Raw genomic sequence first — 286,301 nt, 5'->3', positions numbered from 1 at the left:
TACTTTGTTGGTCAAACTCCTGATATGTCTCCTCACTTAGCAGGGACACCTCAATCGGCACCCAAGGAGATGGCATACTGAGTCTCCACAGGCCTGTTTTCCCCAGTTCCTGGCATCAGCCCCCATACCTGAGGCAGTCTACCCACGGCAGGCAGAATATTGCAACCTCTGACTGGCCAGAGTTGCGTCTGCAATGAAGAGTGCTGCCCTGCATCTGCCATAGAGGAGCCCGGCCTTGACCTGATCTCACCGTGTTCGCCCCATTCGTGTCCATGTGGCACAGCCTCTGTCTGCCTTCCTGGTTTTCAGTTCGAGTTTTCTCACCTCTCTGAATTCAGAGCACTGAGTGCCTAGTGCCTTGGGCCTCGATGACTCACCACCTTGAGGTTCTGGCAAAGGTGCCCCTTCCGGTGACATGGACGTCATGCCCGGAGAACCATGGCAACATGCCCCACTCCTCAGATCTGTCTCCCATGGACACTGACTCCATCCAGTCTGCATTTACTGTGTAGTTTGGGTAATATAAAACCGGACGATGGGTCACCCTCCTGAAAGGTAGTCAGCAACCTTCCAGCCAGGTCGGTAATCAGGAGGCCGCCCAACTGGATTGCCAAAGACCCTGAATACCTCACGTAAAGCCCCCTCCCCCAAGATAGAACCACAGACTTTCATTTCCGTGGAGAATGGGGCGTGCTTGTCACTTCTGATCCTCAAATGCATATGGAGGGCTAAATGCCTCGTTTTGAAGGTGTCTGGGGACCTGTAGATAAATGATGGCACTCAGAAACCAGGGCCTCGTGTTACCGTTGAGCTGCCCACAACTGGCTTTCCTCACTCTAAGTACCTTGGCAACAGTGTCTTTTCCAGCTGTACGTCTCCGACTTAATGGGGAGCCCGTCCAGAGCTCTGGAGCAAAGGCCATGAGATTCAAATCCCATTCCAAGCAAGTGAGTGACAAGCAACTAATTTCCAAAGCTGTGCAGCGGATATTTTTTCTTCCTTCAACCCTCTGGGAGAGAGAATGATGCAAATGAAATACCCCAAGGGGGAGTAGCTTGTTGTAACTTATGATTAATCTTGAAAAACCACATGAGTTAAGCATTCCAGTCCTGGAGCTAACCCGAAAACCAGGAACATGATACCACTCCCTCCTCGCACGCCGGCTCGTTCCCTCACTCCCCCGGTCCCAGAAATCTTAGGTGCATTCCTACAATGCAGCCTTTTTGCCACTCAAGCCAGCGGAGGGGTCCTTTGTCGCGACCAGCTCGGAGAAAGCAACTGTGGGTCTGTCCTGGGGACAGCTCCTTTAATCAGAATAACAGCCCGGTGCATTTTTAAAGCATTTTTCTCTTTCAAATACGATTTTGTTGTTCTTCATGAAAGCCCAATGTTAGGAGGCATTTCCTCCTCTCCTCAGTCCAATAAAGATGCTTCTGGAAGCATGCTGGGCCATGTCTGACCATAGAAAAAAATGGTGATGGTAAATAGAGTCTGGGACAAAACTTGGGCATCCCACCTCCTCAAATTCGGGCATCCAGGCGCCCCCAAAGGGCTCCCTGCGAGAAGCCCACCTCTGACTGTGAGCAAATCATTTTACCCCTCAGGCTTCATGTCAAAAATCAGACTAACATGCCCTACCTCTGAGATTGCTTGGGGAAACAAAGTCACTATGTTATCCGTTTGTGCCTTGGCTTCTTCTCTTGGGCTTTTTAAGAAAACTAAATGAGCTCATGCATGTAACATGCTTAAGATCATGCCTGGCACAGAGTATGGAGTAAATGTTGGCCATCGTTTTCACTGGCTTTGAATAAAGTCACACTAAAGATGGCGGAAAGGAGAAAGTGTGTCACCAGCAAAAGCATGAATTACTTCTCTATGAGCACAGCTGTCACGCTATTTCCCTGAGCGATCCATCGGGCAAGAGGTTCTCTATCCCAGCTTCAACTGGCTGCTGCCCCGACTCTTCTCATTTGCCCCAACAGCAAAGCAGGACCTTTGGACAAGGCCGTTGTGAGTCAAGGGACATTTCAATATGGCCCTTTTGATGCTGAGCCATCATAATGCAAAGAAGACTCAGAAAAATTAAGAAGTAGTGAGGACAAGTGGCCTTGAGTCTTGAACCTCCTTCCTTCCCTGCGTCCAATTTTGTCCTTGAAACGAACCCTACTGGAATCGAAGAGGAAGTGTTGCTATTTCCACAATTCTTGTTAATGTGTTTTGGTTTTTTTCTTTCTGTTTCTTTAATGGAAAGATGAAGCATTTGTTTTCCACGCCGCATCCCAATTATCCTGGGTCCAAGTGCTGATGTCAGATGTCTGTCTTCTCCCACAGACCACCCAGTGTTCTCAGACAGTGCTCCTTTCCTGGCGCTTGCTGTGGGTCGCTGGCTTAGGAGGCTCTGTGGTCGGGAAGTAACTCATAGGCAGAGTTGGGCCAGTTTTATCCTAGGGAGGAAGAGGCAGCGTCATTGGCCACCAGCTTGGGAAAGCCTGGCTTGGGGGTACTGGGGTGTCCAGGCTGGCAAGGCATTTCATTAACTGGCCACCATTTATGCCTTCGTTCCCAGCTTATTTTAATGAGCTGCTTCCGGATTTAATCTCCCCAATGTTCTGCCTCCGTCCTTGTTTAATCCTGCGGTCTGATGGGCCCTTATTTATGCACATCAATACTGTTTACAAACATGAAAGCCGCCCAGCGGTGTTTGAACTTTAGGCTCTGCCATTGGTTATCGATAAGGAAAGGCAGGCCCGTAGGTGGTGCGTCAATACCGCCAGGTCAATATTGCATGCACAGGCAAGATCCGGGCCTTTCTGCATGGTCTGGGGGAGGCAGAAACCCATCCCACTGGTCTTTGTCCTCGAGTATCACCATCTTCTTTCCCATTCCGAGTCACCGATCGCCTCTGGGGCTGGTTGGGTTGTTGAAGAAGCTCGCTGTTGCAGCAAGAGAAGAAACCCACCATTTGGGGAGAATATCTTTTTTTTTTCCCCAATGGACCCAGAGGGTCATGGTTCTCCTGGGGGTGCCGGAATCGGAGTCAGTTTTCCGCCAGGCTCCCACGCTTTGGGACAAGTCAGAAGCTCTCTTGGCTTCCCTTTTTAAGCCTAGAAAATATGTCTCAATGGTTGAATGTGGTAACACGCACAAAAGTGTTTTTGTAACACGATGCCGGATCACGTGGGTTGTGCAATGGTTTAAGGAGCCAGGGAGACATGGGTTCAAACTTCCGTTCTGCAACTCACTGTCTGGGTGTCCTCCAGTGCTTTCCACAATGTCTCTAATTCTCAATTTACCCATATGTTAAATGGGCTTAAGAGTGGTACCATTCTGAAAGACTGTTTCAGGACAAGATGAGGTTAAATATAAAGAGTGTATGTAGCCTAGTACCTAAGACCTAAGAAATGCTGTTGCTCTATTATGATGGCTATTTGATTAAATTATTATCATTATTATCATCATTGCTATTATTATTATTTCAATTCCCAGGTCAGCCGCTCCTTAGCTGAGTGAACTCAGAAAACTTACTTTTTGCCCGAGCCTTGGTTTCTTCAGTTATCGAATAGGAATCATGACGCCAACCTCTCAAGATTCTCTGCGACTTAAGTGAGAATATTGTGTAACCCACGGTGTATTTGACTGGTGTATTTGAGTTCTCTCAATGCGTCATCCCCTAATTATCTTCCCTCTTTCCTTCTGTGAGGAGATGTCAACCTCCTTTCTCTTTGCAGCAATCTTTGCAAATCTGAGGGAAGCGTGCTTAGCCATTTTGTTTCGAGCCAGGGTGAGGAAGGGCAAGGTTTCCAGGTGCTGGCATCGGGACATGACAACAATGTTGGCTTCCCTCAGGTGGTGACTCGGGTATGGAATGCCCACACGGCCTCTGGATTTTATGGTTTTTGTCTTTTGTCACTTAACCACTTCCTCCTCCCCTCTGCATAATGCAGTCTGTGGGTGGTTAATTCAGGACTTCGTTTTGACACGTTCCTACATGGGACTCCAACTTCCAAGGGGATGAGTCCCCACGGCCCATGTGCTGTGTGACTGAGAAATCACGTGTTTCTATGACTTTTGTCATCAGAGCTGCCCAAGCCACATATACATATTTAGCATCGGATGATGCTCTGAGAGGCTCCGATTTTTACTGACTTTATTAACTGACTGGGGTCTTTGGGATTGGCACCTCCCCCAACTGCAATGACTCTCCAAACAAACTATTTAAATCGTGGCCTTCCAGGAGGATGGCCAACTCATCCTAATTTGCCTGGGTTTCCCTCCCCTGAGTGCTGAAAGATCCATGTCCCAAGAAGCCACTCCACCCTGGGCACCCTACCACATTTGTCACCCTACCTCTCCAGGTGGTCAAGTTATCTGCCCTCTAAGCTAACGATGAAACCAAAGATCTTGGGACCAATTGTGGGGTATCTCCAGCAGAGAGGAATGGGGACACCCAAAGAAACCTGGGCTCCGAGGACTGAGACTTCAGTGTCTCCTCTTCCCACAGAAAGCATACGAGGCAGGTCTTTCCTAGAAGAGGTTCTGTGGAAAGGACTAGATGGTATGGATGATGGGACACACCATTTACTTCCTATGAAACATGACCATCCGTTTTCTCCACTCTCTACCTCTCCTCTGAGCCTTATGTAAGTAAGACCCCTGGGGGTAAAGCAATGCCCAAACTAAATCTGAAGAAAATATTGGTATTTCTCCGGGTTGAAAGGTCATAAAAACTCTATTCTCTTCAAGAAAGAGCAGCAGAAGCCACACCACCAGACAGGTCAAAGAAACTTGAGAATTCATTTAAGCATAAGCAAAACAAACCAGGCTAACGATACTGTTACATTCCTGGTATAGCCGATGTTCCTGCAGACTTCCGATTTTAAAGAAAGGAAGTTAAGAGAGGAAAGCAAATATAGGAACGAATGTTTCCTGGGAATGTGCTACATGCCAAGCACTGTGCTGTTTACATGCCTTGTCTCATCTATTTCCAGAAGCCAGCCTAGAAGACAGATGCTATTATTATTTGCATTTTGGAGTTGAAAGCATGAGTTTCAAAGATGTTGAAGTAACTGGTCTAAGTTTGCACAGCTAGGAAGGGTCAAGGCCAGGATTTGGACTTTGGTCTTCAGGGCACAGAGTGATGATCTTGACTAGTGAGCTCCACTGGCTACCACTGTTTTGTCTTCCCCATATATTCAACCTCGCCATTGTCCCCGTAGATTTTTAACGTTTCCTGACAACTCTTCAGAGATGCTCTGCTCAAGATGAACCCAAGTAGTCCATGCTATTTTAATGCTGGTGGGCTCATGCAGGCACTCACACACACATGCACACCTGCCGGTAAAAATACAGAGACGCAAATGGAATCGTTGAAAAACACGCAGCTTTTCTTTTAACGTTGAGCTTTCCATGCGTGTGTCTCAGGGACTGTCAGCCAGGCATCAGGTGTAACAATCTAAATTCTCAGGGATACGAAGGGGGTGGGGGCGGGAGAGGAAAATGCCGGAGCAGCGGAGGGGGAGCTACTGGAACGTAGAAGGCTCTTTGTAGCCCATGACCCTGCCCTCTCAAGTCTTCAAAAGTGTTAAAACTTTTATGATTGGGAGCCTTGGAAACAGCAAGGGACCAAAATCTAGCTTGTGGCCAACCTGAGGCATCACCCCCAGGAACACGTGCACAGGAATTCATGGAGGGCGAGGGAGGCTGGGACCTGGAAGAAACTGGGAGGAGGCCTTAGTGGCTGAGCTGGGAGGCAGACTGGAATCCGGAATGTGAGTCAAGTTCACCTGATCTGCCCGGGCAAGATGGCTCCAAGCGGTATCTGGGCCACACACGTTCTTCAAGTCCCCAAACTTCTGGCCACATGTTTTCAAAATCCCAGACTCTTGCTAGCCCAAGACTCTGCGAGTAAGGAAGTGCTGTCCTGGGCAGCTTACCCCTTTCCAATTATGTCTGCCAGAACTTTAGGGGCTGGAAAAATCTGATTCTGCCACAAAGTTCCTTTGAGTGCCTCTTCTTTCTCTCCTCTCTACCTCGGGTTCCTTCCCCACCAACCAAAGAATGTCACCCGTGTTATCAGATACTTCGGGTCTGCCAGCTCCCGGAAGCAGGGTGAACGGGAGGTATGAATCTGGAGTGCCCGGCTGCCTTCGTTGTTGTCCCTTACTTGGAAGCAAAAACCAAAGACAACACTGGGAACACGCGGTTGACAGTTGGGAGATACTTCCCCGGAGACACCTTTAGCGCTAAATTCCTAGAGTCCTCCGTGCCCTGGAAGTTATTTAACTTACCTTTGAGAAAGGTTATTCCTCAACGGACACTGTCGATGGTCCTGTGCCTGGGACCTGTCCTAGGAAACTCTGGAAAAGTTTTGTTTAACATCAACAAGTCACTACTGGGTCTCCTAGACTGTTAATGCGTCTTTACCCAAACGAGAGGCAATGTGTAGCTTTTGAAAACACCATCTTCACAAGGTAAGGCATTAAGCAGTAAATCTGGACTTTTTTCTCCCCCTTCCCGGTCTACCTTTTTTTCTTGCTAATTGGCAGAAAATTAATGAACGAGGCACTGATTGAACAGATGCTCCTCATGGAAAAAGGCAGAATTGGAGTTTTTCTTGCCCTCTTTTTTTGAACACATCAAGGAGGTAGTAACATGTGGCAGGTCAAAAATTAAGAGAAGGTAACAGTACAGATTGTAAAGAACACAAAGGGGTTGGAGTATGTGTGTGTGTGTGTGTGTGCGCGCGCGCGTGTGTATTTTCTCTTTTGTTTTAACTTCCTTGCATCTTTTTTTTCTTTTCTTTTCTTTCTTTCTTTTTTTTTTTTTTTTTTTAATCTCCTATTCGGCTGTAGCTCGTAATTAGCAGCTAGGCCTCTGGGACCCAATTAACCAATTCAATTAACAAAAAAAGCACACAAGTCACCCTGACATTTGTCAGCCATTAGGAAGGATGTCAGACTGGCAGTTTCAGCCGAAACATTAATGGTGATTAGCTCATTTGCGACTCACTTTACTCCACTATCCTGGAGAGGCAGCCTCTAAGCCACACTGTCCAGAGCTATGGGCCAGTAGCTTGACTTTCAAAGGTCAAGGGAAGACTCCCTCCTAGCTCTTTCACTGGGTCAAGGGGCCCCATCCCAACCTCGGCTAAGGCATGCCTACACTTTTCCCAAGTTCCCACTAAGTCCTTTTGGATAAACCTAAATACCCTTGGCTATTTCTCCAGGGCATGAGAATTCAGCAAAGGTTTCTTTATTAGGGATGAAGTTTAAAAAATCTCACTGCCGTTATTATTTTTGGCCTCTTGGTTCCCATATTTACTTCCTGCACTCAGCAGGCTTGCCGTGGCCAGCTCCAGGAGGCGGTTTGTTCATTTGGGCACTGCCTCTGTTCTTGGAGTTGATTAACTCCAGCATCTTATATGATGCAGACAGGTGTTTATGTAGTAGCCATGGCTATCTTTGCCTCTGATCTCCCTTGATTTCACACTACTTCCCTGGAAGCCTCGATTTAATAACAAGCAAGGAAGCCTCTGTAAATAAAAAGCTCAGGTGCATGGGTTGACAGACAAAGGGGAGGTCCTGAAATATCAGAGCCTAGGTGGTTTTCTCCCAGTGTATTCCTCTTCCTTACTTTAGCCAGTCTTGGGGGAAGTTCCCAAGGCTCTTTGCAGCAGCCTGAAGAAATAACACTCAGAAGGTATCAGAGATCGCGCTTGGACACATATAAGAGAAAGCTCAAGCAACCATGACTTAAATGCATGGGGATTTATAGTTCTTACCTGTCAAGAGGCCTGAGGGAGGCACTCAGGGACTGGTACAGCCACTCCACAGCTCCATGAACCTTCCCCCATCCTCTACCCTTTTGTCCCACTCTCTCAGCTTATGTCCTCATGGTTGCAAGATGGCGGCTCCCATGCTTCCGGGCATTGGAACTGCGTTCCAGGAAGGAAGAGAGGAGGGCAGGGAAAAAGGCTAAAGCCTTGCAAAGTCTGTTGTTACTGTTATTGTTTTTTAAATCAAGAAAACCATCGTTTTCCAGGCAGCTCTATCCAGCAGACGTTCCCTTTTGATTGACCAGAACTATGTCATAGGGACACCTCAACTATAAGGGACCCTGAGATATCAGGATTTTCTTGGCTGGATACATTGCTGCCCTGAACAAAATTGAGATTCTGTTGGTAAGGAAGGAAGGAAGGATAGATATTGGTAAACTCGCAGCATTTGCTACAACCATGTATCGGATCCCTATTAGAGGGGGCATGTTTTCTGTGCAAGATCCCCGTTTGTTGGTAATGCTCTCCCTGTTTGACGGATCAAAGGACGCTCAGAGAGGTTAGGTAGTTTGCCTCAGATCACACCGCTGGTAAATGACAGTGCAGCAACTGAGATTTAGATGTGTTGGATCCAAAGCCCGCCATTAACCGCCAGGCACCAGCCACGGGTTCTCAGAGACTCAATCGCAGCCACACGGCAAAAACCCCTGCTGATGGAGATTTTGCCCAGTTGGAAAACTGGGACTGGAAAACTCAGAAGGTGCTCTCGGCCTTGCAGCTTGCCTCTGTTGTTTGCCTGGTTCCGAGCCACATGCTAATAACCGCACATATGGGTTTCATTTCCCCCAGAGCTGGCCCAAGTAAGCCCCCAAAGCCACCTTGCTTGTCACCCTCTGCCCCTTCCCGCCAGCCCTCAACCCCGGCTCACACACAAAGTTGACCCATTCAAACTGGAGACACCCCAGGCTGTGCAATTAGGCCGGAGAAGAAAACAGACCCTATTTCAAAAGGTGACTCCCTACCATTTTGAAATAAGGCTTCATTAATTGCAGGCCCCTATTGATTCATTACCATGAAACAGCCTGGACTGCTTGCCTGTAGCATAACCTTTCTCAACAGAGGGAGCTGGACATTCTTTGCAGGTAATCTACAGGGCCCAACAGCAAATATCTAGAATCAGAACTATTCATGCATGAACAATATAGCGGCTCCTTATTGTTACGCCCATTGTTCCCGCACAAAGAGCAGCGGGCAGGTTAAATCTATTTTAGCTGGGAAGGCTCTACAGAAATCCTTGCTGCCAAGCATTTGATACTGATCACAGAGTCACATCAGGGAACAGCGGCTGAAAGGAGGAAGTCATTTTTATTGCTGAACGTGAGAGGTGACAACCTCTCCTCTGCTCTGGCTCCCCAGGACTTAGGCCTCTAAGTGGGAGCGAAGGTTTTGTTTTGTTTTGTTTTTAATGCCACTCAATGAGAGGGGGTTTTGAAAGGGGGAGACGGTACGGATAGTCAGGGGGAAAAAAGGTATTACACAATGTCGCATTCAGGCAACATATGTGAACTCTGGATTCATTCAATTTTAAAAACACGTTCCCAGGGGAATCAAGTGTACGCGTGTGAATTAGAACAAAGGGTGTGGCAGCTCAAGAGTTGGCGTTGCCTAAATGGCACCATTTGGAACCACGAGTCCGGTGTAGGAAAAGAGGGACTTGATTCCACCCTGGATTTGCCTCTCTTTGGCCAGGCAGGGCAAATGCCCCTGGTTCAATGAACCCTCCTTCTGTAAAGGTTGAGCCCATCGGGGGTGGTCCTTTGGAGATTTTTATAATGACCAGCACATGTGAGGGCCGGAAGCCAATGGGGAGAAGATTCAGCTGGGTAAGATACAGAAGGGACTTAAAATACTATTGAGCCCTGTCCTCGTATTACAGCAGCAGAGATAGGACCATGAAGGGAATGTGGCTTTCTCTGCTTGCTAGTTCTGGGATTAGAAGCCAACTTACAACTTTTTATCCTCCGTGGTAGTTTCGAGGAAGGAAGACGGTGCCGAATTGGGGCAAGAGCATAGAGCCAACAGAATGGACACCAGCCATAAACAACCACTCATGCCTTCCCAGTGCGTCTTAGAGCTGACCGTCAGGCCTGCTCTAGACCCCAGGAAACTGTCATGGTGCACACCAGGGGTGGAGTCAGTGGAGGAACCTCCGGCTGCACGGCAACGAGGAGAGAGCAGCGGACAGCCATCTCTTGGCCAGCTGGGGCTGCAGGAGACAGAATTAGGGAAGAGGGTGATGCCGTTGGTTGCTTGGAATCACCTATCCCACAAATATCTAGAAAGGCGTGTGGAAGTAAAATGAAAAAGGCAAAGGCTACGTAATCAGAGCTTTTGCCATAGCAAGGAAGTCAGCCCCCATCACTTGTGTTTTGAGAGAGACTCAAAGGCAGGCAGGAGAGGGGAAGCTTTAGAGTGAAAAAGGGAAGCTTCAGGTGTGGCCTGACTGGAGGCTGTTGGCCCAGGGAAGCTACGTAGAAGTGGAGTGGCCTGAGTGGTTGGTTAGGGGTCCAGGGGACATACGTGGCTCTCTCTGGTTGGTCCTAAGTGAGAAGTAGGGACGACAACCAGGGAGCCCGTCAGTTATTAATCGAGTCCTGGCTGTTTGGGGCTGACTCTCACAGACGTGACGGTTCAGCCTCCTGGATTGTCACTAGAGACAGCGGCCTGGCCTCCTGGGCTGGGCATTGCAGATGAGGCGCTCTGGCCTGTGGGTCCAAGTCCTGGTTTTACAAGTGGCCAGGCCACAGTGCCTCTGCATTTTCAGTCCCTCAAGCGGATGAGGCCCAAAGTTGAGGCTAGACTTCGTAGGCCCTCAGGTTGCTTCCAGCTTGGTTCAGTCGTTTCTTTCCCACCACGCTTCTCCTTGGGAAAAATAAAAGGAATTGCACCGATGTGCTTAGAGGTGCCTCCCTTACAACCACAACCCGCTCCTCACAGATTGCGGGTGGAGTGCTCCCCCACCAGAAACGCTGCTACAACCGAAAGGTGAAACTGGCTGCTTCATGGGGGAAACACCATGCTGCTTTGTGAGCTCCGTCCCTAAGTAAGAGCCACCTCTGGGAGTCTCACGCCCACCTTCTTCCGCCCCAGCTCCCACACAATCAAGCAGATTCACAGTCAAGTCCAGGGAAGACGCCATTCTGTTTTTGGATGTGTGTTGTGCTTCTCACGGTCTTGGGTCTAATGCCGCGTGCTAATATCGCTCGCCATGGGGCACCATGCGTGTGCACACATACATACGCACATGTGTATATTTCATCATCATGATTTATAGAACTTATATTGACATATGAGACGTCCTGTGAACCCTAAGCGTAAGAACAAAGTGCGTGTGATGAAAAAGTGCCCAGGGGTGCCTGGGCGGCTTAACTGGCTAAGCATCCCACTCTTGGTCTCGGGTCGGGTCACGATCTCGCGGTTCGAGGGTTGGAGCCCAGCGCCTGGCTCCATGCTGGCAGTGCAGAGCCTGCTCGGGATTCTCTCTCTCCTTTTCGCTCTGCCCCTCTCTCTCTCTCTCTCTCCCTCAAAATAAATAAATAAACTCAAAAAAAAAAAAAGTGCCCCAGAGACTTTCACAAGAGCAAACATAGCAGTGTCTTTAGAAGATGACATAAAAGGTAGCAGAAGTTGTTTGGTTTGTGACAGTAAATGTTTAAATTAAACAGCTAATACAGAGACATTTCCTGTATCCTTTACCCCTGCCCAGCTTTATGGAGGAATAACTGACAAATAGAACTGTATCCATTTGAAGTGTACAACATGAGGATTTGATATGCATATACGTTGTGGAATGATTACGGAGATCAAGATAATTAACACATTTATCACCTCACAGAGTTTAACTCTTTTTTCTTTTTGGCGGTGAGAACACTTGAGATCTACTCAGCAAATTTCAGGTATTCAATATCATATTATTAACTATATCGTTACTGTGCTGCACATCAGATCCTCGGAACTTCCTCATCTTATAACTGAAAGTTGGTCCACTTTGACCTACATCTCCCCATTTCCCCCTCTGCCCGGCCCCTGGCAATCACCGTTCTAGTCTCTGTGTCTATGAAATTGATCTCCGCCCCCCCACCCCCCCCAGGTTCCACATGTGAGTGATAAATACAGTCTTCTTCTCTGTCTGGCTTATTTCACGTAGCATAATGCCCTCCAGGTTCATTCATGTTGTTGTAAATGTCAGAATTTCCTCCTTCTACATTCCGTTGCATAGGTACATATAGATATATGTAGAGGGATGTGTAGATATACATTATCTCACGTTGTCTTTATCCACTCATCTGTCAAAGAATATTTAGGTTCTTTCTAGATCCTGGCTATTGTGAATAATGCTACAATGAACACGGGGGTGCAGATATCTCCTTGTGATACTGCTTTTGTTTCCTTTGGATACGTGCCCAGGAGTGGGGTTGCTGAATCACCTGGCGGTTCTATTTTTAACTTTTTGAGGAACAACAACTTACGTTCTCGCCGACAGTGTATAAGTGTCCCCTTTTCTCCATGTCCTTGCCAACTTTTGTCATCTCTTGCCTTTTTGATGATAGGGATGAGGTGACAGCTCATTGTGATTTTGATTTGCATTTGGTCACACCTGGTTAGTGACGTTAAGCATCTTTTCATGTACCCATGGGTCACTTGTCTTCTTTAGCAAAATGTCTGTTCGAGTTCTTTGTTCAGTTCTAACAGTTTTGGGTCTTTTTGTCTTTTAGTTTTTGGGTTTTTTTTTTGTTTTGTTTTGTTTTGTTTTACTATTTGAGTTTTTACTATTGAGGTGTGTAGGCTCCTTATATATTTTGGAAATTATGCATTTTGGATATATTATTAGATAAGTGGTTTGCAAATATTTTGTTTCCCATTCTGTAGCTTGCTTTTTCAATTCGCTGATTGTTTCCTTTGCTGTGTAGTTTTTTTTGTTTTTTGTTTTTTGTGGGTTTTTTTGGTTTGAAATAGTTCCACTTGCTTCTTTTAACTTTTGTTGCCTATCCTTTTAATGTCTTATCTAAAAAGTCATTGCCAAGACCAACATCAAGGAGATTTTTCCCACTGTTTTCTTCCAGGAGTTTTTTTTTTTTTTTTTTTTTTATGTTAATTTTAATTTGTCTTCTAGGAGTTGTATAATTTCATGTCTTACATTTGAGTCTTTGGTCATTTTGAATTAACGTTTTTAATGTTTATTTATTTTTGAGAGAGAGAGACAGAGAGAGGGAGACAGAGCACAAGCAGGAGAGGGACAGAGAGAGACAGAGACACAGAATCTGAAGCAGGCTCCAGGCTCTGAGCTGTTAGCACAGAGCCTGATGTGGGGCTTGAACTCACAGACCACGAGAGCATGACCTGAGCCGAAGTTGAACACTTAACCGACTGAACCACGCAGGCACCCCTGAATTAACTTTTGTGAGTAGTATATGATAGAGGTCCAGTTCAATTTTTTGCAAGTGGATATCTGATTTTCCAGCACCATTTACTGAGGAGACAATTCTTTCCCTGCTGTGTGTTCCTGACTCCCTTATCAAAGATTACTGGATTATGCAGGCCTGGGTTTATTTCTGGGCTTTCTGTGTTCTGTTCCATTGGTCTTCATGCGTGTTTTTGTGCCCAGTACCATGCTGTTTTGATGACTACAGCTTAGTAATATAGTTTGAAATCGGGAAGTGTAATGCCTCCAGCTTTGTTCTTCCTCAAGATCTGACTATTTCAGGTGCTTTTTGATTCCATGTGAATTTTAGGATAGTTTTTCTATTTCTGTAAAAAATGCCACTGGAATTTTGATGTGGATTGCACTGAATCTGTAGATCACTTGGGATCGTGTGGACACTTTAATCACATTAATTCTCCCGGACCAAGAATATAAGATATGTCTTTCCAAAGAGACTTGAGAGTCAAGTAAGGGCCAAGTCCTGTAGCAGGCCTTGTCTACCATGCTTGGAGATCGCCCTTAACTGAGTAGACACTTGGGAGTTCTGACTCTCAAGAGTCAAATGATGTGGTCCGATTTGAGGTCGAGGCAGATTGTTCTGGTAGTTGGGTGGAGGATGGATTCGTAGGGGACAGACATGCTGCCAATTAGGAGTCTGCTTTGGTGTTCTGGGAGGAGACGATGAGGTCTGATGAATAAGCAGTACACGAGTGGGGGTAAGAGCAGAGAAACTGCCACTCAGTACGTTCCAAACTCAACCAAAATCTTGAGAAAATACTCCCAAACTGGCTTGAAAGCCCGTCAACAGAGAGCTTCATGTCACTGAAAGCAACAAAGACCCACGAGAAGTAGCAGCAGGGCAATGACGTCATGACAGAAGGGGAAGGGACAGAGAAGCCGGGACCTCATGTCATTCTTCTTTGCTTCTCATTATATTGCAGGTTTTTGACACAAATCAGGTACTCAATGAGCGTTCTTTGAATAAATGAACAGTTTCGCTTTTCAAGGTTATCACCTTGAACGAGTTTATCACTAACCAAGATGCCCTTGGTTAGTTGAACTTTTACCCCAAGGTCTTATTAAGTCCCAAGCGAAGATTATCTGTTCATTTGTTAAAGACAGCGCGAGTTAGGGGGTCTGAGCCTTTGGGGTTGTGCACACTGTGGAGCAAATGGCCTCGGTGTTAAGGAGCAGAGGGGAAGTTTCAAGTCAGATCCCAGACTCTCCAGCCCTCTCTCCCGCAGCCCATATTGTCCCAAAGCATTTGTCCTTAATGGTCAATCTTGAGTGTATTTCAGGGGAAATTTAATCCATGTGGTTTTGATTCATTTACACTTAACTCATCAAAACACTTACTTTTTCCTGGGAGAGTTTGTTGCCATTCGGGAAGCATTTTCAGATGTGATAAAAGCCTTTAAAATGATCAGGGAAGAGGCTGGAAGTCGGCCATTGATTTAATGTGAGAAGGCTGAGGTCCAGTCTTGGGCTTTCTTTGCTGTGGGTCAGAGACGGCCAATTTCGGCCACATTTTTCTTCCTTGATCTTAGAAACAGACGAGGGTAGAGAAATATGGAAAACTGGAGAGAAGCCCCAAACTGCAAGCTGTGTAGAGCATGGGGGATGCAGCCCTGGACCCACGGCTTCAGACTGACTGGCAGGGAGATGGGGTCTCTAATCCAGCCACCTTGCCCCAAACTCCTTGCCAAGTCCAGTTCATGTGGCCTCAGTCTCCTTGGTTGTTGAATGGCTCCAAACCCCGGACCAGTAGATGGTTACAATGGGTGCAGAACAATCTCGATCCTCTTGATGTACAGACGAGAAACCAAAGATCAGAGAAGCAAGTGACTTGCCTAAGGTCACACGTCACGTTAGTGACAGAGGAAAGTCAAAACCAGGCCTCCTAAATCCCACTCCCGCATCCCCCTATTATCGCATACATGGCCCTGCCCTGAAATGTAACGAGCTGGTTAACACACCCCTTGCTCTGTGTTCTCCTTAACGTCTGTTGGTATCAGACCCCACGGTAAGCACTTTGTGTACAATATTATGAGATGTAAACTTGGGCAAGTTATTCAACCTCTTTCGGGTTCAAGAGATGGTAAACATGGTGCTCAGGAGTGGAAGCCCTGAGCCACGTTACCCAGGTTCAAATCCCAGCTCTGCCAGCGACGAGTTAGCTGACCTTGAACAAGTTACTTAGTCTTTCTTTCCTTAAGTTCCTATCTCATAGTACTATTCCGTTATAAGGCTGGATATTCTTATTATTTCAGACAATCCTTTCTAAATTTTTTTTTCAACGTTTATTTATTTTTGGGACAGAGAGAGACAGAGCATGAACGGGGGAGGGGCAGAGAGAGAGGGAGACACAGAATCAGAAACAGGCTCCAGGCTCTGAGCCATCAGCCCAGAGCCTGACGCGGGGCTCGAACTCCCGGACCGAGAGATCGTGACCTGGCTGAAGTTGGACGCTTAACCAACTGCACCACCCAGGCGCCCCTCAGACAATCCTTTCTAATGTCCCAGTGATGTAGCTACTCTAGTTACACCGAACTGCAGGTGAGTAAACTGAGGCCCATTACAGTTGTGACAGTTGTCCAAGGTAACTGGGAGGGCTAGAATTCAAACTCAGATCTTTCTGACTCCCGAGAAGTAGGTCTCTGGGATTTACTGGATAATAGGATGAAGTATATTTGTTTATTTTTGTTTATGTTTTCCATGATACGGGCATCGCACAATTTCTCTTACAACTTTAATATCTACAACGCAAAAACAATTAGGATTGATGTTGAGTACCAAATAACATTTCAAAGGAAATTTCCGTTGTATTTTCAGCACCCAGTTTACTGATGTATTTTGAGAACGTTTCTATATTAGACAGGATGCTCTCAGGACTAAGAGTAACTGTACTCAAATTTGCAAACACATCGAACGAAATATATTAACTCGCGTGACTAGGAAAATTCACAGTTGAACCCAGCCACTCAAAAGATGCCACCAGAAATCTCAGCATCTCCTTTCTCCTCTTTTCTGTGGTCTGTCCTCAGTCTCACGTAGGGGCAAACACAGCCACTGGCAACTCCAGGCCAATGGGCTTCCAGCTTAGCGACCCCTTCAGAAAGAGGGTGGTGGTGTCCCCAGATCCCAGCAACACCTCAGGACTGACTCTCTTTCGGTTTGGCTGAGGATTCATACCCACCTCTGAAATAATCCTGGCTCCAGAGCGCGAAGATTGGCCAGAGCTGGTCAGGTGCCCATCCCCAGAGCAAGTAAAGAAGGTCAGCCCCATTCAAACCAGAAGACCAGGAGTGGGGAAGGGGAGCCCTCGCACAGGAACCCCCAGGATGCTGGTATGAGAAGAAAGGGAATTGATCCCAGCCAGTGGAAACCTCCTCAGAGGTCCACTCCCACTTGCCAAACACGCATTGAGAAAAAAAAACCCAAAACGCTAATCCTCCAACTTTCTGGTAACAACATTTTTTTCTTTATCTGAGAAACGCTTTAATCTACCCAGATTAAAGACACGTTTGTCCACACGTGGAGCCAATAGATAGCCTGGTTAGGACAGAATTGGTTTCCATATCTCACTTTATGCTCACAACAGTCCCATGATATCACTATTATTACTCTGTTTACAGATAAGGAAACTGAGTCTCGGAACAGTGCAAAGCTGCCACGATCAGTTGCACGTGTGGTCTGTGTGCATATCGCCCCTCCCGGGGTTGTGAGGTTCGTAACAGTATTAGAGGTTGCAGGCAGCATTTGTTTGCATTTACCATATGTCAGACACGGTTACACCTGTTTAATTCGTTAGTCCTCACGGCCGTCCCGTGCAAAATCCAAGAAACCATACGCAGTGCCCCTAGCTAAGTAACTTGCCCAAGATATCAGCTAATAAATGGCAGAGGCTTCCAGAATCCCTGTCACAACATCCTGCACTTTTCCTGCGTAGTAGGAATATAATTTTATAATTACAAATAAACAAAAATTTTTATGTTTATTTATTTTTGAGAGAGAGAGAGAGAGCATGAGCAGAGGAGGGGCAGAAAGAGTGGGGGAGACACAGAATCCGAAGCAGGCTCCAGGCTCTGAACTGTCAGCACAGAACTCGATGCAGGGCTCGAACCCAAGAACCTTGAGATCATGACCTGAGCTGAAGTCGGATGCTTAATTGACTGAGCCACCCAGGCGCCCCTTATGCTTATAAATAATTCAGTCTCCCCTCCATCCCCCAACTAGATGCAACTTCCAGGATGGCAGAAACGGTCATTCTTGTATCCCCGGGACACCACGGGACTCCCGGCTCAGAGTAGGTGTATCGAAGAACGAATCAATGAGTGAACAGAGCATATAAAACGGCAGGAAGAGTTTTAATAGCAACAACTGACCACTATTTCACACCGGATAACCAGTGTGGGCATCCAGGGTGGTGGTAGGGGGGGCTGGGAACCTGAATGCAGGTGCTGGTGCCAGGCTCTACCAGGGGTGCAAAGTCCCCCAGCGCATCCAAACCGAGGTTAGCTGGCGGGGACGTACTCTCTAAAGCACCACAAAGTTCCTTGGCCCCCACACAACATCTGGCCAAACAAGCTTTCTGTTTCTCAGACAAACTAAGACAACCCAGCCCAACGTCCAAAGTGGCCACTGGCCAACAGGCACTTGGGTTCAAGGCTGATTTTGTTTAAACAGCTGAACGTGCACCGGAGAGATCCAGCCTTTCTGCCCTGGCCCTCTTCTCTCTGGCTGAGGACAAGAGCATCTCAGGTCAGGACTCTTAATCCTTCTAAACATGAAGGAGGATGTGCTCCTGACTGGACGCCAAGGCGCCCCAGCGCCCAGAGAGGCAGCCTTTTGGGGCCGGGGAGGGGGGGGGGGGGGGGGGGGGCCTAGATCTTTCAGAAATGCTGCCATCTTGTGGTGCCTTCAGGCCAGAGCAAGGTACTCGAGCCAACGTCTCCAACAAACCAGCGCCTGGAGGGCTCCTCCCCAATTCACATTTCCCTTTTCCTCATCTTTTTCCACCTTGCCAATACCCTCCCCCCTCCCCCCCCCACCCCGCCCTGCTCCAGAGTGGCAACAAATTCCTGTTTGAATATCGTTGGGGAATTTGGAATTTTTCTTTCTGAAAAGAGCACAACTTTCGAATGCACTTTTAAATTCTTAGGAGCTTTTTGGAATTCTGTCTTCGGAGAGAGAACTTCTTCGGGAGTCCATGAGGAGAGCCCCCAGTGTGTGCGGCATCCTCCCTGCTTAGCGCGCAGGCCATGAAGGCTAGACATGTTGGCTCCACCCGCGTGGACCAGAGCATCTCCTGCTGGCCGCAGAAACCCTGTGGTCGACGTGAGTTTTACCCTCAGCTTCCGAAAGCTCCTTTGCAAACTCTATGGTGTTCCACTGAAAGATTCGGCCTGAGTTAAAGAATCTGTTGATCAGGGACACCAGCAAAAGACCCCCCTCACACACACACACACACAAGGGCTCCTGGGAGAAAAGCCATTTGCCGATTGCAAGGCGAGGGCACCAGCAAAAGACCACCCCCACCCCCCCAACACACACACACAAGGGCGCCTGGGAGAAAAGCCACTTGCCGATTCCAGGGTGAGGGCACCGAGTCAGCAGAATGTTCGCAGTCTCTCGTCCCTCCCAGAATCCTGCCGCGTCCTGGGCTCCTCATCTGAGGATCTCCTCTGAAATGAAGAAGCAGTTGCTAGAAGACAGCGCTCCAAGTAGGCCACGCAGACGGTGCACGTTTGCATCACAAAGCCCCAAACCGCCAGCACCAGCAACCTGCTTCTGCCCAGGGTGGATTATCTGCCCCGGGGCCAGCCTTCGGCAAAACTGTCAAGGGGAAAATAATGATCTTTTGCACCTCCCAGCTCTCCTGGAACTTATCAGATCCACAGAGGGCAAGCCCCTGAGGGAAGGGGATAGGACGCAGGACCAGCACGTTTTGATAGAAAAGGGAGCTGGATCTAGGAGGCTCCCCAGAAGGAGAGGGGGGCCCTAACGGAGCCTGCTGAGCCCTGGGCTGAGTGGTTAATGGGGGAAATAATAGTTATGGCCACAAAGCGTTTTTGACGGATTAAATAATTTTAAGTCACTCCAATAGTGCTGCTGATTTATAACTGGTAAACAAAAATGAAATAAACCGTCACGGGTCTTTGGAAGCAGCATCAATTGTTCCCACGCTGAGGCCCTGCGCTGGGTGACAGAGGTGCAGGGACGAAGCACCCGTCCTGGCATGTACGAAACGCTGAAGGACCAGAGTTGAAGGCACCCCGAAGTTTTGGTCACATAGAACTTTCGGGAATACGGTTTATGGGACGAGGAAAGGTTTGGTAGAGGAGGCAGCATGGAGGGGACCGGGGTGGAAACATGGGCGTGATGGGCAAGTAGTGCTGTTGGCCAAGCATTTCCAGCTCCTGCCCCGCGGGGAAACCTGATGGGTTTGCGTTTCCTTTCACTCGTGGCCCCATGTAGTGGGTTGGAGCCACGTGACTAGTTCCTACCAATGAGTGTGAACAGAAGCGCCGCGGGTCACTTCAGGCCAGAGTGCTAGACCTTCCAGAGCTCTCTCTCGTTCCTTCTGGCACAGTGACACATGGGATTTGAAACAACGGGGGCTCCTGGGTGGCGCAGTCAGTTAAGCGTCCGACTTCAGCCAGGTCACGATCTCGCGGTCCGTGAGTTCGAGCCCCGCGTCGGGCTCTGTGCTGACGGCTCAGAGCCTGGAGCCTGTTTCCGATTCTGTGTCTCCCTCTCTCTCTGCCCCTCCCCCGTTCATGCTCTGTCTCTCTCTGTCCCAAAAATAAATAAACGTTGAAAAAAAAATTTTTTTTTAAAGAAACGACGGCCGCTCCATCAGCCTAGGTCCCTCCACGATTCCAACAGTCAGAACCCCTGCCGCCCCATGATGGACTTGTAGAATGAAGGGCAGATAAAGCTTGTTATTTGCGGGGTTGTTTGCCACGGTAGCACACCCAGCCTCTCCTCACTGGTAGAGTGGGCTTGACTTAGATGGATGATTCGTTATCAGGGAAGAGGGTGTGACTTTGAACCAGTCACTTGCCTTTTCTGAGCTTCATTTTCCCCTTTTACATTTTTGCTCCTTCAGGCAGAAGGGGAGGGAGAGAGAAATCCCAAGCAGGCTCCACAGTGTCCGTATGGAGCCCCACGTGGGGCTCGATCTCACAAACCCTGAGATCATGACCTGAGCTGCAATCAGGAGTCAGACGCTTAACCGACTGAGCCACGCAGGCGCCCCAGAGGCTTCATGTTTCTCCCAACGTGACGACATCGTCTCAGAAGTCTGGCTGCTAAGGTCCATGCTCCAGAAGGAGAACCTTTCAGTCGCGAGTAGCACTAAGCCGTTTAGAGAATGGTCCAAATAGACCATCCTGTCGCTTCTCCCACTAACCTAAGGAGGTAGGCAGAGCAGGTACTTTGTGTACGTGTTGAAGATGGAGGAGGTTGGGTTTTCTGCCTTTCTGGTTTCCCCCACACCTCCGCTCCCCCTCCCCCTCCCCCCCTCCCATGCTTGCACAGTGACCTCCATGTATTCAGGCGCTGGTTTCTGTCTCTGGGTGTTCATCAGAATGTCTGGCGGAGCTGCTTTTATTTTACTTCTCTAAGAATTACAACACTTTATTTGTATGTTTTGAAACAAGTTCTGGACTATGCCATGGCCTGGGTTTCGATCCACCCCAGGGGCTCAAATCTACAATGACGCTCCTGTGAAGAGAAAATGGATGCTTGTCACAACGGCCCCGAGATGGGATACGATCCTAAGGTGTCTTCAGGAAATGAAAGGAAGATACCGTTGTGAGTGAGAGATCCTCAGTTGTGGAAGGAGGCTTAGGGATCGCGAGTCCAGCATTGTCAGGTGATACAATGAGAAAAATGAGACCCAGGAAGATTAAATGACTGGCCCCGGATGATAGAGGAACGATAGAATTATTGGAAGAAGACAGACCAAATCCTCAGTCTCCCAAATTTCCTCGTGTTCTTTTGCAAAGTGACAATTTGCACGGCCTCACGGGGATTCTGGGCAGTCCGTCGGGGGTGGGGCCTGGGATCCAGTGGTTTTAAAGGGCCCTGGGGCGGGGGTTGGGGGGGTGGTCCAAGAGGCAGCCGGGGTTGGGCCCCATGGAAGCAGGCCTGCGGTAGGGACTGTGAAATTGACAGCGGGATCCTTTCGGTGGGGCCACAGCGGGGCCTGGCAAGGAAGCTCCAGGAAGCTTGCTGGAGCTCAGAGAGGCTTGTCCTCTAGGGGGCTGCCTGGAGGAGGCTCTCCAGGTGCCCACAGACTCAGCACGTATGGGGCCGAGCCTCACAGTTTTATGTTATTGTCGAACTGACTTCAGACTGGGACTTCAGACTGGGACTTGCCAGGCCTGGAGTGTTTGGGATTCTAAGAAGTGACTATGGCTCTGCCTTACTGATCAAGACACAGAGGCTCGCAGAGAGCTCTTGCCATGGCTGAAACGTGAGGAAAAGGAGGAGCTGGGGCCAGGCTGCATTCGTTTGCTGTAAGAAATGACACTAATGTAGTGGCTTAAAACAACACACCCTTGGGGCGCCTGGGTGGCTCAGTCAGTTAAGCATCCGACTTCGGCTCAGGTCCTGATCTCGAGGTTCACGAGTTCCAGCTCTGTGCTGACAGCTCGGAGCCTGGGGCCTGCTTCCTAGTCTGTCTCCCTCTCTCTCTGCCCCTCCCCCGCTCACACTCTGTCTCTCTCTCTTTCTCAAAAATAATCAACATAAAAAAAAATTAAAAGACAAAAAAACACACCCTTAGTATCTTAAGGAGTCAGACACAGGTCTCACTGGCTAAAAATCCTTCTGGAGGCTCCAGGGGAGAATTCATTTCCTTGCCCTTTCCAGCTTCCAGAAGCCCTGGCATTCCTTGGCTCGTGGCTCCTTCCTCCATCCTCAAAGTCCCTAGCAGGGCATCTCCCCGCCCCTTCGGCCAACACCCCTCCCCCTATATATGGTTAGGGAAGTTTCTCTGCTTTTGAGGACTCACGGGATTACTTTGTACCCACATGGATCATGTCCCCGTGTCCACTGAGCTTTAATCACATCTGCAAAAGTCCCTTCTGACATCGTCGGGTAACGTATTCACAGGTTCCAGGAGATTAGAGTGTGGGCATCTTTGGGGACCATTACTCTGCCCACCACGCGCCCTCCACTCTTTTGCCTCCTCATGCCGAGCGCCAGGCCTACACCCGAAGGTGCGTCCGCCCTTTTCCCTCCCACCCCTTCCGGCCTCCCCTCCACACCGGGAGTGACAACACCTCGGGCTACATCTGCTTGCAAACCGCTTGCGTGGTTCTTACCCAAAGCCACCATTTGGTTCAGAAATTACATGCAGGACTAATTGTTGCTTGAGGCTACTTGTGAAGTGGGGATAGTTTGCAACAAAAAAATCCCAGCACAAGGATTCAAGGTAGGAAATGAATTGCTCTGGGAGTGGGGACAGGAAGTGCACACACACACACACACACACACACACACCATTTGAGCCCAATGCTGCACCTCCTTCTCAGAACCCACAGAGGCTTCTACAGGTCAGGGGATGGTGACGACACATTTTTCAAAAAGTTTTGTTCCACCCACACTGCAATGGACGCAGAAAGGCACAGCGAAGCTAGCTGTGGACTCCGTCTGAAACGGTACTGGTTCTGTGTTCATTAGAGAGACCTCGAGGGGCGCCTGGCGGGCTCGGTCCGTTAAGCCTCTGACTTCAGCTCAGGTCATGATCCCGTGGTTTGGGGGTTTGAGCCCCGGGTTGGGCTCTGTGCTGACTGCTCAGAGCCTGGAGCCTGCTTCGGATTCTGTGTCTCCCTCGCTCTCTGCCCCTCCCCCACTTGCACTCTGTCTCTGTCTCAAAAATAGACATACATTTTTAAAAATTAACAACAACAAAAAAAAAACAAAACAAGAAAGACCTTGAGCAAGTTATCCCCTCCCTCTGGTCATCAGCTTCCAGGTTGGCAGACGAGAAGGGGAGGAGCTTACCCGTTGGCTCCTCCCACCCCTACTCCCAGGGCTCCCGGAGAGCTCAGAGCATGAGTGAGTGAAAAGTCCTAGGCACCTGGTCTGGCACTAGGACGCATGCGTCAGCCAATACGGCTCCCGTCGTGATGTGATGTTGTAACTCACCTTATCCTCCTTTATCCCTGGCGGTGTGATGTGCAGTCATCTGATTTCGCTCTCACAACAAACCCAGGAGGGGGGAGCGCTAGGCTTATTCGGATTTTCCAAATGAGGAAGTTGACGCCTAGAGGTTGGACAACAGGTGTAGTAGGGTCAGACGGCGTTAAATATCTTTGGTAGGGTCACCTAGCTTTGCCGAGGCCTAACGGGGACAGGAAGCTGGGGACACAGGGCCCAGAGTCTCCACGTGTACCCGCAACATGCTCCCCCGGGGCGCTTACCTCCTTGTCTTGTGGCTCTTGGTCCCCTTCCAGCATCACAGACCCTCAAGGTTCCCTCAAGGAGCAGTCATTGTCAGCCGAAAGCAGATGCAAAGAGAACATCACGGAATATTCTTTTACTTGTCAAGTGGGTTTGAAGGAAAAATTGTCGAGCTAAAAGAAAAGAGGAGGAGTTGAACCAAACTGTTTAGAGATGGCCTTTGACAAAGAGGAATTTAAAAATTAGAAATGTTTGAGCGAAATTCGTCATATGTGGACTTTAAGATACAAAACAGATGAACATAAGGGAAGGGAAGCAAAAATAATATAAAAACAGGGAGGGGGACAAAACAGAAGAGACTCTTAAATATGGAGAACAAACAGAGGGTCGCTGGAGGGCTTGTGGGAGGGGGGATGGGCTAAATGGGTCAGGAGCATTAAGGAATCCACTCCTGAAATCATTGTGGCACTATATGCTAATTTGGATGTAAATTAAAAAAACAAAATTAATAATAATAATAATAATAATAAAAGAAATGCTTGAGGTGCCTGGGTGGATCAACGAGGTGAACTTCGGACTTCAGCTCACGTCATGATCTCGTGGTTCATAGGTTCGAGCCCCACGTCAGGCTCACTGCTGTCAGCACAGAGCCTGCTTCAGATGCTCTGTCCCCCTCCGTCTCTGCCCTTTCCCGCTTGCACTCTCTCCCTTCCCACCCCTCTCTCTCTCTTTCCCAAAAATAAATCTTTAAAATGAGAAATGTTTGATGTTGATTTTCCAAGTAAACACATTCAGTGATAATCCCCAATTGAAGGGGGCCTGGTGCCTCTCAGTTTACCTTAGCTGCCGGGAAAAGTTGGGACTGAAATCCAACAGTGTTTTCCTGAAAGAATTCTCCTACCTCCCCATGCATGTGCATGTGACTTAGAGTCTCTCAAACTTTATTTGTATGTGTTTTTGTTTCTAACTTTACATGTTCCTTCTTTATTATGAGCCACCTCGAAGAGTTTCGGTCAGCTTAGGATACATATAGCACAGTGGAGGTAGGGGCAGGATCGTAGCTCAAGTCTGAACCACCATCCGCCAAAGAGGCAGGCACGTGGGGTCCGGTCTGAAGGACCAGGGGCCCACCCGGCAAGAGTCGACCTACCCGAGAGATGGGGGAGCCTCCTGGGATAGGACTCATCCTAGGGGAAGGGAGAATGGATAGTGCTGGAAAAGATGGGGGGGGGGGGTTGGTCCTCCAGGTGTAGGCAGTCAGTCAGGTTAACCTCCCATCCACCCACCAGAGCTGGGCCCGAGTCCTCGGAGAAGGGTCCACAACATTAGATGGTGAGTAGAAATTGAAAGGGTAGGATGAGGGGTACCTGGGTGGCTCAGTCGGTTGAGCTCCCAACTCTTTTTTCCAGCTTATTTATTTTTATTTTTATTTTTTTTAATTTTTTTTTTCAACGTTTATTTATTTTTGGGACAGAGAGAGACAGAGCATGAACGGGGGAGGAGCAGAGAGAGAGGGAGACACAGAATCGGAAACAGGCTCCAGGCTCTGAGCCATCAGCCCAGAGCCTGACGCGGGGCTCGAACTCATGGACCGCGAGATCATGACCTGGCTGAAGTCGGACGCTTAACCGACTGCGCCACCCAGGCGCCCCCAGCTTATTTATTTTAAGAGAGAGAGTGGGGGAAGGGCAGAGAGAGAGAGAGAGAGAGAGAGAATCCCAAGCAGGCTCCCTATTGTCAGCACAGAGCCCCACCTGGGGCTCGATCTCATGAACCATGAAATCATGACCTCAGCAGAAATCAAGAGTTGGATGCTTAACTGATTGAGCCACCCTGGGCATCCCTGAACTTCCAAGCCAGTTTCTGCTCAGGTCATGATCCCAGGATCGCAGGATCGAGCCCTGGGTCGGGCTCTGCGCTCAGTGCAGTGCCTGCTTAAGATTCTCTCTGTCTGTCTGTCTCTCTCTCCTTCTGCCCCTTCCCCAACTCGTTCTCTCTAAAAACTAATAAACAAACAAATAAGAAAGGGTAGGATGAGATGGCAAGCTGGCAGAGGTCGCTGCTCCCTTCCCTGACCCCAGCCCTGCAGATGCCCTAGAGGCCAGAGCAAGGTGGATGGAACACACAAAGTGAGGGTGCACGTGGTGTGGAACTCCGAAGGAGGCGGAAGATGACGGGGTCTTCCGGTTGGGGAGTGGGAGCACCCCCGGTGCAAGAGGGTCGGTTCCCAGGGCATGGGAGCGTTTTTAACGTTTGCTCTTTTCTCTTTCTCACGTTGCCAGGGCAGATGGCTGATCACTTTATCTCCCGTGGGACGCACAGCAGTGCCTGGCCAGTGGCTCCTGGGGGCGGCAGAGAAGCATCAGGGCGAGCCCCAGCCTCCGGGTGGAAGCATCATGTAACTCAGTTTTCCCCTGCCCTGTTCTGCGTCCCGGATCCTCCCTCTCCTGAGGCCCCTCCTCTAATACATCACTTGGACAAGACTTCTTGTCTTAGGCTCTACTTCTAGAGAACTTGACCTAGGCCAGTAAGGTAAATGGAAATACATGAATAAGGTGACAGAAATGAGTCCGAATATATTAGTAATTGTAAATAGGAAAAATTCAGGATTCAAAAATAAACAGATTTCAGATTGGATCAAAAGTAAAAACCAAACACATGAATAAAAACCAAGCTATCGAAATATACATAGTAAACTCAAATTCTGTGTTTACAGAACAATGCGTTTAACACAGACAATACATCATGTTTTGAGCACACACAGAACCTAAACAAAAACTGGTCTAGACTTAGCCACAAAAGAAGCCCCAATAAATTCAAAAGAAAGAAGCCAGACAATGTTTTCTCATTGTGTTTGGAAAATAGGAAAGCAATATCTAATTATTAGTTAAAAAAAAAAAAAAAACTACATCTGTTAGGTAACTAAAAAGTGGGCTGTTTAATTACTCTTGAGTCAGAGAGAAAATCATAAAGGAAGTTCTAAAATACTTAAAGCTGAAAGCAAATGAAAACACTATATGTAAAATTTGTGCAACAGATAAAAGAGGGGACATATGGCATTAAATCCATTTGTCAAAAAAGAAAAAAATACCCTGAAAATAAATCTAAGCTTTGATATTTAAGCTTTTACACTTTTTAAGTAGAAAAAGGAAATCTCAGAAAGGCATGATGGGAAGAAAAAATAAATACAAGAGCGAAATTAATGAAACAGAGGACAGAAAAAAAAAACCAGATAAGACTAACAAGACTGAAAGGTAGCATTAAAAAAATTTTTTTTTAAATGTTTATTTATGTTTGAGAGACAGAGAGATAGAGCACAAGCAGGGGAGGGTCCGAGAGAAGGAGACACAGACTCTGAAGCAGGCTCCAGGTTCTGAGCTGTCAGCACAGAGCCCGACCCGGGGCTCGAACTCACGAACCGGTGAGATCATGACCTGAGCTGAAGTGGGACGCTTAACCAACTGAGCCACCCAGGCGCCCCCCAAAGCTAGCATTTTGAAAAGGTTAACAAGGAGAGACAAACATCTGGCAAAATTGATTTTTTTTCACTGAAATTTTGGTTGAGAGAATTGTGGATTTACACGCAATCAGAAGAAATGATGTAGAAAGAGTCTCACGTCTGCTTTCCTCAGTTTCTCCCAAAGGTAACATTTTGCAAAACCATAGCACAAAGCACAACCAGGATCTTGACATGAATACAGTATACTGATTTTATTTAGAATTTCTCAGTTTTACATCTACACATTTCTGTGTGTGCATGTGTGTGTACTTAGTTCTGTGTAATTTTGTCACACTTAGATTCATGTGTCCACTACCCTGGTCAAGACACTGACCAGTTCCTTCACCATAAAGACCTCTCATGAAAAATCTAGTTTTAAAAAAGGGAGTGAAGATATAAATATCTGATACATGAGGAAAGCAGATAAATACTTATAGATGCAGGAGAGAGTCATAAAAGAGTATTATGAACAACTATGTACCAAAAACTCAGAAAACTTAAGCAAAATGGAAAAATTACCAGAAAAATATGAAAGCCAAAACATTGGGGTAAGAAAAAATAGAAGTAATGAATAGAAATAACTAATAAAGTAATGTTAAACCCCCGTATCAAAAAATTTTGGAAGTTCTATTAAATTGTCAAATTAAGAGATAATCCCTACTTTATACAAATTGTTTCAGAAATCAGAAGGAGAGAAAGTTGTCACACATTATTTTGTGGAGGGCTGAGGCCTCTTCTGAACACTTAGATAAGACAGTAAAAAGATAATAGCTCGGGAAAGATTAGCCAACCAAATTCAACACTGTAGCTAAAATAAATAGGAAAGTAAGCTGTATTTCAGCGTGGAAAGATAGTTTCACTTCAGAGAATCTAGTAATGTTGTTCACCGTATTAATGTACTAAAAAGAAAAATTACATGGTTATCTCACTATATCCAGGAGATGATTTCAAGGACGTCCAACATCTAATTGTGATTTTTTAACTCAGAAAAAAAGGTAAGGTTACTTTTTAAAAACATATAATATACATAATAAATTTATGTACTATATATACATATACGCTAAAGTTAGAAGATATTCCATTCAATGCAACAACAGAAGGAAAAGAAACGAAACATGGAAATTGTAACAATTAAAGAAAAACTGTCTTTCTTTACAAATGGCAATCATCGGGGGCACCTGGGTAGCTCAGACGGTTAAGCATCCGACTTCGGCTCAGGTCACGATCTCATGGTTCGTGGGTTTGAGCCCCGCGTCGGGCTCTGTGCTGACAGCTCGGAGCCTGGAGCCTGCTTCGGATTCTGTGTCTCCCTCTCTCCCTGCCTCTCCCCTGCTCACGCTCGGTGTCTCTCTCTCAAAACTAAATAAACGTTAAAAAGAATTTTTTTTTAAATGTTAATGATCAATGGAAAAACTTAATGCTCAGAAGTGTTCACAAGATGGCCAGATGCAGGAGTAATTTATGTCAATGAAAAAGTCATCTCTGACTTCTACCTAATGGTCCTGTTGAAGTTACTGGACTAGGACTTACCATCCTACCATAAACAACTAGAAAACAGAATAAAATACAGGAAGCAGCTGTTTTTAGGCATCGAACAACTGGCAGCAGGCAGCACAGGACTGTGGTCTCTGAGAAAAGGCAAACGAATGAGGTAAACCCTACGATCCCTGCCCTTCTTCCTGGAGGAACATTCTAGAATACAATCCACAAGCAGGAGAGTCTCAAGCAGTTCATAGCTGCCCCACTGAATTGAGGAGAAAGAGAACAGAGGCTTTGGAGAGGCTGAGGAGACTGGACCCTTTGGGCAGAGAACCAGAGGGGAAGAAGGTCATTTGAGCACATGTCAAGTGAAAAATCCATGAGACCAGGAAAAGAATTTTCCTGTAAGTTTCTACTGTGAGGCAAACAATTTTCAGAGTTCACCCAAGGCTGGGAGACACTTGAACTGACCAACTAAAGGATAGTCCTTGAACATTTGGGATTTTCAGCAGAGTCACTGAAAAAGTCACACCATAGTGGGGCACCTGGCTGGCTCAGTCGGTTGAGCGGCCGACACGGCTCAGGTCACGATCTCGAGGTCCATGGGTACGAGCCCTGCGTCTGTGCAGGCAGCTCAGAGCCCAGAGCCTGCTTCGGATTCTGTGTCTCCCTCTCTCTCTGCCCCTCCCCTGCTCACAGTATGTCTCTCTCTCTGTCTCTCAAAAAGTGAATGAAAACATTAAAAAAAAAAAAAAAAAGTCACACCATAGTAGTAAGACTAAAGCAACCCAGAGTAAAACCTTAACACTTTAAAAAAAGCATAAAAACAAGACATTCTACTATGGCATGTTAATAAAAATAGTGGGGTACTAATGCAGAAATAGACAAGTAGACAAATGGAATGAAGAAAAAAAACTTAGAAAGAGACCCATGATACATGATTTTTAACAGGGGGCCCTGGGATTCAGTGGAGGGGGAAAAAGTGAATTATTTAGTATATTTTGTTGGGGTAACTGGCTCACTGGATGAATAAAATCGTGGCTCTAATTCAAACCACATCCAAAAATGAACTCAAAAAGGCCAAAATTTGAAGCAAAAATGCTACGTCTTCAATAGAAGACTATGTAAAAGAATGTCTTTTTGACATTAGAGTGGTAAGGATTTCTTCAATTAGACACCAAGACATAAACCACCTGGCAAAGATTGGTGACCTCGACTGTATCGAAATTAAAAAGAGCTGTTCAAACATGGCCACTGGAACCACGGCTAACTGATAGGAGGCCGACGGGGAGGAGATAAGGAACATTGTGGAAACGAAAAGAGGAATCTGGGCGCCTGGGTGGCTCAGTCGGTTAAGCATCCGACTTCAGCTCAGGTCACGATCTCACGGTCCATGAGTTCAAGCCTCGCGTCAGGCTCGGTGCCGACAGCTCAGAGCCTGGAACGGCTTTGGATGCTGTGTCTCCCTCTGTCTCTGCCCCTCGCCTGCTCATGCTCCGTCTCTCTCTATCTCAAAAATAAAAATTTAAAAAAAAAAAAAAAAAAACATTAAAAATAAATAAATAAAACCAAAAGGGAATAGACCCTAGAATGCAAGGTACTGCAAGTGAACGAGGGGAAACCAGGAAATCCGATGGAAAGACGAGCACCATTCCTAGAAGAGGAAGCTAACTGGCCAGTACATTTATGGAGAACTGTTTAACCTCATCGGTAATGAGAAATATGTAATTTAAGATAGCAGTGAGAGACCCCTGAGTGGCTCTGTAGGTTGAGTGTCCAACTCTGGCACAGGTCATGATCTTACGGCTCTTGGGTGCGAGCCCTGCACTGGGCTCTGTGTGGACAGCTCAGAGCCTGGAGCCTGCTTCAGATGCTGTGTCTCCCTCTCTCTCTCTGTCCCTCCTCTGCTCGCCATCTGTCTCTCTGAAAAATAAATAAACATTAAAAAATCAAAAATAAAACAATAAAATCGCAACGAGATACTCACTGGCAAGAATTTGAAAAGTCAGAAAGAAAAGACAAAATGTTAGTGAGGAAATGACCATCCAGTCAGCTTTGGTGCCGGCAGTCGGCACAGAGCATCGTTCTCCAGAAATACAGGCACCCAGTGTCCACAGTGAGCTCTGGGCTGCTAGCTGGGTGCCTGGGCAGGAATGGCCTAGAGCCGTTTCAGGTGTCGCAAGGTGGGGCTCTTAATGAGCTCCCAGGGCTGCCCGAATGCGGGCCAACGGGAGAGAACATGTCCAGACACTTGTCCAGATCGGATCGGAAAATTCAGGAAGCGGGGTGGGAGGGCTACAGAATGCAATTTCTTTCCACTCAGGAAAGCCCAAAGACAAGGTGGGAGAAATGGAGGCCCGTCACGGGGCGTTGGAACACTAACACCGGCCCCTCGTCTCTCATTCTTCCCAGGAGGGAAAGAAGGTGGTGGACGTGGGTGAGGTCCTCAGGCTTGGCTCCCCTGGTCCTTCTGGCATGCTCTGAGACCCTGCGCAGGGGCCCTCTGTGCCTCATAACCCTCATCCACGCTGAGGGAAGGGGTCCTGGCCCCAGCCTACCTCTCGGGCCAAGTTACGTAAATATGAAGGCCTATAATTCCAAAAACGCAAGCGGTGGGCTGGACCATTAAGGAGCGTTTGCTTGGCCGCTTTGAGGTCTGACCTATTTATTTTTCTCCAGGAGTTTTTTTGGAAATTCTCTTTATTAAGGTTTCTCCTTCCTTCCTCCTTTCTTCCCTCTGACTTTGACGTCAGCACAAAAGCCGGCGTGGGCAGAATTTGGGTGTTTAAGGACACTGCAGAACAGTCCATTCCTGGCCCTTCCTCCCTCCCAGGCCCTGGGCTCTGCAAGAGTTCCACTGAACCCCAAGGACAAGGCTTCTCATCCCCTGTCCCCCAGAGGTCCACCTGCTGGTCCCTCTGTTGAGCAGCCCAGGAGGGGTCCCAAGCAGAAGCCTCCGGACCCAAGGTTAATCCGGGGCCTCCTAGGCCCAAGGCTTTGTCACACGTCCCACATCTATCACTCCAAAAAGGAACTTTGGGTCTGCAAACTGTATCCCTCAGGGAACAGTCAGGAAGCAGGACAGACTTGATTATGGGATGAGACTCTGGCCACCAGCTTCACATCCCCTAAAAATTTCCCTACCTGGCTGACAAACGTCTCAGAATTTGCCATTGGAACTAAAACTGAACAAGGAGAACTTGAGCCCAGCCAGAAGTATCCCACTGAGGCTTATTAGTCATTTCTGCCTCGGTGTGAATGAGATACTCCGAGCCTTTCCTGAGGGTGGAGTGTGAGAAAATTCTAGAAGCTTCCAGAAGACTGCCTGTCATAGGAGAACTTCTAAGAGGGGAGGGGGCACAGGCAAGATAGGCGAGGGTGCCAAAGACAAACCCCACCCACTCCTGACTGACCCTGGTTGGGACTGGCCTGCCCAAAGACTTCCCCACCCCCATCCCCTGGGGCCTGTCACCCAGGCTGGACCCCCTGCTCCTGCCTCCCACGCCCTCCCTGACTTACTGTCTCTCTCTAAGGCTCTCCTCCCATCCCTTTTCCTCTTCTCTTTTCACTTGCCATGTTACTATCATTTTTTTCTTTTCCTTTCTTATATGATTCGGCTTTCACTTTCTCTCACATCTTACCTCACTTGATTCCTTTTACCTTCTCTTTCAGGGTCTCTTTCGCTTTTTCTCCTTCTCTTGCACTTCACTTGTACTTTCTCCCCTTGACCTTCCTCTGCAGCGCTCAGCCTCCCTTCCCCTCAGCCTGCCCTCCCTCCCCGAGTCCTTCTGGACACCCTTTAGTCGAGGTATCTGTTACTGTAAATGCTACGCGTCCAGGAGTATATACTCTTTTTTTTTTTTTTTCCTCTTTTCCCATTTCCTTTTTTTCCCCCCTCTCCGGTCTATGCCTCCTCTCCCCTTTTCTGCTCCTTCTCTCCCCCATCCCCTTCCCTCCAGCTGCGTGAACATCTCAATTGTACCCTGTCGGCAGATCCTTGCTGGCCTGACATTTGCTCCTAGGTGCGTCTGCTTTAACTATCCCCACTGAAAAATTAAACCCATCTGCCCCAAACTGAAAACAGCCTCTCCCCCGCCGGGGAGAATAAATATTGATCACTTGAGGCATGATTGGCTTTATGATGTTTGATGACAACCGGTATCAGTTACAGAACTTACATCATTTAATAAAAAAAAAATAAAAAATAAAACTAAATGAAAAGCCCTAGCAGGGATGTTACATGTCAACAGACATTATTAAATGTCAAAAGAAATACGTTTTCTTCAAGAGCCTGAAATCCAAACCACGTGACGGTGCTGGGGAGGGGTTGGGCGGGGGGGGGGGCGGTGGGGGGGGGGGGAGTTTGGACAGCTCTTACTTGAAGTTAGGAATATTGTTTCTTTTTGCGATCGCCCTGATTTGCTCTGGTTGTGTTTTCCTAGAGCCCTACTGTAGCCACCAGCACAGAGCCTCTCTCCCCAAATCCTCTTCCCTTTCATTATCTGAAAAGCTGAGCCCATTTGACATCTCCCTCCTTTCCCCACGGGAGACCTCTCAGATGCTCCGGTGGGAGAAAACTGGATATACCGAAGGGCTCCCTAGCTGAAAGCCGCAGAGGAGGCGAGAACGCTTACTTGTGTCTCTCTTTTCACTGTCACCAGGAACTCAGGACTGTCTGGCTCTGAAGTTGAAAGCAAATAACCCAAGACCTGCTCTGTGAACCTACCCGTGCTTCCATTTATATGCTGATAAGTTCAATATAAATAGTGGTACGAAAGGGGTGACCGCCAACATTTCTATTTGGAGCGCATTCACTCATTTAAAAAAAAAAAAAAATAGAAGGGTGGAAACAGTTACTGCTATTTAAAATGTATTTATGTGTTTTACAGAGCTGGGTTCTGACTACCTGAGATACTTCCGGAGGCTCATTGGGTATATTTAGAAGGATCATAAATGCTTGTGGTCTTCAGCCTGGTTTCGTGAATCAAGTCCCTGCAGGCATTTTGTAATTGAAAAGGTTAACATGGCTTCTTCAAATTCCTCACTTGACCTTCCTCCCCCTCCCGGGAGCTTACGCTCTGGGAGAATCAGGCTCCTTTTTAATCACTGCAGTTGTTGTGGTCTTTCAAAGAAGGTTCTGGAAAAAAAAAAAAAAAAAAAGGAGAGAGCAGACCTACAGTAGGAATACAGGGATTTATGCTACTCAGTCGTGCGTTTGTAAAACAGGGTCATTATTAATTGCCGCCCGACGGGGGTCCCTGCGGAGGTCCCAGAAATGTTATCTGAGGGAGTGGTTTGAAAATGGAGAAGGACTAAAAGGTGTCTCTTCTGGAGGAAGGGGGTGCCACTGGGAGGTCTCCGAACTTTGGACACTTGGCAGCTGGGGGCTTTGGGCAAGTCACGTACCCTCTCTGGGCCTCGGATTTATCGCCTGTGAAGTGAAAATGCTAATACCTACCTCTTAGGCCTGTAGTGGAAATTCGATGCCAAGTGTCTGAAGCTATTTGGTAAACAAGGGAGGGCGGTCTTCTTTCACTCAGAAATACTTTGGACCACTGACCGGGAGCCAGGGCAGCTGCTGGGAGCTGAGGAGGGAGACAGAAGGTACCAGAGGAGCAGTTCTGGGCCTGATGGTGCCACCCTGAAACTCTGGCCTGGGAACCTAGAGGCACTTGGAGCCTGGGGCGGGGGGAATTTCAGGGAAGGTAAGGGATGTGGGAGGACGTTAAAAAGGCCCGGTGAAAGGGCAGCTGGGTCTCACCCGTCCAGGAGATGGAGGGTGGGCAGTGGGGGCACTGGGGGTGGGGGGAGTTGTCCAAGGCCGACAGAACCACAGCGTGGGGCTCAAAGAAAAGAATGATGCTGAATTTGGACAAAGGAGGCACATGGAGGCTGGAGCATTGCGTTGCATGTCCCTGGATGAACAGGACGGCAAGCAGAATGCAAGGTTCGTTAGGAATTTGGGGGCTATTGCCGTCGTGTTCACGCTCCCAGGATATGCCCCGTTTTCTGTTCGTGTGGTTAAGGCTGGAACGAAACTGGAATGCTTGGAAGGTCCCACGTCCAGGTTCAGACAGGTCCTGTCAGACTCAGCCCGTTACCTGACAATCTTAGTCACCTGAGTGCGGGGGGGGGGGGGGGGGGGCGTGGCGGGGAATCGGCAGGATTCTCTCAGAAATGACTTTCTTGTGATTTGTCCGGCAATTTCTTCCTTCAGCCAAACCAGAAAAACCACTGAATCTGAGGTATTTGGCGTGGGTGGATGGCGTTCTGGATCCTTTAAGGGCAAATGGCTGTAAAATGAAAATGGTTCCCTTAAAAGCACACGCTTGAAGTGTGCGTCTGTGTGTGTATGTAGGGGAGGAGGTCCCTCATTTTTTTCCAAATGATCTTTTTCCAAATGAACTTCCCCGACTTAATTAAGAGCAAGTGCTAACAGATGGGGAGGGTGTATTTCATAATAGAAATGGCTTCTACACCACTGACCACCATGAAAAAAAAAAAACACAACACTGCCCCCCCCCCCCCCACTTTTGGAAGTTGCCCCTTTAAGTGAGGTAGGAAAGTTGGAGCTGTTTTCCTCCAAGGAATTTAAGGGAATCAACATGTTTTCCTTTCCTGGTTGCATCTGTGGTTGGATTGCTTAAAATATTTCACTTCTTAAAGTAACCTCAGTTTGTTACGCCAGATTTTTTTGTGTCTTGTTTTGTTTCTTCCCCCCCCCCCCTTGTTTTTGTTTTGTTTTGTTTTGAGGTAGCGAAGACCAGCTCCAGGGGAAAAAAAAAAAAAAAAAAAAAAACCAAAAAAGAAAAAAACCAACAACCCAGAAACTTCTAGTTGTCAGAATCGGAATGCATATCAGTTATGCTGGAGACAATGAAAACATCAAAAAGCACATACAAGCCATAAAAAATTCAGGTCCTCTGAAGCAATGTGGGACATGCTTGGTTGCGCTCCTCATTTGCATGTCAGTACCCACAATGCTCTGCAAGTTCCCAGATCTTTCCACGCAGCCCCAGTGTCTGAGCTCTAGGGAACAAAGTGAAAGGTTCGCATGTGTGCTTGTGGGTGAGAGAGGTACTTTGGTATCCGCAGGAGAAGAAAGGCGGGTGTGGGGCGACAACTGCTCCCACCAGGGTGATTATCAGCCAGCCCCTTAGGGCTTAATCTCAGGCTTGGGAGCTCTACCTTGCCTTTTGTCTTTTGTTTTTTTGGATTTTTTGTTTGTTTGTTTGTTTTTGCCTTCCTCTTCTTCCCTTTGCCCAGATCTGCCGAGATGGTGAAGCCACGCTGTGCTGTGCGAGGGAGACGAGAGCGCCAACCTTTAGAAGCCCTGACGGAGGGGGGGTGGCTACAGCACTTGCCTGGAATTTGAGATTTTTGTGCCGCGTGTGTTTTTCGATGCCGGACCTCACTCCGAGGCATGCTGTCCTCTGGTGCACTGGGGCTCCCACTCACAGCCCTTGCTTGGTCAGTGTGAAAACTCAGAGGTGCCACCGTGATCTGTTGCTGGGGACCAACAAGGTGTCCTCTGACTTCACGCTTCCCTCCCACGCATGCACGCACGCACGCACGCACGAAGGGTGCTTTTCTTTGCAAACCTTGCTGCCCGGGGAGCCCCACGGAGCCATTGTCTCGATGCTCCAAATTCCAGGGGCAGATTGGGATTACAGGCCCCAGACTAAAAGCTGGTGGTGGGGGGAGGGTGGACCTAAATTTGACCTCGGACTGGGCATCCTCAGCCTCCTGGGTGGTCTTGGGTGTGTCACTGGTCCCCCCTCCGTTTCTCCTTTCCTGCCCAAGCCTGTGCTGTCCTGGGAGCATCTACTGAGCATCAGGGACTATTATTACACCTGTGAGTTTAACATGACCAACCATTCTGGGACATGACACGATACCCAAAAAAATAAAAGTAAAGCTCAATCTTTGAGGCTTCTACCTGGAAGGTTTTTGTCTGGGTTTGCACTTTGATTTTTGAGCTCCCCTTTTCTCAAAGCTGCAAAGGAGTTCTTAGGCTAGATTAATTTAGCGTCAGGAAGATTCGGGCAGAGGCGTGAACGTGGATGCACGCAGGCTCTGAACCCACCCCTGACACCCCCGAGCGTCCGAGGTAAGATCGAAGTCAGCCCCCACCTGGAATTTCAGAAGCTGCCCGGGAACGCTGGAGCCAGCAGAATGGTTAGTTTGCCTCAGCCTCTACACAGTGATGTACACTCTGCTCCAGCAGTTGCCAACATTTGAAAATCAGGAGCTTTTACAGCAATTTTTAAAACCTCTGAAGATGGGGCCACAGGCCTCCGTTGCTGACTAGGAGCCGGGAGACCGCGCCCCCTAGGGGTGGCGGAGGCTCTCGGGTCCTGCCGCAGACCGCCCTCTCTGGCCCACCCAGGTCCCCCAAACCCACCCACTGCACGTATGGATGCTCTTGTCTGGCTTTTGCAGCCTCAGCCTCGGCCAGTCTCCTGCTCTGAAACCCTGAGTTTTCCTACTTTGTTGCCAGTCACATCAGCGTGAGGATAACCCCACCCCCGCTGAGCTCTGACAGCTTTTCCTGGTGACCGTCCAGGAGAAGCAGGACCGAGGGCCTTGACTTACAAACACCCCCACCTTTTCATCCCCATCCCCAAACATGCTCTGCTTTGGCAAATGTGTTTGTCACCTGCTACAGCCCCAAGGAGTCTGCTCTTGGCTTGCACGTTTCCCTTCGCTGCCGAGGCCGAAAGGAGTCTGGGGTGAGGGGTGGGTTGCAAGGTTTGGATTCTTAAAAATTCTCTCCCAGATTTGTTGTGTCTAATTTGGGCTGCAAATGGTTTTTGTTGTCAATGGCTAACCACTGTTTGGTCTGCACAGTCATCTCTGTTGAATTTAGATGGTGGTGAAAGCCCAGTTTGCCCAAATACAGCCTAAATACATTTACACATTTATTCCCACATGTGTCTTTATGTTTCTGACTGTCTCACCACACCTCAGACGTGGCCGTGGGTGGGAGTGTCCTGGGAAGAGTCCTGGGAAGAACACGGGCAGGTAACTTGACCCTCTGCTGTAAACTTCACCAAAAAAAAAAAAAAAAAAAACAACAAACAAAACCCTGCAAGTTGACCCAATCAGATGGTGAGCGATAAAGATGCTTCAGTGCAAAGGTGTTAGAAGGAGGGCTTTGAGTAGAATTTGGTGGTTTCCTTACAACTGAAAAGACAAGTAATATCACCAGAAAGAAGGAGGGGAGGGGCGCCTGGGTGGCGCAGTCGGTTAAGCGTCCGACTTCAGCCAGGTCACGATCTCGCGGTCCGTGGGTTCGAGCCCCGCGTCGGGCTCTGGGCTGATGGCTCAGAGCCTGGAGCCTGTTTCTGATTTCTGTGTCTCCCTCTCTCTCTGCCCCTCCCCCATTCATGCTCTGTCTCTCTCTGTCCCAAAAATAAATAAACGTTGAAAAAAAAATAAAAAAAATAAAAAAAAAAAGGAGGGGAAATAAAGTAGAGAGATGAGAAAAATAAGTAAAGTCACTTTTCATCCGTAAATAAATAAGCATTTTTAAAAAGGTGGAACACCTTTTAAACACCTTTAAAAAAGGTGGCTCAGGGGGTTAAGCGTCCGACGATTGATTTTGGCTCAGGTCATGATCTCACGGTCGGTGAGAGGGAGCCCTGGGTTGGGCTCTATGCTGATAGCTCTATGGGCTCTATGCTGATAGAGGCTGCTTGGGGTTCTCTCTCTCTCTCCCTCTCTCTCTCTCTCTCTGCCCCTCCTCCACTTGTGCACGCTCTCTCTCTCTCTTGCAAAATAAATCAATAAAAATGTGTTTAAAAAGAAAAAAGAAAGACTACCTCCCACCCCACATTTAACTGGGATTCTTTATCAACATCAGAGCCTTAAACGTGCTTAATTGTCCACCAAGTGACAAAAGAGTTAAAACAACAGGTGAGGCCAGGTGTTAATAATACTGACAGTGACAGTTAACATTCACTGAGGGCTCACGATGGTCTAAAAACAGGGCTGAGGGTTAGTACACGCTTATTCCTTTAATCCTTATAATAACTCAGTAAGGTCCATATGTTATCCCCATTTTGCAGGCAAGAAAACCGTGGTTAAGTAATGTGCCCAGAGGCCCAGAGATGCAGAGGGACAGAGCTGGTGCTCAAACCGTGCTGCTCTCCAGCATAACGTGGGCCTGGACAGCAAGACTGATGCCCCCCTCACCAGCTGGCCAGAGTAAAGGATCTGCCAGGTGGCCGGCCTCAGTCATGAGTGGCTTGGGAGCTGACACTTGGGTGAGGCCAAGAAGGCTGGAGAGAGACGAATGGTGTATTTGGCCCACAATTCCTTTGCTAAAAATGACCCCCAGGGATGTACCGCGGGAGGCCCCTCTCTGGTGAAAACCTTAATCTTCAGAGATTATCCCACTCTGGAAAAATTGACAGAATGGGCCACTTCCTGGCAGATTCCATGGTTTCCTCACCCGGCATATGTTCTGGAGGATGCAAAGTGTGCTCGTTGTCTAGGGGTGCCCAGTTGTCCCGATGAGGCGATGCCTGAAGCAAGGACAGAAGGGAGAGACAGAGTCGAAACTGGGAGAAAGTTCCATCTTCCTCTGTGTCGTATCTGAAGACAGTGTTGAGGATGGGATGGGAGCCTGAGCTTCGAAGCACGTGGCTAGAAAAGAGACCAAGGATCATCAGTGAACCTAGAGTCCAAAGTGGGTAACTCTTCATGTGATGATTTTCAGATATGGGCAGATGCTTCAACAGGCTGGTCTGGGCTGAAAACTCAGCTTTCACGTGCCCCTGCCCAGAGACCTTGAGCACCTGAGGCAGAGGCATTGGGACTGTGGGTGATATTAAGAAGAACAAGGGAGATTCTCTGCCTTCTAGCAGCTTAAATAATTCCTCTGTTGCAAGGCAGCTCTAGCAGAGATTCAAAGCTCAGTGGAACAGAGCAACTCATTCCAACGGGGAAATGGGAAAGTGTGTGACGGGGCAGAGAGCCTGCCTACTCACCCTTCCATTGCCCAGTGTGGACCCAAAAGTTGGGCATTAAGCAAATGTCTGTTGATGAGTGACTGCTTCAATCAACGATTGAATTTTTCTAGGGCTCTTGGAAATATTTGTGGAAAAGGTAGAAAGTGACTGTAAGGTGTATCTGTCAAAATTAGACTTGCTGACACTTGAATTAACAGTTGTGATGAAAATTCGAGGTTTATTTTTCTTTCATGTGACGTGACGTGTAGAGGTTGATAGTCCCATGGCAGTATGGCAGCTTTACAGCCACCAGGGACTCAGCATCCTTCAATCTTTCTGTTCTTCCATCTTAAGTTCATGAATTCCACTCGTAAGATGGCCTCATGGTACCAACATGGCTGCCGGAACTCCATTTATCCCGTCCATGTTTCAGGCTGAAGAAGGAGGAAGGAGAGAAAAGCAGCCTTCTCAGAAGCCTCAGTTGACACTGACATTTCGTTGGCCGCTTACAATGGCAAAGGAGACCAGGAAATATGTTCTTTTTTTTTATCTGGGCACGTTGTCAATCTGAGTAAAATATTGCTTCTGTTAGTAAAGAAGAAGGGAAGAGCGGATAGCGGGTAGATGATGACTGCGGACTCGGCCTTGAGAGAGTCAGCCTTCTTTATGGAGAGCAAGCAAGAAAGGAATTCACCAAGGTAACTCCGGTCTCCCTCCTGTCCTGTGAGATGCACAGCTTCGAGACATTCTTTACGGCTGCCTGATGATGTGGCAAATACAATATGTGGGTGCCTGGGGCACATAATTAGTTCCTTCACGATTCAAATCCTACTGTTAAGGGCTTAGTTAATTGCATTGACTTCTCCTTCATTATTTTCAGCTGTGTAAAGTGCCTCTAAGACTGCTCAGGCTCTATTTCCTAACGAAGGTTCTGGTGAAAAATGGAATCTGACAGGTATGTGGACAGAAATGCCCTGCAGTGGCTGACAGAGCTGGGCATGTTAGCCAGGGAGGTAGATGGACAGATAGGCAGATAAAGTCTTTAGTAAATACCAACTATCACTTAATAGCAAGCTTACTGCCTCTCACTGACTTGTACAGGCTCTTACAGGATATTTAATGACTTCTGCTAAACAGAATACTAGAGTTTCTCACTTTTTTTAAGGCTACAAAAATTAAAGCTACTGTATAAGACGAGTGCCAACTTTCCACTCGTGTGTTTGTTCAGCTTTCTTAGCTTTCCCCCCAGATGAAAGCCAAATAGAAGCTCTTGGTTTTCCCAAGATGGCAACCCAACGGCCAACCATGTGTTCTCAGGTAAGGGCTCCCTTGATACAGAGAGCATAATGGGACTGGATGTTTTCCAGTTTTTTTTAGCCCGGGGCTTGGGAAACCAGATTAAGGTTTTTGAGGAGGGAGGCAAGAATGTGGAATGGAAGCTTTTGGAGTTCTGCCCATTGTTAGCCTTGGAGGATCGCTGAAGGGATGGACCACCTCGTAGTGAAACCGTCCGCGTCTTGGAGGCATGGTAGAAATTGCCAGTCCTTGAAGGAGCTTGAGATTATCCAAAATCCCACATCTCACCCATATGCCAATATTTGAAAAAGGGCTCATCGAAAAGAGGAAATAAATTCTTCATATCGTTCATACTGGTAATTACTTACAAACATCTTCCTTTCTAGTTTCACTGCCAACTCCATAAAACAGGGAATAAGTCTTTCTTGCTCTCTATTCGCTTTTTTCCCCAGGACATAAATAGTGCTCAATAAATTGAGACTTGGCTTCTCCAATCCCCTTTGTTGCCAGGCTTTTGACACGTTTTCTCCTGGACGTTTTCTTTGTATGTTTTAAGTTGTTTTTTTTTTTTTTTTTTAATTCTTTAAAAAATGTTTGTTTATGTTTGAGAGAGAGAGAAAGGGAGAGACAGAGTGTGAGCAGGGGAGGTGCAGAGAGAGAGAGGGAGACACAGAATCAGAAGCAGCCTCTGGGTTCTGAGCTGTCAGCACAGAGCGCAATGCAGGGCTCGAACCCACAAACTGTGAGATCATGACCTGAGCCAAAGTCAGACACTTAACCGACTGAGCCACCCAGGCGTCCCTGTATGTTTTTAGTGATTGAGATTAGGTTGCACATATGCATAACTGTGCATAATGTAATATACGATGTCATGCAATTGAATGGGACATGTAATTGTGTACAATGCTTTCTCAAGTAACATGAGAGCATAAACATGTTCCTACATGTGTTCATATAGGTTGAGCTGCTGTAATAAAGAGACCCCAAAATACAGAGGCTAAAATAAAATAGAATTTATTTATCTCTCATGTAATGGTCTAAAGATAAGCTAGGGCAGGTGGACAGCTCTGATCCACCAGGCAATCCAGGGAACAGGCTGGGGGAACACTCTCTCTAATACGTGTTCTCCTTATCTTGACCCCAAGTGGCTCTTCTGGTTTTCATCACTTCTAAGCCAGAGAGCAGAGGGAAAGGGAGAGGGAAGGACAGACAGCTTCCTCATAGAAACCTAATCCAGAAGGTTCAGGCTTCATGTGAGCTTACATCTTATTGGCCAAAACCTAGAACATGGCTGTAGCTAGCTGCAAGGGAGGCTGGAAATTGTAGTCTCCAGCTGGACAATCATGGCACGTTAGTGCTTCCCAATGGATATTAATCTTCGGTGTTTATAAATGAGAAGTCGGAATTCCTGGGAATTCTTGGAACTTCCTAAATTAGTCTTAAAAGAATTCCCACACTTTTCATACTCTTTTCTCATTCTATGGATATCTAACAATATTGGTTCAATAAATAAGATGTACTAAGTTTAGTGAATTTACAACAATGACAGCTTGTAGTAAATAATCAAATATTAGAAAATACCAGTGAACAGTATCAGGTAATATTCAGATAATGTAACATTTAGATCTAGCAAAGTTAAAGCGCTATACAGAATTACATGTCAAAATCGCCAATTTAAGGACTTACTTTGCTCCCCAAACTTGTTATTTCTGAGACGATCATTTACAGGGTATATACAAAGTACACACACATATAAATGTAATGATATTTGTTTTATTTGCAAGAATGACTTTCCATTCAAAGCAGTCAGGGTCATGAACACATAGTTGGTTTTTGTTTGTCTAATTTTTTTAAATGTTTATTTATTTTCGAAAGAGAGAGAGAGCAAGTGCAGGAGGGGAAGAAAGAGAGGGAGACACAGAAACTGAAGCAAGCTCCAGGCTCTGAGCTGTCGGCACAGAACCTGATGCGGGGCTTGAACTCATAGACTGTGAGATCATGACCTGAGCTGAAGTCGGACGCTCAACCAACTGAGCCACCCAGGCACCCCTACGAACACATACTTGCAACAAGCTAAGAGCTACAAACAAGACCGACTGAGTAGGGGTACCTGGGTAGTTCAGTCAGTTAAGTGTCTGACTTTAGCTCAGGTCATGATCTCACAGTTTGTGGGTTCAAGCCCCACGTCGGGCTCTGTGCTGACAGTTCAGTGCCTGGAGCCTGCTTTGGATTCTGTGTCTCTATCTCTCTTCCCTTCCCCTGCTCATACTCTCTCTCTCTCTCTCAAAAATAAATAAACATTAAAAAAAGAGGTTAGAGTGGGAGAGAGCCAAAGCATAAGAGACTGTTAAAAACTGAGAACAAACTGAGGGTTGATGGGGGGTGGGAGGGAGGGGAGGGTGGGTGATGGGTATTGAGGAGGGCACCTTTTGGGATGAGCACTGGGTGTTGTATGGAAACCAATTTGTCAATAAATTTCATATAAAAAAAAATAAATAAATAAACATTAAAAAAAAAAAAAAAGACTGGCTGAGTAGATCATGACCACTCCACTTCCCATGTGCTCCCATCCTGGTTCCTGAAAATGTCAATCTTAACCTGCCCATGTTTCCCGCTCTTGCTTTTCAGTTGACATTGATGGATTCAAACCAGTAATGTCTCTGTATTAATTATTAAGCTTTGATTCTTTAAAAAAAATTTTTTTTTACATTTATTCATTTTTTGAGAGAAAGAGACAGAGCACAAGCGGGGGAGGGGCAGAGAGAGAGGGAGACACAGAATCCGAAGCAGGCTCCAGGCTCTGAGCTGTCAGCACAGAGCCCAACGTGGGGCTCGAACTCACAAACCGCGAGATCATGACCTGAGCCCAAGTCGGACGCTTAACCGACTGAGCCAGCCGGGTGCCCCTATTAAGCTTTGATTCTTGCAGGAAAATTACATTACTCTTTTTCACGGTCCCAGTTTCTTCACTAGTTTTTCTTTCAGGATTTGGAAAAACATAAAAACTTCCCAAGAAATACTAGAAAGGAATCCTCACATGGAAACCTTAGTCAGGGTGAGAGTATGGGAGATTTGGGGGTAGGGGGTAATTCTATTACTAAAAGACAGGAGAGAATGAATTCTGGAAGGTATCTTTGCTCAGGACCAGCTACATAATTTCTGGGCTCAGTGCAAAATGAAGGTGTTGAGTCCCCTTGTTCAAAAATTATTAAGAATTTCTGGATAGTAGCTATAGAGATTAAACCCAGTGTGGGCACCAAAGACAGGACCGTGTTTAATTGTGCAGGAACCACACCCATGAAGCTGGCCCTGCTTCTGCTCTATCACATTATTTACATTTTTTAAAACATTTATTCATTTTTGAAAGGCAGAGAGAGAGACAGAGCGTGAATGGGGGAGGGGCAGAGAGAGAGGGAGACGCAGAAACAGAAGCAGGCTCTCGGCTCCGAGCTGTCAGCACGGAGCCCGACGCGGGGCTCGAACCCACGGACCTCGAGATCATGACCTGAGCCGAAGTCGGCCGGCCACTTAACCGACTGAGCCACCCAGGCGCCCCTCTATCACATTACTTAAAAATCTTTGTTAATCTCATTTTAAGTGGCTGTGTAGTGCTCCACTGCGTGGACTCATCATAATTTATATAATTATTCCTGTATTCTTGGAAATTTTGGTGGTTTTTACTCAGCAGTCCCTTCCATCAGTTTTACTGATCTTGGGGTTGGTTTGGTCTCAGGATATGCATGGAAACTTAGGATGTACTGCCCAAGATGTGGAGCCTGAGTTTAGACACTCCTCAGGGCTGCCGACCCCAGTTGTGGCCCGTCACCCACAGGGTTTAAGTCTGAGCCAAAGCCAACCAGACAGAAGTAAGTGGTAAGCAGTATCGACAGGCAGATCAAGCTAAGGCTGGATGGAAAGCCATCGGTAAGGGCAAAGGGGCCTGTCCTCAGAGATAGGACTAGAGATAAGCCCCATGGGGGGTGTCGTTCAGCCAAGAGCAGCTGCCCTTGTGCTTGGAGCTATCTGGCCCTTCTCTGGCTCTTTCCTAGTCTGTGTATCCCTACAGTAAAGGGTAGGAGAAACGCAGGACTAGTTATCTCTGGGAGCCAAAGGCATCTCTGACCCTGTCGTTCAAAACCGAAATGATCTCAAGTCACACACAGCCATTCTGTGCCTCTGTTTCCCCATCTGTAAAGTGGGACCCATGGGGGTCCTACAGTTCTAGGGATCAACACACTCTTTCTGTCAAGGGTCACATAGTTTAGACTTGGCAGAGCAGAGGGTTTTGTTTGGTTTTGTTATTATGAGTTTTTGGTTTTAATAACATTTCCAACCTCCTCTCGTTGAAACTTTAAAGTATTTAACACAGTGTCGTTAACTATAGTCACCGCGCTTTCCCTAATAGTCACAGAATATATTCATCTTATAACTGGAAGCTTGTACCCTTAACTAGCAGTTCCCCACTTGCCCTAATCCTTGGCCCCTGGCAAATACCATTCTACCCTCTGCTTCTGAGTTCAGCCTCTTCAGAGTCCACACCTTGGTGAAATCATACAGTCTTCGTCTTTCTCGGTGAGCTTGCTTCGTTTAGCCTAATGCCCTCAAGGTCTATCCATGTTGTCACAACTGGTAGGATTTCCTTCTTATTTATGGCCTAATTTCTTTTCTTTTTTGAATTGCGTTACGTTTGTCAGATAACATTGTGTGAGCTTCAAGTGTAGAGTATGTTGATCGTGCGGAGGTGATGTGTTTATATATTATAATAGGCTTTCATCACAGTCTATCACTTCACATAATTATCCTTTCATGTTTGTGGCAGGAATAATTAAGATCTGGTCTCTCAGCAAACCTGGTTATTACAATAGGACATTGTTGTCTATATTCCCTATGCTGTGCGTCAGATCTCCAGGGTTATTTGTCCACCGGCTGCAAGTTCGTACCCTTAAGCGTTTCCCCTAGTCTCCCCCCACCAAGCCTCTGGGAATCACCACTTCACTGTTCATTTTCATGGCTTTGGCTCTCGTAGATTTCACACAAAAGTAATATCATACAGTATTTGTCTTTTTTTTTTTTTTTTTTTTTTTGTCTGATTTGTCTCACTGCGCATAATGTCCTCAAGGTCCATACGTGCTGCTCTGAACGTCAAGTTTTCCTTCTCTATCTCATGCCTAAATAATAATCCATTGTGTGTGTATATCTACCCCATTTTCTTTATCCATGTATCTGATGACGGGCACTTGGGTTGTTTCCGTATCTTGGCTATTGTGACTAACGCTGCAGGGAACGTGGGTGTGCAGATCTCTGTGATACAGCGCGTAGGGTTTTCGTCACAACCGCCCCACTCTGCTGTTGTGGAGTAAAAGCAGTCACAGATGATACGGATGTGGATGGCAGTGGCTCTGTTCTAATAATACCGTCTTTGCAAAAATACAAATACAGTCCCATTTCATAGGACCGTTACGAGAATGAAGTGAGCCTAGTGCGTGCAAAGGACTTGTCACAGGCCCCTCCGTAATGACGGCCACTCCCCTGTGCAGCAGGGAGGGCCGGCGAGAGCAGCTGGGAGACGGCTTCACAGCTTCTCAGCTTGGAGATCTGGCCCCTCATTTCTTAGCAAGATACTGAAAGGATTGTCTTCATCAACTTTTTCTTCCTGAGAGCCGAAGTGCTGAAAGGAGGCATCTTGACATTCTTCTAAACAGACATCATGGCATACTTCTCCCCTGCATTAGTCACTCTTTGTGATCATTTTTGAAGATGAATGCTCTCTAAGATGTCCTTAGAGACACGCAGCTGTCGCCGTGAGAAGAGTCTTTGAGACCTTTCCAGCTCTTCCTTTCCATATTGCACGTTCTTAAAAGCACATCCCTCCTCGTCAGTGTCGTCAGCTTGGTCCTCCAAGGAGAGCACTTGGAGAGGAGTTCTCTTGAGCCTGAGACCCCTGGGTGGGCTGCAAAAGGTTGGACGTAGCTCGGAAAGATGGCATCTCCGGGACCGAAACAGAACCGATTCCTGCACTTTCTTCCATCACGGAAATCTCCAAAAGAGGATGATGCGAGGGAGGTTCCGAGTCTCCTCTAGGGTGGGACCTAGGAATCTGTCATTAAAGAATCCTGTTAATGAGGATCATGATAATACTTTCAATAAAAGGTCCCCCGGTGAGTCTGCTGCTCAGCGGAGTATCTTCTTAGCTCTTGGCCATTCTCCCGGCTGTGGTTAATCCCCCCCTCGATGTTCCAAAACCCCACTCTCCCAAACCCCGAGCCCTACAGCTGCCTGATTTCCTCTTTTCTCTGTGCCCTCGCTAAGTTAGCCAAAAGGCAGAGGGCTCCGCGGGCACGTTAATACCTGCAGCCCTGGTTCCGCGCTCCAGGAAGGAAACGATTTCACACTGGACTGGCCGGCAGGGAGGGCTGGAGCCTGTGTGCTCGGCCTGTGGACTCAGGGGAGCTGGGGGCCGGGCGGACTTGAGCGTTTCCAAGTCAACGCCGAAGGCTCATACGCTGGTGGGTGGCAACGTCATTGATTTTTCTTGAGATAATAGCTCAAGTGTATTTGCTCAGTGTCTTTCAGAACCAAAGGCTTGTCTGATTTTATTTTTTGTTTTGTTTTGTTTTTTTGTGTTGGCTTGTTCTGAGAAGAGAAAGCTTGAGCACCTGAAGCGAACTCTTGGTGCGTTGTTCACTGGTTCCTGGGGCCGAGTGGGTCGCATTCCTCTATCAAATGCATTGACGCATCAACAGATATGTAATGAGCATCCGCTGCGGGTCGCGGTGGGCACTGAGAGGCTTTGGGAGCAGCCTGAGGCCCAGAGGTTTCTGAGATGGTTATCCCGCTCCTGGTGTCCACAGTTCTCACCCTGAGGGGCTTCTCGGTCCCAATCCCAGCTCTGCCAAGAAACTGATCCCAGACGAAAGTATTTTAAGGGAACGTGGACCCGCGGCTCAGGAAATCAGACTTATTGTGTGGTCTTGATGGCCCGCCTCCCGATTCCGATCCTCATCTTATTCCCAGTTAGCAGGTTCTCTTCCTATGTTTTTACTGCCTGCCGTGTAGTGGTGCAAAGTGTTTTACACCTGCTGTCTGGTTTGCGCTTCCCAAAACTCCGGCAGGCAAGGACCACGATGCTCATCTGACAGATGAGGAAGCTGAGGCTCAGAAGAGATTATTTTGCCCGGGCTTTGACGCCAGCTTGTCTGACACCAAAGCCACCGCTCCTCAGCCCTGTCCCCGATGAGCTCCTACCTCGCACGGCAGCTTCTGTGACTGCATTCAGGTGCGTTTCCAGAGAGATCTCATCTGCACCTTTAGACATCCAACCCTGGTCTTTCAAACCAAGTATCTCTTCACTATCATGCGTTTCGTGGGGGAAGTGGGACCTTCATATCTCAAAGGACTAGCTATACTAGAAAACCCCTCCTGTTCCTCCAGGTTGTGGTGGATTCCCGGGGAATCGCTCAATCAATATCTCTAAACCAGTAGCTCGCAAAATACGGTCCCTGCACGAGCAGCCACGGCATCACCTAGGAACCCAGAAATGCATGGTCTCGGGCCCCACCTTGGCCTACCGAGTCAGAACCTCTCAGGACAGGCTCAGGAATCACGTTTTAACAGGTTCTCCGGGCAACTCTGACGCCGTTTTCTTAAACGGCCATTCCTGAATTAATTTTTTTTAACATATTTTAATTTTTTTATTTTGTATTTATTTATTTTTTTAACGTTTATTTATTTTTGAGACAGCGAGAGACAGAGCATGAACAGGGGAGGGGCAGAGAGAGAGGGAGACACAGAATCGGAAACAGGCTCCAGGCTCTGAACGATCAGCACGGAGCCCGACGCGGGGCTCGAACTCACAGACCGTGAGAGCATGACCTGAGCCGAAGTCGGACGCCCAACCGACCGAGCCACCCAGGCGCCCCAACATATTTTTATTTTTAAGTAATCTCTACACCCAGCGGGGGCTTGAACTCACAACCCTGAGATCACGAATCACACGCTCCACCGACCGAGCCAGCCAGGTGCCCCTTTTCTTAAATTCATTTTAATTTAAAGCATGGAGCTTGTCTTTTGCAAAATACCTGTTGATATCCTGAGGAACTAGTCATGAATAATACACTTTGGGAAGAGTTGATTCTCATGATCCCAAACTGTATATAGGACGCCCACTTTGAGCATGTTTATCAGAATGAAGCATCCCAAAGCCCTATCAGAAATTCAGGAACATCATGAAGAATTGTTTTGAAAACCAACTTTGGGTCCACATACAGACACTATGTTGCAAAACTCCAGGGGACAGCTAGGCGAGCGAGGGGGGTGGGTTCCCTGGCCTTGTGCAACGGCGCAGCCTGGACCCTAGCCAAATAGTGAATTAACAAAAGTCTTAGAGGACTCAAATGTTTCCATCTACCAGAAATCACTTAGAATTGAGGTGTTTGGAGGAATCTAGGAAAAGGATTTTAAAGATATTTAACTCTCAAACTGCATGAAAACATTTCAGGATGAACTTTGCCAAGTATAAGTCTCCTGGCAGATGAAATGGCATTGAATACGGTCATATTTCTGCTCCTTTAAGCCTAGGTTGTGTACATTTTCAAAGCATTTGACAAGAATACTTTGTATTTAGGTAACGTCTTTCATCCCCAAGCTTCAAGAATCTACTAGAGACAGAACTGGCAAGAAAATTCCCAACGTGGAGGTCCCCGCCCCCTGGTGGGCTGGTAACTTGCCAACAGAAGTAGGAAATTTGCAGACAGGAGGTCCCTGGCTAACTACCAGTGTGCTGTCTGATATCAAGACAGTATCAGAGCTTATCAGCCCACAGAGAAACCAGGCTGGGCAACATGACCGTGGGCTTCATATTTCTGTGAATTAACGTAAGAAAAATAAACAGCATAGAAATTTCTTGTCCTCTCTGCGGTGCCCTAAGAACTTCACATTTAATCAGGACATGCTTGCCCCCTCCAAGCCCCAGCAATGCCTGAGAAGTGCCCCAAATTAGTTCGCATTAGATGCTGGCTGCAGATTCAGCAGGGAACCAGAAATGTGAGACGCAGAAAAAAGTTCAGCACGGGGAGATGGTGAGAAGGGCCAGTTTTGAGTGCCCCTCTGCTTGGCAGGTGACGCCGTTGTCTCTTATTTTCAAGTAAAGCTTATCATTTTCTCCCTTATACATTCTTATCATAGACAATTTGGTGAAAATAGAAACGTAAGAAGCAAAGAAACTCCCGTTTTCCCAAGAGAATCACTATTAGCAATTTGGCATACTTCCCTCCCGTCCTTTTTCTATGCATTTTTGAAAATGGAATTAAGATGATGAAATATACACAGTCCTGATTCTGGGGTATTATAGTACAATCTAGGCATATGCCTATGTGTTGTGTGTGTGTGTGTGTGTGTGTGTGTGTGTTTAATCCTGCAAAAGCAAATGAGACCATACACTCTTGGAGGGCAAGGACTGGGTCTGTCTTTTCTATCGTAGTCATTCTGGGAGCTAGCACAGAGCCCGGCAACAGTAATGGTATTGAAAAAAATTACAACGGGCAATATTTCATTGAGTAGCTATACCAGAACACGTGTAAGCCTCCCTCTAATGTGGACATTAAAATTGCTTCCAATTTTTCACTGTTACAGGTAGTGCTGACATTCTGTTAGGCTCTTTTTTTTTTTTTTGGATTATTATCTATAGCAGATACTGTCAACATCCATCCACCCCTAGGCCTTTCCCAGGGGTGCCTGAAGACTGTCTCTGGATGGTCTCTTGGTTCCCTATGCCACCTGCCTGGACTTGTTCCCTGGCCATGGAAACGGCCTCAGACTACAGGCATGGGCCGGCACTACTGTCTCTGAGCAAACCTCAACCAATTGAGGATGGGAATTCCAGCTTCCCTGCTCTGCAGGATGAAAAATGACACAACTGACAGGGTGCGTTCTCCACACTGTCAGACGTCAGACGGTCCTCACCAGATTGAGCTCCAGCTACCTACCTTGTCTGACTCATGGGTGTTATCTATCGTATCGGCTCTTCTCTCATTCCTGTTTCCCACATTCACCCGCTCCCTCATCACGCTTCCTGGAGTCACCTCCCAAAGAAACTGCTCACCTGCACCAAATCCTTGTCTCAGGCTCTGCTTCTGGGAGACTCCAAACTAAGTCATTAACTTCGGGTGGAGTTTTAGAAGCAAAACTATTGAGCCGAATCAAAGGACTTCTTTAAAGATTCAGGATAGTATAGGTGCTGCCGAATTGAGCCCTAAAGATTCGGGATATATACTGATAGGCAAGTCATTTCCATAGAGGGGTTTTAGGGCTCTTCTGTCAACTCTTCATTTCATTCTAAGAATTTGGACCAAGAGCTGGACGTTTAAGGAGAAGAGGAAAAGAAGTCAACACACTCACCTGCTGGGGCTGTAGCATAAGACTGTTAAGCCATTTAATGCATCTGAGTCCACTCTTTTGCTGTTCACGTTTCTCTGTTGTTTGTCTTGCTTCATTTTCTTCGAGGTTCCTGGGCGGAGGCCAATGGTTATAGAGTTTTCTCTTTTGTCTCTACAAATGGAAAGAGAGGGAGAATAGAAGGAAGGCAGCAGAGAAAAGAACCTGGGAGAAAGGACAAGTGAGGCACTGCTTTGCAGTATTTCAGCCTTGGTCCTCTGTTACAACCAGGGTTTGGTATTTTCAGGGGAAATGAAAAGAAACAGACGTTGCTAGAAGCAGGTCCATGAGGAGCGTGTTCTGTTGTGTTCCAAAATAAAGCTACATATTTGGGGATTGTCATAGTGAGCCGGAAAACATGGTTTCCCCAGGGAAACAGGAGTGGGGTTTCCCACCAGCGTTACTGCTGAGGCCATGAGTGCAGAGGAAGAGAAAACCGGGGCCGTTAATCCTGAAAATGACGGACAAATCACTCTCAAGACTGACTGGATATTCCAAGAAGGCAAAGTCAGCCTTGGCTGGATGGACATTGGGGATAGAAATGCGAGGAGATGTAACGTTCATCTTGTTGTGTGTTGGTGAGGAATCCCTTTCCGTCTAGGGTTCGCACATCGCCTGTGCCGTTTTGCGTTTTACGGAATAAAGAGACAGGTGCTTTGGTCAATGTCAGTTCAAGGGCAGTCATTAAACTGGATGTGTCCTCCCTCCAGCCAGAAAATGTCAGATGCCTCCCAATTGTCTAGGTCCATACAGCCTTTTCAAAAGCACCCCAAAGAGCTCTGTTCCCCTCTGGAGGATTCTAGGTTGCTCCTAAATCCGTTGTGTGTGTGTGTGGGGGGGGGATAGGGAGTCACAAGGCACCTGCAGACTTGATGTCCGGTCGCCTGTAGGGGCAACACTAGCAAAGTCCCACGTTTGGCTGACACGGGAGGACCAGTGGTTGTTGTGGACGGCCCCGCATGGGAGACACTGCTTTATGCTACTGAACCACACTTCCTGTTCCTTTGGGACACACAGCTAGACAAGGCATCCCAGCCTCCCCGGTGGTCAGGTGGCAGGGTGATATTTACACACGTCCTTGCCTGGCTCCTGGCTTTCGTGCCCTTCTCCACACCCCATCATTCTGCCATTCTCTCAACTGAATGTGCAGGCCTCCCAGGCCCCAGAGGCTGGTGGGGAATGACAGGCCTGTGGAAGCCAGGTCCCCGAAATTCCTGGCTTGGAGGGGTGACCTGCCCAGGAGAAATGCTGAGCGGGGGCAACACGACGGGACATCCCGCGAGTGAGAAATCCTCTTTCGCTACGTTAAGGCACCGACGTGTGGTAGCTGCGTGTTAAGGCCTTGGCACGACCTGTGAGTACCTGCTGTTTCCTGGCACGTGGGTGCCCGAATGGCAGGGCCACCCGCGCTGCTCGTCCTGCCAAACGCCACCAAGGTTCGTCACGGAGAGGAACGCTCAGTCACAAAGCAGTTGCAGGTGAACGACGCCCTTTCCGCACGCCCGGGACCACCGAAGCGGGACGCGTCCAGGTCGGCCGAGGGGGGCGTGTGGCGTGAAAAGAGTAGAGACTTGCCGTCCTCGGGACACCAAGCAGCCCCGGCCCGGCTCTGCCGGGCAGTGCACGGAGGCGGGCGTCAGTCCGCCTCCGAAGGCAACTCAGGAGCTGTTCAAACCCACACGGCCTCCCCTTAAGAAACCGCCTCGGGGCGCCTGGGTGGCTCAGTCGGTTAAGCGTCCGACTTCAGCTCAGGTCACGATCTCGCAGTCCGTGAGTTCGAGCCCCGCGTCTGGGCTCTGGCCTGCTTGGGATTCTGTGTCTCCCTCTCTCTCTGCCCCTCCCCCGTTCATGCTCTGTCTCTCTCTGTCTCAAAAATAAATAAAACGTTAAAAAAAATTAAAAAAAAAAAAAAGAAACCGCCTCGTAATCCAAAGCCACACTTGCTGACATTCTTCTTTCCCCCGTGTCTCTGTGATATGGCCCGCGCGTGCACAGTCGCTGCTCCCCCGTCTCTCTCCACCCCAAACTCATCCCCCAAGCCCTCCTTCTAACCCATCCCGCCTCACCCTCCCTTTCCAGAGCGACTCTCTTCTCTGGCTCTGTGAACCGAGCCAGAATTTCTGCTGTCCCTGCCTCCATGTTTCCTGTTACGGCTCATCAGCCCAAGAGATGCCTTGGTCATCAACCCAGAAAGTCCTCGTGAACGAAAACAGGGTTCTCAGGGGTGGCCTTGGGGCAGTGCCTGGGAATATACATGAATTATTATTATTATTACAAATTGATTTTCAGCTCCACTCCTTAAGAGTCAAGTGACCTTGAGTAAATTCTTTTTTTTTTTTTTTTAAGTTTATTTATTTTTGAGAGAGAGAGAGAGAAAGCATTGAGTCGGGGAGGGCCGAGAGAGAGGGAGAGAGAGAGATTCCCAGGCAGGCTCCACACGGTCAGCGCGGAGCCCGAGGCGGGACTCAAACCCACGAACCGTGAGCTCATGACTCGAGCGGAAGTCGCACACTTAACCGATTGAGCTGCGCAGGAGCCCCCTTGAGCAAATTCTTTACAGCCTTTAGCCTCAATTTCCTCCCCTGTAAGATGGGGTCGATGGAACCTCACTGGCTTCCCATCGGAAGGGGATGAGGTGGAGTGTGTGTGAGAGCAGTTAGCGCACAGCGGGCAGAGAGCAAGGTTGTTCTTGCCCTTTCTGAACTTGACTCTTTTGCTCTACGGGAGGAGACTCAGGGTGGGGATCCAGCCGCAACAGCACAAAGGAGGGTAAACTGAGGCCCCAGCAATCAGCAGCACCCCGCCTTGCTGCCAGCTGCTCCAGAGCTCACTCCTGAGTTTCCTGGTCAACTTTCAAGTGACCTTGAAGGAAGAACCGCTTTTCCGCATGCCTCCAGCTGCGCGTTTCCACCACAGGGGAAACATGCCCACCCTTTGTCCCCCAGGGTGGGTTGTGAAGGTTAATGAATTGCTATTTGTGAAGTGCTTTGAGATCCGTGGATGAAAGGCCCTATGAAGTCAAAAGCATTCGGATGATGATTAAATTGCCTTGCCTGAGGTCAGACAGCGCAGGACTAGGGGAGCCGGAAAGGGAAGACACATTCCCTTTCTTCCGTTCCCTTGCTAGAACAACTAAGACCGTCACCTGTTCTTGTGACGATGGGCCTGTCCCTCTGCGGGTGGATGTCCTCGGGCCTTCTCATCCTGGCTCCTTTATTCCCAGCACCCTGGTTAGGGCCAGATTCAGACTCCTCACCCACCACGCTCATCGGAATGCTGAACAGCTCCCAGCTCTTGGGGAGAGCTGGCTTGCAGGGTTTTTAAAAGCCTGGGGAAGCTGTTGTGTGAGGGAAGAAGATTCACACTTGACCCCGAGACCCTTCTCGAGAAAGCAAGGACGGTCTTGCCTCTGCCGACTGGGCACCCAAACTAAGGAAGTCCGATGCCCTGGCTGAATTTGGGGGTGGGGGGCAGGTGTTGGACACCACCAGAATCTCCTGCGCCCCGCTTTCTTGTCTCTTTCTTTTCCTTTTCCATTCAACCAACCTCGCCGTGGCAGAATTTGTTTTACAAACATGCCTCCACACCTTTGTCTTTTCCTGCCCCCACGTAGGCGGTTGTAGAGACACCTCATTGCAATTCAGACACCTGTCACTTTCGGATGTCAACGTGTCTGTTGCCACACTGATTAGTTAAGATGAAGAAAAAAAAAATACGGTGCCGTATAAATAAAAAATTAGAGACTGTCACGTTGTGTAAAAAGGGCCCACCTTCCAAGCCCAGATCTTGGCCAGGCAACATTCCTTCCGATTCCCGGGTATCCCAGCGAAGGGGAATGCTTATAATGTCTTGTTTTTAGTGATTAAGTGGTTAATGATTTAATGAACTAAAAAAAAAATCTCATTTGTTGCTTCCCTTGGACTTGGAAAAAACCTCAAAGAGCTGATTTTCTGTGTACCTCAGTCCAATATTGCTACCTGCTGGGATACGAACACAGTCTCTAAATAAATTGCTAGTGGCCTTAGGCGGGTGGAAGGGTTTCCCTTTGATCCTGCTAGAGCAGATGAAGTCAAATGTTCAATCAATCAATCACATTCATAACTTGCAGCTACAATCGGGCTGACAAGAGCCTATTATTTATTTTTAAAATCATATATTTCATTATTGCAAAACACACAGGCTCTCACGAGGGGGAAGAGACTAAATTATTGATAAGCCATATAGATGACGGAGTTTGTTGTTTCTGACATGCTTGTCGCTAACTATTGTCAGGAAGAATTTACTAAGATGCAGAGCCAGGAAAGTTGGCCAGAAATGTATGTCGTGCCAAAGCGGAGATGGGAAGAGGAAACTCTAATGGCCTCTCTCTCTTATTGAATTCTTGTAGGTAAAAGGCAGCTGAAGGCAGAACAGGTTTCTATTGTAAAGCAAGACTTGAAAAGCCCCCAGTTTGATTGCTACAGAGCAGGAGATTTGGTTCTCAAAATAGCCATGCGTCTGGGAAATGAATTTTTGCTGGTGTCTGTGCATTCCTGGAAATAACAATCGTAACTCTCCAGAATTCCCACATGGACCAGGGCCAGGCATATTTATTCAGTATTGTGTGTCAGGGGCTGGGGGGTGGGAGGCGATGCGTGAACGCAGCCTGAAGTGGAAGGCAGTGAGGAGGCTCGCTCTGGACCCTAACAGTGGGAGAAAAGGGGGCGCTCTCCCTGTACCTCCCCCCTCCTACCCCCTGAGCTGCCAGGGTGCCCTCACTGGAGGCGGCCTCCTTACGGATGTGCAAGTGAAATTCTCCAATGGACTTAGGAGGCAGAAGACCAGTCAGGAAAATGCTGACCTCTCATTTCTGCGTGTGCCTTTCTTTTCTGTTTCCTGGGGCACTAGCCGAGAAGGCCACGGCTAACCGTGAGCCCTGATGATGCTTACAGTCACCATTGACCGCCTGTCTGAACGCTGAGGGGTCGGACAGGAAGATCGCTCAGCATCGTCACCTGGCTGTCACCTCCACATTAAAGAGGACGCTCCTGGGTTTGCTGGGAAAAAGAGCACCCTGGACTGAGGGAAGGGAAGATGTTTTATTAAGGGAACGTAAATGTTCACTCATACGGATCAAATTCTATTAGAACAAATACTATTATATTTGAACAAAAACAGCTGTGGAACTAAAGACCTTCTCATACCCACTTCCCACCCCCGCCCCCTTTTGATTCTCCCTGGATCCCAAGTACAATGTAAGTAAAATGCAAACTCCTTTGGAGGTCCAGTTGAGATTTGACTCGTACTCCTGAATTATTTGCTAATTCCAAGATGATCCCCCAGGGGTTGGGATGGGGGAGAGAGTGCTATGGGTGTGCCCTAGAATCAAAGTTTTCTCAAGGCAGAAGGACCCTTCCAGATCAATCTGCCCACTGCCTCCCTACCTCCTCTCTTTATTTCACAGACAAGAAAACAGGGTCAGAAGCTGGAATCAGACAGCCGGTTGGTGGCAGATGGGGAACCAGATCCTGGCCTCCAACCCCTCTTCCCTAAGGTAACCCAAGGAACTATTAACAGAACTGAAGTCAGAAAAGAGGTGTCTCAGCTGCCGGTCGAGTGTTTGACCTACTTATTACATGATGCTGCTTTCTGGTGTAACATTCCAATCTGTGTTTGCTTGGTTTTCAGACCGGAAATTCCATTTAGAACCCAAACAACCAGAAAGCTCACCTAATCGCACATGGTTTCACAATGCTGACCCTAGACAATAAACAGACGAGGTTATATAGGAATAGGATTTGGAAGTAACTTTTGGACCCATTGGAAGATGCTGCATCAACCTTCCAGGAGCCAGGAGCCCTTCCTGCTTGGATGGCCACTTCCTTCGTGTGTCACTCTTGGCTGACATGTCCCCTCTCTGGGGCACAGGTTTTTGTCCATGATGTAAGGAGTGGTCTATGTGTGCTGCAAGTCAATGTCTGGCTCCAAAATTCCACATAAAATCCTCTCCAGTGACATTTTCCTTTTATTGTTTGAACATTTTGTAGGCTAAGTTAGCACACGTGGAAACTGAGCCAACCAAGGAAATTAACGCACCAGAAGGAGCCATACCTTCTCATCTTCGTGGCACAGGGAAAACAACCCTTCACTGGGAAAATGAGGAAACGTGCTGGTGAGTCCTGGCTTTGTTGCACTTAGGTGAGTCGTGGAACCCAGTGCATCCCAGTCTTCTCATCTGTAAAACGGGAATCTTTTATTCCTTTCCTGTCCACTCGGCTGGGACAGATTGCTGTGCAGATCTGAATCCATCACATAAGTGAGAAGAGGGAAAAAAGAAGCTTCCAGTGTACCAGAGCAGTAAAGCAGTAGCATCTCTTGGTGGTGGGAATTGACTACAGACGAGAGAGCTGGCTGCAACTATGAGATTACATTTTTAATTACCTTCAGATGCTGACCTATATAAATAAGCATGTTTCACTTCTTTGGGAGGGAACAGGAGAAAGGGATAGGGCGGGACTCATTAACTTCCTGGCCATGCTTTTTTGCCGCAGTTTTCAAGGAAAATCTTCCGGAGGAGGAGAGCCAGCTGCCTTTCTACAGTGGGAAAGAGATGGCCAAAGAGACTGTCCCTTCTCTCGTTGCCATTCTTTTCTCTTTTCTGGGCTGCGAGGTGCATTTGTGCGCTAACGGCACACTGGCAGCTCCCCTCTGACAACGTTCTTGAACATTCCAGTCATTTCCTCTGTGTGGCTTTTTTCCCTTTTAAAATCCGTGTGCCGCACTCTTTGGTGAGAGTTGCTACCTCAAGAAGGCCAGGAGTACCCAAATGGGGTTGGGTTGCAGGATGCCAGACAGATGGCTTTTTTCCCTGGCAAGATAAGACTATATTAAGTATGGTTTTGTGACTAGTCTGTCTCCCAGCGCTGGTCCCCTTGGGAGCCTCCCGCCCGATTGGTCAGTTGTATGATTACAATGGGCACTAATTATACCCAGAAGCGAAGGAATAGTAGGCGTAACTTACAAAGCCCTTGGTGATAAGGGTCTGGATAAACACAATGAGATTAAAAACGACTTCATCCTTCCAAAAGGACAAAGGAATTACCTCTTGAAAAAAATGGGCGAGGTAGGAAAACATTTAAACAGAGAATACAAAACAGAAATGCATCCAGCTTTTTATTTTCGTTTATTTAGGGGAGCACAGGCAAATTGGGGTTAACCCTGTGTGGACCACAGGAGAGTCAGCAAAGCACAGCCATCGACTCATCCCGCCTGGATCCTGGGAACGCTGGCATTTCACCGTGAGTCCTCCGTGAAGGGGATCCTCAAGGGTGAAAGCCAAATGTGTACATTTAAGACCCCAAAGATGTGCACGTAAGCCAAGGAACAGCCCCAAACCACACCCCGATACAAACGCCCTTTAGTCTACCTCTTTTTCTTCCAAATGACTCAGCAGCAGCCGTGCCCCAGACTATGACCTCGATTTCTGCCTGTGACTCTTCCTCTAAGATTGGTCATCCCAGAGGGTTCAACGGAGTCAGGATGGTTGTATAATCACATGCACGAGAAGCAGCTTGTGCACACAGCGGCCACGAAGGCCACACAAACCCTGGAAGGAACTTCCTGGAAAGAGGCTGGTGGAGGACTGGAGGAAGGCACACAGATAGAGAAGAATCACTTATTTCCTCAGGCTGGCTGGCCCTGGTAGCTGGTGCATACGACTAGACTTTTCACTTATTTCCTCCCTAAGGACTGGCTTGCTTCCCCATGATTTCAGAGTGACTGGGGAACCAGGTGGAGCTGTGATAGCCAAGCTGCTGCACTGTTCTTTCCCTTTAGAGCCTCTAGCCACACGGGTCAGGACACATCCAGCCCTAGTCTAGAATAATAGACCCTTATCACACCCAGATCCTGGGTGGATTTCATGCCCTGGGGGCAGATGGTTTTGTGGCAGACAAACTTATTTGGTTTGATCGAGCCAGGGAGTCTGGAGCCCACGTTCCATGTTTTTATTTTTTTATTTTTTTTAAATTTTTTTTTCAACGTTTATTTATTTTTGGGACAGAGAGAGACAGAGCATGAACGGGCGAGGGGCAGAGAGAGAGGGAGACACAGAATCGGAAACAGGCTCCAGGCTCTGAGCCATCAGTCCAGAGCCCGACGCGGGGCTCGAACTCACGGACCGCGAGATCGTGACCTGGCTGAAGTCGGACGCTTAACCGACTGCGCCACCCAGGCGCCCCACGTTCCATGTTTTTAGACTTGTCCACAAGGCCCCGTGTGGTCTGACCCCTGCTGCTTCCGCTGGCCTCATCTCCTACCATTCTCCCGCTTGTTCACTCTGATCCAACCACGTGGCCTTCTTGCTGTTCTTGAAACAGGCCTCACCCTTGCCCTAAGACCTTCCCACTTGGCCTTGCCTCTGCTGCCTCCGGGAGTCTCCCCCTAGATATCTTCATGGCTCCCGCTCACTTCCGTCAGGTCGGTGCTCAAAGACACCTTCCTGGTCAGGCCATTCCCGAACCGTCTGCATAAAATAACAACAACCTCCCCGCCCCGGGCCTCACTCCATTCCCCTGGGAGAGTTTTCTATGAAGTATTTACCACCGCGTGACGCCCGTTGTATTCACCTATTTGTTTATTGCCTCTCTTCCTCACTAAATGAAGCTTCTTGAGCAACGGGACTTGGCTTCATTCATGCTGCAATCCCAGAACTTAGCACAGCTCGATAGGGCTATGGAATAGCTGGTAGAACATTATTTCTGTGTGTGTCTGTGAGGGTGTTTCTGGAAGAGATTGGCATTTGGATCAGTAGACTAAGAAGATGGCCCTCCCCAGTGTGGACACCACCCAGTGCAGCCAAAAAGGCAAAGGAAGCATGAATTTGCTGTCTCTGCTTGAGCTGCGGCATCCGTCCTCTCCTGCCCTCTGACATTGGCATTCCTGGTTCTCCAGCTCTGGGACTCAGACAGTACCCACGCCATCAGCCCCCGATTCTCAGGCCCTCAGACTTGCACTGAATTATACCGCTAGCTGTTTGTTTTTCAAGCCTGCATACGGCAGACCGTGGGACTTCGTGGTCTCCATGATCACATGAGTCAGTCCCCGTCATAAAGCTCCCCGTATACACCATATATATCTTATTGGCTCTGTTGTCCCACAGAGCCCTGACTGATACAATAAGTGTGTCACGTGTGGAACCTCACTCAAGCCTTGTATTGCTCATGAGAGAACAGATGCGGTGATATTAAACTACCCAAGACCACACAGATGGTGAGTGGGGAGCTAGACTCAGACCCAGGCGGTTTGCCTCTGAGTTGGCACTCTGAACCACTGGGCTCCAGAAGCTGCCCTCTGAGTTCTTGATCAAAAGCATAATTTCCAGCTTCCAGCTCCTCACCAGCTACCAAAGCCCAGCCGAGCACGTGAAGGATGCATGGTCCCTTTATTCTTCCACATCCCCCATGCTCTGGGTCTGGATAAAGGACACATCTCGATCATTAGAGAAACATGGGTCTTGACCCTTCGTGATTAGTTTACTGAACTGCACACGGAGGGCGTTACACGATATGGCTGTACAACGGCCCTCCTTATCCACAGTTTTCACTCTCCGTAGTTTCAGTTACCCACAGTCAACCGAGGTCTGGAAGCGGGTGATTGCCTTGTGACGAATGGTCAGAAGGTCAGTAGTAGCTTAACACTATGTCACATGCCTACGTCATTCGCCCCACTTTATCTCATCACGTAGGCCTTTTACCGTCTCACGTCATGGTAAGAGGAAAGGTGACTCCCGTCCCATAAGGCATTTTGAGAAAGAGAGAAATCATATTCCCATGACTTTGACTAGAGTTTATTGTAACTGTCCTATTTTGTTCTTGGTTATGTGGTTAATCACTCACTGTAACTAATTTATAAATTGAACTTTGTTTCAGGTATGCACCTATAGGAAAAAACACAGTATGTATAGGGTCACTATCACATGCAGTTTCAGGCGCTCACTGAGGGTCTTGGGAGGCATCTCCCGCAGATAAGGGAGGATTACTGTGTTGCTTTGTCATTTGTTACAGTAAAAATGTCATGAGGGGCATTGATCTTGATAGAAGTGACCTGTGAGCGCTCCATGGGGATTCACGGGGGAAGGTTCTCAGGTCTAGTATCTAAGCAACAAATAGGCATGTGTCGAGTAACCAGTGGTCTTTCCCACTCCACATCGCCTCCTAGGAACTTAGAGACAAATATCTGGTCCCACCTCTAGCAAATGGAGAGATTTTCCCGGCCCCAAACTTGTGAGTTAGCCTCCCTCGCTGGGCACAAGATGACTCTTCTAGTCTTGGTTTCCTTTCCCTTTTCTTCAGCTGTTTTTAACTGGTCTTGCCCTATTCTATGTCAGCGAGGGGGGGGGGGGTTGTGTACACATTTGTGTAGTTTGTGTGTTTCTTCAGCTTAGGAAACAAATACGGTCACAGTGCCTGCAATTTTCCAGCTCTTTGCATAAGCACCATCTGCCCTCTGTTAGCAGAATGTCTGTCGTGAAGGCTCCCCCAGCCTCCCACCCATGTTGGTCTTTAACTGAAGTCTTTAAATGAAGAAGTGAAAGTTTCAGTCCTGCCTCCAATTTCCGGATTCACAGAGAGAAATAACTGAGCCGTGTGCTGGGTTGTTGATATAGCCACGTGGTGTCTTGGTCCTTTGCAATCCACTCCTGTGTTCGAGATCCTTGCTGTGGTCCTGGGCACTCCACCATGGACCTCTCGTTTGCCCTTTCAATTCACCGTCGTGGAAGCCATTTATTCTTGAAACACATCAGCCACGGTGCCAGGCGTACCTCCCAAGCTGGGCCACCTGCCGACCCCCCAACAAAACTCCTGGGCTCTTGGGATGTACTTTTTGCCATTAGTCCAGGCAAAACCTCCCTTTCATGCTCTCCATGGTTCTTCTAGGGAATCCTAGAAGATTCTTACTAGAGGGCTTCAGCCAGAGTCATCCTGTCAGATTTCTCTAACTTTTAATCCAAGAAGCAGTGTTTAGGGTCCTAATCCCAGTAGGTCCTGAGCTTTCATTTTTTTATTATTTAAAAAAAAAATTTAATGTTTATTTATTTTTGAGAGAGAGAGACAGACAGAATGTGAGCAGGGGAGGGGCAGAGAGAGAGGGAGACACAGAATCCAAAGCAGGTTCCGGGCTCTGAGCTGTCAGCATAGAGCCCGACGTGGGGCTCGAACTCACAAACGGTGAGATCGTGACCTGAGCCGAAGTCAGACGCCCAACCGACTGAGCCACCCAGGCGCCCTGGGTCCTGAGCTTTTAATGCAAATGAGTCCACACCCTCCCCAGGGCTGGGCATCCCCCAGGGCCCTTGCTGCCCTCCCAGGTCAGTGTCCAGCTTACCTACTCTCTATTTTGTTTATCTCTGCTCTGCTCTAAGCTTTAGTATTTCCTCTCTTCTGCTTGCTCTGGGTTTAGTTTTCCCTTTTTCTGGTTTCTTAAGGTGAAAGGTTATATCATTGATTTGAAATCTTTCTTCTTTTTATACCCACGTATTTACAACTGTAAATTTCTCTCTGAGTACTGTTCTCGCTGCCTTTCATGAATTTCGGTATGTCATACGTTTATTTTCATTCATCTCCAAGTATTTTCCAATTCCCAAATCCTACCAGTTGTTATTTCTTCTTTGACCCATTGGTTATTTAAACGTGTATTGTTTAATTTCCACATATTCGTGGATTTTTCAGATTTCCCTCTGGTATCAGTTTCTAATTTTATTCATTGTGGCCAAGGAACGCATGATTTCAAACTTTTTAAACTTAAGGACATTTGTTCTGTGGTTTAACATAGAGCCTACCTTGGAGAATATTCCGTGTGCGCTTGAGAAGCATGAGTATTTCCGGTTGCAGGGGGAATGTTCTACTGATGCCTGTTTAGTCTAGTTGGTTCACAAAGTTCTATTTCCTTGCCGTTCTTCTGTGTCGTTTCTCTATTATTCAATTCAAGTTATTAAAGTGTCCAACTATTATCGTTCAACTATTTTCACCTTCCATTGTGCCAGTTTTGGCTTCATACATCTCGGGGGATTGGCCGTTGTGTGTATATATGTTTCTAATTGTCATATACATGATTTTCATGGTTTCCTTTGGTTTTTTGTACACGGTTCCTTTGATCTCTTTGAGCATATTTAAAATCGTGGACAGGAAGTCTTGGTCTAGTATGTCTAACATCTCGGAATTCTCAGGAATAGTTTCTACGAATCACTTCTTTTCCTGTGCGTGGACCACACTCTTTTGTCTCTGCGCATTCTCCACAGTTTTGTTGTTGTTGTTGTTGAAAACCGGACATTTTGAATATTATAACGTACCAATTCTAGAAATTAGGTTTTATCCTTCCTGGGGTGTATCGATGCAAAATGTTATAGTTGTGGTTTCTTTAATGATTTTTCTGAGCTAACTTTGTAAAGCCTGTATTCTTTGTCATTTGTGATCACTTAAGACTCTCTTCCATTTGTCTGGGGATCAGGTAGAGATTGGATTCAGGCTTCTTTAGATGTCTGCAACAATGACAATAACAAAGAACCCCATGCCAGCAGGTGGGTTTTCTGTGTACATGGGGGGCACATCCTCCAGGCTCAGCCAAGCAGCTGATGGGTCCGCTTGAGCCTTTACTTCTCTCTTGGGCAGCACCTGAATGTCAGCCAGCAGTGGGAGCGTAGGGCCTCCTCAGCTCTCCCCTGAGCGTGCAGACAGCCCTGGGCGTGCATTGCCCTTCAAGATCCCCAAAAACATGTCAGAGCATTTCAGAGCCCTTATTTTCCAAAGCATCTCATTCCCCAGCCTTTCCTCCCCAAGTTTTTGGCTGGTCTACTGTTGTTTGTGCCGACTGTTATCCACTGCCCAGGCCGCAGGGACTGATACATTGGTCTTTAAATGTTCTTGACAAACGCCCGGTGGACAGCCGTGTCTGCACTGGGAGAGTTCTCAGTTAAGCAAGGTGAAGGCGGGCCCTTTAAAAGGCTCCAGGGGCCACCGGACGGGTCAAAACAACCAACCACAATTCTTTGAGAAAAAGATCTATTTTTCTCCCTCAAGGTGCTGGTGCCTATACTGGTGATAGGGACCATTGCCTTCAAGGACACTGCTGAGTTGGGGAGTAGGGGCTGGGGCCAGGGTCAGTTAGACACGCCACACAGCTCTCTTACTGAGGTTTCGTTGTTTTTGTTGGTATATTTGTTTGCTTTTGGTTTTTTTTTTTTTTGAGAGGGGGGTTCCAAATTTTTTTTAAGTGTCCCCCCTGTTGCTATATGCTTTGGGTTAGTTTCCAGAATTCCAAAAGAGTTGATTCTGAGTTTTTTGCCAGGTACTTATTGCTTTTGTGGAGGGATAAGCTTTTGGAGTTCTCTGCTCTGCTGTTTTCACCGATGTCCGTCTTGAACTTTGTAAGCGCCGACACTGGGCTAGGCAGTGGGGATGCCGAAATGCTTAAAACTGGCTTCGGACCTCTGGGAGTTCACAGTGCAGCAGGGGAGCAAGATTCTAGTACATGAAGTAATGAAGGTTGGTCCAAAATAACAGCTGCTCAAGGACAATATTCCTACTCCCAGGGAAGGTCATGGAGGACAGAATTCTCTAGGGAGACAATGGTGTTCGTCCCAAGTTGTTGTTACTAGTAGTTTCCCAGGCATCTCCTTGCCACCGCCCTTAGGCTTCTAAAAGCTACGCTCAGAAGTGGAAGCTGCCGCTCTATCCCTTTTGGTCCTTGTTTAGAACAAGGGCAGTCCTCTCCCACCCAACTCAGAACTGACCTTTTCGAGGCTTCTCTCTTTACATTAGCTATTAATGGCAACCTGAGAACCTGGGACTTGGAGAGCATTGATTAGGCCTAGGCTGACTTGACCTCCTTTGGAAATAGATGGCCATCAGATGCATAAACACGCTGTTAGAGGCTCTGGTTAACTTGGAATGGCGATAGGCCACGACAGCATCCAAAGAACTGTCTCTCAGTGGCCAGTTGAGCTGTGCTGTCTTCCAGGCAATACTTTGTCAGCCCCAAATGCATCTATTTCATCAAAAATATTTTGTGTTATATACTAGAGAGTTTGGTAGAGACAAAATGCAGAATAAGTCAAGGTCCTTGGTCCTAAGGAAATTACAATCCTTAGAATGAACAGAAACTCTCTTTTCTGGGACTACACAATACCAAAATGCACCATGGAGAGCATTAGTCAACTATTTGGACACATCCTTCCCTCCCTTGGCTTCTTCCTTTTCACTTTTTTTTCTCCTGCTTTTCCCTCCCTTCTTCCCTTCCTCTCTCCCACCCTTCCTTCCTTCCTTCCTCCCTTCCTTCCTTCCTCCTTCTTCCTTCCTTCCTTCCTTCCTTCCTTCCTTCCTTCCTTCCTTCTTCCCTCCCTCCCACAGATATAAGGTGTGCTCACCACTGCCTACCAGTTAAGAATAAACCACTAATAAAAATAGACTTGGTTTCTGCCTTCATGGAATTCACAGTCTGGTAATTGAGTCAGAGTAAAAAGTCAACCACAAACAACTAATTACCACTGATTCCAGGAACGATAGAGGCTTGTGACCTAATCTCAGGGGTCATGAATTGTATCCCCAAAGAAAGGATATCTAATGGGAGATAAAGAGGAGAAAATAGGAATGATCCAGGAGACGTAAGAGAATTATTCAGGAGGAATGACTAGGAGATGTGCAAAGACCCTGAGACAGGAGGAAATCTGAGAATGGGGAATGGAAAACAGGCCAGTGTGCTGGGCATGAAAGGGGAGAAGAGGCAATGGTACCAGATGCCAAAGGAGTAGAGCAGAAGCCAGGTCATCCGGGGTCTTGAGAGACTGAATTGGACCTTATCCTAAAAGCAAAGGAAGTTGTCATCATTATAAAACCACTGTGTGTTGGGGGTGGGGGGGTGGGGGCGTGTCTACACTTGTACTCTAAGACTCTAAGACTCAGGTGTCTCCTCAGCCAGGATAATTTAAGTGTATACGTTTCCCTTGTATATGTCAGTCTGATCCTGCACCCTCACCACAGAGAAATAAAAACCTCAAACTTGACATGGCTAATATCTCAGTTGCTTGCCGTTTAAAATAATCTAAGATGAACTCTTTGGAATAAATATTTGGTCTTGTCTTTTCAGAATGTGATCTCGATTCGTTCTGGAGTTTCCTCTTCTTCAGCCCTCCTCCCTGGGACTAAGTGTTCACTGTTGTAATTGTGTGTGGTGGGGGGCTTCTGCCCCATCCTGGCATTGTGGGAGATGCAGACCTATGGGCATCTCCCCCTCTGCCACCCCTGGGTCCTCACCAAGCTCTCCAGAGATGTGTCCCATCCCATGGTCCCTGGTGGCTGGTACCTGTAAGTGAGGCTGGGCTTCCCATTCCTATACAGCCCACAAAGGCCCCCCACCAAAGTGGGGAGTACTCAGTAGCTAGTACTCAGTCGCCTCCTTCTCCTCCCTTTCCTTTGTTGTGTGACCATGTGGTAAGTGAACCTCTTCAGAATTCATGGCAACTGTCAGACAATTGTCCGTGCATTCTAATCCAGTAGCTGGAACACGTTATTCTGAGACACCCCATTCTCTCACCCGTGCTGGGGTCCCCATTTGGTCCCAGTTTGCCAAGGACTTTCCCAGTTTCCAAACTGAAAGTGCTATGCCTGGGAAACCCTTTAGTCTCAGGCAGGTGGAGTCGACTGGTCATCCTACACCTGGTCCTCCTCATGGCCGGTGGCCGGAGGTCAGGCAATCAAGGTCAAGAGCACAGAGATGAACCCACCTCGACTAGATGATAAGGAAGCACAGTTGCCCAACCCCAAGAGAGCCACGGGCTTTAATGTGGGGGTTCGTTCCACCTCGTGGAAATACAAAACAACCTCCTTGCTTGTATGTTTGCCAAGGAAGAAGTTATTCACTGCAGAAATGGATTTGATAAAAATAAATAAATAGAACACACGCTTTAAAGTGTAAGGATTAAGTAGCTAAGTCTTATGCTGAAGTCAGAAGGGAAACAAGAATCTTAGGTCATGTATCTAAGTTTACACAAACACCATCTAACTCTTATTTATTTGGTTAACACTTTGGAGCAGGGGAAAAAAAGTCAAATGTTATAGTTTCAGCATCAAAAACATATGTAAAGCAGCTCTTACTCTCCTGCGCAGTTGATGGAAACCGCCCCTTTGGAAGGGGCACGGAAGAATGCCTTTGTGTTGCTGAGTTTTTATGTTCTTGACTTACCAGATCAAGGACAGATGTGAATGTATTTTTCGACTTCATAACCAACAGGGAGTATTGCAACTTAAAGCAGCTGGGGGAGAAAGCTGTGTATAATACAACGGTTCTTTCTGGAAACGGACTTATCTCAATGGAAAAACTGGGAGGCATCGGGGTGGACACTTTGACTCACTGGGAGAAATATGGGGGTGCATGGGGAGATCCTGGCGCTTCTCTGGTGTTACGGGAAGTCCCTTTTGTTACCTCAGGGGAAAGAGCCCTCTTCCAAAGAATGCCCAGCTGTCTTTTCTGTCTGAGGCCCCAACCTGGCCACAGTGCCACTTGGGGGCGGGGCCTGGGTGGGGGTTTACTTACCAGGTGCCGAATCGTGTGCTAAGTGCTTTCCATGTGTTATCTCATTGGATTTTCAGAATCATCTTTTGTATGGTGGGTCCTCAGGCTCTTATCCCAAAATGCATGGGGCCTGATGTGTTTAACAATTAAGACTTTCTCCCCAGATTTTAGTAAAGAAAAAAATACGGGCATAGACCGTGTAATACATAACACCCCTCTGTAGGTCTGCGTGGGCACCCCTTGATAAAACACATTTGTGTTTTCACATTTGGTGGGATAAACCAAAGTTTTAAATTGCTTCACACGAATTCTGGTCAGACGTCGCCACTAAATGAGTTTTAGTGCTAAACATTTGAGGAAAAGGGAAAAGCTTTGTGTTTTCGGAGCTTTTTGGATTTCAGAAGGACAGAGAGGAGATTTGGACCTGTCCTACAATGCCCACGTAACAGATAAGGAAGCTGAGGTCAAACATGTTCGTTGTCTGTACCTCATTCTCTTCTAATTTTATTTTCTTTTTATTTTTTTAAAGTTTATTTATTTATTCTGAGAGAGACAGAGAGAGTGCAAGTGGGGAAGGGGAAGCGAGTGAGGGGGACAGAGGATCCAAAGCAGGCTCTGTGCTGACGGCAGAGAGCCTCATGTGGCACTTGAACCCATGAACCATGGGATCATGACCCAAGCCGAAGTCAGACGCTTCACCGACCCAGCCACCGAGACGCCCCATTGTCTTCTAATTTTTTTTTTTAATTTTTTTTTCAACGTTTATTTATTTTTGGGACAGAGAGAGACAGAGCATGAACAGGGGAGGGGCAGAGAGAGAGGGAGACACAGAATCGGAAACAGGCTCCAGGCTCCGAGCCATCAGCCCAGAGCCTGACGCGGGGCTCGAACTCACGGACCGCGAGATCGTGACCTGGCTGAAGTCGGACGCTTAACCGACTGCACCACCCAGGCGCCCCTGTCTTCTAATTTTAAACATTTGTCAATTAACTCCATGTCTTTTGGGTCAGTGCTCAGTCTTTTTAGCATTTGAGTTCAGCTGGTTCTGGCTGGGCCTCCTTCCTGAGCTCAAGGCTGACTGAGGGGACTGAGTTTCTAGTGCCCCATTGGGTTCCTCAACCGCAGGGTGACTTGGCACCCACACCCCCTTTATTTAAATGATTTTTACAAAAATAAGATATCCAAGGACTCCCCTACCATGGCTTGGGAGTTCTAGAACATTCCATGTGGCTCTAGAACATTCCATGTCTCTTGAGCAGGCGATGTTTCCAGGACCGCAGGGAAAGGTCCATCCACACACAAGGACGTTGGCTCAATATGTAATAACCATGAGCCAGAGTTGGTTCTGGGGAGAAAGAAATCAAAGGTGCTGGCAGAGCGGGCAGGCATTTTCCTGAGGGTGAGGTGCACACAGATACACACAACAATGAAGTGTTTGTGGGCGAGGCCCAGGCCAACTCTACCAGCAAAGAGCCGATGGCCAGACTATGAGCCGGGTCCTCTCAACTGTGTGAGTGAGTGAGGGTGGGTGTCTCTCTGAGCAGGGTCCAAGCCAGTCCCCTTCTCAAAGGCAGAAGCATCCTTGATGATTTCTGCCCTCTTCCCCCTCCATACTTCTGGCCAAGGGAAAGCAAGGGGTCCAAGCTGGAGAGGCCAAAGCCGTGACGAAGTATGTGATGGGCTGGGGGAGTGGCCGCCCCCGTCCCTGCCGGTGACACTGTTCCACCGGCTGATGGACAACTAACGAGTTCTGCATAAATCACAATTAGGAGGGTTTGGAGACAGCAAACTGACTTCTGCCTCTCCAGGCAGATTGTGAATGTCTTTCAAGAGGGTGAAAGGGCCTGGCTCTTTATTCAGAGAGCCAGCCATCAAGAGTTGGGGATGGAACAGAACAGTGGGTCCCACTGTGGCAGATAGAAAAGTTCTGGCTGAGTGTAGAATTCTGCTGTGTGCTTGGCTCCCCTGCTGACCCAGCTAATGTTCTTACTTTCAAAGAACAGGTGGGAGTCTGACACGCTCTCTGAAAAGAGAGAGAGAGAGAAAGAAAGAAATCTTCCCTGGGGACTTTAAGAGTGACTTTTCTTCTTCTCTATTTCCGAAGGGACTTGGCCCATGTTCTTGCCCTGGGAGAAATTGCTCCCAAGAGCTGAGGGAGTGGAAAGAGAAGGACTCCTTAGACCCGCGGCCTCAGTTATCTTCATCTGTGAAATGTGAATAATGGCGACACCTACTGGAAATACTGCTGTGAGGAGTTCTCGTAAGGGCAAATGCCTGGAGTGTGGCAGGCACTCGGTAAATTAGTTACTATTTTATTAGTAATAGTATTGCTATGGTGATGCCGGTGATGGTGATGATGGTGGTGATGGTGATGTTGATGATGGGGATTTGGGTCAGAGTCCCCTCTTCTGGCCTTGGGTGCAGCCCCGACACTGCAGGTGATGCGACCCTTTGTCCCACCTAGTCCTGCCTACTCTGGGGCTCCCCTTGAAAATGAGCAGCTCTGGGATGAACTGGGCTTACACAGGCAATGACCTCCCCTCCCCAGCATCCCCTGGGGTCAGCTCCTCCTTCATCCACTTCAGGCCCGCTTGGCTCCCGGCTTCCTTGGTTAAGGGACAGTGCCAGAGGAGACAACAGTGGCAGTCTCCCCCAACAGTTCCTGGGTGCTTTTTTCTCACTGAGGTTTCTCATGCTAGGGAAAGGAGGACACCCAACTACTCAAGTGGGCTCCCTGGGCAGGTTTGGCTGTGGCCCTTGCCCAGGTGCTCCTGACATCCAGACATGCCCAGTCACTACTCCCCAATACCCAGTCATGCTGGACCCGGTCATGCTTGCCTCTGATACCTCTCCCCATAAGCCTGGGAGGAAGGGCCTCCGATGCCCATTCCACAGATGAAGAAATAGAAGCCCAGAGAGGTTGAGTATCAAGCCCGAGCTCACATATCCAAGACGTGGACATGGCCTGGATTCAAGCTCAGGGCTGCCCTCCACGACCTGGTGTTCTCCTGGCCCTGCCTTATGCCCAGAGGCTCAGATCAACTGCCAGGGAAGCCGTGGTTTGCCACAGAATCCAGACAAGGCCTAAAACAGGAGCAAAGGGATACGGGCCATTTTGAAAAAAGAGCCCAAGGGAAAGAGACTGGAAATCCAGCTGCTAGGGGACTGACTGCAGCCTGTTTTCCAGAGATGAGATCTGAGCCCTCAGCCCACCTCCGGCCTGATGCAGGAGGGTGGGGTAGAAGCACCATCCAAGTTCCCATCCAGCCTTGCGTGGCCCTTTGGGCTGGCTCCAGGGGAAGATCTTGCTGGGAACTTTGCTGGGAGACTCCCACGAATATGCTCAGGAAGGATATAATCACAGGAACTTTCCAGAAAACACGGGTTCCCACCATTACCCTCCAACCACAGCCTGTAGCTCCACTCTTGTGGGGGGCTATAAACCTGACCAAAAAGACAGGAGAATTTCGGGAATCTTTACCTGCAGGTAGTCATCAAATCCAGCCCCTGGCAACAGTAGAAAACTGTGCTCCCACTCCAATGACTTCTGCAGCTGCCATTCTCCTGTTTCCTTTGCCTGGGATGTCCTCTAGCCAGCCTCCTCTATCTGGTGAACTCCCAGACCTTCTCCAAGACCCAGCTCCAATGGCACCCCCTCTGAGAGGCCAGCCTGGACCCTTCCAGGAACACGGTGAGTGCTTCCTCTGAGAACACAGACTGGAGTTGTCAGTTTCCTCATCCATCATCCTCAGTAGCAGCACAGTGCTTGGGTTACAGTAGGTGCTCAATAAATGCAGGCGGAGCCAATACATTCATGAATAACAGCCCATTTAACATAGAACTTACGGAGAAAGGCCAGCCTGTTGTGGCACATCTCATCTGCAGGTTGATGGTAATGGCCTTAAAAAAAGAAACAACCACAGCCAAGGCCTCCGCTTGCTTCTGAGACCTGGGTGGAGGCTGGGAGATTCGGCCCTGGTAGCCTTGTCTTTACTTCCCTCTTGTGGCCAAAAGTTACTGCTGCATCTGGAAAAGCCAGGGTTTTTTTTTTTTTTTGAGGCTGGGGAGAGGGAGGTATTTTTGCCTCCTGGAGTTTTTTTAGGGTCCCCGAGTCACTCTGATCCAGTCCCAAATTTCCTGGATGTACCTGTGACCCTCCCTCCAGCGCCTTGAAAATGTGTTACAGTCATGACAGAGAGATAACCAGCAGAGTCTGACCGGCCTCCATATGAGCATCTAAGAGACTCCAAGGGTCCATCAGCTCTGGCTTAAGACTGTTGGGTACGTGGGTGTGGAAGGGAGGGATATGACAAAGTATGTGGTAGATACCTGCCCTCAGACACCTAACAGTCTATTTGCGACACCTTTGCAGGAAGTGCAGGATGACACCATGTGACGCTGTATACTAATAGAGAATCGTAAAATTGTCTGCCAGCCTAAGAGCCAAGCTGTGGAATCGGGCAGCCTCGCATGTACATCCCGGTCCCGCCACTTACTGCCTAGGTGACCTTGAACACGTTACTTCATCACTCTGAATGTTTCCTCGTCTGCAAAACGGACCCACTAAGAGCTCCTCCTTCGCAGAGTCACGGTCACTAAGCGAGATGACGTGTGTCAAGACCTCCGCATGGGGCCAGGCGCGGAGTGATTCCCCTAAGTGTTAGCCGTTTTGGTTATAAGTAAGGTTTTTAATTGTCCAGTGCGGATAGAGAACAGGGTGGGGCGTAATAAAGAAGGGGATAAACGCGTTCCTAATCATGACCTTCCTAAAGGCGGATCCCAGTTTTCTTCTTCTTAGAGCTCACTGCAATATGATATTTATTAACATGATAGTGCATCGTGGGCAAGATGACCCACAGGGCTACCTCGTTTTCAGGTTACTTGCAAGGGGTAGGCTATCAGTTGGCTCTAGCCAGAGTCAACTTGTTTCAATTTCTCCCTCCTCCACCCGCGGCAGACATCACTAATCAATCACGTCTCCCTCCCACGGGCAACATCACTAATCAATGACTTCTCCCTCATAAACCCACGGAAGACATCCCTCCTATGACACGGCAGACATGACTAATCCATCATAGCCCTCTGTCACACAGAGCAAGTCTATAATCTCAGATTTCTCAGTATAGAGCTCCGGGCAGTTACAACAATTAAGCAGAGTGGGAAAACGGCATACAATCTAGTTAACCTTTTCGGGTCTTGACACATGGATAGTTAAAGATGTAGAGAGGAAGGGGGCGGACACCTTAGCCAGAGGGAGTGAGGTAAGCTGAAATGTGAGTGAGAAGGCGGCTCTTCCAGGAAAAGGAAGTAAGTTAGAGAGAGGCTGCTTTATGGGGCCCCTTGGCTCTGGGCTGACTTGTAGCAGCGGGCAAAGGGAATCACTGAAGGTCGTTGGGCAGGTGTTATTTGGGGGGCAAGATCTGTCTGGCTGCTAGTGCCAGATGGTCCGTAAAGGGGCCTGGACGGGTGGGAGGGCTGGAACTCAGAACAAGGTGCGGAGGGAGATAAAGGCCAGGCATGCTGGACGGGAAGCTGTGGTGAGCTTGGTGACTCCGGGCACATTAGGAATAGAAGGAAGTTGTGCCATCAAAGCTGCTTTCCTGGCCCTGAGCTCTACAGGCTGGGAGAATAATGGCACCTCCAGCAGGAAGGGGGGCTGGGGCCCAGAGAAGAGGATGTGCTTTGTTTCAGGCATTGGAGGTGCCTTTGGGACATCCAGCGGCGATTTCCTGTGGGCAGCTGGAAAGGGGAGGTTGGAACCAGGGCTGGAGCTGCAGATATTAGAGAGGAAGAGAGGAAAAGGTTAATGCTTTACAGGACCAGCCTCTCTTTTACTCAAAGCAGTTTGGGTAGGAAAAGAGAGTGTGCATTCAGGAAAAAGATGAACTGGGTGAAGGTCATGGCTTAATTAAGAGGCATTCGCTGCAATCCGGTTTTCCAAAAGATACTGCATATCTGGGTCAAGTGTCCTTTTCACAATATCACCTAAATTAGTAGGGAAAAAATGTTTTTTGGTAATAGGGAACAGTAAGTCTCATGCTCAGGACCCCTAATGTCCCTACTGCTAAGAAAGAAAGTGTATATTTAACTGAAATACCCAAGCAATCAGAAGAGAGGTCAGAGAGACAATTCCTTTATTAGGAAACTCCATTTCCTAATGCGTGATAAAGTCACTTGATCTCAAAGGTCAAACAGACCTGGATTTGGACCTCAGCTCCACACTTCCTAGCTGTGTGACCTTGGACAAGATACTTAACCTCTCTGAACCTTGGTTCCCTCCTTCATAAAATGGAGCTAATAGAGTACCTAGTTCACAAAGCTGTGGTAGTAATCAAATGAAATGATGTATATAAAGGTTTAGTCCAGGACTCGACAAGTAATAAGCATTGAATGTTTGAGAGCTGTCCTTTTATCTTACCGTCTTTTTTTTAGGAACAGATTTTAAACAACCAGTGCATCTTTTCATGCCTGATAGGAATCCTGGGAAGTCCTCTGAGGGAGACAGAGAAACCCTACACTGATAATGCACCAGCCAAGCACATTTCTTTTGTGTAGGTCCGTCACATCACCCAGTAAGAGACAAAGTGGAAGAGGCTTCCGGAATTCTCCAGGAGATAAACAGCCTACTGGCCACCTTTCGTGGGCTTGTGGGCTTGTGGCCCAGGTTGGGGCTAGAGGCCTCCGCTGTCTGCAATCCTGTGTCCTTCCCCCTTTCCACCAGTGTTTCCATGACACAGGAGTTCCAAAGGTAATCACATGGACGTGTATTAAAGCCCCCTTGACTCATCAGTGAGGATGCCCTACCAACCCAAAGGAGATGACCTTGAGCCAAGGCCAGTGAGCAGAAACGGGGCCCCTACCTGACCCCTGGCCTGTCCTTGAGGGAGACTTTGGAGAGTTCCTACCACCGATGGCCAGCAACGAATTAACAATCTAGAAGGTTCTGGAAGGTTCTGGTTCATAGGTGGAAGTTTGGGCCAGAAAGACAATTTGTTGAGGATTAAACTCGGACCATAATAGCAGTACCTAACATTTGCTGAGTAATTACTGAGGGCCAGGAACTGTTTTAAGTGTGCACCAACTCATTCCCTCTTCACCATGACCCGTGAGGGAATTTTACACATAGATCACTGAGGCCCGGGTATGTTAGCAAACGAACATCCACACTAAGTGGCAGACGAAAGGTTTGGACCCGGGAAGTCTGACTTACAGAGCCCGTACTGTGACCACTGTGCTACCGCTGTGTCCCAGGGCTGGGGTCCACACCTGAGGGACGGGAAGGGCCACAGCATGAAGCCTGGCCTGAGGAAAGACTTTGTGGCAAAGGCTGTTTACCCAGGCCCGAGCCCACCTCGGTGGAATGTTCTGCCTGGTGCCAGGCGCCCAGATAAAGAGCCTTTTTGTCAGATGTTCCCGGGGATGAGTCACCCTCAGGAAGCTGCTGGATTCTTCTAAGGGCCCCTGTTCTTTTATCTCCTTGTTCCTTTCCTGGGGATAAATAGGACACTGTGAGAATTTCTTTAATTCCTATATTTACTCATAGGTTCTTCTCATCCCCAAACAGTGTTTAATAGGAGAGGTAAAAAGTTCCCTGCTGCGCCATCCTCCCCCTCCGGGCACCGGAGGTGCTGGAGACACGGCCCCGGGACCTAACTGAGCGGCTGTCCCGGTCGGAAGCGTCACCCAGGGGCCCGACCGCTGTCCCCGCCTCTGCGTCCGCTCTAACGACGCTGCTGAAAAGGGCGAGGGCGGGAGCGGAGCAACAGAAAGCAGGAGATGCTCCCATGATCCCAGCTTCAGGGGAAGGAGCTGAGGGGTTCATTCCCGGCTGGGGGACGCCCGGCGAAACGTACTCTTAGGACATCCTCCCGCGGCCACGGACACGAAGGCGTGGTGGGGGATGCTAGGGCCTTAGGGCAAACCTCGGGCGGAAATGGTAGAGGACAGACGTGTGCAAATGTACCTCCGATCACAGGGCCCTCGGAGAGTAAGGCCACAGCGACTTCATGCCGTCCTATCCCTGGGTCCACACAGAGTCCAACTCAGACACAGGAAGGCCGTGGCACGGACGACTGCAGCCCGCTCAGTTCACGATCCACTCATTCGTTCGACACGGGTTCACCTCACGGAGCACTTCCTCCGTCCAGGAGTCTCGCTGCAAGGTAGGGACGCAGAGCCAAACCGACAGAGTCGCCCAGAAGCCTGCTGTCTGGGGAGGGGGAGCAGACCTCAGGGTGCAGCCCCGAATATCCAGAAGTCCAGACATCCGAGAGGTCCTTCCCTGTTGGCACGACGGGGAAGACAGAGAGTGGTGAGGGGACCCCCACGTGGGCCTTGGGGGGAGGGAAGCGACAGCGGAGGTCCCTCGGCCTCCCCACGAACCAAGCTGCCCGCCGGTTCTGAGCTCCAAGCCCCTCCAGGCACCCCCCCCCCGCCCCCGCCCCTCCGCTCATCCTCAGGAGGTTCTGTTGCAGATGCGCCTGGTGGGACGGGACTGGCCCAGGTCGAAGGTGCAAAGCCATCCCTTCCCCCCTCCCCCGTTCCCATCCCCCCCCCAACCCAACCGAACAGCCCTGGCCACAGGACGAGAGCGGACAGGGGGCACCTGGGCGCCTCCGCCTGGAGGGACAGCAGAACGTCGCATGTGACAAAGCCGGCAGGGCCCTCCGCGTAGCACCTGGCGCACCGCAGCCCACAACGAATGGTAGCTATTTGTGTAATAGCGTTAGGTGCGTTTTTTACCACCCTCCGATTCTCAGACATTTGGAGTGACGTTAGCGTCCGAAGATCTGGATTAGAGTCACGGCTGTCACCTCCTCACCATTCCTCATGTCCATCAGCATCTTGCGCCTCTCTCTCCTCGTGGCGCGGGAAGGAATATCTGCTCTCCTGTGTTGTGGGGATGAAATGAGACAACAGTGGGAAAGAGTTTTGTGAGTCAAGTCCAGTGTGGGTTGAGACGACCATGAACCGAGGGCACTCCGGGCTTCTGTCCCGTGTCTGCGGTGAACCCTCCGTGCCACCCAGAACCTCCTCCCCTCCTCTGAGGCCTTCCAGCCCCTCTTGGGAATGAAGGGTTTCCACCTGATTCCCCCATCTCCAGTGAGACTGTAAGTCTCTTGAGGACCAGACCCGTGTTCATATACAACTAAGCAGCCATTCACCACATTTAGGACATGCCAAGCATTTTGCAGACCTCATATCATGTTCTTCTCTCCAGATCCCTTCAAGGAAGGGACTGCTGTTATCCCCATTGTCTAGATGAGGAAACTGGGGCTTGAAGAATTAAACACTTTGCCCAGGATCCAACAGCCAATGTCTGACTTTTTTTTTTTTTTTATCAGAACCCACGGCACAGGTCCGAACCTAGATTGGTCTGACCCCAAGCCAAGCGCTGAGCGCCATACAATGTCAGGCCCAGATGGGCACCCGGCACACTTATTTTGCTTGGTTACATTTGATTTCTATTTTATCCCCACCCCACACCTATAAGAAAAGACACCAGGCGAGAATTCACTAATCGTCACTCACAGCCCTCTTTAACCTTATGTGGGCCCTGAGTAATTCACACCGATAACCAGTACGGGCACCGCCTCTGTCCCAATGTAAGCAGCAGGTTTCTGAGCACCTGTGATGGCCAGGTCCTTCTGGAGAAGCTGGGACTACGGTAAGTGACCTAGAAGCCAACGTTCCTGTCCTCAAGGGGCGTGTGTTCTGGCGAGGACGATGGGCAACAGATACAGAATGGCCAACAGTGAATAGAGCCATGGGGAGAATAAGTCCCCATAGGATAAGAAGAAGGATAAGTATAAATAAGGACTAAGAGAGCATGATGGAAGTTGGGTACTCTTCAAGCTGAATAGTTGGGGGGAAGATGTCTCCACGTGACATTTGAGCGGAGACCTGAAAAAATGAGGAAAGGAGCCACGCGGAGACCCGGGCGGGAGTGGTTCGAAGGGCACCCCAGGCAGAGTGACCAGCAGGCATCCCGACCCCAACAAGGGGCATGCTGGTGGCACTTAGAGAAGAGCAAGCTGCTCGAGAGGCTGGCGTGGGGCCGGCAAGGGGAAGCAAGGTCAGGTGAGGCCGAACCAGTGGACCGTGAAGGAGCCTGGGGTGCTTGGTAGACTGCGGATGAGACCAGAAGCCACCGGGGCCCGTGGTAGGCTAACAGAGAAACGAAATCATTCTTGGTCTTCCCTGGTAGAGACCAGTGGTTCTCAACCGAGGACGATTTTGCCCCACCCTGGGGACATCTGGCAAAGTCCAGGGACATGTGCGGTCATCACCAATGGTGCGTGTGCTGCTGGCATCTAGTGGGTAGAGACCGGTGATAACGTTAACCATCCCCAGGTGCACAGGACAGCCTCCCTCCCCACCGGCAAAGAAGTCTCTGACCTAAAATGTCAACGGTGCCAAGGCTGAGGAAGGTAGGTACAGACCCCAGCGCGGGCAGTGTGCTCTTAGGAGGATGACAGGGGCTCACAGACGCCATATCCAAGTCCCTGGAGCCCCGGACGCCCCCATAGCAAACATCTCAGCACTGCTGTTGGTATTTCCTTCTCCGCTCCAAGAACCACCTAATTGGGACACATTCCAGGACACTTCCTGCTCCTTGGCGCCTGCTGTGTGTCTAACCTCGGGATGATGAATCTTCTGTGCTCGGGGCCATCCGTATGTGTACGCAGCCCTGACGTTTTGTGTGCATCCTACATCCTGAAGTGTAATTTATTAGGCCTAATCCCTGTCTGGGGTAATGGTAAGTCCTCCCTGTAGAAATGCCGGGGAAGAGGATATTCCCCATTATTATTTCATTAGGACACCACTGGGTATTCCAGGAGTCCCCGAGTAGATATCGTGTGCTCCTCGGATGATTTAGACAAGACAGCCGGGGGCCTCGCTCCTCCCAGAACTCAGCACAAATATGCACAGATTTCCATTCGTGCCTCTTAGGCTCCCTTCTTAGTACTACGTTCCTTCTTTTCGCGTCATGCCTGTTTTGTTCTTCTGCACCGGGAGGAAACACAAACATTTTAAAGAAAGCGTCGGGCGTTTACTGCTTTCTCCACAATGTGAGTAGTAGATCCGAAAGTTGAATGTCAGCAGCCAAGATTTCTAACCTCAATACTTGGGCCTCTAGTTTCCCTCTGCAATCAGCACTGATGGGGGCTGCTAAGGCAAGTTAGCGTTTCATAAGTTGTCTTTCCTCCTTTGGCCCAGCCTGTCTAAAGATACAGAGTGAGGGGAGAGACTCCTAGCCTCTACTTCCCTCAAGGATACTCAGCATTCTCTCAGTCATCTGGCTTTGCCCTTAACTCCCACCCTGCTTCTCATGTTCAGGGTCAGCTCTAACATACCCTGGGTGGTAGGTTTTAAGGTCGCTGGATTCTCATGCCCTAAGTCACGAAGGTAAATTGTTCTTTGCGGGTTCATTTCCACTCAGAGATACCTTCTTCGGCGTCCTTCTCTTTCCTGTCCTCTTGCGTGGAGTCTCCAATCGATTTGAGTTGGGATGGAGTCATGGGGCTCCCTTTTCCTAACACTGCAAAAGGGCTCCTGCCTTCCACAGGGTCACTCAGCTTGTGGCTTCGCTGATCACTTCAGGCAGCAGCTGGACCGGGAGTGGGCCAAGGGAGGGCTGCGACTCAAAACCTTGGGCTCCACCCTAACTGCACACCTCAGGAACTGAGATCTTCGGGTAAGTCGTTTCCCGGCTCTGAGCCTCGGTCTCTTCATCCGGCAAGGGGGGATCACGGCACTTATTTCTTTGTGTTGTGGTCAGCAGAAAGTGAAACAATGCATATCAAAGCAGTTTGCAAACAGCAAGGGGGCAACTTGAATGTTATGATTCTATTCTAATACAGCAGCCCCCTTGTTCACAGGGGATAGGGTCCAAGGCCCCCAGTGGATGCCTGAGCCACAGATAATACATACATACATACATACATACATACATACCTATGATGAAATTTATCATAAACTAGGCACCGTAAGTGATGAACGCCATTGGTAATAAAATAGAATTATAACAGTATGCTGTAATAGACGTTATGTGAGCGTGGTCTCCTCTCCTTCTCTCTCGAAATACCGTGTCGCCTGCACTCACCCTTCTTCTCACGATGATGTGAGATGATAAAGTGCCTACAGGATGAGACGCCGCGAAGTGAATGGCCCAGGCACCGCGACGTAGCGGGAGGCTACTCTCGACCTTCTAATGATCCGTCAGGAGGAGGATCCTTCCCTGCTGGACCGGCGTTGACCACAGGTGACAAACCGCAGAAAAGTGAACCGCCAGACAAGGGGAGACTATTCATGCCATTTTGCTGTAACTGATGGAATGAGAAGCGTTGGGTGATGTGAAAGGAACAGCTTCTCCTCTCGGGGTATGGTCAGAGTACCCAGGGTTTGGTCTGTGCCAGGGTGAGTCTGTCATGCCAGTCGTTACCATTGTAGCTGAGTGGGTAAAGGGAGAAAGAAGGGGGCTGCATCGGGCAGGTTCAAGTTCCCACATTTGAACATCCTGATGGCCAGCCTTCCTGCGGGAGGAAAACAGCTGATAATATAGGACAACAAGAGGACCCTCTTCTTCCCCCTTTCACTTGACGTCCAGCAATGCGGTCACGGAGGAAAGTTCACACAGTAAGTTTTGAAGTCATTTCTGTCTGGCTCATCAATAGTTGCCTTATAAGAACTATTCCGTGCCTAAGAAGCATTGTAAGCCTTTTTAAGCTCCAAAGATTAGGGCAAAGCAGGGAGGGTGTTGGGAGGAAGACAGATAAACAACAGACTGGAGAGCATTCTCCATGCAGAGAAGTGGATTCTGTACTTTGGTTGGTTTAATCCCCAAATTGAAAGCAGCCCTGAGCATCGTTCTGAGAGAGGAGAGCCCAGATAAGAGAAAGCCCCTCCGCAAAGCCCCCGCATTGAGCTGTTTGTGGAAACGAGGATTGTGTCCTTCCCTGCAGCCAAAGGACAGAAAGACAAGCCCACGGAGGACAAATAGAGGGTGAGAGTTTCCTTGGGTCAGCCCAGGGAAGCAGGAGACGGAAGGGCACAGGAGCAGTGGCCGCATGGATGATCTTTCCTTCTCAGCCTGGGGATCACCAACTGCCTGTTTTCACACCACTGACAGCACGAGTGTTGGGCTCTTCAAAGACTGCGCGGCAGGACAGGCCAGCTTTGCTCCCAGTCCACTTGCAAAGGACCTTAGTACGCACACGAGAAAGCCAACCCCTTTCTGGTGACAAACCTGGTTTCCAAGTCTAAGACCTCAGCCTTGTTCGGCAGAGGTAGGCGTTGGTTCCAAAGGAGACCAAGTCTAGGCTTGAAGGCTGAAGATTGCCATCAGAGAGGCTAATGGGACATGGGATCTGAAGGTGCGTCCCAACACAATCAGTATGGCCTACCTGGAGTTGGTGGGTCATCCAAGAGAGCTGAGAGCCTCCAAGAGGACTGGGCTCCTTTGGAGGTGTTGGGGACTTAAAATAAGTCACATGAGCTTGTAGTCATACCTATGAAGACTGAACTACAGCATCTACAGGTAGGACCCCACAAGCCCCAGCTGTCAGGGGCGGGGATGTGACAAACCCAGCACAAAGCAAGACCCTGCAGAGTGGAGCTGGCAGGGAGAGGGCCTTCAAGGGCCATGGGAGTGGCTGGCCCAGTTGTGTTAAAAATCAAGAAAGAAGAGGAAGAGAGTAATAGAAGGGCGTGAGATGGCTCCTGGCTGAAAGAAAAATGGCAGTTTTCCTGTGTGCTTCTGTCAAAGGCTGTGAAGAATGCCAGGAGATTTCAGACCAACCCAGGAGCCCAGCAGGGACACCAGGAAAGGGGGGTGAGGTCTGCAGGTCTTGGTGGGTCCGCAGGAAAGTGACAACTGGGTGCACCACTTCAAATGCCCCAAGGGAAACTGACCCCCAAGAAGCTGCCAGCTCCCTGTCCTCATTCCTCCAGGCTCTGTGAACACAAGGAGGAACCCCCCCCCCCCCGGAAAAGGACGTGGGAACCTCAGGGGGGCATGTCAGTTTTCAAGTGCTTACTGACTCAGTTCAGGGTCACTTGGGCTTCTAACTATCTTTCTCCACCCACAGTCCCATGGTGAGGAAGGGTGTTGGGTCTGCACGCCTTTCCAGGACCTGAGATGTTCCCGGGAGCACAGCATATGGGCAGGATGGGGAGAACCTGCTAGAAGATGCATCGGTCCATGCAGCTTGCCTGGGGAATCTGGAGAGAGGTGCAATGATGGAGAGTTACACAGTCTTACCTTGTTTCCCAGGTCCTCTGTGGCACCCCTCACATTCCTTTTCCCTGTTGCAATTTTAACTGTCTTCACCTTTGGGGGGGGGGGGAAATAAAAGGAAGGAATATTTTAGGAAATATAAAATATTTTATTTTTAAAATTATTTTAAATGGTTTATTTATTTTTGAGACAGGGAGAGACAGAGCATGAGCAGGGGAGGGGCAGAGAGAGAGCGAGACACAGAATCCGAAGCAGGCTCCAGGCTCTGAGCTGTCAGCACAGAGCCTGACGTGGGGCTTGAACTCACAAACCGCGAGATCATGACCTGAGCTGAAGTCAGACGCTCAACCGACTGAGCCACCCAGGCGCCCCGGAAATATAAAATATTTTAAAGCATTTATCAACACCGCTGAAATGCACACTAAAATTTTTTAAAATTATATCAAAGTCATATGCACTCATGATTTTTGAAAATAATAGCATTCAGTGGTGTTTAACGAAAAACAACCCTCCTCTGTCAAGCCCAGAGGCACCTTCTTAATTTTTAAACTGCCTCTATTTTTATTTCTTCTGGTGATTTCCTCCATGTCTCCAAATATTCTGCTTCTACTACACTTCTTGCTTTGTCGGTGGCGCCCTTTGTCTCTCAACCATCTACTTGGGTAGATGAGGATTTAGGTCTCTCGAGCTTACCCACCTCTCATTCTCCCTTCTTCCTAATAGAACTAAAGCACGGACTGACTTCCTCTGTTGGTCACCTCTGTCTACATAATGTGACTTTAAGATATATGCTATTTACATACACACACGTTTACGGATGTGTGGACTGTCGTGTCTTTCTTTCCTGCATTACGTCATTTCTGTTACCGTGGAGTCATCTACACAATCTCAAAATAGTTGAAAAACCTTGGATGGGTAAAATTAAGCACACACAGTTTCATTGCTGTCCCATAGATAAGCAAAAAGGAGAGAATGAAATAGATGAAGAGCTGGCGTCCCCAGCCCTGGCCCAGACAAAGTGAAGGGATCAAGGTTCACCGTGATTTTGCCCACGTGCACATCTGCCAGGGGGCAGTCAAAGCCCAAGAGAAAGACTGGAAGCAGAAAACCCTAGAAGCAAATCAGCACAGGCTGTTGCTTCTTGCCTGCAGAGCCCCTTACCCCCCACAATCTTCCCTCTCCACCGGTCAGCTCCTGGTTTTTTCTTACCCACTCCAGGAGCAGTCACCCCCAGGAATAGTCACACTCGGAAAGATTTACCCCCAGGAACAGTAACTCCCAGGAACAGTCACCCCCAGGAACAGTCACCCCCAGGAATAGTCACCCTCAGAAACATTTACCTCCAGGAACAGTTACCCCAAGGAACAGCCACTCCCAGGAACAGTCACCCCCAGGAACAGTCACTCCCAGGAACAGTCACTCCCAGGAACAGTCACCCCCAGGAATAGTCACCCTCAGAAACATTTACCTCCAGGAACAGTTACCCCAAGGAACAGCCACTCCCAGGAACAGTCACTCCCAGGAACAGTCACTCTCAGGAACAGTCACTCCCAGGAACAGTCACCCCCAGGAACAGTCACTCCCAGGAACAGTCACCCCCAGGAACAGTCACCCCCAGGAATAGTCACCTTCAGAAACATTTACCTCCAGGAACAGTTACCCCAAGGAACAGTCACTCCCAGGAACAGTCACCCCCAGGAACAGTCACCCCCAGGAACAGTCACCCCCAGGAATAGTCACCCCCAGGAACAGTCACCCCCAGGAACAGTCACCCCCAGGAATAGTCACCCTCAGAAACATTTACCTCCAGGAACAGTTACCCCAAGGAACAGCCACTCCCAGGAACAGTCACTCCCAGGAACAGTCACTCTCAGGAACAGTCACTCCCAGGAACAGTCACCCCCAGGAACAGTCACTCCCAGGAACAGTCACCCCCAGGAACAGTCACCCCCAGGAATAGTCACCTTCAGAAACATTTACCTCCAGGAACAGTTACCCCAAGGAACAGTCACTCCCAGGAACAGTCACCCCCAGGAACAGTCACCCCCAGGAACAGTCACCCCCAGGAACAGTCACCCCCAGGAATAGTCACCCCCAGGAACAGTCACCCCCAGGAACAGTCACCCCCAGGAATAGTCACCCTCAGAAACATTTACCTCCAGGAACAGTTACCCCAAGGAACAGCCACTCCCAGGAACAGTCACCCCCAGGAACAGTCACCCCCAGGAATAGTCACCTTCAGAAACATTTACCTCCAGGAACAGTTACCCCAAGGAACAGTCACTCCCAGGAACAGTCACCCCCAGGAACAGTCACCCCCAGGAATAGTCACCTTCAGAAACATTTACCTCCAGGAACAGTTACCCCAAGGAACAGTCACTCCCAGGAACAGTCACCCCCAGGAACAGTCACCCCCAGGAATAGTCACCCCCAGGAACAGTCACCCCCAGGAACAGTCACCCCCAGGAATAGTCACCCCCAGGAACAGTCACCCCCAGGAACAGTCACCCCCAGGAATAGTCACCCTCAGAAACATTTACCCCCAGGAACAATGACCACTCCTCTTGCAGCGGTTCCCACCTCTGTTCCTGCTTCCTGTCCTTCTTCAGCCGCTCATGGATTCATCAGATATTCACTGAACAACAAGCCTGTGCTTACACGCTGAGAACACAGGCATGTACAGGACAGAAAAGGTCCCTGAACTCTGAGAAAGGGCTTGAGTGGCCTTTGAAAGGGACAGCCAACAAATAAATGAACTACATATTGTGGAAATTCCCTAAAGGATATCAAGATAGAAAATAATAGACCTTCCCTTCTCGGAAAAGAAATGCCACTAGGCATTTAAACTGAGACCACAGAAGACAAAGGAGCCAGGCATGCAAAGAGAGGCCTGAAGGAAGGCTCAAAAAAAGGAAAGTGAATGTGCAAAGGCCCTGTGGCAATGATGGGGAACAGGGTGTCTTTAAGGCACTGAGAGGAGGCTCTTCAGCTGCAGCTTGGCGGGCAAGGAGGAGAATGGTCCAAAGTGAGGTTGCCAGAAGGCAAGGGCCAGACTTCTCAGGCCTGGTTGACCAAGTAAGGAATTTGGATATTAGTCTAAGTACAGTAGAAAGGCATTCAAAGATTTTAGCAGGAAAGAGACATGATTCCATTTTTGTGCTTTAACATGTCCTTTCTGGAGAATGGGCTGAAAACATGGGGGTTCCTCTGTCCTAGGTAGAGTCATGGACACCCCATCTTTCTTGGGGAAAGGGGTCCATCTTCTTTCCGGATGGTATCATTTGTGGCCACCAAGTGGTTCAGGGATCTGGGAGAAAGGGACGTGTTTAACAGAAAAGCCGTTGAAACCAAAGTGCCTGCTTGGCCACGCTTAACATCACAAACGACAAAAGGTGCAGAGGCCGAGAGTGTCGTCACCCTGGGGAGTGGAGTCCGGCTGGGGACAGAAACAGCAGAGTGATGGCATTCTTCTCGGGATTTCAGACCGGGAACCTGAAGACTGGAATTACAGCCACATGCATTTCAGTTCTCTATTAACATTTTTTTTTTTTTTTTTTTTTTATCACCTGAACTCTTTCCCGGTCTCCCTGGCTCCACAGCAGGGGTCCCCATGTGATTTCTGCAGAGATCCACCCCCACTTTCAGGGACTGGGTTTGAGGCCCAGCCCTTCCACTTTCAAAGCCTTTCCCCTGGTCATCAGAGAGTGTCTGGTTGGGGCTGGGCTCTGTGAAATCCTGACTCTCTCTTCTCACCCCGCCCCCTCTCTCTTCCTCTCCCTTCCCTCCACCCCTCTACTTTTTCCTGTCCTTTATACTGAGTTATCTGTTCAGAGCAAAGCCATCTCCCGGAACTGCGTGGATGGGATCTTGCCTCCCATCAAAGCCAAAGAACCTTTCTCCGGCTAGTGGTGTCCATGAAACCTTGAACTGCTACAGCATTTTGAGGCCACGCTTCCCTCCTTGGAGCTTGTAGGGGGAAGAGTCCCTTGCGAGGGCCCAGCGTGGGCTGGGTCAGCCCGAGGGGCCTGGTGGGTCACGGGCAGCTGATTACAGCGAGGCTGGAAGGCACTTGTCTTGCTGAGCAAGGGCTTTAGGGCCTGACCGCCTTGGTCCACATTCTGGTTACATTTCTGATTAGTAGTTGGATGGATGGCAGGCTGATTAACCTCTCCCAGTCATTTCTCAGCTGCTAAAGGCCACCCACATTCTTGGCACATGGCCCTCTTCCCTCATGCTCAAAGTCTGGTCTCTCTCACACTTGGAATCTCTCCTTCTTTTTCTTCTGTCTCCTCCTTTGACCCAGCCAGAGGAAGTTCTCTGCTTTTAAGGACTCATTTCTTTAAGAAATGGGGCCCACCCAGATAACCCGAGATGATCTTTCAATTTCAAGGTCCATGCCCTTACTCACATCTGCAAAGTCCCTTTTGCCATATTAATGGGTTCCAGGTTCCAGGGAATTTGGGCTTGGGTATCTTTGGGGGCCGTTATTCTATTCTATTCTATTCTATTCTATTCTATTCTATTCTATTCTATTCACATTCCCTTAGAAACCCAGTTCAAGTTTTACATCTTCTAAAAAGTCCTGTTTGAGGGGCGCCTGGGTGGCTCAGTCGGTTAGACTTCTGACTTTGGCTCAGGTCATGATCTCGCAATCCGTGGGTTCAAGCCCTGCATCAGTCTTTCTGCTGTCAAGCGCAAAGCCCGCTCGGGATCCTCTCTCTCTCTGCCCCTCCCCCATCGCGTGCCCTCACTCTCTTTCTCTCCCTCAAAAATAAATAACCATGGAGAAATAAATAAATTAGTTAAAAGTCCTGTTCAATCACTTCTAAGCTACCAAGCTGTGCAACATTGAGAAAGTCACCTGATCTCTCTGTCTCTCTTCTCCATCGGGTACAGTTGTGTGTAGGTGAGCACTTAACAGCTGGATCTCTGGGGTGGGGAGCCCCACGCCGCAGCATTTGCCAATTTCTGTAATATAAATATTGCCACGTGGTGGATTTCAAGCTACCAATGTGATGCTAGCAAAAGTAGACTAGGAGAAGAGATATTGCCATCACGAAGAGTACGGGCCAGCTCCAGCACTGTGAGAGCGAAAGCAAGGAATTGTACCTCCATGTAAACCAAGGAATTGACTAGTCGCTCCAAATACCACTGGTGAATCCATGATTCTTTAAAATCTTGGAAACTTCTGACGGCTCTGTGTGTGTGTCCCTCTGGGGTGGGTGCCATCTCCGGTGTAGATGTTGGAAAGATACCTCTGGGAAGAACATCTCAAAGAACCAATTTCATGAGAAAGGCTGGAAGAAAGTCCATCTAGAAAGGGATCTGAAGACCTCTGCGGTCTGCTGGCCTCAATGTGATCACAAAGTCCCAAATCCAATCACAAAATGTGCTTGGCTTTAAGAAAATACAGATTTTTTTTTTCTAGAAATGCATTCAGATGTATAACGGTTTTATTGTGATTTCCTTGGGTACACATACGCAAGGGGAGGAGTCAAATGAAGAGTGCCAGCCTCATAAAAGAACCATTAAGATGTTATAGGGGTACCTGGATGGCTCAGTCGGTTGGGCATCTGACTTCAGCTCAGGTCATGATCTCGCGGTTCGTGAGTTCGAGCCCCGCATCAGGCTCTGTGCCGACAGCTCGCAGCCTGGAGCCTGCTTTGGATTCTGTATCTCCCTCTCTCTCTGCCCCTCCCTCCACTCATGCTCTGTCTCTCTCTCTCTCAAAAATAAATAAACATTAAAAAAAATTTTTTTGGAAGACTGTTCTCATATCTCTCACTAGAGTTCTTTTTTTTTAATATGAAATTTATTGTCAGACTGGTTTCCATACAGCACCCAGTGCTCATCCCAACAGGTGCCCTCCTCAATACCCATCACCCACCCTCCCCTCCCTCCCACCCCCCCATCAACCCTCAGTTTGTTCTCAGTTTTTAAGAGTCTCTTATGTTTTGGCTCCCCCCTCTCTAACCTCTTTTTTTTTTTTTTTTTAACCACCTCATGCCAGTCAGAGTGGCTAAAATGAACAAATCAGGCGACTATAGATGCTGGCGAGGATGTGGAGAAACAGGAACCCTCTTGCACTGTTGGTGGGAATGCAAACTGGTGCAGCCGCTCTGGAAAACAGTGTGGAGGTTCCTCAAAAAATTAAAAATAGATCTACCCTATGACCCAGAAGTAGCACTGCTAGGAATTTACCCAAGGGATACAGGAGTGCTGATGTATAGGGGTACATGTACCCCAATGTTTATAGCAGCACTCTCAACAATAGCCAAATGATGGAAAGAGCCCAAATGTCCATCAACTGATGAATGGATAAAGAAGCTGTGGTTTATATACACAATGGAGTACTACGTGGCAATGAGAAAGAATGAAATACGGCCTTCTGTAGCAACGTGGATGGAACTGGAGAATGTCATGCTAAGTGAAATAAGCCATACACAGAAAGACAGATACCATATGTTTTCACTCTCATGTGGATCCTGAGAAACTTAACAGAAGACCATGGGGGAGGGGAAGGAAAAAATTTTTTTAATAAAAAAAAATGTAAAAAGAACCATTAGAATGTTCTATAAAGTACATTAATAATCTTGCCTTGCAATATGTGCATTTCTCTGATCCAAACCCTGAACGCCCTAACTCCACCATTCCTACGTGTGGACACCAATGCACAAGATAGGCTCGCAGCAAAGGTCTTCATGGGAGCCCGTGGGAGGGGTCAGCTGAAGACAGAAGCGGCAGGAACACGAGTCTTGACAGGGAAGGGCGCCTGTTTCTGAAAGAAGCAATTCCCGTGAGCCCCCTGACAAACGCTCCCTTATGTATTTGCGGCTAGGGCCGCTTCTATCTCCTTGGCTGCAAGGATAGAGGTCAAGGATAACATCTGAGTAGGCTCAGACTAGATTTGGGGGCCTATCGTCTCCAGAGGGCGCCACTGCTTGTGTCTAAGCCTGCCCTCATCCCTCTTCTCCTTCCTTCCCCCCTTCTGCGATGCCTGCGATCTCCCACACTCCCGAGGTGACACATAGACATCCATTTCATTCGGCAATTAGTGAGCACGTATTGTGCGCCACGTGCTGAACGCCCAGAGATAAGAGAATCACAGTCTCAGCCCCAAAGTGTCCCCACCAGGTGTGACACAGCAAGGTATTAAGGTCGTGAATGCACACAATGCCACCGGAGTCTTCAGGGTAGAGAGAAGACTCCAACTTCTAGAGGGAGAAAAATGTCACCAAGAATTCGAGCTGAGTCTTGAAAGAGAAAAGGATGCAGTTCTCCAAAAGCCAGAGGTGGGAGAAGATGTTTCTGGCCCGGGGAACCAGGAGTGGAGGTAAATGAAGGCATCAGGCAGGCACGTGACTGGAGCTTTGGGTGAGGGTTGAGGATGGAGGTCAGGAGAGGTGGGAACCAAGCCGGGGAGGGGAACGTAAAGGGTCCAGGGGCCAGAGCTTCTATGTCAAGCTAATCAATCTGGACTTTGTCCTGTAGGCAACGAGGCACCTCTGATGAGTTTTAAGCAGATCAGTGACACAACCAGATTGACATTTTAGGAGACGGCTTGTCTGGCACGGGCGAGGTGGGGTTTCAGGGCAGGGCTTAGAAGCCGGAGGTTGCCGCGAAGGTCCAGGTGGCGATGCTGGGGACACGGGCCACACTGTGGCGGCGCTGCTGCCACAGCGGCTGAGAGGGCAGACAAGAAAGACATCTGGAAGGCAAACACTCAGACGGACACCTCACCTGCCTCCTTTGCACCTCCCCCCTGCCTGGGGCTGGGGGAGGGGCTGCGGGGAGCTTGGACGCGGGAGAAGCACACGCCCCAGACCCCGGCAGGTCAGAGGAGAGAAAGTGGACTCTGGCGAAAGGAGGTTCTTCGGGACAAAAATCACCTGTCTCCAGGCCAACTGATAAGCTCGGACGGTACAGTTGCAGAAGTGGCTGTGGGGTGCAAGGCACAGTGACAGCACCCAGATCAATGCTCTACAGTTCCGGGAAGAGGGGAGATGAGCGGGGGCGAGGGAAGAACCGGGTCTCATATCTGGGAGGTCGTTGTGATTATGAAGCATTCCAGCCCTCCGTCACCACGTTGGCAAAATTGGCAGAATGGACTACATTCTACGGTGGAAAAAAACTGAAGCTCCGGAAAAGTTGCTGATTTGCCCGGAGGGACCACGTTGACGCCAGAGGGCGCTCGAGCTGGACCCCATTTAGCTTCTGGCCACAGGGTCCAGGCTTCCTCTTCTCAAATTCTACCGCTCCTCTCTTCTCAAATTCTACCGCTCCTGTCGTCTGTTCCACGCGATCTAACACTTGGCCAGTTTCTGTGTCACAGGGCAGTAGTGATGGCTTAACATCTGAGGTCTGTGCTACGCGGCAGGAGCCGTTCTAAACACTTTCTGTGCTGTGAACTGATCTAAGCCAAGCTGTCCATCCCACAGCTGTCAGGCTTTGGGGGAAACAAAAGGAATTTCTGCTAATTAGAGGGGGATGGGAGCTACATGGCTTCCCCTCCCAACCGGCTACCTGGTGGCATTATCATGAAAGCGGTTCTGCCACATGTAACAAAGAGGCATAAAATCACCCACGTGTGGGTCCTTATGAGTCGCAACTTCGATTTTGCAGGCACTCTGACACCACTTTGCAGGGAAGAGTCACTTTGCAAATGTGGGCCAGCAGGCCTTTGGGTCGGACCAGGAATCAGAGGCAAGACCAAAAGGATATCTAGACCTGGAAGTTTTCTCTGTAGGGTTGGGCAGCCGGCTTCACCAGATTCTTTTATTTTGTGTATGCCAGGTCACGAAGCCTGCTCGGTCATTCTGTCTACCTGCTATCTTAAATGTCGCTCATTTCACCCACAAAATTTATTTTTTTTTAACCTCCGTTATACTAATTAATAGGGCCCTTGGTGCAGCTTTGGATAGTAATATTTGAAGCCCCTACCGTAGACAGTCCCGGAGGGCGGGTCATTTAACAAATGCTTGTAGAGCATTCACTACATCCTGAAACGATATCAAGCATTTTGAACTTTACCCAGCACAACCCCCTTAATGGTAATAGCAACCCCATGAGGTACCTGTTACTACTGCCCTCATGTCCCAAATGAGGAAACTGAGTCATAGAGAAATTAAGGGATGCTTCCCCCGGTGGGGAGCGAGGGCCTTGAAAGTAGAGACTGTGGGTGTGATCCGTCCTCCAATCTCTACCCTCGGAAAGACACAAGAAATTCGTGTTGGTGGCAGATAATAATTACCAATGTGGCAACTGGTTTTTCTGAATGGTGTGAGGTTGGAGTGTGTGGGTAGGTGGAGCGGTAGCTGAGTTATCCTGCAATGACCAATGGGACCCACGTGGCACCTGTCATTCTTCTAATATGCCTTCCTCCGATGTCTATGCATCCGGTACGGCTCAGAGTTGGCCTCAGCAAGCACCTGGTTTTATAGCTACCGATTTGCCTAGTTGGCTTTCCTTTGGCAGAGATAGACGTCCCTGGGCATGTACGAATGCCATAGTACCGGCACTTAATGGGTTCTTCCAAAAAGAATGAAAGAATACACGATCAGGGGAGATAAATCACACGCTTCTGTGTGTGTATGCACGTGTGTTGTTTCCACGTCTAACGCCTTCCCATATATCATCACAGTTAATTTACCCCCAAATTATTTAAGATAGGCTCGGGGAGATGAAGAAATTTGCTTCATTGGGGCATCTGGGTGGCTCAGTCAGTTAATCATTTGACTTCAGCTCAGGTCATGATCTCGTGGTCCGTGAGTTCGAGCCCCGCATCGGGCTCTGTGCTGACAGCTCGGAGCCTGGAACCTGCTTTGGATTCTGCGTCTCCCTCTCTCTCTGTCCCTCCCCTGCTCTCTCTCTCTCTCAAAAAAAAAAAAAAAACAACAACAAATAAACATTAAATTTTTTTTTTTTTAATTTGCTCAAGATCACACGGCAAGCAAATAGCTTGGCCACTAGCTCTGATGCCAACCCAGGCTCTTGCCAGCACAACACAGGGCTAGCAAGCAAATGCGCTTAGGAAAGATGTCAATGTCAGGCCCTGTCTAGAAGAAGTACGTTTCAGAGGGGTGGGCGCTCAGAGGTCTGCCTCCCACAAGAGGGAAAAGGCTTTTGGAAATAGCACGCTGTACTCGGAAAGGCGACGAGTCTAGACAGAAAGGGACACCCAAATCTCCAGACCCCACCTCTCTTTCAGGTTTTCTATACGCTGGAGTGGGGGTGGAGGGCTTCCCAACATGCAAAACGTATGCAAGAATTTCATTCAAAAATGTTTAATAAATCAAAGCCGCACTTAGAACAAGAAGCATCACATCGCCCAGGTGATAGCTCTTTGTGAGGCTGAAGATCCAAGGGACAGACTTGTGTTTCTGCAGAACTGATTGATGGGATGGGAGAGATCGGGGAGGAAAAAAAACAAAAAAACAAAAAAACCACCCCACTCTCTGCCATAGACAACCACCGAACAGAGGAAATTTAAAATATGAGAGGGAAGATTGAAGCCCCACGGAAAGATTAAAGAAAGGAAAGAACTACAAATGGGCAGATCAATTATTGTGTGAAGATCCGGAGGTGTTTAATTCATATCGGGCTGCACGTCGCACTTGGAAGTCACACAGCTGTGCGGCACGGATGATTCTTGTCTCTTTACAAACTTCGCGGATCACAGGAGCCACAGCCACCAACGGCCAAAGAGCAGGGCTCATTTTGGCAAGAGACGGCCAGCGAGCGTGTCAGTGGAATTCTCCATCCTGTTTACCCAGTGCAGCCTGTGCTCATCAGATCGCAAGGTTTTTTGGGTTTTGTTTTTCAAATCGAAATTGACCGGAATTGACCTCCCGGAGGGTGGGGGAAACCCTTTATTTTTCCTATAAAACTGACTTAAGTGTCATGAAAATCATGCCAAGTGATCAGGGTTTTCCTTTATCTTTGGCCAGCAGGGAACTCAGCTATAAATAAGCTCGGTTTATTAACAGTGCAGAATTTATGATTTCCATAATAGGAGTCTGGTTTGCTGCTTGATATTGATTGCTCCAATTAAACATCCGTAATTGCCCCCACGGACCTGATTCAGCCTGGCCACGAATGTGACTCCGGCCATCTTGAATTAGACCAAGGATGGACTGGGGATGCTTATCCAAAACTTGACTGAACCATTCAGGTTTCCTGAGTCGGATTTTCCAGCTAAGCAAATTCCAGCTAATAGTCGGGGTGGGTGCTGTGGTGCGCCACCAGATCCCTCTCCACAGATGGGGCCCTCTTTCCCTCAGCTGCCTGGTACTGGCTGCTGAAGGCTCTCCGCTGAGTTCCTCTCAGAGAATTTCCCTTCACCAGAGTTGCCTTGACCACACTCACACTCCTTCCATGGGGATAGCCCACATCCAGTGACGGGATGATCCCAGTACAAAGGCATACCCCATGGCTCATGGCAGGACAACACTGAGGGCCAGCCCAGCTCTAGAACTTTCCGTGAGATGGGCCTCTGTTGTGACTGCGTTGCAACCCAGCTTCTTCCTCTACCTGTCCCGCTCCCCTCACTCCCCTAGGAGTAGTGATCCTAAAAGCACTCCCCAATAAACTTCCTGCCCACAGATCCCAACATCTCCGTATGGGTTTCCCAGGAAACCCAGCCTCAAACAATAGTGGCTGATGCTGGAGGACAGGGTTTCCTTACTACCCACTGGGCACATTGCTACCCCCAATAATATATAATAGTCAGTATGAAGACAACGTGGAAATTACCCTGGCAAAACTACATCCCAAGACCCGGGCGTCCACGCAGTAGAGTGGGAGGGGCTTCAAACCTGGCTCTGTCTCAAGCTGGGTGACCTTGGGCGAGGTATTGAACCTCTCTGAGCGTGGTTTTCTTTGACGATAAAATGGGTCAAATCAACTCATGGGGCAGTAATAAAGACTATATGAGCTTAGGAATGTAAAAGCACCCGGAACACAGAAGCTGCCCCGTAAATGTAGGTTTGCTTTCATAAACACAGCGGGGTGGTGGACACCCTAGTATCTCCTAGGTAGGAAAAAGGGGGTGGGCAGTACCCACGAGTTTACGGTGGACGTGAACATACCGGGGAGACTTGGGGCAGCACGGGGAAAGGTATCCCGGCCCCCTGCCAAGTTAACAAGGCAGCTCCCCAGCTCCCTTTCCCCCAGAGGAGGGTCCCCCCCCCGGAAGTTAATGGATTAGGCAAGGGCCTCGGGGAATGACAGGAAGGAACAGGAGCACTTCCCTGCAAGATGTCTTCTCTTCTCTGGTTAGGGAAGGGTTTACGAATTAAAAAAAAAAATTTTTTTTTAAGTTTAGTGATTTATTTTTAAGTTTATTGAGAGAGACAGAGACAACGCAAGCGGGGGAAGGGCAGAGAGAGAGAGAGGGAGAGAGAGAGAGAATCCCAAGCAGGCTCCACACGGCCAGCACAGAGCCAGACGTGGGGCTCGAACTCACTAAACCGGGAGATCGTGACCTGAGCCAAAACCAAGTCATACGCTCAACTGACTGAGCCACCCAGGCGCCCTGGGAAGCCTTTCTGAATTTAATGGAAGCCCAGTCACGTGAATCTGAGTGAAGCTCATCATGAGAATGTAACTTCATGAGGCTGGCACCTGACCCATCTTCTTTGTCCCATACAGCACAGGCATGCTGTAGGCGCCCAATAAATACCTGCAGAATGAATAAATGAGCAAACGTCCTTAGTCCCCATGCCCCACAGAGTTCTGATGATTCTGGAGCAGGGGGCACACTTTCTGAGGGCAGTGGTGTCACATCAGCCCAGGCCCCTCCACTGGCTTCCGACGTGTCTCCATAGGGGCCCCTTCAAGTTGTGCAATGCTCTGGCTGTGTCCCGTCACTTTCTCCGGGATCGGTGTTGTAAATACTGTTTTATTGGAACACAGCCCCGCTCACTGGCATAAACATTCTCTGCGGCTGCTTCGGTGACGCGGCGGCAGGACCCAGCAGTCACGACAGAAATGCACGGCCAGAAAAAAACTAACATATCCGTTATCTGGTCCTTTCGGGAAAGGTTGCTGACCCCTGTCCGAGAAGGAACACGTGAGACAAAGGTCCCCTCCGTGAAGGGGTTCATTCCTTCCCTGGGCTGGGGACTAGACTCACTGAACACGGGGCCCTTTCATCTCAGAGGGTCTGGGGGGCTCAGCAAGTTTCATCCCACAAAAAGACGTTAGTGATATCAAAGCCAGCGTGCTCTGCAAATCTACTCTATGGGGGCCACTGAGTTAAGTAAGCATCTTCCCTCTGTGCTCTCATGTGCACCTCTCAGTAATGCCATGAAGGGGCAACTATATTTTCCCCTCTTTACAGATGAGGAAACTGAGGCCCGGAGAGCGTAAATGACTGGCTCAAAGCCCCACAGCGGGGATATGTGGGCAGAGTGGGGGCTCTCCCAGGTCTGTTTTGAGTCCCAGCTGCTGTTCACAGGTACTCCTCTAGGCTGCCCCCCGCCCCCCCATTCTACACCCCCCCACCCCATGCTGAAGGCCCAGTGGGAAGAAGAAGACTGTTGTTACGTAAATACAAATAAACACAGAACAGGTTGGTTCAGACCCGCTGGTTGCTGTATAAAAACAATCCCTAACCAGTACGTCAGAGAGTGGGTCTCTGGCAAGGTCACCGTGAGGAAGTCTTTTCTTAGGGTGGCAGAATCAGCCCACAGAGAACCAGAGTCCCAAGGCACCCCCCCTCAAGGCAGGATAGGGGCTCTCTCCAGTGGGATGGAACCCAACTCTTGAGAAAATGTCACCCAGAACTTGGACAGAATAGATTGACCCGATAGCATCAGACACCCACATGGGAATGAGGACTAAAGGCTCTGTGTTTGAATTTAAAAACAAAAAAAACCCAAAAAAACCAGAGATCCCAGGAAGGTCCGTTCCAACTCCCCAGATAAAGACATATTACACGATAAGCTAACCCTTTTGTCTTCCTCAATTCAAAGGACTACACATTTTTTTAGAGAATTCTCTCCTTTAGGGCCATGTGCCGAAATTTATTCAATTCCACACTGTTGTGATAACAGAGCCTTGGGGAAATAGACAATATGTGGGAGGCCTGCAGTGATTACACGGAGAGCAAAATTGCTCAATTTTTGCTTGAGATAAAGGGGAAACTACACGTCAGGGAAATTAATCCGTATTAAAAAGATGAACTACAAGCGTGCTGAGGTCACTTCCTGTTGACCCAGGAAAAGAAGCTTCTGGTTTTCTGAGACTCCACAAGATCAGAAGGTCACGAGTTCACACAAGGCTGTGGAGGGGAAAAGAGACGCCTGCATCACTTCAGTGATTCGGTGATTTGACTTGCCTAAAAATGTCTATTTCTACTTACAACCAACTGTGCAGGTGCCGTGAGGTCTGCAGTTTAAACGTGGAAAACAGCAGACCCCCCCGTGCTCTGCCTCTTTGGCCCTTGCTCTGTGGTCAGAGAACCATCAGCAGTGGCCTCAGTGCCACACGGGTGACCCACCCAGCAAACATCCCCCACCCACAAGGATTTCTGGTCCATCACCTGTTTCATTCTTTTTCACACTTATCACTAACCAAAAATTAACTTACGCAACGTGTGCCCCTTGAGAGCGAAGTTCTCTCTGCCTGCCCCGTCCCTGCTTTGCCAATGCCTGGCTCACGGCAGATCACTGGTGCACATTCGATGGATATTAACTTCGTGAACAAGTTGAAGCGTGTTTGAAATTTCACAAATACTTTAGTTTCTCACATCGAGCTGGTTATGCTATTGGAGGTGTCCTGATTATAAAGTATCCAACTGTCACTTTAGGGGGCCCTGGGTGGCTCAGTCGGACAAGCGACTGACTTCAGCTCGGGTCATGATCTCGCGGTTCGTGGGTTCGTGGGTTCGTGCCCCGTGTCGGGATCCAGCTGTGCTGACAGCTCGGAGACTGGAGCCTACTTCGGGTTCTCTCTCTCTCTCTCTCTCTCTGCCCCTCCCCTGCTCATGCTCTGTCTGTTTCTCTGTCTTTCAAAAATAAATAAACATTAAAAAAATATAAATAAATGAGTAAATAAATAAATAAATAAATAAGGATCCAACTGTCACTTTAATAAAGCGGTTATTCATCTAAGATATACGAACACCTACCATGGGTCAGGCAAGTGCCAGGTATCCATCTATGCCAGGAATCCAATGGCCAGCAAAACAGAACGCCTGCCTTAGGAGCTTTCGGTCTGGTGGGAACAGTGGGCAACGAAGATTCGTGAAATAGTAATACAGGCCCGCAGTCATGACCTTGGTTAGCGCTATGAAGGAAAAACACACGAGGCCTTCTGAAGAAGTCATGTCTGTGCTGAGACCAGAAAGATGCATTGACTGGGTGAGTTAACCAAGTAAACTTGCTCAAGAGCGATGAGGGTTGGAGTTAAGAACTGAGTTAGGGTGGGAGTGAAGATTAGGGGAACACCGGGATGGGTTCAGAGAACTTTCCAGAAAAAGGGACTGGTGTGTACCTGTGTCATAGAGGTCAGGTGGATATTGACCAGGAGCGAGTTGATGGCTGCCTGAAATGGAGAGAAAATAAGTGGAGAAAAGAAGACAAATTTGGAGTTATTTAGGAGGTAAAAACGATAGGACTCGGTTTGTCCTTCAAGGACATCTGGTGGCTGAGGCATTGACTTTGGCCTTTTCCGGGGCTGGTACCCATGGGGCCCTTCGCGGCTGGCAACCTGTCTCCCAAAGGTGGAAGCAGCCACTGAGCGGTCCTGCGTGTGCCAAATAGGTTACGGCACATGGGTGAGCAGGAGCCCCGGGCGAGCGCCCGCCTCAGCTGGCGGCAAGGTTTCAGAACCCGGATGCCGGCCCCGGGCCGGAGGATTCCCGGAGCCCTCACACAGATTACTGTGGGCAGTCAGGTGATTACAAGAGCTCAAGATGATGCTTATTAAAGAAATCAATAAGCGTGTTCCTGAGAACCCACGCTTGAGAGGTAACGTTGCTTTATGGAACCTTACCTGGAACCAGGGTAGCTAAATACAGAACACAGGGAGGACCGGCCCCGGATATGAGCATCACGGTTTCTTCACCCTCTTGATCAAAGAAAGACTCCAAGGAAAGGAGAAAAAAAAAATAATTAAAAAGCAGAAAACCTGATGTAATGAGATTTAAAAGAAAACTTTTGAAGCCAACAAGCAACCATGGGCAATGCTTCAAAGGGCCCAGGATCAATGTTTGTCAATAGCAGTTTTGCGTCCTTTATCTTTCATGAATAGAGAGTGTGATGTTGTTAGGAGCCCGTCCATGCCTTAATTCTGTTTAGAGATTTGATGAATCAGAACTCCGTTAACATTCTGTCTGAATCAGCGACGGCAAAGGCCTGTAGCGGAAGCCTTACCCGACCGGGGCTTTCATCCCGTGCGTGAGACGGTAGTTAACTATCGGCCCTTCCGCATCGAACACTCGGCAGCCCCCGGGGTGCACCCAGGGGCTGGGGCTCTTTAACCCTGCCACTTCCTTTGGATACTTTCTCCCCAGAAAAGAAACCACCCCGTGACTCAGCCCAGCTCCAAAGTGGCCATTTGTTTAATCAAGATAGTTGGTTTGCAAAACATTAAACAGTATTCGATGCCTAGTTAATAATTGGCATCCTTTGTTCTTGAGTCCCTGGGGACATGTTCCCCCCCCCCCCCCCCGTAAAGGCATAGACAGCAAAAGAAATTGTGTGTCGAGCAAAACAAGAGGCCTTCAACTGCACATACGCTCGCCAGAATGTGTCATCTCCATATCGTGCTGGTAACGGCTCTGGTGGGAAAGGCAGCCATCGGGGTAAGTGTCCTTTTCAAATGTCCATAGTTGAGAGGCTGAGGTTATGAGGCGGACCCGGGTTCGACCCAGGTTCAAGCACCCGGGCCGGGAGTGACTAGAAACTTGGGTTGTAAAAGGCACGTGTTGTCAATCTGAATACATCCTGATTGTAAGAGTCAGTGCAGGCCTGTAATGTTAGTTGCTGTCGAGAAGCCAAGTCCATGAACCCACGCAACTGACTCGAGCCCTCGGCGCAGAGTCTCCGTGAGCACCTTGCCACTAAGGGGACCGGGGCGAGCAAATCTGCCAAGACGAGGGGCTTGGAGAACCCTTTGGCATGGATCTCCGAGAACCCTTCGAGAAGCCATTGAAAGCTACAGACTCTCTTTGCACGTGTTGACAGAGGTACAGTTTTCTGGCCATCTGAGGCAACAGTAGGGGAGGAACCCCTGTGATTCGGCTCGAGGGGAGAATCCTGTTCGTTGCGTATGAGTCTGGTTTTACTTAGGTGGATGAGTTTTGGAGAGAAGCTTCGTGGGTAGCATTTCTCTCCCTTGTCCCTAGCAGACGGGACAAGGAGGGTCAGCAGGGGCCCAAGGGAGGCGGTGGCGAGCAGGGAGAGGAAATGCCATCCGCGGGTCTTACGTGGGGACTGTAGGCATTTGGAAGCAGATGGGCGGTGGAGATGTCGGCCCCTGCTGTGTGCCTTTGTGGTTCCAGAGTGTCAGCTGGATCTCTGTGGGCACAGGAGAGGGGCCATCAACAGAAACAGAGCCTCCTGGGGTTCCCTACCAGATGTGGTTTGAGGCATGAGCATGGGTTTTGGAGCCAGCGCTTTGAATCACAGCTTTGCCACATTCTAGCTGTGGAATATTGGGCAAAACGTAATCACGCTGAGCCTCAGTTTCCCCTACTGCAAACCAAGTGACAGATAATCTGTCACAGATTTGGGGAGGGCCATGGCTGATTGGATGAAGCAATGCATTGGCTTTCAATAAATATTAGCGCTTTCCCCTTTAAATTTCCAGAATAAATACGACATCTCTATAAGGGGAGGCTGGGTGGCTCAGTCGGTTAAGTGTCTGACTTCAGCTCAGGTCGTGATCTCACAGCCTGTGAGTTTGAGCCCCGCATTGGGCCCTGTGCTGACAACTCAGAGCCTGGAGCCTGCTTCAGATTCTGTGTCTCTCTCTTTCTGCCCCACCCCCATTTGCTTGTGTTCTCTCTCTCTCTCTCTCTCTCTCTCTCTCTCTCCAAAATAAATAAACATTAAAAAAAATTAAATCAGAGAATGTACCCCTTTGGGGGGGCAGGTAGAGAAGAATCAAGGGATGACAACAGAAAGAGCAGTCATAACCCCTTTATCTTATTAAATACCTTTGCATTTTATTTCCCATTCTATTCCATAGAGCTTTCCCTGTAGGCAGCAGATTAAATTTCAGATTTTCTCATTAGATGCTTCAAAACCAAGGGCTTCTCCTCCCCTTTCGGTAAACTTTCCTCAGACACCTTCCTTTGGCCCATATTAAGCTGTCAAGTGACTCACCTCTGAGAGAATTTTCTTTCACCCGTGATGACTGGTATATGTGTGCTGTGGCTACAGTTACAAATTTTCAAGCCCCTACATCATTTGATTGCTTGGTGGATGTCTGGGGACAAGACCCAGCAGAAATACCATAGGTCTAGAGGAAGAGGTGGAAATTATCAGAGGCCCACAAGGGGCCCAGAGAAAGTACCAGTCGGAAAGAATTAGATCCTAAAGTTTGCAGGCAAGGAGAGAGTTGATGCAGTCTGTTTGAAGTTCACACAACGGTAATGGTCCCAAAAACTCCCTTTGGTGCAAGCCCCAGTGAATTTTTAGGGTTAGCAATGAAATTATAAGTCAATAATGGATAAAAGAGAAAATATGAGAGATAGCCTTCGGGCAATGAGCTTAGTCAGTTCCAAAGAGAGGATTCAGGGCTTTGGAATGTTTTCTTACCCCAGATGTGTGCCAGACAGGTGGTCGGGAAGGCGGCTTGCGTTCCACGGGCCAGTCCACAGACATCCAGGGGAAAGTGGCCAACTCGCTCAGATGCTTTGGAGAGTGCAGGGGCATCATCGAGGGGAGGGAGCCACACAGCCAGATGGGCTGGGCAGTCTCTTCCACCCCACGTAGCTAAAAATAATCACCAACTGTTATCATTTAATGAGAAATCCTGTGGGCCAGGTTCTTTCTTTACAGTGGATCGGTTCATCTCTGGGAGGACCCTAAGAAGTAGGTAGTGTTATTGTTCCCATTTTACAGGTGGGAAGATGGACAGCTTGGCCTCTAGTCAAGCTGAGCTCTACCCTACAGGCTGCTGTCCACTGTCTGGATGAGGTCTTTCGCCTGGACTCTGGCTGAAGATGAGATTTCTTCCATCCACAGAGCTTCAGGGACATGGTCCTCTGTGTAGGGGCAGGAAGCTCTTAGTCCAGGGGTTTGTTTGCTGGTCGGGGTGCAGCGATCTCCACGTGCCCCTGGAACTTTATAGAAAAGTGGTCACAAGATCTACAATCACTATCCATTGGAAGGATGTGTGGACACTCTCTCACGAATTTAGGTCGTGCAGCAAACCCTATAATGAGTTCTCTATGGGCTCATCTCTAACTTAGATTTTTATTCAGATATCCGTGATCCAAAGAGGTATTGGTCAAATGTTATTGTCATGGACACCAGAAATTCATTCGAAGTGCCTTCCTGGCCTGAGCTAGAGTTGGTTTTCCTGAATGAACACCTGTCCGCAGCACAGCCTTGTACTGTTGCCCCTATGCTACGGATGAGAAACGCACCCAGAGATGTTCAACTAACTTCCCAGCCAGGACCGAGGCTCAGATCTGTCCCACTCCTTGCCCGTTACAGGAGACCCACTCAACTGTATCGAGGATGTGCACCGTGCCCAGGGCTCAAAAATCTGTTCTTGCTGTGGTTCTTGGCCACTGGGCTCAGCCATAATGGAATTTGACCTTCTCCAGGGTCAGAAGCCAGAGGGCGAGGCTTGGCAGGCCATCCCTAGAGAGGACAGAAGACAATGGCTTTTCTCTCTCCAGCAATGCACCTTATAATTAAAACACATGTTTGCTCCCATGTCTAGACTCCTTAAACCCTCGAGTTTAAACTCAACAACTCTAGAACTCTAGTATCCTCCCAGGTAGAGCACCACAGAAAGTTTTGAAGGGACCCGAATCTGCAAACTGGCAACTTGGGGATCCATTCTGCTCACAGACTGAGTTTTCTTTAGGGGGTAGAAGGTCAGCCGAAGAGTATTTTAATTTTCTTTCAATTGTTTGGCAACATTTGCAAATCAGAACACTTCACATAGAAGCACAAATCCCCAGCTTTTCTTGAAAACCAGACATTTCATTTTTTTTTATTTATTATTATTATTTTTTACGTTTTTATTAATTTTTTTGAGACAGAGAGAGAGACAGAGTGTGAGCCGGAGGGGCAGAGAGAGAGGGAGACACAGAATCAGAAGCAGGCTTCAGGCTCCGAGCTGTCAGCACAGAGCCCGACGTGGGCCTCGGACCCACAAACTGTGAGATCATGACCTGAGCCGAAGTCAGATGCTCAACCAACTGAGCCACCCAGGCACTCCCAAACCAGACATCTTAGTAACATGGGGCTCACGTACCTGCTTGGCACCAAGCAGATGAGGGGCTACCATTCCCAGTTTCAGAAGAAACTTGAGCGCCCCCCCCCCGCCCCCCACCGAGTCCATAGGCCCTACCACTCTCTACCATTGATACTCTTTTGCTGGATGGATTTACATTATCAGCCAGGTTCTAAGTTGGAGAGAGAGACAGAGACAGCCCAGCTTGTCTGTTATTATGCAGAAACACTATGGATGTTGAAGGATTGGAGCCTGTTTTGGATGGTCAAGTAACTGGGTTCAGCATCTGATTAATTTCAGCGTTCACATCTGCACAGCCCCCAGGACCGAACTAGGCCTTTGATGGGAAAGTAAGAGCCACCCCTTTCTAAGCCTCAAGGTTCCAGAATATCCAAGTCTCCTTCAGGCCCAGGAAGGACGTCACTCCCTCTTGCTGGCACCACAGAGTCTTAAGGAAAAGAGAGGGACTGAAGTTCACTGTGACTTCTTACAGATTTTTTTTATACAAAACTGATCCAAAGCACAATTCCAACTCATTAGCTTTGGCGGTATATGCTGGTATTTAGGGAAATCAGGCCGCGGGAAATCGTATGTGTACATAGGCACAGATATATTTATATTTTAAATTCATTAAGGTTCCCTAAATGCAAAAGGAATTCTGCTGTCACAGAGAAACAGCATGACAGAATATTCGGCAGCCGGGATTTTAAATAAAACATGCTTTTTCTTCATAATTAATATAACAAGGTTTTCTGGCTTAGGACTTGGCAAAGATCCCAGGAAAAATAAGGGGGTGGACTGGTGTGACGTGCCTGTGACCCGACAAACAAGTTCCATGAAGAGTTTATGCTTAGCGAGCTCTCCTTACTCGTGCCCATGATTTGCAAGGGGGAAAAAAAAAGAAAAGAAAAGAAAAGGAAAGAAAAGAAAAGAAAAGAAAAGAAAAGAAAAACTCAAACTCTCTGACAAAGTAGCTAATAATCATAATCATAGCACAACCATTTATTAAGTCTCTATCATATATCAGATACTGTGTGCCTAATGTTTATTACTTCATTCCCAAGTGCCCAATGGCTTGGGCACCCATGTCATTCTTATTTGACAGATAAGAAACTAAGCTACAGAAAAGCTAAGGAATCTGTCCAAGATGGCCACCCCCGGAGGCTACAGAATGGGGATTCAAACCCAGGTCTGCCCTAAAGCCCAAACCGGTTTCTTAATGTGTTTGTTAAACAGAGTTACCTTTTCTCTAGCTCAACAGATTTGTTTTTAAAGGAAATTGTCACTACTATAATGGAAAAAAAAAAAACAAAGAAAATGACGTCACTGAATTCTAACTGGCTACACTTGCCACCCAAATGCTCAGAGCCTGAAGCCTGCTTTCTCCTTGTTGGAAGGGAAGGCTAGCAAGAGGTAGAGAGGATACAGACTTACCAGCAGCACCCAGTTCTCCTTTGTGATGGGTTTGGAAGGGTTTATGGTGAAATTGGGAAAGGAGTGACCGTCTTACGCTGTGCCTGATGTCAGGTCATGCCCTGGGGAGCACCAGCTGAATCAGCTTGGGGACCACCAGTTCCGCACCAAAGGAAGCACGGAAGTGAAGGCAGCTTCGGGATCATGCCCACGTGGCAGAGGCCTCAGACCCATCTCGCTCTTTCGTCTTGTTTGTTCATTTGCCTTTCCAAAGGCCTTCCACCTGCACTATCACACCCAGAAAGACGTGTGTTTATCCCTCGTCCTCAGTCCTCCCCAATTCTTTGTAAAAGCTGCACTCCCCACGAGCAGCCATATGCCCTGGAATAAAACATGAGGGTAAGGACATTTTTACTTTTACAATCGGGGAAGCTGAGGCACAGAGCGACTCAACAACTTGTGCAAAGAGGAGAGATCAGCCCACAGTCTCCCTTGGCCAGGAGCTTCATGCCTAAGGCAGGTATAATCAAAGCGAGCCTGAGGGCAAAGTCACCTGGGTACTGGTTCAAAATTCATGTTCTGGGCCCACTCCAGGCCCATGGACGCACGATATCTGTGTATAGGGCCCAGGAACCTGAATTTTTTAATTTATTATTTATTTATTTATTTATTTATTTATTTATTTATTATTAGAGAGAGAGCGTTCCAGGGAGGGTCGGAGAGAGAGGGAGACAGCAATTCCAAGCAGGTTCCGCACTGCCAGCATAGAGCCCTACGTGGGGCTCAATCCATGAACCATGAGATTGTGACCTGAGCAAGTGACCAAGACTCGGACACTTAACTGAGCCACCCAGGCGCCTCAGGAAACTGAATTTGTACCACGTTCTCCAGAAATGAATGGCAAATGCCATGGAAGCCTCCTACTCTGCCCCATCCCATCTCTGCTTGTCACGTGAAGCTACATTCCAGCCCTCAGTCACCCGGGCAGAGGCCTGAATGGGCTCTAAAGCTCTGAGCGTTCAAGTAGAAAGGCTACGCAGGTGATTGACAGAGCAAGGAGATCTGGCCTCGAGTCCCTCCCCTGCCCCAGTCAGTTCATGTCCTTACAGGAACACTCCATCCCCCTGGGCCTCACCCCTCTGTACATGAAGAGTCCGGACCCACTCCTCTCCACAATGCACGCTTGCTCGTCACCATGGTCCTGCTTCACCCACGCTCCCGAGAAGGAAGCCACCCACACAGACCGCGGGCCAATGCTTTCTTCTTTGGCTGCCATATTTCCCCCGCTAAAGCCTTCCCTCCTTGCCCTGAGGTTCAGATTAAAGCAAAGCCACAGTGAACCCTGCCCATCCTGAGACAGCCCTGTGTGGTGTATGTGCAAAAGCAAGAAAGGCAAGATTCCTTGCGACTAGAAAAGGACTGGATGGCACCACTCTATACCTATCAGGATGGCCAGAATTTTCTTAAATGGAAAGTAACCAGTGTTGGTGAGGACGTGAAGGAATTGGAACGCTCATGCACTGTCGGTGGGAATATAAAATGGTGCGGCCACTACGGAGCACAGGATGGTGCTTCCTCAGAAAGTTAAACATAGAACTACCCTAAGACCCAGAAAATTCCACTCCTAGGTATAACCCAGAAAAATGGAAAGCAGGGACTGGAACAGATATTTATACATGTTGCCATGTGCGTGGCAACTTATTCGCGATAGCCAAAAGATGTAAACAACCCAAGCGTCCCTCAACAGATGAATGGATAAACAAAATGGATAGACGATGCAAATCTACTCAGACTGAAAAGGAATGAAAGTTTGGTATATGCTACAACATGGATGAACCTTGAGAACGTTATGCCTAGTGAAATAAATCCAGTCACAGAAGGATAAATATTGTGATTCCACACATATGAAGTACCTAGAATAGGCAAATTCAGAGCCAGAAAATAGAATACAGGTTACTCGGGTACTGATCAGGGGAGGGCGGGGAGTGAGGAGAAAGTTATTATCTAATGGCTACACACTTTCTGTTGGGGATGATGAAAACGTTTCGGGTAAAGATAGTGTGGGATGGTTACACAACAATGTTAGTGTAACTAATGCCAGTGAATGGTACACTTGCAAATGGTTAAAATTAAAAATATTGTGTTGCGTGGATTTTATCACAGTTTTGGGGGGGAAAGGACTACGTGGCTTTGCACAACTGTGAATTTCATCATAGTTTGCAGCCAGAGCCGCAGTGGGGGGATGGTATGGGGCAATACTTGGGTTGGTGACGGGAACACGGACAACCTCTGTCCTCTGTCGCCACCACATCTCACCCTGACCTTGAGCTCTTTGTCCAACAGTGAGGACTGGCCTGCTGAACGCTGCAGTCTTGTCTTTGGTCCACCCTTTTAGGCCGGTGACTTCAGCTTCACTTGGTCACGGGGCAGAGTTATCTCCCACCCAACTGCCCTTGGGAATAACGCGGCTTCTCCGTGTTGATCCACAACCAGCTCATGGTAGAACATCCAAGGAGGAAGGGATGGAGGGATTAGAGTCCCATTCTTTCTTTAAGCTTATTTATTTTGAGAGAGACGGAGTGCACATGTGAGTGGGGGGGGGCAGAGAAAGAGGGAGAGAGAGAGAGAAAATCTGCAGCAGCCTCTACATTATCAGCGCAGAGCTCAACACAGGGTGGGGCTCCATCCCACAAATCTTGAGATCATGACCTGAGCCGACATCAAGAGTTGGACACTTCACCGGCTGAGCCACCCAGGTGGCCCTAGAGTCCCAATTTTCTATTGTTGGTTGGTTCATGCTAAGCCAAGCTTCTGGCCCCAGAGGACAGGTCTTGCACCACATCTCCCCTCTTCTGCGTCCCAATCCTCTGAGAACATTTTCCACCAGCTAATTCCTGGGATTCGCCAACTCAGACTGTTAGCCTCTGCCTTCTTGTTTTCCAGAAGATTTAGAATTCTGAAAGGCAGAGGAAGAACCTGAGCTGCAATAATCTAGATTAAAGATGAAATCTCGAAAAAGCTTAAACTCGATTAAAGAGAGGACAAAATGGATTAGACTCCCATGCTCTTCACCCCCGGGGAGATTACGCTGTAAATCAGTAAGACTCAGAGACAATATCCTTCTCTCTGCCCTCCCTGTCTTTCCCCCTAACAAACCTTAGCCTAGAAGACACTAGAAGATACTAGAAGCTGCTATTTTATCCCTGTTGAGACAAGGAACAGAAGCGGTAAAAGAAGCAGGCAGCGGCTTGCACACCCCCCTGATCTGAGTGGAGATGTTTGTTGAGATGCGTTGGCCACCGTGGCCTGGCCGAGGCTCGAGCTGACTTTTGTACCTTCCACAGCTGTCGCTGGTGCCCAGCAGTCCTCCCTCTGTCCTACCAGGCCTGGGCCAGCCCGGACAGGCCTTCCATAAAGCTTTCCAAGGACAGAGGTCTGATTTCACAACCTACCTCTTGTAGAATTCGGTAGCGCTGTTTCTTTCTCCTCCATTCTTCCGTTAAAGCGTATGATTGCCACGCTCTCCTCAGCCCTCATAGCGACGGAGGTTAAGGGCAAGGGCTCTGGTGGAAGACTGGCTCCATTCTATCCTGGCTCCAGCAATTTACTAGCTGAGTTACTGTGGGCAACTTCACCTCTGGGAACCGGTTTGCTCACCTCTGAAATAGACACAGTTACAGTACCTCCATGATCAAGCATCGTGCGCCGCAAACGAGACGGAATGCATGTAAAATATCGAGCACAGTCCTTGGCACACTGTCAGCTCTTGATGTATGCCAACTGAGATCACGGTTGTCTCCTCCTCCCCCGCCCCCTTCTTATTCTTTTGCTTTCGTGGTCTTCCTCCTTGCGTTTGCAAGTCCCAGGAGTAGGAGTTGTATCGTTTTAAGTGTCACGGTGGAAAGACTGAACGCCAGAATGGGATGAAACATTGTGCCTCCCCATTCCCCCACCCCCATCACCCAGGTTAGTTTCAGGATCCAGGCCTATGGCATAAATAACTGGCTACTGGCCTGGCCTCTCCCATATGGTCCCCCAGCTACCCAGCCTGTGTTTGAGCTGTGGGTCTCCACATGTCGCTGCAGCCTATCTCTGCAGGCGGACCCAGTGGCTCACAAAACGAGCCCAGGCTGCATCGCTGGGCGGCAGCTGCTTCAGATTCGCCGAGAGCCAGCGGGATCTGCAGGGCCCCCAGGCCCCAGAAAGGTCCAGCGTTGTTTTTGTTTGGTTTCTCCCGAGAGCGAGGGCTCAGCTCCTGGGAAGGGCACGTCTGCCACCTGCTGGCTGTGGGCAGCGCAGCACTTGGCTGGCCCTCCCGCTCCGGCTCAGAGCTCAGATTTGGGGTTCTGGCCCAGGTCCGGGCGTCAGAGGGCCTTGCCCACGCTGGGCCCTGAGGAACCATGTTCCTTGAAGTCCTCTCTCCTGTCCTGCCCACTTCTCGAAGGCTGAGCGTGGCCAGGCACGGTCCACACTGTTCAGTGCAAATGGGAGAATTCGGGGGGCTATCTCCTCTGGGCTGGGGAGCATGGGGAGAGGGGCAGGCCCTGCCCTCCGGACAAGCTCCGTGGAGGGAAGGTGATGCAGGGCGAAGGACCGGATCGACGCAGAGTTGGCAGGAGGGGTCACATTTGCACTCGGGCCGTCTCACGGCCCTCCCTTGGTTACTGCCCTGGTGCTCAAGCCTGGAGGAGTCACCTTCGGATTCTACCCCGTTCAAGTCCCGAGGCCCAGGAACACCCTTAAGACCTGAACCCGCCCTTTCTCCGTCAGGCTCCCCACTATCAACCCCCTTCCCAAACAAGATACCCCGCCCCCCCCCCCCATGTCATTCTTTGCAGAAACCAGGCCGGATGACCCTGAGGCAATTAAGCAGGCGTGGGCCCCGTCCAGACAGCAAATGGCCACTCTTCCTCTCTGCATGCCTTCCCCTCCCCAGCGGTGTATGTCACAATTTGCCAAACCTACAGAAGAGTGGGAAGAATAAGGCGCACAATAAGATTCTCTAACATCAGTCTACACTCCAGTTTCCCGATTGCCCCAACAATGTCCTTTACGGCTTCTTTTTTCTTTTTTTAAATCCAGGACCTCTCATGGCCTTGGGTTGTCACGTCTCTTTACTCTCGCTTAGTAAAGAACAGCCTTCCCACCTTCTTTGTCTTTCACGGCACTGCCATTTTTGCAGGGCCTCGGCTAGTTGTTTCGTTGAACGGCCACAACCTGCGTCTGTCGTGCTTCTCGTGAGTAGACTCGGGAGAAGCATTTTTGTCAAGAATTCCACTGTGGATACTGCGGCCTCGGTACCTCAAGTCAGGATGCATTCTTTTTTTTAACCTGCCTCTTCTTTTTTTTTTTTAAAGTTTCTTTATTTATTTTGAGAGAGAGCGCACGCGCACACGTGCGTGAGTGGGGAGGGGCAGAGAGAGAGAGAGAGAGAGAGAGAGAGAGAGAGAATCTTCATCAGGCTCCACGCTCAGCGCAAGGCCCGATGTGGGGCTCTATCTCACAAACCGTGAGACCGTGATCTCAGCCAAAATCAAGAGTCGGACGCTTCACCGGCTGAGCCACCCAGGTGTGCCTTACCTGTCCTTTCCAATGTATCATCTGCCTAGTTCCCAAAACGGTTAAGGAGGCCTACAGTCAAACAGAAAATTAAAACCTCTGCTGAGGGGAGAGGAGGAAAATATACCACACTCCCCAGGTTGATGCGAGTGCCGGGAAAATGATCGCATTGACCAGTGCCTTCTGGTGGCCAAGACCCAAAAGGGAGAACTGTGCGGGTGACAGAGCCCTCCTTTTCTAAATCAGAGGTCGGCAAGCTTCGCCTGGAAAGGGCCAGATAGGAAATATCTGGAGCTGTATGGTCTCTATCATGACGACTTTGCCGTTGTGGCACAAAAGCAGTAGAAGACAACACTTAAAAACAGGCATGGCCGTGTTCCAACGAGACTCTATTTGCCTTTGAGAGTCCCACTCTTGGTTTCGGCTCAGGTCATTATCTCTCGGTTTCATGAGACCGAGCCCGGTGCCCGGAGCCTGCTTGGGATGCTCTCTCTCTCCCTTTCTCTCTGCCCCTCCCCCACTCACACTGTCTCCATTTCTCTCAAACAAACAAACTTAAAAAAAAATTGTATTTATAAAAAGACACCTCTGGGTTTGGCCCCAAGGGCCTTAGTTTGCTTACCCTCGACTTAAGTAAAAGAATATATTTCCAGCTCTTAAATGAATAAAACTTTCTTCTTCCGACAAGTACTGTGCTCTAAAAGGAATTGTTCATAAGACTGTTTATTTATTCAACAAAAACTTTTTCGGGGCTGTCATGTACCTACTCTCAGTATGGGGTAATACATCAGTGATGAAACAGACGAGATCTTTGCCTTTCTGGAGGGCAGAGTCAATGTAAGAAATAGATAACATGCAAATAGACAAGAGCGGCATGGCACAAGAACTATGGAGGAAATGAATGGGTGTAATGACAAAACAGTGTGTTGGGACGTGTCACACCCACGGCGAGCTGGGGAAGGCCTCCTGGAGAAAATGACATTTAAGCTAAGACCTGGCAATGGTCACGGGAGAGAGCCTTCCACATAGAAGTAAGAGCAGGTGCAAAGGCCCTGAGGTGGGAGGACCTTGGCCAGCGCCAGTTTGAACCCGGGTGTGGCTGGGGATTAGTACTGGGCGGTGGACGGGAAGGGTATGGCCGGAGGATTATAGGTTGTGGCAGGTGCTTGTGTTTTCTTCCAAGAACTATGAGAAGGCACTGAAGAGTTTTAGGCATCTGTCCATTCCCCCGCCCAAGGAGCTGTCACCCAAGGCTCCCCCAGACTGGAGTGCGAATCCGAATCTGATCACAGCTGTGTGACCTGTAAGCCTCAATATTCTCGTCTGTACATGGGCTAATAGAGGCCTCCTCATAGGGCCGTTCTAGGAACGAAATGCAGCAACGCACGATCAGGCGGAGAGGAGAGGCTCCGTACGTGTTCATCACGGTCAGGGACATGGTTGTCCATACCTGGGCAGCCATGCCACAGCCTGAGCCCGGGTAGGCACAAGCACCGAGTCCCTACCAAGGAGAATCCTCAACGGGCTCGGGAAGAAGGGGAGGAGGGGGCGTCTTCAAAGAGGCCCCGCCCCCTCCCTCTAACCTGTCCCAGCTACAGCCATCCGAAAGCACCCAGTGCTCCTGATCCTGATATGTGACCCTGGGAGAAGCTCCTCTCAGCTGGCGGGAGCTCGGGGAGGCACCCAGCCAGCCAGCAGACTCAACCTTGCTCAGCCCTGTGTTGGTTTTCTGTTTTCGTTTTTGCTTTTTTGCAGTTCTCCTTGATGTCTTTACTCGCAGACCCGGACCCAGGTGAGTGTGTGGATCGTCCAGGGGCTCCCCACAAGCTACAGGCTGCTCTGGGATGGAGGAGAGGGGACCCACGCGTGCAAGTGTTGGCACAACCTCGGCGTTCAAAGGGTTCCGAAGTGCCACGGACCCCTTCAAGAATCTTCCCGGAAAGATGCTCTCTTGGGTGTTTGTCCCTCCACGTACACGCACAACGCTTTGCTAAATTTCGAGCTGCCCGCGGATGCCCCCGATGCCCTGTCTCAGGACCCCAAGGGAAAAACTGATACAGTTAAGTCCCTTCATTTTACAGAAGAGGAAACTGAGGCGCAGGGAGGGACGCCAGAGGTTACACAGCCCATTAGTGGCTGAGATGAGATGAAAAGGCCAACGCAAAGTGAGGGTGGCATGGGGCAATTACTGGCTCCAGGCAGGCCAACCTGGACCCTCACTCACTTCACCCCGTGGGTGGGGAGCCAGGCCCCCTGTACTGGGCCATGCAGTCACCCCTCAGGCTGAGCCGCCCCTGTGGCAGCCTCCCACGAGCACCCCCCCCCCCACTGCCCCTCTGCCTGGTTTGTTTCCCCAGACCCTTTCACGACGGCCCTGTCTCTCACAGACTCTCTCTGTCACCTTGTCTCTGTCCTGTCCCCTCTGCCTGGTACCCTCAGCTGTGCCCCAGCTGAGCAGAGCTGTTCTTTCCTGCCATCATCCAACCTCGGTCTCTTGACTCTGGGCCCAAGTCTCCCTTCCAAGAACCAAGGCACAACTCCATCAGGGCAGAGGCCGGCACTGGCAGTGGCTTGTGTTGGTCACCCACAGGGGAACGAGAGCCAGGCAGACAGCACGTGGAGATGGCAAAGTTCAGTCACATCTAAACTTTGGGTCAGGGCCGTATTTGGAGGCAAGATGGAGACAACTGGGGCAAATTCCGCATGATGGTCAATACTCTCCAGCGGCAAAGCACTGGGTGGGCAGACAGACTTGTGCTGGCTCAGGGCAAGGGATGTCTGACCTTTGTCTACCCCACATGCTCAGGGAGGTTTGCGAAATTGAGCACGGTGTGTGGGTTTTGAGAGGGTCCGTGTCTTTCCTCAAAGCAAAGGAGAGTGTTCTATTCAACAGTGTAGAATTCCGTTCCTTGGAGGAATCATGCTTCAGAGGGCTCCCCCAGCTGGCCACACCAGTATCTGCATGTGGAGTCCAAGGGGGGGCGGTCCAAAGCTAAGAGGTGGGAAGAGCTGTTCCCTCCCCCGGCCTTCAGCACACAACTCTCAGGCCCCATTGGAGGGCTCCTTTGGTCTAGATGTTGGAGCTCCAGAACGGTGGGGTCACGCAGTGGACGAAGAGCTTGGAAAACGCAAGAGACCTCGCTCTCTTCAAGTAAATGAAAAGCAGACCCCCCGCTAGTCCGTGAGGTCAACTTTCTGAGAATTGAGACGTGTTTACCTCAAGACGCTGGGCTGCCATCTTCCAGAAAACTGCAAAACGACACCTACAATCACCATGAGTTTGTGGCGCCATGAACAACCTGAACAGCTGTAGCCAGTGGCCGCGCTAAACACAGATGACCGAAAAGGGAAGAGGTCCGTGCTCTGTGTTCTTAAGGCTTCTAGCTTTCAGGAGATAGATCAGAAGCTGGAGGATCAGATTTGGTCTGCAAACAGGAAGAACTTCCTGTCCATCCGAGTTGCCCAAAAACCTGCATGTGCTGTTGGGCTCTTGGGAGGTGGCCAGTTCTCCATCACTGGTGGCATTTCAACACGAGCTGAAAAGCCACTTTAGTAGCGAGTGGAGAGTGTTGGATTTAACCTTCTGAAATTCCTGGCCCTATAAGAACTGTGCCAGTAGCTTCTGCCAGTCTGGTGAGCCGATGACAGGACCCCGGAGCCTGCCATCCCTGGGCTCCTAAGTCCGTCTCGAGGTGTCGGGTCAACCTCTGGCCGTGCAGCTGGGTGAGACGCAGTAGCTGGGCCTTTCTGCAAAGAGCAGGTTAGGTTTTAAGCAAGCCCCTGTTAGCATCTGATTTAATTTCACATGGGGGTTGTGCTTTGATGGAACTTGTCAGCTCCCAGCTGGCTTTGGAAAGCAGCGTGGCCAAGGAAACACCACGCGCACGTCCACAGGGCAAGCCGCTTCTGTAGTTGGTTTTGCTGGAGACGGTGCGCGGTGAGGGTTTTGCTGGAGCAGAAGGTGCCCAGGCCACAGTCCCCAATGGGTGGCCGAGGAGGTGGTCATCAAACAGCACAGACTCCGCTCATCTCCCCAAAGCAGGTGCCGTGACAGCCAGCGGGCCTGCGGAAATGCCTCTTCAAAGCTGGCTTGTTTCTGCCCAGCAACACGAGCTGAGCCCATCCATCAGCTGTCCCGCCGCCTGCCAGGGAGGGTCTCTGCTGGGCTTGCCCTGTCAGCTGGATTGGAAGCGCCGAATGCAGGCCAACAGGGCTGGGGTTTGGGGGGAGGCCCTCGGAGGAGCTGTCTGTGCCACAGTGATGGATGACGCCAACAGGGACGGCATTCCAGAGATTTTTATTCCGTTCCGCACATCTGGCAAGCTCCTTAACTAGAGCAGCTGCAGAGCCCATCTCACAAACTCGGAGCTCTTTCCGAGAGACCCCGGCTACAGACCACAGTAATCCCGGACCGGGGACTTGGAGCATGGGCTAAAAGAGATTTCTCAATGTGTGTTACTTCCTGGAAGCGAAAACCCGTGGAGTTTCACGAAACGCAAACCCACAAGGGGCCCCTGGGCAGGTGGAAAAGCAAACCAGACTTGGAGTTGGGTTGACCTGGGCCCTGATAATACCACTTCCTTTCTTTTTTTCCTCTTCTGTGTCATAGGAATAGTAATAAGTATGCCATGGGGTTTCTCTCGGTTTAAATAAGATTATGTGCAACCACACTTATTTAGTAGAGTGTCCAGAACATAGAAAATAGGCAGTAACCAATCACTGGGATGATTTGAGTCAGCTCAGGATACTTTCATCATCCTTCCTGATAAATTCTAGAAGCAGACTCTGATAAATAGAGAAATGCACGAGGATTTCTTTTTACACCTAATACAAAATGCTTCTCACAGCTGCTCCCACCTTCGTCCAAAGCCTTCTCCTTTTCTACAGCCTAGAGAAAGCCTCCAATAATCTGTATCTGAACCTGGAGTGTTTTCCAATAATCCAGCAATGGAACCCAATTTCATGTCAGGCTGTAATCCCTCTGTATGCAGGAAAGCACTTGGACAAGTTTCTAGACTCCTACAGAGCTCATCAGGCATTTTCTTCACCAAATACGTCGGACCCAAATCTCACGTAGTTTCTCTCCCACGCTTCCCGTTTACTCGGTTCCACACAGATACCAACTCTGCTAGCCGAGCTGTGTGCCTGCCGTGTGCAGGCCAGTCAGAATGAAGGGAGGCCCAAACACAGAGGGAAGAACTCACTTGTCAAATACATACATTAACTGCATAGAGGGCTCTGTGCTGGGCACTGAGGGGTAGAAAGAGGAACAGACACGGTCCTTGCTTTTAAGACACCTACACTCTAGTTAGGAGACACAATCAGATAGACAAATAAGGACCATAAGAGAGACGTGCCATCTGAGATACAGCCAGGAAACCTAAGACCCTACAGCCTTCTAGGCCACTGGGGAATGCTAAAGTAGTACCTAAATTTCTTATCCCACTAGCAACCCAGTTTATCAATCAAGGCCCATGTATTTATTTGTTATTACTGCATACTATGCTATCCTAAACTGAGTGGCTTCAACCATTAATCACGTATTAATTCTTATTCTTAATAGAATAATGTCTTAATTCTTTGGGTTGGCAATTTAGACTGGGTTCAGCTGGACTGTTCTTCCGGTCTGGACCAGGCTCAGCTGATGTTGGCTGGGCCTCCTTACCTGTCTGCAGTCGGCTGGTAGATTGGCTGGGCTCTCATATGTCTGAGGCCTTTGAGGCCTTGACCGGAACTGCTGGGCCTCCTGTTGCCCCACAGGTTCTCTTATCCTCCATAGAATAGGCCCTACCCGTTCACATGGCAGTCACAAGGGTGTGAGAGACAGAGAGAGAGAGAGAGAGAGGGAGAGGAAGTGCAAAAGACTTCTTGAGACCCAGCTTGGAGCTAGCACGCTGTCCTTCTACCACATGCTATTGGTCAAAGCAAGTCCCAAGGCCAGTCCAGACCCAAGGGGCAGGGAAATCAGTCCATCTTTTGGTAGGAGGAGCTGCAAAGTCACACTGCAAAAGATGTGGCTACCGGGAAGGGTGGAGACTTGGGGCCATTTTTCCCCATCCAATTGGCTCATACAATGCTGAAAGGCCAATGTGGACCTTGAAGACTTGACCTAGGCCTGGCCACATCCAGCTCCCCTGACTTTCCACTACCCTTTCATTTCCTTTCTTGGCTGGATTTCTTCCCCCACCCACCCTATTCTGGAAGTTCCTGTGAGTGGAGGCCACTCTTCATTATTCCCAAAGCCTCCTCGAACCCGGCATAATAGTAGGCCCATCGTAGGGGCACAACACACTTTTCTTTAACGTTTTTTTGGTTTTGTTTTGTTTTTTTCTGAGAGACAGAGACAGAGCGCTAGTTGGGGAGGGGCAGAGAGAGAGGGATACACAGAATCGGAAGCAGGCTCCAGACTCTGAGCTGTCAGCACAGAGCTCGACGCGGGGCTCGAACCCAAGAACTGTGAGATCGTGACCTGAGCCGAAGTCAGACGCCCAACTGACTGAGCCACCCAGGCGCCCCAACACACTTTTCTTATGTAGACAGTGGGATTAAGTGCCAACAGAATAGAAAAGACAATGTCAACTTTAAGTTTGGAGGTGGAGAAACCCTGCCGGGTGATGCTTCTATAACGCATTCTTGAAAGCGTGTTGCAGCCGCCCCAAATGTAAAGGATCTCGGTGCCTTTCCTTGCACAGTACTTCTATTGGATGGCTTCTGGTGACCTGGAACCACTGGACCTCTACTGCTTCTATCCACCTCAACCAAGGGCCCCAGGCCCTGGGGAGTAGCAGGGACTTTTTGCCTCATTTAGCAGAAGTATGACTCCAAGCCTACGTGTTTTATCCCCTCTTTAACTTCACCGAGGGATGAGCACAGCTTGATAACAAAGCCAGATTCCAGTAGAAATTCTCGAGCAGACATTACAGCCATCCCCCACCACCTAGAAGAGTCACACGGTTCCATTTACGTAAAAAGCTTCCCCCTTTCCAAATATCTGCAAAGGGAATGACTCTTAATGGCGTAGCTGAGATTAGCCCGTCCGACCTTCAACCTGTCGGAGGGCTGGGAGAAATCACAGAAGCGCTCCGAAGGTGCTTATCTATAAACGCCTGTTTGGAAAAACAAAAACAAATTCTCTAAGGAAAAAAGAAATAAATAAATGATGTAATCATCTCATTACCCACCCATTGTCTCTCCCAAATGTCAGTTTGAAATCTTTCATGTCAAACCCAGAAAAACGGTTTTCTCCCCCTCACTTTCTCACTCTCTTTCTCTGCTTTATCATGCTAGATGGAAAGAAACTTTATTTGCTCTGGGAAGACAATGGCCTTATCTTCAACCTAGATCCTCATCCCTGGAAAGGTGGCCTCCTCTGGGAGCATTTTCAGAGCGGGGAAAAGCAGCTCGGGAGAAATAATGAGCAAGCAAGGGGAGGCTTGACTTGACACTGTGATAAATGAGGTGAAACTTTGGCAAGGAACCAGAGTTGGCGTATTCAAAAAGGAAATAAAAAGATAGTTCCATTTTAATGGGAAATATAAAACAGCCATTGTGCGAAAGTCGATTTTTCAAAAGCCAAAGAGATAAAGACTATAAGGGAACGACGGAGAGAGACTGAGATAATGTGGTTGATAATCAGCCTTAGGTAAAGTGCCATGCTCCAGCCATCAGCTGGCTCTGCGGGAGTGCCTTTTCAAGTCGCCCATCTGCATTTGCTCCCGCCTCATTATCATACGCATCTCTGGACAGCTTCCTTAGAGCTTCAACCTGCCGCCTTGCCATATTCCTGCCAGCTGGAGAGAGCAGAGTCAACCCAACTTTCTTCAAATCCCAAGCTTCTCTCCACGAGCCACAGGAGCTACCAGTATCTTCCAAGGCCCCAGACAGCAAGGAGCCTGAGTCCAGCCTTATACACACTTGCTCTTCCCGACGGACTGGCCCGGTGTGAGGTTTACACCCATGGACAATGTCATATACAACCCTGTCTTTCACTGGGCAAAATCCATGAATCTTCTCAAGGTTGTCCTTGGGCGAATCCTAATTAGCAGGCTGGGTATGCGATGGGGATGGTTGGATCCCTTTCCCAAGGGGAAAGGGGGATTAGCTGAGGCCGTGTAAGAGGTCAATTGAAGCAGCTAAGCCAGTGCAGTTTAGAGGTTCTATGGGGATAAACCGCCTTGTTTCACATCCTGCCATTTATCTAACTATGTGACTCGGGGCCAGTAACCACCTCTTCCAGCCTCAGGTTTCTCAACTGAAAGTAGAGGGATAGTAATATGCCTCCCAGGTTATTATGAGGATGAAGTGAAATGGTTCACATAAAATGCTTATTACAGGGCCTAATCCTAGTAGAGGCTCAACAAATACTAGCTGTTAGGATGATTCTATAGGTACAAGTTGGGAGTAGTTTGATGCCGTGACCGAGAGCAAAGTGACGAGTTTCTTTGACTTCATAGGCGAAGGTGACCGAGTAATAAAGGCCCAAGAAGAAAGCTTATTCACAGAAGTGCACAGCAAGGCACTCAGGGGCCACTGGCTCTGACCCTGGGCATGTCCTTTACAGGACCTTGGAGACCTTCAGGATCCTAACCATCTTCCTGCTGTTTACAGATAAGCAAACGGAGGCACCAAGAATATAAGTAGCTTGTCCCAGGTCACAGTGGAAAGCAAGAACTTGACTTCTCCCCATTTCCAATCAGGGCCTCTGGACCCTGCCAGATGCCAACACTGCCTTGCGGGGTCCTAACACACCCCAGATGAAAACTCACAATGTCTAATCCCTCTGTCCACCCCATCAGTAGAGGAGCTGGAAAGGCCCATGAATCCTCCTTCAGGACTCAGAAATCTGTAGGTCTAATGATTAGGGTTTTTGGTTTTTTCTTCTGTCCTCTTCCCACTTCTGTAGACTGGACCCCTGACTACTATGAGAGTAGCTACGAGTATTACAACCATGAAGAGAACAGCAGCGATACTCTTGCCTACCAGGAGAATCCCGACTGGTACTACACGGAGGAAGGTAGGTGCCAAAGCTGTTCGGGGGACCCTCCTGGGAGAAGGGCAGCGCACTTAAAAGAGGGTCTGTGTGTGACTGTATATGCAAGCATCTCTCTCCTCCTCTCCGACCGGCATCATAAAATGGGTACCAGATAAATGACTCAGGCTGGCGTTTTTTTCCAGCTAGAGTCATGCACTAGGAGGACTGGGGAGGTTCCTAGAGACTATCTGTCCCACTCTCAAATGACAGATGAAGCAAGCGAGGCCAGGAGTGGAGTTACCTTAGCCAAGGTCATACAGCGAGTTAGCTCACCTTCACCAGGTCTCCCAAGACTGTGAGTCAAAGTCATGCTCAAAATCGCTTCCCGGCTTTGATTACAGGTAGGTCCTAATTATGCCGTAGAGGCCGGCATCAGCATTAGGCACCAGATTGCAGCATTCACAGATTTAACGTTGAGATTTCTGTTCCACTTGTGCCGTGTTTTTCTCTCTCTTTATACCCTTCAGAAGCTTTGTATGGTTGTTGGTGTGTGCGTGCCTGTGTGTGTGTGGACTCACACACGTGCCTCTACGTTTGTTTTTGTGTTTATGGCTTCTTAACCCAAGCAATGGGACAGAAGGGAAAACGAGAAGCGGGGCCCAAGAAAAAACCATGTGACTAAGCCAGGAGAAGAAATGGAAAGCACTCAGCCGCTGGAATAAAAACTGTGTAACTGTGCGAAGTGGCCTGGAAGGCAGGGCCAAGATACAGGGCATCAGGGGAACATCAGAAGGGACCATCAAAACAAGAGCTGGGCCCAGGGATCCTAGTTCCTGAACCAAAGAACAATGTGTGTGAACAGAAGGATAAAGAATTCCCCAAGGGAAGATCCATTCAGACAACCATGAAAAGCCAAAGGCACAGATGAAATATGACAAAATCTAACTGAACAAGTAGTTGAAGAAAGATGAAGGCCACTGGGTCATTTCCTCCTCGCCGCCAATTCTTCTGTCACCCTCTTGCCTTTGGTCTTCTTTCCTGATGTTCAGAAAGCTTGTGTTTCATTAGGGGTGGGTTTTCTTTCCCCACTCCTGACCTCCACCCCTGGGCACTGGGAGTAGGGGAGGTCTTCAGGCTTGTGAAATGCCTTCAGCATCAGAGGCAGACCCCGTGGCACTCCCAGCGAGACTGGGAGGAGAAAAACACTGATGGTGGAAAAGGGGAGTTTCTCAATGAGAAACTCAATGAGATTCCTTCTCGCCGGTCCTCTTACTAACCCGAATCCCTCTCTCTGGTCGTGTGACTGCAGTCTTCCTTGCTCTTTAAGGGCAGCCCATGTTTCCCCCTGTCCCCGGTCCCTGGCTGTGAATGTGCTCTCTCAGGCGGGGCAGGAGGCTGCAATCTGATGAGAAAGTCGGGGGCTTCTCACCTGCCGTTCGCTGCACGTTGACTTCTGCTCACGTATCCTAGATCCGTGCCTGGACAACCCCTGCAAACGCAATGGGGACTGCCTTGTCAGTGGGGACACCTTCACGTGCAGCTGTCCAGCCCCTTTCTCTGGACACAGGTGTCAGAATGGTAAGTGCAGGTTTACTGGATTCACTCTTCCTTCTGAGTTGAACAAGAGGCTGCTCCTCCTCCACGTCTAGGGGGTAGAGAAGGGCTGAATGATTTCATGGAAAGGATCATAGCTGTACATATCGGATCATCCATAGTGGACTCCTCAGCATGGTAATAAGCAGCATCGCACTGAATCCTCACCCGTGCATATTGGCTAGGACTAGGGTAACCACCGTACAGATGGGAACACTGAGGCTAAGAGGAGATAAGAGCTGGACCCTGACTGAGATGTATTCTAAACTCAGGACTCGTTGTTGCTTAGACTGTTTGTATTAACTACAACAGAGCAATTCTGCTCTCAAATGAGACAGCAGGAAGAATCTGAAGGCATGGAAGGCTCAACCCATCTAGAGGAAGGGAGCCCAGAGATACAAGGGATTTGCTCATGGTCACACAGCTAGTTAGGAGAAAAGAAGAAATCGGAGCCCTGGTGCCTGGCTCCCATCCCCATGTTCTTTCTTCCTACCATCCTCACTTACGGAGACTCTGGTGAAAACTCTTTCTGCCTTTAGTGACCTCTTATGGGCGTAGCCTGAAGCTATGTGGTAAGATATTGAGAATAGAACTCTTAAGGGCTAACTGCACCCCTAGAGAGAACCTGAATTCTGTTCCATCTGGCAACCATCTAACCATAACCCTGAGGGGGGCCGTGAGGATCTTTATCTAGAGACATGGTTGTCCTCTTTCCTCTGTGCCCTCTTCATTCCTTCCTTCCGTTTTCAATACTACAGGTTTTTTGATAAATGTTTCAGGATGGTTGGGGTATCAGGCATAAACATAGTACCTGGCTTCGTCCCTCAACTGCCCAAAAGAATGACAAAATTGTAAATGGAACACAAAATCAACTCGAGAGTGGAGACATTAAAATTGCAGCTCTATTTGTTTGTTGAAGGTGTAAAAATTATCAAGGTGTTTTTTTTTAAATAAAGATAGAATAATAAAGAACATGAGCCTTGGAAGGAACTGGGGTGCAATCATCCATGATCTAAGGATTTATTTATAAACAAACAAACGTTTTGTCCAGGATGTTTCAGGACCACAGACAAGGGCATGCTATCAGTCACCCCTCACCAGCACCCCCAAATGTTGTACTGTACAGGTACCTCAGTAAGTAAGATGTGCCCCCAAATCATGTCCCCTGCTTCTCTATGGATCTCCTACAGTGCAAAACACGTGCAAAAACAAACCGTGTGGCCGGGGCGAATGTCTCATTACCCAGAGTCCTCCCTACTACCGCTGCGCCTGCAAACACCCTTACAGTGGCTCAGACTGCTCTACAGGTAAGTGCTGGAGGCCCCCTTCTAGGCGAGGTTTTCTCTATCTGGCTTGTGCCTGCGATGTCTGCAACCCATTGCATGGAAGTCCCAATACCTCGGATGTTTCAGTAGCATCCAAGATGATGCTTTTAACTAGGACATTTTTTAAAATGCACCACCCCGGACACCTGGGTGGCTCAGTCAGTTAAGCACCCGACTCTGGATTTTGGCTCAGGTCATGATCTCACGGTTCGGTTCATGAGATCAAGCCCAGCATCGGGCTCCTGTGCTGACAGTGCAGAGCCTGCTTGGGATTCTCTCTCTCCCTCTCCCTCTGCCCCTCCCCTGCGCTGCCCTTCTAAACAAACAAACAAACAAACTTTAAAATGCACCATCCCTGGACCACTTGCATGGCTCAGTGGGTTAAGCATCCAACTTTGGCTCAGGTCATGATCTCATGGGCTGTGAGTTTGAGCCCTGAGTTGGGCTCCGTGCTGACAGCTCAGAGCCTGGAATGGAGCCTGCCTGGGATTCTCTCTCTTCCTCTCTCTCGGCCCCTGCCCTGCTCGTGCTCTGTCTCTCTCTCTCTCTCTTAAAATAAATAAGCATTGAAAAATGACATTTAAAATGCACCCTCCCTAAAGAGTCTGGTGGGAATTAACTAACCCATCCAAAAAGAATCATCTTGAAACTCACTTCCTCCAGGAAGGTGGTCTATTCCTGGAATGGGCCACATAGGGATTAAATCTGTATTTAGTCACTGCTATGAGTCAGGCATTGTCCCAAGAGATTTACATTTTTTCTTAGATTCTTCCCAAAATACCACAAGTCAGAGCTTTATAGATGAAGGGGCTGAAGTCCAGAGAAGTTAACTAACTCTCTCATAGTCACACAGCTATTAAGGGCAGAGCCAAGTTTCAACCTAGCTCAGACGGGGCCCAGATTCCTGCTCAGTCCATGCCTCCTGTTCCTAACTGAGTGACCCGTCTACTTACATACTCTTTTTGGCATGGCCTCCATCGTATTGCCTCATCCATGTTTGTTTTGTGTCCTTAAGGTTCGTGTCTGCCTTTACTAGAGTGTCAGTGGGTCTGTCTTTCTCCTCTGGTAACCCATATTTTGTGAAAGGATGGGCACCAGAAGAGTGCCACCCGTATCTCCTCGTCATCTCAGATGTAGCTGCAACTCCTTCTGAAGAGCCTTCCTGGCCCCACTTCCTGTCTTCACAGCGGTTCCTGCGTGCCGGCCGAATCCCTGCCAAAATGGTGGCATCTGCTCCCGGCATAAGCGGAGAACCAAGTTCGTCTGTACCTGCCCCGAACAGTTCAAGGGGAAATTCTGTGAAATAGGTATGGGTCTCTACCACCACTTCGTCAGAAACTCAGAGCCACAGTGAGGGCCCTGGAATTCTCTTCCATTTGGGTTTTGTTCCAGAATGGGAGTCATGTCAAGATGTCCAAACTCTACTACTGCCCCAGCCTTCCAACCTCGGGGCATAGAGTGTGCCTGGCTTTTAAAGTCATAAACGGGGATAGAGTGCAGGTGAATTAAGCGTACGTGGGCATCCTTGAGCCTCAACCTACAGGTTGCCACCAGTACTTGTGTGAGAACTACGTTCCAACTCCCCACAACCACTATATTTCATGTTTTAAGCTGGGCTGAATGTGGAATATGCAAGCCACTTTCTTTCTGGAATTCATGGTGGACTCTCAAGGTGATCAGTATTCGGGCCCAATCTTTTCCCCACTTGATACACCTGCCAAGTCCTGGAGCACCATGTCTTTTGCTGTCCGTTCTCATACCCCTGCCTGCTCTCTCCAAGGTCCTGACGACTGCTATGTTGGTGACGGCTACTCTTACCGAGGGAAAGTGAGTAAGACAGTCAACCAGCACTCCTGCCTTTACTGGAACTCCCACCTCCTCTTGCACGAGAATTACAACATGTTTATGGAAGATGCTGATACCCATGGGATCGGGGAGCACAACTTCTGCCGGTAAAATTCACCTTCTTCCCCATGATCAGTCAGTCTTGGGCGCTCGTCAGGATAATGGTTTGTTTGTCCCTTTCCCCTTAGAAATTTGGGGATGGGACACTGAAACTCATCAGGTTTCCTTCTAGGAAGATTTCCAACTCAGGATAGGCTAGGTTGTGCTGTCGTAACAAACACCTCCCAAATCCCAGTGGCTTGAATACCTCAGAGTTTATTCTTCACTGCTGCTGCCTTTGTCATGTGGGCTGGGGAATAAGGGTGAGATTATTAGCTCCACAAAGTTACTCAGATGTCTAGGAAAGGCAAGCAGAGGCTCAAAAATGGAGCATGAGGTTTTTACTACTTCAACCTAGAAGTGACACATCATGTCCGCAACACTCAATTCATTGGCCAGAAATAGTCACGTAATCCTACATAACTTCATGGGGGAAATGTAGAGAATAAAAGGGAATGTCCGATGGGGATTACAGTCTCTGCCACAAGGATATTCAGGTTTTTCCAAGTAAGGATAATGCCATTTCTATCCCTGGTGATGATTGGTTACCTTCTTCCCCTTCTGCTGCCTCCAGACTGCCCTGTTGGCTTCCTCCACTGCTCTAACCAAGGCCAAGGACACATATAATCTGCCTATAAGGAGCAGGAATTTTTTTTTTGTATGGCTTTAAATTGGTTCCATTAAGCCAGAGGATTTCCCTTGAACAAAACACAAGTTACCTCCCGCCACCACTCACTTTGAGCTGTTCCCCTCGTGGAGGCATCTTCAGACAGATGTCCATGGCAGCCTTCAGACAATTCCCACATATGCAATTTGGAGGTTTGGGCAGTGGAGCCCTACACTCACCATGTTTCTGTGGCTCTCTCACTTTCCTGACAAAGGAAAATCTTCAACAGGGATCTCATTTCTTTTCGTACAAACAATTTGATATGTCCCATGGATCTGGCACAGGGCTTGTTAACGACTTCTTGGTCATTGGGATTCTCCTCTGGAAGTTAAGGTTTTGCCCCAAAGCACTTATATACCAGCATCTGTTAACCTGTTGGATGAATGGAATGAAATGTGGTCCCAGAGGGAGCAAGGAACCTGGTACTGGCTTACCCAAAGGACTTTTAATGAGGGTCAGTGGGTTTGCCAAGCCTTGACGGTGGGCTATTTTCTGTTCTCATTTTAGAAACCCAGATGGAGATGAAAAGCCCTGGTGTTTCATTAAAATAAACAATGCAAAGGTGAAATGGGAGTACTGTGACATCCCAGCTTGCTCAGCCCTAGGTAAGACCGTGGCTGTCCAGAAGCCCCAGTCATGGTGAGATTGCCGATCCCTAGACGGATTTTCCTGGCACCCCATCTCTTCCATCCCCATCCTTCCACCACACCTGCTTTTCCCATTGCCATCCCAGTGGAAACCCGGATGCCCAATCCTTTGCTCCCCTTCCAGGATGCCTAGCAAGCCCAGATACCTCTGTAAACTGAGACCAGTGATCCAACCATAAACTCCTGTCCTAACTCCCAGTCAGTGCACTCAGCAAATTTGTGGATCGCTTGCTATGTGTCAGGCACTATGTCAGGCCTTCAGTTTACAGTGGTGAGCAAACATTGGCTGAGACTCCATAAATAACCGTTCAGGACGCAACATGGACAGACTTCCAGCCTCACAATCCTCCTGCCAGGCTTCTCTGGACTACCGCTCTACACACATCTGGAATGTTTCACTCTCCCACCCTGATCAATGGGATTACCTCTCTGGATAGTTTCAATTCTGTGCCTTTTCTTTCATGGTCAGCTCTGTCTAGAATACCCCATCCTCCCTCTGATCTTGTCCATATCCAACATTCTTTAGAAATCAACTCAACTAACCCTGCCTCTGGGAAATCCTCCATGACCCTACCAAGTGAAGTGTTATCTCTGCCTCCTCTCAAACCCCATGGAATGGAAAGGGCACCACCCATACAACACTTACTGCACTCTCCTTTGTATGACAGTTATTTGTGCAATTGTCTTATGTCCCTCACTCTATTTCATCTGGATATCTCCCCTTACACATCAAGAAAGCCTCCAAAATACATGCGTACATTATGAATAGCTAAGTACATACCCAGTGATGGATTTATATATTTACACACACGTTTTTGTCTCCATATCAAAATAAGAAGCAACATCTTCGTTGTTAATTCTATCGACTTGCTTTATATCCATCAATGTATTCAACACATATTAATTGCGCGCCTACTGTGTGCCCACTTTGTATGCGTCAGAATGGTCTTTTAGCTCTGGAACTTGCTAAGCTGCTGGACTTGGAGTCATACCTCTGACAAGTTCCTTCTGAGGCCTTGGAGAGAAAGGGAGTAGCGTGATTTGTATTTCTTGCATTGCATTGTCTTTCAGACATTGCTGACCCAGAGGGAAGCCCCACAGAGCCTCTGACCAAGCTCCCAGGGTTTGACTCATGCGGGAAGACTGAGATGGGGAAGGTCAAGAGGATCTACGGAGGCTTCAAGAGCACAGCGGGCAAGCACCCATGGCAGGCATCCCTGCAGACCTCATTGCCATTGACTGCCTCCATGCCCCAGGGCCACTTCTGTGGGGGCTCACTGATCCACCCCTGCTGGGTGCTTACTGCTGCCCACTGCACTGAGTAGGTGCCTGCCGAAAGCAGAGGCCAGGGTGACTCGAATCTCTGGGGGTGTTCTCTTCTTCCCACCTGAGCAGCATCTTGGTGACTCTGGCAGGATCAGAGAGTCTAATCTAGCTCTAAGGGCAAAAGAGTGGCTCCATAAAACCGGATGGAAAAGAACTACCACAGGCATTGCACGTGTTATGACAGTTAATCCTCAAAACTATCTACTGAGGGAAGATAGGCGTTTTTACTCTGATTAATTGTGGTATACCCAATGCCGAGTACAGGTCTTCATACAGAGCAAGTGCTTAGTAAATATCTGTGCAGTGAAAAAGTTGATTATTATTCCATTTCATAAACAAAACCCTGGGTCTTGGGAAAGTTTGGCACCTTGCCTGAAGTCATGTGGGAAGTGAATAGGTAAGTGGGATATGAACCCGGATTTACCCGTTTCCTTAACCTTTCCAGCCTGGCCTTGAATAGAAAAATATAGCATGCTCCCATCTGATGCCATTCCCATGAACCTCCTGGTGTCTTCAGCCACGACTCCTGGGTGGCTTAGAGAAACCAGTACCTACTGAGGAGCCTGAATTATCACCGCTTCCCCTGAGTTCCCCAAGTTCATGGTCAGGCCTGGTCCCACATAGCCCAGGTTTTGGTGGTGACCTTGAAGGTCTTCCAATCCACCCTGGCATTAAACAGTTTCTTCTGGGATTCCAGGAGATGTTCCTCAAACATGCAAACATTAGCCTGTACAAGGGATAGTTGTTCAAGAAGTCAATTGGCTGCTCTTTAGCAAATCCTAGGGGCAATGGAAGGTCTCCCAGGAAATATGAGATATATGTTTCCGCTTACATTTGTAGACCGGTCCATTAATAAAGCAGCTTCCTCACATTTTCTTATTTGGGCCCACAGCAGAATTCCGTGAGCAAGATGACAGTCACAGATGATGCCAAGGCTGCAGAAGTTCAGGCCATCCGTCCAGGGTCACACAGCTCACTAGGAGCAGAGTCTTGGCTTCAGTCTCTTACCATCTCACCTTCCTTTGCAGCATAAAAACCAAACATCTGAAAGTGGTGTTAGGGGACCAGGACCTGAAGAAGACAGAATTCCATGAGCAGAGATTCGGGGTGGAGAAGATTTTCAAGTACAGCCACTATAATGAAAGAGACGAGATTCCCCATAATGATATTGGCAAGTGTCTTCTGTGGTGGATCTCCCATGGGTCTTGTCCTGGGCGGATTTCACTACTGATGGAAAGCTGAAGTTTGGTTCTAGAAGATGTTCTTATCTTTTTGGTCCCTCACAGACTCCATAAGGAATTTATTCCAGAGCCTTTTAGTCCCAAAGGTCTGTGTTAGTGTTATGATAAATGAGGGGAAGAGAAACTAGCAACACTGTGTTGTGGAAAGAGCTCAGCCTTGAATCCCAACTCTCTCATTTACTAGCTGACTTCACCTCCCCAAGCCTCAGCTCCCCTTCTGTAAAATGGGTACACTTGTGTACAACGCTCAGCTTCCTATGTGTTAAATGACATGACGTGTATGTGTCCCCGTGTACATCAGGCACCTGGGAGGTACTCAGGTGTGGAGGCGATAATGTTAAGCTACTGGCTGTTCAGTGGGTACGTTCTCCATTCCTGGGACCTGACACTCTCTCTCCTTCCTCACTATCTTTTTCTTTCCCCCTCTTGAAGCCTATTCTTTTAAAACATGGATTAGAAATGATTTCAAACTCAACTGTTATTTTTTGATATTACTCTCATCCTGAAGTCCTACTCCTCCCCTGGTGGAAGTTAAAAGAACTCAATGACTGAGGAGGAAGTCATTAGTTTCTCGGGCATTGGGAGTGGGGCTTTGCCACGTCTCCCTTCCGATCGAGTTGAAGCTAGTGCTCCTTTGGCAGAGAGGACCCCATCGCTCATTTCCTCTTTTTCTCCTTACCTAGCTTTGCTCAAGCTAAAGCCGGTGGATGGTCACTGTGCTCTGGAATCCAAATATGTGAAGACTGTATGTTTGCCCGATGGTGCCTTCCCCTCTGGGACTGAGTGCCACATCTCTGGCTGGGGTGTGACAGAAACAGGTGAGTCTGGCCACGCATTCTCCTGAGACTCAGGTAAGTTGCATCAACCAGAGAAGCAAGGGTCAAACTCAACTGCCCTTCTGAACTTGACATCATGTTCCATTGAAAATGTATTACCAAAAAAAAAAAAAGTATTACCAAAAATAAGAGATTGCCTCATCACTAAAGCTCTAGTTAAATCTCATCAGTCTTTTTATCAATGCTAGCTTCTGATGGGATCCTTGACGTCCATCAAGCATTGATACTGTATCCATGGAGATCTTTCTCCTTCCTTCCCTAGGCAGATTGGAAAGAGGATAGATCGTAAAGAAGATGGGTTTGGCATCAGACAGACTTGTGTTAGGTTCTTGGCTTTGTCACTTGGACAGCTGGGTTTTAGTTTCTCCATAACCACGCTTACCTCCTAGGTTTGGAATCATGATAATAGGAGCTGACAGAATTCTATGGAGATATTCACTAAGTCAGGCCCTGGAGGGCAGGGTCCACTCTTGTTCATTGGTCTCTCCCATAGTGCCTTGCTCAGGGCTTATCACATCGTAGGCATTCTATAAATTTTTTTAACTCAAGCTATTGATTGGCCTCTAGGATGTGGTCTTTTTTATTTTTTATTTATTTATTTATTTATTTATTTATTTATTTTTTTTAACTTTTATTTATTTTTGAGACAGAGAGAGACAGAGCATGAACTGGGGAGGAGCAGAGAGAGAGGGAGACACAGAATCTGAAACAGGCTCCAGGCTCTGAGCTGTCAGCACAGAGCCTGATGCGGGGCTCGAACTCACGGACCGCGAGATCATGACCTGAGCCGAAGTCGGACGCCCAATCGACCAAGCCACCCAGCCGCCCCAATGTGGTCTTTTTAAAAAAAGTAACCACAGGATTAATTTCCTCATGTACCGACAAGATTATATTCCCTAACATATGAAATTCTGAAGTGTATTTCAAGTCTTTCTCAAATACTCAAAATAGATTTCTCTTCCCTCCAAATCTTGTCCTTAATGACGGAAAGCAAGAAACACTTTAAAAAGACCTGTATTCGTGAAGAAAAGGTAGTGTAATACACAAATTTGTCAGAAGGCTTTTGGGAACGAAGGCTTCTGGTTAACCAGATCTGGGGGTAGCCAGAGACTGATCTTTGTAGGGATCTTCATTGTCCTGCACCTAAACCTTTCGATATCACTGTGCTGACCAGAGCAGACCGAGCAGAACAGAGGATCCTCGGGAAAAGAAATGTCTACTCTGGGAAGTGGGTCATCTAGAGGAGCAACCGGGCACTTGGTCCATCATTACGAATCTACTGTGTACCAGCCCTCTGCTAGGAAGTTTTAAAAAATGGCTTAAGCCACTATCCCTGCCCTTCTGATCCGATGGTCTAGCCGGGCAGACAGAAGAGGGAATAAATGATTCTGCTGCATTGTGATAAGCAAAGCAATGAGGGTCTATAAAACCACAGTGAAGGCCGGGGGCAAAGGTCCCCATCCTTAAAACATGAAGCTCTTCTGCCCATCTCCCGGAAAAACCTTCCTTTCTGAGTTCAGAGCTGCGGCCCTCTTTTTATCAGTGCTAGCTTCTGGTGAGGCAGGTGTCACCCGGGTCCCCACAGTGGCAATCTCTTTTCTCTGTCCCACAGGGGAAGGGTCCCGCCAGCTCCTGGATGCCAAGGTCAAGCTGATTGCCAGCACTTTGTGCAACTCCCACCGACTCTATGACCACATGATCGACAACAGCATGATTTGTGCAGGAAACCTTCAGAAGCCTGGAAAAGACTCCTGCCAGGTCAGAGACTCCAAATGGCACTTGGGGAGGGAGACGTGGGCCGGGAACATACACCGGGCACAGAGGCCAGACCAAGAGCCCAGGGCTGGGAGGCAGTTTCAGAGGTCCACCTGCCATAAAGCTAAGGCACAGGCAGGCTTACCTGTCCTCTGGCAAGTCGGAATCCACATCCATCCAGGATGATTGAGCACAGTAACCGGCAGGCGTGACACTGGTGAAGGAGCTGTCATCGTCTTCATTTTACAGATGCGCAGAGAAACGATCTGGGTGGTGAGCGGGCAGAGCAGGAATTTGCTTCGCTGTGTTTCAATGTGAAAATGGTGCTTCTGGCCTCAGAACGGGGCAGCATGTCTGAAAATCCCAGTACAGAACTATCCAAAAGACCAGTGGCTAGAAGGAGAAAGATGACAGGCCCAGAGAACTCATGATAATATTAACTAATTATTAGGCTTTGTGTGTGTGTGTGAGAGAGAAAAGAGAGAGAGAGAGAGAGAGAGAGAGAGAGAGAGAGAGAGACATAGAGAAGGGGAGGGGGATTTAGGCCTAGCAAACTAAGTGGCTGAGTGGCTCCTCTGTAGCAACAGCCAACCTAGGGCCTGCCTGACACTCCCCAGGGGTCACATCTCACAGGAGACGTCCTTCCTAGACTCCGAGGCACAACCAAATTTAGAATCTTCTGCCTATCTCCTCCCAAAGGCCCCGCCCCCTAAGACCATCACATTGGGGAATTAGGCTTCAACATATGAATTTGGGCGGGGGCGGGGGGGGGGGGACACAAACATTCAGTTCATTACACCGAAATAATTCCCCGGTCTCGGGTGCCTCGTCTATAATATGGAAATCACGTCTACGTCAAATCCGAAGATGTGGCTAAGATCCGAAGAGCTTTAGCCACTGAAGATCCTATCGGTTGCCGTGTGTTAAGTGGAGATACGCGTTGAGAGCTATGTTTTCTCTCCATGCTCCTCCTGCTAATTTAACTGGGGGCTCAGTATGAGCCAGGCACCGTTCCAGGTGCTTTACAAACATTAACCCGTGCAAGAGCCAGGGCGGGTGGGGGATGGTCGGTTGCTCTCCCCAAGTTTGCAATGTGAGAAACTGAGGCCCAGTTGGCTGTCCAAAGCCTGGTCTGGAACCCGGAAGATCTAACCCCACAGACCGTGTCGAACATGTGGGCCATGCTATTTCTAAGCCCTGTCCTCCCCACCCTGTGCGTGGCCCCTTCGGGTCCCTTCAAGAGCTCTGGCCAAACAGGGCACTGCTCCCTACCGAGGCCCCTGCAGGAATGAGAAGTTGAGGGCCCCTGAGAATTCACTGTGTGACTATGGGTCATGAGTAAGAGCATGGACGTGGGGGTGTGACCAAGGCATGTGGCCCAGCCCCGTGGCTCATCTGCCAACCCCTCATGAACTCAGGGACATGTGTTGGCGTTCACATCTCTCCCTTCAGAACTCTGGGTCATATAAGGCATAGGAGGGTCCCTGCCAGCACTCTCCAGGGAAACCCACCGGGGTGACCGCACCCCCTGGCATCTCCTCATGGAAGGTGGGGGTGTCTCTGAAAGTGCTCTGATTCACAAAGCTGAACTCGCGTGTCTCTTCCCTTAGGGTGACTCCGGAGGCCCTCTGACCTGTGAGAAGAATGGCACCTACTATGTCTATGGGATAGTGAGCTGGGGCCTGGAATGTGGGAAGAAGCCAGGAGTCTACACCCTAGTGACCAAATTCCTAAATTGGATCAAAGCCACCATCCAAAGGGAGACTAGCTTCTAAGGTGTCTTCTTAACCTGAGAGCCCATTCTCCTTAGCACCCAGACAAGGCACACCCTCATGGGCAGCACGGACACCCTGGGCGTCCCTGGGAGGCCATACAGCCAAGAGTCTGCGCCCTACACAGAGACAACGGCCGCCCAGCCTGGCGCATCCTGGGCCAAGATATGCCAGAAGCAACGCAACCTGTATTTTGTTTGCTTCCCTTCAAACGATGGTACCTTCTAGAAAACCACAGACTGCCTTTACCTCGGACATTTGCAAATGTGGGATTAAAGAATGACCAGAGCCACTGGAAGTCACCTTTACGTCTTTATTCCTCATGTCAGACACCCAAAGTACACAGCAGAACGGGTCACCCCCTTCCAGGATGACCCGGAGGACCGAGAATACGACATTCTCCGTAGCTTTCTAAGAGTCGTTAAGTAAAGCGGCTCAGGGAATGGGCTGGTGTGTCATGTTTTTTTGTTTTTTGTTTTTTTTTTTTTGGCTTGCTGGAACAGAAGCATGTCTCTGGTGGGCACAATTCCTCCCCAGCCGCTCTCCCAAGAATCCTGGGTGGATGCCGCGTGCTCACAAGGGCAGACCCCTCCTCCTTTTGACGTGCAGAATCTCCATGGCGTCTGGGTTCACGTCCCCCCTCTGATTATCCGCGGGCTCCACAGCCTCTGGTTCCTCCTGCAGGAATCAAACATACCTCCCTGAGTCCGAACGAAGCTTCCGCCCCGCTCCCACACGCGAGCTGCCTAAGATGCCCCCGGAGCATTTAAAACGTTCTCCCTCCCCTGCCCTTCCCCTCCTCCACCCTCCCCAAGAAAAATGATCCTTGAGGCAAGAAGGAGAGCGAAGCAAAGCCAATCTCTCATTTAGACGTGGTGTCTTTCTTCTGAACAAAGCAGGGTTCAAAACCCGGACTGTTGCAGCCAGCGAGTCCCTGACCCTTTCTGCAAATGTAACGAGCAAGCAGTCAGCACAGCCTGGGCTTCCGTGGCCCGGGATTGATGTAGCCCCGGTAGGTTTGTCTCCGCAGAACTAATGGCTGTGACTTCAGAGAAAACCCTGCAGGAAGTTTAACCCGGGTGTCATCCGCCTGGTCATCTCAGACCCATGAAATTAGGCGCCTTGCTCGAGCTGCATTTCACACTTCTTTAGAGCCGGCTGACCTTTGGCCAAAAATAAAGTTTGAAAAGAAACAACGAGTTTGCCTTTCCCCACGGCCGTGCCAGCCGGGGTGGGTCTGGAGCTTGCTACTCACGTCAGCCCCCCGGAGACCCAGGCCCCTCGCCTTGGCCAGTTCTGCCGCGCGCCGGGCCATCTCCACTTTGTAGGAGCCGGGAGGGGTCCAGCCGATACCTCTGGTCAGGTTCAAGTCTGATTTGTACTTGACCTTTCGGGGGAAGGAGGGAAGCAAGAGGAATAGGTCAGCAGGGTTTGGGGGTGATCTGGCCACAGAGTGGAGAATTCCACATGTGGAATGAGAGGCCAAGGCACAGGAGGAAGGGTCTCGGCCGGGCGGGGGGGGGGGGGGGGTGGCGGGGTGCAGCTCACATCGCTTTGCAGCTGGTGGGCCTTCTGCGCGTGCTTCAGGCCCAGCTGCTCGGGGTCGCAGGTGGGCTGGGGCAGGGGCTGCCTGTAGCACACGTCGCTGGCCAGCTGCTGGCTCCTCCTGGCCTGGAGGAGGCCGGGCTGGTCTGGGCGGCTGTGGAACTGAGATCGACTCTTGGCGAAGTCCTTCTTGTACTCGTTGTCACTCTGGAGTTTGCCGACGTTGAGGAAATGCCTCATCCTTGGGTCGTCCTGGACGCTGCGGTACCCAATCTGCTGGCCCCGGTCTCTCAGGAAGGCCTCTTTATACCGGAACTGCAGGTCAGAGGAGCAGAGGGGGGTCGTGGGTGCCTGCCTCCCCTCCCCCGCCAGCCCACCGGGGTCTCAGCAGGAAGTTCAAGGATGGGGGAAGGGCGCAGCTTCGGATTCAGGTACACCTGGGATCTCTCTCCCCCGCTGCTACCTTCTAGCTCTGTGGCCTCGGGCCAGTGACTGAGTCCCTCTGAGCCTCAGTTTCCCCACCTGATAAAATGGGAGACTGAACCTCCGCCCCACGGGACACTGACGGGATTCAACGAGCTGGGGGCTAAGCTTCGCGTCTGGCACAGGTTCACGCCCACCGAGTGGCGGCTCTGGGTGTTACTGCCGCCGTAATGAACCCAACAGGAAGAGAAACGCGCCCACTCTGTCAGCAGCCACTCTTCCCTTGATTCTTTCCAGTTTGCAGGGACCCGGGCCCCTCAAACCATCTATAGTGAAGGGCCAGATTCATTTCGTCTTGCTTTTTATTTATTTTTAAAAAATTTTTTTTTTAACGTTTATTCATTTTTGAGATAGAGAGAGACAGAGCATGAACAGGGGAGGGTCAGAGAGAGAGGGAGACACAGAATCCGAAACAGGCTCCAGGCTCTGAGCCGTCAGCACAGAGCCCGACGCGGGGCTCGAACTCACAGACCGTGAGATCATGACCTGAGCCGAAGTCGGCCGCTTAACTGACTGAGCCACCCAGGCGCCCCTCGTCTTGCTTTTTAAATTGCCAATCTGTCAAGGTCCCAGATGTGGTTCTACCGCACCTGCAGTGGGGTGCCTTGTGCGTGTGACGACACCCAATGCGGCCCCTGCCCTGCTCAAGATAAGTCCACCGGGCACATGCTTGGCTGTCACCATAGCTAGTTGCTGCAAATGTTTCTAAATGCTTGCCCTTGGTTTCTGTACTTATTGTGGGCAGAGACAAGCTGTTCGTGATCAATGATCCAGTCAATGATGACTTCCTCTTCCATAACAATGGCTGCCATGTTTTGAACACCTGTTATTTGCATGACACTCTGAACTATTTTGTTTTCACTCCTACAACAGTCCTAGGAGATAAAAATTATACCCCTTGCTCATAGATGTAGAAATCTGCCTCCACAGAATGTGAGCAACTTGCCCAACACCACACAGCTGAGTCCTAAATGACTGAGCCCGGACTTTAACTCAGATGAGTTGAGGTGGAAAGCTCAATCTCTTTCTACCCTGTCACACTGCACTTCAGCTAAAAGTGCTTTTATGTGGATCAACACATCAATCACATGTTGATTGACCTCTCGGTACATACACAAGTTTTAAGAGTGTCTCTCCTGAGAGTGTCTGGGTGGCTCAGTCTGCTAAGCGTCTGACTTTAGCTCAGGTCATGATCTCGTGGTTTGTGGGTTCGAGCCCTGCGTCGGGCTCTGTGCTGACAGCTGGAGCCTGCTTCAGATTCTATGTCTCCCCCTCTCTCTGCGCCTCCCTCTTTTGCACGCTGTCTCTCTCTCTCTCTCTCTCAAAAATAAACATTAAAAAAATAGTGTCTCTCTTGGGGCGCCTGGGTGCTCAGTCAGTTAAGCGACTGACTCTTGACATCCGCACTGTGACAGTGCACAGCCTGCCTGGGATTCTCTCTCTCCCTTTCTCTCTGCCCCTCCCATGTGCCTCTCTCTCTCTCAAAATAAATAAATAAACTTAAAAAGTTAAAAAATAATAAGAGTGTCACTCTTAAGAGAGAGAAAGTGGGAAAACGACCCTCCCCAACTTAAAACTTCTAGCTAAGATTCTGGGAGATAAGACCTATTTTTAATTTCATTGGAAATATTTGTTCAGTTTTGGTTCCTGGTGGTTTTCGTTTTAACAGAACTGGGAAAACCAGTCAAAACTCTCAGTGACAGAGGGAGACAGAGCCTGAGGTCTTACGTCACTGGCGATCTCTCTGGACGCCCGGGCAGTCTGGAATGGAATGGCTTCCAGCCTGAAGTCATAGCCGACAGCCCGCGTCTGTTCCCAAGAGTTTCTGTAGGCTTTCTAGATGGCGAAAACAAAGAAGTGAACGAGCAGGGAGTGAGAACTCCGTATCTGGCATGTTGTCAGTTCCTAAACACACACCCTCGCCCTTGCAGGGGCCCAAGGACAGAGCCACAGCCCCGCATCCACCCCAAGGACCTCCCCAGCTCTGAGCCTGGTGGGACTGGCCACGAAGGGCCGCAGCTCTAAGCCCCTGGCTTGCTCATCAGGCCCTGCCCTGGCGGGTCTGGGCTCAGCGAGTCCGGCTCATTTGCTACATCCTGTTGGTACGAGGGGCCCCTGCCCCACTCCTTCCTGTGTTTGCATTCGCTTTCAGTGCCTCAGGTTTGCAGCTTCCAAACAACAGAACTCAAAGTTCGAGAACTCTGTTTCTTCAGATACGCGGAAAGTACTATTCCTTAGGTCCCGGCACCCATGGGTTTGTTAGCTCCAAAGACTTCCCGGGGGCCCCTCGGCAGCTCCCAAAGCCACGTCACCCCATCGCGATGAAGCGGGCTGTGTCCCATATGCACCCCATGAGGATGCACCGAGGGAAGAGCCTTCACCTGCATTAAATTGATTGCCAAGAACCTGACCGAGTTCCTGACCCATGTTATTTCACATCTTCCTCTTTCATTTTTCCCCTTTTGAAGCTGTTCTCACACACCCTCCAGGAGTCTGTAATCACACCCTCTTAGTCCTCAGGTAGACCCACATAACCGATAGAGCATCAAAATCTCCCATGCCTTCATGTAGCTAATAATTTTTTTTTTCAAGATAAGGGAATGGCTCAATGAAAGGAACCATCTGGAGATCCCAGTGGAGGGCTGTCCTTTATTCAGCCACAGAGAAGGGAGACAGCAGGCGAGGCACATCAGCAGCAGACGACAAAGTGACGGCCCCAGACCGTGTCTGTGGCTCACTCTTTCCAAGAGCCCCAGCGGGTCAGAAGGCCCTTTAAGAACCTTACTTTTGTCACTTGGAAATAGAGGTCAAGCCTGAGGCTCTGTTCTACAGGGGATTGAGGAGATTAAGCAAAGCGGGGATGGCAGATAAAAAGCAAAGTGCCTCACACAGCTGCACACCTGGGCCCGGAACCAGAGGGGCCCATGGAGGCTGAGCCAGGCACGGCCGAGCTCCGCGCTTTTAGGAACCACCATCCATCACCTTCACCTTCATCACGGCCTCCACCTCCAACACCCAACGCTGCCAACCACGAGCCAAATACCTACTGCGTTCAAGGGCCTAGAAATACAGAGCCCATAACCATTGGGGCAATCACCTAATCGATGGGTCACAGACAGGACCCAAAGGATTCCATTTCCTGGGTCGCCACTGAGTTTAGGAGGCGTGACCGAGGGATACATACAAGGGGAGGAGCGTTCAGATAACGACAGACCCACCGTCGCCTTTAGCATTATGCTCCCTAATATGGCGGCCCAGCACACAGAGTCCCAACTCTTAGCGTCCCCTGGGAAGGTGACGGTTGGCGCCTTCCTAAAAGAGGGCCTCCGCACCAGATCTGGGCTGGGTAGGGACATCAAGCTTCACTCCGCCTCAAACTCCCACGTCACCCCACGGTGGTGTCGGATGCGCCCCCGCTTCCGGGTCTCTGCAGCCGAGGGCCAACGAGCCAGTGTGGCCCAAATTGGGGTTCTCCCCAAGACGCCTGCTCCCTTTCTCCTGCCCCCCTTCTCCCTGTATACTATTTGCTTGATTGTCATCACTTCCTCCCTGAGTTTTTTTATTCTGTTGAGGTTTCTGCCTTGCCACTGGGAGCCTTTACATTCCGTAGGCGCTTTGATTTGGAACCCTGGGCGTTTCTCTTCTTTATCACAGTGGGCACAGTTTTGTCCTCATCCTCACACATTAGAGTCATTTGATTTTTAGTTATTTCGGCTGCCTTACACATCTCAATGGCTTTCTTTGCCCAGGAAGGTCACTTTCCCTCCACATCTTCCTCACAGAGCACTTGATCCAATTGTGTGCATTCTACACGCCCCCGAAGAAGTGCTCTTTCAAAAGAGGTTCATGAGTTCTCCATATCCGCATGCCCCGGCGGCTAATTTCAGCTCTGGGACTCTACAGACTGGCGTCCCTTGTGAGCCGGAAGATGCGCCGTCACCGGCCCGGGGCGGCCGTCCTCCTTAAGCTGGCCCCCAAACGGACCGGCAGTCTTATCCCAGTTTTTCGGGGCAATGGGCCTCCAATAGTTCGTCAAACGGAGGCCTGGCCTTCTCGCATCCTTGAAGCATTAATGCGATGGCTGTTTTGTCCGAGCTCTGCTGAGGGGGAGGTCCCGCTTCCCCAGATGGAGGTCAGCCCACCAGAGCTGCCGTTCTAAAATTATCGCTCGCACATCCCTCAAAAGCATCAAATGGTCATAATAACTCATATTTACAAAGCCCCGTCGCATTCACCGCGTGGGATCCCACAGGGCTTTACAAACGCAACAAACTAATACACACGCTAACTAGAAGGCGCCTCTCGCCAACCCCTGCGAGGCGGCCACCTCTGGGGTGCACGGTAGCAGCTGTTGATCTGCGCGGAGCCCCAGGACACAATGGCCGGGCCAGGGAGGGAAGAATGGCCGGACTCTGGGAGGCCCCGCGCTGCCCCAGGCCGACACACTCAGCCTGTGTTATTCTGATCTGACGGCGTCTTTTGATTCTGCTGCCTGGCTACCTGTTATCCCAGGATCACAGCTCTGCTGGCCGAGCGGCTGCCTATTCTATTACAACCGGGGGCCTCCGACCCCTGCTAACAACAAGCCTGGGTTTAGGAAACAGCATCTTGGTTATGCACGCAAAGGGCACACATCTAAGGGACACGGAAGTGTTGAAGGCCACCGCCTCACGCACAAAGGAGACTGTGTTTGTGCCCAATGGGCGGCAACCGCAGCGTCTTTCCAAACTGTGTGGTGAGAAAGTGCCACGGCGTCTCCAAAGTCACCCTGCTCCGAAGGGCCGAGGACACGTGTCCGGGAAAGAGACAGAGCAAGCGTCTGCCCCTGCCAGGGCCAGGAGAGCGCATGACTGAGGTCTTTGCAGTCGTGCCCGGAACCAGAATTTCCGAGCTGGGAGGAACCGCAGGCATCGGTTCGCCCGGCTCCAACCCATTTTGCAGTTGAGGAAACTGAGGCCCGGCGAGGAAGGTGGCTCCGAGTCGCACACGTGGTCTGTCTCACTCTCGGTCCCGTGTTCGTCCCGTCCCAGGTCCTCCCTCCTGGGACTTTTTCTTCCCCAACTAGTAACATCCAGCTCGGGTATGGATACGTTTACAAATACACTTACACACCACATGAACGGCTGCTTCACTTACGTCACTCAGGCACTGCGCGTTGAGGCGGGCTCTGGTGAAATCGGGGTGGTCGGGGATCGGGGTGTATCTGTGCAGGGACTCTGCGTCGCCCGCCCTGTACAGGCGCTGTGGGTAAGACAGGCTCACGGTAAGTGCAGAACTGCACCGGCCGAAGTGACAGGCGGAGAACAGGTGGACCCCCTTCCTGCCCCTCCCACCGAGTGCCCACTATTGCGGGGGCAGAACCCAGCCCAGCACGTGGAGGGCCTCCCGCCAGAACCCAGAACCCACCGGCTGACCATAGGGGCCCGTGTGCCCAGAGTCGGGTGGGACCGGCTGGTTTTAAATAGACCCTGTTTAAAATATCCATCAAGATCTGCTCCAAATGGGCCCCAAACCAGTATCCTGGTTGGCTACGCCCGCGTGTTTTACAACAGTATAAGGTGTGTGGGTATTTGCTACGCCCGCGTGTTTTACAACAGTATAAGGTGTGTGGGTATTTTGAGAATCTTTGCAACTGAGCATTGTTCAAGGTTTCTACTTGTAACGAGATGCCTTAATGCCCTTCCTGTTTGACGTGAATAATAATAAAAAGACACAAAGGCTAACAAGTCTTTTTTTTTTTTTTTACCATGAAATGCCTTAAGATGTTTCCAGAAAATTAAAGTTTTCATAGTCTACCTGGGTCCCAGGAAGACACAATTTTAAAACTCGAGCTCTCTCTTAGTTCCTATTTTTAGAGCACTGATCTAAGAGTTGCAAACAATTTTAGGAAGGGATTGAGCCTCATCTACTTTTAGAGAGGAAAATACAGTATTCTGATCCTTTTCCAAATTCATCTTGGACTTCGCCAACACGAATGTTTCGGCACAACATTTAGACTCTGTGTGATGAGGGGTCAGCTTTCTCTGTGCAAAATCAAATCCCTTGACAATTTCAGAGAAAAAATATTTAACTTCCTATACTCCGAAATAAATACAGGAGAGAAGAAATGAGGTTAAATCATACGGAGTAAAAGCAGAAAGAAGCTTTTAACGTGGTTGTTCTTTTTTTCTAACTGGGTTACGTTCAGCCTTTAATTCCATCACCATCTATCGATAATTGAGACGAATCTCTCTAATGTTGACGAAAAGATCACCAATAATACTTAGTATTGTTATGACTGCGAACACGCCATAATAGGGGACACTTATTGAGGACTCACTATGTTCCAGACACTTGCTAAAAGTGTCACATACATTTATTTATTTAACCCTCAGTTCACTTCATCTTATGAAACGGTGCTCTCAGTGCCGTCCTTTCCAATAAGGGAGCGGAGGTTAGAAGAGAGAAGTAACTGGCCCTCGACCACCCAGGCAGTAGACAGAAGGTCTGTGCTCACAGCTGTCCCAAGCCCATCCTCTGAAGCACTGAGTACTGGGCGGCACACTACCCACTAGGGGGCACCTAGGACGAGTGATGGAAGATGCCCACCTCGTTGCAATGCAGGTAGCTGTTCTTGGCGTGAACCAGGTCTGGGGAGTCAACCACCGTGGTGAACTTGATACTGTCTGGTTTCTTACGGTATTTAGTCTGTAAGAAAAAGGCACAGGTTCCCATAAAACCGGTGAGCACCATGCATTTTTCAGCATGCAGCTTCACCACACCACCTGCTCAGTACCAAATGGGCCAATGACACTACTGGAAAACAAGTCTCTCTTCTTGGCGGGTAGCTCACAGGGGTATACAAGAGGTCCAAGCGGCCCCTGTGATAAGGAACATTTTACCAGTATTTACTCTCCCAAGAGAGAGAGAGAGAGAGAGAGAGAGAGAGAGGAAGCTGCACAATAGCCTGGCTCATCACAATAAAGGAATTCAGTAGAGGGGAGAATTCAGCATCAGCAGGGTCCCAGTAAGGTCTATTACTAAGAAATGGAAGAAGGCAGTGCCACCCTCAAGGGGGCCCCAGGGCAAGAATCTCCAGGCCACCAGTACGGTGGGGAGTTGGGTTAAGGTAACCATTCCCCGTGCAATGCGTAACACCTTCTGAAATCAGATAAGCCCCAGACACTGGGCTCTCTGAGTAAACTCAGGAGATGGAAGGGCAAGTTCTGTGTCCCCATGAAAACAACGGGCCAGCTTAGCTCGTGACTACCTAATGTGCCTACTGAGAATCTTCTAGCACATCATCTGTCTCTCACTGCCCAGTTGGGAACATGCCTTTAACTCCCCAGCAAGTGAATTCATGTGGAGGGAGATCTTGTTCAGTCCTGCCACTGGGTTGCAAAAGGCCAAGAAAAACACTGGGCGTCCAGTGGCCACGGGGCCCTCTTGGGATCTCCACCCTGTAAGCAGGTTTCCTCTGCAGCAGAAAGTGAATGCTATAGGTTGCATGTATGATAGGGTCGGGTTAGTGGTACCTCGCTGATGAGTTCTCCAGCCTTCTTTGCACACTCTAGCTGCGGGGAACTCAGCGTCAACCATCCCGTCCCCTTCATGCCCATCAGGTCTGACTTGTAGCGAAACTGCGGGAAGAAAATCATTGGCTTTTACCAAGAGAGTGTCTGAGACTGTCGGGGCATTCCTAGATCTTTGATTTGTAATAATGCTTCGTCATGACGTGTCAACATCTTCATTCGGAGTGTGTCTGCACATCATTAAGTCCAACCACGTGAGTTCGTGCACTCTGCCAGGAATTAAATAATGGATCGTGCCTAAGATACAAGAAGACCCCACCTGTGAACTGGCACGGTTAGAAGCCAAGGTAATGGATGCAAATGATCGCTTGAAGGAAGAGTGGAGATCTACACCCAAGCCCAGGCATCTGCCTGGATTATTTTGTTTCCTTCTGGTAGTGAGATGACTGCCTGCCTGCCTGCCTGCCTACATAGAACAGTTTTGCCCACCTCCAGGCGATGAAAGGGCTTTGAGCTCTGGGTCAAACCTGCCGTGACTCGGAGCAAATCACTTTACCAATGTGACTCAGTTTCTCTCTGTGACAGCTGAAGGTGGTAACGACCCTTCTGTGCTCATGAGAACGCCTGAGGGTCCTCAGGAGCAAAAGCTGCTCTATGTGTTGGATCTGTTTTTGTCTCGTGGTGGTTTGGGGGGCCGGGGGGGCAGGAGGGCACGGGGACAATTACAGCAGGACCCTAAGAAGGGCACAAGCTTAGATACAACCGGCCTACAGCATGGGAGCCAATTTAATCTTTTTGTGCCTACGTTTCCCTCCCCCTGCCACCGTTCCCCAGGATTTGCTGATAATGTGAAAACGGGCTGGGCTTTATCACCCTTTTTTTCATTTTAAGGACTCAGAAGATTGGAACTACAGCAGCATCCCTGGGACAAAATAGTTTAAGTGGTGCTGGAGGACAATGAGTCTGATCAGGAGTCTCCTAAAACATTATTAGGTCTTAGTACCATCCCTCCACCTGCCCACCATTATCTAGGATGAGACAGTCACATGAACGCTTTTCTTCTTCTCTTTATGGAAATTAGGCATTTTTTAAAGGTGGAAAAAGACCCTCTAAGGAAATCTAAAATTTGGATCTAAACGAAGTTGATAGCGTTTCTCTAATTTAGATACAAGCTCTGCTGTAACGCAAAACATCACTCCAGAAACCAGCCTCTCGGCCTTTTTAGTTCCTTTTCATTTCAGGATTCACAGCGTCCCTCACAGCTGGTCTCAAAGAGGGTCCGTTTCTGATCTACTGTCTGCTGGTTAATGCCCCCGTGCAAATTCCACTCTGCTTTCTAACTGGTGAAGGGAGGCATCACTCAGGTTCAGGAGCAGGCTTCAAAACCCCATGTCAGTAAGATTGCTTTTTATACCACGATCTTTCGGTCTACACCGGCAAAGCTTTTGCCTTCCACTCTGATAAAGAACAGAGAAAATTGGATAAATTTCTAAGTTAGAGAGAATAATCCGACAGGACCTCTTCACAGCCGGGTCTCGCTCCTTTCATACGCAAGATGAAGTGGGGAACACTCTTTCAACTTGCCTTTTGTTGAGCTGAACAGTACAATCGCAGGTAAGTCAGAAAGCAAGATGCAGGTTCCCCAAAGATCTGACTGCGCCTCAGACTCTCTTATAAATGGATCGTCTATTGATATTTCAGCTCCCAGCCCAGGTTGGACTATTCACGCAGACCCTAAAAACAACACGCCTGCCCCAGACTTCACGATGAAAGAGGGGGAGAGAGAGGGGAGTTGAGAAGAATCAGCTACCCAAAGATGGTTTTAAAGAAGGATTCTAAGATAATAAGAGAGCCTCGCACGCTGCCCAACTGCATCTGGCTTCCCCAAATGGCAGTCTTGCTGTTTTCCCTTGCCTGGAAGCCACCTTCGGATTCGTACGTGGGGTTTCCCGGCACCCCCATTTTGCAGCACCGGCTGCAACTGGGTCCCCGATTTCCAACGATGTAAACAACTGCACCCAGGAGGCGGCCAGTGGGAAGGTGTATTTGTCGTATTAATGGGACCCTTTATAACCACTCTCTTGCACAGGGTGTGGTTTGCTTTAGACTCATTATTTCATGCATTGTTCATGGCATCCTTCAAAGGAGGGGTTCTTATGCCCATGCGCAGAACGATTTTGGTGTTCGACTGACTGCTCAGATTCTCAGAAGAGGCACCGGCGGCTGTCCACTTGGTGTACCACGCAGGCGGTCATTGAAGGAACCCTTAGGAGTCGGAGCACCTGGGGTCCTAATCCAGCCACGTGGGGGAGCCAAAGAGCACTGAACTAGGAGTCTGGACACAAGAGCCCTGCTCTGCTCCTTGCTGTAGGGTCTGGAGCAAGCCATTCCCCTGCCAGCCTGCGACCCTGGGCAAGTTATTTAAGATTACAGGTGCCTTAGCTGCCACATCTGTAAAAACGAGAGGAATACCAGTATGCACCTAGATACTAAATGAGATAGTTGGTGCAAACCATTTAAACAAATGCCTGGTCCAGAATAAACGTTCCAAACGTTGTAGCTAATGTTATTGTTGTTTCTGATGGAGAAACTGAGGCTCACGGAGCTTACAGAGTCTACCTGAGGTCATGCAGCCGTAAAGGGTGGGGTCAGGGCTGTCCCCTTGACAGTCCCTGAAGGTGCTCTTCAGGACTCCCTGCAGCCCCTGCACAAGATCATGGCCATTCACTGTAGAGCACTGCCTGGGCACAGCGTGTATCTCATACATGTCCCGAGGCAAGCATGGCTTGAGCAACTGTGGCCTGAGACCTTCGTCCTGGGGGAGAGCACCTCTTGGCTCCCTCTGGCCCGACCCACAGCTTTCTTTCTGGCCTGGGTAGGAGAGGGCAGGAGAAGCAGCCGGAGGCTGGGGGCTACTGTTCCTCCCCCAGACTGAGCGGAACTGAGTCAACACACAAGGAGCCTTTGTTTCTTTTTCTATACAACGTAACTACATGAAACTAGATGTTCAATAACGACCACAAGAAAACTGAAGCCTCAGAACCAGCTCAACATTACGAGGTGTCCTCTGTACTCTTGCCATCTACCCGCCCCCCACCAAATGAACAAACTTGAAGTTTAAAGCGATGAAAGAAGTTTAAAGCGATGAAGTTTTAAGCGATGCATGAAACATCATACGGTGATTTAAAAAAATTAAGCCATAGCTTCTCAGCATTCCAAATTTTAATACATATCCTATTTCATAAAGTGTGTAAGAATGCCAGCTACCATCTCTTGGAAAGTCCTTTGCTTTTTAGATTGTTTTTCCTACATTTTTTAGCATTAAAATATCCTTTCTTTTCAGAAAAAAAAAAAAAACTGTGATATAAATGGTAGCTTGAAATAATGTTTAGGTTTTTTTTCCTCACTTAGTAAAGTAAAAATCTGAGGGCAATCTGGGTGGCTTAGTCGGTTAAGCATCCAACTCTTGATTTCAGCTCAGGTCATGATCTCAGGGTTTGTGAGACAGAGTCCCAGGTCGGGCTCTGTGCTGACAGCATGGAAACTGCTTGAAATGCACTCACTCTCTCTCTTTCTCTGCCCCTCCCCCTCTTAAAATAAGTAAATAAACGTGAAATAAAAATCTGACATGATACTGATGCCACCATCTTAAAAACATCTACCCGTGAACCCTGAGATCTGAGGTCACTGGTCAAACCTCTTTGCTTCTCTGTTGGAGGGACAGAGGCCTAGAAAGCAAAGTGAAAGTTCCAGGACACGGAGTCAGTGGGTGACAAAGTGGGGCTTCCCACGAGTGTCTTGGGGCTCCCGGCTCGGCTCCCCTCACCTCTCCCGGATGGTCTCTGTATCTGCCCTGGAGGTTCCTCTTCCCCCCAGGAATAGACCATTGACAAGATGGTCATGCCATGCACCATTCTTGGAGATGGCAGGACAGCCATCTAGCAGGTGGAAGGCCTTCCTAATGGAACTCGGGCTGGCCCCTTAGTAACTACATCCCCTGTGTGGGGCCCGATGACCTCCCCCTGCCCCACACTCGACCTGACTGGGATAACTGCCATTCCAGTGAACTGCGATGAATAATTAGGTGACCAGTGAATCATGACATCACGGAGTCCGAATTAATCACCAATTATGTGTTTATAATATTCTGTCTGTGCCGTGTAACTACACTCAAGAGAGCTCGTTGCCCTAAAATTCCTGGCACATTTCTATGCACCGGGCGCCATGCGAGGTTTCATACAGGCCAGTCCTAAACTGAGAACTGGGTTCTCAACTGGGGGCAGTTTTGCCCCCCACGTACATTTGGCGATATTTCAAGACATTCTGACTGTCACACCGGGGGGGAGGGCAGTGCCATGGCATCTAGTGGGTAGAGGCCACCATGCACCAGACGGGCCCCACCACGGAGGATCACCCAGCCCAGAACATCTGAGGTGCTGGAGTTGAGAAAACCTGGTACGAGAGCTCCTTCCTCCTAGGGCTGAGAGAGACAACACGTACAAGTTCACGTGGTTCAGTGCCTGCCACTGACCACGCCCACATTATCATTGCTACCTTGTCCCAGCGGGAGACAATGAGGCCTAGAAGGAGGATGGAACTGATGTCAGCACGTATGGGAGGGGCTGGTGCCCTGGCCTGGGTGAGGACCTCTCTTTTCTGGGTCTCGGTGTCCACACTTGGGTTGTAGGAAGCCTGACTCCCCTGCAAGGAGCTCGCTCCTCGAGAGCAAGATGGGTAAGATGATGGGTTCTGGGGTCAGTCCTGCCTGGGCATCTCCCAGTGACCTCATCTGTGTAAGAGGAGTCATGACTGTCCCCACCTCGCAGCACGTGGCAAGAGGGACACTCAGGCAGGCAGGCAGACAGCGTCAGCTGTGGCTGGATCACTGTTTGCCAGGCATGAGCTTCCCCCCCCACTGCATACCGTCCAGCCCCTACTCTCTCTCGGACCCCCGCTCCAGACCACATCCTCCTCGCTCACCCACTTCCTTTGTGCTGGCCTCAAATAGGCTGGGGCTCCTCCCGCTCAGGGCCTTGGCCTTTGGACTTGCTATTCTGTCGGCTGGAGTGGTATCTCCTTCCCTCAACTTTGGTCTTTGCTCAAATGTTGCCTTTTCAGTGCCCTGACCCCGCCCTCCGTTTTAATTTGCACACACGCAGGTCCACCCACCTACCCCCCTTCCCTGCTCTGTGTGTCTCCACCACGTGTGTCCACCCGATGTACCACGTGTCCTACTTATCACAGTCCTTCTCCCTCCCAGATCATGGAAGCCCCGGGAAAGCAGCAGTTTTTGACTTTTCTGTTGACCATGGTAATCCCCAGGGCCTGGAACGGTGCAGTAGGTACTCAAGAAACAGTTATCAAACAACCGAATGATTCCAACCTAGATGGCCCGACACAGACCCAGCAAGTTTTAGCTTTGGCGGGGGGGGGGGGGGGGGTACCGAAAGGCAAAGGAAGAAGCAGAGATTTACATCCAGCCTAGGCGGGGGGGAGGAAGGTCAGGGGCTGGCGTGCAGCCCGAAGGCCCCCTACCTCACTCTGCAGGGCGTGAGCTCTCTTGGCCCAGGACATCTTCAGGTCCTCAGGCAGCGCCGTGAACTCGTGGCACCATGTCCTGTAGTCGTGATCGCTGGCTAGGGCCTGGGCCTTCCTGGCGTGGACCAGGTGCACCATGTCCATGGGCAGGTGACACTGGGCTCGGCTGCCCGCCGCCCCCCGCCTGTACTGAAGCTCGCTCTGCAGCTGGCCCACCCGCCAGCAGTGCCGGAGCCGGGGGTCCTCGCTCACGCTCCGGGTCCCGATCAGCCTACCTCGCTCCTTCACAAAGTCATGTCGGTAGAGAAACTGGAAGGGAAGACTGCAGTCAGGGGCCGGCCTTCGGCCTGCTTAAATCCCACCTGCATGTTTTCACTGCCGACCCTAGAAAACTCACCCACTCTTCCACTAGGAGGTGATGATTATAAGAAAAACCACAGTGAGGGTGGCATGAGAGCATGCTTCCTCCCCGGGGGATGAACAATTAAAACATCGCTCCATTCTTCCTACCTAATTAAAACCATATCCTCAGGACCAAAGGAAGGGCCCCACTCCCCTTATGTGTGTCCTATGGCCAAAAGGAATTTATCAAAAAAGGTAAAAGAGAAACTCGTGCTTTAACCGTTTGTACTTGGCAAAACATTAAACCCAAAAGACAGGATCCATTTATTTGAAGTCCACGTTTTCTGTGATTTGTTTGTGGGAAAGAGAAAGTCACCTTCATGTCCCAAAGCTATGGACGCTATCAACAGAGTGGCTGAAACACAGCTGGCCAATCCTAACGCCAACGTGTGAAACTACAGAGAGCCAAGAGGGAGATGCGTTACGGTCGTATTACAATTTCTCTTACGAGTTCTCTGTCGAATTCTAGGCGCAGTCAGAAAGCAGGCGGCTCACACGTTACAGGGGGGACCGCTGGCGAGACCCCGCCATTAGAAACAAATCCTAATCGCTTTCCTGCTGGAGACCTTTGCCTGAGTTTAGCTTCGGATTAACGGAGCCTTTCTTTCCCTCCCTCCGTCAAAGAGTCTCATTCCTAACTAATATATTCTGCAGGTGACATCCTGTCTCACACGGTGATAGATTTGCTTTAATTCAGGAAAATCAGCCGTAGACATTGTTTTACAAGAAGTTAACAGAAATTAGGCAAAATGGAAGGTCATATCATTCAACTCACATCACTGGCTATATCTCCAGAGACGCGAGCAGCCTGGAAGGGAAGAGCGTCTATCGTCAGCTTGTAGCCTTGAGCACGGAGATTACGCCAAGACTCCTTGTATTTGGCCTACAGTAGGAACACATGTAGATCTTCTTTAAAAAAAAAAAAAAGAAAATTACACGAACCAACGAACAAAGGCTACCCCTTTCATTTGTAGTAGGGCGTTCGAGAATCGATTTCTGACCAGCAAAAGCGCTCTCTTTTGCAAAGACAATCTCATTAGCACACACACTGGCATGCTCTCTGACGCATATGTATGCGCCACACTTGAGGAAAAATGCATTTACCATGAGCATCTAAAAGACATTTTTTAAGTTTCTGGGAACACCAGAAGGGCCACCGTTAGAGCCCATCACGGCCACAGACAGACGTGGCTTTGGAGCACGTCTGCACCTCAGCTTACGTCAAGAAAGGCTTACGTCACTCAGATTGGCCGCGTTTGCTTTGGCTCGGGCGAACTCAGGCAGACCCAGGGTCATTGTGTACCGGTGCCTCTCCTCGTCCCCGGCTGCTTTATAGAGGCGCTGGGTAGAAAAAGAACGAAGAACAAGCAAGGAGATAACGCTCAGTGCTTCTGCAACGCTGCAGGTCCCTCGCTGGCAAGCGGGAAATAGGTTTGCAGAAATAGGTTTGCGGAAGGCCACTCGCTGTGTCACAGATACACCTTCAGCCCGGGGGAAGATCTTTCTTTCAATAAAGTCAGTTCTTTCATGAGTCAAATTGAGTGACATAAAAGGACTATGTAAGACATTGCGAGTTGCTTCTGACGGGGTTCGGGACAGGTCGCCCCAAAATATGGCACCTTGGCGTACTGAATGCTTTAAGCTGAAGGAAGCTGGGAAACAGCAGGTGCCAGAAGGACTCTTTCTTCTCCCCTCTCCTGAAGCAGGTCAGAAGACCCTCCTGTGAGAGATGCCCTCCCCACACCCAGAGGCGATGGGCGTCCGTATCTCCGAAGACGGAGGGCTGCAGAGAGGAATCTGAGCGAACAGACCGAGCTAAGTGTGCCCCTGTTCTTAGCTCATCACGTTTTGCCGTGACTCTCTACTCTTCATCGAACCTTGTACTGAAACGCTCAGGTCTAACCCGTTTCTTCTGTCTTCATTTCCTTATGAAGGCCCCCCCCCCCCCCCGTACCATGTAAAACTTGAGTTAAATAAACTGGTATGCTTTTCTTTTGTTAATCTGCCTTTTGTTACAGAAGCCGCACTCTGAGACCCTATGTTGGGTAAAAGAAAAGGTAATTTTTCTTCCTTACGCTTTGCCCAATAATAGGCTGAGGAAAGAAAACCACATTTAGGAACGCTATCAAAGCTCTTCTCGTTGTAAACTTTTCCCTTGAGGATATAGTGTACAGACGATAAATACCAAGGTCCGGGGGGGATTTGGGAGAAGCCCCGGTTGGCGGAAGGGGGGGTTCCCAAACTCTGTTCTGCATCCTTTCCTAAAGCCCCAGCTCCTTCCGTGAGCAAACTCCCACCAAGGCCGCCCTGCATGGCCTCCGCCAGTTATGAAAACACCTATTCTTGTGATCAGAAATGGCTCTGTGACTGGTGAGTTCTCTGAGGCCAGAGGTCATCACAGGAGGCAGCGTTACCCCATAGCATCCAGCTCACGCAGCAGGCAGGAAAGCCTGGACAGGAATTTAAAATTGAGAATGGCTGCTACCCAAGCTCTTGGGGACATTCTTATCCTACGCTGCTGCCCCTTACTGTTTGACTTGGGGGAGAGTGGACCCTAACTGTATAAATAGCCAAATCTCGACCGGCTTCTAAAAGAGTCAGGAAGAAAATCTGAAAAACTCAGGACGATGCCAAATTTAATTCTCTGCCGAGCTCGATTTCTGTTCCAAACTTGCAAGAGAGCCACCGAGAAGGAGAACCAAAGGGGCTGGACCACTGATTTTATGTAATAAGATCCCTTCCCCTGTGTGCCGCTCTGGTAGGGATATTTAAATAAAGTGAGCAAACAGCAGGTAAGGGAGGAGGCAGAAATTCCAGAGGTCCGACCAACAGCATTCTACGTAACCGGCCTTGCATCAGCACCCCTGAATAACCACACATCCTTCCGAGCATAATCATCAGAATGACCACGGACGTGCGGTTAGCCATTATGTTCCTAGACAGAACAGATGAACGACGGACCAGTACTCTCAAACTTTAATGTGCCAAGGAAACACGTGAGGACCCCGTTAAAGGACCATGTGCATTCAGTGGGTCAGGGGTGGGGCCCGAGGTTCGGCACTTCTAACAAGCCCCCCAGGATATCCTGCTGGTCCGTGACTGCCCTTGAGGGGCAAGACTAGAGTCTGAACCAGATTTCCAACTAGGCCTTCCTTCCCTCTGGAAAATGTTTACATTCCATATGTGACGTTCTTTTCTTTCCAAACCCCCATGCAAACACGCGTGCTTTTTCCCGGCCCCGACCCCACAAATACACGTTATTTTTAACAAGCTAGCAGTTTTTAAAAAGGCCATTCCAAAGCCATCCGATTTTACCTCATTGGTAATCTGGTTGCTGAGTTTTGCATGAAGGAGGCTGGGGGTGTCTGTCACAGCTGTGTACTTGAATGACTGGGGATGCTGACGGTATTTACTCTGAGGGAAGAAGACGACTTGTTAGGCATCAAACCAGAAGGAGACGAAGCTCTCTAAGCACTGGTTATAAAATCTCACTTTGCAAAGGCTGCTAGTCTGTTCCCCGGAATCCAGTCCGACACACCTGCTCTCGTGACCTCAGAGCTCAGAGGGAGGAAGACGCAGAGGAGGACAGGATGGACTGAATCAGATGCTTACCCACAGGAAGAGGAGAGGACATCTAGCCCTTTGCCATGAATGGGAACGTGACTATTGAAATTTGCAGTTTGCTCCCGACCTTTGTTCACTGGAGACCCAGAGCCCCTCGGTTCTGGGAATGTCCCAGAAAGAACTGTGCAGCTTAAAAAAAAAAAAAAATACCGATTGCCTGCACCCTGCCCTGGGAGACCAGGATTCATTAAACTGTCAGTGGGCCCAGGCATCTGTATTTTTTTTTCAAGCTCCAAAGACAATTCTGATGCCCCACCAGGTTCAGAAACCACTCTCTTTTGAGATTTCACTGGAAAAGTAAAGCGCAAAGTTCAATCTGAACTCCCACAGTGAGGCCAGCTCCGTTTTCTCAGAGCTCCTAATCAATGTGTGAGCCCACCTGATACTTCCAGTGCCCTCCGTTATGCCCTCCTGTCCTTGCATCTACAGTGAGTGGACGTCCCAGAGCCCTTGCAGGTGTAAGTAAGATTCCTCAGAAGCTCAAAGGGCTTAGAATTCTAGACTTCTGTATTTTTACCATGAAATTATCACCAAGCTTCTAACAACCATTTCCCAGCCACCGGAGAAGCATAGTTGCTTGGACTATTAGCGCTAATCCTCATAAAAACTAAACGAGAGGGGTAGGAGTACCCCCATTTAACCGATTACAAAGGTGAGACTCAGAGAGGGCAGGTGACAGGCTGGAGGTCACACAGCAAATGAGCACTGGCCTAGGATTTCAGTCTCCATCTGTTGGTCTCCAAAGCCGGCCTTTTTGTCATTGTACCACAGGGCCACTCTTCAAAGGGACCCTAGGGAAGCAGATCTTACGAGTCAGTGAATAATTCTTATGTGTTCATAAGGCACTGGCTTGATATGTGCAAAGCTGTCTTAAATGACATCCAGTCTAAATGGAGGATCTCGTAACAGAACAGAGGCCCCAGAAGAGGTTATGCGGTGAACGGCCACGGTTAACAGTTAACATCTAACTGGCTTCAGCAGGAAGAAGTAAGCTGAATGCTTATTTCTCCCGTGGAAATAAGACGGATACCCCTCAGCCCTCCAGGGTCCCCGGTCACCTCACTGATGAGTTCAGATGCCTTCTTTCTCCCTTCGATCTCTAACGTGCCTGGAATGACACAGGGAACGCCTCGCATGAAGTTCAGGTCTGACCGGTACAAATTCTAGAAGAGACAACACAAGGAGTCAGAAAAGCCAAACTCACAGAACAAGGAAGCAAGGAGAAGCCGGAGGACCCACGAGATATTGACGTCGTAATTAGAACTCACGGCCAAGCCAGTGTCTCCAGACAGAGCATCCTCAGCAAACACACGGTGCCTCCCAGTAAGTGTTTGTGGGGGAAACAAAAATGTAGATCAAAAGAAAAACGATTCTGCTGTCACCTGTCTCCGTAGCTTTGGAGGGAGGTGAGGCAGGTTTTTATCTTCATGGGGGCTATCAAGACATAAACGCTGGAGTGGATTGTGCTTGGAAAGTCAGTTGTCTTGGGGCAAATGTGGAAATGACGGTTTAATAGGCTTTCTAAAACAAAACCCAGCAGCAGAGGGTGGCATTAATTAATCATGGGTTAAGAAAGAACTAATAAATGAATCCAGAATCATCTGGCACAGGCCTGTCTGTGTGGGTAGGGGCGAGTGTGTGTACCTGAGTGATCCGGGCTGACAGTTTAAAGGGTCCCCAAATTCGCTCCCCTGCAGCCACCCAGGTGCCCCCCCTCCCCCGCCCCCGGCCGTTGCTGCCTTCCAAGTGCTGTCACAGCGAGAGGCAGGGCAGGCGAGGGCTCCGCTCAAGTGACACACAGGCCCTGAGCTGAGCGTGGCAGCTCCACGGTCCTCCAGCTGCTCTGGGGTTCCTGACAGTTTCTGGCAGCCGGTAAGCACCGTACACGGGCGGAAAACCCGAACAGACGACAGATACCCAGATCTGAGTGTCCCTTTGCTTCCAGGCACTGTCGAACCAGGATGCAGGTTTTGTGCGGTGTTTTGCTTTCCAACCCCAGCCCGTTACTTGCAAAGCCCATAGCACAGAAACCTAGAAAGGTAGGCAACAGGGGGAATGCCAAACAGGACGCTGCGGCCTGTGGAGGGGAGACATCCGGGATCTCTTTGGGGGTGAGGAAATCCTCGGTGCTCCCCAATACTCCCAGGCCACCTGCTTCCGGAAACAGGTGGCTCGAGCTTGACACGCACGTGGGAGGCCCGTGAAGGTCTCCACCACTCGTCGCGGGGACCCAGGAAGGACTGCTGGGGCCCGGATGCCCTGCCCTCCCCCACACCTGAAGTGGGTCCGCTCTGACTGAAGTGGGTCCGCTCTGACCCCAGCCTCTCCTAACAGAGCATGGCCTCCCTCAGAAAACGGGCAGCCTGGGAATTTATGAAGCATGAAGAAGAGCCCCCCCCCCCCCCCCGGTCAGACCTGAGGCCAAAGGCAGTGCCGGTAGCAAATCTTCAACATGCAAAACATGTGAGCAGAGGGCATCCTGGTCAGACGCCATCTAAGTTCACGTGTCAGCCCCCCTTTCTCACTGACAGTTGTGGGGTCTCGGGCAAGCTCTCTCTTTAACTTCTTCGAGCCTCCCTGTCATTTCTAAAATGGGGTAAAGACTACTGATACAGGGTTATTTTGAGGTTGAAATGAGATCATGTGTGAAAACGTCATGTTTGGAACCAGTGGATATTTCCCGTTGCCGTTAGATCTGTGTAACTGTGCTGGGCAGGAGCACGGGGCGGTGTTTCCCAAGAAGACCCCGGTTTGGGATTTCTCACCTCCGGAATCCCCTGCGGCACCAACGGGAGCTTGGAGTCACTGCCTCCTGGTCAAATCTGAGAGGACAGAGCCCTGAGAGAGAGGCCAGGTCCCCTTACCTCGCTCTGCAACTTGTGAGCTCTCTTGGCACAGCTGAGCCTCAGGTCTTCGGCCAAGGAAGTGTACTGGGGGAGCGGGTGTCTGTAGTCCTGGTCGCTGGCCAGGCTCTGAGCCTTCCTGGCATGCACCAGGGTCACCATGTCCAATGGCAGATGGAAGTGTGCCTTGGAGAGTTCAAAGCCTTTCTTGTAATTCACCTAGAGGGGCAGACAGATCAACAGCCGCTATTTCAAAGCCACCATTTGCACAGGGACCATCAGGGACAGCGAGTGCAGTGAGAGTCTCCCAGGTGAGCCCTGGAGACGTTCTGGCGGGACCGCTGCTCCTTTCTAGTAGGGACTGGCTTAATTAGCAGGATTCATGACACTCACCACCCTCAGCTCCTGGAGGTCACTGACTTAGATGATGAAGGCCCACGGCTCCCCCAGTTGGGGCAATACAGAAGTGCAGGAGACCTACATCACATCACGTCAGTGATTCCCTTGCTGAGTCTTTAGATCTTCCCATTTGCCAGAGGCAAGAAGGTATGTGGCTAACCTGTGAGGGCACGGGGCCCGCCAGAGTTTCTCCCCCTCCCCCTGTCAGGTTCAGACTTTAGACACCAGGGACTCCCTTCTCGGACTTAGCCGATGAAGAGCTTCTTCAAAGCATCAGACGACATCCTAAGAAGTCTGGGGGCAGGGGCGCCAGGGTGCTGAGCAGGTTGAGCATCTTACTCTTGATTTCGGCTCGGGTCATGACCTCACTGATCGTGAGTTCAAGCCCCGTGCTGGGCTCTCCGCTGACTGTGCAGAGCCTGCTTGGAACTCTCTCTCTCTCTCTCTCTCTCTCTCTCCCTTTCTCTCTGCTCCTCCTCTTCTCGCTCTCTTAAAATAAATAAATAAACTTGAAAAATGTAATTAAAAAAAAAGAAATCTGGGGGCCAACAGCAGTGGGTAGACGCTTGGAAAGCCAGTTCTGAGGGATGGGTATTCCCAAGAGGCACGCTGAGGGAGGAGAGGACAGACCACAAGCTCCACGGCAGTCCTCAGAGAAGCTGCCGGAAGGTCTGCGAAGCTCACTCTGGGCTTTCTCAGGAGTCAGATGCGTAACTGCCACCTCCGCCATCCTTCCCGGAGCCCTGGCCACCCCTCCCTTACCTCCTGCTCCCATCTAGCACCCTCCCCTGACCCCTAGCATAAAGGACAGGACAATTCATGTGCAACCCCACATTCTTTGGTCAGCACTCCAGCCCAGAAAGGGGTGGGGGTTGGGGGGCGGAAGAATGTTAGAAATGGGGAAACTGAGGCGGAGAACACGTGAAGCTGTGGACAGAGCCTGAGATGGAGGGCTGGCACCATATTCACTTTCTAGCTGATCTTAGACAAGGGACTGAGGCGCTCAGAGTCTAGGTCTTATCAGTAAACTGGGATGGATAAGAAGATAATGTTCTTCCAATGGTTAAGGGAGACCCGGGGTGTAAAGGTGCTTCGTCCTTCGTAACACAGTGGATATACGTCAGCGTCTAGCCCCACCGTTTGCCCGCGTGCATATGTGCAAGGGGACACTGCGTACACACTCGCGCCAGCATCCAGAGGGTCGAAACCACGGGCTGCAAACTCAGACGTTTCCAGGCACCCAGACGATAGCACCAGTGAGCAAGGCGGGCAGTGAGGGAAAAGGAGGCGGCCGCCTGACCAGGAGAGCATAGGTCCCTTCTAAATGGAGCTCTCGGTAGTCAACGTCAACTGTGGCCTTGAGGAATCCAGGGCCAGCTTCTGGCTGGAAGTCTACGACCTTTACGCAAAATGTTCCCCTTTTAAAGGTTTGCAACTAATTCACTCTGCAGACCAAACAAAACAGCTCTGTCGTCCAAACCTAGCCCATAGGCCCCCCCCTTCGTGGCCACTGATCGCATCACAGAATGGCCCAAAGGAGCTCAGGGGTCGTCTGGCTCAAACTGTCACCTGACGCAGGAAGAAGCTCAAGCCCAGAGGAGCCAAGGGACCCAACAAAGGCGCACAGCTAGTTAGGACAGAGCCAACGGCCACAACCGGAAGGACAAACGACACATGCTGGCCGTGCACCATTAGGTGGGGGCCCCCCCAGTCCCGCTGCATTTTTTCGCCTACTTACTTCGCTCTGCAGCGAGTTCGCATACACTGAATGTGCAAGGCTGATATCGTCTTCCAAGCTCCGGGAGCCAAGCATCTGCCCTTTCATTTTCTCAAATGCCTCTTTGTATTTGTACTAAAGGGAAAGAGAGCGGGAGAGAGTAACAGCTCGGGGACAAGGGACACGGAATGGGAGAGGTGGGTATTGGGCGAAAATGTTTTGTTCTTTTGACAGTGACTGGGTGAGTTAAAAGAAAACGCGTGGGAGTCGTCAAAAGGCCTATTCTTTCATATGCAAGACTCCCAATGACTAAAGGGCTGGATATGAACTGGCAGGACATGTTAGCACTTGGGCGGCCCGCGCTGGAAGAAGGTGGGTGCATTGTTAACAGTCTCTGCACGCGGACTTGCTTTAGGAAAGCGCCTGGTGGAGGGTGCATTTCATCTGCCCGGGGTCCAGAGTTACAGTCCGGCATTTGGCTTTGTACCCCGGCTAGGGGATTTTTTTTTTGTTGTATGGTATGTTCTCTCTCACTGGTCGTTACCAGATTGCCCTAACACAGTCAGTTGGGAAAGCAGAGGACAGTATCCACAGGCAAAAGAAGGCAGGGGTTGGGGGCAAAAGGAGTAAAAATCGGTTAGGATTAAACATTGACACGGTAATGGAGGTGGATGCTCACGTCACTTATGATTTCGCCGGAAGCCTTTGCTGCCTGAAATGGAATGGCATCCAGTCTCAATTTATATCCGCCGTCGCGAAGTTTGCTCCAGGATTCCTTGTAACGTGTCTGTTGGGAACATGCGGACAAATAAAGACCTTCGTGTGATCTGGTGGTTCTGAGATGCTCATTACCAAGATGGGCATCGGCTTTGTTATGGGTTTTCTCCCCCAGCGCCCGGGTGGAGTTAGAGATCACTGCGTCTTAGCAAAAACCGAGAAAGAGTTGGAGCCTGCTTCACGCCCACCCACGGGAAGGAGAGTCTTTTGGGGGCGACTCTTTAGAGTCAGACCCAGATTTCTCTGAGCAGCAAGCCGAGTGGAAGAAGGAGGCATAAGGCTGAGCGTGCACAGATCTTGACGTAAGATAAGGAGAACACAACTGTCTGTGGAAGAACAGGAAAGGGGGCGGGGGTTGCTGATCAAGGTCACGGGAGGGAAGGGTCTCTCCTCCCCATAGCTGTTGGCTGCCCTCACCTATATTCTGACGCTCCAGCATTTCACCCCCTCAGTACCAACGCCTTTTGTAGTAAGGCGGTTTTCCTAGTCTCATTCTTGCAAATGAGCTTGACTCCTCTGTAGGACGGCCTACCTAGCCCGCAGAGCTCAGCAGCGCAAATGAAAGCATGGGGCCCCTTGGTCACAAATATTACAAATTTCAAGATGGTGACGGCAGAGCATTCAAGTAAGCTCCAGGCCCTTCTGAGTATGGGATGCTTCTGAGCACAGGCTGCTGGGCACTGCCCAGGTCCCTGGATCCCCCAGAATGAAAGCCAGTGCCCCATCCGCCAGCCTCACCTCACTGATATTCATGGCATTCAGCTTGGCCAGGAGGACTTCAGGGAGGTCGGCTGTCTGAGTGTAATGGTGCTTTATGTTTTCTCCTTGTTCCTTATATAACCTCTGTGGAGGAAGAGAGGTTTTGCATTAAACCCAGGAGGTTCTTCCACACAGCCATCAGCCAAGTTACACTCCGGGAGACAAGGGACAGCTGCCACCTCCCCATAGAGACAGGATCTTGGGTGCCCTGCCTCCACCTGGATCCCGCAGCCAGCACGGTGACACGGGCTTCGTGCCCTCCCGAGTCCTACGTCCCAGCTCAGAACACGACAGGCTGAAACCTGCCTCTGCGTTAACACTCTACTTGTAGCATAAACCTGACAAGGTGTCAGATGGGAAAATGAGGTCTAGTTAACACGTAATAATTTTGTTATTAACCATAAAGCGTGGAAGGGCATTAAAATTCAGAAGCATGAGAGAGGGCTCTTCCACAGGGGACGTCTGGACCTACTTCAATCCCCACTCCCTTCCTCCGTCTCGAGGATTCTTGTGCTAATAAATGTCTACCGGGTGGGTCTGGGGTGTCTTTCATGCGGAACTCTGATTTGGGCTTATGACATCCTCATAGTGATGACACACGAAGTTGGCATCGGCCACCAGAGAAAGTTTCTAAGCCGGGCTTTTCCATCCCAAATCTTAGTAGCTGTGTCCAAAGTTTCTACGTATCACAGCACTGCCCCCTAGAGTTGGTTAGGGTAAGGAAGAAGCCCGGGTTGTTTTTCTTCATACAAAAGTTCTTGTTTGACCATCTGTGTTTCTCAGAATTTAATTTGTTTCTGATGGGCTGCTTGTCAAGAAATTATAAATTCCTAAACCCGTAAGTTTGTAAATCATCCCAAAACTTATACTGATAGGCACTCAGGACATTTCCAAATGCCTGTTAAATAAGGCACAATCAGAATAAAATATTCAATTGGGAAGCATGAGAGATAATTTTGAAACTCCTCTTCACCAAGGGTTGTACATTTTCCTCACGGCAAGTCGAATGGTTTGAAGATATTTATAAGGCGTGTCTGCCCCACTTTACAAAGATCTGCGAGCCTCTCTCAGCAGAATCAGCCAAACGGGGTTAACCCATGTCCTAAAGTGAGTTTTTATGGGACCTCATCATTCAATTTGGTCTCCAATGAACGCCATGCCGTGAGGACAAAAGGCCAGGTCTCAGTTTCACGTTAAAAAGGGAAGACGGGAAGTGAGTTCACCGTTAGTCTCGTGCCCGCAAGACCCAAATCATTTCCAAAGTCTTTGGGGGAATTCAGAGAGCAAGAATTCCTGCCCTCGGGTCCCAGGGAGCCCTAGCGGGGGCTGAGTCTTCCAGTTGCCAAGAATTTTCACTCCCAGAGTTCCAGTTCTGGAAACAACACCTTAAAACAAAAAGGAGAGGAGAAAAGCTCCCCCCCCCAACACAAATCTTGAAGATATGCAAATGGGAAGACAGGAGAGCATGAGGGCAGTGGGGTGGCAGAGCCCCACTTGGCATCAGAAGAGCGGTAACACCCCATTTGCATCCTAATGAGGAAGCACCCCCGCTAAGGTGCTCCTTGGCAAAGGACGAGGAGTTCCTTCATCCTTAGAACAACAGAAAGAGCAAGGCAAGGAACCCTCAGCTTCAATCGCAGTGTTGAAAGAAGAGCCCACTCTTAGAGTTCATAATGTATATATATTATCACTTACATCCACGGCTTGGGTATAACTAATTCTGGCCTGGACCATCTCCGGAGTGTCTTTAATACTGGTAAACTTCAAAGCATCTGGAGGCTGACGGTACTTCTTCTGTTGAGCAGAAAAAGATCAAAGCTGTGAATTTTGTGCCGCTCTTTCATGCCATTTGAAAGGGAAAATCATAGGTTGCTTGAGATTAGAGTGAATTTGTGAACATAATTATTATTCGGCTTTCCTCCATCTTTATATCCTAGGTGCCTTCAGGTTAATATTTGTTTCAATTTAAGAATAACCTCATGTCAATTAACATTAAAGTATTTCTAGCTGGTGCAAAGAAAACATCGCGAAATTGGGTTATACCGCTAAAATACCGGGGGATGTACGCCTAGGAAAGGGTTCTTTTTGTGGGTTTCAAATGCTGCGTTGTTTACATCTCTTAGTTTGGGTCTCCCAAGCAAGAAGGTGGTTACATTCATCAATTGAAGCTTCCCGCTTTCCTTCCATGAAAGGAGTTGGCAGAGATTATCACAGTCAAAACCCTCGCATTTAACAGTCAGGGATCACAACTATTCAATCACTTTAGAACTTGGTTCAGTTAACACGAGCAAGGATTCTTTAGAATGTTACAATAACAAGAAGAAGGGTGCTATGGTTGAAAGGAAGAAGCTTACATTTTGAAAGACACTGGAAACAAACAAACAAACACAGAATCACAAAGAATTCCAATGCTGGCAAAGAGCTAAATACCCAATTCTGATTCTAAAAGTCATGCTTAAATTAATTCCGGGTTTGTTTGTTTGTTTGTTTGTTTGTTTTTGTAATCCAAATACATTTCCAGGAGACTAGGACAGTCGCACTCTTAATGGACTTATGAAGTGTATTGTTCCTCAAATCAAAGACCTATTTTATGAACACTTCCTCATTTATCAGGGTCAGTTTTTGCAGCCTGGGTTGATTAAGGAAGACAGGGTTCGGTATCCCGCCATCTATGTTGGGTCACCTGCTTTTGTAAATAAAGTTTTATCAGAACACAGCCATGCTCGTTCACGTAGACGGTTGTCTATGGTTGTGTTCACACAGAGGTGGCAGGGCTGAGGAGCCGCCACGGGAACTGTGTGGCCCACAAAGCTGAAGACACTCCCTATCTGGTCCCTTACAAGAAAAGGTGTGCCGACTCCTGCTTTAAGAGACAGGCGTGTATGCATCTGTGGTTTTCTCAGCAGTATGTGGCATTCGGGCTGAAAATTAGGAGGTCAGCCAATTTGACACCGAACTGGAAGTGTGGGAAACAGAAGTGAGGTGATTAGGGAGAACGGCCGAAAGATTTTCTTGCCTTACTGAAGTTTGAGGACTGGCATGCAGCATAGAAGATAAGCCAATTTGTTGAGTAAGTCTGCAAAATGAGGTGGAAAATTAAGCCCACTGTGGGATAAACAGTTCCAGAAAGCTCCCTTGGATGCCAGACTTCGATGCATGAAAGAATCATCTTGAAGTCTAAATTGTGTGTATGATTTATTTTTCACATCCTTTTATGAGTGGGCCCAATGAGAGCTTAGGAGCATGAGTCCTCCAACCTAGATGTTTGCTGCGGCAAGTTTCTCAAAATCATCCTTTGAGAAAGGTCTTTCCTTAGTCAGAATGAACTACTTAGGGCCGTGAAGTGTCCACTGAGCCTTGAACGTTGACTAAGATTTCCTAAAAATTAGGCCAATCAGAGTGAACCCACTTCTGGAACCAGCCCTGTGACATGTCAGGCTAACCAGAATATTCTCCTGTGGGAAAGATATCAACGCTGGGCAGGTGCGTTTGGAAAACCAACTTAGGTGTCTTTCTGTTCTACCTACACATTCAGTAAGAAAGTGTTCTCAAAACAAAGTCCCAGGAGGCTCATTACAGAGGCTACTATCCTCTGTGGCTGCAGCCGTGGTGATCCCCTCCCCACCCAGGAAAATCCAGAAAGACCAGGTTACTCTGGAGGCAACTAGAAAAATTCTCACTTGCCTTCTGAGCAAGTTCCTCCCCAAACAGACATGAACAGAGGTGGGATTTGGGTTGTTCGAGGATGGGCAGCCTCCGTGTGAGCACGAGGCAATGACAACTCCCTGGTGTGTCTAATCCAGTGGCTCTCCACCTTCCGGCAGCATCTGGAGACACTGTGGGTCGTCATACCTGGCCAGAGGGTGCTGCTGGCATCTAGTGGGTGGAGGCCAGGGGTGCAGCCAGACACCCCACGTGACCCAGGACAACCCCCACAACAGAGAGCTTTCGGAATGCCAACAGTTCCGAGATGGAGAAACCCTGATCAAATCTTTAAAAGACCTGTTTAATGAAACTCTCCCCAAAATGTGAGCAGACGGATCTTTTTAGCACGCTGTAACGCCTTAGGGTCCAGCTGGGGTGGCTGCAGGTGGACCGGCGTGAGATTTAAGTAGAAGTGAGACCCCTCAACAGGAGAGACCCGGGTCACGTGCTCCACACCACGTGAATATTCAAAAACTGTTTACACTGTGGCGGGAAGAGAGAGAGAGAGAGAGAGAGAGAGAGAGAGAGAGAGAGAGAGAGAAAACGGGCATCAAGTCCCGAAAGAGCTTTCTGGGTGCAATAAATGTTATCTTTTCATCATCTCTCCCTTGTTGCTTCATTAAAAAGGTAAGCTGGTGGGTAGCAATTGAGCTCTTTTTGATTGTCATTATTATTCATAATATCATTTGTCACCCACTTTGTTTTTGCCGGGGCTCTACGGGCCCCTACTGGTGTGTGTTTGGTATGTAGTTTCCCTCTAATTACCAGCCCTAGTCTGGGCTTCCGGGCCTTTCATGTAGCTTTGCCTTTTTCTTCGCCTTTTGAGTGGAAATTATTTTAATTTTATACAGCAATGCCACACGCCTAGTGCAGCCGGCCCTGTTGCACGCTGTCAGGAAATCTCACCTCGCTAATGAGTTCTCCTGCCTTCTTCGCCTGCTCCACATTTAATGACCCGGTGGCGACCCAGCCCGTGCCTTTCATCCACTTCACATCTGCCCTGTATTGGTTCTGATAAAGGAGAAAGAAGAAAAAGGCAGGCCATTGTTGGCGCGCAGACATTTAAAGGGCTGTTAACGGCTCCCAGATGTCGCCTTGGTGCTGGCTGAGTCAAATTAGATGCCACTTTTGTCTTATCCATTTCTGCACAGTCACAGGCAGGGCCCCAGAATGTCAATTAATTTCCCCCCTAATTGGAGCCTCCCGCTGCCGGTGGCGTTAGGCCCCACCCACGGGCGCCCGGGGGTGCAGCGGGAGGGGTCGGATCAACCTTGTCCCTCATTAGGGACGCGTGTCTACCTCGGGAAGAGGAGTGTCCTCATTGTCTGCTTTCCCCGTTTCCTTGTTGGAAATGACAAGCAGGGGAGAAGAAAATGAGAACTCACAACAGAACCCGGGTGGGGAGCTATTTGAGGGAATTTCACAAGACAGCCCAGGCCTCCCACGGTGCCGATTCCTTCCTATGCGCCTCGGTGCGGGGCAGGGGGCACATCTCATTTCTTTGCTCGCCGTGCGTGGAAGGAGTCGTTTTAATGGAAAGCCATTTAAATGGACGCTTCTCTAAAACTCGCGCATCACCTGTATCCCCGGAAACCGCTCTGCCAGGAAGGGTGGTCTGTACCGCCCTCCCCACCGCCCCGGCCCGCGTGGTGCGGGCAGCTGACCTGCCTTCTCAGCGCACCAGAGTCACCTGAAGGAGGAGGGGAGCCAGGTGGGGCACCCAGGAGAAAGGGGAGGGAGCGCTCAGGTTAGCGTGTGCCATCTTCCCGCAAAGGGCACTGCCAGGGTTGGAAGGAGGGTGGGAGACCTCTCCCCGAACAGGCCGCGGTCTCCCCCCTGACCCCCCCGCAGTAAAACAAAAGAGAGAAAACAGACGTAGAGCAAATGCCCCGGAGGAAAAAAGTCGCTGGGTGGTGGTATAGTATCTGAAGCGGGCAGAGCTCAAATAAAGGTTAAACCACTAGGAAAGCTGAGCTGTGTCCGCCCTGGGATCCAGAAGCAGGTATGTCAGGGGATACACTACCATCTCGGGGGCGGTGGGGGGGGGGGGGGCTGGGGAAAACCATCGCGGCAACGCTAGCACACACACGCGTGCACACGGAGCTTACGTCGCTCTGTAACCCGTACGCCTTCTTGGCCCATTCCACCCTCATGTCTGTGGGCAAAGCGGTAAAGTGATGAGATGCTGTCTTGTAGCCTATGTCTGTGGCTAGATGCTGAGCCTTGCGGGCGTGCACGAGGTGGACCATGTCCAGGGAGACGTGGCACTGGGACCTGGTGTCCTCGAACCCCTTCTTGTACTCCAGGTCGCTCTGCAGCTTGGACATTTGTAGCGAGTGACTCATTTGTGAATCCCCCTGGGCATCCTTCGCCCCAATCAGCTTCCCTCTGGACCTCTCATAATCTTCCTTGTACTTCACCTAAACAGGAAGGAGAGAGAGGGGCATGTTAGCATCTCCTAAAGGCATTGTTAACTTTCAAACTGAGGGTATGAAAGTCCAAACAAAGCCAAACAACAGAATCTTACTAGAATTAGAATCTTCCTATCATTGAACAGTGAAATAAAAGATTACTCATTATTTCCCTCTTCACCTCAGCTGCCAGGAAGCTCAGAGCTAAACTGAATGCTCAGCTATGCAACAGTCTATTCCCAAGTTCCTGGTGACATTCCATCTCTTGTCTGTATTCCTCAACCTCACTTTTTCTGGATTTATTTTTAAGTGGCCCGTTGTTTCCTTTCTGGGAATAGTGAAAACGTTATAAACAAAAAGTAGTCGTGGAATGAAAATGACACAGAATAGCCCAAACACAGCTGCTGTTTGAGAAAGGGGCTCATATTCACTTGGAAAAAGACCGACAGTAATGAGGATCAGAAGGAAAAAACAGATACAGAACCGCCTTAAAAACTGTAACAGGATATTATTATCAGGAGACCTGGGCTCTCCTCTCACCTGAGCCAACAACAACAGTATTAATACCTGCCACCATTTATTGAACACTCACTGTGAGCCAGGCCTGGTACAAACCCAAGCCCCTCAAAGTGCATCTGTAGACCAGTGCTGGTTCATGAACTCTCACCAGGAACAAGATAAGGACCTTATGCCAGAATGACATCACCAAGTCACTGTTTAGCTCAGCTGATATCTACGTATATTTATACAGGGGAGTATATTTATGTGCATGCATTTCTTCTGGAAGCAAGACTGTCTTGATGACATTAGCAGACTTTGTCTTCCACTCTGGCCTCGGCTTCTGATCTCACATCAGACTCCCGACAGACAGCAGTGGACTATGAACGCTCAACACACATCAGTTTGTTTCATGTTTGTTCCTCGTAAACATTTTGCAACTGCCGATTTACCAACGAGTTAACTGAGATTTTGGAAGGTCAAACCACCTTCCCAGAATCACAATGCTTACTAGGGGATGGAGCTAGGATCGTATCCAAGGTCCATCTGACACCAGGGCCTACGCTCTCGGTCACTGGCAGCGCACGACATCCTTAGATAGTCCTGGAATGTCTCTGAGCCTCAGTTTATCTGTCACGTAAGCCATTTAGCTTACTACTCGTGCTGCTGCCGCTAACAATGCCTCCACCTACTGAAAGCCAACGTGTGGCAAGCAGTGTGCTCTCGGCTCGTACAGGATTATCTCATTGTGAAGCAGTCGTATTTATCCCCACTTCGCCGATGGGACCCTGAGGCTCAGACCCTTTCTGACTCTCCTAGATGGAAAACGGCAGGATTCGTGGCGCCGTGTACAAGCTGAGCACCTACTCACCTCGCTGGCCAGGTCCCTGTTGGCTTTGGCTGCCAGGAAGGCCAAGGAGTCAAGACGTAGCTCAAACCCTTTCGCCTTCTGGTTTTCCCAGCTGCTCTTATACAGTTTCTGAGGAGGTGGGGGAGAAAAGAGATCATCCTCTTGCGGGAAGCCTTCCCTAGACTCTGTAACGCTCTCTCCAGGAGGCAAACACGACTGCGTCCTTCCACAGAAACCTGGTAACCTGAACACCACCAGACCTCCTTGTTCCTGCCTCAAGGCCTCCTAACACACAGGGCTTCGGTCAAAAGAAGCTGAATTTGAACTCCAGAGGCCTTGAAAACTACCAGGAGTCTTCACGGGGGTCTCAAAGACATGCCCGAGGTGGAATAACATTGCAAAACGCCCGGCAACATTTCTGGAAGGTTCCCCACCCCTGCACACACAGCCCGCTCAGCCCAGCAGGTGCCACAGCTGCGTATCTTTGTCTCCCTGCCTCCAGCCTCTAGCCCACCTGGGGCTTGTCCTTGCTCCTCCCATGTCCCTTCCTGCCCCCACCTGCGGGTTTCAAGGTCTCTCTTCTGAAGGCTCCCTCTCTGTGTGTATGAATCAATTTAGCCCCTGTTGTTCCTTCTAATTTTCCCCTCTACCTAGGACTCAGATCAGGACTCCAAAGACCTGGGAGCTGAGGGGGAGAGCTGAGGAAGGCCCCTGCTGAAAGACAGGGAGGAGAAGGTTGGGGCCACGCATGCTTTGTGTCTGAGAGCCATCTGGGTAATGGCTACCTTCTGCACACTCCTCCTCCTCCCAGGGCTTTCCGTATATTAGCTCACTGAAGCCTCGTGACAACCCAATGAGACGGGAACTAGTATTACCCTTCCTTTGCCAATGGGACAACTGAGTGCAAAGAATTAGCCCAGGGTCTCACACCTAGTAAGTGATAGACCCAAGGATCGAACAAACCCAAGCAGTTTGGAGCTAACGCCTTCAAGTGCTGCTTCCTTCCTTCTAGCAATGCTCTACTGCTGTTCGAGCCGCGACCCTGGAAGAACCACTGCCTCCTACCCTGTTATATAGTCAGTGGGTCAAATCTCCCGCCAGCTCGTTCCTAGGGAAAGTGGTCCTTCCCTCCCCCCTACAACTGGCCAGGAACGAGGTCTGCTGGATGAGCTGTTTACAACGACCGGATGTGTGGAACCCCAGGTGACAGAGCACAGTGGCCAGGCGCCTACGCGGGAAAGCAGAGTTTACAGCCGCCCCCGCCCCCTCTGGCCATACCTCACTGAGATTGGCAGCGTTGGCTCGGGCCTGTAAGAAGAGAGGCTCGTCTTTGCTGATGCTGTACTGATGGACGGACTGCTCGTTTCCTGCCTTGTAGGCCACCTGTCAGGAGAGAGCACTGGGTCAGGAGCAGGTGGCAGGGTGGGGTGGGTGGCACGGCATCGCGGGTGCGCCTTCAGATCTGCTTGGCGTTTCTGCGACCTGCACGGGGGGTCCGTTACAAAACCCGCCAGACCAGACGCTGGCCAGCAGACGACAGCAAATGGGGCTTAAGGCAGGAGGGGTGAAGGCAGAAGGCGAGGCAGTGAGGAGCTGCGAGAAGAATGTGGTCAGGGGACCAACCCGACCACACTGCCAAGGTCCCTGTCTTCACACGTTGCCCTTGAGAAGGCCCTGACCTTCCCAAGCTGTTCCCATCTATGCTGTCCACGGCCACAGAAAATAACCCGCTGCAGGGCTCAGGTGGGCCCAGGCTCCCCGAATGAGAAAAATAAGAAGCATTCTCTGCCCCCCTGCACGTCCCCGCCCCCCCCCCCCCCCATCGCCAGTCCCAATGCATTCACAGGCAGTGACACCTGGAAAGCGAGCAGTGACCAAAAAGACAGCACAAGTGAACACCTGCTCCATGAAAAACGTACCCCTCTGTTCTTTCTCTCTCCCCTTCCCTCCCACCCCCCAACTTGAGCTTCCAAAAGGCGGCTTTCTGATGCCCCTGAGCTCTGTTGGTAGCGTCCTTTCCGGCACGTGTCCCTGGACCTTTATGAAGGACGACTAGGACAGTCCTGGCCACCCTGCGGCAGCTCCAACACGTGCTTGGTGTACGTGCACAGGAAGTGCTCAACACTGATGTGCAAACAACATACATGGTGTTTCACTCCGATGCCGCCCGTCTTGGGGCGCATGTTCCCCCCCCACCCACCCAAAGAGAATTCTCTCCCGGCTGCAGAAAGACAGGGCCTGTGATGAGAGGTAGGAGGAGGGGGAAGAAAGAAGAAGAAAGCGAGACGGGGCAATACCGAAAGCTGAAATGAGTAGCATCAGTTGGCATCTGTCCTCACAACCAGCAGAGAAGGGAAGTGGGGTAAGGCAGAGAGAGCTGGGGTCCGGTGCCCGGAGACAGCCTGCAGGCTCTGGGAGAGCCAGGCCCCACCTGTCTAAAGGAGAGGCTCGCTGGTGCCCGGATCGTGTCCGGGCAGCACCTGCTGTGGTCTCAGAGACGCCCGGCCCGTGACACGGCAGCACGGCGGAGAAAGGGCAGCTCGGGACTCACTCCGCTCTGCAGCTCCTGGCTCTTCCTGGCGTGTGCCATCTGGGAGCTGTCGGTCACACTGGTGAACTTGAGCCCGTCCGCCCTCTGCCTGTAGTTTTTCTGTTTCCAAAGAAAAGGGACAGCGTAGCATTAGGGGTTGGCTGTCCCCCCCCCCACGACACTCGTGCTTATGTCCACACGCACGCTTTCAGTGACCCGTGCATCTTCTTGGGGGGAGGGCCACCGTCACGGCTGGTCCGGCAGCTTAATCGGGACCACACAGGCCTGAGGCAGTCTGCTCTGGTGAGCCTCTTTTAGTTCCCACCCTTGAGTGAGAACTTGAGCCTCTCCCTCAGGAAACCCTATGTTTCACCTTATGCCCTGGGATGCACCCATTTTATAAATCGAGATCTGACACAGGAAAAGTGACATGGAGGGAACTTGGCTTTACAACCAGGAAGACGGAGGCCAAGTCTCGCCTCTGCCCCTCTCCAGCTTCATGACCTTGGGCACCTTTCTTGATCACCCGAGCTGCTCTTGCTACAGCAGCACAAAAAATAGAAGCTGTCTCACTCTGGGGTGGGGCAGAGGCTTCAATGCCATGCTTTCCACGAGCAGAGTCCGTGGACACAGCCACGGTTCACATCAGCCGTCACCGTTAGGCATGGTGCCATCACGGCTATCCAAGGATCCCCTATGCCATAGGGAACGGGGACGCCGGGAGCCACAGGCCGGAGGCTGGCGGTCGGGTGGGATCCAGCCTCCCATTCCTTCATGTCCCAGATCGCCGAGGTCTCGTCCTCACTGTGTCCCCGCCTCACACCCACAAAGTAACTGGCAAGATTTCAAATGTGCTAATTCTGTCTCCCCACAGGGACTTCTTGTCCCTGCCGGAGGTTAGTTCCTCTGGCTTTTCCACCGGAGGTGCCAAAGTGGACGGGAAGGGCGGCCGCTGGGGGTGGCTTCACTGAAGCAAAAGCCTCGGGTGGCGGGGAGAGCAGAGGTGAGCACCACACCAGTTCTGTCAGCAAGAGGGTCACGGGCACCACCTGAACCCAGAGTCGGGTCTGGAATATTGGAGACTCCACATCTCCTGCCTTTAGGGAAAAAAATTCTCCAAAGAGACTTGTAATTTTCCTCTCTAGTTCCAGTGTGTTGAGTGGGAAAACTCCTTCACCACATAATTGAAGGAAGTCGCATCTCCCTCCCACAGTTGGAAATTCCTGATTATTCCAGGCTCTGCATGGGTCAGATCATAAGAAATTACTGAGGAGCCAAGAATCCGCCCTGGACAGGGCACAACAGAAACGTAAAACAGGCGAAGAGAATACTGTTTCCCCGGCCCTCGAGGAGCTTAATAATTCGTAGGCCGAGGAAGTGAGACAGAGATGGAAATTCCTAGGGCTGGAGGTCAGCTGGTTGGGTCTCCTCATTACACCTTTATCCAAGGCAAATGGGGCTTGGGTTTTCTCCACTTGGGAGTTCAGCACGCCTGAACTGAGTCATAGGAACCCTGACCTATTTCTATATCCTAACCTTATTTCTTTAGTTCTATGTCCTAACCTTAAGCGTGTCTGTGTCTGAGAGAAGGATGAGCAGTGGAAAAATAAGAGTCATTTACAAAACGTGCTTCGGGGATGCAATACCACCTAATGGTCAGAAGCTGGGGCATCGGGCCGAACACACTGGGACAGAGCCCAGCTCTGCTCCTCCCTCGAAACTCTCAGTCCCTCTTCCCTCACTAAAACGATCTTCACCGGGGAGTAACAGTGTCTCCTCACACAGGGCCGCCGCGGGCAACGAATGAGCAGTATGCATGCAACGTCCTCAAAGTGGTCAATCAACGACAGCAACGGCTGCGGGACTGTGCAGCTGTTACCACTATTATTACCATTTGCAAAAGATATGCCGACTCAGCCTTCCTGGTCCTGACACAAGAATTCCCTTTGAGGATCCCAAACAGAGCTCCTGAAATAGTCACACTTCCAAATGAGATGCCCTTCAAAAGTCTTCCTCTGCCGGCTGCCAAAGCCCACTTGGCCTGGTGGAGAGAGAGCCGCAGGGACTCTCAAACACTCCCTGTTCTACACGACAGAAAGGGTCGGAAGGCTCGAGTGACTTGACCGGAGTCTGCAGTGAGTCGAAGGCACAGCACCGGGAAGAGTGCTGACCTCCAAACAGCAGACCCTCTGATTCAGGAGGCAGCACGCACGCCTCACATGACAAACACATTTTCCCACGTGCTAATCGACTGCGTATTACAACCCTTCTGGATTATTCTTTGGCTGCCCCTGCTCCTCTATGTAAACTGCTAAGGCTTCTCACGAACGCCTCCCCGGATGGGGGAGGGCATGCGGAACATTCGTCAGGGTGCCCTGCAGGTGCGAAACGAAGAGGTCCTCCGTCTGAGTCCCCCGCAAAACAAGCCGGGGGTCTGGGGAGGGGGCATCAGGGGAAAAGACGGCGTTCGGCGAGTCGCGGGCTGAGAACCACTAGGAGCCGGTGGGGGGGGGGGGTGCCGAGCTCAGGTTACCTCGCTGATCAGCTGTCCCGCTTTCTTGGCCTGCTCCAAATTGAGGCTCCCCTCCGTCAGCCACCCGACTCCTTTCATCCACGCCAGGTCGGCCTTGTACTGCAGCTGCAAGAGAAAACCCAAGCTGTAATCAGACGTGTGGGTGCAAAGAAGATGGGAGAGTTCGGAAAACCCTCGTTCTTGCATTTGTAGAACTACCCTCGGCTCTTTCATAGTCGGGCTGGACTCTCCTTGCGGGTGAGGCCACCGGTTCGCTTTGTAACCAGCAGATCATCTCCCGCCTTAGTGCTCAAACACCAGAACCGCACCAAAAAGAGGGCTTTTCACACAGTTTTGACCGAACATCGTATCTCCCAACCTGCTAAATTTCCAAGATTTACTTGCCATTTTCAACGCTCGCCTCCTCCTTGCTCAGCGCCGTGATCAACACATCTGGCCTTCTGCACCAGCTCTGAGCCCCAGTCCTCCGCCCTCTTGCCTCTGCTGTCTCGACTGTATCTAGGGCTCAACCTCCCCACCCACCTTCCCTGCGGCCGACACATCTCAGAAGTTCTTCCTGGTCCTCGGGGTCACGGAACAGACTCGTGCACAGGTTCCAAATCGCTCTCAAGACGTGCCTGTGCCCAACCGCGAGAGGTGCGGGAAGAGAACCGGCATTAAGTGAGGGCTCACCTCGCTCTGGAGCCCGTAGGCTTTCTTGGCCCACTGAGTCTTCATGTCCTCAGGCAGCACAGTGTATTCATGCAGTTTTTTCCTGTAGTCCAGGTCACTGGCCAGAGCTTGGGCCTTCTTAGCATGCTTGATGTGCACCATGTCCATGGGTAGGTGGAAGCGGGTCTTACTCTCTTCGAAGCCTTTCTTGTATTCGACCTTGAATGTACCGACAAGGCCCGTTACTTGAGGTCGGCCTTTGCAGAAGCGGTTCAAAACACAGAAAAGCAGCCCGGGCTTTCATGAGGGAACGACAATGTCACTCATCTGTCAGAAAGGTGGGACCCAATTTCTGGCTCGGGAAGGTGGTGCCCCACGCTGCTCTGGCTCCGGCAGGAATGCCTCTCACCGATATGAAACCTTTCTCCCTGGCTTCTCCAGGAGGAGAATGCTCGATCTACGGCTTCTGCGGAACCTTTACGAGGCAGAATAACAGAGCTTGGGCTGCAGAGCCAGACAAGTCTTAGGTCAGACCTGGTCCACCCTTTGCCAAGTGGATGACCTCTGGGGCTCATGTTCTTCAGGGGACTATTGCGATAAGCAAGCAAGATAGCAGCTGAAACCTGCTAAGTGCAGGGACTGGCAGAGAGCAGCCACTTGGCAAACGTTCCCAATGAGGATGGCAACGACAGTGGTGATGTCGGTGATGACAGCGGTGACAGGGGTGATGGTGGTGTGGTGGTGAGGAAAGGTGGCATGCCACAGCGGAGTCAGTATGGTTCCAGAAGTTAGACTTCTAGGATCCAATCTCTACCTTTACCACTGACTACTACACAAGTTTGGGCAAGACACCATCCTTTTGGCCCCAACTCCTCCCGCTGAAAATAAGAAGTATAATTCTGTTCTCTGTCTAACCTGCAGCCAAATTCTCAGTGTCTCTGTATATTTCACGATAACGCACTTCACAGGACGTGTTCTGTAGGCACATCCAAGATGGCGACCCAGATGCCAACTCTCTCATTCTGTTTAAACCATGGCTCCTTAATGACTCACCAGGGAATTATATCTGGCTGTGCCATGCAGCCTGCACCAACTTGGAGCAGCCGCTGTGAAGCAGAAACTCTGTGCTCGTGTGTCCTTTTGGCCTCCTCAGCTTTGGCAGGGAAGGCCTGATCTGAAACCGAGCAGGTCCCTCATAGCAGAACCCTCCCTCCCCAAAGGATTTCGGCAGGTGACGTTTACCAAGGTTCATCTCCAGCCACCACAGTCATTTACCAGCAGGGTCATTTCGATTGGTTGGAGGTTAGGCGACTCAGTTATCTGCTAAACATTCTGAGTATCAAGTGTGTCGTAGCCACAGGATTCATCCAGGACATTGTCACAACAGACAGGGCGCTTGGTGTCTAACTCTCCCCGTAAGAATTAAGCTCCACTGGGGAGGAACCTGTTATGTGTTGTCCATTCTGATAGCCCAGGTGTCTTACACGGGATCTTGCCCATAGTAGCTGCTTGGTAAACATCTGTGGGATGAATAACTGTGGCCGGACACCTTTGTACCTTGAGCAGTAGAAAGAGATCACTGTTGGGGGCCCCACCTCTCATCTATTTTATTTTAATTTTTTTAATGGAGAGAGAGAGAGACACACACAGAGCATGAGCAGGGGAAGGGGAAGGGGCAGAGAGAGAGGGAGACACAGAATCTGAACCAGGCTCCAGGCTCTGAGCTCTCAGCACAGAGCCCAACGTGGGGTTGGAACCCATGAGCCATGAGATCATGACCTGAGCCGAAGTCGGACGCTTAACTGACTGTGCCACCCAGGTGCCCCTATTTTAAAAGAACAGTATGCTTTGGCTAAAGAAAGAAAGCAAACAAACTTCTCACACCAACAGGGAAAGAAATTGTAGATGGAAGTCAATAAAAAGGTAGCAGTGAAGTAGGTCCTGGAAGGACTCTTAAAGTAGCACAAGCCCGAGAAAGTGTGGAGGACGGAAAAGAGTTTACCTCACTGCTCATCTTGGCAACCTGCAGAGAGTGCAGAAGCCTGGTGTCCGTAGTGCCCATGACTTTGCCTTTCGATTTTTCGTACTCTTCCTTATATTTAATCTGGAGAGAAAGAAAAAGGTTTACTGTGAGGGGAAAGGAAACTCTGCCATCGAAGGGGCTCTGGTATTCACAGGGCAAGGGGAAGAGTTCTGAAAACAACCTCCCCATCTTTCGCGAACCCAGAAGAAGATTACAGAGGCGTGATGTTTACAACGTTAGCGGTCATTATTTTTTTTCCGCAGGACCACTGACATTTTATCGGAACCATTTCTTAGGCATTTCTGAGTTAATGAGAGAAAAACCTACATTGCTCGCAAGCTCTCCGGAGGCTTTGGCGGCCAGCAGAGACATAGCATCCAGTTTCAGCTCAAATCCTTTCCCCTTGGCCTTGTCCCAGCCTTCTCTGTACTTAACCTGACGAACAGAAACACAGGTGAATAGGAGTCCCGATCCATCTTCCTGCCAAAGGTTACAAAGACGTTTAAAACAACGACGACGACCACAAAGCTGGTTTCTCCATCTGTTTGCAGACCAGAATCTTGCCTATGATGGTCAAAACGGTAACAGCAATTATTAACACGGTTTGTTGATTCCTGAGCTGTGGGGCCGTGCAGGGCAGCGGGGATGGGACGGGACAAAGAGAAGAGCCACGTGTCCATCCTTGCTCTGTTGTTTCCTGATCGTGAGACCTTGGGAAAGGCACACTAGCTCTTTCAGCCTTACTCTGCCATTTGAAAAAAAAAAATCTATTATCTGTCTCAGGGTTGTTGTGGGGATAAACTGGACATAGAACATGAAAACAGATCCCAAGCTGGTAAAGATGGAAGGTATTGATATTACCATGGTAACAACACCTTCAGTTTATTGGTCCTTCCTAAGTGCCTTCTACTCATCAACTGTACATACGTTGCATTAGGCCTATGAGGCTCAGAGACATCTATGACCTCACACAGGTCACACAGCTTAAAAATCACAGTGCCATCATCTGACCTGGGGGATTCTCATACCAAAGCCCATGCCACTGTGTCCCTGCAATAAATGCGTCCTTGGGGGGGTGATGATAATTGAATAATTCCATTTTTGGTTGCCTGCCTCAGTGTGTTGCACAGAGCAGGCATTCAATAAATGTTAGTTCCTTTTTTTCTTCTCCTGCCCCCATCTAGAACGAGAAGCCTAATCACAGCCCCCTTGTGACTCCAGGAAAAATGTAGCCACTGAGATTGATCTCAAAACTCGAATTTTCGCCACACAGCCAAAGCACCGGTCGGAAGTCACCAGGACGAGGATGACCATGATGGTGATGGCGTGTGCGTGTGTGTCTGAGAACATGCTGTGCACATGCTCAGATCATGAGAATTACACTTCTACGATCAGTTTATCCCCCGTGAACTGCCACAGTCCATGAGACAGCAAAATTCAAAACAATAATGTGATGGGCGTCTCTGATGAACGTCTCTCCCCAAACACAACAGCCCCTGCTTGTTGGGACTGGTGCCCTCACCTTCACATAGGTTACGCACCCCCTACCACGTTCTCACCTCCACTGCTTGCTCACCTCACTAAATAGTTCAGCATTGGTTCTGGCCTTCACCAGCTGAGGTATGTCCTGTGGCAGTGTGTAATTCAACTTGTTTTTCTCATAGTCAGCGCGATAGTTCACCTGTCGGATTTAAAATCAACCCACAGAGTAAATGCAAGGTTTTTATACAGACAGGAGGTGAATTTTGGAGGCAAGCCCCTCTTTTTCACTTTCCCCTTAGACTCAATAGCCGACAAGGAGTTTCTGGAAAATTTGACAAGGAAGCCTGCAAGTTTATGAGTGTTTGAAATTAGCTGATTAAAGAGGTCAAGTGACAAGTAAAACAACTCAAAGGCACACTCTGAGTTGTGAGCGTATAAAATATTTCCCTGTGGTTATTTCACCAGCTCTCCTTTGAAGCACTATGGATACAGAACTTTTTTTTTTTTTTTTTTTTTTTTAATGTGCTACACCGCTGAACATCTCACTATAGGCAGAGTAGATACTCAGGGAGTAACTATCAATGGTTGCTCATATTGAAAAAAAAAAAGCCATCTTAAGTCACACACAAAAAAGGGCTGACCAGACATTAGGTGATTGCCAGTGGAAAAATAGAGCATCGTCTGAAAAGCATCCTTGGCCCCAAATTGAACCTGAGCCTGATCCAACCTATAAATCTAGCTACTATTTTATGGGACATTTGGAGGCCAGAGGAACACATGAAGTCCACATAGGGATCCAGTAAGCAAAGTGCAGACTGTGGGAAACGTCACAGGATAAACAGTCCAGTTTCTTCAATAAACAACTTGCAAGAAAGAAAAGAGCAAAACAGGAAAACTTAAAGATGAAAAGAATCTTAAAGAGCTATCAGCCATTCACAAGCATGGACCTCATTTGGATCTCGTTCCAAACGAACCGTAAGACAAAATGATAACTTTATGAGATCATTGGAACATTGAATGCTAATAGGACACTGGTGGCATTAAGAATTACTATTAGTTTTTTGGGGTGATATACTAAAATCGTATAAATATGTCTAAGAATTTTTAATCATTTAGAGATTTACCCTAAAGTATTGATAGGTTAAATTATCTAATCTCTGGTCTTTTTCTTTAAAATAACACAAAATGGGGAAGTGGATGGGCATATAGATGAAGCATGACTGGCCATGAGTTGGTAGTGGTTGAAGCTGAGTGATGGATACACGGGGAGTCGTCACATTATCCTTTCTACACTTAAATATATTTGGAATTTTCCATAATAAACAGTTTACATTGAGGGGAGGTCATTTCATGGTTGTCACAAGACATAGGTCACCATGAGTGAAAGCCAAATCCTTTGGGAGCCAGATATCCAGGGGTCACAAAGCAATTGTGAGTCCCCCACTAGGCAAGGACAGGTAACTTACATGACTCAGTTGCTGGGCATTGATTTTGGCTTGGACAATTTGAGGTGTGTTGGTCACAGAGCTGTATTTCAATTTGTCGATGCTTTGCCTATAGTTGACCTGGTTAAAACAAACAAACAAAAAACACTTTTCTCTAAGATTTGCTTATTAGTTCCCTGCCCCTAAGCTCAGCAGAGCTGTGATCCTCTGATTACTACAAAAAGGATCAAAGATTCCAATTGGAAACCAACAGACTCTCCAACCCCACAGACAAGAAAACTCCAACACATGGTAGAACTGAGTGACTTTAACAGGAGCACCATGAGCCAGTAAGCACAGGAAAAGGTGCTCATCTACGTTATTATTGTTATGAATCAGAGAAATGCATATGAAAACTGCTATTAGACACCCCTCCGCTTTTGCCTGAAGAGTGAACATTTAAGCCACTGACTCTACCAAGGGCTGGCAAGGATGTGGAGCTGCAGAAACGCTCACAACACAGCTGGTGGAAGTGCGGGTTGGCAAAGCTACTTTGGGACCAATATGGCGCTTTGGCATACACACCCATACCTTAGGTCTCAACAGTTCTATTCTTACATGCATTCCCAATGGAAACACACGCACAAGGTCACTTTGTAATAATTCAAGCCGCCTATCTATGCTTAATGTACTTTTCTATATATGCTTTATGCTTCAAAAGAAAAGAGGTCTTTTTAAAAAGGGAACGAAAAATGCAAGAGGGACAAAAAGTCCAACTGATGCCATAGGCACGTCGAGGTGGGAGGTGAGGGCGCATCAGTAGCTCTGGGCGAGGACGGTCTTCGAGTGGCTTCACCCTGTACGCCAGCCCCTGCCTGGCCCTCGCTTCCGCCCCGTCGGTGTCCCTGAGAAAATGGCCGAAAGCTTCGCACGTTCGCGAAAGAAGAAGGGTGGGCCGGTTCAGAAGAGAAGGAGGTAAGATAAACCTCCAGCACGGCCTAGTGCACTGACTTCCAGGTTTCCCATCATTTCCCATCAAGACACGGGGGGCTCGTGGGTTTTCTCTTTGGAAAGTACAATTTGCCCTTCAGAGACTCAAGGATTATTAGCCATTTGCCCATGAGAAGACATTCATTCAATTGTCTTCTTTTCCTCCAAACATCCACTAAGAGATGGACGATCTTCCTCCTAAGATCCACTGTAGACAGAATGCAAATTGAGCAGAGAGGTATAGGAACATGTCTGAGGCCTGACGGCAGGTGATGAGGGAGGGGGTGGCGGTGAGCTGCGCGAGGGCCCAGAGCCCCGCACAGGCGGAAGGGGAGCCGGGATGCAGGCTAGCGAAGACAAAGAGGCTGAAGGTGGGGGATGGCCTGTTCCACGGTCTAACCAAGGCCGGCCCTCAATCCAGGGAAAGGAGGGAAAACTTAACGCACCCCTAACCTATTCCTGACCTTCTTCCCTGCGGCCTGCGTGGTCCCCTGACACTCATTCGTTCGCTCATTCATGCATTCCTTCAGCAAACAGCCACAGAAGGCTACTCTGCACGGAGTGAGCAGACTTGCACAGTCCGTGCAGATATCTCAGCTGGGCCCTTGCTCCCGGGACCCCAAACTGACCCGGTGGCTTGTGACACCCGAGCCCCTCTGCCTATAGGCTCCTGGCTAGGCCCTCCCGTCAGCGACACCCCGGTTTTGCTCATAGCAACCAGATCACTGAACACCCCACGCCCAGTCTTCATGTTTCTGTCGTATCGCCTGAAGCTCGGGACCCCGCCCGGTCTCCCACACAGTGCGGCCGCATCCTTCGGCCTAGGTCACGCCTAAGAACGTCACACCCCTTTGCTGTGTCCCCACTGTCTACTGGCACCTCTGCCCAGACCTCCACCTACCGCCTCTGGCCATACTCCTCTGGCCGCTGGCCCTGCCCTCCGCAAGGGGCACCACTGCCCTGTCCTCCCACCAGCGGTCTGTCTAGAGTCTGACGCCTCTCATTCTATCTGCCGGCTGCTACTTCCTGTTGCTGCCTTCATAGGTGACAGCTCACCTCAGGGAGACTTTGCAGCCCAGAGGTCACAAAATCTGTGACAGCCAGACAGACGACTAGCTGGGTATAGGTGAAGGGCTAGTAGGGGCTAAGGGTTTGGCCTCATTGTTGGGGAAGCATTCAGGAGTGGGGGGGACTGTGGCAAAGGCCCGCAGCTGCTGCTCAGCTCTGGGAACCAGTTACGGTGCAACAGTCGGGGCCCAGAATGATCAGATCTTCCAGTTACTCGAAAGAAACCCGAAATCTATTTTATTGTGTCAAGTCTTGCCATTTTTAAATGCTGACGAATAGTTCAACGTTTTTAAAGCCCAGCGACTCAAGTGAAATAGACCTAAGGGCCATTGTCTCCCGTGTCTCCTCCTTGTACTCACTCCATTCTTGCCTGTCCCACCACGGGCTAACGACAATCGTGGCTTAAGAATGGTACTTCCTGTGCCTAGCACCACTTCCGGTGCTTCACACACATGAATGCATTTACTCCAACCACCCTGCGGGCAGAAGCTCTTATTATCCCCACCTTACAAGGCAAAAACGGAGTCCCAGAGAACTAATTTGCCCAAGGTCACCCAGCTAATGTCAGCCAAAGTGGCTCCCACTGTAAAGCTGGCTTGCCAAAGCGAGGGTGCTTGGAACGATTACTTTTTTTTTTTCTTTACAGATGAATCAGGGATCCCCCATAGCCAGAGCTACCATTGTTTAGACAGGCAAATATGTTCTGGGTATGAACAAATGACTTACAAATTAACTCCTAGAACAGGATCTGGGAAAAATTGAGCTTTCCCGACACTGAGCCACGGGGTATTTTGTTGGATTTGGAGATAAAGCACGGCATCGCTTTGTGCTTTTTGGTTAGTGGTCCAGGGAGAGAAGTTTTTTGCACACTGTGAGTTGCGGATATGGGGTATATAGGAAAAGTAGGAAATATAAAGTCATTTCAATGTCAACCATTAATGAGATTAGAGTGCAGTTGCTTCCTGATGCATTAACTCAGAGGGGAAATTATCATCTCATAATAAAGAGTCTATTAGAGTTCAGAATTATGCATGATAAAATGTCACGAAAACTGTATTTTTTTTTAAAAGGCATATTCCTTCCCAATAATTCTGCATTAGTATGTTGCAGAGCACAATTACTCTCCTCTGCGGGACATAATTAACAGTCTCCAAGATTAATCACATCTCTGCAACATCACAGATGCTTGGCCATTGCTTCAATCTACTTTCTGAAGGAGCTCTTCGCTGAGGATGGAATCTCATTTTAATGCTATTAGTGTTGATAAAATCCATCTGAAGTGAATGCTCTCTAATTAAAGACGTACGCTTGTTTATTTCATTTCATAGCTATTTGACCACCTTTAGAGCCACCAGACAGAGGGACCATAAATGCTCTTGTAATGGATTCCCCCCAACTTCCTTCCCCAAACTTCCTTCTCCCAATACTTCCTGTATGTAAATCTCTACGTTCTGGGGTGGTAAATTCAAATTCACATGGGAGCCAGGAATGGAAGGTAAAGGAGAATAAGATAACCCAGAGCAGCTGCCCCTCAGTCCCAGCCAGTTGCTATCATGCAGGAGCTAGGGTGGCCATTCCCGGCATTTTTAGATTTTTCCAGAAGAGATGAAAATATGAATTTTTACATGAACTCCCCAAATCTCTATATGTTGGTCCAATTACTTTTTCAACTCTGAGTGGTCAAACTAAACGTCTCTGTAACCTGGATCTGGCTCTTGGGCTTCTAGTTCAGAATCTCCCTCTGCTTCTAAATAGTATTCTGAATCCAGTCTGGTTTGATTCTCCTATCAGACTCGTGCAGCTGACCAGGCTGTATTTCAGGTGCGTGGTTTGATTCCACAGCCTTCCACAGACAAATGTAATAGCAAGTCCTGTTATAATGGGAGTACAAAGTTGTAGGAATCTCTCTCCACTTGACTGTGCTCTTAGGCATGACTGATGGAGTTCTACGGGCTGAGCAGACACTCCCACTTTAATGAGGTGCTCTTGGTCCTCAAGTTTCCCAGGTAATGCATGCAGCCAAAATAGAAAGGAAGTAGCTTAGGTAGTCAAGTGTAACCTTGGGTTTCATGAAGGTGATGTGAGAAAGTCAACCCAACCAAACTTCCTGGGAAAAGAAGATGCAAAGCTTAGGCCCTTTATATTCCTTGACTTCCCATTCTTTGCTTTACTACACATTTGAAAAGCTTATTTCATTCACCAAACTATCCTTTGCCGGTGACTGTCCTTTGCTGTCCCGTAAGCCGTGCGTTAAACACTGGAGATGCCCAGCTGAACCCGACAAGGCTCCCACTCCGAGCAAGAGGGAGAGCGACCGGAAGACCTATTTACCGAGAGCAACACCCAAGTCAACTACTGAGGTCATGCTGAGCCCAAGGGAATGTAAAGGAAAGTAGCACTGGGCATTGAGTAAATATATGTTGAATTATTTATTACATTATTGACTGGTTGGAGATAACCATCACTGGCCAATAACTAAGATATGAACTCAGTTCTAAACCACCTTAACTACTTTTTAAGATAGCAGATGACTTTAATCGTTTTCTTTGTACTTTTCTGTATTTCCTAAATTGCCTGTAATAAGCATATACAGTAAAATTCTTACACTTAGAAAACAATAAATTTAATTAATTATACTTATTTCATTGGGACAAGTCAAACTGTACCTAAATAAAATCACCACTATAGTAATTAAGAAATACATATACTTTCCCAAGTGTTCCTGAGAGAAAATTGAGTCAACATTACCACTTCCTCTCAACTTTTAGCTATTTTATTTTACTTCCTGCAGTCCTTCAACATACCATACTCCAAAACTTTAAATTAAGAAAAAAAGAAGCTCCTCATTGCTGAAGAATGATTACTTTCAATGTGCCCAACAGCAGACATATTCCACCAAATTCTGTAAGGAGATACTGAAGAGCAGGTTATTTTCAAGATGGAACCAGAGTTGTCCCCACCTTACGTGGAAAATCTAAGAGTTTCCAAACATGCATACGTGGGCTTCCTGGTGGGAAAGTTCCCCTTCTTAATCCCTTCCATCTGTTACGAACTGTTATATCTTATCTCTTTCCATCTTGCTACTTAAGAATCACTCCACAGGAGGAAGGGACAAGCAATAAAGCAGAAGGTGCTACCGGAAGAGAACTTACATCTTTCAAGGGAACCAGTCTCACTGTGGTTTGATAGGAAGGAGTAAGAGTGGCTGGGTAGTTGTAGTCCACAACATCGTGCTTATAATCAGCCTTGTAGGCAACCTGAAACACAAAGAAAAAGAAAGAAAGAAAGAAATTAGTCCCCACTTTCTTTTGACCTTGTTTGAATGACATAGGAAACTTCTAAAAAGTAACAAGAAATCAAATTAATTCAGTTTCACCACCTCCAAGGAAAATTAAATTATGTTCGCACTTTGCCTTTAATTCATTCGAATTCTTAATTAATCCAAAATTAGTGAACTTCCATCTGTAGCACATTTTTATTTTATCTTTCTTATTAATTATGGAACCCCTTACAAAGGGAAGCAGTGGCACATGGGTATATGATGAAAGAGCTTCTTGGCTAAACCCCCAGAAAATAAACGAAAAGTCAAGATTTAAAAATTTTTTTTTTCTATAGGTCAAATTTGACATTCTCAAGCAGAGGAAATTTGACCTTTGTATGTTTTAATAATGAAATCAGTTTCTTTTAAGTGCCCTGTACCTCCAAGATTTACAACCTGACATTTGCAACCCTGTCAACTGAACTGACAAAGCCAAGGAGAGATTAACAGATTACACACAATGGGATCCGATCTATTTCGTTATCCCACCACCTTGACCGGCAGTTGCCCGCAGGAGGTCTTCAATGAACACTACCATTGAATAAATGAATGAACCAACCAACCCACTAACCAACTCCAAACAAGCCACAAACATTATGGAAATTTGGGGGATTTCAAATAAGAATTATGCTCAGCCATTTTTCTCTCTCTCTCAGAAACGGAATGTTTTTCTCACACTAGATCCATGATAACACATTTAAGAACTCTTTAAGCCAGAGAAAGCTGAGACCAATAAATTGAAGCTTTTGCAAATTGTCAACCTAGCTTTGGTTGTATCGGTTAATGTTTACACAATAGAACACTGGCTTTTACAAAGGGAAGTCGAAAAAGAATTGGCTGAAATCTTCACGTTTCACCTCCCTCCACCCCAACAGGTCCCCAGACCTACAGGCCCTTCAAACTAGGACTCACATTGCTTGCCAGGCTTCCAACCTTCATAGCATGGAGGGTCCGTCTGTCCATACCAACTCCTTCATAGTGGCCCCTCATGTGGTTCTGGTAGTTTTCTTTATATTTATTCTACACGGAAACACAAAACTTTCAAGAAAAGCATTCTCCTCCCAACCTGTTGAAGATAAACTACTACTCATCTTAATGCACTAAATTGTTAATATAAATGATTACATAGAACCTACCGAAGTAGTCAGCGCCTTGCTGAGTGAAAAAGACAAACCTTTTTTTAACAAAACAACTTACACTTCAAGCAAGCACAAGAGGTTGGAGTGCGGCCAGAACACAGGCACACAACCAAACAAAGGATCTGGGTGAGCACAGGCAGTACACAACAGACCCAGTTTTCTTGGAACATTTCTAATTGTAAATATACCAGCTTTTTCCCCCTGTGAAAACCTACCCTGAGCGTGTGGCGCTCCCCAACGGACAGGCGCTGATTATGCAGGCGCTCGGGGCTCATGTAAATCACTGCAGGCTATTACCTCCGTTTCTAATTACATGAAGAATATAACCTGAGCTTTGCCAAATTCTGTGATTTTTACACCATAAGTGGGTTACGACTAAAACCATGGGAAGTAATGACGTCATGTCCCAAATGCAGCTTACCAAATGAAGAGAAAACCAAAATGGGATACCAAGAAGTCATAAACAGGACCACTTTGGGTGGCTTCTAACGAAGCTACGTTAAAATAATCTACCCTGGGAGGCCATAGAGTTTCTAGGCAGTGATCCTTTTTTTTTTTTTTAATGTTTACTTATTTTTGAGAGACAGAGAGAGGCAGAGCGTGAGTGGGGGAGGAGCGGAGAGAGAGGGAGACACAGAATCCGAAGCAGGCTCCAGGCTCTGAGCTGTCAGCACACAGCCCGACGCGGGGCTCGAACCCACAGACTGTGAGATCATGACCTGATCCGAAGTTGGACTCTTAACTGACTGAGCCACCCAGGCGCCCTATAGGCAGTGAAATTCTTTAGACAAATCTATTACTATGTCTGAGACACGATCCTACTCGGCTCATCTTCACAAACACTCCATGACGAGGAGGGACTCAGTATCATCTCCATTTTATAGGTGGACAAAGTGGCTCAGAGAGCTTAAACAAGTTGCCCAAAGTCGAACACTTGGCTAATCATGGAGCCAGGACTGTCAGCTCTGAAGCTGGTGCTCTTAACCCCTACATTTAGGCAATAAATTCCTCCCTGAACCTTACAAATTCCCTCAGGATTTTAAATTCTACTATTATGTACAGCTAAGCAGAAATAAAATCATATCTAGTATGGGTCCTTGATGTGCTCAACGAAACGTCCCCAGAACTTTGGGAATTTCCAGATTTGCGAATGCCACTCTAGCATGTCTCTGCTCATCTGTAAAATGAGGAAAGAACATCTGGGTCCCCAGGTTAAAGGAGATCGGGTACTAAGAAGCACGAGGTCACATTGAGAGGCGATGTTACATGCTCAGCCAGCCTCCCTCCCCAGCATTCACCACCAGGAGCCAGCTACCGCTACACAGGAAGAACACAAGAGGATGGGTGCTAACATGAGGACTCAAGGTCATGTGTGCGGCGGGGGGCGTGACAGAATTTAACACTACATGGACTACTGCCTGCAGGCAACCTTAATCAAGACTCTTAGGTATTCGTGCCTGAGAGGCCATGCTTCCGGGACAAACAGATATGTTCACACAGACTGTCTCTTAAGAGACCTAGAAACCAGCTCATCAACAAAGCCCCAAACCAACGCTGAGGTGTTAAAAACTCACATCACTGGTGAATTTTGAGATCTTGCTCACGTTCCTGAATTGAGGCGTCTCACAGTAGTTGATACTGTGACCTTTACTACTTTCCAGGTCCTTCTTATATTCCACCTTGGAAACCAAAACACCAGATACACAGTAAAACCAAGCCCGAAGCCACTCTTGAAAAATGTCACCAGGGCTTTACTAGGATATTTTTAGAAAACTTTCAACCCAGCATTTAAAAAGACCAGGCATAGGATACTGTAAGTTAGCAGTACATGTTTTCCTTTCAAATAATAAATAAGTAAATCAACAATTTGGTTCTGAAAATTAAAGATATATATATATATATATAAAGATATATATATATATATATATAAAGATATATATATATATATATATATATATATATATATATAGTCCCTTTCAAGAGAAATGACAGTAAGATTTCATAGAGCCCAAGAAGTGGCGAAACAGGTTTGAGAAATCAGGACAGTGGTCACTCTCGGGGGAAAGTGTCTGTGGGATTGGGAGGGATGTGTCTGAGTCATGTCCTGTTTCTTGATCTGGATCTAGGTGCACAGATGTGTCCACTTGTGGAAATCCTTTCCCTTATGTACAGATGACCTATACACTTCTCCGTATGTACACTTCAATAAAACGTAGGCCCAAAAGTTGCTTTACAAAGCAGTATAATAACCGAGACCACTAACAGATGCATCGAGTGCCTTCTAATTTTAAGTGGGTTGGCTAGTTGAGCTCCCCTGGGTAGCTGGATGCAAGATGTGAGGCTACAGTCATGAAATAGACTCCAAGTCATCCTAGGTAATTGGAGGAGGCAGCTGCAGACTGATTACCACGAATAGAGCACGACTGGTTTGTCTTACGGGATAAACATAACAGCGAAAAGAAACCGAAGGTTCTCTTGTGACGCCTCACCAAGAAAATATATATAACTTGTTATCCTATCTTATAAAACATATGGTGGAAACATGCTTGTTAAAGTATGCAAGATGCGGGGCGCCTGGGTGGCTCAGTCGGTTAAGCGTCCGACTTCAGCTCAGGTCATGATCTCGCGGTCCATGAGTTCGAGCCCCGCGTTGGGCTCTGTGCTGACCGCTCAGAGCCTGGAGCCGGATTCTGTGTCTCCCTCTCTCTCTGACCCTCCCCCATTCATGCTCTGTCTCTCTCTGTCTCTCTCTGTCTCAAAAATAAAAAAAGTTAGAAAAAAATTTTCAAAAAATTTTTTTAAATAAATAAAGTATGCAAGATGCATTATAATGCTCACAATCTGATATAAAGTGAAAAAAGTACACCAGACTGTAAATATAGTTGAATTCTAATCTATAAATGTCTTCATATTCATAAACTAGGTTATAGTATCTTCACCCAGACAAAGGCCAAAATGTTAACAGTGTTTTTCCTGGGTGGTAAAATGGTACTTTCAGAGATCTGGTTGCAATTCTGTTCCTGAAAGTCTCTCTAAATTTTTTTTTTTCAACGTTTATTTATTTTTGGGACAGAGAGAGACAGAGCATGAACGAGGGAGGGGCAGAGAGAGAGGGAGCCACAGAATCAGAAACAGGCTCCAGGCTCTGAGCCATCAGCCCAGAGCCTGACGCGGGGCTCGAACTCACAGACCGCGAGATCGTGACCTGGCTGAAGTCGGACGCTTAACCGACTGCGCCACCCAGGCGCCCCTGTTCCTGAAAGTCTCTCTAAACCAGAATAAGACACTCTACTTTTCCAGACCTACGACAAAGTGAGGACCTAACAATTCCAAAGGTTCCATCTAGATCCACTGTTCCGTGAATCGAGAGCAAGTTCCGGCAACTACCGAATTCTGTTCTTGTGGTGTGAAAGCAGTCATCGACAACGTGTAACCAAACATGAGGTGGTGGTGTTCCAATAAAACTTTATCTACAAAACCGGGCTATGGCACTCGGTTGTAGTTCGCTGACCTCTGGCCTGGAGCATCAAAACCATCGCGAACATTTGTTTAAAGAGCAGATTCCAAGACCTAGGCACCCATCTATGACTCCAAAATACGTGAGTGTCCTGCTAAGATGAGGAAAATGTCACTCTCGGGGATTCTGAGCAGCCCAAGGTTAGAGGACCGCAGAGTAAGTAACAGTTCGGGGTTAAGGACGGACCTTTTGAGGTTAGAGAAGAAAAATATTTTCGGATATTTGAATATCTATTTCTCAGTTGCGGATAACTGATTAAGGGATTACTTTTAACAGCTCTCATTCTTCCCTGTGGCAAGAGATTGCTAACTCAAATGCCTTTAGGATCCAGAGAGGAAATGCCAGTGAGAGGCTGCTGTGAAAGAAAGGACTGGAGGGCGTGATGAGGATTTGGGAGCTCCAGGGGTTATTTCCTTGCCAGAGTCCCAGCAATTCAAAAACTCCAAAATACCAGGCAGCCCAAACAACACACAGCGCCTGGCAGTCAGTCCAGCCTCCAAGGTAACGGGAATTCATACGACACACACAGCTTCTGGGAAAGCTGGCTAGAATTATAAGAGGATAAGAGACGTGCAATGCTGCAAACACTTTCTCATGATCGATGTCCACTCTTTGACAATGACATATCGTGATAAAGGTTGGCTAGGGCAGTATCCTGGACCTAAAAATCTACTGCCTGAAATGTCTGACAGTCTACAGCCCTATGGGAATTCGAGAAGAAACTTTTGAACCCTTGGAGACACTTAATTTTGAGTTCAGGTTGTTTGATTCTGGGCTCTCTTGTGAGTTGCTTTTTACGGCGCATTCGTTCCATGGGAACTGGTAACGACGTATAGCGCATAAGCCACAGTCCGTGGCATTTTTCACTCTGGGGTCGCCCCAGTGTCCACTGTCCCCCACACGCACCTCGCTCACAAGCTTGTTCACGCTCTGTGCCCGCTTGAGAACCAAGTTGTCTTGAGCTGGGAGGGAGTGATAATGTGCAGGCCCTTTCATCTTGTTGAAGTCCTGCCTGTATTTTATCTGAAAGAAACACGCAAGGAGGGAATTGTTGTTTTCATGCTTCAGGAGAGAAGTGACTCCAAAATGACCTCACATTTAACGTCAACATTTACTTAATAGAACATTCTGAAGGGAAAATTAAAAAATCACAGGGACTTTTTCCTCCATGAAATCCATAAACTACTCGGTTCCTTTTGTATTAAAATTTTTACTGGCCCCTTTCACACTTGGTGCCCTTTATGCTTAATTCTGCATGAAGAGACATCTTGAAACAATTGTACCAAAAGGTATCGTTCCAAACCCAGCCTGCCCATGGTTTCAACATATTTTCTCACTTAACCTGCTAATGAGGGGCAAAATGAGTAATGCGTTTTACTTATCCTCTTGAGGCAAGAGTGCACCTTCCTTGGCAAATGGGTATAATAACGGAATAGGACAGAGTAAAAGAGTAGGGCAAGCCGGGTGTGAAAATCATGGCTGGCTTCTAACTATATATAGACCAAGCTCAAGTTGTTGTGTTAGATCTATGTGTGCACGTCCCTCTACCGAGTTTAATTATAGCCTATCTTTCAAGGACCGCCAGCTGGCCAACGTTCTGCAAATAAAAATCATTTTATCAACTGGGTTATACCCAGTTTGATAATCATATGGCTTATTTTAATCAGCTCTTCCCCTAAAGTGCTAGGTTTCTAGATGGGCCGTTCAGCGAAGACTCTTCTAGCCCCGCTCATCTGGCTAGCCCAGCATCTGCGCCTGCTTCGGCTGACCTAAAGGGAGTTCCACTGTTTGTGCCAGTCTCCTTTGAAGCAGATAACTGTGACCGAAGAGTCTGAACAAAAGAAGCAGATGTCAGAAATTTGGAGAGAAACTGAGGGCTAACATTTTACTCTGGCTCAGCTCTAAGAAATTGACCTGTGGGTCTTCCCGATGAGGTACTTACATCACTGGCGAGTTCGTTGGCTTTCTTGGCGTTCTGATAAGCTGGGGTGATCATGGCGGGGAAGCTGCCTTTTCCTCTGTGCTCCTCATATTCCTCCAAGTAACCCTGCTGGGCCAATCGAAAACTTCCATCAGTGATGCTCCCCTCCCTGGATGGCGGTGGGGGGGCTAGCAGTGATACCTCCTAGAACCTGTTGCCGTAGAGGTCCACCCGCACTGGTCCTTCCAGGCCCAGCAATACCATGTGGTGGCTAAGATGGTGGACTTGGTGGTCAGGTCTACTTACTGGTCCCTGGCACACAGCACGAAATAAACGGTAGCTATTATCGTTATCACCTTCATCATTTCCACCAGATAAATGCGGACATTCTACAAATCTCCATGAGTACATGGAGTACTCATGTCATATCTGACACCTGGGAGGTCCCTCTGTCTTCCAGTAATCTCAGATGCTGCCTTTCTTGGGCCCGTTAACAGATCTCTGCAGAGAAACCCATTAACATGCAAGATGCCATTTCCCCAGCAACGTATGTTAATTTGCCAAGAAGAGCATTATATAACTATTTGAATTTTTGTATTTGGGGTGAAAGGCTCTAAATGGGACTAAATGTGTATCCCAGACTATTATAATCTGGGCCTGTTTCTTCCTTCCTCTTCCCCACACCATGCGCCGACTCCCACGAAAGCAAACCTCCCCCATGGAACCATCATGATGTTCGCTGGCATAAACCTTTCCTGGCAGTGGGATATACTTCAAGACCCTGTCAGACGCCACCCTCTCTCTCGGGAGCTCCTCCCTCATTCCCAGTCCTGCCCCAGGCAGAATCAGCTGCTTCCTCATCTGCGTTCCCACAAATGTGAAACTACCTCATGTGCCCCCTGGGGCTCATGACTCCCTCCACCTCCTGCCTCCTCCAAGACAAAGGCCTGCCCTGCTTCTGTACCAGGGTCAGAGTCTGGCGCGCACATTTTCTTAAAATTTTTTAATGTTTATTTTTGAGAGAGAGAGGCAGAGACAGAGCACGAGTGGGGGAGGGGCAGAGAGAGAGGGGGACACAGAATCCGAAGCAGGCTCCAGGCTCCGAGCTGTCAGCACAGAGCCCGACGTGGGGCTCGAACCCACGAACTGTGAGATCATGATCTGAGCCCAAGTCGGACGCTTAACCGACAGAACCACCCAGGCGCCCCATGGCACACACATTTTCTTAAATAAAACAGCTGGGTCAAATTAGAAAATCCAGGCTTCCTTTTTATCCAATAGTGACAACTGTTCAGTCCGAGTGCTCTTTTATGTTTGGATGCCAGAATGTTTGGGGCCAAATGCAATAAGTAAAAAAAAGTTAAGCTTAAAAAAAAAAGAAGAAGAAAGGCTCTCGAATTCTTTGATAATCCCGTTTCCCATTCTGCTCTATGGCGTAGGTTTGGTTTGCAGCTTTAGTTTAACTTCTCTGCTTATGTGTATCTATGTCGGGTGTGTAAATCTTTTAGTGAGGCATTCAATCCTACTGGGGAATTGACTGGTTACAAACAATACGTTGATGATATGATACAGTCCATTAACCTAAAAAAACAGTTACTCGTTGAAAAGAAGAATGAATTGTATGGCATTTTAGGCACTACAGATATTTATAGTTTATCTGACTGTCTGTCTGCTTCTCTCTCACTCCCTCCTACTCATGCCTGGCGGGTCCCGCTATATCACACAAGGAAATGCCACCCAAGACTGATCCTCTCAACAGTTGCTGGCGGTGCTATTAAACGACACCCACTTTGATTCTTAGATTTGTTATTACCGTGACCAGAAACTTCGGCCAAGAAAATAACTATGACACTATGAGGTTACATCTCATCGATGTGCATAGATATGTCCAGACACGCTCATGTGATGGCAGATAGCTCTGTCCACATTGAGAGCAAAATATTTTTTGCCAAATATAGGAACCAAATATTTCTTAAAAGTGTTTTGTTTTTTTTTTTTTAATTTTTTTTTTCAACGTTTATTTATTTTTGGGACAGAGAGAGACAGAGCATGAACGGGGGAGGGGCAGAGAGAGAGGGAGACACAGAATCAGAAACAGGCTCCAGGCTCTGAGCCATCGGCCCAGAGCCTGACGCGGGGCTCGAACTCCCGGACCGCGAGATCGTGACCTGGCTGAAGTCGGACGCTTAACCGACTGCGCCACCCAGGCGCCCCAAAAGTGTTTTTTTAAAGTTGTCTTGGGGGCGCCTGGGTGGCGCAGTCGGTTAAGCGTCCGACTTCAGCCAGGTCACGATCTCGCGGTCCGTGAGTTCGAGCCCCGCGTCAGGCTCTGGGCCGATGGCTCGGAGCCTGGAGCCTGCTTTCGATTCTGTGTCTCCCTCTCTCTCTGCCCCTCCCCCGTTCATGCTCTGTCTCTCTCTGTCCCAAAAATAAATAAACGTTGAAAAAAAAAAAAAAATGCTTATAAAGTTGTCTTGAGCCTTCTATAAAATATACTTAAAACATGAAACCAAGAAAGACATAATTTCATTGGGTTTAAAGCACGGAGACCATTTAATTAACTTATGGTATTTAATAAAAGGGACTTTTTAATTCAAAACTAAACATTTGCAAAGGGGTCACAATCTATTTTCACACACATCCCAAGTCTTACATGAGTGTCTCCCCAATATGAAGAGATGTTTTATTTTTCTAAAGAGAAATAAGTTGTTTCCTTTCATAAATGATGTATGTCGAATAAATCATGTATGTTGTAGAGTCTAGCCACTGACCAAAAATTCGAACAACGTTCCAATTAATTTTTAAAAAATCAACTAAGCCCACTGAATGGCATCTTCCAGAACGCACATGGCCGTCCAATACCCTTTACTTACAATGGTGAAAAAATAATGTTCCCTTTCTCTCCTACACCTGTGTAGCACCAGAAAATACAGAGGGACATACAAATAAAAATTAGCTTCTAGTTATCATCTCAACCTACCCCTACACCCCATCAATAAGTAGTTCATGTGAGAAGTGAAACTGGGGAAAAGATACACATTCTCTGGCACATTGCTTTATCCAGTAACCTCCATAAGACATGGACTTTCTAAGCCATGAGTCCTGCTATTCAGTGAAGTGCCCAACAGTTTTTGAGACGTGCATTTGGATCCCTTTCACACTTCTACAGTGATGGGTTAAAATTAGCCAGTCTTAGGCCTTGGGACCATTCTTCAATTAATAGGTGAGAATGCTTTACTCTTGCCGAATCAACCATATTGGTATAGGTTCTTTATTTTAAAAAAGAAAAGGAAAAGCATTGAGAAACTGTTTTTCCTTCGTGGATCAGGTTGAGCCCTGTGTCATTATTTGTGGTTGCTGTCTGGCTGGGAAAATCTACCTCTCATAAATAGGGCAACATAAACCACAGCCCAACCCCGGATTAAAGGGTCATCGGTGTGTCACAGGCTAGTGGGCTGCTGACCTGAGAACTGACCGCCAGAAAGCAAGTGATGTATCACATACCTGGCCATACTGGTCCATACATTCTCTTGACGATGCACCTGCAGCTCCAGCAGCTGGCCTAGCTACCCCCTTCATTTCTCTTTGATATTGTTGATGGTACCTCACCTAAACGAAGGCAAAGGACAAACCTGGTGAGTTGAACCTTCTATGCACAGAAGCCAGGGGAGTAAAACCAAGTGTTTTGTGGAATGTCTCTTTTTTTTTTTTCCTGCTTGGGTCCAGGGAGTGTGTCCTAGACATAAAAGTGCCAGATCACCATCTTGGTAAAACGGCTTCAGAGTTCTGAAGGAGAGCTACTTCCTGGACCACGGTGCATGCAAAAGCAGACAGGAAGTTGTACTCGCCAGGTCCAGGTAACTTCCCGCTTCCTCCCCTGACATGAAAACACTGCTGCGGACACTCACATCACTCGCCAGCTCATTGGCTCTCTTGGCTATCTGATAAGCAGGGGTGATCATAGCAGGAAAACTGCCTTTCCCTCTCTGCTGTTCATAGTCTTCTGTGTATCTCACCTGGAAAATGAAAAAAAAAAGAAAATGAATCTCATGCCACAGTCCCAGTATCTAGCATGCAATCTGATGAGGGGTTGCATAGCTCCCTCCATGTCTCCCTATGGCATCATCATTGGCTTACAGCTTGATGGACCACACGCGTCTTATTTACCTTCTTTTTTCCCCAAACCCAGCACAATGCCTGGTGCGCGGAGACATTCAATACAGAATTCAACACCTACTTATGAAGCACCTACTGTGGGCCAGGTGGTGGGGCTGGGCGGAGCAGTAAGGCTTCTGCCCTCAAGGAGCCACCAGTCGAGTTTGGGAGACAAAAGAGGCTTCTCCACCAAAGGCAAGTGGGAGCCACTCATTAAGCCGAACATGGATTTGTGCTTAAACTTCCCACTCAGAAGAAGACTAAGTTCTTGGTCTCGTTATGCTAAGGAGCAACTGGGCTGTGAAAAGGCAAACGGTAGAAATTCTTTAGAAGTTTACCTTGTGTAATTTGCAGGGACAGGGTCAGAATTTTTTCAGATTAATCTCATACACCTGATTTGTTACTGATACTATCTAAGTTGTCTCTCTGAGAAAGAGTTTTCACAAGGTCTTTGCTAGCTGACCTATCTGACTTGACCATCCTTGACCTCAGAAAGTTCTTCCTGGCTCCCACATGGGACTGAGAGGCCTCCTACATACTTCCTCCCTCCACCTCCAAGGAAGGAGGGAATAGAGACTCTTAAAGGAGAATCACAGGGTCTTGGCCTCCATCATTTCTTACATCGCTTTGAAGCTGTCCCCCTGCCTTGGCCCGTAGCAACTCAGGGGTATCCGCCACCGTGGAGAATGTGGAGATACGTTCATCATGCCCTCTCTTGTATTCCACCTGATGAAGAGACAGCAGAGAGTCAAGGTCATACCCACCAGCCTTTGTGAGGACCTTTCCTTGCAGCTGTCCTGAAGCTATTCCATCGGGCTACACTCAACACAAGCCCATAGCAAGTTTTTAGGGCTTGCTTTATAAGCCTCTTTAAAAAGCACCAATGTTCATGTGTCAACTCCAAGAGAGTGTCAGGAACTAAACATTAACAAACACTAACTCATTTCCTCTCCATAACAATCACATGAGGCAGGACTACTATTTTCCCCATTTTACAAATGAGCAGCCGAGGAACAGAGAGGCTTAGTAATTTTCTCATGGTCACACAGCTAGTAAGTGAGACAGCCAGGATTCAAATCCTAGCATTCTGGCTCCAAAAATCTGACCTCTTAGCCAACAAGCTTTGCTATTCTTCAGGCGGATCTGCCATCCACTTCATAAAAATCAGTATCTGAAACGCTAAAGCGACCTCGAGAAATTGTTCGGTCCAGTCTTTGGGTAGGCAACCTGGTCTGTTCTCCATTTGGCCAATGTGGCCCAATCAAGGCACAGAAGACAACGGGCAAGGAAAAGATGAGGACACAGCTGTCTCCATAATACCGCACTAATGACACCTACTGTCCATAAGCACTCTCTTAGTGGTTTTTACCTGAATCCCAGAGGCTCACTGGTGACAAAAATTAGCATAACCTATGGTGAACCAGCACTAGGGCACTCACTTGGCTGGCCAGCTGGTTGGCCTTCTTGGCTCTTTGATAGGCAGGCGTGATCATGGCTGGGAAACTCCCCTTGCCCCTCTGTTGCTCATAGTCTTCTGTATATTCCTGCTGGTCAGAACCAGTGTCAGCACGAGATTCAGAATGATATGAGGTGAGAACAAGTAAAACTGCCATTGAAAGCACCATCAGAACCAATGCTGCTGGATTTATAAGGTGGTTGAAAAACACTTCGATCACCTGCAGTAAACCTGAAGGTGTCATTCCGTTGGCGATTTGAGTAACACTGTCAACACTGAAGAAATCACGTTTCCCAGGTCAAGGGGCTTCCCCTTCAATGCTTACATCGAATTCTGTGGAACCTGATACAACCCAAGGGGACCCAAAGAGAACACAACCCCTTTGACCCAATGGCTGGTATGCTAATGCAGCGGTTAATGTGCGGGAGACTCTTCCGTAACTTGTCCACGAGAATTAGTTCCATGGCATCGAGAACAAAACGTTAGTTTTCCCTTCTAACTTTTTGAGTACTTCCGATGATTAGCCTTCCTAATGACACCGGGCACCACAGCATTTGTGTTTCTGTTTTCTTTCTATCTGCTGAAGGCTGAGTCACCAAAGACTAATGATAGTTTCCAAAGTGGTTTCTACAAAGGCACTTTCTTCAAAGTGCCCTGGGTGTGTGGAGGGACTAGAAGTGTGCAAATCATTAAGGACTTGCATCATCTGGGCCAACGTTGGCTTTTCTAATGAAAATCTACTGAAATCTCTCTTACAGTGTTGCGGGGGGGGGGGGGGGGGAAGTCCAAAACGGGTGATCAGGTCTAGTCCGTCCTGAAGGCTTTAGAGGAGACTCCATTTCTTTACCTTTTCCAGCTTCTAGAGGCCACTTGCACCCTTCATGTGTGGCTCCACATGGCTTTGACCTCTGCTTCTGTTATCACCTCACCTTGTCTCTGATTCTGACCCTTTCGCCTCCCTCCTTATAGGGACCCTTGTGGTTATACTGGGTCCACCCTAATAATCTAGGGTAATCTTCCTATCTCAAGATCTTTAGCTTAGTCACATCTGCAAAGTCCCCTTGGCCATATAAGGTAACAGATACACAGTTCCAGGGATTGGCACATGGTAACCTCTGGGGGAGGGGTCAGTAGTCTGTCTACCACAATCTTTTTTTTTTTTTTTTTTTTTTTTTTTTAATTTTTTTTTTCTACGTTTATTTTATTTTTGGGACAGAGAGAGACAGAGCATGAACCGGGGGAGGGGCAGAGAGAGAGGGAGACACAGAATCGGAAACAGGCTCCAGGCTCCGAGCCATCAGCCCAGAGCCCGACGCGGGGCTCGAACTCCCGGACCGCGAGATCGTGACCTGGCTGAAGTCGGACGCTTAACCGACTGCGCCACCCAGGCGCCCCTACCACAATCTTAAGATAAAGAAACGATCAAACTAATTGCTAGAGTAATGTCTAGGGCCCTTACCTCACCAAGAGACTTTCGGGCCTCAACCATCCTTACGATTTCAGGATCTGGCAGAGCTCCTGGGCACCAACCACTCCCTTCCCCATATCCGGTCCAGTAGCCTCTCTATAAAGGAAACACACAAATGCATAAGCACACACCCTAACACATTGGTTGGTGAGACCTACCCCATCCTCCCAGCGTGCTCACATACACTGTTAACATAAGAGAAATTCTCTAAAGGCTATAAATTCCTATTGGCATATGGTGGGTCTCAGCTAACAAAAATGTTCACTTTTTTCACCTAGAAAATAACCTAATATCCTAAAAAGTTGAACTTTCTCAGATTCACTTATATCATAGAAGGGGTCTAAATATAACTTAACATTTCTTTGCTCATCTTTGTACCCAGATTGAGCAGTGGGGAGTCGCTATGGAGGGGCAATGTGAGATTAACCAGCATTATTCAGAGATGCTGCAAAAACCTACTGCCTGTCATGTGCCTGATCTCGGGATAAGCAATTAACATTGGGAACAGAAAAGCAAAAAAAAAGAAAAAAGGGAAGACAGTTCTTTATGTAAGACATCTGTGGCCTATCTAGGGAGATAAAACCAACATACAAAATAGGTAGCGATTAGAAAATGTTTGTGTGCTTAAATGTACCGTATTGGTGATAAACACAAGGTTTTAAGAAGCGACCTACATGAGATGGGCCCCACTCTTGGCAGGAAGATAGAATCTGAGCTGAACCTTCAAGGCTGAGGCCAGTTAACAGGGGCAAAGAGAGGAAGATGGACAACCATTCTAGAAGGTTGGGATTTTCATCAGTTTTGTTCACTGATGAACAGCCTGGAACTGTTCTAACAGCCTAGAACAGTGCCTGGCACATAACTGACTCAGTAAGTATTTGTTGAATAAATTCCTAGGGTGGAGACTACCAGGAACAAAAGCATGAAGGCAATGACAGGCTTCGTATGAAAGACCATGAGGAGGTGAATCTGATTGGAATTGTGGGGAAGAAATGGGGAACCAAGTGGGCTGGACGTGGGGCAGACCGGATATCTGGAAAGACAGAAGTTCAATTTATAAAGAAGAAAGCCAAAGAATGGTTAAATAATTCATTAGAGATCCCCCAATAAGTGGCAGTAGTCATATCCAAATGGAAGTACTAAGAAATGAATTACATGTTTGTAAATGAGTAAAGTCTGAAAGAATACCCACAAGACTGCGAACAACAGGTACGTCTACGGAGGGACTGACTGGCGATGGTGAACAAGGGAAGGGGTTAACTTTGTACGTTGGATTTTTTTTTTTGCAACAAGGAAAATGCAAGTATCACATGTATAATTAAAAGTAAATGGCTGAGGGGCATCTGGGTGGCTGAGTCGTTTAAGCGTTCGACTTCAGCTCAGGTCATGATCTTGCAGTTCGTGAGTTCGAGCCCTGAGTCAGGTTCTGCGCTGACAGTTCAGAGCCTGGAGCCTGCTTCGGATTCTGTGTCTCCCTCTCTCTCTCTCTGCCCCTCCCATGCTCATGCTCATGCTCATGCTCATGCTCTCTCTCTCTCTCTCTCTCTCAAAAATAAATAAACATTAAAAATTGTTTTAAAAAGTAAATTGCTGAGGAATTTTGAAAGAAGACTCTCCATAGAGAGTGAGCATAAATTCTCAGGTGGTAGGAAGGGTAAGTTAGGGCTACCCAAAAAGTGATGTGTGACCAATGTCACTCGACAGGAGATGATGTGGATCAGAGCAGGGAGAGTGAAATGCAGGGAAAGGGTGGAGCTGAGTGGCGTATCAGAGGGAGAAAGGACAGCCGTGGTTTCCAGCCTGGGTGGTTGTTCCCAGGGACAGAAACACCGTGGTTGGAAGCAACAAACTGACTAGTGAGTTTGGACTGGGAGCAGATATGGTAGAGATGACCCCATGGCCTGTTGATGGATGTCCTCTGTAGACAGCTGCAATCACAAACTGGGTGAACAAAAGCCTAATCAATTCCTCTAGAAGTAAAAATAAAGGTGCATCTCAGGGCGCCTGGGTGGCCCAGTGAGTTAAGTGTCCAACTCTTGATTTCCACTCAGATCACGATCTCCCAGTTCGTGGGATCAGGCCCCACGTTGGGCTCCATGCTGACCGTGCAGAGCCTGCCTGGGATTCTCTCTCTCCCTCTCTCTCTGCCCCTCCCCAGCGCGTGCACACACGTACGTGCTCTCTCTCAAAATTAAATAAACATTCAAAAGTAATAATAATGCATCTCATTCGCAGAGCGTGCCGTTCTTTTCCCTTCTTCCAGACCCCTTCATACCTCTTCTCTCACCTCGTTCACCAGGGGTTGCCTGTTAGCTGCATCTGCCCCATCCCTGGATTTCATGTCCCAGTGAAAAACCGATTTAAACCGTTCACTATCATCCTGGTCGTCCACCTGCATAACGAAGACGTTGTCAGTAACGCGGTAATGTTTTCATCAGAGAAGAGAAGGAAAATAAGAAATCTGTAGTTAAGTCGGAGGGATTTCTCTAAATCTCGCCCACAAAGCATCGTAAGTGGATGGCAACACGCACTGTATCACTGTGGCTTCACCTGTGCCACCAGCCAGGTGGCTTGTGCAGAGCACCTGTCGTGTGCAAAGCCCTATTTAGCAGTGCAATTAAAAAGACTGAAAGTCCCTATGAACGTCTCACACAACACCAAGTATGCAGGTTAGAGTAACGTCAGAAACACTAGACACGAGACTAGTGGCTCTTAACTTCGGTCTGTGCAACAGTCACCCGGGGAGCTTGTTAAAACGTTGGCTCCCCACATTCGTGTACACGTTCTCCTACGCTTTATCGTTTTACCTTTGTTATCTTGATCTTGACCTATAATACACCTGAAGTTAATTTTTGTGTATGGGTGTGAAGTAGGTACCCAGGTTCATTTTTTTTCCACACAAATATCCAAATAATCCCACGGCCTTTTATTAAAAGATCGTCCTCGGGGCACCTGCGTGGCTCAGTCGGTTAGGCGTCAGGCTCTTGATCTCGGCTCCGGTCATGATCTCACAGTTTGTGAGATCAAGCCCCAAATTGGGCTCTGCAGCTGACAGTGTGGAGCCTGCTTGGGATCCTCTCTCTGCCCCTCCCCGGCTCTCACGTGTGTGCCCTCTGTCTCTCGAAATAAACTTTAAAAAAGAAAAAAAGGTTGTCCTTGCTACACCGACTTCCAGTGGTATGTTCACTATAAATTCAAGTGACCACATATGTGCAGCCCTATTTCTGGACCTTGGATTGTATTCCGCTAGGCTGTCTCTTCTTATGCCAATACTACACCAAGTTGATTACAACTACTTTTGTAGTAAGTCTTGAAATCTCGTGGCTGAAGTTCTTCGATTTTGTTCTTCAGGATTTCTCGGCTATTCTAGAACCTTTGTGCATTCAAGTCAATTTTAGAACCCTTTCGTCAAAAAAAAATCCTTTTTTTTTTTTTACAAAAACCACCAGGATTTCGACTGGGATTGCACTGAACGTGTAGCTCACCTTGGGCAGAACCGACGTCTCAACAGTATCTTCACAGCCTCGGGAGGGGCAAAGATTTCTTACGGAGAACCTAAGCAGGACTAACCATAAAAGGAAAACTCGAAAGATCTTAGGTCCAAACCCAGATATCGTAATTTATGATGTCTAAAGGGGGCCCAGAAATCTGCAATTTTAACAAGCTGAAGTGTAAATCATTAATTTTGCAGATGAAGAAAGAAACGGAAAGGAAAGAAATGACCTTACTAAAATCATTCAATGGGTAATCAGAGCCAGGTTTAGAAGGTGGGAATTCTATTTCCATATTAAGAGCACTTTCTTTCATGGACTTTCTAGGCTTGCTACTGCCTAGTGCAGCTCCAATACGTGTATCTGTAAATATATAAATTGAGAGCATTTTCCCTGTTTCTTCCCTGGATTTTGAGAAACTACCACAAACATCCCGTGAATGTAAGGCAGGAGTTCCGCATAGCAGCGCTACTGGTATCTGGGGCCAGGTATCTCTTTTTTGTGGGGACTGCCTTGTGCATTGCAGGATGGTTAGTGGCATACCTGGTCCTTACCCATCGGATGCCAACAGTACCCTCCTCTGACAGTTGTGACACTCTAAACGGTCCACAGACATCACAAATGTCCCCTGAGGGGTAAAACTGCCCTCCTTGAGAGCCACTGACATAAGGAATCAGAATCGTGTGACCAAAATAGACAGAAAGCCTTATCTGCCGTCCTCCACCCACAGGACAAATCCATCACCGGGGAGTACCTGCTTCTCTGGAGACTTTTCATGAGATTCCAAATCATTCTAAGGAAGTAGGAAGAGGAAAAAGGCCATAGGTGTCACTAGTGAGGTAAGGAAGCATTAAGAGCTAAAGTCTACTCTCTGAATAAAAGAGAATCTAGATGTTTTATTCTCCTAAAAATCCCATTCACGCCTGCCAAACAGGAAATGGTGTCTCAAACGTTTATTTATTTATTTTTAAAAGGGAGATATTTAGGAAACACAAAAATGTCAACCTGCTCCAAATGCCTACTCAAAATCTTTACTTTCCTCCTTCATCACCATCACCCCAGCACCCCTTTTGTTCTTTTTTTTCTTTTAGCACATGTACAACTAATTTGGTTTTTATTCAGTGGGCAAAGTCTCTCAGAGATGCAAGAGGGTAAGAAAGTAATCCGTCCCACTTCCCAAGGTGGCTATAAGATCCGGGGCCCAGAAGGGACACGGCTGCCGTCCCTCTGAAATTTTCGCTGGTGGGGAAGCAGGAGAAAGCGACCTCAGCAGGCAATTACTGGGCATAACACACATACACACACACATGCACACGCGCACGTGCACATATGCACGCACACACACACACACCACGCACACGCAGATATACAGAGACGTACACATGCACACACACACACCGCTCACACATACACACAGGTACACACATACACGTACACGCACATATGTGTGCACACGCATCACATACACGCGTGTGTATGCCCGTGCACGATTCACACATACAGACACACGTACATATACTCCCCACACGCACACATACATCTTTATACACAGACACACATATTCGCACAGATGTAAACGAACGCGCACACACGGGCATCCTGGGAAGTTCACAGACGTCCTGCCTGTGCCTGGAAACCGAACCAGCGATAATCTCCCTTCAGATCCGTCCTGTCACACACAGTTAAAACAAAATGAATCCACCACCGCCTCAAAGAAAGGTAATACTGTGTGACCTGTGGTGGGATTGTAAGGCAGGGACGTGCCAGTTAAGAGACAGCGCCGTGTGGAAAAATAAAGATATCACGGTTCTTTCTGTAGACAGTGCAATACGTACAAAGAGCCATCTGATGTGTAACCACTTCTCCTTGCATTTAGTCTGCCGCACTCTGGCTATGCAACTTCAGAAACGCCTGGACGTTTGTAAACATAAACAAGTCCCTTCTTCCTTCTGGACAGTTTGCTCCCCTCTAGGTACGCAACTCCTCTAGGCCAATGGAGCTGTTTAAGATACGGGTTCTAAAGTCAGACAGACCCGGATTTGTACCCACTCAACTAGCTGGGTAAAACCGCCCAAGTTACTCAACCTCTCTGAGCCTCAGCCTCCCCGGCTGCAAGATGATAATATTACAGGGGATTCTTGTGAAAAAAACAAAACAAAACAAAAAAACAAGGTAAGACGGATAAAGAGCCTAGAAGAATGCGTGGCACTGTTTCAGCAGGAGCAACGCTCCGTATTTACTGTAGTTTTGTGGAGCCGCCCTGAGCCACGAGGAGATGAAAACAAGATCCTCCGAGAATTAACCCTCTCGGCCCTCTAGGATTGCTTGCGAATTCTTCGAGATCAGGCATGTGTGAGCCACTCTGCACCTCAGGTTCCTCAGCGGAAGGGGATGATAATCGTACTTACTTTGTCAGATTGTGGCGTGTACTAAATGAATTAAATGACTGTGGAGTCAATGTTATCTAAGCCTGCTAAGAAATAAGCTCACAATCAGTGCAAAGCATTTAGTGAAATAAGCCACGTGGCAGCGGGCATCGGGGAGGTTCCATGTAACACAGGTCTTCCTGCGGAGAAGGGGAGCCTGCCCAGGCAGGAGAGGCAGTTTGAGGTGAGGGGACATGCGGAGGGCAGATCACAGACAGTCTTCCCCCTCCTGTGCAAGTTTCTAATTTTAGAAAGTTGCCAGCTCCATCCCGCAGAGCAACTTCTGTGGGGCAGGGGGAAAGAAGTTAAATGAGTCATCGTTTTAATAAACGCGAGCGTCCGGTCAATAGCCGGCTCTCTGACAAAACCCCATTGTTGGTTTCTCAAAAGAGGTTGGCTTATCAACACGGCTTGTCTATGCATGTCTATGCAAACATGGCTTCCAAATCAAAGCCTCTTTGACCTGCCGCTATCCCAAGGGGAAAGAGAGGCTGCTAGTAATTGTTAAGAACTACTGAATCTAGAAAGATTTAAGAGTGTGGAGTTAGAAGTTTACTGTTTTCTTTTATTTTCCTTTAAATTTTTTTCTTTTTATTAATTTATGTATCCATTTATTTTGAAAAAGAGAGAGCGAGAGAGCATGAGTGGGGGAAGGGCAGAGAGAGAGAGAGAGAGAGAGAGAGGATCCCAAGAAAGCTCCGCAATGTCAGTGCAGATCCCAACACTGGGCTCGATATGACGAATGGTGAGATCATGACCTGAGCCAAAATCAAGAGTCTGATGCTCAACTGACTGAGTCACCCAGGCGCCCCTAATTTTCTATACCAAAATAATCAGGGGAAAAAATAAGGAAAGGCTCTTGTAATATTTTCCAACTCTATAAACTTCATTTTACTATTAGGCACCTAGTGCGTACAGGGCCTATCGGGTAAACCATCATCAGTGCAAACAGACTGGCAGACAGAGAAAGATTACAAATACCTTGGATATTCAAGCTAGATTATCTTGGGTATTGGCCCCTATAGTGTGTAAGGCAAATAGCAACACTTGTTACTTAAATGCGCTTTGCACATGTAAGTGAAGAAAATGAGCAGGTTCAATGTCGACACAGACACTTAAAAACCTGAGTTAATTAAAAAAGTTTCTTTAAAGGCTATTTTGAAATTCAAAATTAAGTAACTTACCCCATGGATGGCTTCTGGAGTCTTCCTCATATTTAGATTTAATGGAGTATGATAGACACTTGTGAAAGTGTTGTTCTTGGGGTTATGGCTAGAAAAAAATATATAAACCAGAATTAGAAATGTATTTTACCCAAGATGATTGAGTGACTATTCTTAAAGGTAGTCGTTTTTTACATTCATAAATATACAACTTAATAATTAAGTTCACGATTTTCCAAGCAAGGCCTTAAAGAAAGAAAAATTAAATCAAATAAATTCAATATATAGAACGTACAAAAATTTCAACTAGAAAATGACCACTTAAAAATTTTCTGAAAAAAAACCAGAAATGGATTCTGGAATTATTTAAAAGAAAAAAATTAAAGCTTTATAGGTATATCTGTGGTAATTACACTGTTCTGCACAGTATTTAATAATTCGATATGTGGTTACAGTGGATAGATTTACCATTTTACTGTAAGAAATTTGAAATTTTCAACTTTCTGTCCTTTGCATAAAATCCTGCCTTAGGGCTCGTCAATGATTCTATGTAAATGAAAACCTTGGGGAAGATGATTTTTGGATTTAACTCTGGACTGTGTGATTTGAAGCTCTGGTTGGCTCCTCATTAAAAAATAAACAAAACCCAAGAGGTGGTGGGGCAGGGCATCGAACACTTACGCGTGACAGTACGGCTTTTTCTGGTGACTCACAAAGTTATTAACCGATAGCATCATCTTGCAAACTTCACAGTGAAAACACGCTTTATGCCATATCTGGAAATCGTACAGAAAAGATTTAGCAGAAATACCTTTTTTTTTCCCAGACTCAGGATTCTTGTACATTTCCAGGTAAAAACTCATCTTTAGAGATAATATGGTGATAAGCACACATGTACACATACACACAAATACAACGTTAAATAAATGAATAACCTTTTCAAGGCAACACAGAAGACAGATAGAAATGGGTAGAACTGAAGAAAGGTGAGAAATACATTTTTTGGATGGTTCAAAAACAACCACACATCCATACGTGAGAAGATAAATTTCCCGTATTGGTAAATTTATTTCCGCAGGCCAAAACATGTCTACTGACCTGATCTAGACAACTGATCTTCTCAGCAGGATAAACTCCATACCCACACCTAGAACAAGCTTGCACATTCATCGTGATGTCCGAAGAGAGCAGACAAAAAGAGGCAACAGGCAAGAAATCCAAGGAACAGTCCCAGGCTAGCTGTTCAAGTCTCCCCAAATCCTGACCACCGTCAAAACCTTGTGGACACCTTGCTCATTCAAAATCCAACTTCCACTTTCCTTTGCTGACCTTCTAGTTTGAAGTCAGCAGCTGGATGGTTTTTAAAGCTGCCACTTACTCAAGGGGCTATTTTGGCGACTGGCTTAGCACGCATGCGTCTGGGAAATGAGCTGGAGGTATTTCTAGCTGACGTGCTTCTCTAAATAGAAAAATGAACTCACAACAGCATCATGTTTATGTGGGTGACCAAATCCTCGTGTGTGATTAGGCAGCATGTAGTAGTTTAACACTAACTGTGATCATAACCCAAGAAAAGAATACAAAGAGATAGGCCACACACTCATCCAATGATCAAATTAGAAAAGCTTGCTCTATGAGGCCTGTGACTAAAGCAGAGAGGCCAGCTCCCAAAAATATAAGAAACAAAACAGGATTGATTCACTCCATGGGAGGGGTAAACACCGTATCTGAATTTTAGCTTTATCTATTAAAAATGTTTATAATAGGGCGCCTGGCTGGCTCAGTCAGTGAGGTCCGACTTTGGCTCAGGTCATGATTTCACGATTCTTGGGTTCCAGCCCCGCGTTGGGCCCTCTGCTGACAGCTCAGAGCCTGAAGCCGGCTTCGGATTCTGTGTCTCCTTCTCTCTGCCCCTCCCTCACTTGTGTGCGCTCTCTCAGTCTCTCTCTCAAAAATAAACTTTTTAAAAAAATCTAAAAAAATAAAAATAAAAAAGATGTTCACAACAGTGAGGCTGAAAACTGATTAGGATAAGAACACACTAGACCTCTCAGTGTTTTGGTCTCTGTACGTTATCCTAGATCGTTCCAAGAAGGTCTGTTTATTCTCTTCCTTCCCAGGCCTGAAGTGGGGCAGCTTAAAGACGAGCCCTCTCTTCCTGGCTTCATGAAGCCCCTCCGTCACCTTCAGTGTTCACCTCCATGTCACCTGAAAACAGACCTTCTAGAAACAGCTTCCAAAAGATGGCACCTCACCTGTTTCCACCCCTCACCTGACCACTTTCTATGGCCCTTACCCTGCTTTATGTTCTTCATCGACGTTAACCACCACTGGACATCTTGAGTATCAGAATCTCTGCATTTTAAAATTTCCTGTCTCCGGGGCACCCGAGTGGCTCAGTGGGTTGAGCATCCGACTTCGGCTCAGGTCATGATCTCACGGTTCCTGAGTTCTAGCCCCACATCGGGCTCGCAGCTGTCAGCACAGAACCTGCTTCGGATCCTCTGCCCGCCCCCCCTCCCCCGGCCCCTCCCCAGCTCACGCTCTCTCTTTCAAAAATAAAGAAAACGTTTTGAAAATAAATAAATAATAAAACAGAATAAAATAAAAGTATCTGTCTCCTCCATCAAAATACAAGTTCCTTCAAAACAGGATCGCTGGTTCTTGTCATTTCTTTCCCTAGTGCCTGGAACAAGGCCTGACACAGAAAAGATGTTCAGTTAAACACTGAGCTGGGAAGGGGTAGTAGGTTGCAAAGCAAGTGGGGAAAAAGCAGAAAGCAGCATTCACACGACACGAAGGAGGGGCTGCAGTCCGGGGTTCCCACAGATAGATAGCGGGGCCCAAGGCTGCTCTCTCAGCAGGAAGGGGACCCCGAGCAGGGACCCCAGGCTCCGGAAGGCTCCCACGCTGAAAGTTGGTGCAGGACTTGAAGTGTTCCCAGAACGTTCTGCTCTTTAACAGGCTTCTCAAGCTTTTCCTGGGTGGCTGGGTGCGAGCCCCAGTAATCACTGAGAAAGGACTCAGAGGGATGAGGAATTACAGTCAGATTCCACGTAAGTTAAAAGCCACTTAACACTTCTCTAAGGGGTGACCTAGCCGCTGCGGTTCGAGGTCGCCCTTGTGAAAACAATTACCAGAATGAAGACGTTGAATTGGATTTGTACCTTTACCTCTGCTTCTAAAAGGCATTTATTAGGAATCAGAAGTCACGAGGAGAACAAGCCCAGTGAACTAGAATCGGACACCTTAAGGAACTCGGGTGACCGCTCACTGCTGGAGCGAGATCCACAGGGCTCCCCTCTGCTTGACAGGCACTGTGGGCGGTCGCTCCTTTGTCCATCCCACCCTGCCCACTTCCGGTAGAGCCCTCCCCCACCTTGCCACAGTGACTACCTAAGCCACCCATCCAAGCCGTAGCCAAGGAGCACACGACACTCGTGTGGCCTTCGGGATACGTTCAGACGTGTCTTAGCCTGGGTTCCCCGCAAAACAGAACAGGAGGCAAAGGCTTATGTCCAAGGACTTTATTTAGAAGTGTAGTGCCAGGGAGAAGAAAAGAGGCGGGAAATGGTGGTGCAGTTGGGGAGGGGGTCAATATGAAGGTTCACTCTCAAAGGAGCCACTGCCTGATATGAGGTGCACTCGACAGCTCGATCGCCATCTTCCAAGAGGCTACATAAACAACTTCTAATCAGGAACATCTGCTACAGGAAGGAAGGGGGAAGAATATACCTCTTGGCCCTTGTCTCCCATTGGTGGGAGTCCCACTGGGTGTTAACTTCCCTACGCGTCCATGCTGTGTATATGCCCGTGGCGTCCCCCAGCATCTTATGCTTCAACAGCGACAGGGGAAAACAACAAAGACAACAGAAGGCCAAAGACACTGTTGGTCGTGCCCCCATGAAGATGGCCAGAGCCCACACAGAGCTACTTGCCAGTGCTGAGGCTGCGTGGATCTAAAGTGGCTCCTGGGGCGCCTGGGCGGCTCAGCTGGTTGAATGTCTGACTTCGGCTCAGGCCATGATTTCACCGTTCATGAGTTCGAGCCCTGAATCCGGCTCTCTGCTGTTGGTACCAACCAGCTTTGGATCCTCTGTCTCCCTCTCTCTCTCTCTCTCTCTGCCTTTCCCCTCCTCTCAAAAATAAACACTAAATAAACCAGTAAATAAATAAATAAATAAATAAATAAATAAATAAATAAATAATAAATAAATAAAGTGGCTCCTGAGAGGTGCCCGATATGCCGTCCAATCACCAGAGAGTCCGAGACTTGGGCTTGGTTGTGGTGAGCCAGGGCCAGGCCATGGAGAATCTTCTGGGTCCTCGATTTGGATGCTTTTGCCAACACTGCCCCACGTTTCTTTGTTTTTTTTTTTTTTTTCTGAAGTCCTGACTCATAGGGACATTGTGATCAGTGAAAAACCCCACATTTCGTTTCAAACGAATCGCTATCATGTTCAGTCTGTGGATAACTGACTTTCTTTATGAACTTAAACGGAGCACTTGTTTATCTCTTCAATTTCGTCCTGTTGATGGAAGCCCCGTTGCTTCAGCAGGTCAAGATCTTTTTGCACCTTGGTTCTGTCATCCAGAAGATGAGGTCATTCTTCCTAGCTCTGAGTCATTTCCAGTGCCCCCCAGGGCCATGGATGTGAAACAGTTTTGAAATTACAGGGAGATGACAAATTCAGAGGGAGGAGAAAGCTCCCGACCCTTCGTTCTGTCCCTGTCACTTTGCTTAGACTGGAATTGTCCCTCCCTCGCTGGGGGGGTGCATGTCTACCTTAGTTTACGTTCTCCCAAAAGCAGATCTTGAGGGGAGGACTTGGTAGTTCATTTGGGGAGTGGTTCCACAAGGCAGGAGTGAGGGTGTGAGTGAGCCACAGAAAGAAGGGCCAATAAAGTCAAATACGTGATTCTGAGCTAATTACCACAGCGCACGGCCTATAACACGTAAAGTAACGTGACGTAACATAACAACGTAACAAGCCGCTACCCCTGCTTTGAGCCGAGACAGACAGTCCCCCACCTTCTCCTCACCCTGGGGCTGAGATCCAAATCTTGCTGAAGAGAGTGTGGCTGTGACTCACTAGATGACAGAGAAGTCACTGTCATGCCGTGCTGGTAGAACTTGCTAGAAATCTGGCCCCTAGAACTTCCTGGAAATCGACTCTCTAGGTTCATAGGGAGGTATCTCAAAACCATGTGAGGGAGTGCCAGGGTTGTTGGATGCTGCCGGCTGGTAGGCAGAGCAGTAGCTGGGCACCAGGGAAGCTCGGTGCGCCACAGAAACCCGAGAAGCCTCTGTAAGAGCCTGATTTTCCAGGAGCACACCAGAGATACTGGTTTTCCTCCTGTAATCTCTGTCCAGCACCCCCTACAGGCAAAGCATAACATGGCAGGGGGAGGGAAGCAAGGAAAACTACATAAAGGGCCCAGGTTAATTTTTACGGAACAGACAAAAAGGGTGAATGCAGAGCTGAGAGACAATTAACTGATAAAAGGTTCAACACGAATTCCCCCTTTCAGGGAATTCTGCCTAAGCCCAGAGTTTCCCACTCTTCCCCTCCACCACCCCCCATTGAAGGAGGCTGCCGGTGCCTCAACCAGAGTTTGGGTTTGGGCTCGTGACTCTTAAGACATTTCTGGGCATTTCTGTTAAACAAGGGATATCCTTCAATGGAGTCCTGTATAAAGTCATAGCCTGGCCTGAGCTGTGCTGTGAAGGATTGGAGAAACATCACTGGTGGCATCCTTTGGGGGTCCTGTGCTCAGCAGGATGGGGGGGGGGGGATTAAGGAGCTCGCCAGGGCAAGAGGAGAGGGCCAGAGGGAAGGGCCGAAGGGACCAGTCCAGGAGCACCCAGGAGTCTAGCCCTGGGGAAACCATTTGAGTAATGGAGTTTGGGGACTTTTCTAGAGAGAGGAGGAAGACTTACATGCTAATCATGTGAGTATGGAAAGGAAGCAGAAGACAATGGCATGGGCCAAGGCTGGAGAGACACAAGAAATACAGTTAGAATGTCACTTGGATCTAAAGTCTCAGTAAAAGTATTATAGAGGGAAAAGTTCAAAATTATTTCTTCTCTTCCATATCTCCATGATTTTACTTGTTAATACTGGGAAAATCCAGCCTCAGAGCAATATCTTTGGGGTTCCCCATGCCAGCCCACACTAAAGAACTGAAAAAAGAAAGTTTTCCTTCAAACCATCTTTCTTAGCCAGCAACGAATTCCTACGTGCAATACAAATATACATTTGCATGATATAACTTACGGTAGAGACTTCTTGAGGATGGAAAATTCATTATTTTTCTAGGCAACCTGATCCCGGTTCTGCCGCTAGGAAGGGTGTGGAAAACTCCTCTGAGCCTCAGATTCTTTATCTATAAAATGAGCAGAGGGAGTAGTAGTTAAGGTCCCTTCCAAATCTAACATTGTGTTTCACTCTATCTCCAGAATAACCTGCAAAAAACGTAAATTTATAAATTAAATTAGAAAGCAACCAATTTTCCTTACTGGTAGTTTTCATTTCTCAAAGGATTCACAACCGAATTCCTTTAAAAAAGCAAATTATCTTAGTGTCTACAGGGACTTAGTTTATCCCCAACATTTTAGAAACATGGATGTTATATAAACTGCCTTAGCCTGTTTGGGCTGCTGTAACAACATACTACAGACTGAATAGCTTATAAACAGCAGGAACTTATTTCACCCGGTCCTGGAGGCTAGAAGTCCAAGATCATGGTGCCGGCATGATGGGGTTCTCCCGAGACCCCCCCTTTGGGGGTGCAGTCTGCAACTTCCGTCTGTGTCCTCACCGGGTGGAAGGGGCTAGAAAGCTCTGTCAGGCCTTTTTTTTATAAGGGCACTAATCCCACTCACCAGGGCTCCACCCTCAAGACTTAAGCACTTCCCAAAATCATGCCTAACTCCTAATACCATCACGCGGAGAGCATCGAATTCCACCATGGGGGCCGTGGGCACAAATTTCCAGCCTATATAACACAGCCATATTGGAAACAGTGTGACTGCTTAAAACATTCGGGAATTCGGGATTTTTGCAGCAGTTAGTAAATTACAGCCATGCCCTGACACTTACCTGGAGCCAGTCCTTCCTAGACCAAGAAAGCGTCCTTACCTGGTGAGATTCTAGAGACGGTTACTTTAGTCTCGGGCCCAGGGTAAAGCCAGCAAACAAAACGACAAGATGTGGTTCTTGCCTGATCTCACGCCACGACGGTGTCCTTTCACTCAAGGTGGTTGAAAGTTCTTCAAAAGCAATTATTTCTGGCACAGGTAGAAGTGTAACTTCTCATACGTTCACACCTCAGTGTGACCCGTTAATTAGTCGCTTCCCTGAGCGGGCTTGGAGACAGAGGCATAGGAGGCGCCGGCTGGAGGCCCAAGGGTGAAGAGCCAGCGTGTGTGTTGCGCGTGTGCATCCGCGCACGTGTGCGGGGCGCAGGGGCAGGAGTGAGGTGGGATCCGGGAGAGCGCACGGTCCCTCCCACGTTCCACTAAGTCACGGCCACATCCCCAGTGGCTGACACTTGGGGGCGCTCAGTAAATCGAGCAGGACAGATTCTGGCACTAACTTCAGACCAGTTCTCCGAGTTAGGAGACGGAGCTCGTCCACGACGACAGAGCGGAGTTCGGGTCCTACCGCCCCCCCGCGCGAACCGAGACGCCCCAGCGAGTGGAAGCCCATCGGCTCCCAGGAGCCCCGCCTTGGAGAAGGTAGCTCCAGCTGCTGCGGGCGCCCGGCACCCAATCCCCGGGGTGGGCACGCCACCAGCACGGACTGGGGTCGGGGGCCCGGCTGGGGAAGAGCCCTCTGGCTGTGGGAACCGGCTCCCCGAACCGGTGCGGAGACCCGAAGGGAGGTGCAGACGGGGGACAGCAGCGGCAGGAGGGGAGAACCCCTGGCGAGCGCCCGACCCTCGAGCGCCGCGAAGTCCGCGGGGCGCGCTCTTCAGGGTGTGCGGCTGCGGTTCCGTGCGCGCCCCGTTTGCCGAGCGCGCTCCCGGGTCCCTTGGAGCGCGCCGGGGGTGCAGAAGGGGCGCTCCCGGGGACTGTGAGCGCGGCGTCGGGATCGCAGAGCTGCCTGCGAACTTTATCCGGCAAGTTCGAGAGGTGCGCGGCCAACTTTGCACGGGCGCCTTTCCCCCGGGCGGTGAACGCGGACAGCGTGCGGACCCGGCCACCAGTTTTGCAGAGGGCGCCCTCCAGGGGCGGTGCGCGCCGGCCGCGCTAGCAGCAGGCGTCGCCCGCTGTCCGGCCTGCCCGGAGCTGCCCCGCGCGACTCCGCCCCCTGCCACGCCGGGGCTTTTACTTTCGCTTTCGTTTGGGCGGCCTCAGACCCTCAGCGCCGAGGGACCGCGACGGACGCCAGCGCTGGCCGCCCCGCCGCCCGCCGCGCCGGGGCCTGGTAACTTCCGCCCCCGCCCCCGCTTGCGCCCCTCCCGCCCGCGTGCGCTCTTTCCCTCCCTCCACAACCGCCCTCCCACCTGGCCCTGCTCCCCCTCTCATCCCCCCAGCCGGCCCGCAACGAAACTTTGGGAAAAGAAAGGGCCCTCGCGCCCCCTGCCCCCCTCCGGCATCGCTGGCTCGGCTCAGCGCGCCCTTCCTTCCCCGCTAACAACCTGGGACTGCAGGGCAGTTCGGGCTGTTCGGGATTTGGAAAAAGGGGGCGTGGATTGAGACGCGAAGGAGGGGATCGAGCTCTCGCAAGACAGGCAGTGAGCGCTCGGGTGTCTGACGGCCCTGGGCGCCAGTCCCCGCGTCCCTGTTTGTCAGCTGTGGGCCTCGGTCCTCCCTGTGCCTGTCTGTTAAATGGGATCGGTGGTGACCGCGGGCTGACGGTTGCTGCCAGGCTGTAAGGAGGTGACAGGTGCACAGCCCCTCCGTCGGAGCTCAGTGCGTTGGAGCTACCGTCGTCCTGGCTGGGGCCCCTGGTACTGAGCTCTTGAAGGTCTCTTCAGGAAGTGAAAAAAAGGCAGGCTGCAGGTCACCTTGCTACCGTTCACCGTTGCACTCAAGTTTAGCGTTTATGGGGCAGTAAAATCGCTTGTGGGTTATTCTGTGTGGGTCATTTCTAGGCCATTTCGCCTGAACTCTTGGCTCTGGCAGGCTGCGTGGCCCTGTCCTTTGTTTACTTACAGGTTATTTCCTCCTTCGGGGGCTACGGCCTGAGCCCTTACAAAGGGGATGAACACAAGAAAATAACAGTAGGCCTGCCCTCTCCAGGCACAGCAGAGGTGAGATAGGCCTGGATTTTCTTGGGTAGGCTGTGGAAAGCCAAGCCTTGGCCTGACTGAAATGATGTGGCCAGGATTAGGCACCTCACTTGGTCAGCACCCTTATTCTGGGTGAACTTGAGTTCACCCAGAAATCAAGCCTAGCCTCATAGGAGTAAGACAGTCGTTGAATGTTTCCTGTCCCTCTGCGCAGCGTTCAGCATCAACCCAGCAAGATGCTGTAGGTTTCAGGCTGAAGACCCTTCTGGCCTAATGTTTGGAGGGGAAACTCTGGGAGGCCTCCCACGGCTGATCCATAGACATAAACCTGAATTTTATGTCTCTGTAGTCAAGTCCAAAGTCCCCTCCACGTGGCTGGGAAGGACAAGCAGTTTAAGCCGCACCCCTGCTTTGACGGAATAGGTCAAGGGTTTACTGAGTGTGCCGTTCCCCTCTGCCTGCAGCACCCCCCGGCCTTGTACCCTCTGGGCTTCCCCTTCTCAGACCTCAGGTCAGATATCTCCTCCCCTGAGAACCTTCCCGAATTCCTCTGAGGCCCAGTCGGGTCCCCCGGGATGGCCACAGATTGTTGGTCCGCATGGCACTCACTACAATCGCAGCCTGACATTTTGCCCTCCTTTTATCACAGTTTGTCCCCCATCAAGGCAGCACCAGGTCAGTTTGCTCACAGCAGTGTCCCCAGCTCCTAGCACACGGCCTGGTGCGTTAGGCTCCCAGTAAGTATTTGAGGAGGAGGAGCTGCCCCAACTCTTCCCAGCACCCCCAACACCATCAGAGCAAAAGTCTGGCTTTCTTAGGAGCTGTTTTGCTTAGGTTTGTCCTTTTTTAAAAAAAATTGATCACGTTGTTTTATCATGATACATCCTAGATTCAGCCTTAAAGACTGGCATTAGCAAAAGGCTCAAGGCTTAATTACCACATGTTGAAGGTAGTGTCTTCTGATGGCTCTTGTATAACTTTAACTTGCTAACTTTAAAAAGTATTTCTGTGCTTTGCTAACAACAATCCACACTGAAAAGTAACTAAGTCTATGTAAAAGAGATGAGATAAAATTATCGAGCGTTTCTGCGTGCCTGGATTCCTGCTTATCTCCTTTGGGAATGGGGTCATCTCTGTTTTCAAGAAACATTTTGCACCCTAATCTGAACGCTCTAACCGCCCCCCCCCGCCCCCCGCTGAACACACAATACACGTTGCTGGCGATGGTGGACGGTTGATGAGATGTTGAGAAACAAGATGGCCACCTGACTTCCCACAGTCATGGTAGAAAGCTCGTGTGGGACCCTCCCTCCCTCTCCGTTCTCTCCTTACTGCCCAGCTCACCCCTCAGGTAAGCTGCAAGGGGACGTGATAATACTACTCAGAACTCCTCACAGCCACTGGGTCAACACTCTGCCATCTTGGATGCCTCCCTCCCCTCAAGCTGGGTTCCTTCTCCCCACCTCCAGAAGTCGTTACTTGTGCTCTGGAGCACAGTGTGTTGTGTCCAGTGGATGCCTTCTTGTTTTCTGACTGAGTGAAAACATCCCTGGGCGAGCCTAACAGAAATGCAGACCTGCATCTGCGCACCCACTCTGTGCAATTGCTCAGAGATTGAGACCAGCAGAAATTAGACTCTGGAGAGGGTTTCCTTTGTTACTGAAAGCCGAGCCCTTCACGGGGAAGGAAACAGGACTGGATGTAGGAAAAACGGCTTTAGTACAGGCTCTGCTAAAACTCTCTTCTAACCGGCCATATCACTTTTAGCAGATTCTCTTCCCTTGCGACATTTGTTTCTTCCAGCTTTCCGTTCAGTTAATATTTCTTTCGTAGGCACCTTTTGGGTGTTGGGCGCTTCTCCCGTGATGAACTTAGAATTGTTGTGTTTGAGCTACAAATAAGCAGAGTGAAAATGAAAAAAAAAAGACAAAGAGAACAGGGGTGGGGGGAGCTGATGAGATAGGTGTAATCAAGGAGGACCTCCCTGTGGAGGTGCCATTTAAGCTGAATTCTGAAGATTGATTATTAGCCCGCTGGACAAAGGTGTCATGTCCAGCAGATGTATGAGTGGTGACTTCCAGAAAGAGAGAACTATGAGCCCTGACAGAACCTGAAATGAGCATGTTTAAGGATGCTGGGAGGCTGCATGGTATAATGGTAACGGGGGGGGGGGGGGTGCTCTGGGTGGGGTGCATGCTGCTGGCTTCAGATCCAAGTCCTGCTCTTTACTCGTAATACAACCTGGGACAAGCTATCTACCTTTTTCTAACCTCACCTTCCTCATCTGTCAAAAAGCAGTGATCATAGGAATGGTCCGACAGCATTGTTGAAAATATTAAATAAGATAACGCTTACAAAGCAATTAGCACAAGCAAATAATAAGTCAGTTTCTATTTTCATTGTTGGTTTCACGTCTTAAAGTAGAGGGAGTAGCAGGTTAGTAAGAGATCCCACTTTTTTTAAATAAAGAGCCAGGTAGCCGTAGCAATCTCTTACTCGACACATCCCCAAAGGCAAGGGAATTAAAAGCAAAAGTGAATTACTGGGACCTTATGAAGATAAAAAGCTTCTGCACAGCAAAGGAAACAACCAACAAAACTAAAAGGCAACCAATGGAATGGGAAAAGATATTTGCAAATGACATATCGGACAAAGGGCTAGTATCTAAAATCTATAAAGAGCTCACCAAACTCCACACCCGAAAAACAAATAACCCAGTGAAGAAATGGGCAGAAAACATGAATAGACACTTCTCTAAAGAAGACATCCAGATGGCCAACAGGCACATGAAAAGATGTTCAGCATCGCTCCTTATCAGGGAAATACAAATCAAAACCACACTCAGATATCACCTCACGCCAGTCAGAGTGGCCAAAATGAACAAATCAGGAGACTATAGATGCTGGAGAGGATGTGGAGAAACGGGAACCCTCTTGCACTGTTGGTGGGAATGCAAATTGGTGCAGCTGCTCTGGAAAGCGGTGTGGAGGTTCCTCAGAAAATTAAAAATAGACCTACCCTACGACCCAGCAATAGCACTGCTAGGAATTTATCCAAGGGATACAGGAGTACTGATGCATAGGGGCACTTGTACCCCAATGTTCATAGCAGCACTCTCAACAATAGCCAAATTATGGAAAGAGCCTAAATGTCCATCAACTGATGAATGGATAAAGAAATTGTGGTATATATACACAATGGAATACTACGTGGCAATGAGAAAAAATGAAATATGGCCTTTTGTAGCAACGTGGATGGAACTGGAGAGTGTAATGCTAAGTGAAATAAGCCATACAGAGAAAGACAGATACCATATGGTTTCACTCTTATGTGGATCCTGAGAAACTTAACAGAAGACCATGGGGGAGGGGAAGGAAAAAAAAAAAAAAAAGAGGTTAGAGTGGGAGAGAGCCAACGCATAAGAGACTGTTAAAAACTGAGAACAAGGGGCGCCTGGGTGGCGCAGTCGGTTAAGCGTCCGACTTCAGCCAGGTCACGATCTCGCGGTCCGTGAGTTTGAGCCCCGCGTCAGGCTCTGGGCTGACGGCTCAGAGCCTGGAGCCTGTTTCCGATTCTGTGTCTCCCTCTCTCTCTGCCCCTCCCCCGTTCATGCTCTGTCTCTCTCTGTCCCAAAAATAAATAAACGTTGGAAAAAAAAAAATTAAAAAAAACTGAGAACAAACTGAGGGTTGATGGGGGGTGGGAGGGAGGGGAGGGTGGGTGATGGGTATTGAGGAGGGCACCTTTTGGGATGAGCACTGGGTGTTGTATGGAAACCAATTTGTCAATAAATTTCATATATATATATAAAAAATAAATAAATAAATAGCGAGCCAGGTAGTAAATATTTTAGGCTTTTCAGGCCATATGGTCTCTGTCACAATTGCTCAACAGGCATGGGTATGCCTGTATTAACAATAAAACTTTATTTACAAAAACAAGTGGTAGGCCGGAGTTTGCCAACTCCAATACTAGATCATAAAGGGTCTTAAAACCCAAGGAGGTGGGTTTAGATTTGAACTGTTGGATCATAGGGATGTCTTGAAGATTCTGGAAGAGGAAAATGATACGATGGGAATCTATCTATTTTGGTAGAACCCGCCGAAAACCGTCTTGACACAGAGAGCGTTTGCTTTTTGCAGGTTGCTAATGTTTTCGAACGGGGTTCAAGCGATGCCAGGCAAAGCTTGAGCACCTTGTCACCTGTCAGGAATGAAGGGGGAGTTTCCTGTTAACAGACCTTCCACAGCTTCTCATACTGGGGGATCCTTTAACAAAATCAGGGACGCCAGATTAGAAGCTCCCTGAGGGCACAGCTTTTGTTCTCTTTGCTGCTGCCTCCCCCCTCTCTGGAACAATGCCTCAAATAGAGTTGGCACTGGAGCGTTTAAATGAATGGTTGGTGCAGGAGCCCTGGAGCCTAAACATGCAAAACTGCTCATCTCCAGGCTTAATCAAAAACCGCAACACCTAGGGGCGCCTGGGTGGCTCATTTGGTTAAGCCTCTGACTCTTGATCTTGGCTCAGGTCACGATCCCACAGTTTTGTGAGTTCGAGCCCTGCCTTGGGCTCTGCGCCGACAGTGGAGAGCCTGCTTGGGATTTCCTCTCTCTCTCTCTCTCTCTCTGCCCCTCCCTGGCTCACGCTCTCTCTGTATCTCTCGAACTAAATAAATAAAATTAAAGAAAAATGTTAGCAAAAAAAAACCTGTGTCATCTAATGAGTGCTGCTTAAAAGGATCATGAGGCCAGTGATGCGCTAGATACCAAGGTTCTGGTTTTTTGTCTTCCTTCCAGATGGCAGACGATCAGGGCTGTGGCGTGGAGCAGGCAACTGGGGACTCAGCAAGCAGAGATGCAGTTGATGCTAAGCCAGACCGGTCTTCCTTTGTGCCATCACTCTTCAGGTACGTTTCCTGGGCTGAAGAGGGGCCCCGGGCCCCTCCAGCCTGCCATGCCTCAGCCATCTCCACACACGCGTGGGGAGAGGGACATTCAGGGCAGGAGGTCCGTGCTGCGCGTGGAAGATTTGCACAGAACCCTGACAGCTGTGTGTGACAACATTAGGGTTCCGGTGTGCACTTCCTGTCTCTGGGGGCAAGCCCAGAGGTGGGGGAAACCAAACTGGCGGGGGGGGGGGGGGGGGCGTCCTCCGGCTCCGCGGCTGTGCATCTGGGCGGCACCTGCCCAGGAGGGAGGGGCTGTCCGCATCAGAGGTGATTTGCAGGCAGCCTCCTTCGGGGCAGAGCCTGGGTTGCTGCTGCCCTTTGGGACCAGGTTTGGCTGCCAGGCAGAATCCAGGGGCATGGGACAGGAGGTTTTAGGGTAGCCCTCCATTGATGGAAGCATGCCGTCTGCTGATTCTCACCTTGTCGTTTCCTGAGTCCACTTCTAAAATTCCAGATCTTGGCATTTAATAATAATAATAACAACAACTTAATTTACTGCGTTTTCGTGTGCTAGCTCAGTATGGCACGCCGTCCTCCTAATCCCCGGAGATAGTTCTATCGCTATCACCATTTCATAGGCAGGGAAACTGAGGCACACAGACGTTTACCAGCTTGCCTCTTTGATGACAATTAATAAATGTCGGAGGGGCGCCTGGGTGGCTCTGTTGGTTAAGCATCCGACTCTGGATTCCGGCTCAGGTTGTAATCTCATGGTTTGTGAGTTCAAGCCCCGCGTTGGGGCTCTGTGCTGACAGTGCAGAGCCCGCATGGGATTCTCTCTCACTCTCTTTCTCTCTCGCTCTCTCTCAAAAATAAATAAATAAACATTTTTTTAAATTAAAAAAAAGTGAATGGTGGACCTGAGATGAGAACGTACATGGTACCACCACCACCCAACAGCTCTCCTGTGCTCTCCATTTAAAAGTAGGAATGCAGGGACCCAGAGGGGCCCCTCACCTCCCCTCACCCTTGGCCATGGGGCGGCAGGCAACAGGGCTTCCTCGCAAGAAGCCGGAGGGCACTGTGGGTCAGAAGCATCAGACTTTTCGGCGTCTCCTAAGCCGAGCCCCACCTGGGAGGGACGGTGACAGAGATCAAAGTTGAGGTTAGGGAGTGCTCCCAAGCAGTTCTCAGGAGGGGAAGAGCCGGTGATGAGGGGCAGCCTGGCTCCCTCCAAACAATCCCAGAGAAACCCTTGGGTCACACCATCCCGGACAGGACTCGGAAAAGTGAGAAGACCTCCACATCCTGGACCTGAGTTCCTTTGGCCTTGGTGGGCATTTAGGGTCAAGGATACCCCATGAAATGAGCAGAACATGCAGCTGCAACTCCTGAGAACTTTCGAAAGCCATAAGGTCAATTGATCCAGTACGAGCCCTTTAGAACAGTGGCCAGCAAATGTTTCGTCAACGGAGCTGCAAAATAACGTTCTAAAATGACACATGCACACACATACTTTTTTTTGGTGTTGTTGTTTGTTTTTTACATTTATTTATTTTTGAGAAACAGAGTGAGACAAAGAGTGAGCGGGGGGCGGGGGGGCAGAGAGAGAAGGAGACACAGAATCCGAAGCAGGCTCCAGGCTCCGAGCTGGCAGCACAGAGCCTGACGTGGGGCTCGAACCCGCGAACTGTGAGATCATGACCTGAGCTGAAGTCGGACGCTCAGCCGACTGAGCCACCCAGGTGCCCCTATCTGCACACACATATTTTAAGGTGACCTATAAATTTCTTGGCAAATAGGTGCAAAGGACGTGAGAATATTTCAGTTTTCCCAGGTCTCTGAGTCTTTGGGTTAAGCAGGTTGCCTCTCGGTGACAGAGAAACAGGAACTGTGTAATTGTCATTTCGGAAGTCTTAGTAGAGCCTTGTGGTATACTTCCCAGAAATTATGAAACCCAGCGGTATGTTGTAAATACTGACATTTGAAAATCACTTCTTTAAATGTATTCAGTGGACTCTGAATCCACAGTACTTTTGTAACCACGTTTCTCCCTTAAAAATGTACACGAGCAAGCTGTCTTTAACAGCTGGAATTTTTGTTGTTTCTTTTTTCCCGGAACTCTTGTTTTTTCGCTTTATTTCCCCCCACAGTATTTTATTCTGCTGTCATAGATTTAGTTGCTTGAATGATCTCCCCATGGTGCATCTCTGTAACCTAAAGGTGTGCATCAATGCATATGCATAAAGGTTTTCAAAATTTTTTTTTTTAAATTTTTTTTTCAATGTTTATTTATTTTTGGGACAGAGAGAGACAGAGCATGAACGGGGGAGGGGCAGAGAGAGAGGGAGACACAGAATCGGAAACAGGCTCCAGGCTCTGAGCCATCAGCCCAGAGCCCGACGCGGGGCTCGAACTCACAGACCGCGAGATCGTGACCTGGCTGAAGTTGGACGCTTAACCGACTGCGCCACCCAGGCGCCCCAGGTTTCCAAAATTTTTAAAAAGTTTTTTTTTTTTGAGAGAAAGAGAGAGACAGAGTGCAAGTGGGGGAGGGGCAGAGCGAGAGGGAGACCCAGAATCTACAGCAGGCTCCAGGCTCTGAGCTGTCAGCACAGAGCCCGACCCGGGGCTCGAACTCACACACCGTGAGATCATGACCCAAGTCAAAGTTGGACACTTAACCGACCGAGCCACCCATGCCCCCCTATGTATGCATAAATTTTAAGACATTTTTCCAGGTATCATGAGTATTACAAGAAATTTCTGCTGTGTTAAGTTACTGAAAATTTCTCCGAGACTAAGTTACTGTCTTGACTCTTATTAATTCACAGTTGATCCAAACAAATGTTGGTAAGTCGTTAGCACTATTAAATCATTTTTCATCAAGATAATTATTAAATAGAAATTGCATTTAAATTGCAACTTATAATGGGAAAGCGGGCTTTTCAAAAGCTAGCTTATGCATACGTGGATAAATGAGAGCCATTGCCAGGATAAGGAAGTGTTCAGTTATCCCCTCTTTTGCCTGTTTGTCGTTTTTAGAGGTAGAAGCGCTAGGAAACCATGAATAAGTACGTGGGATGGCAACAGTTTTGTGATAATAATGTCACTTAATTCTTTGAATTCCTTCTAAGTTCTGTGCCAAAGAATGACAAATCAATTAGGTCCTTCAATTGTATCGAAAATAATTACAAATTACTTGACTTACAAAAGGGTTATTCTGCCCTTAGAAACATTGATTTTTTTTCCGTTAATGGGAAGTATGCTCAAAAGGCTTTACCAAAACTTCTCAAAAAACTGTTAATTAAACCTGTTCCTCTTTAGTTGGAGGCAAATTGTTTAACCCAAAATATTCCCAACAGAGATAAGATAATTAAAGTAGCGATGATAAACATTTGTCAGTATCCTTTTTTTTTTTTTTTGATAAAAAGCTTTTAAACTGTCTGCTTTCTGAAATATTTCATGGTTAAGACCTTAGAGCTGCGAATGTAGCTCATTCACTTACGTAAAATGTCTGCTGTATATTTTAGTTGACAAAGCCAGTCCTTCTTGTCAAACTAATCTGCCACACCAGATTTGCTTTCAACCAATAAAGGTCTGATACCATTTCCAGTTCAGCAAATGTGTTATAAGGCATCCCTGTGACAACCGTCTTGTTTCTAATTCTTAGAGGATGGATTCACGGATGGATGGATGGATGGATGGATGGATGGATAGATGAATGGAAGAAAGGAAGGTTGGATGGATAGATGTAGGGTGGGGAGGGAGGGAAGGAAAGAGGAAGGAAAGGGCACAAAGAAAGCTGGATGCTGTGTTCACTTCTCTCAGTGTTTATTTGCTTTGCTGTCACAGAACTCTAGCTCAAAAGTGATAGTGTCTTTGGAAATAATCAGGAAGTGAAAAAGGCAAAGTCATTATTTAAGAGCCACAACGTTCCCTTTCCATTCTATAGTTATTTTTATTCAGTATATTTTGTAAACACATCATTGAATTTTGAACAGCCCAGGGTGGCCCCAAACAGCCCTATTTCTAATGCTATCCTTCACCCTTATTAGACTCTTGTGTAAATAGCCCATTACAGTGCCTGATTCAAGGAGACCCACAGATACTTATATTTGAGTTGTCTATTAGATGATGTGGAGGTTTTGACACCATCTAAGAATTAGGGTGGATGAGAATTCTGCTCTTCTTTTACTTGGTGGGAGATGGGAAACAGGGGAGGCAGGATCTCAGGCAAACCAGTTTTCGGAAAAATACACATGCAAGTTGAGGATCTGATCATGAATTCCCTTAAAATATCCTATGTCTGCACCCCTTGGAAGGTCTTTGAGTGCCCTGTTTGAACACCTCTGCCTTAAGATGCATCATTTTACGGAAGAGACATGGTCTGTGGTATTGGGGTTTTTACCCCCTTAAGTCCTTTGGAAAGGTCAGTAAGCTCAGGTAATTTTCTGTATTCTAGTTCGCTACCTTTTTATAGCATGGCTGATAGTGACATCAAGCTTCATTTATCAAAATAAACAATTATCCTTGCAAAATATTTGAATTCAATTCCATTTTCCAATCAAATATTTGAATTAAAGTAAATGGGCAGGGGCCGGACTTTAGAAGGGTTTGTCTGTCAGTCATATTAAGGATTTGGAATCCTAAAGAACAAGGAAGTCATGGAAAAGTTTAAGTAGAGTGACTTGATCAACCATACCTACCAAAAAAAAAAAAAAAAAAAAAAAAAAAAAAAGTGCCTTGAGCAGCAGAGCTGCAGTGCGGGGCAGGGCCTGAAGGGGGTGCTGTTGCAAATTCTCTGGGCGAGAATGGGAGCGAAACGCCAGCCGAATACGACAGGTGGAGTCTTCGCCTTTGGCCCCAGATGTGCCAGACTTTGTGACCAAGAGGGTTGAAGGGCTGAAGAGGGGAGAGGCGAGGAGGAAAGTGGCACCTGGACCCCAGGGAATAGCTGAAGTCATATAGTGACCCCTGAACTGTCTGGCTAGGAAAGGGATGACGAAATCCATTATTTCTAACAGAAAAACCGGTGTTTGCCACCTTCCATTGCTTCCCTGAACATATCTGCTGCCTTGGCCCTGCTGCCCGAGAGCGCAGGACGGATTTGGGTGGTGCCTGGGACTTGGCATGTGATGGGACCAGACCCTAAGTGCAACTCCAGACAGTCGGATTTGCCGCAAAGAGCAGGTGTCCACTGTCACACGTGACTGGTCAACACCGTCTACTTTCACTTCTGTTACTTAAGATTCTAAACGGGAGTTGTTTATTCTGCTGAATTTAATTCATTGGGGTGACCTGAAAATGGCAGAGCAAACGGTCCACCTCCACGGAGTGAGGGACGCTAAGTATGCCACAGGTCCGACGTGTGGGTGCATCAACCACTGCGCTGGAGTGCTCCCCCCAGCTGATGGTGGGCACCCTATGCAGACTGTCCTGTCCCCAGCTCCTTTCTTGGGGCGTCAGAATTGCTATCAGGTGGCACCTCTTGCCCCTCTCTAATTGAGGACATGTGCCCTCCCCTGGAGACCTCAAGGATTCTGGGAAACAAGTCTCCTTTTTCCCCCCAAAGCTTGGGAGGACCCAGTGGCCCCAGGTAGTTCCAAGCTCTCAGACTTGTCTTGGCTTTTTCGCCTCACTGTCACTAGATGGCGCCACAGCCTCGTTTTATTTCCATTCCATTGGACCCTGAGTAAACCCAACTGCTCTTTAACTTAATTTTTTTTTTTTTTTTGAAAAACAAGAATGCATTAAAATGTTTTCTTATTTCCCGATTATTGAAGAACAGTTGGAAAACATAGGAAACCGCGAAGGAAAGACATGTAAGGTATTAAGTTAAAATTAGTAAAAGTGTTTTAATTAGTTAAAATTAGTAGAAGTAAAAAGAAAAAAGGAGAAATCGGTATATGCACAGCCTGCATTCATTTTGAGCCATTGTTTAAGGAACAAGGCCTAAAGTCATCTGCGAACTTATAGAGGGATTCTTCTTGAAGTAAAGGTAACCCAAGCACCTGGCACAGGTTACCGGCCATCCGTGTTAGCAGTGTGGTCCCTGCCCTGAATGTAAACTCAGGTTCTTCTAGAATGTCTAGGCATGGCTACAGAAAATGGCTAATGGCTGAGAATAGCTAATTGCTGAATTGTAGTATATTAGGAACTATGGGAGGAGGAGGGAGAGCCAGAGGAGTTGGAAGTTGAGTTATCAGGGCCCAGGAAGAGCCCCAGCGACAGTGATGGTCAGGCCAAGCTACAAAGCACACAGATTCTTAGAAAGTGAGTGGAGGCCCACAGCCTGGTGGCACCACACCGGGAGCCATCGAGGGTACGAGACCAGGCCCCACCCAGCAGCCTCACACATGTCCTCTCGCAGGCATACCTCAGCTCTGAAATCAGAGGCTTAGTTCTGCTCAAGGTCAGCATTGAGGGAAATAAAAGACAAAGTAGCAAACAGATTTCATGCACTCAGATTTCCCCCGGGCCCTGGTGGAGCCTTTGTGTCCCTGCAAAGAGGTTTGCTTATCTTTCCATTTACCAGGTGAAGGGGGCAGGAGAAAAGCCTCATTTTTGAAACTTGATAAATCCCCTGTTTTTGAGACGCTGGTTCAGATCCCATGGACTTTGTCTTCCATATCATCTTCGTGCTCTGCCTTGTGTGCTCTTCGAGTGTATTTAATGGATGCCACAGGGTTATAATTCTTTTTCCTGCATTGCAACTTGGGTTTCTCCACCAGTTAAGTGTTATATGTAAACAGATCCCTGTAAAAAATGTGTGTTATTTGCATAATTATAAGAAAGATCCTGGTGGCCTGTCTTTTCATTTGGAGGGGAGGGTGTTTCAGAAGAAGCAATGCTTTGGAATTAAAGAACAGAACAAAGATAGCAGACCTTAACTCATTCCAAAGAATATGTTAAGCAAAAGCCATTCGATCACACCCACTGATTAAGAGAGGCCAGGTCTGGGCCCCCTAAAAGAAAGAGAATGGTAAAATATACCCAGGGAGTTTACTTTTCAATACAGGAAGTCTTCGAATTCATACTACAGAATACTGGATGCCTGTCTCCGAAATTTGTACGTAGACCGTACTAACGATTTAATGCTGTAATAAATCTTGAAGCAGTGATGACTTTAGAATGGCAACAATGGAGGCGTGGAGGTGGACATCCCAGGTTCTGGTTCTGGCCTTGCCTCCCAATCACTAGTTGAGGTACCAGCAAGTCCTTTGACCTCTTTGAACCTCAGTTTCTGCCTCTGCATAATAGGTATATGAATACCTGTCCACTGGATTGCTTATGAGAATTGAATACAGTAACTGTCAGCTTACTGAACTGCCTGATGAGGAAGAAACTGTACATGATTCCTGACAGGGAAGAAATCATAGAACCGTAACGTTAAAACTGGAAGACGCCTTAAAAATGTGATTTATCGGGGCGCCTGGGTGGCGCAGTCGGTTAAGCGTCCGACTTCAGCCAGGTCACGATCTCGCGGTCCGTGAGTTCGAGCCCCGCGTCAGGCTCTGGGCTGATGGCTCAGAGCCTGGAGCCTGTTTCCGATTCTGTGTCTCCCTCTCTCTCTGCCCCTCCCCCGTTCATGCTCTGTCTCTCTCTGTCCCAAAAATAAATAAACGTTGAAAAAAAAAAAAAAATGTGATTTATCCAGCTCCCTCCCATAACAGTCAAGGACGGTGAAGATCAGAGAGGTAAAGTACTTTACCCATAGTCACCCAGCAAGACCAGCACCAAGACCTGGGTCTAACTTGGGGTCCAGCGATTCACCCCATACATCAAGTGCCAGTCACAACTGCATTGGCGTTGAGCTGGTCAGCCACGTTAATCCACCAGCAGAGCGGGTTTTTTCTTCTACCCAAGTGGGTCAGCAAATTTAATTCTTCGTGGAAATTGCTCCCTTTCTGCCCTGCTTCAGCTGAGGGCTTGGCCAGAGTTCCAGCAGGGCTAGCGATGGGCGTTCTGATAGAGGGTCAAGTGCCCGTTTCAGGAGCAGAGAACCACACCTCTAAAGCATGGTGACGGGATCCAGAGACTTTGAAGCTTCCCCCACATGCAGAATAGCTCCAGTTATTCTAGGTTATTGCTCTTCTAGAAGGGAAATCATGAGCTAGCTGTATGGTTAAAAGAAAAAAGTGAAGAAGGGAAGTAAATGATCAGGTTTTCATAGTAATAAAAATGTTAAAACACCATTTGTGCAGAATTAAGCCTAGGTGCAGAAAAGTACTATGAAACTTAAGACCTGTTGTTTCTCGGGGGAACACGCGGTCACAAGTAAGAGTTGTGCAGTGTGGCCTTGCCTGTTCAAACCCCGAGCTTGCTGGGGCTCAGGGTGTTCTGTCTGGCACGCATGTGTAACAGTGGGTTTGTCTGTTGCTCCACAGATGAGGAAGAATGAGGGCCGGGGCACCTGGGTGGCTCAGCGGGTTAAGCATCCGACTCTTGATTTCTGCTTAGGTCACGATCTCACGGTTTGTGAGATCGAGCCCCACCTCGGGTTCTGCACTGACAGCACGGAACCTGCATGGGATTCTCTCTCTCCCTCTCTCTCTGCCTCTCTCTTTCTTTCTCAACATAAATAAGCATTAAGAAAAAAGAGAGAGAGAACTGAGTCCTGTTAGCTGTTCTGAATTCTAGAGCCCCCCGCCATCATACAGACAGCAGTTTGAGGCTGTTTCAAGAGAATTCTGTCCTTTATCTCCCTCCTGCATTTTTTTTTAAATTCTTTTATCAATTTTTATTGTCAGAGGTCTCTCTGCTTTGTTTTCCAGGGGAGGAGGCAAGTGATGTGAGAAGGGGAAGGAATCTTTCCCTCCATAGCCTATTTTAAATGGACTTTGTTCCCCAAAGTAAGCGTATGTTTGCAAATCTGGGTTCCAGAACAGAATGTGTGGAGCCAGATTTCTCTCTGCTCACAGACCTGAGCGTGACCGAGGGTTCGGTTTGCCCAGGATATCAGGTGTTATACCTCTGCTCTGTCAGTGACACACCTTTCACTGACCGCGACCTTGAACCAGGAAATTGAGAAAAGCATCATTGTGAGCAGTTTGCTTAATAAGGGTGTTGTTTTTACGTGTTCACACTTTCCTCCTTGCATTTGGAGGGGTGAGATGGGGAAGGGTAGTAACTCCTGGATCATTCACTTTGTTCAAGACGATTGAAAACGATTTATATGCCTCATTTGACAATTAAGGTCTTTGGCTTGCCTCTGTAGTCTTTTATTATTTGTACGAATGCCTTGCGTGCTTTTATAAGGCGAAAAATAACCTCAAGCACTTGGACTCTGATTCACCACAAACTCCCCTCCGATTTTTGTTCATTTACTTACATATAATTTTGCCACCTCCTGTAGCTTGGCACTTTGTTGGGTTGCCCACATCTGCACGCTCATCACTTTAAATAGCCGTGTGGTATTTTATTCGACTGAATCTCAGTCTCTTGCTTAGCCATTCCCGTTTCCATGTTTTCACTCTTAAAAATGGTGCCGCTGGCTGCATCTTTGTGGAAGTTTGGGGTATTGTTTCCCCCCCACTTCAGATCCCATGCTCCTAGAAAGTCACTTTTTCTCTAGGGAGCTGTCCCGGGGTGGGGAGAATGCAGCCGTGTGGAGCCTGGGCATTTCTGCCGGTCAGCAGAGAAGGGGGAGGCCAGTGTGACTTTCCCAGCCCCAGCGTGAATGGTCCTATGGAAAACTCCAGTGTGCGGTTCACTGCTGATTCAGTCACGGGCCTTCAGGGCCAGGCGGGCTGTGCCAGTCTCCTGTCCCCTGCTGAGCCCCGAGCATGTTGAGTTTTTATTATTACAGAGAAGAAGGAAACCCGCTGCCCAGAGTTGCCGGGCGAAGCCTAGTTCTGATGCACAGGGGGGTCCTTTCGGATGGAGACACGAGGTACCGCCTTCAGTCTTTCCTTTCCTCTCTGCCTTGCTCTGTGCCTTGGTATGTCAGGACTGTCGGGGATACCCGCTGTTAAAATGTTGAAACCATGAATGAATCATCCCAAAAATATTTAGACAAAGCAGCTACGAAAACCAGAGCCCTAGTTCCGAATGGAACAGCCCTGGGGAAATGTGTGCCTGGTGGTGTGTTTACTTTCCTGCTGATGAATGTCTGCAAACAGATAGAGCTTCTGGGGATCCTATTCATGGAGACGCTTTAGAAAATAAACAGTAGCAGGTTTGCGTGCTTCTATTCCCTTCCAAATATAGAAAGGTATAATTCACATCTCGAGCAGCCTAGGGGATCTGGACGAGGATAAAACCTGTATTTATCCACTCCGGTGATGGGGAAAATTATACTCACGCCCAGAGTGGATTGTAAAAGTTCATTGTGCCCTTACTGAGGTTTTTTTTACTTCTTCGCAAAGTAGGCAGAGTATTTTTGTCCTACAGTGGTTTCTGGTACAGGTTGCTGTAGGCTCTTCAAGGATGTCTTTTTTGTATAAATAACCATCAGGGCTTGTTTGTGATTTTGTGCCTCTTGACTTTGTTGAAATGACTGAGTTGCCCTCGCACTGCAGAATTTGAGGTTCCAAAAAACAGGTCCCTAACCGAAGAAGTTAGGATAATCTAGTTTCTTCCTGATAATCAATGCTGGCATTGTCTGTGTTCTTAGCAGAGATTTGAGCCTCTCGGAATGTGTCTGGGAAGAGAAGATAATGGTACTTGCTCATACTGGTGAGGAAATGCAATACCAAGAAAAAATAAAAGACGGTTAGGAAGCATTGGTATTCGATTGACTGCCCGTTGCATTTTAGTGCACACTTTTGAACAGTTGCTAAGTTCTGCCAGGTTATGGTAGTTACTGCAATCTTGTTTGGCCCTAAGAGCAGTGATTTCATGGCCAGATTTATTTATTTTTTTAATCTGTGGCCAATTGTGAAACCCAGGAGCTTTTAAGAGGATTTAGAACTTTTAATTCACTGTTCTGGTTTGTCATGAGCCTTGCACTTGTGAGCAAGAATCCTGTGTTTCTTCTCAGCATAGTAATCTTGGCCAAAGTCTTCAGAAAGTGAAAAAGGTCAGGATAAAAGCTAGGTTTATCAGCAGAGAATTAGCGAAGGCAGAGGAGAAGGGGTGCGGTGGGGAGGGCGGGGGCGCAGGTAGTTTGGAAAGTGGTAGAATCTGACTTAAATACTGTGGCCAGTTTTTATTTACTGTGTCTTTCCCTGCCTCTCATCTATACTTTGCAGAATAAATGGGATAATGATGTTGAACAGGCTTTGTAAAGCATAAAACACTATTCAGTGATATTAGTGATGCTTGTTCCTGGTGACTTAGGGAATGTCTGGAGTGGTTCCTCCTCCCCCGTTGGCGCGGTTTGTCAGATTCAGGACAAAGACTGGTTTTCCAATGATCTGGTCCTGGGGTCTCTGTGCCACAGCAATTCCGTGCTCTAGGCTCTTCTGCAGAAAAGTCCTATCAACCCAGGAAAACAAGAATATCCACTTTCAGAAGATCTTATCTCTGGGGGAGGATCACCAGCTGAAGAAGTTTCCAATCTGATAAATGTGAAAGAAAGAAAGAAAGAAAGAAAGAAAGAAAGAAAGAAAGAAAGAAAGAAAGAAAGAAAAAGAAAAAAGAAGTTTCTAATCTGGGTCTTTGAAAGCTTCTTAGCAGCCTTCTCGTTCCCCACCCCTGGGAGAACCTGGCCCCGCTGAGCTGTGGACCGTTACCATCTCTCTGCGGTGGCTAATTAATTAGCACAGTCTCTTTGGAGCCCTTGAATCGCCTGCTTCTGTCTGATAGCAGTTGTTTATCTGACGGTCTGCCTGGCTCTAGCAATTGATTTCCAAACAGACAGTAACTCTTTAAGAGCTATTGGCACCGGGATGGCAAAGCTTCCCTCCCCTGACTCTGAGTTACTGTGCCACCAAGGCCACGCAGGGGACCCGCCGAACACCGTGCCAACGAGGAAGAGCAAAGGTGGCGTTGCACACACAGTGGCATTTCCTGGAAGCGTCTCAGTTGCGTTGTCCAAGTAACAGCGGTGTAACATTTCACTTGACTGTCACCCCTAGGAGACCTCGCAGTTTTCACGGAAAGCTGGACCCTAAATACGGTCTCGCTGCTGCCGATTGGCACCTTCCCCAGGCCGTGCTTCCCGAGGTGTATCTGGTCCGAGTTTCTGGCCAAGAACCGAGGGTCCCAAAGGCCGTGCCCACGTGGAGAGTGGTGTCTGAGAGCGGAGGGTGAGCTGGCCCTGGGGACCGCAGTGAGAGCTGAGGGTCCGGGGAGCCCAGGCAGCAGGCAGACAGGCTAGTGCTGAGGCCCTCACATGTCAGAGGCGACCGGCTCCATGAAGACACCCAGGTCCGGCTCTGATCCTCTAGGTCTAAGCTTGAGGCCCCGGGAATCTGGATGTTAATAGAGACAAGAAATGTGGGAATAGGAAACTTCGTGTTGGACCTGTGAGTGAATCTGGGCTCTCTACCCCTGTGTGGCTTTGTGTTCTCAGGCAAGCTAATGTCATGGGGCCAGCACCTGACAGAGTGGTCGTCAAGAGCACATGAGGTAACGTATACAAGGCAGTGAGCGTTCCAGAATGGTCCTTCTTAGAACTGTGTTTATTACCAGCACGGTTATTGACACGGAGAGGAGGAAAAAGCTCAAAAGGCTAAGGAAGAAAATCACGTGTAAGATCACAGTGAAAAACAGAAACACGGTGTCTCTTTAACAAGTAGCACAAAAAAAGTCTGAATCCAGTAATCTTCAACATAAGCCAAGTAACGGAATCTGTTTGCAGCAGGTGATTTTTAACTACTGAATCATTTTTTTTTTAATTTTTTTTTTTTTTTACATTTCTTTATTTTCGAGAGACAGAGAGAGACAGAGCACAAGTTGGGGGAGGGGCAGAGAGAGAAGGAGACACAGAATCCGAAGCAGGCTCCAGGCTCTGAGCCATCAGCCCAGAGCCCGACGCGGGGCTCGAACTCCCGGACCGCGAGATCGTGACCTGGCTGAAGTCGGACGCTTAACCGACTGCGCCACCCAGGCGCCCCGCTACTAAATCATTTTTATTGTAACCTTTTGAATAATTAATTCAGTCACATGTACTAAAAAAGATATACAGTCAAATCCTTCCTCCTTCATGCTGCCCTTGCCCCAGGGCCCCTATTCCACAGGTAACCACTCTTCGTGATATACAACTACCATTAGTAATAATAACATTTAGGTACTATTTTCTGCAGGCCATAAGCTGTTCTGAGCGCTTTTTGAATATCAGCTTGTTTATAAGCTGGGAGGCAGATGTGGTAATTTTGTTCTTTTTACAAACGAGGAATCACAGAGGGGTTAAGCAACTTGCTGATCTCTCGGCTCTGTAGTAGAGCCGGGTTTCAGAGCCAGGCAGCCCAGCCCTGGAATTAATGAGTTTACCCATTATGTCACCCTTCAAGAGTCTTTATGCAGGTACAATCGCATGTAAACGTAGATTTTCCCCTCGTCTTCCCCCAAAGGGTGGTGTACCATTGCCGTCGTTTTGTCCCTCTGTTTTCTTTCATACTTAACCTCCGCCTTGGAAATGATCCCACGTAGGGACACAGAGAACTTCCTCATTCTTCCCTGCGGTACCGTGTTATTTTGATTAAACACCCTGCCCTTCGCGGTTCGTCCAGGAAGTAGAGACTGAACTGGATCTTTGTACCTGTCTGCAGGTCATTATGGGAGGGGCCGACCGGACACATTTGTGTCTTCCAGCCAGGTCTTTTCACCGAGGCACGCTGTGAAGGTCCACAGTTGGAAATAAGAGCCGCGGCGGGGGTGGGGGAAAGGGAAGAAAACCCGCCAGGCCACGAGTGTCTCCAAATAGCCTTAGGGGTCACGCACAAGAGAAGTGCCGCAGTGAAATAACTGTCCTGTGTGGGTAAACATGCAGCAGCTAGGGGCTATCCTAAAAGAGTCGCCTCTCAGAAGTCATTTCTCTTCCCAAATGTGAGGCTGTACTTAATATCTCTGCAGCAGCCTTGCAGGCAGAATGGGAAAAATGGAAGTGAAGGCCTTGCTCTCCCTGGAGTCTTTGAAGGGAGAATGGGACAGAAAGGGCGCTAATCCCCAGGAGAGGGTGCTGGGAAGCCTCGAGGCTAGTCAGTGAGGGACTCTGATCTCTTGGACTCTGATTCTAGCAGAATGTATCTATTCTGCCGTGGGCTTCGGGCCACATTTTTTTTTTTTTTTTTTTTTTGTCCTGGTGCTCTGTCCATCTTGACAACCCTTTCGTCCTTTTGTCTGTCCAGTTACATGCTTTAACCCGGTCACAGGGGTTGCTTCCCCACAAGTTAAGCTGCAGATGGAATTTTCCCAAGGCCCGTGCCTCTTAAGAAGATGAAGTCAATGGAGTAGAATTGATTGCTCTCTAATACACGTTTGGGATCTGGAAAGACCTGGGTTTAACAAAAAGCTATTTGGGGTTAGAAGGAAAAATAAACAACGGACTCAAATCCACAAAGAGGAAGCAGATACTCTGAGAGTTCAAGTTAGGGGCCGGTGAGGTAAGGGAATCCCCTCCCTTTTGAAATATTTACCAGGGATAAGAATCACATCTCATATTCAATTTTAAGGTACTTTTCATAACCATGGAAATTTCTTTAAAGTGTATCTATCATTATTCCCCTTTTGTGTTCCTTTTTTTAAAAATTTATTTTCCAAATCCTATTCTGATAAAAGCGGAGTCCTTTTTTTTTTTTTTTTTTCATGTAACTTACAACCAAGCCTGTTTTTCTTATAAAAGATGCTCACTGGCATCTTTTGTTTTGCTCATCATTGGGGATGGGCTAATGACAGCTTTAAAAAAAAACAAAAACACAGCACATTTATTACTTGGATGTTCTTGTACAGTTTGTTTTAGGATGACTCATATAGCAGATATTGAAGTAGAGTCTTATCTCTTAGAGATCCTCCAGCCTGCTAGACTTTATGCTGGTCTTATTTCGGGTCTTTGAGTGGCCTTAAATTAGCTAAAGACCTGTCAGGAGGAAATGAGAAAATGCAGGGAGAATTTTAACAAGGTCCTGGCCCATAGTAAGCCCTGACAAATGTTAGTTGTTATCAGTACCTATGGAATGGCCATAATGAAGCCACCTCCCCCAACTTCAGAGGCATCAATTGAAGACCAAAGACTTTGTGTGCATATGAAGGACTATGTGCAGATAATCTGCCTCATGCACAGAGGACACTGTCAGTGTGGGTCATTGACAGGGAATTCAGAAATAAGTCCTACGCTCCCATACATGGCATGCCCTTGAACACCACAGAAGCTCACTTTGCTGGTATTCGTCTCCTCTGAGCTTTTATGGAGGCCCGGGAGGGGAAGAAGACTCCACAAGAGTATTTGCTGCCCATCAAGTCGGCCATCTCATTCTGTGAAGGTCACCGAAGGCTGTTTGCCAGGAAGGGGGCTCGGTGCTCTGTGAAGGGTTCCCTTGGGCAGATTCTGAGTCTCAGTCCAGTGCTGGTTTGGGCTGCCTCCCTGGGGAAAGAAATGTGGAGAAGAACTGACATCACCCCTCTAGACTAGACAGAAAAAGTAGGGAGGAAGAATCTAGAGATGGTAGAACAGATCGAGGACGTTATTCTCTGAAAAATCAGACGATATCACGGAAGAAAGTTGGCCTTATTAAAAGTGGAGGATAAAGTGGTGTAGCGGTTGAAAAACAGCAATCAGCTGTCTGGAGATTCGACATAGAGAGCTACTCTGTAATCTGGACCCAGGTAAGAGGGGCGACGGCAAAGGCCATGTCCTTCCAGAGACTCTGAGAAACTACAACAGTGAGATTCAGTGAAGCCTGGGGGCGGGGGGGAAATACCCTTGGGCCTGCATTTGTCAGGTACCAAGCTGAGTTTTTATTTTCACTTTACTCCTAACAACTTTTGATGACAGTTTTGCGACAGTGGTGGATGAGTCTTCTAACAGATAGGCCAGGGCGTGGGACTCTGAAACACCAACGTGGGATGCTGACCGTCACCTGAGGCCAACGTGTTGGTCTCACTGTGCTCATCACTTCCTGGCTGACCTTGAACAACCCCTGCCTCTCTGTGGACCTGTTTCCTTATCTGTAAAATGAGGGGATAGGACTTGATTCATTCATTCACAGAAGACTTCTTTTCAACCTAATTGCCCTGACCAGAACCTCTCCTGCAGTATTTAACAGAAGTGGCCTGAATGGACATATCTGACCTGTTTTTGACCTTAGGGGGAAAGCGTTCAGTCTCTCATCATTAAGTATGGTATTAGCTGGGAGTTTTTCATAGATGTCCTTTTCCAGTTGGATTAGTGCTATTGTAATCCTAGTTTATGTAGCATTTTTGTCATAATAGGGTGCCGTATTTTGTCAATTCCTTTTTCTGCATCAATGGAGTTGATTATATGGTTTTGTCCTTTATTGATATGATGGATTACATTCATCGATTTTTGGATATTAAACTAACCTTGAATTCCTGGGATCGATCACACTCGGGGATGGTCAATAATCCTACAGATTTGACTTGCTAATATTTTTTGAGAGTTTTTGCATCTATAATTATAAGGGATATTGGTGTGTAGTTTTTAAAAAAATATATTTATTTTTTATTTTTTTTTTAACATTTACTATTTTTGAGAGTGAGAGAGACAGAGCATGAGCAGGGGAGGGGCAGAGAAAGAAGGAGACACAAAATCAGAAGCAGGCTCCAGGCTCTGAGCTGTCAGCACAGAGACCGACGTGGGGCTCAAACCCACAAGCCGTGAGATCATGAACTGAGCCGAAGTCAGACGCTTAACCGACTGAGCCACCCAGGTGCCCCTCCAAAAAATATTTATTAACGAATAACTTATATGCCAGGCATTGTTCCCGGGACTGGGGACGCAGCAGTTTTTCAGAACAGATTAAAAAAAAAAAGATCTCTTCTATTGCGGAGCCTATATTCCTGTGGATGACTGGCACAGCTGCTTTCCACCCACATTTGACCTTTTTTTCTGTGTTCTCTCAATGATGCTTCATGTTCAGCCTCAGTGCCCATGTGCCAGACTTCTGGAAAGCTGGATGGTCAGTGTTTGGAGATTGGAAGGGGACTACTTTCTTTTTTTTCTTTTTTCTTCTTTAAAGTTTATTTATTTATTTTTGAGAGAGGGAGAGAGCATGAGCAGGAGAGGGGAAGAGAGAGAGAAAGAGAGAGAGAGAGAGAGAATCCCAATCAGGCTCTGTACTGTCAGTGCAGAGCCCAGCGTGGGGCTTGAACTCACAAACTGTGAGCCTGAGCCAAAATCAAGGGTCAGCATTTAACCGACTGAGCCACCCAGGGGCCCCAACTTGCTTTTTTAAGTTGCTGCTCCTTTTGTCCACCTTTTCACGTAACTGCTTCTACTATTAGGTATTAGCGTTTTCTGTATGTGGGTTCTTTCATCCAGTATTATATTTGCGAGATTTGTTTATGGGGCTTCTTGTTGTCACGGTTGGTTCATTCTCATTGTTCTGTAGGATTTCATTATATGCATATTCAGTTTATTCACTGCACTGTAATTGGACATACGGATAATTTCCTGCTTGGGGCTATTGCTAGACAGTAGCCCTGTGCACACGTGTAGATCTTTCCTTTTTTGCAAACATATTTACTCTACTTTGGGCGATAGCCCCAGGAGTGGAATTGCTCTGTCATAGGATGTGTTTTAAGTTCAGTTTTGGTAGATTCTACGAGTTTTCCACCACGCAAGTCCAAAGTACGTTCCCACAGCAATGTATGACAACGCCAGGTGCGAAACACGGTCACCAGCACGTGGTAAGCCATCCTGGTGAGAGTGTCCCGGTATCACACTGTGGTTTTAATTTGCATCTCTCTGGCATGTAGCGAAACAAGGCAGGAGATCCCGTTCGTTTTAAATATGACAATTAAACAAAACCATCTGCCCCCCTCGGGCCTTTTCTTCACAGATACCGCAGCTTTCTTGGGCACCCCTTCCCTGCTAATAATAGAATCCAGAGGCCATTCCCATCCAAATGTCTTCCATAGCCTCTGACTGCCTTTATATTTCCCCAGTAAGAAGAAGAAAAATGGCTCGGGAAGATCAGTCACGACCACCCAGGACCGAGTGCCTGCATATCAGTATAACATGAACTTTGAGAAGGTGGGCAAATGCATCATAATAAACAACAAGAACTTCGACAAAAAGACAGGTAAGTGTTGTGGGCGTAGGCTAACCTCTCCTGTTCCGTTCCATTGTCTTCAACTTGTATCAGACTTTGATTGGAGAAAGGCAGTGCCCATCTGCTATGGCACACAGCCCCCCATGCAGTGCTATTTACGTGTCCGGGGGGAAGGGATGTGAGGACGCCGGAAGCTTTGGAATCGAAGGTCCCACCATGTGCATTATCTGATGCAAGACTGGGACCAAAGGGCTAAGAGTCAAGGGGAGCCTTTTGGCACCAACTGGAGTTGCCATGATGAGGCTCACCTTCTGTGGGTGAGCTGAGTAACCCTCTCCTTTAAGTTTGCTTCATATATCAATTCCACATTAAAAAAAAAAATTAATGTTTATTTCTGAAAGACAGAAAGAGTGCAAGTCGGGGGAGGGACAGAGAGAGAGAGGGAGACATAGAATCTGAAACAGTCTCCAGGCTCCAAGCTGTCAGCACAGAGCCCGACGGAGGGGCTCAAACTTGTGAACTGCGAGTTCGCGACCTGAGCCGCAGTCGGACGCCCAACAGACTGAGCCACCCACGCGCCCCGAGTTGCTCCTTTAAATTGTGACCTTGGGAGCATTTACACAAGAGCCAGCAATGCTGCACTTAGTCCTGACAGGGCGATGCTCGCAGGCAGTTCTCAGCCCGGGATTGCTCATCGTGGGCTTGATTCCCACAGGCATGGGCGTCCGAAACGGAACAGACAAAGATGCTGAGGCTCTTTTCAAGTGCTTCAGAAACCTGGGTTTTGACGTGGTCGTCTACAATGACTGCTCTTGTGCCAAAATGCAAGATCTGCTGAAACAAGGTGCGTGCCTACCCCCTCCCTCCGTCTCCTTCCTGTTCCCAGGGCGGGCAGCACGCCAGTGGGCTCGGAGATGGGGGGTCGCCTTTGCAGGACAGAGGGATTTCAGCCTGGGCAGCCTTTCCTTCGTCTGGACTACTCCATTCCTGTCTGCAGGCTAGGCGGGGGTCTTTCAGGAAACTTAGATCTCTCCCTAAAAAGATGAAATCTGCTCATAGGACAACAAATGATAGGTTTGGGATCTACAGAACAGTTCCAATTTCAAAGAGTTAATTCGTAGGGAAGGAACAAGTCTGTATCATTCTGTCCAGAATGGAGTTGAAACGTAAACTCTTCTCTAATCCCCATACATTTCAGAAGTGTTTTTTTTTTTTTTGAAGCTTCTGTATTTCTTTTGAGAGAGAGAGAGAGAGAGTGAGCAAGCAAATGTGCACATGAGCAGGGGAGGGGCAGAGAGAGAGAGAGAGAGGAGAGAGAGGGAGGGAGAGAGAGAGAGTAGAGAGAATCCCAAGCAGGCTCACCCTGTCAACCCAAAGCCCAAGGCTGGATCTCACAAACTGTGAGACCATGACCTAACGCCGAAATCAAAAAGTCAGACGCTCAACCAACTGAGGCCACCCAAGCACCCCAGGAAGTACCTTCTTTTAAAAACAGATTTTACAGATAAGGAAACCAAGGCACAAAATGGTTAAGTAACTTGCCTGGTGTCACAGACCTAACAAGCAGTAGGGCCATGCCCTTCAGCACCCCAGTGTGCTGCCTCCCGGCAGCTGCCTGAACCCCCTCCCACACTTGGGGCGCACATCCTCAGGAGGCAGCGCCATCTTGGTTTCAGACTGAGTGAGGATTCTAGAGTTCTCCGTGCCTCTCGCTTCTCTCCACTGGTCTTCCTTCTCTCTGGAGGGGTGCTCCTGCCCCTGAATACCTGTCCTGACAGCGGTCGCTGCCAGGCTGGGAAGGAGGACCCTTTTGAGGTCCCGCCAGACTTACGTCTTAACCTTTCAATCTTCCAATGGCTTGCTTGCAGCCTCTGAAGAGGACCACAGAAATTCGGCTTGTTTCGCCTGCATCTTACTAAGCCACGGAGAAGAAATTTAATTTATGGAACAGACGGCGTGACAGCGATAAAGGACTTGACAGCCCATTTTCGGGGGGGACAGATGCAAAACTCTTCTAGAGAAACCCAAACTCTTCTTCATTTCAGGTAACCCCATACTGTCGAAAACGGGAAAGGATTACAGAGTGACTTGGGTCGGATCACTTTTACAAACGTACGTGCTGTTTTCGGTCGGGGGTTTTGCAAACTGGGGTTTTGGTCTTCTACCTCTAATGCTTCGCATCTGTATTTGCATCAGACCACGGATTGTGAGGGTTTCTTTAAGACACTGCAAGATGTTCATTGGCTCTGGCTTACTAATTCGACACAGGCTTTGTTCACTTATTTATTGATCAAATTCTTGCCGAACCCGCCACGCGTAGCCCTCGGCACCGGGACGCAGCAGTGAAAAGCACACGCGTGCCTGTTCCCGACTCCATGGAGTGATCTCTGCTTTGTTACTTAGGCTTGCCGGGGGACAGAGCTCGATGACGGGGTCCAGGCTGACTCGGGGCCTATCAATGACACAGATGCCAATCCCCGATACAAGATCCCCGTTGAAGCCGACTTTCTCTTCGCCTATTCTACAGTCCCAGGTATCCAGACCATGCCACTCCATCAACACGCAGGCCTGGGGCTGTATCCCTTTCCTCTTGCTGCAGTGCTAAATTCCCTAAAACGCAGTAGCTTCCGATATACAAGTGGATTGTCTTCCGCTTCTGGAGGTCAGAATTCCGAAATGGGATGGCAGGGCCACATTCCTTCTGGAGGCTCCAGGGGGGAGATCCGTGTCCTTGCTTTTTCCAGCATGTTTGGGTTCCCTGCCTTGTGCTCTCTTCCTCCAGCTTCAAAGCCAGCGATCTCACATCTCTGTGACTCTTCTGTGAACCTGTCCCTCTCTCGGACCACAGCTGGGGCAGGTTCTCCTCTTCTCAGACTCCTGGGAGTTAGGAGTAACCCAGGATGCGCTCCCCCCTTACTTCCGTAACTGTGATCACATCTGCAGAGGTCCCTTCTGCCAAGGTCACGTACCCTGTCCATGGGTTCCAGGGCTAGGGCGTGGACCGTCTCCGGGGGCCATTGTTCTGCCTGCCACGGGGATGTGTTTTGCATTCTCTCCAAGGAAGCTCAGCCCTCCCATTTAAGTATCACTACTATTATTGGTAATAGTAAGAGCAAACACTTCTGTAGCACTTACACCTTACAGAATGTCTTACAGAGTGTCTCTTACCTCTTATCATCCTCCTAATAATTGGGTAGGTGGTTAGGAAAGGTGTTCCTGTCTTAATTTTACAGACTAAAAAAAAATTGAGCTGGGGTGAGCTGAAATGATATGCTCAAGATCCCAGAGAGATTTTTGGTATAAAACTATAGCAGTAGCTCAGACCGGGATTCTTGACATTGTGACCCAGAAACAGGCACCAGAAATCCAGGAGTGAGCAAGCCTACCCATTTCCCAAGCTCCTTGTCTGCCTTAGTTTCAGTCGAATTCCTTCCTGTGCTTTAGTAAAACCTATCACTTAGAAATGCCCTGTGGGGTAGTAGTTCGGTCAAGTGCTTGCTTGCTACAGAGGTATTGGTTGGTTACAGTAAATAGGTGTGTTTGGAAAAACAGCTCTGGCAGGATCTACAGATGAGGTTTCGTGAGAATGACAGCTTCACACGTTTTAAGGATCACATGAAAAAAAAAATAGTTTGGTCTTCCTGCTCTTGAGAGGGAGGCAGTGGCACGGGGTCATCGGTCTGGGTGAACAAACCCAAGGTAGAGCTGTTGGTGTTTCTGAGCAGGTCTGGCAGAAGTAGGGGAAGAAGGGTGAACTCCAGGGAGGCAGGTGAGAGAAGCATTCATAAAACGCCACCGTAACCGAGTCATGAAAAATCAGACAGCAGGGGAAGGGAAAGGTGGCTTGCCAGACTGAGTGCCAAGGGGTCAGAGGCAAAACTCAAAAGGCTGGACCACAGGGTGTGTTAGCCTGTGGGCTGCTGCAACAAAATGCCACAGACTCAAGGCAGAAGTATATCTCTCGCCGTTCTTGAGGCTAGGAAATCCAAGACCCAGGTGCCCGCCATTTTGGTTTCTAGTGAGGGCCTGCTTCTTGGCTGGTAACCGTCTACTTCTAGCTCTGTCCCCACCCACATGGCAGAGAGATGGTGGAGGGAGAGGGTCTCTTCTGATCAGGACACTAATTCTTTGGGATTGGGGCTCCACCCTCATGGCCTCACTTAACATTAATTACCTTCAGAAAGGCCCTGTCTCCACATCTAGTCCCATTAGGGGCTGGGTTCAACATTTGAGTTTTGGGGGACACCGTCTATAGCACAGGATGTGACAAGGCACAGCACGGATTAAACCTGGATAGGTAAACGGGGGTCCCACCGTGGGGAGTCCTGTGTGCTATCCTAAGCGGCCTGAACTTCACCCTGATAATGAAGTGCAATGGAACTATTTCAGGTAGGAGAGTCACAGGGTGAGACTGGCTCCCTGGAAGACCATGTAGGTCAGGGGTTAAAGGACATGAGTGCAGGGGCAGTACTGAAATGGAGGTGACTGTCCATGACCAGCCTCACTAGTTCATTGTATTGAACGAGATGCGTTCCGTGAGCCCCCCTGAAAGTGAATTGTGTTCTGGTACCACTAACACCATTGGGCTTAAATCCTTGCACTGGTGGTTACCAGTGCGCCGCAGGAAGAATTCTAAGTGCCTCGATCATGTCACAGAAAAAGGTTATTTCTGCTTATTGTACATTTATTCAATAAGCGATTGCCATAAATTATAATGGTCTCATTCAACTGGTGAGACCGCTTAGGACTAGGGGCACAAATCACAGCTCATCATGGAAGCCAAGGGCGACTTTATTTTGTTGCATGCTGTCCTTTTAAACCGGAGGGAATGGGGGTAAGTGAGGGGAAGATTCCCTTGCCCCTGTATGGAGGCATCAGCAGGTCCACGGCTTTACAGCTCATGTTAAGATATTAGACAGTATTGTCACTTTTCAAGTCACAGGCAGTCACAGCACTGTAACCAGAACGTCCAGACCAAAATAACAATTAAAACCCTGAACCTAATTTGGCTTTCCATTTCTTCTGATCCCAGATCAGCCCCGCTAGAGTCTAAGGTGCTAAAGGGCCTTGATCCTTCCCCTTACTCACCTCCTCCCCCATTGCCAGATGCTTTTTAGGTTCTCCCAGAGCCAAAGATGGGAGGGAGTGAGGTAAGGTAACTCCGGGTCCCATAGTCACCTGCTTCTTGCGCTCTGAACCGGTGAAATGCTAAAGGCTGGGTGCTTTCTCCTTGGGCACTTTCCTGAACTGCTGGGTTTCCTGGACCCTACACCTCCTTGGCTTTGGATTTGTGTCTCCGTTCCTCGCTGTGCGTCGTGATTCCTTCCTCCTCTTCTGGGCATCCTCCAGGGCACTTGTCCAGCCTCTTCCTGCTGAGGTCTCTCCTTGTCCCTCCAAAAAATCGTGTTGGACAGGACCCAGGGAAGACTGAGAGCCAGACTCTCTCAGCCACAGACCATATTTGGTCCATGAGAAGCACACCCCTTGCCCTTGTGATGGTGGCCTTCCCAGAGCTGCAGGCTCTCTGGCTCTACCCTAAGGCAGTTGGTCATTCAGCCACCTCTTACTTTCAGATTTCTCCATGAGGAGCTTGGCTCCAGTTCTGGGTCCCCCAACAGCAGGAACACATCTCAAAATTCTCTGAAATCTCCTGCAAATTCCTGTCTTGTGAGGCTTGGATTGGAAAGTAGCTCTGCCCCCAGAGGACAGCGAGGAGTTCCAGAGTTAACAAAGTGCATCTCCGGCATTTCCTTTGAGCACTTGGGTATTTGATACGCATCCACGCAGGAACACCAGGCCTTGCGTTGAGCATCTTTACACAGCCTTCTAAACCTACGATGTGTGCTCTCTGAGCACACGAGCATAATTCTCACCGGGGACTTGCACGCAGAGAAGAGTAAGATAATTTCAGAAAAGCAGGTGTGGAGGCCCCGTACACCAAGACTCATTCTTGGTGGTGCGGCCAGGCCAGCCGATCTGATCATCTCCTTTCTGTCTTGTTGAAGGCTATTACTCATGGAGGAACCCGGGCAGCGGGTCCTGGTTTGTGCAGGCCCTGTGCTCCATCCTGAACGAGCATGGCAAGAGCCTGGAGATCCTGCATATCCTCACCAGGGTGAACAACAGGGTGGCCAGGGCACTTTGAGTCCCAGTCTGATGACCCTACTTCCACGAGAAGAAGCAGATCCATGTGTGGTCTCTATGCTCACCAAGGAACTCTACTTCTGAAAATAACCATCCCAGGGATGCATTCTAGCCGAAAAGCTACGGATCATTTGTTCATGAGTCTTTTTTTTTTTTTTTTTTTAATGCTCTTGAAATACCAAGAAATTCCAAAGGATTTTAATTTCAGGAACACTTGTTGATTCAACAGGAAAGAAACTTTTCTGGTGCTGTCTTATGTACCTATGTTTTGGGAGAGGTTTTTTTTTGTGTTTTTTTTTTACAATGTTATCCATTGATGACTTCGTAATTTCTTCTTAAGACTAATTTTGTGTTTGTACTTTTCTCCTTGTTGTCTCATTTAGTACATACAACAAAAACGACCTCTGCAGATGACTCTCGGCTGTGCCCACCATGATCAGTGGTGACACGGCAGACAGGAGTTCCTATTTGCACCTGGCAAAGAGCGTTCCAGTGCTTGAGAAAAAGCAGTGTGTGTTCACCTGTATTGCAGGAAAAGTGGGTATTGAGTGTGATTTGAGTGATTTTTCATTGGCTTAGGGCAGATTCTCACGCAAAAATTCCCAGAGAAGTTAAAGGAGAGGGAAAAAAAATCAATGAATCTAATACGTATCAGACAGAAAACAGAAGCCATACTAGGTGTTTCAATAGAGGGGTTTTAATAGAGGAGATTGACTTACAAAGATAATCAAAAAGAAGCCAAATAAAAGGAATCTGGTACCAACCGAGGGCTATGAAAAGGTGTGGTTCCCTTAATCCAGAAGCTGGGGTAGCCCACAGGAACTGGCCACATGGGCATGGTGGGAAGCTGCCTGGTGAGAGCTGGATCAACCAGGGATAGTGGGGGTTGGAGCATGGCACAGACAAAGCCCCTGCCTGAGATGGGGCAATACCAGCCCGAGTCAGAGTGGAAAAATACCCCAGCTTCATCTCTCCTGCCCTGAGTCTCCCCCTGGCACCCTACCCCTACCAGCATTACCTGGAAGCCAGCTGGCAAGGGCCCTTGGAAATGTGATTTCATGCAGTACAGAGCACGCAAAGCCTAGTGAGGCAGGGCAGGAACAAGAAATGGATATCAGAATGGCCCATAATGTGAATAGAAGTCATATATTACCTGATGTCAGCAATTCCTCCATTCAATCATTTATTCATTGCGTTGTCAGATAATCTACGTATTGCCCACTCTGTGCAAAATAATCTTTTTTTAGCTTTAGCATATACCTGGAACTTGGTTAGATTATTCCAAGCCTCATTCTGAGTAAATTTCTTGTTACCTCTAATTCTATTATGTGGGCAACGTTTATGGCAAAGATTCTCGCACTTTGTTACAAGGTTACTTTTTGAATTCTTGATAAGTTACTATTTTATTCTGCCTAATAACTGGTTAACACACAGATGTTCATATTTATTGATTAAAATGTGGTTGCTTAATTCCTAACCGCTCAGTTTGCTTTCCTTCTAACGTTTTTTATGCAGTGGAAAAAATGGGGAAAACAGGGATACGAATTGACCTCACTGGACTTGACCTCAACACATAATATAATTCATGTTTCTTTTGACGCTGGGAACACCAATAGAACAGTAAGTAAATCATCACTTAGGAAGCTCAGAATCTTCATGTAAAAGGTTAGTTAGCTTAGAAACCTGGTTGCAGTGGGCTACCATTTATTAATTGGCAACAAAATCAGATGGAGTAGAAGTATTTTCTATATCAATAAGAACATTAACTTTAGGGCCAGTTTATTAGATTTGTCTCTGGTTTCCTGCCATCCAACAGTATACCAAATGTACAAAATTTAAGTGTAGATCATGAATCAAGAATCAACAAGCATTCATCCTATCTTTCTCAGAATTCACCAGCTGTGTGTTCTTTGGAAAATAGATCCGTCCTATTTAAGGAGCCTCTCATGGAAATAAATGTGCCTAAGTGCATTGTGATTGGAAGTAAAAATTATAGCACTCTAGTTACTTACCTTGTAAGCTCGCTTTTAAGATCCAAATGTCAGAGTTTGGGGCTTTTTACAAAATTCTCTGAGCGATCATAGGTATTAAGGTCACAATAATGAACATTCCTTCATGTCCTTTAGATGCGCGCGGTTGTAAATGGCTGTTAAGAAAGAGGCTTCATCCTTGAATACTTCATGGGCAGACACTATGCTTATCAAGATCCGAAGTCCTGTTCCAAGTTGGTTATGTGCTCAGTCACACCTCCATTCTTAAACTTTTCTGATCCTTTTTACAAACCAAAGTTCTGATAAGCACTCAAACCTGGTGATTACACATTCCTAGTTGTCATCGTTATTTAGAATGCAAGCTGCCCCTGCAGGGGGAACAGGCAAAAAGCACCTCTTGGCTCATGAGGAAGACAGTGGCATCGTGTGTGCTGTCCTTGCTGGGACAAATGGGCTCAAATAAGGGTTTCCTCTTAGTTTTTCTCAAGGTGCCATCAGCCTGTTTGAGTGTTAGCTATTAATACACTCGCAGTCCGCTTTAGGCTCTGCCCTGGACGTTTTCTCTGAGCAAATTTCCATAAACCATCTAAGCCTATTGTGTTTATGAATTGCCCAAAATAGGTCTCAGAGTGCTGGAGTTCAGTGTATTCGCATGGTTTAAAGCCTCGAGGAAAGAAAGGCTTTTCTGTGAGAAAGAAGATGATGTCTTCCGGAAGGGCACAGAGCCTAGGCGACAAATTATTTGTCCAGTCTCGCCTTTTGTTCAGCCTATCACCTGAAATCTTGTCACCAGCTACTCTGGTCACCGGAGATTGCCTTTGGACTCGTAGAAGCACACTCCTGTACTTGTAGGCCCTTTTCCAGCAAACCCTCTGGCCAAGTGAGAAGGAGGTGGTCACTGGGTTAAAGCAGCAATTCATCTGTGTCATGAGGCAGGGAGACAAATGAACAAGCAGCCTAGATATCACTACTTTCTGAAGGCATGTGACCCTTAAGAGTTCTCCAAAGATACGCAGATCGAAACACCAAAGCCCTACTAAATGCTGGGTGTTGGGTTAGGGGTGGGGCTAAAAAAGATGACCAGGAAATGATGCTTTCCCCAGAGGAGGTTAACAAATCACGCCAGTAAAACAGTGGCTGTAAAGGAGTTGTGCTCACATTACTCTGGAATGCAGATAAGGGGGTTCCCACTGCTTGAGGATCCCGAGAGGGGTTCCTGGAGGAAATATCAAATCCTCTTTCATTTTAGCCACCCCAGAAAGGGTGAGAGGAGGCAGTACAGAAGGGGAATTTTTTTTTTTTAATGTGACTTTTTCACTTTAGAGGTTCTCAAGCTCTGGATGCCTGAGAATCCTAGGGGGATCTGTGTATGAAGCAGATTCCTGCACCCCCAGCGACCCCCATTGTAATTCTGTATTCCTGGAATGGAGACCAGGAACCTGCTCATTTAACAAACCTACCTGGATATTCTTATGTAGGGGTTTTATACTGATCTCAAAAGTCTCCCTTGCAGATCAGCAAGGCCTAAATGAAACAGCTGGAAAGAGATCACCAAAGGGCCAGCAACGTATTGGCTGTTCACAAGAGCCGGTGTCTTAGCTCAGGCTGCTGTAACATCACCGTGGAGTGGGCGGCTTAACCAACAAACATATGTTTCTCACAGTTCTGGAGGCTGGCTGGGAAGTCTAAGATCAAGGTGCTGGCAGATTCCGTATCTGGTGAGAGGCCACTTCCTGGATCATAGATTTCACCTTTCTGCTGTTATCCCCCCCCCCCTCACATGACAGGAGGGATAAGGAGCTTTCAGGGGTCTCTTATGAGGGCACTAATCCATCATGAGGAGCCTACCCTCACAATCTAATCCCCTCCCAAAGGACCCACCTTCCCATGTCACCATATTGGGGGCCAGGACTTCAACATATGAATTTTAGGGAGACGCAAACATTCAGTCCATACCACCTGGCTAGCCATCTTACCCCAAGATTGAAGAGCAAAGGATCCAAGGCACGCATGTGCTCGGGAGTACAGACCGCTTGCCCAGGAACTTCAGAGGCTGTACAGGAGCCTCAAGGCCATGGCAACTTTTAGAGGAAGCCCGTGACATGTCAGGAAGGAGCAGATGGCAGACAGCTTGCAGTGGATGGGTCCAGGTGCACTGCTTCTCCAGCTGCTTTCAACAGGCACACTTCTTTCTTCTTCCTCTCCAATCACTTGGGCAATCATTTCTAAAGAAGATAGGCCACCCATGTTTTCCCTCCTCTGGTACTTCATGGGTACCACAATGCAAACACTCCCTTTGACAACATTACTAACATGTTTAAAGGACTTCCCTACAACACCTTTCATTATGATACATTATTATAACAGCGTTCTAATAAATTAGTGTTGAGTAGGAAGGGAAAAAAACCATTTTCAAGTGAATGTTTTTTCATACCAGGGTAAAGGGCTAACTCTTAAAGCTTAGGAAAATCAGCTTTGCAAATTATCTTTTCTGAAGCTTCCAGCTGTATTGGATGCTGACAGGTTTTTAAGCACTGAGATGAAAGAGACAAATTCTTTTTCTTTTGCATGGCTAATTGCAATTCTGCTGAGCACTATGAAGCCTGCTTTCCTCTTGAGACATTTGCCAGCATACGTTAATCGCACAAATATTACAGACTGCTAAGCACAGGGGCAGCTTATACCAAAAAGATACAGAACACTTGAGAAAAAAAAAAAAAAGCCTTTCTGACACATCACATTTGTGGCCAGCTACCCAGAATCAGTGTAAACTATTTGCCCCTTAGCCTCAGCCAATGTGTTTAAAGAACATTGTCCCTGGGTTGATTTAGTGTTTACTTGGCTGCTAAAGTCTTTCTTCAAAGCCTTGACACTTCTTTCCCTCAGGGTTAAAAATAAGGTTTCTAAAAATGTATATTCATCTTATGGGTTGCTGTATTGTCAACCATTCATCTCTCAGGCCACCCAGATGGCACGGAAGGTCTATCCAATGGTTTCCGAACCCCAAGGCTTCAGGAAGCTAAACAGAGCAAGCTAGACGACTTGACTAGCAAAGCCACAAACTCTTAGTACCACCTTTTTTCCTAGCATGCTAGTTAAGAACAAAGGCTCTGGACTCCCGACAGCCCTGTTCAAATCCTTGCTTTGTCACTTCCAAGTCGAATGACCTTGAAGAATCTCTCAACCTCCATAAACCTTGTTTCTCCATCTTAAAATGGAAATAGTCCTATGTAGGTAGAGCCTGTAAGGAGTAAATGAAATAATGAATACAAAACACTTAGCACAATGCCTGGCACACAGAAACTCCTGAATAAATGTTTGATGGTGTTTTTTAAACCAGTCTGAACTTATAAATAATTTAGGCCACACAAAGAAGAGAGGGAAAGGTGGGAAAAAAGGAAGTACAAGTGGATTCCAATATCCAAAAGAGCCTCTTTTGAGAATAATGGCTACCCATGCAAGAGAGGAGGGACATGGGCAGGAGCTCAAACTGGCGAGTTGCTAAAATCACAGGAAGGCAAGAGAGTGTTATAGCCTCAAGCCAAAGCTTCAGGGTATACAGATGCCCGGGAAAATACAGGGTGCCCAGTTAATTTAGAATTTCAGACAAACATTTTTTGGGGATAAGTATATCCCAAACTGCATGGAACATACTTATGTTAACAAAAAATTATTGCTGGGGCACCTGGGTCTCTGAGTTGGTTGAGCTTCCGACTTCGGCTCAGGTCACGATCTCACATTCGTGGGTTCAAGGCCTGCATCAGGCTCTGTGCTGACAGCTCAGAGCCTGGAGCCTGCATCGGATTCTGTCTCCCCTCTCTCTGCCCTTCCCCTGCTCGTGCTCTGTGTCTGTGTCTCGAAACTTAAATTAAAACATTAAAAGTTAAAAAAAAAAAAACTTAAAAATTATTGCTTAATTGAAATTCCAATGTAACTGGGAATCCTGTTTCTGAGACTTTTTTGGTTTTTTTTGTTTTTGATTGTTTTTTTGTTCTGTTTTCATTTTTTTTTTTTGTTTTTTTTTTGTTTTGTTTGGTTTTTTTTTTTTTTTGCTCCATGTGGCCGCCCTGGCCCTAGCTTCGCAGACAGCTGCTCTGGCTGTCCTCACCTCATCTTGGCCCTGAATTCCCACCTCACGTTGAGAGGAGTCAGAGAAATAATGTGTGGGAAATGGCTTTGCAAACTCCAAAGAACTATAACATCAAGTAAGGAGACATTTCTTTCAGTGGGCGTTGTTATGAAAACACTGAGTCATCAAGCAAGAGCTGGGTCTTTGTGAATTTAAGGAGATGTATGGAAAATTCCGAGGAGTTTGGGGAGTGTGTTCAGAAGGGGAGCCTCAAAGGACCCCAACGAGAGGGACTAGACGTGACGCTGGCCAACTGTGGCTGCACTGAGACACCTGGAGTGCTTTTCCGGTCCCCAGGGAGCACCTAGACCAAGTGAGTCAGGCCCTCTGAGAGTGGGGCCAGGACCAGTGTCGTTAAACCTCTCCATGTGATTCCATTTTGTAGCTGAGCTTGCAGACCAGTGGTAGAATACACCTGTAAAAGGGACGTTGAACAGGTGAGACACCTTGGGCCCTGGGGTCCCCGGGAGGGATAGTTAACACCCCTTAGTGAGGTTGGATGTAAGAAGGGGAGGGGAAAAAAAGAAAAAGAAGAAGAACAAGGGAGGAGGGAATTTGTAATGATAAGATTTTATTCCATCTGCTTTTTAAAATTCTTTTTTTAATGTTTTAAAATAATATAAATACCCAGGGCAAATTTTTTAAGCCAGGAGGTTTGAATGTGAGTGAAAGGGAGTGGGTTAAATAAGAAAAGCAGGTGGGAATTTTTCTATATTTAATCAAGCAACACCTAACAGCCACATACCCAGTGGGGACAGTGGTCCCTCTCATTTGGGAGGGCCAAAGGATCCATTTGTGATTGAAAAGAACTGTGTTGGAGGGTTGTACTTTCCATGAAGTCACAGATGGCTCACAATTTTTCTTCTAACTTATGACAGGACTTGTGGTAGCTGAGGACCAATTTCTCTTTCAGGCACAAAGATTTAGAAGGTGTGGGTGGTTATGTAAAAATGTAAGAATTCATGTGCTGAGTAAGTGACACCTACATGAGAAGCCACCACTTGTCTTTGATTAGCCATGACAGTCACCTAACGGGAAGTGTGTATTTTCAATCAACAAATATTTATTGAACTATGTGCTGAGCACTGTTCTTGGCATTGGTATAGAACAGGTAATAAAACCGTCTTGGTCCTCGTGGAATTTATATTTCAGTAGAAACGACAGTTCATATCATTTCAGAAAGTGAGAAGAGGGTATACGGAAAGATATAGGAGGATAAGGAGCTCAGGAATGGTGGAGTGGGCAGAGGGCAAGTTAAGTTAGGTGGAAGGCTGAGAAAGCCCTTTCTAATGCCTACATCTGAGCAGAAGCTTGAATAGAGTGAGGGGTGCACCATGTGGATATGTGGAAAAGGGTTGTAAGCAGAACAAGCAGCAAGTGCAAAGGCCCTGAGACAGCTACCACCTGGCCCTGTTTAAGAAACATCAAGAAAGCTGGTGCTGCAGAGCAGGGTGCTGGGAAATAAGGATGAAAGGCAGACAGGGCCAGATCATGTAGGGGCTTTCGATCAAGGTGAGCACCTTGGATTTTGTGCTAATGCAGTGGGACGGAAGCCATTGGAGGAATTTGAGCAGGGAAGTGGTAGGATCTGATGAACTGTTGTGAAAGACACAACAGAGGGAAAGAGTGGAAGAAGGGAGCCCAGGTGGGAAGCTGTTGCTGTCATTGCCTAGGTTAGGTGAGATGATGGCGGGTTGGAGCGGCCATGGAGGTTATGAAAGTGGTCGGATGTGGACTTTATTTTGGAGGTAGAGCCACCAGGAGTTGCCGACAGATTTGAAGTGAGATTGTGAGAGAAAGCTAGAAACGGAGGATGCCCCCCAGGTTTATGGCACAAGTAGGTACATAAATGGTGCCAATTCCCAAGATTGGTAACACATTTGGTAGGAAGGGTGCAAGCAGTGAAATTAACATTGGTGTTTTGCACAAGCTGCATGAGCTACCTATCAGACAGCTGAGGTGGACCCTTCCGCGAACCCCCCCAATCCCCATTCTCCCTGTATTAGTTCTCAATGGCTGCAGGAACAAATGAGCACACATTCAGTCACTTAAAATAGCACCAATTGGTTCTCTTAGAGTTACAGAGGTCAGAAATCTAAAATCCAGGTGTTGGTAGAACTGTGATCCTTCTGAGGATTTCAGGGGAGAATCTATTTCCTTGCTTTTTCCAGCACCTAGAGGCTGCCCACATTCCTTCTCCCTTGGTCCCTTTCACTATGTTCAACCCAGGAATGTAGCATTTTCTCTCTCCTGTAACCAAATGCCTCCCTCCTCTAAGGACCCTTGTGATCACATCAGGCCCCTCTGGCTAAACCAGGATAATCTTTCCATTTCAAGATCTTTAACTTACACCTGCATGCAAGGTAACGTAAGGTAACGTATTCATAGACTCCCGGGAGTAGGATGCAGACATCTTGGGGGGATCATTATTTAGCCTTATCACTACTTCCTTATCCTCAAAAAAAACCCTGATGGAGTTCAAAAGAGCAAGGCGCCTAACTGAAACACCACCTTTCCCAGGCCTACTTGCACAGAAAGGTGCCCAGAGCATCTTGGAAAGGAAACCAGTGCATGCTGATGGTGGTCACCCCATCCCTCATTTTCATCACTTCAGGGCAGTGGCCTGCTCTCAAGTGCCAACGGCCACAGGCCTTTGCCTGAGGAGTCCCTCTGGTCTCCTGAGCCCACTTTGCTACATGTACGACAGGCCAGAAGTGCCCAAAATTAATGTCCCCCCGGTGATTGACAGGAGTCGGTGTGTAAATACCCCAATTCCCTCCCCCCGGATGAGATAACAGGCAGGGGGTATGCTGGCTCCCTGAGTTTCTCAGTGGGCTTCAACTCCAGTGACCCTTAGTGGTAACTTATCTGATATCAAGCCTTTTATCAACCAGCTTCCCTTCTTGGTTGTGAAACAGGAAAAATAATATAATATCTGCCTTGCGTCCCTCAAAAGGTTTTTGTGTGTCCAGAAGGAGACACTGCAAATGCTTCGTAAATGGTAAACTACAGAATCATTTAAGGGGGTATTACGAGACCCACAGACTATTAGGGCTGTTGAGTACCTGAAGGTCATCTTTGTTACCCCAGAAAGAGAAAGAGGACAACTCCAAGGGCTAATGAATGGAAGCAGACCAGAAGGATAAATGTGGTGTCCTAATTTTGGATCTGGTGGGGTTTGGCTCTATCATGATGTTTATTACTAAGTTCTCTCTTAGATGATTTCTAAGCCTCCTGGGGCCTCTACTTATTCATATGAAACATAGAAAGAATGGCCTGCAGTGACACTGTCACTATGTAGAGTACTTTGGGAGAGTCTTCAAAATCAGGGAGCCCAGCCCCTCTCATTAGAGGTGGGGATTATGCATAATCTCAGTTGCAAATTGCAGACACAATGCCATTGATTTATTTGACAAAGATTTGTAAAGAACTTACTACCTTCTGAGCACTATTGTAAATTCTTTACAACCATCTGCTCGTTTAATTCCTATAACCACTCTATCAAGTAAGTACTATTATCATTCTCACTTTAGAGATGAGGAGACTGAGGCATAGAGAGGTTAAATGACTTCTCCAAGATCACAGAGCATAGCAATGAACCCGGGAAGTCTGACTCCATGCTCAAAAATGCTATGCAGTGCTGGGGCACTTGAAGGGCTCAGTTGATTAAGCATCCGACTCTTGGTTTTGTCTCAGGTCACTATTTCAGGCCCCATGTCAGGCTCCATGCTGACAGTGCAGAGCCTGCTTGGGATTCCCTCCCCCTCTCTTCTGCCCCTCCCCTGCTCACTCTCTATTCCCCCCCTCAAAATAAATACATAAACATCTTAAAAAGAACACAAAAAAACTATGTCAAAAATACTGTACTATGCTGAGTTGCCTTCTTTTTTACCATTTTCTCCTTCCAAATTCTCTCCCACATCTATCCCTGGGCCAGTTCCTAGTGTTCAAATCATAACATCTCTCAATCAAAATGATTTCCATTTGCACAAGACAATTTAATATAAATTGACTTAAGTAGTCAAGGGAATATCAGTTCCTCCTAATCAGTGAGTCCAGAGGAAGGATGGAATTCAAGCATGGTTTGACCCTAAGTTTGCCAGTCATCAAGACAGAAGCTCTGCATCTCTGTAATTCTTTCAGCTCTGCCCTTTCCTTATCCTGTCTTTTTATTTATTTATTTTTTTGGTTCACGTCCCTCAAGGAAGCAAAATGCTCTTCCATCCACACATTGCACTATCCAGAGAAAGAAAGGGAGCCTTTGACCCAGCATCCCACTCATGAGGCAGGTTACTTCTGCCTCTGAACCAGTGGCTGAGGCCAAGGCTGGGATCCAGAGAGTGTCTGCTATCTAAGAATCTTGTGCACCCCAGGGATAATTAGGAGGAAGTGGGAGGGTAGGAAGGCTTCAAGGCCCAGATGAGGTGCCACCTTCTCCACAAGATCTCCCTTTTGGTCTCATCATCTTCCATCTTTGGAAGAATAGCTCCTTTCTCTGAATTCCCGTGACTCTTGATCTGCGTTGCTCTGACACCATTCACTACTTCATATTCATCATTTTGGATTCCTCCTGGATCATCTCCACTTGACTGTCCACCATTTTCCACTCTTTTCTGCTCTGTTCACCCCAGCAGATGGGCCATTTCTCTTTTGTAACCCACTCCCATCAGATTTTCTATTCTACACCGCGGCACGAAAATAGCTCTTGCCAAGATTGTGCCCTCCATCTTGCCAAATCCAGTGACCAGTTCTCAGTTCTCCCCTTGCTCACCCTCTTGGCAGCAAGTGATGTAGGGGACCCCTCTCTCCGCTCAAAGCGTTTGCTTCCACTCCCAGATACCACATGGTTTTGTGTTGTCATGTACTTCTCTGTTCTTTTCTACTCTCTTTTGCTGGCATCTCCCCCATCCTACCCCACCCCCACCCACCTCTGCTCTCTCCACGAGGGCCGTGGTTTGACAGTGGCCATGTTCCCCTTCCTACAACCACTGCTCCCATGTCATGGCACCTCACCCACAGCTACTACTCTTATCAGAATCTGGAAACATTGCCCCCTCTCTTCTTATCCCCGCAGACCTGGAGGTGGTAAAGGTTTCCCACTATTGCTAGACAATGAATGCTTCATCATGCCTTGCTGGGTCTCTTAATGCAGCCAACACCTCTGTAGACCGTCCCTTCAATAACTCTCTTCCATAAATCCTTGGAGTGTGCTCTTCCCTGATAGGACTGACTAGCACTCTGCTTGTTTCCTTATGTCACTCTCCCATATTAGCTTATAAGGTCACTAAGAACAAAGTCTGTGTTTAATTCTTCTTTTATCCCCAGGAGTGCTTGCTATCCAATTGGTACCAATAAATGCTGAAACAAAGCATTCTTTCTTATTAACTGTTTTCAGCTTAAACAGGAAGTGAAAGCAATAAAAGCATTTAAACACACGCACACACACACACACACCTCCCAGGACAAAAGGCAGAAGGATGAAATAATGCTAAATTCTGATGCTATGAGTTTTTGCCTGATTTTTCAAATTCATGATGTATTCAAAATCCATATGGATCATGCTTTTTCCTCTCCAGGCCCAGAAATTAAAGAGAGTTACTTCTATTACAATAGAAATTGAAGTACAGGGGCACCTGGGTGGCTCAGTTGGTTAAGTGTCCAGCTTTGGCTCAGGTCATGGTGTTATGGTTCATGAGTTTGAGCCCCACTCAGAGCCTGGAACCTGCTTCAGATTCTGTGTCTCCCTCTCTCTCTGCCCCTCCCCTGCTCTCACTCTGCCTCTCTCTCTCGAAAATGAGTACACATAGAAAGAAACTTGTTTAAGAAATTAAATTAAAGTACCAATAAACTGAGAAGCAGGGAAGCCCCATTGCTGACCAGCGGGGGGATCTAGGAAACACTGGGTGCTGGGATTTGCATCACACCCTATGCTGAGATGGGCTTTGGGAAAGAAGCTCTATGGGGGGTGCCCACCTTTGGGGGTCTCCTTCCTACTTTGCTTGTCTCTCTCTCTCTTCCTATTATGAACTACATTGCCACTCTTTCCCTACCAACCCTGATCCCATTGCTCCAGTGCCAACCAGGTGGGTAGTATAAGGATTCAGGGCAATAAGGGGAAAGGAAAGGAAGGAAAAAGAAACCCCCATCTTCCCTCCTCTGGCCCTAGTGGTGGTCTTATTAGCTGTCTCCTTCACCTACAATCTTTGGGCCATTCTCCGTCACCTATTGTAGATCCCCTAGTCCCCAGAAACTGGACCTAAGTATTCTTTTGAAATAAAGAGGATTCTGACTACAATCTTCTATGGATTCCAGGGTCCTCCTTTGACATCTGTGTCTGCTATTGCTTTTACAAACGAATCCAAGTATAAAAATCGACACTGTTGTGTATATATGTTGGGAGAGATGAGTGGAGATGATTACGTTTATTCTATTTCTCATATTTCAAAAATCTTTAGAGAGTTTCCAAAAGGATAAACTGAATGTCCATGGGGATGACCAAACACCCTTGCCTCTCAGTTCCTTGCCTTCCTCATTACCAATGACCTTTTGTCTACACTATCACAAAGCCACCCACTCCCTGCAACTGCTCTATTTTTAAGATAATCAGTCAATCATTCTGTCTCCAAGCAGCACCTCCTACCTTTCCAGCCAACTGGTTCCATCTTTCTTCAAGTTCATCAGTGCTTCCTCCCTAGGAGTCCCCTTCTAATCTCTTCCCTCTGTATGTCCCTCTGATACCATGGTTCATCATTTGGGGCAGTCTTTCACAAATATCTTAACTTCCTTTGCTCCTTCATCTATCTGTGATATCTCCCTGGCATAAAAAAAAAAAAAAGCATTAACTTGAAACAAAGCTTACTCCCCAACTCCCCCATTCTTCTCCTGAATAGCCAAATGCCACTAGAGAAAACCATACATCCGTCAGACAGGTCTCTTGGCAAATTCAAGATCACCCATCTCAAGAGGCTCTCAACTCTCCCAGCATCAAGAAATACTTGTAGAGTGGGGAAATATCCACGGAAGGTGCTCTGGGAATTCTGAAATGAATGGACTGCGTGCAGGTAGAGAAACAAAGAGACAAAGCTAATAGATGAGGGCAGAAGGGAACCAAATGGGAAGAGTAATTTGGAAGCAAAAGGAAGAGAGGATTTCAACAAGGCTTGACTGCCGTTCCCTCTTGTGAGTAAAACTCTGATTTTTAAGACTTATTGGGTGGCTGTACAAGACAGCCTGTCTAGTTCCACCCTGTTGATGACAACTCTCTTATAGACGAAGAAGCAGATCATCCTGGAGATTGTTGGTGTGTGCAACTGTGCTGGAGAAGGCAGGCTTTCGTTTCCTCATCTGGCACAAAGGAATCCTTCCTACTTTCCCCAGGAGGGCGTTGGGAGTAAACGGATTGGTGGGAAGCAAAAGGATTATTTCAGTAGTAATGACTGCAGGAGGTCAAGGCAAGGCTGAGGCTGTTCTCAATAAGAATCATTGTGACTAAAGACAACGGCTAGTGGGAATTTTTTTTCTTTGTTTGCTTTTATTTTTTGATGCTAGACAGCTGGAATGCCAAGGGCAGTTCTGTGCCAAGCCACAAAAAGACTGAAAGCCCAGGACTTCCCCTCGGACAATAGCTTCCATTTTAGCTTCGGGCAAGAGTAAAATCTGTCCTAAGATAGTTTAGGAACTTCCTGTTCGTTCACATTTCAAGCAGCTTGTATTTAATTTTCACCTTGCCACTCAGAGCTCAGAGTGAACAGGAGACCCAGGGACAGGGTACTTTGCTGAGAACTGACCAGCGACCGGCTGGCTGCCTGTAAGTACTGCTTGGTTTGAATGTTTTAGGTTCTCAAGGCTTCTGGTAATCTGAAATATTAACTGAGCAAAACTGCTGTTATGGGCTCTTGGTTCATAACTTTCTTGGATTGTATAGTCAGAAGGAAATAGGACCTCTTGATATCACACTCATCAAATCTCAAGTGACATTAAAATGAACAGGTTATAGACAATGATGGTGTAGATTCTCTTGAATGGGATCAAAGAGATAAATCTGAAAGGCTTTTTTGTTCTGGGGTAATGACAAGAAATGCAAGCAGAACTACAAAAAGGTTTAATTTAATTTAATTTTATTTTATTTTATTTTATTTTACTTAGAGAGAGAGAGAGAGAGAGGGTGCACAAGCAGGGGGAAGGGGCAGAGGGAGAGAGAGAGAATCTCAAGCAGGCTCCGTGCCCGACACAGAGCTTGATCTCACCACCCTGGGATCATGGCCTGAGCTGAAATCAAGAGTTGGACACTCAGCCAACTGAGCCACCCAGGTGCCCCAATTCTCCTTTTTTAAATAGAAAGAGAAGCAAAGTGGTTCAGACAGCAACTCTCAAGTTAGAATTCTGGGTCTGTTTCTTTTTAATTATGAGATCAAAGGCAAATTGCTTAGTCTCTCTGGTAACAGTTTCTCTATCTGTAAAATGGGTATTGTACCATTATAAAACTAGTATAAGCTTTATAGTATTATATATAAAAATATATGTGAAATCTATATGTTTTATATATAAAACACGTATGAAATTGAATGAGATTTCATATTTAGTGTATAATTTTGTTTATATAACATAAGCTTAGGCTTATTTTGCTTATGTGAGCAAAATTTATATAATAGGTTTCATATATATAATGGATTTCACATATGTATACATATACTGGTTTTAATATATATAATATGAAATGTATTATGTATGAAATCCAGTATTTATATACATACACACTTGAATCTTGAACAACATGGGGGTTAGAGGTGATGACCCCCCATGCAGTTAAAAATCCACATATGATTTTTGGCTCCCCCAAAACTTAACCACAAATAGCCTACTATTAACCAAAAGCCTTACTGATAACATAAAAAGTCAGTTAACACATATTTGAGTGTTATATGTTATTATATATAATATGCAAAGTATGTATCAAGGGCCCTTTGCCTCCCCCATTTTACCGGGCATGCCCAGGCAACTGAAGTGCCAATGCTTCTTCTGTTTTGAAAGTCTTACTAATTCAAGGTAAGAATTGATCACTGACACATCCCTGGTTTTGAAGATCTCACCTGCCCTGAGGCCCTTTACCCTGTAGGATCCCCCTTCTCTCACGGCCCCACATTGGTCAAGGGATCACCAGCATAGCTGCCCAGGACAGGGCTCCACCTCTCAGAGTCAGTTTCACCACGTGGACCTCAGTCCCCAGAGTCAGGCAGACACCTGTGGCAGTTGAAGAACAGGGTCCCTGCTCTTCGGTTTTCCCCTGGAGAAAGCAAGTTCCTGGCATGGAGAAGCACTTATCTTATGCTTCCTCTTGGCTAGAAATGCTTTCTCAGCTGCATTTGGTCCATAGCATCCTGCCCTCTGCCCTGTTCTTGTCTCTTCTCCTCCGTGCTCCTTCCCCCATGGACTTTGTGGTCAGAGTCACTTATGGGGCAGGAGCAGAGAAGGCCCAGGGAACGTGGTCCCTTCAGTCATGCTAGCAACCCCTCCACAGACCTGTCCACTTGGTGAGCACAAGCAGCTTGAATATATCCTTGTAACTGTGGCTAGTATCAGCCTTGGGAACAGAATGGAAAGTGGGGGGCTGATAACCCATCTCAGCAGCATTCCTGGGCACCATCCTGACACTGGATGTTTGAGTGGTTAATCAGTGAAGCATGCTGTTGTTTGAGGACTAACCGACATTTATTTAACTCTTCCTTTTGACAGAGGAGAACAGACAGCCATAATGGAACCCAAACCTCAGAAGAGTCCAGGTACCCAAGGAATATACTCTCTTAAGGAAAAACTTTATTGAAAATGACAAACGGGGGTGCCTGGGTGGCTCAGTCGGTTAAGCGTCCGGCTTCGGCTCAGGTCATGATCTCACGGTCTGTGAGTTCGAGCCCTGCGTCAGGCTCTGTGCTGACAGCTCAGAGCCTGGAGCCTGTTTCAGATTCTATGTCTCCCTCTTCCTCTGACCCTCCCCTGTTCATGCTCTCTCTCTCTCTGTCTCAAAAATAAATAAATGTTAAAAAAAAAATTAAAAAAAAAAAAAAAAGAAAATGACAAACAATTCTCATCAAGCTACCCAGGATACAGGAGATAGTTTTAGTGAGGATAATGGGTGGCATTCTGGGACAATGATTCTTGGTATGGATAGTGTAGCAGAAGCTGCTGTGTTCAGCTAATTATTGTGTAAGCGCTCACCTATCTAGAAATTTGACATTTTCTGACTTTTCATTAACCAGATGTTCCATCTGTTGCTTGGAGATGGTGCCGAAACAAACTATAGCCCAGAAGAGACCGAAGAATATTTCATAATTTAATAGGAAATTCTCCCTTGGAGAAACTGCCTAAATTGTTATTATAGGGGTAGCTCAAGGTGTATTATTCAAAGGTCCTTGTTCATGTTTACACAGTTCATTGCAGGTGGGTAGTTAGAAAAGCTGATTTAGGAGGAAATAATTTAGAAATCAAATGATCAAAGCACCTATCATTAGTAAGTCACTGTGCTTCATATTATAGAGGATATACAGAGTAAGTAATAGAGTCGTTGCTCTCAACGAGTTTATAAATGTTGTTGGGAAGTTAAGATAAACACATGTGAGTAACTGTGCTGAGAAGCTAAGATAAGCACAAACAATCGGGGTATGATAGGAATCACGAAAGTGAGTGTGAAACATTATGGGAATCTGAAAAAGAAAGGGCATACAAGTAGTTTTGGGAATCTGGAGAGGTTTTATGAGGAGGCATTTGGACCCTAAAAGATGTATAGGGTTTTAAGAAAGATTGGTAAAGAGCACATCTCGGCAGAGAGGGATGGCATGAACAAAGCAATGAGTGGATTAGAGGCAGGATGTATCAGAGGGCAATGTGGATATAAAGTAGGACAGTGGAGAGAGAGTAAAGGATGAGGCTGTGGAAATATGGCACTATATTGTACCAGACCTTGACCTCATTAGACCACCAATCCTTGAACAAGAGAATGGCATCATTAGATTTGCATTTTAGACTGGTCCTATTTTTTGAAATAGCCTTTTTCTTTTAATGTTTATATTATTTGTTTGTTTGTTTGTTTGTTTTGAGAGAGAGAGAGAGGAGGGTGGGGAGGGGCAGAGGGAGAGGGAGAGAGATGATCCCAAGCAGGCTTCACACTGTCAGTAGAGAGCCCAACTTGGGGCTTGACCTCACGAACCATGAGATCATGACTTAAGCCAAAATCAGGAGTCGGATGCTTAATTGACAGAGCCATTCAGACACCCTTGAAATAGCTGTTTACAGTAAAAATGACATACAATAAATTGCACATATTTAAAATGTACATTTTGTTAAGTTTTGATATGTGTATGTGCCTGGGAAACCATTACAACAATCAAGATAATATGCATCACTCCCAAAAGTTTTCTGTTATTGATTTTCGGTTTGATTCCATTATGTTCTGAAAATATACTTTGTAAACCTTGGATCCTTTCAGATTTATTGAGACTGGTTTTATGGCCCAGAACATGATCTGTCTTGGAAAATGTTGCATGTGCCCTTGAGAAAGGTGTGCATTGTGCTGTTGTTGAGTGTTCTATGAATATCAATCAGGTCAAGTTTGTTATTGATAGTGTTGTTCAAGTCCACTAAATCTTTATGATTTTCTGCTTATTTTTTCTATCAGTTCTGGAGAGAGGGGTACTGAAATCTCTGACTATAATTGTGGATTTCTCTATTTCTCTGTGCAGTTCTAGCAGTTTTTGCCTCAAGTATGTTGAAAGTCTGTTATTAGGTACATAATTGTGTAGGATTATTATGTCCTTTTGGTTAATTGACCCCTTTATCATTATAAAAAGACATTTATCCCTGGTAATACTATTTTGCTATGCAATCTGATCTTACTATAGCCAGTCCAGCTTTGTTTTGACTGCTGTTGGCATAGTATATCCTTTTCCCGACCTTTTACTTATAACCTATTTGTGTCTTTGTGTTCATTTTTTTAATGTTTATTTATTTATTTTGAGAGAGAGAGAGAGAGAAAGTGCACAAGCAGGGAGGGGCACAGAGAGAGAGATAGAGAGAATCCCAAGCAGTGTCTGTACTGTCAACACACAGCTCAGATGTGGGGCTTGAGTCCACTCCCATGAAACATGAGATCTTGACCTGAGCCAAAATCAAGATTCAGACGTTTAACCAACTGAGCCACCCAGGCACCCCATGTGTCTTTATATTTAAACTGTGTTTCTTGTGAGTACCATGCATTTGGGTCTTGCTTTCTTACCCAATCTGACAGTCTCACCCTTTTAATTGAATTTTTTAGACCATTTACACTTAATGTGAATATTGATGTGATTGGGTTTGAGTCTATCATAGCATTGTTTTCTATTTGTCTCATTTTTTCTTTGTTCACCTTTTCCCTCTTTTTCATTGTTTTTTGAATTAATTGAGTATTTTTATGATACTATTTATCTCCTTTCTTGGCTTATTAATTGTAACTGTTTTGTTATTTTAGTGGTCCCACTAGGGCATATAGTATATATCTTTAATGTATCACAGTCTATCTTACTACAAATGATATTATACCAAATCACATATAATATAAGAATTTTATAAAAGTATACTTCCATTTTCCCCTCCTGGGATTAATGCCTTTTACTTAATGAAATTTCATTTTACTTACACATTATGTTATAATCTTCACAGTATGTTGTTAGTATTTTGTTTGAACAGTCGGTTGAATTTTTAAATGTTTTAATTAATACAAAAACAAAATTCGTATATTTACCTTTGCAGTTATCATTCAGCATTGTTCATTCATTCATATAAATTCAGATTTGCATCTGGTATCATTTCTTTCCACCCAGAGGGCTTCCTTTAAGCTTTCTTATAGTATAGGCCTCCTGTTTATGGATCTCTTTAGCTTTTGTATTATCTGAAAAATGTCTTGAAATTGCCTTTATTTTTTTTTAATTTTTTAAACATTTTATTTTATTTTTTGAGAGACAAAGAGAGACAGCATGAGCAGGGGAGGAGCAGAGAGAAAGGGAGACACAGAATCTGAAGCAGGCTCCAGGCTCTGAGCTGTCAGCACAGAGCCCAATGCGGGGCTCAAACCCACAGACGTGAGATCATGACCTGAGCTGAAGTAGGACACTCAATTGACTGAGCCACCCAGGTGCCCTGAAATTGCCTTTATTTTTCAAAGATATTTTTGCTGCATATAGAATTCTAGAATTATAGTGTTTTTCTTTCAGTACTTTAAATATTTGCTCCACTGTTTTTTTGCTCACGTTATTTCTGATGAGAAATCTAATGTCTTTCGCATGTTTTTTTTTTTCCTTCTGCATACATATTTTCCTTCCTTCTGGCTGATTTTAAGGTTATTTTCTTTATCACCAGTTTTGAACAATTTGATCACAACATGCCTTAGTAGAGTTTTTTTCATGTACCTTGTATTTAGGGTTCCTGACCTGCTTGGATCTCTGGGTTTATAGTTTTCTTTAAATTTACACACTTTTCAGCATTATTTCTTTAAATATGTTTTCTGTATCCCTACCCACTTAGGGATTTCATTACTTGTATAGTAGGTCACTTGAAATTGTCCCACAGTGAGGCACCTGCGTGGCTCAGTGGGTTAAGCATTTGACTCTTGATTTCGGTTCAGGTCGTGATCTCACAGATGGTGGGATCGAGCCCCACATCAGGTTGTGCATTGACAGCATGGAACCTGCTTGGGATTTTCTCTCTCTCTCTCTGTCTCTCTCTCTCCCCTCTCTCTCTTCCTCTCTCCCTCTGCCCCTCCCCCACTCACTCATAAGAGTGCAATCTCTCTCTCAAAAGAAATAAAGTTAAAAAGATAAAGAAATTGTCCCACTGTGCATTGGTGCTCTTTTAACATTTTTTTTTATTCTTTTTTCTCTCTGCATCTGTGTTGATAGTTTCTCTTACTTTGTCTTCATGTGCACTAATCTACTGTTACTCCTATTCAGTGTGTGTGTTTGTTTGTTTGTTTCTGAGACATTATGGTTTTCATCTTTTGAAGTTCATTTTAGATCTTTTTTATATCATCTGTGTCTCTACCTAACTCCTGGAATATATTAAATACAGTAATAATGACTGTTTTTACACCTTTCTCTGCTAATTCGAACATCTGTGTCAGTTCTAGGCCCATTTCGATAATGTTCCTAATTATGGGTCATGGTTTCCTGCCTCTTTGCGTATTTGGTAGTCTTCAACTGGTTGCCAGACATCGAAATTTTTACCTTGCTGGGTGCTGCCTGTTTTTTTATTTCTACAAATCTTGAGCTTTTTTCTGGGATGCCGTTAAGTTTTTTGGAAACAATTTGATCCTTTTAAGACCTGCTTTTAGGGCACCTGGGTGGCTCAGTCGGTTAAGCATCTGACTCTTAATTGCGGCTCAGGTCATAATCTCACGGTTCATGAGTCCGAGCCCCATGTCCAGCTCTGTGCTGGCAGCTTGAAGCCTGCTTGGGATTCTCTGTCTCCCTCTCTCTCTGCCCCTCCCCTTCTCGTGCATGCACACTCTCTCTCCCTCCCTGTCTCTCTCAAAAATAAATAAATAAACTTTTTTTTTTTTTAAAGGCTAGCTTTTACGATTTGTCAGGTGGATCTGGAACAGTCCTCAGCCCAAAGATGATTATTCCATACTCTTGAATTCTTAAGAACCTTACGCATGTTTCTGTGATTCTTTCCGTGTGCAGCTCTTTCCTCTTTGCCACTCTGTCCCTGTGAACTCTAGTGCCTTAATTTCCCCCGAAGCCTTAGCTCTGTCTCCTCAACTCAGGAATTCACCCAATTCCACCTCAGTTCCCCTTTCCTGTGCTATAGCCTGGAAGCTCTCTCAAGGGAGTCGTAGGGCCCACCTTGTTTGTTTCCCATCTCATAGGGATGAGCGATTTTATTGCCCATGCCGAGGGTCTTGAAAACCACTATTGTGTATATTTTGTCTGGTAACCCCAGTCCCTGTTATTCCATCCTTGCCCCAAGTACTGAATCAGTCAGATTTGGTGTTTACTCTCAGGGATATGTCAAGGATGGGTCTGAAAACGTCAAGACTGGAATTAGGGCGTCAAACTGGACACTACAATGCACAGTGAAAAAACCTATGAAGGTCTTGAATGCATATGCATTTGAATACATTGAAACATATGAAGGTCTTGAAGGCAGCAGTGGTGGGAACAGAACGATCGGGATAGATCCCAGAGGTGTTTGGGAAGTGAAAGTGAGCATGATTTAATCATTGAGTGGCCATAAGACTGATGGAAGGGTGACGGTCAAGGGCATTCAGAGGGTTCTAGGTGGGGAGGCTGGACAGGTGTTGGTAACACCATTTCATAAAAGGCACCTGGGGATAGAGTGATGTGAGAAAGAAGTTTATGGGAAATCCAGGGGAAGATGTTTAGGGGCAAAAATTGCATATACAGGGGTAAAAATGATGAAAATTTGTCTCATCAGTTTCCCACAGACTAGATTTTGCTGAAGACATCTCTGGCATGGTGTTTACCATATTTCTGTTTTCTGTATTTCCTACAAACTGGACCTAGAGGATGGGTGAGATTGTCCCACTGGTTTTAGTTGTTGTTGTTGTTGTTGTTGTTGTTTGGCAAAGCTAATTAGTGGGTGGTCCTGTCCATTGGTTTTAAAATCAAACCCACTATATTGGCCTACGGCCTTCCAGGCCCAACTGAACTTGTCTCTAGCCTCATCTTAGACCACTCTTAGAGTCCTCACTGGATCATTATATTCTGGCCACTCAGTGCTCCTGTTCTCTTCCTGGAACACCTCTCCCCTTTCCTGTCCCTGGGCCTTTATGCTACTTCCTCTGCCTACCCAGCTCTTTGCACGCTTGGTTCCTTCTCATCCTCATAAAGGTTTCCCCTGACTCCCCTTCCTCAAGGGGCCTCCCTGCCTGGCTATTCCGTCTCATCACCCTGGTCATGCTCTCCAATGCACGTATCCCAACCGGCACTTACCTTGCTTGTTTTCGTTTCTTGTTTATCACCCACCTTCCACACGTGATAGGAAGCTCCATGAAGGCAGGGAATACAAGCAGAAGCCAGGTGGCATGAAAAGACCTCATCATTAAGTGTCTCTAGTAGCTCACTTTTAAGCCCAGAATCCTACTATAGACAAAAACCCCAGTACCCTTATTAACAATTAATGTCATCATGGCCAGAGTTTTTCTGTCACCATACCCTCTGAGTTTGCTTGAATGGGGCAGTGAGGCAGACGCATAATATTTCTGGACTTCACATACCTTAACCAGTAAATTGGCTGAATACTGATGGCTTTGTAAACTCAGATTAAGATAGCCACATTGTTTACTGGGTTATTTTCCTCAGCTTCAGTTCTGGAGAAAACAGCACCATTGCCATGGTCAACGAACACCGTCAGAGTTTTTGTGTCCTGGTAGTCGATGTGAATACTGGGGACAGACACCCTGGGAGTGACAAACTGGGCTACGTACTGATAGATACTTACTTTACTTTAAGGTTCTGCTAATTGTATACGATGTTATTAGGGACTCCTCGGCCCAAATTTTTATAAAATACTGTATCTGTTGAACCTTTTATTTTTATTTTTTTTTTTTTTAATTTTTTTTCAACATTTATTATTTTTGGGACAGAGAGAGACAGAGCATGAACGGGGGAGGGGCAGAGAGAGAGGGAGACACAGAATCGGAAACAGGCTCCAGGCTCTGAGCCATCAGCCCAGAGCCCGACGCGGGGCTCGAACTCACGGACCGCGAGATCGCGACCTGGCCGAAGTCGGACGCTTAACCGACTGCGCCACCCAGGCGCCCCTGTTGAACCTTTTAAATTTAATACAACCAAAGAGCACCTGTATTAGAGGCAGATGAGAGACTGGTTTATTCTGCAAACCATAAAGGCTAAAGTTTCCTCTGTTGTTGATAACAGCCCTACTGTGTGCCAGGCCCAGTACTGAGAGGTTTCTATGCATTAACTCCTTCAGTCCTCCCCACATATCTGTGAGGTCAGTACTATTGTCTCCATTTACAGATAAGGAGCAGGGGAAAAGTTAGGGATTCTAGGTGCTCTTCAATATTTGTTTAGTAAATAATATGGATTTTTGTCCATGGCCATACAATTTAAAAAGGAGCCAGCCAAAACTTGTTTTTGCAATATTGCTGCATTCCGTTTTTCTTTTCCTTTTCCGTGTGTGTATGTGTGCATGTAAAGGGATGGAGGGTGGGGTGGGGAGCAGGCAGAGTTGCTACAGAGGAGGGGAAGGAAGCAAAGTGAGGACAGCTGCCTAGGAATTACTACATTCATGTAGTAATTTTGGCACAGTTGGAACAGCATCTGACTCTTAATCCTGGGGTCATGAGTTTGAGTCCTACATTGGGTGTAGAGATTACTTAAATAAATAAGCCTTTTCTTTTAAGTTTATTTATTTTGAGAGAGACAGAGACAGTGCAAATCACGGAGGGGCAGAGAGAGAGAGTCCCAAGCAGGCTCCACACTGTCAGTGTAGAGCCTGACGCAAGGCTTGAACCCACGAAGCTGTGAGATCATGGGCTCAAACCCACGAAGCTGTGAGCTCATGACCTGAACTGAAACCAAGAGTCAGACACTTAACCAACTGAGCCACCCGGGGGCCCCATTAAATAAATAAACTTTTAAAAGAAAATGTTAAAAAAAAAAAAAAAAAGAAATACTAAATTCTAGCATAATGTCCCCATCAGTTGTGCTACCTAATCCTGATTCTGTTTTGGGCTCTTTGTTTTCCTGCTCTAGGATCGAAGTTCTTTTCCATAACTGAATAATTGGAAGACCTTTCCAGAGGGAAATAGCGTTTTCCAGTTGAAGCAGTTCTTTCCCAAAATCCACAGGGAACAAACTGAGTCTGTTCACTTTCTTTATTAGGCAAACAATTTACATTTTATTATGAAAATGAAGTCTGCAAACAAGATTACTTTATTAAATCACCACCTCCTCAGCTTTTCTTCTCTGCTGTAAGTATGCACCATGATCTAACGGGCCTCCCACTAGCTTCCTGAGCATCTTTCAAATCCCTTCTCTTCCTTGGAGATCCAACTAAGATGCAAAATGTTTTCATTTTTCAGTCTTCTTGGAAAAGCGGTTTTCATTCTGTCAAAGAGTGGGGGAAGGAGACTTCACGTCTCCTATTACAAAGACGAACATCGCCGAGGTTCCATTGAAATTGACCGGTGCGCATCCAGTCCGGAAAACGTGTATAACAACGGATACTAACACAGGGCATGCAAATTGAAATTTAAATCATTGACTGAAAGAACCAAAGCCTTCATGCTTACAATATTGGTTGCTGAAAAGAAGCTGAAATGAAGAACATCCTGAGTAAAACACAGCCACATACTTATTTCACGTTGTATATACCAGTTCATAAATTATTCATTAATAAGCATTTAGTTACAAAAGACTTTGATTTGCTTAATTTACGGATGAGGGAGAGCAGATCAAATCATCATTTCATAAACCCAAGATGGATTTTTAAAAAAGTATTGAGATTTGCTTTTTTTTTTTTTTTTTTTTTGGCCTTCTCTTTAAGAAATTCGGTACAAATGAAAATTAGGAAACATGGTCGTTTGTAGACAAAGAATTCAACAGAAATAAGAATTTTTGAATTAAATGTGAGGCTGAACTAACTATTTGCAGTCAGTAGTGAGCCAGATCTAAACTTATTTTGTAACATTATTGGACAATTTCCAAGACATTGATGAAGCAGACCTAAATTTTATTCAGTTTGCATCTTAATATAAAACAGTAGTCATTGTGCTTGAATCTGTGTAATACTTTGTGTCTATATCTAACAGAAACTCCAGTGTAGAAGTTGGCATAAGTAGCCATGAAAAAATGCAATCTGTATGTAAGATGTTCAAATGCCACCCTGATGAGGTGATGTCCATCAGAACCACTAACAGGGAATATTTCCTCATTGGCCATGACAGGTGAGTAGTAAGATAACACAGTGTTTCCTGTGTGCGCAATAAAAAGTGGACAAGCAGACAAAATATCTCAAACCAGTAACCAATAAACAGACTTTGAACAGAAATCCATGGCCACCCCCTGCAACACCATCATTAGTGTTCATTATTGGGTAGTGTTCATTATTTGTTGAAACATCTCAGAAAGTAACCGTATTCATTCCCTAGGGCTTCTATAACAAAGTACCACAAACTGAATGTCTTAGAACAACAGATACGTATTGTCTCACCGTTCTGGAGGCCAGGCATCTGACATCAGGGTGTCACAGGGCCACGTTCCTTCTGAAGGCTCTAGGGAAGGTCTGTTCTAGGCCTTTCTCCTGGCTTCTGGTAGTTCCTTGGCTTGCATCAGCAGAACTACAACGTTCACACAGCATTCTCCCTGTGAGCGTGTCTCTGCATCCAAACTTTTTATAAGGACGCTTGTCACAATGAATTAGGAGGCCAGTATAACCTCATCTTCACCAATGACATCTACAATAACCCAACCCAATTTCCAGATAAGGTCACATTCTGAGGTACTGGGGATTGACACTTCAACAGATGAATTTTGAGGGGACACCAGTCAACCCACACCCCCATCCCCATCACCCCAGTTGCTTTTCACATAAGAGAACCCAATACACAAACATCTGTACAAGCTACATGTTAGGGAGGGGCCATGTTCATCCCTGAAGAAGTCTTCGGTTTTTAAGGGGGGCTCCCGGTGCAAGCAAAGGTGCCTAACGGATCCTTTGTAGATGATTGTCTGCTTGACAGAGAGGCCAAGGCCAGGGGAGGAAGCTGGGCAGAGGAGGCACAGAACGCTCACGCCGAAGTATGAAGGGCCTTGATCTGCTGCAGATTAAGCCCAAGGCGAACAGCCTTCTTTTTCACATTGTCATGAAAGTCAATAGAACAGTTGTGATTTAAATAAATTCATTCAAACACAGGCTACATAAACACACGCATCCCCCAAAGGGAGGCACACCTGGGTAGCTATACAAAAAAATGGTGCTGACGGGTTAAGGGGCTCGCTTATGAACACAGAAGAAATCAGTGTCAAAGCCAAAAGGTCCCAACCCTATGATCACTACTGTTATTTTCGACTGTTCTTCCCATTTCTCTGAGCTCTCCTCGCAGAGGCGGCAGGAAGATTAATTCTAGTGTGCAAGTGTGGAGGTGGTGAGGAGCCAGTGGGTCATTGAAGCTACTTCGGGAAAAATCTTTATTTCCCTGGTACCTGCTCCCACTGCCTGTTCCAACCTTAATAAAAGAATCTTTTTCTGGTTCAAAAGGAGCACAGGTGCTATTGTTGCCACACGCCAACTGAAAGTTTATTCCCTATCAACAGGGAGAAGATTAAAGACTGGGTCTCCTTCATGTCATCATTTTGCTGGGGCGCCAAAGCAGCACGCCAGAACACAGAGGTGACTCTACATTGCCGATAAAATAACAGGGCACCTGAACACAGCCTCTGTCACAAGGAAACAATGGTAGCTTTTGCTTTTCCTCCTGAGCAACTGGCACTAATACAAGGAAAAAAGAAGTGAGAAAATGTGCATCCTTGTTATTTTTGTGATGAACAATAGGAAAAAACACTTCCGTGTTTTGCAAGAGACCTGAAAGGCAGACCCTTCAAATTTTCATTATGGGGTCGGAGGAGTGAAATGCACTTTTTTTTTCAACGTTTATTTTTTTTGGGACAGAGAGAGACAGAGCATGAACGGGGGAGGGGCAGAGAGAGAGGGAGACACAGAATCGGAAACAGGCTCCAGGCTCTGAGCCATCAGCCCAGAGCCTGACGCGGGGCTCGAACTCACGGACCGCGAGATCGTGACCTGGCTGAAGTCGGACGCTTAACCGACTGCGCCACCCAGGCGCCCCTGAAATGCACTTTTTTAAGCGTAGCTAAGACTACACCAGTTCCCATCGTTATTCAAGTTGCATAACAGCTGCCTTTCTCAGTTGAGTAAGTCTAGGCTGGTGTCTGTACAAAGGCTCTTCATATCTCTTGCGTTTTCAGTGGAATCTCTCTTTAATGTAAGGGGTAGTAGCTTTAGGTTTTTAATTTACTTCCCGAGAACCTTCGCTGATTTACACAAGTCCTTTATGAGGGTAGACCTTTATAAATGAAACTCAGTCTATAGGTATCATTTTGACATGTTTTCTCCAAGTTGTTCTGTGCCCACAGCAAGGGCAGAGGCCGTGGAGGAAGGAAAGCGAGGTGTGTCTATGGTAGACCCAAATGACCAGAAAATAGTGGCACAGGGTCAAAAAGACAGGTTGAGGGAAATTCAGGACATCGGAAGCCCAGGCTGAGAGTCCTCAAGGGCTTGGAAACAGGAGAGAGCTATGATCGCCTTGTATCTTGGTGCGAGAAGGCTGGCTGGGGGGATAAATGTTAGCGGAAAGACTGAAGGCGGGAAGCCCAGCGACGAGGCTGTTGCTTCGGTCCAGGTAAGACATGGATTGTGCCCTGATTGCAATATTCCTCTTCCATAAGCAGGAGAAATTCTCCCTGGGTGGTAAAAGGCCTTCTTCAGACCCCAGTCCTCTCCTTGGTCCTTCCAGCGCGTCAGAGGCTGTCAGCCCCACCCCACCAAGAAATAGTCTTCCAGACATGGTAATCAGACTTCCATCTGTCTGTCTGTCTGTCTGTCTCTCTCTCTCTCTCGACGCCTTGCCTGGGAGTCTGCTGATGCTTCCAAAGTATTACCCATGTATTTGACACCTTCCTCTAAGCCTAACCCACCATCATGATCTTAGCCTTAGTATTTATCCTATATTTAGTCTGTTTCTTATACCACAAATGAGCCTTCCTGCTTGCCCTGCCTACCTTGAAATGTATTCATTCATTTTGGGTGCGCCTCACCATGCATCTGGGTATGTTGGGCAGAGAACTCTCCAGCTAAACAGAAGCCTGGCTGGCAACCTTTTCCTTCCTTTCACACAAAGGGTGTGGATTACCTCTGTAAAAAAGATTCCCAACACACCACTCGGTCTCCTGCCATACCGTCTCTATTTCTAGGGTAAAACCAAGGTTCTTATTCGTCTTTTTCATTTACCCAGATCAATCTTGCTTCCTCTTAAGTGTGTGTGTGCACGCACGCGTGTGTGTGTGTGTGTGTGTGTGTGTGTGTGACTCCATTTCTAATGAAACCCATTTGAGGAAAAAAACACATCTGGCTCTTGAAAGTGATTTGTGATTGTGCTCTCAGCTCTCTTGGATTCAGTCTTCCCAACTTTGGATTAACGGACCAAGTGGTTGGGTTGTTTTTTTTATCTCCTGCCGTGGATACCATTTCGTCCATTAGAGATGTAACCATTGACCCTCCCTTCTCCCTGGGTGCCAAGCACATCTTAATATGGCATAACCTGCTGTTTTGTCTAGTTGGGAGCTCTCCAACTATGTTAAAAGCTTTCTTACCCCCTGCTTTTCGAAAGATAACGTTACTGGTCGTCTTGCCTTTTCACACTTTGCATTCGAATTCGGAGATTTTTCAGTCAGCTCCAGTAAAGAGTACCATCTACCTTGTTGGGTTTTGTTGTGGTGATGATGGTTGTCATTGTCGTTGTTGTGGGAACCGTTCTTCACCCCCAGCTCGGCACGGTCTGGCTTCATGATCTTGGCACTAGAAAAATGGACACATTGAAAACATTTTGTTTTTAAAATCACTTCCCTTCAAGGACTTCCTAGAAAACATTCAAGTTCTTTTCAAAACCCTTGCTCACAGGCATTGTTCTTGGAAGAATTAAGTTGTACTTGTAACAATTTTCCTGCCATGCAAGGCAGCTGCTTTAGTAGAGGGAGGACCTTGTATCCACTGGGGAGGGAAGGTGGTAGTTGCTTAAACCTACATTACCTTGTAGACTGTAATTCATATGATCACATGACCAACACTAGCAAATTGCATTGCTATGGAAACAATAGAAGTGTGTGAGCAGAACACAAAAGAGGAATATTGAGCAGGAAGAGGAAAGGTGTGGTGCCCTGACCGTGGGCTGATTATCTTCTCAGGTGGCCCCGGGGGGAAAACTAGTATATGGGAGTGGGGGGACTCAGTGGCAGACCTTAGTGCCTTAGAATATACCCTCCCCCACCGCCCGCCCCTGAGATAACTGCTTGTTCTAAGTTACGGGTCCCAATGGTAGAGAACAGCCTGAAATATGGGCTTGTATTTTTACCTCATCAAGGTGACCCAGACTCAAGAGGCGAGTTCAAGTTATGTGGACTTCTGCATGTAACCTTGGGAAATGTTCCGATCTTCTCAACTTAATTAATCTAATACGGCTTCCCAGAAAGCCTGTGGTTTAATTCTGTCTCTTGCAAAAAAAAAAAAAAAAAGAGAGAGAGAGAGAGAATAGAATTAATTGTCTTCCTCTCTTTATTCAGCATTTAATGGCAAACAATTCTCCAGGACTCAGACAAGCTCATCTGCCACATGATTTCTTGTCAGAGACTACTGAAGAGACAGAAGAAGAGAGTCATTATATTAGTCCTCAAAGTATTCTTTTACAGGTAACCCCTTCCATCCACTAATCCTTCCTTCCTTGTACGGATATTTGCCGGGTCCCTGCTGCGTGCTGTTCCTGAGGCAGGAGGCTGGGCTCGGTGGCGAATCAGGCATAGGTGATGTGCTCACGGTGCTGAGCCTTGACAGGAAGGAGGCCGTGATACAAGACAGAAAGGGCTCTGTGCTGAAGAGAGATGCTGATAAATGCCTGGAGTGCATGAGGGAAGGGAAGCGGGGAGGTGATTTCCAGACAGAAAGAAAAGGCCATTAAAAAATACTCCCCCCGGCCAAAAGTAAGTACAAAACTATGCAGTGACAGTTCAGAGAAGGAGGAGATTGGTGTTGGCCGAGGTGGTCGGAGGGGGCTGCGGGACCTCATAAGGCCCGAACACAGCTTCATCAGGCCAGAGAGGAAAGGGGGGCTCCAGGTGGAAAGCTCGGGAAAGCTCCTTTCAGCTCCTGAAAGCTGGCTCTGGAAGAGCGCCATTTGTAGGTGAGCAGCGGGAAGAGCGGCTTGGCGGAAGGAATTTTTCCAAATATGGGTTAATGAGTCAACTGCCAGGCAGGCGATTAAAAGCCCTGAGGGTTTTTGAGCAACCAGTCCCCCAAATGCCTTAGTGGTGAGGGGCTAGCCGAGAGCCTCCCAAGGGCAATGTCTTTTCTAGGACTTCCGCAGCCCCTTGACGCAGGTTGGCTAGCCTGTGAGCACGGTGGCCTGAGGCCAGCTTTGACCCAGCCGGGTGACACGTCTCTACAGCAGCACCAGTCGGGAGAAAGAGTGCATATCATTAAGTTGCCTAGTGATGAAACAGAAAAATAAATAGCAATTTAGTCCAATAAAACACCGCATCGGAAACACGGGGAATCCAGGAGGAGAAAACAGACTTTGAGTCAGTCAGAAGCTTTCCCAGTTCAGCCTCCTAGCATGAGCACCATTGCTCATCCGGCGGTGGATGTACTGACCCTTTGAGGGCCCAGAGCCATCACGTAAGGGATAAAAAGGTACCCGGTTATTGGTAGACTTGCATCCTTACACTTATCCCTCTTGTCTGTAGTTGGATAGTCTTACTGCTTCCAATGATCCTGGTCAACCTGCTGAACCTGATAGTCCAGAACAGTTCTCGGAGACAAATGAACATCATTACATGCCAATGAAATCCTGGTACGTAAAACTGTCATGTCCTTAAAATTGATTCCGGCTAATGTACTCTTATAGAACAACCACTGTTGATATAGTCATTCAAAAACATCACCATAGACCAAATTCAACACATTATTCCGCAATCTCAAAACAAGAAGTGAGAATGCTTTCTCAACCCACCGAAATGCTTTCACTACCCATGTAGTGACCCCCTCGGGTCATTTTCTGTCTCCTGGGGAACTTATTTTCTATTCTGAATTGATGTCTCATCCTCACTTCTGTCCTTCAAGCCCTTCCAATGGAAAGGGTTATTTTGACTCCATATCCATTTTCAGAAGGGAAGTTTGTTGGATTTGATTCTAACTGTGGCTGTGATTCTGAGGGCTGGGCATACTTGAAGACCTCGTTAGTTTTCACATGGCTCCTAGCTACTGAAATCCGATTCACCCACCAAAGAAAGTTGTAAACAAACATGGTGACAAAGGGTATTGTATTAACTTCTGATTTTCTAGTCTTTTCAGAGAGACATCCCACAAGTCTGCTGATAGCAAAGAGGGATCCCAGGCCCTTCCAGAGATCCAGAACGGGGGGCTTCACTTGCAAGAACAAGGCTCACAAAGTGACTCTTGTCTTCCACCTGCCAATATGGAAGCACAGACCATGAATGACAAAAAGGGGTTGGCCTCACTTACTGTTGTGCAATTATCTATACTAATCAAGTAAAGTTCTATTTTCTAAAACTATGCGCCCTTAGAGCAATGCAGCCTTCCTTTTTAACTCAGAATTCAAGTTTAAATGGTTCCTAAAAATCTTCAAGTTGGCCAACAATCCGACTAGCTTCCCCTTCTTACCGATGTGGTGGCCAAGGACAGTGAGTAACAGAGCTGGAAGCAAAGGAGTCCCCTGGGCTGTGGGTAGCATTTCCAAATATTTCTAAAAATTATCCCTTGGCTAGTCTTTCGGGCCCTGGAACTCTGGATCACGCTGACCTGGGTAGCATGTCACCCAACGTCTATGGTTAAAATTATGGGCAAGTTGCATGAGGTTTGGTTATAGAGTAAGAGGGGAAGATTTAGGTTTTAAGTGATGTCAAGGGCATTTGATGAAATTGTTCTCAGTTTTAAGTCTTTCCAGTATATTCTTCTATGAAATCATTTCCAGTGGAGAAATAAGCAGACCGGTGTGATATATAATCAGTTTGGTCCATTTTTTGTTCTTTTCCCATTGTCTGCCATCCATTAGCACATCCCCAGAGGGGTGCGGGAGGGCATTAATGAGTAACTTAAATTCATATTCTCCCAATGTCTTGGACAATTTTTAACTGGGAAATACCATCTTAGAGGTAGGAAGTAAAGTCTGCTCGGAATGTCCAGCTCAGAGCTGCCTGAGGTGACTTTTATAAACATCTTATCTCGTAGTAACATCCCTGATGAAAGCCAAGTGGAGAAACTGAATGTGTTCCTTTCTCCTTCTGACGTCATAAATTATCTTAGTCTCATGGAAGCTGCAGGACGGATATGGTAGGTTGGAGATTTGAGGGTTCTTGATGATAAATGGGGTTGGGAGATAGGCAGACAACGATTATAGCCTGAAACTGTATGTGGCAAAACCGATCAGACAGCTTGGACTGTTGAGTTGTTCTCACAAAAGATCTTTGGTTGAGGCAAAAATGAAGGTATTGCTGTGTAAGAGGATCAGCTGGGAAGTGGGTTGGTAGTGGAGTGCCCGAAAGTCCAGTACCCATTTCTGATTTTTGGAAGGTAAAGAAGAGCCAGAAGGAATAGGTATGGTCCAAGGAAATCATTCCCAATCAATGAGCGATGACTGTTTGATAAACGGATGAAGTAATGAAGTTAGTGAAGTCAACAAGAATCTAAGGTCTAAAACCAATGGTCACACCAAGGTCTGAGGCTTCGGACGCCTGTTGTCTGGGATAGACACAAAAGAGAGAATCTTCTTAAAATCAGCACCATTTAATTTGATTCTAAATTCTTTTAAAAACTTCATAGTTTATTCTGAAGGAAGATTACATTTTCACAAGGGGAGAAAGTCCTTTAACGTAAAAGGCTTATTCGTTCTATAAGAGGGCAGTAAACAACTCTTCCACTTTTCCAAATTTCCCACCATCTAAGAGGCTCACTAGAGAGTCACTAGATAGTCATTGTGTAATCATCATGTGCTCACTTGCAATAAGCACTTATTAAACGCCTTCTGTTTCCTTGGAGTTATATGGGTCTAAAATTTTTTTTTTTGAAGGTAGCACTCTACTTCTGGGGTCTCATAGCCTGGTGAAAAAAAAAAAAAAAAACCAGCCACATAAACAAGCAAACATAAAATGCACTGTACTTAAATATACAATAAATGGGTGCTCGCCTAGTGCAATAGAAGTCAGGGATGGGGGGATTCATTAAAGGAAGAGGAATGTAGGAGGACCATTAGAGGTGGTATGATTAGAGTTGGCTTTGGAGGGCAGGTCCAACAGCGGTGACAGACGAAAGAATATTCAAGCAGAAAATGCAGTTTGTCTACTTCAGACGGGGTGTAACATAGCTGAAGAAGCTGGTGATGGTAATGAGGGTACCCCAGTCTGTGTCCTGTGAGCACAATCTCACACTCGTGTTGAACGCTGTGTTCCATTGCAGTGTGGCTCAGTGGCAAGGCCCCCCGCACCTGGGATGTTTATTTTTTCACGGAGATCACATCTTGGCTGTGAATGACCTGATGCCCCAGGGCCTGGAGGAGGCTTCCTTGTTTCTCAGTCGGTCTGTCCAGAAGGAGGTGAGTCCTGCTGACCAGCTCTGGCCAAGAATAAGATCAAGGTCTTGGGTGGAGCCTGAACGGTTCATGTAAATACATGCAAATAACAGACTGTGACTGTAGAACCCTTTCAGAATTGTTTCATATAAAGTGATATTTGGAGAGGGCTCCGGATTAAGAGACTGAGCATCGGGGTCCAGGACCTCGGATACACAGCATGATGTGGTGGAAAGAGTTTACAATGGAATCGCATTGGCTCAGGATTTGCATTGCATCACCTTAAGTCAGTTTGTGCCTCATCTTTCTCTTCTGCAAAATTGGGGGTAAGGATGATACAAGTTGTTGGAGAATTAAATGTGATAATATGTGTAACATGCTTACACACGTGACTGGCACCTAGTAGGTACTCATAGAGTTATGTGTGCTTTTACTTCTCCGATTGGCTGGGGAAACATTGGCCAGGTTCAGCTTTACACACTTCAGTCCCCTCATCTCCAAAATTGACCTAGCGGTACCTTCCTCACTGAGTTATTGTAAGAAGTAAACAAAACATGCGAGCGTGTACAAACTATGTATGTTTTTAAAGGGCTAGCCGTGGTTCTGCCTGTGCGTATAGTCTCCCTGTGGTAAATTCCCTCCCTGGCCTGTGTTTATTTCTTACATGACCTTGGGAAAATCACGTTCTTCTCTTGGCTTCAGCTTTTTCTCTCTACAGGAAGATAGTTGGTTTTCAAACTGTGCTTCTTGGGTCCCTAAGCGACAGGAACTTGAGGAAGAGGTAAAGAAGGGGACAATATGTAAGACTTTGATGAGAGCAATCTACATTTATCATTTATGTTTTTTTGATGTTGGCTCTGTTAGCTCTCCTTGAAGAAACATTTCCTTGTCTTGAAATCCTAAAAACTGAGGTACCTGGGTGGCTCAGTTGGTTGGGCACCCGCCTCTTGATTTTGGCTCAGGTCATGATCCCAGGGTCGTGGGATCGTGCCCCATGTTGGATTCTGCACTGGGCATGGAGCCTGTTTGAGATTCCGTCTCTCTCTTCCTCTGCCCCTCTTCCCAATCGCGCTTGCTTTCTCTCTCTCTCTGCTCTAAAACAATCATAATGATAAGTAAAATTAAATTTTTAAAAACTCCTGAAAACTGCTGTGCTAGGTGATCTCTCAAATTTCTTCCAGCTCTGAGGGTTTCTGATTACATAGGTCTTATCTCTCCTGCCTGACACAATTACCCCATGCATTCCCATTACCTCTATGGGAAAAGCAGCCAAGGATGAGTGAATTGCCAAAGATACAGAAGTAGTCGTGGAACAAGGACTCATTCTCATTCATTCACTCACTCGCCATTTGTGAACATCTCCTTTAGTACTGAGCTAAGTCCTAGAGCTACAAAAATGGCCTCAGCCTAGGCTTGAGGAGCTCACATAGTATGGATCAAACAGGCATGTTATGTGCTGGTTACAATGAGGTGTATGCCCTAGGATGTGGACAGAGGGCCAGTGAAGCAGAAAGAAAGGAGTAAATCTATCTGAGGAAGTCTAGGAAGGTGTCTCAGAGAAGGTAGTGTCTCGCTCGGGTTTTGAAGACCAGGTAGGAGTTTGTGTGCTGGAGGAGAAGTACATTTCAGGGGCTCAGTCCAACAATCAGGTAATTCTAATATATTTCCGTTGCCAAAAACCCACCCTGAGGCCACGTGCCCTATACAATCTTCCGAATCCTTCCAAAAGTTACCAAAAGATACTCTGACCTCCAAGATCCAGGCATCAGCTCCAAAGCCAAAAAAGGATTTTTACCTGGACCCAGGAATTTCACCTGGGCAACGTTGGCTGCAGTATATCAAGACTGCCTTTCTGGACAGTGGAATCGTGTATGTGGGAGGGGACAATAGCATTTCTCCTGGGCTGAGTCGGCCTGCCCCTTCCTATTGGAGAACAATTAGATGCTATGGAGAAACACGAGGTGCTCACCCAAATGGTTATCTGGAAGACAAAAACTTCTACTTTCCCACCCCACCATTCCTGACTATTGTTTATACTAAAATGAATGTCCAATTCTTCAAAAAAATTCAAATAGCTGGTCCCCGGAAGGGAAGAGAATGTTGGAAGAGGGGAGATGTGGAACCACAGGAGGGGCAGGCCATTTGTTCTAGAGCATTCGGACCAATCAGATTTACTTTCCCTCCTGTTGGGCTGCAGTTGAGAGACAAGGAGGTCGGCTTGGGGACGGGGTAGGGACAATGTGAGAGTTTGAAAGGAGGGGAGAAGAGGTGTGTGTAAAAAAAGAAGAAGAAGAAGGAGATGCTAGATTACAGGGCAAACCCATCAAACTTCAATTTCCCCCTGATCTTGTCAGGGGCTGGTTTTGTCTGGTTTCATCTGGATCCTCTAGTTTCAAGAGGCTTTTACTTCCTGGTACAACTGGGCCCATCTGGGATCATCGGTGTTCTCTGGAATCTTCCCTAAAGGCTCAGGCCAGTGGCTGCCAGGGAAGAAAAATCCATCTTCCACCTAAGTATACAGGTCACCCTGGCCTCCTCCGGCCCAGATGTTATGGTTCATCGTAGGATTTTCTTCCAAACCAGTTTCCAAGGTGCTAATGAGACAGACCAAGAGCAAACAACGAAGGAAATCTTTCCTCACTTCATTTCCTTCTTACTTGTGTTTTAGAAAATAAAACTCACCATCGGCCGGATCCCAAATTCAGAGAAATTCCATGCTGTCGCCTGTACGTGCCCCTTAAAATACAAAGGTGTTGTACCTTGTCGACTGGGTGAGTCTAGACTGGAGAAGACCCTGAAGAGGAGTCCAGCCATTAAAAAGGGTCAACACCAACGAACTGGAGAGTCACATGCCAGGACCCACTGCTGAGGAGCAAGGGTGGGCCCTAGACTCTCCCTCTCCCTCTCACCGCCGTGTGAGATAACGCACATCAGCACACCTCTCTGATTTTCCGTACCTACCCCTTAACGGTGGGGAAAACTATCACCTCTCCGGCTATTCATCAGGGATGCTGAGAGGGTCCAGGGGGATAATGACTGTGGAACGCAGAGAAAATGTAAGGCCTTGTTAGCTCAGACGTTGTCCCACACACCACAGAGATTGTTAAGTCCCTCATCTGAAATGCACTGTGTGTTCTCTGAGGTCATGGTCCACACAATCCCTTCTTTGTTAGGGAACATACAGTTGGAAACGCTCATTCCAGGAAGGCAAGATTCCCGAGAGACGTGATACCATATCAGCCTTCCCAAACACCTCCCCCTATTCATCACACCCACCCATGGTCCAAAATGCTGAGGCAGGGTGGCCCCTTGGCTTCAATAATCATCTGGTTTTCTTAAAGACCCAGAAACTATTCTAGAAGTTGAAGCGGTTTTAGGTCGCATACAGCAAAGGTCTGTTTTCTCTACAAGTAATAAGGCAACAACGTAGCACTTCTACGTTTGAAAGGTCGTAACTGATTGGCGCATTAACTAATTGATCCTACAAGGCCAAAAACGTCAAATCTTTTTTCGTAAGTAGGAAGACCAAGGCAGCGAAAGGACTGATCGAATCCGGGAACGTTCGAGCAAAAGGAGGCTTCAGAAAATATATCTTACTATGCTGTCATTTTTGTGCAGGAAGACGTCAAGGCCCCAAACGTTTAATACAAACAAACAAAACAGAAGCAGACTCATACATACAGCGAACAAAATGGTGGCTGCAGAGTGGAGGTGATGGGGGGGACAGGCAAAGTAGGTGAAGGAGATTAAGAGGTACAACCCTCCAGTTATAAAATAGGGAATGAAAAATCCAGCATGGGGAATTTGGTCAATAACATTGCAATAACATTGCATGATGTCAGATGGTGACTCCATTTATGTGGTACGCATGGCATAATGTATAGAACTGTTGAATCACTAGGTTGGACACCTGAAACTCATATAACATGCTATGTTTTAAAAAATAATAATAGTAACAATATACTTCCTTTGTAGTTCCCAGTTTCATAGCTGTTTAGTGACAGACCAAGAATCTAAAACCAGCTCTGAGAAACAGATGTCCTGCTCCTCACTTTGTATTTGGATTTAGGTTTGAAAAGACCTTGTGCAGGTAGAAGAAACATTCAGATACAGTTCATTTTCTGTTTTCCAGATTGTACAGAACATATACAAATTTTTAGTTTACTGTTCCTTTTTTTAAAAAAATGTTTTAATTCTTATTATTTTTGAGAGGGAGACAGAGACAGAGAGCAAGCAGGGGAGGGGCAGAGAGAGAGGGAGACCCAGCATTGAAAGCAGGCTCCAGGCTCTGAGCTGTCAGCACAGAGCCCAACGTGGGGCTCGAACTCACAGGCTGTGAGATCGCGACCTGAGTGGAAGCCGGACGCTTAACCAACTGAGCCACCCAGGTGCCCCTTACTCTTTCTTTTTTAAAGCTGGATTGAAGTTAAGACTTTGCCTTTTTTCTAGCCTTATTAAAATGTAGTTGACATATAGCACTGTATCACTTTAAGGTGTGCAACATAATGTACAACCTCATGCAACCTCCTGTTTCTACTTCCCAGAAATTTGTGCTACAGAACTACTCACACAAATATACAAAAATGATTTTTTAATGCTCACTGTAGCATTGTCTGTAATAATACAAAAATTCTTCAGGGATTGCTTCATTGGGATGACTTCATGTAATTCAAAACTCTGCAGGTGTTAACTGTTCAGCATGTGCAGTCATGGAAAGATGTTCACAATATAGTAAGAATGAAAGAAGCAAGTTGCAGAACAGTAGGCATAACATTGTCCCATTTTCGCAAAACTAAAGTATTGGTATTCGTGTATATGTATGTGCGTGTACACAACTTTCCCAGCTCTAATAAAAAATACCTACCTTGAAGGCTTGTTATGAGGTTTAAATGGGTGACATTCGTACAGCACCTAGCTCACTGCCTGATAGGTCGTGAGCACTCAGTCATTGTTAGGTCTGCTGCTGCTTTGATAATGCCTTTTTGTTCAGTCTCGATGAACTTAGATCTAGTTCTTAATAAGAACCATCTCTGAGAAGTAGGACCAAGATTGGCCATGTGGGGGAGGCATTTCTGTAACGTTTGAATTTTTTTTTTTTTTTTTTTGCAGTGAGCATGTCACTTTTATTAAAAACAAAATAGAAGTGTGGAAAATAAATAAATTTTATATATTTACATAAATTTATGTTTATTAGATAAATATATACTTATATGAGCATATTTTTTTGCAATGAGCCTGTCACTTTTATTAAAAACAATAGAAGTGTGGAAAATAAATAAATTTTATATATTTACATAAATTTATGTTTATTAGATAAATATATACTCATATAAGCATATTTTTTTGCAATGAGCATGTCACTTTTATTAAAAACAATACAAGTGTGGGAAATAAATAATATAAATAAATATATATAAATATAAATAAATTTTATATATTTATATAAATTTATGTTTATTAGATAAAGATATACTTATATAAGCATATATTTGCTATATAAATATATTTTATATATTTACTATATTTATATTTTTATAATAAATATAAATTTAAATAATATATTTTAAATAAATATATGATAAGTATATAATATCTCTAATAATATATAATAAATATATAATGGTGCATTTTAAATACATGTCTAAATAAATTATATATATAAGCTATATAAAATATATTTTATAATTACTGTAAGTAAAGTATTATAAATTATTATAGATTATAATTATTATAGATTATAATTATAAATTATTATATATAAGCTATATAAAATATATTTTATAATTATTATAAATTATGTATAAATTACATACATATATATATAAATTTTAAATCTTTATAGGTAAGAAACCAAGACACCTCAGTAAAAGAAATACAAAACCATCAATGTCAAACTGTCAGGCAACCAACCATGTGGGTGGACACATGGCTTTGAAGCCCATTTTTGGTTGGAAAGTCTACACCAAGAGACACCTGGGTGGCTCAGTTGGTTAAGCATCCAACCTTGATTTCGGCTCAGATCGTGATGTCAATGTCATGAGATCGAGCCCCAACTTGGGCTCCGAGTGGAGCCTGCTTGGGATTCTCTCTCTTCCTCTCTCTCTGCCCTTCCCCCAATCTCCCTCTCCAAAAAAAAAAAAAAAAAAAAAAAAAAAAAAGTCTACACTGGAATGCTAATAAAAACTAACATTAGATAGATGGACAGACCTGGGCCACCAGGCCCTAAGCCCCTGATGGGATGAGCTAAATCCTTACCCACCTCATAGAACTCCTTGCTTCCACTTCTTTCTCAGGGGTGAGCCAGCAGCCGGCCCTCTCTCCCTCCCCAATGTTCTGCCTGCAACTGAATCAGTTGGGATGGTGGGGCTTGTTAGGAAGATTCTGCCTTGGGGCCCCTCCCGCATAAGGGCTTTCTTCCCAAAAGGAAGCCTCAGGGCGATTCCAAAGTTTCCCCACCCACGACTCAACTGATTTTGATTCAGTAGGTCCAGGGTGTGGCCCTGGAATCTGCATTCTAATGGCCACTCCCAGATGATTCCACTACTCGGGCAAGGGACACTTAAGGAGCATCACCCCCGGGGTTACAGGGGGAGGCACGTGTGTCTCCTGAGAGGCTGCAGAACACGCAACCTGGGTAACTTAGTCGGTTGAGAGTCCGGCTCTTGACTTCAGCTCAGGTCATGATCTCAGAGTTTATGGGTTCAAGCCCCATGTCAGGCTCCGTGCTGGTAGTGCAGAGCCTGCTTGGGATTTTCTCTCCCTCTGTCTCTGACCTTTCCCCGCCCGAGCGCTCTCTGTCTCTGTCTCTCTCTCTCAAAATACAGAAATAAACTTTAAAAAATAAAAAAGGCTACTCTATGACCCAGCAATTGCACTACTAGGCATTGATCCAAGGGATACAGGAGTGCTGTTTCGAAGGGACACATGCACCCCCATGTTTATAACAGCACTATCAACGATAGCCAAAGTATGGAAAGAGCCCAAATGTCCATCGATGGATGAATGGATAAAGAAGATGTGGTTTATATATAAAATGGAATATTACTCGGCAATCAAAAAGAATGAAATCTTGCCATTTGCAACTACATGGACAGAACTAGAGGGTATTATGCTAAGTGAAACTAGTCAGAGAAAGACAAATATCATATGACTTCACTCATATGTGGAATTTAAGATACAAAACAGATGAACAGAAGGGAAGGGAAGCAAAACTGATATAAAAACAAGGATGGGGGGGCGCCTGGGTGGCGCAGTCGGTTGAGCGTCCGACTTCAGCCAGGTCACGATCTCGCGGTCCGTGAGTTCGAGCCCCGCGTCAGGCTTTGGGCTGATGGCTCAGAGCCTGGAGCCTGTTTCCGATTCTGTGTCTCCCTCTCTCTCTGCCCCTCCCCCATTCATGCTCTGTCTCTCTCTGTCCCAAAAATAAATAAACGTTGAAAAAAAATTAAAAAAAAAAAAAAAAAAAAACAAGGATGGGGACAAACCATAAGAGACTCAAATACAGAGAACAAGCTGAGGATTGTTGGAGGGGGTGTGGATGGGGAGATGGGCTTAATGGACAAGAGGCATTAAGGAAGACCCTTGTTGGGATAAGCACTGGGTGTTATACACAGGGGTTGAATCACCGGAATCTTCTCCTGAAATCATTATTGCACTAAATGCCAACTAACTTGGATGTAAATTTAAGAATAAATAAATAAATAAATAAATAAATAAAATTTACAATAAAATAAAAAAGGCTTGTGCCTTACATGATCTCCCCAGAGCAAAGCGCATGGGACAGACCCTCCTCACTGCCCACCCCCAGCCACACCCACACCCATCCTCAGTGCCTAATGCCACTTGTGACCTCTTTCCTTCCAGAGCTGCCCTGGATGTTCATTCCAATCCATTTCCAGGTGGATGAATGTGAGCAAAGGTGGGGCTGGAGGCCACAGAGTGACCCAGCTGTCCCTATGGGGTGGCCCTGTGCTGAGCCATTTTAAAGCCAAGCTGTGGGCCTTTTCAATGTAATCTTGTCTTCTCGACAGTTAACGGGTTTCTCTGAGTAATCGATGTCCACTTAGGAGCTGTTGTGGACACACACACATACACACACGCACAAATACAGGATCTAAAACCCTTTCACAAGAGCTTATGACGTGGCTAAAGGAAGGAAAACTGACATACTGCTCTTGTTTACCTGATGTCATTTGAGAAGGTACTGTTCTGTAGGTTTAATTTTAAAATGATGTTAATCATCATCTTCCTAAAGCTTGCTAACACGTTCTCACCTTCTTAAACTCTTCTTACTCGGGTCATGGCTCTGGGCATTCTTTCGCCACTCTGTGTATTTCCTAAAGAGTACTGAAACCCAGAAAACCCCTTCCTCCTACACAAAATGCTCCCGGACTGCTTGCGTTTATGCTGTGGGCCGGGAAAGCAGATGACACAGCTTGTTCTAAACATACATAAACGAGGGGCGCCTGGGGGCTCAGTCGGTTAAGCGTCCGACTTCGGCTCAGGTCATGATCTCACGGTTCGTGGGTTCGAGCCCCACATCGGGCTCTGTGCTGACAGCTCGGAGCCTGGAGCCTGCTTCGGATTCTGTGTCTCCCTCTCTCTCTGTGCCCCCCCCCCCACTCACACTGTCTCCTTCTCCCTCAAAAATAAATAAACATTAAAAAAAAATTTTTTTTAACCTACATAAACTAAGAGTTAATAGGCTACAGGTGTGAGAGATTTTGTGACCGAAGCCCATTAGTTTCTGGCCCGGGGTTCCATGACATTGATGTGGGATGCCCAGTTATCTTGATGGTGATGTGTGTGATATTGTCACCTGCTTGCCTGTTGGCTTCCAAATGTGTTCTGGGATAGGTGACACGGCCAGGAAAGTGACTGGAGACCAAGTGCAATGACTCCATCAGAAAAATTAGAGAACAATTAACTACCAAACTGCCCAGTGTGGGCACGCTCCGGAGTCTTACCACAGCTTTGTAAGACCAGGGCCACCGCTATCCCTGTGTTTTGGATCTGGAAAGTACAGCACAGAGAAATTAAATAATTTATTCGTGGCTAGCACGTGACAGAGCCAGAATTTAAACCAGACAGATTGCCTCTGGAGGCCGCAAGCCTAACTCTACACCACGCCAAAAGCCTCCTGGAGGAGGAGGTGGCTTGAGATCAGAAAGAGGATAATCCCTGGGGCGCAGTGATGTAGACAGGGGCGAGCCTGGAGCGCGCTTTCCCAGTGAAAACAGGGAATGTGTGGAATGACTCAAGTTTTCTCATCCGGCACTGATTTCAATAATATCCATTCATCTTCTGGGCCTCTCGCCCAGGAGAACCTTAAAAGTCCACACCGTATGTTCCAGGAACCAGGAGAATTCTCTGGAGGCTCCTGTCATGACTGGTTAGCATTTTTTACACCTCTCCTTTTAGATGGCCATCTGGCTCCGTATAACATTCTAGTTAACAAGCAATTAATGCACAGCTTCAATGACACAGGCTGTTAGGCTGGTCCCCGGGATGGAAGATGAGTAATAAAGAATCCTTGACTTTGCAAGCCTTGTCATCAAGTGGGGGTAATACACACACAGAGAGAGAGAACTACAAGGCAAGTCCAATGAGCCTAAATCCTTGGTTAAAGTACCAAGTCAGTGTCAAATGAGTAAACAAATTTAAAGACTAATCCTATAGAATAGCTTTGGGAAAAGCTTCATATGAAGGGTGGCTTTTCTTTTTTTGCAAGTGTAGGGGGTGAAACTTTACATCTGGCCAAACCCCCAGTGGACAGCCATCACAATATAATTGGCAGGACCAAAAGAGTTCTCAAGGTCCCGTAGAAACCCTGAATCGTTAGGCATTTTGAATTATCCCCTTTGAATTATCACCATCAGCACTTTCTGAGTACTTCTTGGATTCAGGGGACAGAGCCAAACACTGGTGATATTAACAAGAATAAAATATGTTACCTCGGGGAGGTGATAACCTAATTAAGGATATGGGTGTAAAAATTGCTTAGGGGTAAAAACTTCCCAAATAGGATTGAGATATATATTCACACTAAAACTTGTCCATGAATATTCATAGCACCATTATTCATAGTAGTCCAAAAGTGGAAATGTCCATCAACTGATGTAGGAATAAGATATGATATATACGTATAATGGAGTATGATTTAGCCATAAAAAGGAATGAAGTACGGATGTGCGCTACAACACGAATGAACCTTCAAACATTATTCTAAGCGAAAGAAACCAGTCACAAAAGGGCCTATATTATATGATTCTGTATATAGGAAATTCCCGGAATAGACACGGTGACACAGACAGAAAGTCGACGATGGGAGAAGGGAAGATGGGGGATGGTGCTTACGGATACCGATGGCGTTTCTTTTCGGGGCGGTGAACATTTTTTTGTTGTACAGCTCTGTGGATATACTAAAAACCACTGGATTGTACACTTTAAAAAAGGTAAATTTTGTGATATGTAAATTACATCTCTATAAAAATATATAAAAATAAATTTCACTCATAGATTCTAAGTGGGGTGGGGAAATCGAATGCCAAGGCATCCCCCCCCACCAACCTCGAAGATAGGCTTCATTTATAGTTAATGAAGAATAAAGGCAGGAGCAGTCTTCCCCATGGACTGACTTAGCAGCCTTTTCTAACACATTACTTCATGTGAAGATGGTAAGGGCACCCCAGTGTAAGAAACAGTGGATTACCAGAGTAATAATACTCTTTAACTTCCTTATAGGTGATAATTATCACCTATAATTATATCAATATAATTATAATTATAATATCAATATAATCAATATATCAATATAATGATAATATCAATATAATTATCATCCAATCTTAAAATGAAAGTACCTCAAGGACCAGAGAACCTGCTTGTACTGCAAAGACCAGAGAACCTGCTTAAAGACTCATTAGGACTAAGGTGTAAATAGCTATATGAGTCTTAGAGCAGAAAAATGGCGGGAGAGGACAGGAGAGCACCCAGTTACCTAGAAGGGTCAGATATGCAGTGCCAGACCACAGAAAAAAGAGGAAAGATACCAATAAATCATCCAAGACAAACTATTTCTCAATTTATCAATAGCCGAGTAGTTCTCGATACCGTCTAAAGGAGCCAAAAGTTATATGCCCTCCTCTAAAGACTTCCAGGAATTGTTTTGAAAACATAACTGCCTTTTCGCTCAGAGTCGTATGTAGGACTGAAAGGATTTCTCAGGCTCGAAAGAGAGGTAACTCCTTGATCAAATGTGATTTGCCTTATATACTAATCTGATCCGGTTTTCTCATAAACTGTCTTGCAATCCCCTTATTTTTACCACCACCCAAAAAAAAAAAAATACACGAAATGTAACACTATAGGAGAAAGGTCTTCACAGAGCCTGAACAATGACCCAGTCGTGAGGGCCAACTAGCAGGTGAGAAGCTCAAGCAACGAGCTAAGCAGAGGAGGAGTAGGGCTTGAAGTCATGGGGGAGATTTAGGAAGGACTTGGTCTTAACCAATTGCAGACGGCTAGCAAGCTGCTGCCGGCTCAAATCAGCCTGCATGCTGTAATCCCGCTTTTCTTTAATTAATATCTCACACTTCCAAACAAAGTGGGTGAAATCGTGGAGAAGTCTGCCAGGAATCCTCTCGGCTTACATAAGCCAAACTTGAGCTGGGCTGCGGATTTATTAGGCAGTGCTGTGAACATTTTTAATGCGGCATTTATTTACTGAGCTGTATAAATAGATTCGATACTAGCGTCACCATCAGTTTAGGAAAGATGCCTCCCTTCATACGGTCTTGCGGTGGCTGTGAGGCATGTGTACGTTATTCGGTGCTTCGGAGCATTTTCGTAGCCACCCCCGCCTCCCGCCATCCTTCTCCCATTTTGCTGACTTTGAGAACGGAGACAACAGCCCCGATCGTTGAGACTATAGCAGAGCTGCCTGATTAACTCTCTACGATCCAGGAGTTAAAGGAAAAGTAAGAGTAAAGCAAACCCCAGCGCTGGGAGCACTTTTCATGGAGCATTTACTCACTCGGCAAACGCTCGGCCCACAAGGTCCAGCCTCCAACCAAATGTCAGCTCTCTCCGTCTCTCAGGTGCTGATTGCCCATCCATGTCTCTGCCTCACGTGGTACCTAATTCCTCTGTGGCCGGTCCGTCTATTAAGGGTAGTTGTCAATCTACATGTTATTCCCCATAAGTCTTGATTCTTTGCAAGCAAGCTGTATCTTGATCACTTGTATGTTGTTAGGGTCCTTAAGAGTGCTCAGAATAATAATAAATGCATTTTGATTTTTTTTTTTTTTTTAACATTTATTCATTTTTGAAAGGCAGAGAGAGACAGAGCACGAATGGGGGACGGGCAGAGAGAGAGGGAGACACAGAAACAGAAGCAGGCTCCAGGCTCCAAGCCGTCAGCACAGAGCCCGACGCGGGGCTCGAACTCACGGACCATGAGATTATGACCTGAGCCAAAGTCGGCCGCTTAACCGACTGAGCCACCCAGGCGCCCCAATAAATGCGTTTTGAATTGCGGTGAAATACAAGGTTACCGTCTCACGGTGTGAACTCCCCCAAAGTGCAGCTACAGGGCCCACGGGACACAACGTCTCCACTTGGTTTTGGTTACAAAGATGAGTTCTTAGGCTATGTAGGTCACAGACTCTTGGGATAAGAGAGTTCTGACGTCCGTGGTTAGCAAATGCCCTCTGCTGGGCCCTAAGTCAGCAAACAAGTGTTTATTCTGTGCTGCTTGATATAGGCTGGGAGCTTAGAAGCTGTAGAAGGTTCCTTCTTTATTCTTACAGTCATAGAAAGGAATGGAAAGGGGCTGGTTTTCATTTTTTGTTTTTGTGTTGGAGCACCTGTTCAACAAAGCGAGGCGCTGCACGGGGCTTTATGTATATTATTCCATTTAACCTTCCAAACAACCTTCGGGCTAAGTGCTGTGACTTTACGCATGAAAAACCTCGTTTTACAGGTGAGAACGATGAGGCCCACAG

At 47.7% G+C, this 286,301-nt stretch overlaps 4 protein-coding genes and 3 long non-coding RNA genes across 16 annotated transcripts; 3 read left to right on the top strand and 4 right to left on the bottom strand.

Moving 5' to 3' along the window:
* Window positions 1–96,116: 96,116 nt before the first annotated feature.
* Window positions 96,117–98,671, bottom strand: LOC115527254. Of its 2 annotated transcripts, none has more exons than XR_003972874.1 (6): window positions 98,493–98,671; window positions 98,113–98,203; window positions 97,612–97,662; window positions 97,247–97,404; window positions 96,706–96,810; window positions 96,117–96,397 (listed from the first exon to the last, which is right to left on the bottom strand). It is a non-coding gene; the product is annotated as an uncharacterized LOC115527254 (long non-coding RNA). The 2 variants fall into 2 exon arrangements; XR_003972873.1 differs by having other exon boundaries at window positions 97,247–97,332; window positions 98,493–98,669.
* A 115-nt stretch (window positions 98,672–98,786) lies between these two features.
* Window positions 98,787–131,944, top strand: HABP2 (hyaluronan binding protein 2). 2 transcript variants are annotated; one of them, XM_030334548.1, is made up of 13 exons: window positions 98,787–98,923; window positions 111,265–111,301; window positions 118,412–118,522; window positions 119,951–120,058; window positions 121,264–121,380; window positions 122,586–122,705; window positions 123,179–123,350; window positions 124,517–124,614; window positions 125,728–125,977; window positions 127,011–127,153; window positions 127,907–128,041; window positions 129,672–129,817; window positions 131,425–131,944. In XM_030334548.1, the coding sequence occupies exons 1-13, from the start codon at window positions 98,867–98,869 to the stop codon at window positions 131,587–131,589; spliced, it is 1,659 nt and encodes a 552-aa protein (XP_030190408.1). In that variant the 5' UTR covers window positions 98,787–98,866; the 3' UTR covers window positions 131,590–131,944. The 2 variants fall into 2 exon arrangements, with proteins under 2 accessions (XP_030190408.1, XP_030190409.1); XM_030334549.1 differs by lacking the exon at window positions 119,951–120,058.
* Window positions 131,945–132,055: 111 nt separating this feature from the next.
* LOC115527124 (nebulin related anchoring protein) lies at window positions 132,056–202,751 on the bottom strand. 8 transcript variants are annotated; one of them, XM_030334540.1, is made up of 42 exons: window positions 202,503–202,751; window positions 202,086–202,180; window positions 201,426–201,513; window positions 196,600–196,716; window positions 194,316–194,420; window positions 192,840–192,947; window positions 192,022–192,126; window positions 191,154–191,261; window positions 190,750–190,854; window positions 187,267–187,374; window positions 186,231–186,347; window positions 183,382–183,486; window positions 181,581–181,688; window positions 180,502–180,606; window positions 175,334–175,432; window positions 173,962–174,066; window positions 172,713–172,820; window positions 172,365–172,466; window positions 170,384–170,581; window positions 169,712–169,816; window positions 167,200–167,298; window positions 165,927–166,031; window positions 164,670–164,777; window positions 162,998–163,309; window positions 161,796–161,900; window positions 158,880–158,978; window positions 157,164–157,268; window positions 156,328–156,435; window positions 155,670–155,783; window positions 153,554–153,751; window positions 151,748–151,852; window positions 150,381–150,479; window positions 148,302–148,406; window positions 147,841–147,948; window positions 146,661–146,972; window positions 141,129–141,233; window positions 140,203–140,301; window positions 138,751–138,855; window positions 135,343–135,450; window positions 133,135–133,446; window positions 132,842–132,973; window positions 132,056–132,264 (listed from the first exon to the last, which is right to left on the bottom strand). In XM_030334540.1, exons 1-42 carry the CDS (start codon window positions 202,572–202,574, stop codon window positions 132,160–132,162), a joined length of 5,211 nt encoding a protein of 1,736 aa, XP_030190400.1. In that variant the 5' UTR covers window positions 202,575–202,751; the 3' UTR covers window positions 132,056–132,159. The 8 variants fall into 8 exon arrangements, with proteins under 8 accessions (XP_030190400.1, XP_030190401.1, XP_030190402.1 ...); XM_030334541.1 differs by having other exon boundaries at window positions 187,267–187,371; XM_030334542.1 differs by having other exon boundaries at window positions 192,840–192,944.
* Window positions 202,752–204,862: 2,111 nt separating this feature from the next.
* On the bottom strand, window positions 204,863–219,482 carry LOC115527130. Its single transcript, XR_003972847.1, has 3 exons — window positions 219,391–219,482; window positions 217,255–217,264; window positions 204,863–204,874 (listed from the first exon to the last, which is right to left on the bottom strand). It is a non-coding gene; the product is annotated as an uncharacterized LOC115527130 (long non-coding RNA).
* LOC115527129 lies at window positions 205,773–208,990 on the bottom strand. The gene is made up of 2 exons (XR_003972846.1): window positions 208,547–208,990; window positions 205,773–207,791 (listed from the first exon to the last, which is right to left on the bottom strand). It is a non-coding gene; the product is annotated as an uncharacterized LOC115527129 (long non-coding RNA).
* CASP7 (caspase 7) lies at window positions 209,862–241,272 on the top strand. The gene is given in 12 exon segments (XM_030334551.1): window positions 209,862–211,995; window positions 215,441–215,550; window positions 233,545–233,681; window positions 234,367–234,495; window positions 235,520–235,579; window positions 235,582–235,643; window positions 235,645–235,694; window positions 236,054–236,184; window positions 239,657–239,787; window positions 239,789–239,813; window positions 239,816–239,833; window positions 239,836–241,272. Coding segments are annotated over 11 exon segments (897 nt in total). The 5' UTR covers window positions 209,862–211,995; the 3' UTR covers window positions 239,880–241,272.
* Window positions 241,273–251,658: 10,386 nt separating this feature from the next.
* PLEKHS1 (pleckstrin homology domain containing S1) lies at window positions 251,659–276,534 on the top strand. The gene is given in 14 exon segments (XM_030334550.2): window positions 251,659–253,722; window positions 255,648–255,694; window positions 263,807–263,895; window positions 264,007–264,020; window positions 264,022–264,111; window positions 264,736–264,870; window positions 266,240–266,315; window positions 267,395–267,511; window positions 269,282–269,407; window positions 270,458–270,564; window positions 271,056–271,220; window positions 271,962–272,063; window positions 273,186–273,321; window positions 275,966–276,534. Coding segments are annotated over 13 exon segments (1,386 nt in total). The 5' UTR covers window positions 251,659–253,722; window positions 255,648–255,666; the 3' UTR covers window positions 276,167–276,534.
* Window positions 276,535–286,301: the final 9,767 nt, after the last annotated feature.

Source organism: Lynx canadensis, chromosome D2 (genome assembly GCF_007474595.2).
Source record: "Lynx canadensis isolate LIC74 chromosome D2, mLynCan4.pri.v2, whole genome shotgun sequence".
NCBI lineage: Eukaryota > Metazoa > Chordata > Mammalia > Carnivora > Felidae > Lynx > Lynx canadensis.
The sequence above is the reverse complement of the archived record's forward strand: the minus strand, read 5'-3'. Positions and strand labels throughout refer to the sequence as shown.

Coding starts and splice junctions, on each gene's coding strand:
- LOC115527124 (XM_030334540.1), bottom strand. CDS start 202,574: ATGAATGTGCAAGCTTGTTCTAGGTGTGGGTATGGAGTTTATCCTGCT. Junction 194,421..196,599: donor TGAACGAGGTGAGAGAAGAG/GTATGAAGGGGT, acceptor TTTCCTTTATAG/AGAGGCTACTGGACCGGATA. Junction 146,973..147,840: donor CTGGAGATATAGCCAGTGAT/GTGAGTTGAATG, acceptor CTTCCCTTCCAG/TTTCTCTACCGACATGACTT.
- HABP2 (XM_030334548.1), top strand. CDS start 98,867: ATGTGTCATCTCCATATCGTGCTGGTAACGGCTCTGGTGGGAAAGGCA. Junction 98,924..111,264: donor TGGGAAAGGCAGCCATCGGG/GTAAGTGTCCTT, acceptor GCTTTTTTGCAG/TTCTCCTTGATGTCTTTACT. Junction 127,154..127,906: donor GATTCCCCATAATGATATTG/GCAAGTGTCTTC, acceptor CTCCTTACCTAG/CTTTGCTCAAGCTAAAGCCG.